Below are 288,358 nucleotides of genomic sequence, written 5' to 3'. Positions count from 1 at the left end.
CTGGTAAGCCGTCAGGTATTTTATCGTTTCGCCCGAAGGGGGGTCCCTCTAACCTAAAAAACCCCCGTGTGCACGCCACACGTACTCTGCTACCCTAGTAGCTGCTTCCGGTGTGTAGTGCACGCCTGACCTGTCTAGGGGGGCCCTACAGTTCTCCACCCAATAACGGAGGTCGATTAATTTGCAACCATTATAGTCGCAGAGTCGTCTGAGCCTCTGGTTTAGACCCTCCACACGGCTCCAAACCAGAGGACCGCGATCGACTCTGGGCACTATGCTGCAGATATTAAGCTCAGCTTGCACTCCGCGTGCGATGCTGGTTGTCCTCACCAAATCAGCCAGCCGCCGGAAGGAACCAAGGATGGCCTCAGAACCCAAGCGGCAGGCGTCATTCGTTCCGACATGTGCTACTATCTGCAGCCGGTCACACCCAGTGCGTTCAATAGCTGCCGGAAGGGCCTCCTCCACATTACGGACGAGACCCCCCGGCAAGCACACCGAGTGCACACTGGCATTCTTCCCCGACCTACCCGCTATTTTCCTAAGGGGCTCCATAACCCGCCTAACGTTGGAGCTCCCTATAACTAATAGGCCCGCCCTCTGTGACTGTCGGGACCTTGCCGGAGAATCGGCCACTGGCCCAACAGGCGAGGCATCCTGTGGTGGCTCGGAAACGATGTCATCACCACTAGGAAGCACCCCGTACCTGTTGGAAAGGGGTAAGGCAGCTGCCACGCGGCCAGATCCCACCTTCGCCTTTCGGCCAGGCACGCGCGAGCCCACCACTGTCCGCCATTCACCCTGGAGTGATGGCTGACCGGTAAGATGCTCACTGCCGGAAGACGCAGCGACATCAGGGGTTCCATGTGATTCCAAGGCCACCGAAGTAGGCATAGGTCTCACCACAGTTGCCCCAACGCCACTACGAGCCGACGTCTGCGCCTCGAGCTCGATGAGCCTAACAGACAAAGCCTCCACCTGCCCCCGAAGAGTGGCCAATTCTCCTTGCGTCCGCTCACAACAACCACAGTCCCTACACATGACTATGTTTACCCTACTCTATACGGTGACAAATTCCCAAGATAATCTTCTGATGGGCTACTCTGATAATCAAGAAACACTCACTGAAATACGAGACGCGAAAACTACGCTAGGTTTTCCCAGAAAAACTATTTAAAAGCTAAGCGCAGCAAATAAGTACAAAAACGCTTTATACAAACAGTACTCGCTGCTGCTGGTGCTCTCGCTCTGGCTGTCACAAGACAACTGCTGATTCAAGTGACTAGTGGCTAACGGCCGCGAAACAAACAAAAGACGGTTTTAGGACGCTTTCTGTTCTAAACGATCAAGAAAACACTAAGAAATCTAACACGAAAACTACGTAAAGTTTTATCAAGAACTGTTAGTTACTATGCAGAGCAGATAAACACAAATAGAATCCCTTCCTTAGTGGAAGGTCGTAAACAAAATGCAAAATAAACGCTTTATACAAACAGTACTCGCTGCTGCTGGTGCTCTCGCTCTGGCTGTCACAAGACAGTTTACTGGCAAATGAACGGAGGGGGGAAATGAACGCCAATTTGTAGAACAGTTCTGAAAGTGAATTCAGTTTGCTGATGTAAAAGCGGATGATTTGGTATGGTGGGCGACATGAATTTCATGTTTACTAGATTGAGACAGTACTCATTGATATATTCCCTGATTGGAGATCGGTTTGACGCTTCAATATTCTTGCAAGTATCGTATGTATTTGATGACCTGTAGACAACTTTGCGATGTTTATTTTTCGGTGCGAAATGGTGATCAGTGTAAAATAGTTTATTACCACTGAGTGCGGCGTCTGTAGAAAGAAAGAACAGGTTGAGGGTGTATAGTTGAGGGAGCTGTCGGTGACATTTAGCAATCTTTGCAAAATACCGGCAGAAAGCCCCAGAAACAAAATGCTCGATTGATTGTGGTGAGATATAGGAGCGGTGAGAACATTTGCGTATGTTGAGAGCAAGAAGGCCATCACGTAATGTCTAGGTTGAAGACTGGATTCGGCGATATTTTGGTAAACAGGTTCTGTTAGGGCAGGAATTTTGACGCATACAAGCTCAGACAACAAGAAAGCGAGCGTTAACTATTTGTGGGGCACTATAAAATTACGGAGGATTTGGCTGATATTTTTTTCACAAAACCATGTGACGTAAGAATAACATTGAGAATGTTTTAGATGTGTATGTGTCAGTCAAGCTTGGGCGGGTACGAGCAGTTGAATGCGTGTGTCAACACGCTCTGTGCTATTCTGTCTTCAATGGTAAAGACAAGTGGCGCCTGGAGATACATCGAATGCGAGACTGGCGTGAACGTACTTTGGAATAGAGGCGTGCAACTTTCACCAGTGTTCAACGACACCAGCTTGGGGACTGTGATAGAGTGCGTGGGACCCGAGCTGCGGCTGCCTCGCTACGTGGGTGATGTGGCCTGCGGCCCTAAATGGAGGTCTGTGAGTGCTTTGACAGTTGACAGCGGCGCCGACTGTATGTGCTATTGTATCATCATTGGTGTTTGGCAGATAGGAATTCCCCGTGTGTTACGTATGAATGGGTGTGCCACCACCTCATGCTTGCGAGAGCCGAGCAGGGGCCTCCGCGCTGTTTGACATCTACTGACGTTTCACTTATCGCTACCTCCTGTGTACTGGACAGGGGTCATTGGACTGTGCTTTCACGCATTGATTGCATTATTTCGAGAGCGGCTCTGTAGGCCGTGCTATGTGCTACATCGACAGTTTACGAATACTGAGGGTGTCTACACATCAGTGTGAAGAATTATTTAGGAGTAGTTTGCTATTGTGTAATGAAATTACGAGTTGGTTGCTTGTCTGTGGGCTGTGAATAATTTAGAAAGTGGTGAGATAATAAAATATAGAAGTTTTTTAGCATTTAGACATGGTGTACGGCAGAAAAGATGAAATTGTAGTCCATTTTTTGGTAAAGAGTTTATGTTAGGGAATGAACTTTTTCTTTGGGGGATCAATAAAGGGAACGTTAAGTATTTGTGGAACACTGTAGAATTTCGGAAAGTTCGATTTGGTTCTTATTTTGTCTACATAGTGATGTGGCTTGGGAACTTTGTTAGATAGACTTGCAGTGGTATGTAGCTGCGGGCGCGCGAGAGAAGGCATTGGAGCATATCTCCCACTCTCAATGCTTAACCTGTAGGTCGGGCAAGAGATGTTCTCGGCTTACGTAATGCAAGCGTGCTCTAGATGTGTCCTACACCATGCAGATTGAGTAACAGTACTCACATCATAGTTTAGTTAGAATATTTACATAAGACTATGTCCGGTGCGAGTATAAGACCCACGCTGTGACGTCAACGGTGCGAGAGACAAAGCTGACGATCTTGAGTCATCACCCGACGTCGGGGCGCCGATAGGAACTAGGTCAACAGCACTTGGTGAACACAATGTATGCCACCATCTTTAATAACAATACATGCGTCATGATCTGATGTGAAGGTGGCGCTCTCTGGTAACGTGAGTCATCACCCGACGTCGGGGCGCCGATAGGAACTAGGTCAACAGTACTTGGTGAACACAATGTATACCGCCATCTTGAATAATAATACATACGTCATGATCTGATGTGAAGGTGGCGCTCTCTGGTGACGACGATATGAACAAAACCACTTGTGCTCTGGAGCTTGTGGTGGATAAACGGTACTTGCGTCATCACATGACGTCACTACAGCGTCCTCTGACGGTGACGAAATGTAATAAGTCAGATGGGGTCTGGACTCAGTGGAAAACACGCTGCGTGGTGGTGGTGCTGCCTCTAATTGTTTAAATAAAGACTGGTGTATGATTTGGACAGCTGACGATTAGCAAGCAGAGTATTTTAGAAGGATTATTATTTTGACAGTTTACGAGATGTTTGACTATATTGCCGTAAATGTATTGCATTATTTAGGAGTGGTTTGCGTGTCTGTAGGCTGTGCGATGGGTTATTTTGTACTGTTTACAATTAGCAAGCATGTCTGTGTGTAGAGTCTAATACAGGAGTTATGAAGGAGTAGTTTGCAGGTCTGTATGCTGTGGGACATGTCAGTGTGTTCTGTGATAAACATACTCCATCATTAAATAAATTGCTCCAAAATATATAAAGTACATTCCTTTCTCTTTCCATTGGCCTAGTGCCGGCTGAGTCCTTTTGCCACCAACCCGTAGGAAGAGGTGGCGGTCTGGTGGCTTAGGTTAGTGAAGGTGAGCTTCATTTGCAACAATTTTCTTAGATTGGTAGCGAAACCCCAAGTGAGCTTTGTTTACTGCCTAAATTCAAACTTGGCGCCAGTTCATAGGAGGAGGTGGCAGTCAGGTGACATAGGTTAGTGGAGGTAGCCCAATTGACCTTCTTCCCATGATTTTCTTAGATTAGCAGCGAAACCTCAAGTGACTTATCTTCAAGCGATTTTCTTAGGAGTGACTCATTATCCTGTTGGAATTTGAATTCCTGCCATTTTTTCTGGAGGGCTAAGTTAGTGGAGGTAGCCCAATTGACCTATCTTCCCGCCAAAATCCGCCATCTTGGATGACGTCATCGCCGCCATCTTGGATACATCTGGCAACAATGGAATGAGGGCTGGTATCTCCCTTGTCCGCCTACTTACAGACTGAGAATAAATCGAAGGAAGATGAAAGTAATGAGCAGTAGCAGAAATGAGAACAGCGTGGAACGTAACATCAGGATTGATGGTCGCGAAGTAGATGAAGCTACGAAATTCCGCTACGTAGGCAGCAAAATGACCAATGATGGTTGGAGGACATCAAACGCAGACTAGCACCTGCAAAAAAGTATTCCTTGCCAAGAGGAGTCTACTAGTATCAAAATAGGCCTGAACTTGACCAAGAAATTTCTGAGAATGTACTTTTGGAGCACAGCATTTTACAGCAGTGAAACAGAATCGGAGAGGAAAGGAATATGTGGAAAACATTTACAAGGAGAAGGGAGAGAGGACACCTGTTAAGATATGGAATGGCTTCCACGGTGCTAGAGGGAGCTGTAGAGGGCAAAACCTGTAGAGGAAGACAGAGACTGGAATAGAACCAGCAAATGATTGGGGACATAGGCTGCAAGTACTACTTTGGGGTGAAGAAGCTGGCACATGAGAGGAATTCGTGGCGGGCTGCGTCAAACTAGTCAGAAGACTGATGACTCAAAAAAAAAAAAAACAAAAAAAAAAAAAAAAAAAGGAATAGGTGTCCGGATATTTTCATCTAGTAGTGTATTTACGATGACCTTGCGGGAGTTGGCTATTTTCTGAACAATGATCTGGATGTTGATATTCCCTGCCATCGACGCTTGGCTGGCACACGGACCTGTCTATTTTCCTTACAGGCGCTACCTCCGTTTTCTGTCCGATTGCTTGTGGTACCCTCCGTAAGTGAACTGGCTGTTAGTGCGTGCACCGAGAGCGGGGTTCGTATTGGAGTGCTTCCTAGTTGGACACACACGGTGCTCTCCAGCCCTTACGTTTAAATTGATGTCCAATAAACCGGGTGTTGTCGAAGGACAACAACAATTACTTTTCCCTCCTCAGATTCCCATTTCACGAAGTATTTCCGTAATTCTTGCGTGCACATCGAACCTACCGGTAACAAATCTAGCAGCATGCATCTGAATTGCTTCGATATCTTCCTTTGATCAAGGGATCTTTGGGGATCCTAAAGACTTGAGCAGTGCTCAAGAGTGGATAGCCAGTCTACTATACGCCGTCTCCTTTATGGATGAGCTACACTTCCTCAGAATTCTCCCACTAAAACAAAATCGAGCATTTGCCTTCCAAACTACCAGCCTGATTGTGTTCTTTCAGTTTCATATCGCTTTGCACCGTTAATCCTGGATATTTAATCAATGTGAGTGTGTCAAGCAGCACATTAATAATACTGTATTCTCACTTTGCAGCATTTTTTTTCCTACTCATCTGCGTTAACTTACATTATTCCACATTTAGAGCGAGCTGCCATTCATCACACCAACTAGAAACTCTGTCTACCTCATCTTGTATCCTCCTAAAGTCACTCAATGACGCCACCTTCCCGTACACCACAGCGTCATCAGTAAACAGCCGTAAATTGCTGTCACCCTGTCCGCCAAATCATTTACAAACACAAAGAATATCACATTCCTCTGCCAAAATCAACCTGACGCTTTCGCCATTACTAAGTAAATTGGTGACGAACGCCGCTCTTCTTTGTATCTTGCCTGTTCTCTCTGTTGATAGTCCATGGGGAGGACCCAAGGCTGACTAGCAATACTGAAGAACAGGTCGAAAGAGTGTTTTTATGTACTATGTATTTCTTTATGATCTTTTCAATTAATGTCATTTTGGTTTATGTTTTCTCTTCAACTTGCACTACGTGGTAGCTCTACTTCCGGTCACTCCGAACGTATACTTCTAAATGCTTTACATTTGCTGCTGACTCCAATGATTTATATCTTGAAGTGTAATTGAATAATAATGGGCCTTCCCCAAATTTACGCGTAATACGCTACATTTATTTTCGTTGACTTTCAACTACAAGCACTACACTAAGTGTCGATTGTCTGCAGGTTTTATTGCACTTTGTTGCGGTGTCCTGGCTTTTTACTTGAGATATATACAACAGCATCACGCAAGGAAAGGATAGTGGTGCTTCCGACGTTAAATATATACTTAACAGCAACCCTAATATTCTTATAATATTAATTTACGTTACGCACCACGTTACTGTCACATCTGACGGGTTCTCCCCGTTAATAGTAGCGAGCTGAACTCTTATCTGCTATCTGCTACGAAGACCAACATCTAGTCACAAAACTCACACAGCTTGTCTAATGTTCCAGAACTCGACTTTCCTCACTAAGCGACAGGGAAAACTATATCAAATGCTACCCGAAATCGAGGAACATGGGACAGAGCTGTGCCTTGTTTAGAGGAGGACGAGGGTGTATAATTTTAACACCGATGTTACAGTTTTTAAAAATATTTTACGTTTTCTTGTTTTCTTTTTGTTTTTCTGTAACTCGAAAATTTCAGCTGCGAGTAAATCAAAGGAAGTGTTTCATTTTTAATATTCATTTTATAACCCGATCATTAACAATATCTTTTTAAATTTTATGTAAATTATTATTACTCAGGGTCGTGTCGGTACAGATAGATAAAGGAAAGTTAAGTGTTTTTATACGTATCAGAGAGTAAACTGTGATCACACCAACGCCTCTAGACTCTGATGAGTCAGAGAACGCGCTCTCGGAATTCTGCTACCAGCGATCATATAGTGTGTGTGTTTTCGTGTGTGTGTGTGTGTGTGTGTGTGTGTGTGTGTGTGTGTGTGCAGGACGAGATGTTGGCCAGTGTGAAGCCAAGTCATAATATGCGAGCACGGTAGAGAAACAAATTGTGGGCATGTGAATTAAGCTTCAGATACCTTGAAATCACCTGCAGTTAACAAGTGTTTTCGAAACGACCGGAGCTAGCGCACATGCAGACGTCGTCGTCTCAGCAGCGTTGACAATCCGTATTCATGTCAGACTACTTTAGAATTTACGTACGGCTTGCTACGTGGATTTATTTGAGAACTGATAAGTGAATAATAACACTATTCACGTAAAAATCTAACTCCCTGATTGTCTTATTAACAATAGTCACTGTCACTTGCTCTTGGCTTCTGTACGTTTGCAATTCTACACCTACATGTATTTAGCAAACCGCTGTGAAGCTCGTGGCAGACGGTACTTCCCTATGTACAAGTTATTAGGGTTTCTTCTCCTCCGTTCACGTAATTTTTATGTCTGACTGGGCACCATTGTGGTGCCCGTCCGGATAGACGTGCGGTCTAAAGCACTGCTTTCCGGCCGGAAAGGTGTGCCTTTCCCCGGCACGAATCCGCCCGCAGAATTAGTGTTCAGGTCCGGTGTGCCGGCCAGTCTGTGGATGGTTTTTAAGGCGGTTTTCCATATGCTTCGGCGAATGCTGGCTGGTTCCCCTTATTCCGCCTCAGTTACACTATGTCGGCGATTGCTGCGCAAACATTGTCTCCACGTACACCATAATTACTCTACCATGCAAACATTAGGGCTACACTAGTCTGGTGCGAGAGGGGGAGGGGAGAGGGGGAGGGCGGGAGGGGAGGGAGAGTTTCCACTGGGGGCCGAACCGCACAATAACCCTGGGTTCTGTCTGGGCGCCGGTGGGCTGAGTGGACTGCTGTAGCCTGTTGTGGGTTGTGGACCACTGAGGGCTACGGCGGGGACGAAGCCTCTCCGTCGTTTCTAGGTCCACAGTTCCATACAATATAATACCACTAGGGCCATATAGACTCCAAGTAATTTACACCGGATATACAGGCAGTATTACAGTGAACTAATATAAAAAACATATATTACGCTTGTTTTGTAATGATTCTATTTTCTTAAATGTTATATTCAAGAAACGAAAAGAAATTTAGAGTGGGATCACATTGACCCCAGCGGTACTTAGAGCAAAAAAACATGAATAAATTTCAGTGTGTCTTAAATGTAACACTGAATAAAACATCATTGGATACAATTGACATAGAGATAGAAAGTCAAATATACTCTAAGAAAAAAAATGAAGGAGTTATGCAAACTAGTCAAAAATTGATATTCATACAGCCATCGACGGAAAATGCAAAACCTTAAACTTTTCCGGCCTATGGATGAATGTGTGACGGTGCAGCGCAGTTTCACCACACAGCTGGAAACGGTAGTAAACAGGGGACGTGTCGACACCAGGGCATAAAGTCTTCGCGAATATCGTTCCGAGCACTCAGTTGTAAGTATGATTTGCAGACAGGCCCGTGAACAATATACGGAGACGTCGGCATTTGAGAGAGAACGTGTAGTTGCGCTCAAAGAAGCCGACTGGAGTAATTGGCGAGTAGCTCGATATTTGAGTGGGAGCGATACCACCACCCGAACGATGGTGCCAGGAATGGATGAACCATGGCCGAACACAGCCGTAAAGGAGGAAGCTGTCGACCTGGAGAGACGACACATCGTGAGGACCGGGCAATCATCATAGAGGCACTCAGAGTCCCGAATTCATCAATATCATCGATCTGAAGCCCAACTTATGCATCAGTGAGCACGAGGTCGAGTAACAGGCACATCCTACAGAAAGGTGGCTAAACGGACGGCGGCCCTTGCGTCTACTACCATTGACTTCCGTATAACAACAAGCCTGTTTCCAGTGATGTCGGGAGCATTCGGCCTGGAATCTCATTGGTTGGAGTAGAATTGTCTTCAGTGATGAGTCACGCTTCGAGTTGATGCCTGATGATCAGTGAAGACATGCCTAGACACGCCCGGATAGCTATGGGGGAAAGCAAATTATTATTGTGGGGACTACAATGGTGATTCACTGAAAGAGCGTAGTAGGAGGAATGACCTGGAAGTCTTGCTCGGTTCTTTCAATTTGATATGTGTCATTAATTTTCCTATTCTGGTAGTAAAGGACAGCAGCACATTGATAGATAACACTTTTATAGACCAACATAGGTTTAAAAACATAAATTCTTGTTGAGAATGGGCTTTCTGATCATGATGCTCAGCTAGTTACAGTATATGACATAGTACTATTCAGTAATTCAAAACTACCCTCCAAAGTTGTGCGTTCAGTTACTGACTCAACAATTAGAAATTTCAGAGAAAATCTTCAGCAGTTAGACTGGGATGAGGTGTACAAGGAAACCGATGTTAATTTAAAATATAACTTATTTCATGATACACTTGTAAGAGAATTTGAAAACTGTTTCCCCAAGAAAGTAGTTAAATCTAATTGTAAGAAACCATGAAAAAAACCTTGGATTACTAAAGGAATAAAAATATCTTGTAACCACGAAAGGGAACCGTATCTAACCACGAGAAAGGGTAATGACCCAGAAACAGCCGAATATTATAAAACCTACTGTGCCACATTAAGAAAGGTTATTAAAAAGTCCAGAAGTATGTGCATCGTGTCTGAGATTAATAACTCTGATAACAAAATCAAAACAATTTGGAATATTATTACTAGGGAGACAGGGCAACCAAGAGTACAGGATGACGGTATTACCATCAAAGCGAATGTAAACTTGACAAACAACAAGCCAGAAGTCCAAAACATTTTGAATAATCATTTTTTAAACGTCGTAGAGAAAATAGGATCTAAATGTTCATTAGAAGAAGGCACTGGCACTCCGTCTTCAGGCCAAAGAAGCAAGGCAGTTAATGGAAGAGGCCTTACCCACGCCATGTGATACAATTGAAATTCCACCCATCTCTCCTTCTGAAATTAGGAAGATAACAAACTCTCTGAAGAATAAAAGCTCACATGGAATTGTGGCATTTCCAGCAGGATAATAAAAGCTTGTTTCCGAGAAATAAGTGCGATTCTTAGCCACGTATGTAATAGCTCTCTGAAGCAGGGTATTTTCCCACATAGGCCGAAGTATGCTATTGTTAAACCACTGCATAAAAAAAGGGGATACGTCTGATGTCAACAACTACTGCCCAATCTCTATTCTGACTGCCTTATCCAAAATTCTTGAAAAAGTAATGTATTGTAGAGTAGTTTCACACCTTTGAAGAAATAAAGCTTTTACAAAATGTCAGTTTGGTTTTCAGAAGAGTTTTTCAGCGAAAAATGCTATATTCACTTTCACTAATGAAATATTAAATGCTGTGAATAACCGGAAGTCGCCCGTTGGGTTTTTTGTGATCTATCAAAGGCTTTTGATTGTGTAAATCATGGAATACTTCTAGATAAGCTCAAGTACTGTGGTATGAATGGGACAGTGCTCCAATGGTTTAACCATACCTAACTGAAAGAGTGCAGAAAGTTGAAATAAGCAGTTCACATAATATACAAAAAACTGGTGATTTCTCAAACTGGGGAACAATCAAGAATGGCGTGCTGCAAGGTTTGGTCTTGGGTCTTCTGCTGTTCTTAATATATATTAATGACTTGTTGTTGTTGTTGTTGTTGTGGTCTTCAGTCCTGAGACTGGTTTGATGCAGCTCTCCATGCTACTCTATCCTGTGCAAGCTTCTTCATCTCCCAGTACCTACTACAACCTACATCCTTCTGAATCTGCTTAGTGTATAGATCTCTTGATTAATGACTTGTCATTCTATATTCACTAAGATGCAAAGCTGGTACTTTTTGCCGATGGTACAAGTATAGCTACCACACCCAACAGACAAGAATTAGCTGGTGAAATTGTAAACAATGTTTTTCAGAAAATCATTAAGTGGTTCTCTGCAAATGGGCTCTCATTAAACTTTGACAAAACACAGTATATACAGTTCCACACAGTAGATGGAATGACACCATTAACAAATATAGACTTCGATCAGAAATCGGTAGCTAAGGTAGAATATTCAAAATTTCTAGGTGTATGCATTGATGAGGGGTTGAACTGCAAAAAACACACTGAGGATCTGCTGGAACGTTTGAGTTCAGCTACTTATGCTATTAGGTTCATTGCAAATTTTGGCGATATACATCTGAGTTAATTAGCTTACCATGCCTATTTCCATTCTCTGCTTTTGTATGGCATCATATTCTGGGGTAACTCATCATTGAGTAAAAGTGTGTTCATTGCACAAAAGCGTGCAATCAGAATAATTGCTGGAGGTCATCCAAGATCATCCTGCAGACACTTATTTAAAGAGCTAGAGATCTTCACTGTAGCCTCACAATATATATATATTCACTTATGAAATTTGTTATTAACAATCCGAACGAATTCAAAAGTAATAGCAGTGTACATGGCTACAACACTAGGAGAAAGGATGATCTTCACTACTCAAGGTTAAATCTAACTTTGGCTCAGAAGGGGGTAAATTATGCTGCACAAAAGTCTTTGGTCACTTACCTAATAGCATCAAAAGTCTGAAAGATAGCCATATAGCATTTAAAAGGAAATTAAAAGAATTTCTTAATGGCAACTCCTTCTACTCATTAGATGAATTTTTGAATATAGTAAGTGGGTAATTTCCCCAACTCCCACAAAAAAAAATTAAAAATGTTAAGTGTCATGTAATATTTTGTGTAATGTAATATCTTGTATAGACACCTTTTATTAACCTGACACGTTCCACATCATTACGAAGTGTCGTATTCACGATCTATGGAACAGGTACTAATCTAATCTAATCTAACCTAATCTAATCTAATCTGTGGGATATCAATCTGACTGTCGCCCGGCATACGGCCCGACAACCAGGAGTGATGGTCTGGGGTGTCATTTCACTTCATAGCAGAACCCCTTTGGTTTTCGTCTGCGGTACTCTTACAACAGAACGGTACGTCGGCGATATTCTACGCCCCGTTTTGTTGCCATTCATGGGAAGCCATCCTGAGCTTACATTTCAGAAAAATAATGCTCGCCCGCACACGGCGAGTGCCGTCTTTGTGACTGTAGAAATCTACCTAAGCCTGCAAGGTAGCAGGATCTCTGCCCAATTGAGAATGTTTAGAGCATTATGGCCAGGGCACTTCAAGCAGCCTGGGATTTTTGACGATCTAATGCGCCAACTGGACAGAATCTGGCACGATATCCCTAAAGAAGACATCCAAGAACTCTGTCAACCAGTGCCAAGCCGAATAACTGCTTGCGTAAGAGCCAGAGGTGGACCAAAACTTCATTGACTTGCTCAGTTTGTGAATCTCTTTCCCTTGAACAGATCACGGCATGCCATCCAACTTTTCTGAAATTGTACTCATTTGTTTGTCTGCACATATATGTCACGTCTATAGATTTCCGACCCATTCAGTTAGTTCCTTCGTCGCGCATTGTTCTTTTTGCCTTAAAGTCTATTTTGGAAAAAAATAATGGCACTAGGAGGGTTAAACGCCTCTGTCTGCGCTGTTAATGGGTTTCGTATGATTGATGTTTTCGGACTCGATGCTGGTAGGCTTGGAGGTCATTCCGTTCGAGATACCTCATTGCATTTGAGCATAGAATACGTTCTAGAATTCTATAACTGACTGATACCAAGGATATTCGACGATGGTTCAGAGGATCACTTCTGCCGCCCTTCTTGTAGACCTGTGATCTTGTGACCTGTGCTTTATTCCAACCACCAGGCACAGTTTTATTGTTCGAGAGGTCCTCGGTATATTACGATCAAAAGAGGGGTTAACTCATCCGAAAATTCGGTACGGAATATGATAAGGATTACATCAGGAACTGGAGCTTTGTTCAGTTTTAAACATTTCAGCTGTTTCTCAACACCAATGGCAATACTATTAATTATATTGGGCCAATACTTCTGGGTTTTCCTTCGTAAAAGAACAGTAGAAAACGGAGTTAAGGGCCTGATTTTACTTCGCTACCCTGAGTTTCAGTGCCTGTCTCGTCCATGAGTGTCCGTATACCAATTTTAGTGTCACCAATAGCCTTCACATATGACCAGAATTTCTTCTGAGACCTGTAGTGGCAGTCTCTGAAGACATCTCGTATTACCCTCTCGACAATATACCTTGTTTCATTCGGCATCTACAGCAACGTACTTTGTTTCACACCTATTAAGGAGTAGTCTATGTATTTTTCGAAATTCCATTACAATGGATGTGTACCATGAAGTATCCCTCTCGTCACGAACCATCCAGTGTATGCTCAACTATACCTTTAAAGAATGAGATTTTCACTCTGCAGCGGGGTGTGCGCTGATATGAAACTTCCTGGCAGATTTAAACTTTGTGCCGGACCGAGACTCAAACTCGGGACCTTTGCCTTTCGCGGGCAAGTGATCTACCACCTGAGCTACTCAAGCACGACTGACGCCCCTTCTTTATCACTTCTGTTTTAATTATTCGCCTACCTTCAACATTTAACTTGTTTGAAGGATGAACATAAACAAATCCTTAATTAATCAATCCAACTTGTGCAGTCATTTGAGTGTCTTTCTTCTTTAATGTGATATATTGGCGTTGTAGTAGCAATACCACCTTCCAGCGGCGCAGGGAGGCGAGCTGCTTAGAAGGTGGTGTAACGACTTGGTGCGCTGTTTCAAATGGCGGAGGCACTGACCATACACGTGGCTCTGCTGCGTGTAACACGAGACAGCCAACAGCGTCTTCTGTCTTACACTCTGTGGTAGGTCGTGATACCCCAGCGGCGCGGTGACAGCACTGCCCAGAGTCGAAGTCTGGACCTACGGCTGAAGAGTAGGGGCGGGCGGATTGCATCGTGGTGGCTGCTCTGGCTGGGGAGACAGACGGGCTCCATGGGTTGCAGGCTGGCGGCGGCAGAGTTACTGCGAAGACTCGAAGACTGTGTCAGTACACTCATAGCGATGACTGACCTGTTGCAGGTTCCGTGCGCGGTCCTGCTGTGCTGATAATGACGTACGCAGCCAGGCTGCGGGTTTAAATGCAGCAACTGGGCGTCGACTTCACGGAAGGGCGACCTTCGCACGTCTCTGATAAAAAAGTCAGGAAAAGGGTTGGTTTCCGGTATCCGTCTGTTATTGGGCGACAGTGCATCAAACTACAAAAGCTTCCTGAAGGTTGGTCAGTGTCCCATCTCTTGCTGCCATTTCCCTACGGTGTGCTATGATTCACTGATCATTTGAAGTGATTAATAGAAGCCTACCTTTTAGCACCTGCATCTTCTTGGTAAGTCTCAGTGCTTCAGTTTCAGTGTAAGACAGCACCTTATACTTGTTAGTTAGGGGGATGGGTGGAACATCCTGAGTTCTCCCTGGTTCCTGTCTCCCGTGCACAGGGCGCCTACACCTATCACTGACACACCACTCACAATCAAGTGGACAGTTAGTGATAAATCTTGTACTTCCTGTAGAGGAGATAGTATCCACAGGAGAAGATAGATAGTACTTGAAGTTCCTTTGGTCTCTCTGGTACATAAGTCCCAGTGGCCCTCCAAACACACCTATCTTCCAGTCGCTTGTGCGATTTCCATCTGCTTAGGAACACTAACTCATCCCGTGTCCAAGAACAGCATGATTTACATTACTTTATAATGATCGTTCAAAATTTACACAATAAGAATTGTTTGAGAAACGATTGCCTTAATTTTATGATCCGCTTTAGGCTCATACAATCACGATCATTTGAATAATCGGGTTGAGAAGCGGAAAGGTTGCAAGGACCCTAGTCCCATCCAGCTACCCTGATTTGGATTGTCCATAGTTTTCGTAAGTGTCATCTGGCGAATCCCAGGGTGGTTCGCGACAGTGTCTATCATACCGTGGTCAAAGTGGACCTGTAAATAACTTATGCAAACGCCTGTGTGTACGAATTACATTTTTTGTTCTTAAAATATAATGCCACATAGGCCTATGCAGTCTCATTCTAAAAGCGATTCACGCACGGATAAATCTACTGCTACCACCATCGCCAAAACCACGACTACTACTACTACTACTACTACTTCTAGATCGCATGGACTACAACCACTTTAACAGTGTCTTGTTGATAACAACGTGACCCGAATATAGCAGTTTGGATTTATGTCTACATTCTTTTGCAGAACTTCAGTTAATCAGGCTCTTTTAATATACTCAAAATAACTTGAACTTACAAGATTCATTAGTTGTAGTGTTTTATAGCATGGAAAAGGCTTACTTTAAGCTATGGAAGGAGAACCTTATGGTAAAACTCTTTTAAGCAAGACCAACCACGGATTGCTTTATACGACTATTGCCAGACGAGCACTTGTAACTGTGTGTGTAAAATTAGTTGTCGTTTTTTCGTGAAGAATACTGCTGCAGATTTACTGGGATTTAATGTTATTTTGTTTCTCTGTGCCCACGTTTTCATGATAGCAATCCTTCACTGGGATCGTCGACTCGTTTGGTCCATATTTCTTCTGGATATGAGAAAAGAATGTAATCTGCATATGGACTTTGGGTTAAAACTAGAAGTGCTGGTATGTCTTTATGTGTATGTTGAATCATATTGGCGAAATGATTTATCCCTGCGGGATTCCACTCTGTGGTGTTTCTGTTTCAGGTCACTAACTAAGTTGACTTGGTAAGAGGCATGTTTAGATTGTGGCATACGTTCTACAAACATTTATAAAGTGTGTGTTGCCATTTTGATGTTTATTATTAAGATCAGGTTCTGTCAGTGCAGCCTCCATAGGCCAGGCTTGAAAATGAGCCTGTAAGGTTTGAAACAAGTCGCGTAATATAAATACTGAAACTGTTGACAGAACTATTAACAAACGTTTGAAGGAGTTTAAATACTTTTTCTTACCTCATCATACATTTCTTGAATCTCTTCATCGTCTGCGGAGCTAGCTAGTTTATAAACTTTCACTATTGTGGTGGGTGTGGCCTTCTTAACAACGTTGGTTACAATAATGCGTTCGCTACGCTGTTCACAGTAGCTTACTCGTATCCTATTTTCTTATTCATTATTAAACTTACTACTGTATTTATAACCCTACATTAACCGGACCGGAAGTCCTGTTCCTCCTGCCAACTAATTCCACTGATTTCCACTATGTCTGACTGTAACCTATCTATTTCCCTTTTTAAATTTTCTAACCTGCCTGCCAGATCAAGGGATCTAACATTCCGCGCTCTGATCCGTAGAACACCAGCTTTGTTTCTCCTGATGACGACATCCTCCAGAGTAGTTCCCGTCCAGAGATCCGATTGTGGGACCACTTCACCTCCAAAATATTTTACCCAAGAGGGTGACAGCGACATTAACCATATATCAGAGAATTACTTGTTTGCCCCTGATTTCAGGCGTTCACAGCACCAACGCAACAAGGCCGTTTTGGCGGTGTTAGTCAATCATCCAGACTGTTGCCCCTGCAAGTACTGAAAAGGCTGCTGCCCCTCTTAAGGAACCACACGTTTGTCTGGCTTCTCAATAGACACCCCTCCGTTGTGGCTGGAGTTACGGTACGGCTAGCTGTATCACTGAGGCTCACCACCAGCAGTGAGATCCATGGTTCACGGGGGACAGCAGGAAGTACGTCACATATTCTCACAAACAGTCAACATCCAAATGTGGTTTCTGAATGAGAAAACCTTACACTACCCCTATTCATTGTGTGTGGGTACGCTAATCATCTTCATAGACGAACGTGCAGTACAATTCATGTCAATCTGACGTCTGTTGCATGCCATTTTAATGGTTTTACAAATTCAGCCAGAAGCTGTGCACATTTTGATGCGGTCTACAACTATGAAGAATTTGAGACTAGCTGCGAAAGTCTACCAGCTCACAACAGCAGAGTATCGTAGTGCTGCAAGAAACCAGTCAAGAGCGATAAAACATTAAATAAATTTGATGAGACTTCATGCGGCTTAATACAGTGAGTCATGTTTTTCGGCATGAATGTGTTCGTCAAAATGATAGTAACTGAGTCACCGACATGTATTCATAGGAATAACGACGCTGATACTGCTGTTTTGCTCGTAAGAAAGCTTGAGCAACAACAAAAATTGTGTAAATATAAATATTGTTAACTGTAACTGATACAAGTTTCAAAATTGTTGTTACCAACATGTATGGCGAAGAGATGCGAGAGTGTCGAGAACTTAGATTTCGAGAGGCCATGATGTGTTCATGATAACGCAGCTTAAAATCTTTATCGGCAATATCGCTGGTCGTTCCTCTTATGAGTTCTGTAACTGAAAGGTTATCGGTTTGTCAGTGTCAACGTGATATACGACTTGTATTGATGAAATGTCCACTGAGTGATAAATTGACCAGTGATGCAAATACTGTATACATTACAGTGAAACAGTTTTCAGATAATGTGTGGACGTAGCCCACAGAGAACCGTCAGTTTCGTGAGCTGTTGGTGATACTTTCTATTTCGTTCCAAATAACGAGTTGGAAGAGTTTTTACCGCAGGGTTGAGGTTTTTACGTCAGTAAGCGTACTTACTCAGCTCGGTGGTGCTTACTATAATTTCTCGTAATTCAGGACACGATAATCTAAGTAACGCTCTTCTTCTCAACGTAAGTAGTACCTGAAGAAATTGTGCACAGGAATACAATCTAAATGCCATTAATTTTACTTCTGAAAAACAGGCAACATGAAATGAGTTTTATGCTGACGACGTGTTGAACATTTGTGGCAACTTAAAACTGTGTGCTAGATCAGAAACAGAATCAGGAAACTCACATTTGAGGATGATTACTATCCTAATCGAGTTCTCGAGCCTCATCTCAACTATAGCAAATTTCAGTTTCAGTTTGCTAATGGCTCTTCTGCATTCTTCCAAAATCTAAGGACAACCAGTTCAACTTGCCTTCAGCCACACTTTTGATTTGCCTCATATATGTCATTATGATAACAGTAATAAAATATATAAAATGTCTCAATGTATCAAACATAATAATCTTAATTTGTTTACGTCACTGTTTAATACATCGCTTTGGTGTAGCTTCCAAGAAATGGCAATTCAGAGAAGTATAACATTTGGGAAGCACTCATCCGAACATTCTAGAAGTAAATGTATCACGCAGTCGGTTCTACACTACTGGCCATTAAAATTGCTACACCACGAAGGTGACGTGCTACAGACGCGAAATTTAACAGACAGGAAGAAGATGCTGTAATATGCAGATGATTAGCTTTTCAGATCATTCACACAAGGCTGGCACCGGTGGAGACACCTACAATGTGCTGACATGAGGAAAGTTTCCAACCGATTTCTCATACACAGACAGCAGTTGACCGGCGTTGCCTGATGAAACGTTGTTGTGATGCCTCGTGTAAGGAGGAGAAATGCGTACCATCACGTTTCCGACTTTGATAAAGGTCGGATTGTAGCCTATCGCGATTACGGTTTATCGTATCGCGCTTGCTGCTCACGTCGGTCGAGATCCAATGACTGTTAGCAGAATATGGAATCGGTGGGTTCATGAGGGTAATACGGAACGCCGTGCTCGATCCCAACGGCCTCGTATCACTAACAGTCGAGATGACAGACAACTTATCCGCATGGCTGTAACGGATCGTGCAGCCACGTCTCGATCCCTGAGTCAACAGAAGGGGACGTTTGCAAGACGATAACCATCTGCACGAACAGTTCGACGACGTTTGCAGCAGCATGGACTATCAGCTCGGAGACCATGGCTGCGATTACCCTTGACGCTGCATCACTGACAGGAGCGCCTATGATGGTGTACTCAACGACGAACCTGGGTGCACGAATGGCAAAACGTCATTTTTTCGTATGAATTCAGGTTCTGTTTACAGCGTCATGATGATCGCTTCCGTATTAGCGACATCGCGGTGAACGAACATTGGAAGCGTGTATTCGTCATCGCCATACTGGCGTATCACCCGGCGTGATGGTATGGGGTGCCATTGGTTACACGTCTCGGTCACCTCTTGTTCGCATTGACGGCACTTTGAACAGTGGACGTTACTTTTTAGATGTGTTACGACCCGTGGCTCTAACCTTCATTCGATCCCTGCGAAACCCTGCATTTCAGCAGGATAATGCACGGCCGCACGTTGCAGGTCCTGTACGGGTCTTTCTGGATACAGAAAATGTTCGACTGCTGCCTGACCAGCAAATCCTCCTGATCTCTCACCAATTGAAAACGTCTGGTCAATGGTGGCCGAGCAACTGGCTCGTCACAATACGCCAGTCACTACTCCTGATGAACTGTGGTATCGTGTTGAAGCTGCATGGGCAGCTGTACCTGTACACGCCATCCAAGCTCTGTTTGACTGAATGCCCAGGCGTATCAAGGTCGTTATTACGGCCAGAGGCGGTTGTTCTGGGTACTTATTTCTCAGGATCTATGCACCCCAATTGCGTGAAAATGTAATCACATGTCAGTTCTAGTATAATATATTTGTCCAAAGAATACCCGTTTATCATCTGCGTTTCTTCTTGGTGTAGCAATTTTAATGGCCAGTAGTGTAAAACTATAATATCAACATATTCTCATAACTCTGCCATCGTCACAATTTGCACAACTCAAAATGGAACGGTGCGTTCACCAATATAGGTGTTTCATTTAGGACTACGATAATGCACGCAGGTCTTCAGACTATAGTCCTACTTGTGGCCTCTGCAAGCATGTCGTCGCATTGTCCGCAGGAGGTAACGTTAGCTCCTGAATGGGCGCCTCTACCATTTACGTAGCGCGTATGTTCTTCGCTGGCAGTCAGGACGCAAACCCATCCAAGTGGCAGAACACTGAAAAGTACCGTGTAATTTTCTGGATTTCCTTGATACTTTCGAGACAGTTTTCATGCCACTTAATTCTCCGAAGTTAGCTGAGAAATGGGGAAATTTATATAAGTAAAAAGTCCACCTCCGCAGCTGAGTCGTCAACGGAGGTGACTGCCCTGCAGAGGGCCTGGGTTCGATTCCCGGTACTGCCAGGGATTTTTCCTTGGTTGGAGGACTGGAACGGGGTGCACTCAGTCTAAGGATTCCAACTGAGGAGCTAATAGAGCGATCATTAGCAGCTCCAGGTCACGAAAACTGGCAAGTGGCACGAGAGCAGAGTGCCGCTCCACGTCTCTCCATAAGCCATCCAGTGACAACATCAGCAGAGGATGACACGGCGGGCAGTCGGTATCGAGGGGACCGACAGAGCATAAGAAGGGAGTTTACGTTTACATACATGTAAAAATATAACTGTTTACGAAAGAGGGTTTTTTTTTTTTAGGAGGAGGAGATTGAAGCTACTGCCCCCCCCCCCCCCCCTCTCTCCGCGCTTGCAACATTTTGACATCATGGGACGAATATGGAGGCGAAGTCACGCCGGATAGAAAATATTCACAAGAGCAGCTTCATCATATTTTGATACGTTTTAGTCCTAATGGGAGCACTGGATAACAGATTTAGCGAGCATTTCTGCTTGGAACTGTGGAACAACGCGAGCAGCTAGAGGAAAAAAATGTTCCGAAAGGAGTGTTTACCTTGTCGAACGTCGGCAATATTTCGAAGATAAACAGAACAATACAAGGAAAAAAAAAGTTTTTTGACACCACACATGTAGGCCTTAGCGCTCCAGTAGGTCCTGGATTGTGGTGAGGGCTATGTGACAGCAAGGTGTTTTTATGACACAAGTGTAGCACATCCTGTAAGGGCCGAATTAATTCACAGTAAAAGAAAGATGTGACGAAAACTAGCTGCTTATACTACTGAGAGTAGCTGGATTCATCAGTGGCCGCCAAGCACTGTAGATTATACGACAAGGGATACAGTATAAAAACGCCAAGATCCTTGGCAAAGTTTCCTCTTTCTAGAACTTAGACAGTTCACATCTGAAGAGGCAACGATTTGGTTAACAGACGCTGTAAGCGTATTGTCATATCGCTGGCTTAGTTGTGGAGTATCTTTGCGGGGAGCCGCATCGGCAGAGTCGAGCACAGGACACGGAACAGTTATGTTGTGTAGTGTGTAGCTCTGCATGTGAGAGGCATTGTTAGTATGGAAGTTGAAGTGTTGCTGCAAATGATGGAATATGGAAATAGTTCAGAGGAAAGTGCGTCAAGAAGTAATTTAAAAATGAGCAGTGCCGCTGAAAACGTATTTGTGTATCCCCTCGTTGCGTGTCGTACCGTACAATATCAATCATCCGCAACGTGTTCGGTCTCTCAGAATGAACTAATGTGAATCAGCAAAAATGAGTTACCACAAAAGAGTGCAAACAAATGCCAGTGTCTTGTAGCGAGCGTGAGGACGTGCGTTCGATCATCGCGTTTCCGCATTATCAACAATCAGCCGCGCCGCGACGGTTAGGCGCACGCTCGTACAAGTGAGAACTGAGAACTGAATAATTAACTCTATAATCAGTGTTATATCATTACTAGTGTGGTACCAAAAAAAATCTGTGTATGCGTGGCGAGCGTAAGAACTTTCGTTAGATTATTCGGCTTTCGCAACATCAGCAATCATCCGCGCCGTGTTCTGTACGCGTACGCTCGTCCACGTGATATTGTGCACAGATAATCATCAAGACTGTCAATTGGGATAAACATTTACTACGTAGAGTGCAACCTGTGATTTCCGTATCGTCTCAGAATATAGTTGTTCATACCAGACGTAGAACAGTGTTGTGCTTTGACGTTGACTGGCTCCCTTAACTTGCTTGCGTATTACATAGATAAATTCAGGCAAGCCAGCAGCAGTGTGGAGCAGGACAATACGACTGCCGCGGGATTATCAGGTTCGTGGTGTGGGATAGGGCACACGGTCAAGGAACGACAACCACTTTAAGGGTTCCCCACCCCCATTTTTACTCTCGGGCGTGTTACATGTCGACGTGTATTCAGTACTTGCAATTTTCGGATAAGAAGTGCCGTATAATTAATTTGGAGAGTGAACTATTTCTGTATAACTTAATTTTGATTGTTGAGTGACGTCACGCTAGCTGTGGGATGTGTACGTCAAAGAACTTGTGACACAGTGTATATACTAGTCCGATCAGTGACAGTGGAAAGAGCTAGTGCTACGAAGTAAACATACTCCACGGTGGTGCGCTTTGACGACGTTAGCGGCGCCTATGTGTGAAAGGGAACAGGTATTTAGCAGCCATTACGGAAGACGACGCTAGTGTCACCTGTGGGCAAAAGTGAAAACTTTTCGGCTGACATCACCGTATACGACGTGAGCGGTGCCTAGGAGCGACGCGGTAATTATTAGAACGCTTTGCAGAGAGGGTGCAGTGCTGACAGCCGGACGGCGTCTACTGAGTCGGCGCTACGCAACTACGGACCCAGAAGACAACGCGAAGTCGCGCATCACAGCGTTACCTCACGCAACTGAAGCAATGAGAGTAATTAACTGGCAGTGCAGATTGGGTAATTTCCAAGATTGATTGCCTATCGAAGTCGCGGGGTCCAAACGATACATATCGAACGTGAGACCCTACATCGATCACGCGGCTGTGATGGCGGGCGTTATGAGTATGTTTACGGTGGTCACTGCAGCAATGACGAAAGAAGACCGGTACAAAAACACTTATAAATAGAAGGGAGATGACTTACCTTACTCGTCGTCGGTGTTGTCTTGTGAAAGGCCATGTGATGAGTACGCTACGGGAACAATTCCCTTTTTGCCATTAAATCACGAAGGTATATAACTTAGAGCAACTAAGGGAACGAAGGAAAATAGATAAAAATGAGGATCACCAATAATTTATCATAAAACATGATCGATGTAGGATCGCACGTTCGATATGTATCGTTTGGACACCGCGACTTTGATAGGCAATCATTCTTGGAAATTACCGCAGATTGCGTTCTATAATTATGTAATTACAAACAGTAACAGTTGAAATACTTGTGCCCACAAAATTGTGAACCATAATTTCTTTGCCGATCATACAGTAAAGTCACTGCCAGACCTTGTCTACTTAGTGGTCTAATTTTTTAGCAACAGCTAATACAATTGCAGAACTATATCTACGTTAGCTTATATTTCATTCTTTTTTTTTTTTACGTGATCTTGTATGTTATGTGTGCTTCTGAGCACGAATTTCAGGCAAGCCAGCAGCAGTGTGGAGCAGGACAATACGACCGCCGCGGGATTATTAGGTACGTGGTGTGGGATAGGGCGCACGGTCAAGGAACGACAACCACTTTAAGGGTTCCCCACCTCCATTTGTACTTCGGGCGTGTTACAACGCGTCTCAGCAAGTGCTACAGTGCTAAAAGCGCATCGACTCTAGAGAAAATTATTCTTTCTTTATTTATTAGTTACACTGGGAGCGAACATTCAGATATCAGGTCGCCGCTCTAGAATCTTTAGTATAAAAGTATTTTTTGTGAAAGTAAATCGCGATGCAGTTACACGATGTGATGGAGATGTGAGCACTTCTGTGTGGAATGCCAGTGGTGAGATGGTAGGTGAGGAAGATCTGGGAGAGCATATTATAAGAAAAAAGACATATGTACTGCAGAAGGACCCGATAGCTGTAATATAGGAGTTAGGAAGAAGAAAGATTAGGGTGTGACAGTCTGTCTACGATCAGGGTGTTAGTGACAGAGCTAGAAGTCGGAGTGGGTAAAGGTGGAAATGGAAATCAACCATGTTCTTTACATTGGAGCCATCCCTGCTTCCGCTCTGAGCCGTTAGGGGAAACAGTGGATAACCTAAATCTGGATAGCCGGTCGGGGTTTAAACTGTCATCCTCCAGAAAATGAGTTCAGTGTCTTACATCTGCGACATTTCGCGCGGTAGGAATTAAGAGATGAGTAGAATTTAGGCAGGAAGTGAATAAGAATGAGATGGTACGGTAGGAGGTAAGCTACGGTCCATACGATGGTAGAACGATACGATAAGAGATATAGAAACCCAGCACAACCTTCAGAATCGGCAGCTTTCCTGGTAGCCTAAGTGCTAAATGTTATTTATGTGACGAAGCTAAAGGTGATTGCTTGGCGCTTGCATGCGTGCGTTTCGCTACGACAGTTACCGCCCTGTTGTTTTACAACCTGGTGGAATGAGGCATAATCAAATGGCTTCCTTCACGTTCATCAAAACTATTTGCCGATTTACTTCATCAGAAGAGTAATCTTCCAACTGTGACATGACTGTTGTTAGGATAGAGTGTCCGTCAACTATATGAAGGTACGCTTCCCGTTCCTATTTATCTGTCATATTGAATGAAACATGTAAGAACTTTCGTGCAGTCGAAAAATTGGTAAAAAGCCTATGAATAAATACCGCAGCATCGCGTATGCATTTTCCTTTTAAAAATCGGAGTAAATGTAAATGCTAAAGCTTATGAGTCACGATGTTTTTAACATTGCTTGTCGTAGTAGAAAATCCTGTATAGATCAAGTTGTGTCATTTCTGTTCACTTTACATGAAAACAGTTGTTGTTGAGTTTAGTATTATAAATCTTTATTTTAGAGTAGTTTTCTTTTTTCTGATAATTGCATTACATTTTTTCTTGGTTTTTTTCTTTCTCTTTTTTTTTAATAGTTTCCACTTACATTATCAGCACTTTGTGCGGTAATTAATTCGACCGTCTCCACAGTTTTTCAATATTCTCGTCATATTGTTCGAATTGTCAGTTTCTGAATTGTTCTCTTGGTTTAAAATGCTTTGATTTATACGAATGCATAGTTTCACGTTGAATTATACTGATAAAATTTTCTCGGGCTTCCTGCTGTGTCCAGCGGCTTAAAATCCACGAGCTTCCGGATGAGTTCTCCGCGGTCATTGTCAAGTGGTGACTATCGAATGATTGCTGCTGCCTTCCTTATATAAGCGCGTTGTCTTCAGTGACGTCACTGGCGCTCGCTCCAGCGCCATATATGGTAATGTTTTCATTGCGCGCTTGCCTCACCCGCTTCAACTTACCGACGGCCAGGTTCCAAGCTGTGCTTAGCTGCAGACTTCCGTCTCAATAAATACATTACCATATATGGCGCTGGAGCGAGCGGCACTGACGTCACTGAAGACAGCGCGACTATACAGGGTGGTCCATTGATCGTGACCGGGCCAAATATCTCACGAAATGAACGTTAAACGAAGAAACTGCAAAGAACGAAACTTGTCTAGCTTGAAGGGGGAAACCAGATGGCGCTATGGTTGGCCCGCTAGTTGGCGCTGCCATAGGTCAAACGGATATCAACTGCGTTTTTTTTTTTTTAAATAGGAACTCCCATTTTTATTACATATTCGTGTAGTACATAAAGAAATATGAATGTTTTAGTTGTACCACTTTTTTCTCTTTGTGATACATGCTGCTGTAATAGTCACAAACATATGGCACACAATTTAACACGAACAGTTGGTAACAGGTAGGTTTTTTATATGAAAGTACAGACTGTAGGTACGTTTGAATATTTTATTTCGGTTGTCCAATGTGATACATGTCCCTTTGTGAACTTATCATTTCTGAGAACGCATGCTGTTAAGCGTGATTACCTGTAAATACCACATTAATGCAATAAATGCTCAAAATGATGTCCGCCAACCTCAGTGCATTTGGCAATACGTGTAACGACATTCCTCTCAACAGCGAATAGTTCGCCTTCCATAATGTTCACTCATGCATTGACAATGCGCTGACGCATGTTATCAGGCGTTGTCGGTGGATAAAGATAGCAAATATCCTTCAACTTTCCACACAGAAAGAAATCCGGGAACGTCAGACCCGGTGAACGTGCGGGCCATGGTATGGTGCTTCGACGACCAATCCACCTGTCATGAAATATGCTATTCAATACCGCTTCAACCGCACGTGAGCTATGTGCCGGACATCCATCATGTTAGAAGTACATCGCCGTTCTGTCATGCAGTGAAACATCTTGTAGTAACATCGGTAAAACATTATGTAAGAAATCAGCGTACATTGCACCATTTAGATTGGCATCGATAAAATGGGGGCCAATTATCCTTCCTCCCATAATGCCGCACCATACATTAATCCGCCAAGGTCCCTGATGTTCCACTTGCCGCAGCCATCGTGGATTTTCCGTTGCCCAATAGTGCACATTATGCCGGTTTACGTTACCGCTGTTGATGATAGATGCTTCATCACTAAATAGAACGTGTGCAAAAAATCTGACATCGTCTTGTAATTTCTCTTGTGCCGAGTGGCAGAACTACACATGTTCAAAGTCGTCGCCATGTAATTCTTGGTGCAATCGATGTTGATGTAGCATTCTCAACTCCGGCGTTTTTGAGATTCCCGATTCTCGCGCAATTTGTCTGCTACTGATGTCTGGATTAGCCGCGACAGCAGCTCAAACACCTACTTGGGCATCATCATTTGTTGCAGGTCATGGTTGACGTTTCACACGTGGCGGAACACGTCCTGTTTCCTTAAATAACATAAGTATCCGGCGAACGGTCCGGACACTTGGATGATGTCGTCCAGGATACAGAGCAGCATACATAGCAACCGCCGTTGGGCATTTTAATCACAATAGCCATACATCAACACGATATCGACCTTTTCCGCAATTGGTAAGCGGTCCATCACGAAGCAAATACCGCCCTCACTGGCGGAATGTTACGTTATACCACGTTTGTGACTATTACAGCGCAATCTATCACAAAGCGAAAACAGTGGTGCAACTAAAACATTCATATTACTTTACGTACTACACGAATATGTCATAAAAATGGGGGTTCCTATTCAAAAATACGCAGTTGATATCGGTTTGACCTATGGCAGCGCCAGCCGCGGTGGTCTAGCGGTTCAGGCGCTCAGTCCGGAACCGCGCGACTGCTACGGTCGCAGGTTCGAATCCTGCCTCGGGCGTGGATGTGTGTGACGTCCTTAGGTTAGTTAGGTTTAAGTAGTTCTACGTTCTAGGTGACTGATGACCACAGATGTTAAGTCCCATAGTGCTCAGAGCCATGTGAACCATTTGAACCTATGGCAGCGCCATCTTGCAGGCCAACCATAGCGCCATCTGGTTTCCCCCTTCAAGGTAGACGAGTTTTCTTCTTTGGAGTTTTTTCGTTTGATGCTTATTTCGTGAGATATTTGGCCCGTTCACCATCAATGCACCACCCTGTATAAGGACGGCAGCACCAACCATCCGACAGTGACCACTTGACAATGGGCGATTTTAAGTCACTGGACGCGGCTGGAAGCCCGACAAAATTTTATCAATGGTTTGGGATTTCATATTTTCCTTCCGTTACTGGTGTAACAATTTTATATCATCTCCTCGATGGTCTCGAGTTCATCTCCCAGTCGTAAGTCTTCCCATTCTTAGTCATTAGTCATCTAACTGGTTTGTTGCCGCGCCCATGTATCAGAGCACGTTAATGCGCCGCCTCTGTGATTCGAGGATGCCGACCAGCCCTGGATCCAACCTACTTCGCGGAGTAACGACAAGGGCTGGTGAGTCAGTCAACCTGTACGTGGTTTTTAGGCTGTTTTCCACATTCAAGTAGGTAAATGTTGGGCTGATACCCACATACCACCTCAGATACACGCTACGCAAACATTTTGGAAACGTTATCACACTCGATTATGAGGTTTACTCTAGACCAGTGGGTTCCAACCTTTATTAGATCATTACCTCTGGGTGCAATCAAACATCAGCTATCACCCTCGCCTCCTCCCCCCTCCCCCTGAAATCTGTGCCCTCTGGCCCTTCCCACAAATTATTACCAACTATGGCACCTAACTAAACTGTAGAATGAAAGAATTTTCTTGGAATTCTTTTATTTTTAAAATTATGAAAGATGGATGGTGTTTAGTGTGTGTGTGTGTGTGTGTGTGTGTGTGTGTGTGTGTGTGTTTTAGAATGATTGATGAAGCAATTGGCAGTCCGTCGAAAGTGCTACCCACAATTCCTCAGTTAAGAAAACTAACTATGCACTTGTTGCAAAACATACTTCACCTGTGTTACTCTGTTACTTCTCTCCACTGCGGCACTTGCTTTACCTGCACACTGCAACCCCATTTAAAATCAAACAAATTCAGGTGTCTGCACTACACTTGCAGTTTGTGAATCAGTCTGCTGGACTCCTTACTTCTGAACTGGTACAAATTGGATGACTTCAAGCTGTTAATACTTTCTATCTAACCAAACTAATAATAATAATAATAATAATACTGTGTACAGCCTTATGTAGTCCTGCTGTGTCGTGCTGTCAATTAATTCATGTACCTGTTTTGAAGCGAGTAATGAATCAATTTCTGGACGACTGCAAGCACTATCTATGACTTGGAGAAGTCATTTTCTAGAGATATTGAGCATTTGTTACATATGTCACACTTTTGTCATCAGCGATGTAAAGTTGAAGCATAACATATGTGTGTACTGGGTAGACCGTGTGAGGAACCTGGAACCTGTACCAGATTAACGCTACTAATTGAGGAAAAGTAATTATTGATAACTTATATAAAGAATATCAGAGTCTTACAAAATTGTGATAATTATAATGATCTTTTGAAAATCATTTAGTTTCGTGACTGAAACAGAATCGAATCATTTAGTTTTTACCCATCAGAAAATTTCATTTTAGCCCTCAGGGGATAATTACCTCCAGGTTGGGACCACTGCTACAGACAGAGATAGATGGGGTACAAAAATCCCATGCTGGGGGGGGGGGGGGGGCAGTGCCAATGTCAGGAAGGGCACCGGGCCACCACCTGTCACTGACACTGACAAGACCCATATATGATGCCAACCCTGTAGGGTGAGGGGGGGTGGGGATGGGAAGGGGAGGGAGAAGAAGACAAGAGTCTTCTGACTGGTTTGTTGCAGCACACCACGATATCCTCCCCTTATTTACATGTTGTCTTCCCCTACAACTTTTACAGTGCACACCTCTATGATTGTAGCTGCTGACGAGTTTAGGCTTTCCCTCAGTTTTTATATAGCGGCAAAATGCTTATTGATTCAATACTGGTGTTGTTAGTGTAAAGTGGGAATATCAAAGAATTGTTAAATCGAATCACCGCTCTGCTAGTCTTGAGAAATAAATTGACAAGTGCCGCCAAATTATAAAGCATACTGCACAAACCAAATGACAGACATCCCCCGCTCTCGTCAAACGTTTAAGGAATTAAACATCTGCCTGTTTCATCCTCACGAAGAGTATGAGTACAATTTTCCTGTTTACCTCAGTCTTTCTTTCCGTCGGGATTGTAACTAAGGATTTTCTTGGCTAGCCTTTCATTTCTCGTTCTACTCAAGTGCTGTTTCCATTTGTTTTTGTCTGCTACTCCTTCTGTACTTCAAGGCTTAGGAATTTTTGCCATTTCTGTCTTTACTTTCCATTGCCTCCTCATTCTTGGTCTTCCTATGTCCCTTTTTCCTCTTGGCTGGTACAGCATGGCCAGATGTGAGATTCTGTCTGCTTTCATTCTTCATAGGTAATATTTCCATAATGTTTTATTTTCTTCAGTCTTATTATTAATATTACAAATATCTAGTTCATTCCTAATATCTTCATTTCTTATGTGGTCTTTCCTGGTGGTTCCTCACACTTTCCTTATAAATCTCATTTCTGTCGCTGTAGTTTACTTTTATCATGTGGGTTTGGGAATGTATGACTCACTTACACACAGCAATATTGGTCTTTCCGTGATTTCATAAAATTTTGTTTGTATTTTATTCTCTTTGGCCGCTTTTATGTCGTCTTGTTGTCTCTGTAGAGCCGTACCATGGGAAGGAAGGAGAGGATGTTGGCTGGTGGCCGGTATCCTCGTTCTATAACACAAACTGCACGCAATTAATTACTGGGTTCTTTCTTCTTAAACAAAGAGCTACTGAACTTAGTCTCCATGTGCTGTGGTGCAAGCTCGCTTCTGTATAGTCCACGTAGTCCCAATGCTGTTGAAGTTGAAGTAGAAGTTTGCTATGTTCCCTATAAGGTGCCCGTCTGTGTGCTAGACGCTGAGTCTGCGGTTCTGTCTCGGTGACACGCTGGAACTCTCACGGCGTACAGACCCAAACTAACTGACATAACAGGCTCGAAATAGCTGGCTAAACTGGGCCTCTGGTCCTCGGCGGCGATCCTAAATATCGGCGGCTGAGACGGCGTTGGCAGCATGTTTCCAGCGAGTCTTGTCTTTGGCCTCTATCGATACTCTTGTAACCTCTATGCCGCATGGTTTGCTGGCGCCAGCGTACGCCAGGACAGTTCCCCTCCGTATTTTGTTCTGGAAAGTTTTGGTTATGATTCTGCATATTGATTCATCTGTTTTTTTTCCCTATGTCTTTGCTCATGTCATAACTTACATTGCATCCTAAAGAATTACAGTTGGACACCTGATCAGGTGGTTTATTGTCCATTATTATGTGGAATAACGTATCTAGTATCATGGCGTATTTCCCATGATGAGCGATGATTATACTCACAGTTTTCTTTGATGATATTTGAAGATTATGTTCTCTTCCCCAACTGATGTTATTTATACACTGCTTTTTATAGCTCATGTTCACCTTCTTTCAAAATGGAAACGTTGCCTGCATGCATAGGGACATTATAATATATATACTTCCATTAATCTGTATACCCTGATTTACTTCCTGGCTCTTGTTCTTAATCAGATAATTTATATATGCGTTAACTAAGGGTAGCGACAGGTTACAGGCTTGTTTGTGTTCCTTACTGGTAGTTACTTCTTCAGTTTTATTATTCCAACTTTTGTTATTATTTTTGTGTCCATTTATAAGCTTTTTATAGTTTCAATAAAATGTCTAGGATATCCAGTTTTAATAATTAAAACTGTTTTATGGGCATATTCCTTTCCTGATTGGTACTTGCACCATGAGTCATCACCTGTGGGGCGCAGTGCATGTTGTGGGTGCTCATTTGTTGATGCGTAATGAAAAAATAATGCCCCCACTGCTCTCCTCATATGCTCAATCCTTCTTGTATTTTGCCTAATTGCACACCCACAATACCCCTGCAATCTATCAGTTGCTTCATCTGTCAATCTTCCTCTTCCTCCGAGGGTCTTACCATCACTAAGCTTCTGGGATCCTAATGTCTGCTTTAGTTTGCGCAAGCGAGCCCCCATGTCCAATGCACTCCTGTTTTTTAATGTGAATTTCATTGCCATAAGGCTTGAGTTCCTCTACAGCTTTATATCCCTTAGAATCACCATCTCCTAGATAGTTAGTGTATTGTACATTACACCACTCCTGTGATCTGGAAAAAATTGCTTTCACTCCCTCTACTTTCATCGCTCCACTCGTGTCGTGAAAATTTGCTTCACAACTTTCACTATGTTCGTCCTTGGTATTGCCCTTACATCTACAATGTTTTGAGAGAATAGCAACATCAGTTACTTTGCAACTGTCTCCACTGGTAGCTGTCACAACTCCATTTAGAGATTTATGACCTCTACATTGCCATGATCCATCTAAAGCAACAGTTAAATCTCTACAATTCTCATGATCTGTCCCAGCTTTTTCAACTGCTTTCTTCATTGTTGCTTGAGCAATATCTTCATCAGAAGATCCCACCAATTCATTATAAAGTCCAAACTTGGTTGGAGGTTTTGGCAGGTTCATAATTCCACGTAACATTGTCCCTGCAGCCACGGATCGGAGCGTGGAATGTCAGATCCCTTAATCGGGCAGGTAGGTTAGAAAATTTAAAAAGGGAAATGGATAGGTTAAAGTTAGATATAGTGCGAATTAGTGAAGTTCGGTGGCAGGAGGAACAAGACTTCTGGTCAGGTGAATACAGGGTTATAAATACAAAATCAAATAGGGGTAATGCTGGAGTGTGTTTAATAATAAATAAAAAAATAGGAGTGCGGGTAAGCTACTACAAACAGCGTAGTGAACGCATTATTGTGGCCAAGATAGACACGAAGCCCACGCCTACTACAGTAGTACAAGTTTATATGCCAACTAGCTCTGCAGATGACGAAGAAATTGAAGAAATGTATGATGAAATAAAAGAAATTACTCAGATAGTGAAGGGAGATGAAAATTTAATAGTCGTGGGTGACTCGAATTCGGTAGTAGGAAAAGGAAGAGAAGGAAACGTAGTAGGTGAATATGGATTGGGGCTAAGAAATGAAATGGTAAGCCGCCTGATTATAAATACAAAATCAAATAGGGGTAATGCTGGAGTCTGTTTAATGATGAATAAAAAAATAGGAGTGCGGGTAAGCTACTACAAACAGCGTAGTGAACGCATTATTGTGGCCAAGATAGACACGAAGCCCACGCCTACTACAGTAGTACAAGTTTATATGCCAACTAGCTCTGCAGATGACGAAGAAATTGAAGAAATGTATGATGAAATAAAAGAAATTATTCAGATAGTGAAGGGAGATGAAAATTTAATAGTCATGGGTGACTGGAATTCGGTAGTAGGAAAAGGAAGAGAAGGAAACGTAGTAGGTGAATATGGATTGGGGCTAAGAAATGAAAGGGTAAGCCGCCTGATAGAATTTTGCACAGAGCATAACTTAATCATAGCTAACACTTGGTTCAAGAATCATAAAAGAAGGTTATATACATGGAAAAAGCCTGGAGATACTGACAGGTTTCAGAGAGATTACATAATGGTGAGACAGAGAGTTAGGAACCAGGTTTTAAATTGTAAAACATTTCCAGGGGCAGATGTGGACTCTGATCACAATCTATTAGTTATGTACTGTAAATTAAAACTGAAGAAACTGCAAAAAGGTGGGAATTTAAGGAGATGGGACGTGGATAAACTGAAAGAACCAGAGGTTGTACAGAGTTTCAGGGAGAGCAACAGGGAACAACTGAGAGGAATGGGGGAAAGAAATACAGTAGAAGAAGAATGGGTAGCTTTGAGGAATGAAATAGTGAAGGCAGCAGAGGACCTAGTAGGTAAAGAGACGAGGGCTAGTAGAAATCCTTGGGTAACAGAAGAAATATTGAATTTAATTGCTAAAAGGAGAAAATATAAAAATGCAGTAAATGAAGCAAGCATAAAAGGAATACAAACGTCTCAAAAACGAGATCGACAGGAAGCGCAAAATGGCTAAGCAGGGATGGCTAGAGGACAAATGTAAGGATGTAGAGGGTTATCTCACTAGGGGTAAGGTAGATACTGCCTACAGGAAAATTAAAGAGACCTTTGGAGAAAAGAGAAATACTTGTATGAATATCAAGAGCTCAGATGGAAACCCAGTTCTAAGCAAAGAAGGGAAAGCAGAAAGGTGGAGGGAGTGTATAGAGGGCCTATACAAGGGCAATGTACTTGAGGACAATATTATGGAAATGGAAGAGGATGTAGATGAAGATGAAATGGGAGATACGATACTGCGTGAAGAGTTTGACAGAGCACTGAAAGACCTGAGTCGAAACAAGGCCCCAGGAGTAGACAACATTCCATTAGAACTACTGACGGCCTTGGGAGAGCCAGTCCTGATAAAACTCTACCATCTGGTGAGAAAGATGTATGAGACAGGCGAAATATCCCCAGACTTCAAGAAGAATATAGTAATTCTGATCCCAAAGAAAGCAGTTGCTGACAGATGTGAAAATTACCGAACAATCAGTTTAATAAGTCACGGATGCAAAATACTAACACGTATTCTCTACAGACGAATGGAAAAACTGGTAGAAGCTGACCTTGGGGAAGATCAGTTTGGATTCCGTAGAAATATTGAAACATGTGAGGCAATACTGACCCTACGACTAGATTAAGGAAAGGCAAACCTACGTTTCTAGCATTTGTAGACTTAGAGAAAGCTTTTGACAATGTTGACTGGAATACTCTCTTTGAAATTCTGAAGGTGGCAGGGGTAAAATACAGGGAGCGAAAGGCTATTTACAATTTGTACAGAAACCAGATGGCAGTTACAAGAGTCGAGGGGCACGAAAGGGAAGCAATGGTTGGGAAGGGGGTGAGACAGGGTTGTAGCCTATCCCCGATGTTATTCATTTCTGTATATTGAGCAAGCAGTGAAGGAAACAAAAGAAAAATTCGGAGTAGGTATTAAAATCCATGGAGAAGAAATAAAAACCTTGAGGTTCGCCGATGACATTGTAATTCTATCAGAGACAGCAAAAGACTTGGAAGAGCAGTTGAACGGAATGGACAGTGTCATGAAAGGAGGGTATAAGATGAACATCAACAAAAGCAAAACGAGGATAATGGAATGTAGTCGAATTAAGTTGGGTGATGCTGAGGGAATTAGATTAGGAAATGAGACACTTAAAGTAGTAAAGGAGTTTTGCTATTTGGGGAGCAAAATAACTGATGATGGTCAAAGTAGTGAGGATATAAAATGTAGACTAGCAATGGCAAGGAAAGCGTTTCTGAAGAAGAGAAATTTGTTAACATCGAGTATTGATTTAAGTGTCAGGAAGTCGTTTCTGAAAGTATTTGTATGGAGCGTAGCCATGTATGGAAGTGAAACATGGACGATAAATAGTTTGGACAAGAAGAGAACAGAAGCGTTCGAAATGTGGTGCTACAGAAGAATGCTGAAGATTAGGTGGGTAGATCGTATAACTAATGAGGAGGTATTGAATAGGATTGGGGAGAAGGGAAGTTTGTGGCACAACTTAACTAGAAGAAGGGATCGGTTGGCAGGACATGTTCTGAGGCATCAACGGATCACCAATTTAGTATTGGAGGGCAGCGTGGAGGGTAAAAATCGTAGAGGGAGACCAAGAGATGAATACACCAAACAGATTAAGAAGGATGTAGGTTGCAGTAGGTACTGGGAGATGAAGAAGCTTGCACAGGATAGAGTTGCATGGAGAGCTGCATCAAACCAGTCTCAGGACTGAAGACCACCACAACAACAACAACAACACTGCCCTTGCCAATGCAATGCAAGCCATACACTAGCTTAACATTTATATCATACACCTTCTTCCCATTATTACCACTACGAGGAATTCTGTTAGGATTAGAAAACGAAACTTTTGCAGCACATTCGTTACACTTCAGTAACATTTTACATGCCAAACCAATGTGTGAAGTTATTTTCAATTCCAGTCCTCTTTCTTTCCAAACTTGGCATAATATGTTATGTTTCAAAATATTAGAGAGCAAGGAAATATTAATTGTTTCATTCACATCATTACTGTTACTTTCATAGTTTTCAAATTTTTCTTTGCTGTCGCAAAGTTTCTTGTTGGAAGAAGTTCTACACATTCATTTGGAGTAGTCGGTGAAGCAGTCTGAGCAGCATCTCCCTTCGAAACAAGAAAATATTTCTTCTTCCACTCATTGGGCCTTTTGCTAAACACTCGATTGCTGAAACGGGGCATATTGATATCCACAAACCAAATACTTAAGACAGGTACAAGCAAAATTTTCAAATACGTAAAATAGAACAGGTAAACAACACAAGACGAACTCCACAAGTCAACACACACGGTATATCGTTTATGTTTACCGATATGAACAGTCACTTGTCACAGAGATAAAGCCATATAACGCTGGAAAACAAAATACTGCCTAATTCCGCAAAGATACGCTGTTTGCAGCCAGCGAGCGGCGCCTTCAGAGGTGACACACCAAGTCGCTACAACCGTTTACGCGGCGTGTCAACTTTGCAGCGATAAAAAACACACTTAGAAGTCACTTAGAAGAGTGAAACTTGATTTGTTTTATTCATAAAACTCCAAATAATTTTATAATGAAGACAACCAAAAAACGTTAATTTTGTTATTTTCGTCGTTCCAGCTCCCCTTAACAGCCTGTCTGAATTTTTCTCGGTCTTCTGCATTTCGGCGTACCTGGCCGCAACTTTGATGTGTATTCTCCTTTATCTGGTCCGTCAATAATTTTAGTGGTCTTCCCTTCAATCTTTTCCGTTAGACTTTGCCTTGGATGATCATCTTTTCCTATTGATTCTCCTCACATCGAACTATGTGACCAAAGAACTGCAGATTCGCAGGAAACAAAAACTTCTTCTTCAGACTGAGTTCTTGAATGATAGATTTGTTGGTTCGTTTGCCCACGCATGATATTCTCAGCAACCTCATATATGCCCACATTTCAAAAGTATTCTTTGGCGGTACCATTGTCCACGTAAATTTCAGCAGTTAGTATGTATGGTTAGGGCATGGGTTTTCCAGATCACTGTCATCTTCCATGCAACATTTCTATCCAGAACAATTCTACGACGTGTTTCCTGTGTAGAGTCACAGTTTTCCTGAATCACTGAGCCCAGGTAGACAAAGTGATCAATTTCTTCATATTATGATAGTACTTCAGCCGCTGATAGTGACTCATCTCTGTCTGTTCTCATAAGCTTGGTCTTTCTCTTATTAACTGACAATCCAAATTCCCAACTTTCTCTCTTAACTCCATCCGGTAGTTCCTTTATTTCCTCGTGTGACGGTGTGCACAGTGTGCTGTCATCAGAAAATATTAAATGACTGATTCTTATTCCTCCAATTCGGATCCCACTAGTGCCGCCCTGAAAACTTCTTCTCATAACATATTCTGCATAGATGTTAAATAGACCTGGTGTTAGAACTTCTTTACGTGGTTGAAAAAGACTTGAAATAGTCTTATTTAGTGTGATTACTCCATTGCTATCAAAGTAGAGACTTCTGGTAAGGGTAATAAGGTGACTAGGAGCGTATATTTCTGCTAGTATGTTCCACAGTTCTTTCCACCGAACAGAGTTGAAACCTTTGCTACAGTCCAAGAAACACGGAACTAAAGGGGTACTGGTACCGAATGCTCTACATTTTTCACTTAGTTATCTGACATTGAGAATCTATTATAGTACTCGTATTCCTTTATTAGTCACAAACCTAGCTTGCTGTGATGGTATTTCTTTATCTAAATAGGTTCTCAGGCGTTCATGGATGACATTTAGAGGAATCTTGCTGACATGTGAAATCAATGAAATGTTTTTGCAGTTCTCCCAACACTGTGCGTTCCCTTTTTAATGAAGCGGAATTATTACCGACTTGGTCCAGTCTTCTATCCATGTTCCGTTTTTCCATGTGCTATTACATATTTCATGGATGATTTCCGAACCCAGACATCCAGATGCTTTGATCATTTCAGCAGTGACAAGGTGAGGTCCAGGTGCTTTGATATTTACCTATAGCTTTTCGGACTTATTATTTTAAGATGTAAGGTTCCTTCTCTGCTGGAACGTTTGCACAAGTAAGTGTTCCAGTTTTATCCACGTAGAACTTGTTGCAGTATGCTCTCCACTGATATGCAGTTAGTTCTACATTAGTTAGAGGTATCCCCTCATCATTTTCTAATCCGTAATAAATGGAATTTGGAAGGGTACATGTGTATTCAGTCAATGGTACATAATTTTGAATTGCAAATTGTACTAATAGATGTGAAATAATAATAATAATAACAATACTGCTTGTCGTGTCGGTTTTTCATAATACGCACGAAACGCCAAGGCCGACTATGTTAATCATGTTCGCCCTTCACTTCAAGTGTCATTACGGGAGCAAACCAATTGCTCGTTCGTACTCGTCTGTAACAGCTATCGGTCTGAGTGGTCCGCCTCTTTTTACAGCCCCGTAAGAGTAATACAAGGGTTGCAGTTCTGCTCGGCAGTAATCCGAAGAAAGTTGGAGATCGCGAAGCCACTTTCACTGTCGCCAGTTCCAACAGCACCGCCGCCACTGAACCAAGTTTGAAAGCTTTTGCTGTCTCCTCTTCTCGCTGGTCCCCCCCCCCTCCCCCCCCCCCCCGCCCCCCACCCCAAAACCCTTCCACTTTAACCACTTCTTCGTATCGGTTTCGTGTCTCGGTCAGCCAGCACACGAGCTATATCGATTTTAAAATCAATATGCAGTGTGGGGCACGGGGCCAAGGAGATCACTTTACACTGCCATTAGGAATGTGCTATAAGGTTATCAGTAATGGGCATTGGTCTAGGCTTTGACTCTTTCTCAATAAATGTAATTCAGATTCTAATTAGGAGTCTAAAAGAAAATGAGGGAATAATTGTTGTCAGCAGGGCTACTACCTAATCTTTGCTTGTTCTGTTTAACTCTTTTTGTCTTTCAAATACAATGATTGTGAAGCAGAACAACGAAGACTGCCCAGCATCTCATTTCTGATGTCCGTCCTTGAAAATTGGCAATCGCGTTTAATGTCTATTCTGAGGTGAAAGCGATGTATTCCGTCCGGGCGGCGATGATTTTCAAGATTATGAAAATAGATCGAGAAATCGTTAAGAAATTTATGTTGCACTGAAGTCTGCAAAGTATCGACCATAAGTGTTTGCGTGGAATTGGTTTTGCAAACATTTAACAAAAAAGTAACGGGGCTACACAAATGAATCCGAAAGCGTTAGCGTTATGATGCGAGACTCCCTGTTTACACATGGTTAGTATACTGCCGGAAAAAAGAATGCAATACCCGCAAGGACAAGGTCATATTACTGACAAATGAAGTGGCAGGTAGTTCATGATTGTGGGAGTGTGTGACAACAAATGAATGCGATATGAAACACAAATCTCACAGTAAAGGGTTCCCAAACTGTCGCATCAGTAGAAAATGTACTTCCTCTCCCCTCCCCCTCCACCCCTCTTCCCTGGCCCTAGGCAGTACGCAGGGAAGTATTCTCGCACGCAAACGGTTATAAAGGTACCGAATGGCATCCAGCGATAGACTGTCCGAAGCATTCGTCCATTTGTTGTAATGCCGCAATGGTTCTTGCAGGTTCTGGAGAACGAGTAATTTACCACTTCATAATACAGGGTATAAATTTTAAATTGACAAACCAGAATAACTCGAAAAATAATCTTCACAAGAGAAAAGTGGAGAATCCAAAGTTGATTATTTTCGAGGGGGACATCTGCTGGTGCTAAAATTAGCACGCCACCCCAGCTCCCTGGGGGTGGGGTGGGAGGCAACTTCAAAATTTCAAATGGGAACCCCCATTGTTTACTGCAGAAACAGATTTTACATAAAAAACTATGAACATTTTGTTTTAAGCATTTGTTTTGATTCTTGGTAGTTGGCGCTGTAATTCAAGAAATTCCATGTGGTCATTTTTGCGTGGAAAATGGTTACGGATCAATAAAAAATCTCCCTCTCTCCCTAGGGGTTTGAGAGAGAGGAATTAGAGTTTTACAAATGTTATAGATCAGGGCTGAGTGGGATATCGATTATCGTACATAATTCTAAAAAAATTAAACGACGTAACAGCCGCGATATTCTGAAATAAAATAAAGGTGTGAACAATGTGATTAAGGCAATAAATTTATGAATGTCGTTTTCTACTTTTTTCCACCCGAAACGAAAAGACTCAAACTAAGCAAGCTCTCCAGCTGTGAGACTTCTCGACAAACAAGAGTGGTTACTCCGAATCTAATAAAAAATGAGGTTCGTGAGTCAGTTAGTTTTTTAGTTAATGAGTTTACTCGTTAGTTAGTAGTATGTTTGGTTAGTTAGTTAGCTAGTCAGATGATTTGTTTGATAATTAAAAGTTGTGTAGCCTCATGACCACGAAACAAACAAAACTTATCCGAATCTGCGGAAAAAATTAATATTTGGGTCAACATTTGTAAAACTCTAATTCATCTTTCTCAAACCTAACCCTATGGGGAGGTAGGGAGAGTTTTAGTTTTAGCGAATCAAAATTTACGAAGTAAATAAGTATTTTTTATTTATCTGTAACCATTTTCCAAGCAAAAATGAGAACATGAATTTTCTTGAATTATAGCACCAACTACCAAGAATCAAAACAAAGGTTTAAGACAAAATGTTTGTAGTTTTTTATGTAGAATCTGATTCTGCATTAAAAAATAGGGGTTCCCATTTGATATTTTAAACTTGCCTCCCGCCCCACCCTCAGGGAGCTGGGGTGACGGGCTAATTTTAGCACCAGCAGATGTCCCCCCCCCCCTCCCCCACACGACCCGAAAATAATCAACTTTGGATTCCACACATTTTTTTGGTATGAAGCTTATTTTTAGAGTTATTCTGGTTTGTCAACTTAAAATTTACACCCTGTATAACAAACGCGTTCCATTGGCAAGAGATCTAGCGATCTTGCTGGCCAGGGCAGTTTTAGACCACGAAGAGCACACTGCGTCACAGCAGCAGCATGCGGACGAGCATTGTTCTGCTGAAAAAGCATATCATTGTTCTTTCGAAGAAATGGCAGCAGCACAGGGATAAAAACCCTGGCAACGCAGCAGCCGCTAGTTAGTACACCTTGCATAAACACCAAATGCGATCGCCAGCTGTAACTGGTGGTGCCCCACACTATGAAGAGTGAGGCGAGACCTGTGTGTCGCGGGCAATTGAACTCTGGAATGGGCAGCTCAACAGGTCTACGCCATATATGTGTACGTTTATCACTCACTTGTAGACAAAACTTAATCTCATCACTGAGGCCAGTGCCAGTCCACTCTCCAGTCAATTATTTTCACGACACCAGGGTAGCCATTCTTGACAGTGTCGTGGTGTCTGTGGTAGCCTGGCTAGAGGCACACATGATATTAATCCTGCTGGAAGCAGACGGTTCCCTATGATACCCCTTGTCACAGAAGACGCAACATGTGTCCGAATTTTGTCTGTGGATGATGTTCGGTCGACCACTGCTGCTCCCATAATGCTTCGAACTTGACTTGCGTCTATACTACGCGGACGCCCAGAACCAGGTCTACAGGTGTGGAAATGTTCTACAGACCACTGCTGAAAGCAGCTACACATCACCGATGTATTGTGCCCAACATGTGCAGTGCAGTTTATGACGAATTTTATTTGCGAATATATGTATTGTGACGACGCAGCTAAAATGCACATATTATCCACACTGCTCGCTTTTGAGCAATCAATGCTTTTTTCCTAAATAACGAAGAACCCCAGAAAATTATTCCGTAAGACATTATAAGCACATAAGCATTAATTTACATACCTTTTCTTCTTTATTGTTATTTCGTCCTCCCCGCGCTCGTTGTGCGCATGGGGGTGATCTGTCAGCGGTACAGACAACGCGCTCTTCAGCCAATTGCCAATAAAAAATTAAATGAGACGAAAATAAGAACAGGTAGTAGAGGTATTTACACTGAATTTAAAAATTTTTAAAGGTGAAAAATAAAATGGAAGGCGACTACTTGCACTGGTAGTTAAAAACAGCAATAATAAAAGGTAAAATGAAACACAATAGGCGAACATTTAAAACACGTTGCCGAATCTCTGTTATTTGAAAGAAGCATTTTCCTGTCACTAGCAACTAGGACCTGCCACATAAGAGGGAGTTAGCTGTTGAAGAGGAAAGGTTGGCCGGTAACAGAATGAATGGATGTGGTGATACAAGATGTGCAGCGACGCAGTAGAAGCAGCTGTTGGGACAAGAGATGGGGAGGAGTAGGGAGGGGAACAGCTGACAATAGTAGTTGTTGGAAAAAGGATGTAACACCGAAAATGTAGATAAAATACCTTCTGCACCATCCAAAATTTTTCAAAGTTTAATATCCGTTGATAACTTGTGCTGTACTTCTAATTCTGGATCTGTAGGCTTTGTTACAGAAACTATAATATGTAATAGTGTACTTATTTCCGAATGTATAAATATATTGTAAATTGCTGGGCAATAGCCAAGGAACCTTTAATGTAACGATAATAACGACGAAATGGCTGTACCTGAGTCGTTGTTTAAATTTGCGTACAGAGAATCTGCGTCGCACTGCGAGCAGAGAGGAAGCAGAGCAGCCTGAGTCGTGAAAGGGTGCAGAAGTGTTTGAAGGTGCTCCCGTAGACGAGGTGTGCAGCTATGATCGCGCCAGTATAGGCGCAGCTAATTCGTTAACCTGCAGTATTGAGAGCACGGTAAGAGTGAACAGGCGGAGGAATATGCAATTCCAACTATTGCCTATCCCATAATTGTCTGTGGCTCAGGAAACGACTTGCGGCTCTCAACCAGCAGCAGCAACAACTGCAGCTCAGCATGGTCTTCGGCTGCATTCTTCGTCGTCCGCACGGCTACAACATCGTAAGACTGTTAAGTGACAGAATACAACTGACATTGTACAGGCATTACCCAGTGCCATTTCTTTCACAAAGTATGGTTGACTTGAATAATAACCTGCTATAGTTAAAACTTGTAGGGTAGCTGTGTGGTAATTGCCCTCAGACATTATCACCAAGCAGGGCCCTTTTTCTTTCCTTGCAATAACTGGGTGTCGTAAAAATATGAAAACTGATTAACTATTTACTGCCAGTTTTGTTTGTTTGCTAATGACCAGTGTAAATTTTCTGCCTCAGTAATTGTTCACTCTTGTATTGCATAACAGAGGGTTAACTAATTTGCTGTTTTGAGTATTAACTTAAATCTCTTAAAGTAATGTAAACTGTCACTGGCCAAACTAATAAGTAACGATACACCACGAATTAACAGCGCGCAACTTCATTTATTCTGTATTTAGCTTAGCGAGTGACCTGCTGGCTTGATACATATTTTATTATTGTTATATTAAAAGTAAAGTCTGTTGCTCGATTGCTTAAAGTAAATTCAATTCAGTCTTTTAAAAATGAAAAGTACAGGTAAATTGCCTGCCTTTTTCTAAATTATGCATTACGTTTCACTCAGGTTACTAATAGTCATTTTTTATATAACGAAGTCTTAACTACAGGCAGTCATTTATTTAACCTTCAACTTCATTTAATTTTACTTTCAAAATTTAGTATTTCAAATTAAGTAACTGCAAACTCAGTGTATTCTGATTCATTAAGTGTTGTGTTGTAGAAAACCGTGAAAACCTTCTGTTGCCACCGCAATTAAATTTCTTTGCCATTACCTTTCCCAAGATTCTAGAGATTCATTGCCCCTGTGGTGCCTCAGTGGGCTGGCGACCATTTAATTATCAGTATTTTTTGTACTATCAGTATTTTTGTATTATCAGTAGTTTTTATATTAAATATTACCTGGTGCCCTTTTCCCCACTGTTGGTTCGTGATCGATTCTACTATGTTCCATCTATTTCAAAATTATCATCAGTATTTAGTTTAGGTTTAGAACAGATTCTTCCTGCAGAAGGGTTTGTTGTACTCTTTCCTCCTGTTTCCTCCGGTATTATTTTCTTTAGGTAACGATAGTATTACTCACTGTAAAATTTCACTGGGCATACGCAATCATGTTCAATTATATTGCACTCCAGTAGGCTGATTAGGAAGGGGGAGGTTACAAGGCGGTTGGGAAAAGAAATGCAGGTGGGAAAAGGGGCGTTAGAAAATGTGAGGAATGGAGGGAGAGGAAACACTGATGAGATGGACTGGTTGGGGTGGACCTCTAGCTGGTAGGAAGGGTAAATATTGGGGCAGAGTTCATTATCTGCAAGGGGGAGATGGAAGAGTATGTGGAGGGTGTGTAGGTGGAGTGTTGGTAGGATGTGTTGGTCATGGTGCTGTAGCATATGAGGATTGGAAAGTAGAGGGAAAGAGCAGAATTAATGAAGCTGAGTTTGTGAATGGTGTAGATTTTTCAGAGATGCTCAATGTGAGTGAGGAGAGGTGGGGATTTGATGAATTGGTAAAGGATCTTTGTGGGGGAAGGTAAACAGATGCGTAAAGGGAGGCGAAGTGTATGGCGTTCCAGGATCTGGACGGACTGATAGAATTTTGGTGGGGCAGAGATCCATGCCAGTTTCGCAAAACGATGAATGGGACAGATCAAAAATCTATATGTATGGAGAACAGTGGAGGGATGCAATCACAAAGTTCAACCAGTTAGTAGTTTACATAGTTTTCGTCTACTGTGGGCTTTATGTTGGATGTTTAGTAGGTGAGGTTTCCACGTTAGTTGCCAGTTGATTTTTAATTCAAGATATTTTAGTGTATTAGTTAGCTGGATAGTCAGAAGTGGTAAAGTAGAAGTCATGGAGACAGAAGATGTGGGTGATGCATCCTATAATTACTGCCTGGGTCTCAGAGGGTTTGACCTTGAGGAGCTATTGGTTACACCGGGAAGTAAACTGACAGAGCGATCATTGTGACTTGGGAGAATAGGATAGAGAGCAAGGAGTGTCATGTCATAAGCATAATGAAGGAGGTGGACTTGTGGAGGAGATTTAGGTATATTGGCCATGTAAAGGGGCGAGCCTGCAGTGAGATGGAATGTGTGGAAGTAGGTGTTGTTAATGGTAACAAAGGATGGGAGATTAGAGACGAAGGATGCAATTAGGCACACATAATTGACTGCGAGTGCACAAGTATGGAGTTTGAAAAGAAAGCTAGAATTCCATACACAGTCATAGGCTTCTTCTGCCTTGATGGAGGCAAAAATTATCTACAAGTGTTGAGCTGAGATGGGTGAGGTGCAAGAGCTGGTCAACAAAAAGATGGTGGGATGGAAGCCACATTGGTTAATGTGAAGGAGGTGGTACTGGTGCAGGTGTTGATGGATTTATCAGGAGAGGATGGATTAGAAGACATTGCTGAACACTGAGTTGAGGTGTTGAGTGGTACTTAAGTAAATAAATTAGTGAAATTAGAGTGAAGTAGAAATAAGAATATAAATGAAAAACTTGGTTTAGTTTAGAGATTTACATACTGACAAACAGCAGGCAGAACAGCAGAGCAGAAGAGACAATGACCGTGAAGTCACCAAGTTCCACATAAGCGGACGCTGTCGATTCAGCCGTCAGGGCATTGCCCGACTGGCTTACGTGTTTCTCAGCTGTCACATGTGAGCAAAGGCCCTCGCCTACATTCCAAGAGCCAATGACCGATGTTAAGAAGATTCTTCGAGAAGCTTTTCAATGTGACAGAAGAGGCAATGACCGTGAAGTCGTTCACCTCCAGTGGACTGAAGTGAATAAATACACGAGACGCAGTGGGCCCGATGGAGAAAGACAAAGGAAGAAGAGAAGAGTAGCAGTTGTTTTCAGTCAGTTTCTGTGCTGAAGACCGTCATGCAAGAAGAGACTACATCATACACAGACGCACCAAGTCCGCCGCTGTAATGGAATAGCGAGCAGCAGCCTCGGCGCCAGAAGACAGAAGTTAAAAGGTATTTGAAGTCTGATTTTACGTACCCGGGGTGACTCGTGAGGACAGGAAGGAGACGGCCTCACAGCAGTCACCTGTGAGCTGGGATGAAGATCTGACAGCTGAAGACTGGCAAGCGGGAGTCCGTTGTTCGAGTCTGGGACACTGGCCATCCCCCGCCGCGCTGCTCCGCTGGCCGACGCACAACACACGCGGCCACTTAGAGAAGAGAAACACTGGGACGCCACATCCAAGGTATCACCATCCGATGCACGACTTCGCTCGCAATAATTAAACGGGCCACCTCGCGCTGCGCATCTCCAGTCAATTGGGCGAGACGGCGACACGAGATACACACTGCCACGCGCAATCAGACGGCGCTGTTGCCGCAGCAGAAAGCTTCGCAAACGACACAGCTGCCATTCTCTGAGCCAGAACATCGAGTAAGGAAACAGTTGTACGAAACTTGCAATAAAAGTTATTTTATGTATAAATGCTGTTTCATTCTACCTCATACCCGAGCCAAGGAAGAACCCACCCTGCCCACATGTTGTTAAGAGAGAAAAATTAATTTATTTAGTATTTTCACCCTGACATAATGCTTTAGAATTAAATGCCCATTGCAGTAATGCTCATCCTGACAATTGACTAGTAACAAAAGAGAAAACCCAGTTACATTCAGTGACAGAAGTGTTACATTTAGTGTCAGAACTGTTACAGAGGCAAATGGGGTAGTAAGAGGAGGTATCAGTAGGGAGTTCTCTGATTCAAGGAAAAGTAGAATTTGTAGGTTTGCCACATCTCAGAATAGTAAAATGCGGCAAGGATAGAGGTATAAAGGTTTGCAAAATTGATGAGAAAAGAGAGAGGATATTCTTCCATGCGTTGATAGGTGTTTCAGTTGTGACCAGGGGATGTGTTGCGTTTGCTGTGAAATACTTATTTTATATCATGTGCTGTGAATTGTATGTTTAATTCTGTTTGTGGTATGTTATCCAAGTACTGGAAGGTGGGTCCCATGGGTGGAACAGCAGTGTTAATACATTCAGGGATGGTAGGGAAGGGGTGATTGTTGTGGAGGAGCAACTGGTGAGCTACGGGGTTACTACCAGTGAGTCAACGAAATACCTTCCAGCACTTAGAGCACTTAACGAGGAGTGTAGCGTTGCGTCTGGTGCATGTATGTTGCAAGTCTCGGCATTTATTAGCATTTAGTATGTTCCTGATAGCTCTCTGGATTTGGCGGTGGTGAAAAATGAGTGTATTCTGATCATGAGTACTTAGGAAAGATCAATTTAACGATGGGATCCTCGAAGAAGGAGTAGGACTCATTGGGGGGGGGGGGGGGGGGAGAGTGGGGCAATGAGGATATATGACTTTGGTAGGAATGTGGGTAGTTATTCCGTCTGACAAGGTCTTCTGCAAGAAGGCTGTGAGATGAGAGATATCATTGTGTTACTCGAAGGTTTTGGAGTGGCTTCCTGACTGGGTATCTATCGATGCCTGGTAGACATTTCATTTGACACAAGAGAAATCGTGGATAACTTTTGGATGGAATGTGAGACTTCCGGCATAAGAAGTCACCCTCATTCCGCCAACGGTCTTGTCAAAGAGGGCGGAGCAGTGGACAGAGGTTCAGGGCACTCTCTTGTCGTAGGGATGGGAAACCGTCCCTAAAACCGGAAGAATCACCGATGATCAATGGCATGAGTATGTAGAAGGCAATGGAAACCACTGCATTAAAGAGACATAACATGTATTCACAAGACAAGTGGCCTGTAATTGAAGAAGTGTCATGATAATCTCTCCATTGGCAAGAGATTCCAGAATAGTCCGCCATTCGTATCTCAGGAAGGGAACTGCCAAGGGGGAGGTTACAATGAGAAAAAATTTGAATAATCAATGAAATGATAACGTTGTACATGTAGGAGCATGGAATGTCAGAAGCTTGAATGAAGTAGGGACACTAGAAAATCTGAAAAGGGAAATGCAAAGGCTCAACCTAGATATAGTAGGGGTCAGTGAAGTGAAGTGAAAGAAGACGAGGATTTCTGGTCAGATGAGTATAGTGTAATATCAACAGCAGCAGAAAATGGTATAACGGGAGTAGGATTCGTTATGAATAGGAAGGCAGGACAGAGAGTGTGTTACTTTGGTTCAAATGGCTCTGACACTATGGGACTTAACATGTGAGGTCATCAGTCCCCTAGAACTTAGAACTACTTAAACCTAACTGACCTAAGGACGTCACACACATCCATGCCCGAGGCAGGATTCGAACCTGCGACCGTAGCAGTCGCGCAGGTCCGGACTGAAACGCCTAGAACCGCTCGGCCACCAGGCCGGCAGTGTGTTACTTTGAACAGTTCAGCGACAGGGTTATTCTTATCAGAATCGACAGCAAACCAGCACCGAGAACGATAGTTGAGGTTGTAACCCTACGCAATTGCGCACGCTACTTATTAAAGCCTGTACTATGGTAATTTGAGGGGCATCACCTTATAAGAAAGGATTTTGGGGTAGATATTGACCGCGTGTACCAGAATGGAGGCAAAATCAGACTTTCACCCACTCAGTAACATCAATGATACGTCAAGCAAGTCTGAAGTGCAACTACACGTTAGGACGGACAAGAAACAACACAGCAGATGCTACCAAATTGTTAATAATACGGTCGCCAGCCTAATTAGGCATTAACTGAGTTTCTTCCCAGTACAAGTTGATGTACGTTCATACAAAACAACACGTAATAGTACTGCATGATATGGTAAATTTTAGAACCAGAAAATCTACTGAACTAATAATTTCACTTGCTGTACTAATATGGACAAGCCAAAAATACACAACAATACACTAAAATGTTTACTACGAACTTCGTACTGTCTATTGATCTGATTAAAATCGGGCATAGGTTACCCTAGAAATAGCACTTTCGAAACACATACAATGTCAATTTTGAAAAAGGTAAAACACTAATAAATTTTGGTTTTATATTGACTTTAGCTTTGCTGGTCAAATCAGTTCAGTACACTTCAGAATTTAAATGAATAGAAAAGAAAAAGGGGGGGGGGGACCCTGAAACTGTTATGATCACTGTACTGAAATTTTTGATTATCGAAATCGATAAGCACTCAAGATTTCCAATATATGAGTTACTACTCTTTTTGTCTTATTTCTTGCTCATTTAACTACCATTATTTTTGTCTCAAATTAATTAGCCTTCATTACTAAACCGATTTCAACATTATCACCGAGCGAGGTGGCGCAGTGGTTAGCACACTGGACTCGCATTCGGGAGGACGACGGTTCAATCCCGTCTCCGGCCATCCTGATTTAGGTTTTCCGTGATTTCCCTAAATCGCTTCAGGCAAATGCCGGGATGGTTCCTTTGAAAGGGCACGGCCGATTTCCTTCCCCATCCTTCCCTCACCCGAGCTTGCGCTCCGTCTCTAATGACCGCGTAGTCGACGGGACGTTAAACACTAATATCCTCCTCAACACTATCTTCCAACTTTGTCAGACCTATACTATTTACCTATATATTCATTAACAACAAAGTCCTTTAAACATCATTCTATTATGGATAGGTCTGCAGGTAATTATTATTAACATAAACTTTAAATCTTCATTTCGGGACACTCGGATTGCACAACATGTGGAAAGGACCCTGTCTAGGTTAGTGATGAGGATAATTAAATGATAGGACAGTTCTGGTAAAAGTTAAGTTGTTATTGAACAGTAAGGAACAAAAGTAACACTGGTCCACACGAATACAGTACTAAAAGTTTCAACCTGTTCGTATCGATGCGGCGGTTGGCGGGCGGCGAGATGGCGAAGCGCAGAGCACCCATACAATCACAGCTATGGCTCTTGATGTATCGGCACTTTACTTCTTCATAGCGTCGCAATATTTTTCCATTTAGTGCCTATGGAATTTTGCCATGCTGTATAATTGTCGGAAACGGCACATCCGAGGCTCAATGAAACTACGTCTTCCAGGAGAGCCTCCTCGATCCAGAGCGTGTTTCTCAGACCGATGCCCAACTCCGACTACTACTGCTGAGTCTGTTATGCCGTGCAGCACCCGTGTGCATTTTCCCGCGCTCGCCTGCCATCCATCTTTTACCGCTCCCCTACAGACAGGGTATTCACCAAAGGTTTTGCACTCCACATATCCTAATACATTGCCTACGTATGGACCAGGCGCACAATTACAACTTTAACATCTTACAACAGTTTCAACATTTCTTACATTTCCATTTTGTTATAATATTGCTTGCAATTTGACATAAACATTAATATTCACATCGAAAATTGTTTACAGTTCCTTTAACATAATGGCATGAAAAGAAAAGAAATGAATTCAGATCATCGATTACACTAATTTATCGAAAATCAGAAGAAAAAATTATTATATGTACAATAGTGCAGCGTTGTTGTTGTTACAAGGTATACATGCCGATGTCGCAAACTGCAGATGAAGGGACGGAGAAAGCGTATGAGGATATTGAAAGTGTAATACAGTACGTAAAGGGGGATGAAAATCTAATAGTCTTGGGGGACTGGAATGCAGTTGTAAGAGAAGGAGTAGAAGAAAAGGTTATAGGAGGATATACGCTTGGGACAAGGAACGAGAGAGGTGAAAACTAATTGAGTTTTGTAAAAGGTTTCAACTACTAATAGCGAATACTCTGTTCAAGAATCACGAGAGGAGGAGGTATACTTGGAAAATGCTGGGTGATAAGGCAGGATTTCAGTTAGATTACACCATGGTCAGACAAAGATTCCGAGATCAGATACTGGATCGTAAGGTGTACACAGTAGCAGATATAGGCTCAAATCACAATATAGTCGTGATGAAGAATAGCCTGAAGTTCAAGGGGACACAGTCGCGAACAGGCCAAAAAAAATCCAAATTTTTTTAGTCTTAATCTATGCGCCAATTATTTGGCTACAAAATGCCGTTTGTTTCATACAAATCTGATTATCAGATTCGGAGTTATTAATTTGTTCGTGAAGCATGGTAACTAGCGCCACGTCCATTTTTGCTGTGTCTTGCGCAGTAGTCAGCATTGACTATAGTACAACAATCATTTATGTTCCACGGATATAAATACTCTTTATTTGGGTTTCAAGAGAGAATTGTTATTCTGATGTTTGCCAGCCTGTCCGCATTGTCGACTATCGTTTGTCAGTTTCTTCATCCTAATTGTTTACGTTTTGGTGATACAAATGTAACGATTTTCTGAAACGTTACAACACAATGGGTAGAATAAGGAAGTTTGGATATAAGCCTAAGTTTCGTGGAAATAAATATTAAAAATAAACCGCGAAACTGCTAGTTTTGAACAGAGGGCAGAAAATAATATTGAAAGTGAAGTCAGTGCGAGTGTCAGTGCTTCAAGCAAGAAGCTCCTAGGTGCTGCCGGTTTTCCAAGTGCCTCTCAAATGCGTGACAATGCAATATGTAGTGTGAACAGTGTTTCTGTTGTTACTAACACAAACATTCTGATCTCCATGAGGTTATTACGTGAACTTATCGAAAAACACACAAATTGTAAAAACTGTGGTGGAAACGTTACTTTGCACGAAGATGTGATGAAAACTAAGGGAATTGTTTGTAATTTAGTTTTGAGATGTTTGGAATGTAGCTGTACTGCCAATACAATGTCATCCCACGTAACAAGAAGCAGATTGTATGAAAACAATATAAGATTAGTGTACGCACTTAGATCTATTGGAAAAGGGCGAAGTGCAGGTGCTGTTCCTTGTGCAGTGATGAACATTCCTCCACCTCCATGAAAGTTTGATGTTTACAACAAGGTTATTGGTGCAGTTGTAGCTGAGGTAAGTGAATCTACAATGTTGAAAGCAGCCAAAGAAGCAGTTCAGTTGAATGATACGAAATCTGACCCAAGGCAAATTTCTGCTGGTTTTGATGGCAGTTGGCAGAAACGTGGGCATACATCCCTAAATGGCATTGTGTCAGTAACTTCTTTTGATACTGGGAAGGTTCTGGATATTGAAATTATTACTAAGTTCTGTGACATCAGTAGCAAAAATCGCACTATACAACATGGTGTTGCTAACATTTTCAAAGGGTCTGTGCAGTCAAGAGGTATCCTCTACACAGACTATCTTGGGGACGGGGACAGTAAGGCTTATCAGAAAGTGGTAGAAGATAAACCTTATGGGCCTAGAGTCAAAATTAATAAACTGGAATGTATAGGACATTTACAGAAAAGAATGGGATCACGACTTCTAAAGACATGTAAGGAAAAAAAAGTTAGGTGGTAAAGGAGGCCTGAAAATGGCTGAAATAGACAGGATCCAGACTTATTATGGTATGGCCATTAGAAATAACTGCAACAATGTAGAAGCAATGAGGAGAGCCATCTGTGCTATATTATTTCATAAATTTTCAACAGATGAGGAACCACAACATAACCTTTGCCCACAGGGACCTGACAGCTGGTGCAAATTCAACAACCCAGCTACATCTTCCATCTATAAGCACAAACATTCAATTTCAGAAAAAATCCTGCTAGCTGTGAAACCCATTTTCAGAGACCTTAGCCAACAAGATCTCTTGAAAAAGTGTCTCCATGGAAAAACTCAAAACCCAAATGAAAGTTTGAATTGTGTCATTTGGACAAGGCTACAAAAAACTGTTTTCGTTAGAAAAGAAACACTAAAATTTGGTGTTCATGATGCAGTGATGTGCTTCAATGCTGGTGTGTCAAAGAAGACTGATGTATTAAGACTCTTGGGAACAAAGGATGGTATCAATACTGAAAGGGGACTGAAAAAGATTGACATGGACCATATCCGTTATGCTGATATTTCTGCAGGAAATGCTGCCAAGGAGGCGGGGATAGCCAGAAGATCAAAGAAAAGAAGGTAAAGATTAAGAAGCTGAGCCACAGTATAGCTCTGGAATGTTTTAAAAGTGTGTCTGTATGACGTTGTACATTACTTTCTTGCATGTAAAACGTAAATACCATTTTTCTCAAAACTACATTTTTTGACCTTCTGGTACACTTTTCTCAAAAACTATGACTGCCACAGACATCAGACTTACAGTATCTCTTGTTAATACAACGATGATAAATTATATAAAAAAATAGACCAGTAGTGATAAAAAGAACAGATTTACAAGCTCCAAGGTGTTTAGAAAAGTTTTAATTTTTTGTCTCATAGAACAAAAAAAATGATTACTCATGAAATATATAATATACATTAACCATTTTTATGTGATTTGAGAATGATGTTTCAGCTGTACACTGTAAAAGTTTCAGGTCTTTATCTACATTAGTTACTTCAGAAAGTGTACCTGACGTTTGTTCGTTTTAGCATTGATTCCTTATGGGAGTTCCCTCGCGACTGTGTCCCCTTAAGACCTTAGTCAGGAAGAATCAATACGCAAAGATGTGGGATACGGAAGTACTAAGGAATGATGAGATACGATTGAAGTTCTCTAAGGCTATAGATACAGCAATAAGGAATAGCTCAGTAGGCAGTACAATGGAAGAGTAATGGACATCTCTAAAAAGGGCCATCGCAGAATTTGGGAAGGAAAACATAGGTACAAAGAAGGTAACTGCAAAAAAATCATGGGTAACAGAAGAAATACTTCAATTGTTCGATGAAAGCAGGAATTATAAAAAATGTTCTGGGAAACTCAGGAATACAGAAATACAAGTCGCTAAGGAATGAAATAAACAGGAAGTGCACGGAAGCTAAGATGAAATGGCTGCAGTAAAGATGTGAAGACATCAAAAAAGAAATGATTGTCGGAAGGACAGAATCAGCGTACAGAAAAGTCAAAACAACCTTTGGTGACATTAGAAGCAAGATGATAATATTAAGAGTACAACGGGAATCCCACTGTTAAAAGCAGAAGAGAGAGCGGATAGGTGGAAAGAATACATTGGAAGCCTTTAAGAGGGGGAAGGGAAGATTTGTCTGATGTGATAGAAGAAGAAACAGGAGTCGATGTAGAAGAGATAGGGGATCCAGCATTAGAGTCAGAATTTAAAAGAGTGTTGGAGGACTTAAGATAAAAAAAAATCAGAAGGGATAGATAACATTCCATAAGAATTTGTTAAATGAATTGGGGAAGTGGCAACAAAATGACTATTCACTTTGGTGTGCAGAATGTATGAGTCTGGCGACGTACCATCAGATTTTCGGAAATGCATCATCTACACAATTTCGAAGACGGCAAGTGCTGACAAGTGCGAGAATTATCGCATAATCAGCTTAACAGCTTATGCATCCGAGTTGCTTACAAGAATAATATACAGAAGAATGAAAATAAAATTGAGGATGCACTAGATAACCATCTCTTTGGCTTTAGGAAAGGTAAAGGGAGAAGAGAAATTTGTGGCACAACTTGACTGGAAGAAGGGATCGGTTGGTAGGACATGTTCTGAGGCATCAAGGGGTCACCAGTTTAGTACTGGAGGGCAGCGTGGAAGGTAAAAATGTACAGGGAGATCAAGAGATGTATGTACTGAGCAGATTCAGAAGGATGTAGGTTGCAGTAGGCACTGGGAGATGAAGCTCGCGCAGGATAGAGTAGCATGGAGAGCTGCATCAAACCAGTGTCTGGACTGAAGACCACAACAACAACAACAACAGAGGCATGAGAGAGGCATTTCTGAAGTTGCGGTTAATCCTGGAAGCAAGACTAAAGAAAAATCAAGTCACGTTCGTAGGATTAGTCGACCTGGAAAAAGCGTTCGACAGTGTAAAATGGTGCAATATGTTCGAAATTCTGAAAGAAATAGGGGTAAGCTATAGGGAGAGACGTGTCATATACAATATGTACAACAGCCAAGAGAGAATAATAAGAGTGGACCACCAAGAACAAAGTGCTCGTATTAAAAATGGTGTAAGACAAGGATTTCTCCCCTACTGTTCAATCTGTACATCGAGGAAGCAATGATGGAAATAAAAGAAAGGTTCAGGAGTGGAATTAAAATTCAGGGTGGAAGGATATCAATGATTCAATTCGCTGATGACATTGCAATGTTGAGTGAAAGTGAAGAAGAATTAAGTGCTCTGCTGAATGGAATGAACCATCTAATGAGTACAGAGTATGGATTGAGAGTAAATCGAAGAAAGACGAAGAAGTTGTAGAAATGAGAACAGCGAGAAACTTAACATCAGGATTGATGGTCACGAAGTAGATGAAGATAAGGAATTTTGATACCTAGGAAGTAAAATAAACAATGACAGATGGAGCAAAGAGGACATCAAAGTCAGAGTAGCAATGGCAAAAGAGACATTCCTGGCCAAGAGTAATCTACTAATATCAGATATATTCCTCAGTTTGAGGAAGAAATTTCTTTGAATATATGTCTGGAGTACGGCATTGTACTGTAGTGAAACATGGACTGTAGGAAAACCGGAACAGAATAGAATCGAAGCATTTGAGATGTGGTGTGAAACACCCTGGCTATATCCTTTACTGGGTTTTGTGAGATTTACTGAAGCCGCCAAACAGTTAATTATTATCAATATATGACCATGTGCTTAATGGATGAAAGGCCATCGGTTTTTCTGCGGTGGTTTTGGGGGTATTTCAACAGATTGCGGCTGTTCTGATACGGAATAGTTAATGACTGAAAGTTTTTCTATTATTGAGGACCACAAAGGTTGTGACATACAAACTGATAAGTATTTTCTATTAACACTCAAATTCTGAGGCAGTTGCTATCTTCGCCTTACACATTTAATTCCGGTTATATCTTTTATTGGTTGCTGATTTTAAGTACTTCGTCACACGCAATGATGATGGTTAACATTCACAACAGTCCTCACTGTAATCTATGGTTGCTGCTGGCTGACACAGCTGACGTGAAACACGTAATTAGGCACTTGTCACTTTTTGTTTTATATCACTCGCGAATCGGTATTGATGAGGGTCAACTTCACGATGATAAGGGGACGCGCTCATTTGTTACACTGCGGCGAATTTACAATTTACTCCTCGTTTGGTACATCCGCCATTGACACCGTACTCAGATCGACCACCATTTTTCATTTTTTGCCAGTCTTTCCAGAACTGCTTTCACTCGACACTAATCTCACTGCCTCCTGCAGCGCTCGACAATCGACTCCTGTCTGCTATCGACCTGGGTGTCGGATGCCAATATCTATGTTCGTGGTATCTCGAATCCCTTTCTTCCCCACCCTAAAAACCTTCTTTGTAGCCACAGGCGAAACAGAATAATTGGAAAAATTATCACATAGCATATAAATGAAGACGAGGAACATTAGATTCTGGTTCACATACTGAAAGTTACGATGTATCACAAATAATACCTTATTGACTCTGGTAGCAAACTGCCCCTAAGAAACATCATACAACATCAATCTATCTTAATTAACATAACATGGTAAATATTTTTACAAACTTTGTCTCACATTCAATTACTAAAAATTTTCACTTTCAGAGGTTTGTATGGGCTGTTGACTACATATTTGTTACTGGTTAATCTTTTATAACTTGCTACAGCAAGGAAAAGAAAAAAAACTAGTCGAATGCCAGCTACCCCTTTGGTATGCCGTCCTTTCAGCAGGGTTCCTGCTGTCCATACTACTATCACTCCAACTTATAACTCACTTGATCAGCACACACAAAAGTTATGGAAGAAATTCACAACTTATTCATTTGAGTCTTTAACACAAGCGAAATTGAATATGAGAACAAAATACAGCATTTATACCATGACTTATACAATTATTTTACAATTCCTCATAACTTTACTGATTGATTCAATACTCTGATATTCTCCATTATTGCACTAAATATGTCTTACATAACTACACTCCTGGAAATGGAAAAAAGAACACATTGACACCGGTGTGTCAGACCCACCATACTTGCTCCGGACACTGCGAGAGGGCTGTACAAGCGATGATCACACGCACGGCACAGCGGACACACCAGGAACCGCGATGTTGGCCGTCGAATGGCGCTAGCTGCGCAGCATTTGTGCATCGCCGCCGTCAGTGTCAGGCAGTTTGCCGTGGCATACGGAGCTCCATCGCAGTCTTTAACACTGGTAGCATGCCGCGACAGCGTGGACGTGAACCGTATGTGCACTTGACGGACTTTGAGCGAGGGCGTATAGTGGGCATGCGGGAGGCCGGGTGGACGTACCGCCGAATTGCTCAACACGTGGGGCGTGAGGTCTCCACAGTACATCGATGTTGTCGCCAGTGGTCGGCGGAAGGTGCACGTGCCCGTCGACCTGGGACCGGACCGCAGCGACGCACGGATGCACGCCAAGACCGTAGGATCCTACGCAGTGCCTTAGGGGACCGCACCGCCACTTCCCAGCAAATTAGGGACACTGTTGCTCCTGGGGTATCGGCGAGGACCATTCGCAACCGTCTCCATGAAGCTGGGCTACGGTCCCGCACACCGTTAGGCCGTCTTCCGCTCACGCCCCAACATCGTGCAGCCCGCCTCCAGTGGTGTCGCGACAGGCGTGAATGGAGGGACGAATGGAGACGTGTCGTCTTCAGCGATGAGAGTCGCTTCTGCCTTGGTGCCAATGATGGTCGTATGCGTGTTTGGCGCCGTGCAGGTGAGCGCCACAATCAGGACTGCATACGACCGAGGCACACAGGGCCAACACCCGGCATCATGGTGTGGGGAGCGATCTCCTACACTGGCCGTACACCACTGGTGATCGTCGAGGGGACACTGAATAGTGCACGGTACATCCAAACCGTCATCGAACCCATCGTTCTACCATTCCTAGACCGGCAAGGGAACTTGCTGTTCCAACAGGACAATGCACGTCCGCATGTATCCCGTGCCACCCAACGTGCTCTAGAAGGTGTAAGTCAACTACCCTGGCCAGCAAGATCTCCGGATCTGTCCCCCATTGAGCATGTTTGGGACTGGATGAAGCGTCGTCTCACGCGGTCTGCACGTCCAGCACGAACGCTGGTCCAACTGAGGCGCCAGGTGGAAATGGCATGGCAAGCCGTTCCACAGGACTACATCCAGCATCTCTACGATCGTCTCCATGGGAGAATAGCAGCCTGCATTGCTGCGAAAGGTGGATATACACTGTACTAGTGCCGACATTGTGCATGCTCTGTTGCCTGTGTCTATGTGCCTGTGGTTCTGTCAGTGTGATCATGTGATGTATCTGACCCCAGGAATGTGTCAATAAAGTTTCCCCTTCCTGGGACAATGAATTCACGGTGTTCTTGTTTCAATTTCCAGGAGTGTATTTGCATTGCTGTAACCAATGTGGTAGCCCAATGAAAAATTTTTAATTACTGATCATTTCATTTTGCCAAACGTTTATACTGCTATATGTGAATTGTTATTTCTGTTATATTGACATTAATCCATATCTGCTATATGGTTAATTACACAGTGCCAGAATTCTGTTTCTAAAGCTCGACCTAAGTATAACCATAACTCACTCTGATAGCCAATTGAAAACATGAATTACTCATTACTCATGAGTTACACTTTCTGTTTTATCAGCATACTTTAGATCACCATGTATACCTACAAATACTGACAACCGGATGTTGCTTGTGTGCTAAATAACATTCTTTGAACATCGCATATTCAATACACCTCATTACACATAACTACCTCAACTCAACAACCCTCCATATTCGCTGCAATAGATACATAAAAATACAACTCCAGGCTCCTTGACCTCTCTGTATATCATATTTCACATCATTTATTCGATCAAGTATATCGTCTTGTATTTGATTCTTTATATGCCTTCCTATTTACAAGCTGATACATTACTTGGATTCTCTTACAATTGCTTGACCTTATCATGCTTCATAAAACAACTCTCTAAGATTACACAAACTCTTGTTTGACCAATTAGCTTCGCACCATATTTTATAAACATTGGCTTTCTGATCTGGTTCTCATTTTATTACTTCTGGCACTATTAATTTTGTAATGTACTGACACTAAACTGATTTTTAACTTATTGATTCTTTGGCATCTCACTCTGTACATCAACAGTAACTACTTGTCCTTGTTATAAGTCAACCATAAATTTGCTACATGGTTCCTGACTGAATTATTTGGATGACCACTACCTGTTCTAACTAACACACTAACTTTCTTAACCTGAGGATAGGGAAAGATGGGAGAGGAGCGAAACTTGATTTAAGAAATAAAGTCTCACCCAGCTGGGAGTCTACCAGTCGCGACTTGGTATACCAGCGAAAGACTTTCTGGCTCCCTTCACCTCCTCTGACTCTATTCCATTATCTGGGTTGCCCTTACCCTCACGTGGATAGATTCTTTTTATGTTTTCAAAATGTTCCTTACCATGACCTATTTTTGTTTGCACATATTCCAATTCAACTGTGTTTGGGTGATCAGTTCTTGTGATCCTATTTGGTTCTTTATATACATGGTTAAATTTATGTATCTCAGAATTTATTTTCTTCGATTTGGCGTGCACTTTTACTAGCACCAGGTCCCCCACTCGATAAGTTATTGAATTTACCAATTTATCATGGCTCTCCTGTGTCCTCGTTGCTCCCTCTTCCATACTCAGTTCCACTAACTCTAATTTCTTCTCCCATGTTGTGTCATTTCCAGTTGGATAATCCAATAGTTCACAAAACACGCTATCAGGTTCTTGGTTAAGTAAGATCTCACATGGTGCAAATCCTGTCATGTGGAAGATGATTCATGATACATTCAAATTCCCCCATCTACTCCTTCCATGACCTGTGCTTCCTGTGACAGTATGTTTTTCATAAACGTTTTAATTCTTTCATCGATCGTACAGCCGGATTGGAGGATGGTCTGTATCTTGAGGTGGCAATTGGTTCTGTCTGATACCCATCTAGCATTTCTTTCCATTACTTGGATCGAAATTGTGACCTGTTGTCACTCAGAATCCGTTTCGGTACACATACATTGCTTAAATAGTTCTTTTACAATTTATTAATGACAGCTGTGCTGTTGGCTTTCTTCAATGGATGAAACTTTACAAATTTTGAAAATAATTCTACAGCATCTAGAATCTGTGTATAGAACCCTCGTACTGCACAGAAGTGTCCAAATATATCTACAGCTATGAGATCTTTAACTGCTGCTGGTACTATGGGATGCCTATAACCCTTACGCTGGACTGTGGTCGTCTTGCCTTCTGACAAGTGTCACAAGTACTTAACAATTTACGTATGTGTCTCCCCATGTTATTGAAAACACAATCTAATTTCAACTTGTCGAGACTTTTCTTGGGTCCATAATGAGCATTACTATAATGTGTATACCAGATCAATTTGTCCACTACATGTTCCAGTATACACAGTTTCCAATTTTGTTCATTCTCATTGTTCCTTTTGTACAGTATCCCATTGTGGATATAATAATACATGTGGATCTTCTCTTCTCCAGCACACTTGTACTTGCTCTGAATCAACTTCAGTCTGTCATCCTCATTCTGTTCCCTATGTACATTTCTCAGGAACCTCCTTATGAACTCTTCATGTTGCACTCCCTTCATTAGATTAATCTTAATTTCTTCTCCTTGTGGTCTGCTCATTGCTATTCCCCATGAATCAAGCAGCAGTCTTGATAGTATATCAGATATTGTGTTGGTTTAACCAGGCTTGTATATTAGTTCAAAGTCATAGTCTTACAGGGCAAGGGCCCATCTTATTAAGCGATCATGCTTCTGTTTACTGGTTGTTAAAAATGTCAGGGCCTTGTGGTCTGTGACCACTTTCACATGTTTTCCTGCTAAGTTGTAAAGGAATCGTTTGAAGCCCCAAACAACTGCAAGCGCTTCCCTTTCGGTAATAGAATATTGTCTTTTGCATGCATTCGGGCTTCTGCTACCAAATGCTATAGTTTTTATGATCTCGTCCTCCCCGTTTTTCTCCACTTGGTATAAATGTATGCCCAATCCATAATCCAACTTGTCTGTCCCCAAATAGAAGTCTTTAGTAAAGTCCGGATGGCAAAGTATCTTTGTATCGCACAGGGTTTCTTTAATTTCCTCAAATTCCTCTTGTCTTTTCTCATTCCAATGCCACGACATCTTTGCCTTAGTCAGTTTTCTGAAATCTGCTGGGTTTAGTACTGGCTCATTTATGAATTTCCTATAGAATTCGCAGACTCCGAAAAATGCTCTCAGTTATTTGTTATTACTTGGCACTGGAAACTGCCTAATTGCCTCCAGTTTGCTTGGGTCAGGGTAGATAACATCCTATGAAATTTTATCTGCGATTTGCCAAACTCTGACTTACTTCGGTTTGCTGTCACTCCTGCTGCGTCAAATGCTTGTAATGTGGCATCTAATTTGTCCAAATGCTCTTCCCGTGTTTCACTCGCAATCAATACAACATCTACATAAACAGTGCCTTTCTTAAGCAGCTGCTTACCTAAAATTTTATCCAGTGCCTGAATAAATTCCGAAACAGATACATTAAGCCAGAATGGAAAAACCCTAAACTGGTAACTCCTACCAGCATATGTAAAAGCTGTATACTGGCAAGACTTGGGGGGCCAGTGGTATCTGCCAGTAACCGTTGGTCAAGTCAATACTACTGAGTATCTTTGCCCCTCGAAATTTTTGGATTAGCTGCTCTATCATCTCCAGTTTGTCTCGCTCTGGCTTAATGATCCTGTTTACCATGCTTGCATCCAGAACTATTCTTACCTTCCCATCCTTTTTATCTATCACAAATAGGGGACTATTGTATTGATTATTCGCTCTCTCTATGATGCCAAGGTCCACCATCCTCTGAATCTCTTCTTCCACTGCCCTCCTTCTTGCTTGAGGAATGGGGTATTGTTTGATATTGAATGGTTTGTGATCCTTTACCTTTAAGTTGCACTCTATCCCTCTCATAATGCTGAGCTATTGAGAGAAGACCTTCCGATGTTTAATCAGTATTGCAGCCAATTTCCTCTGAATCTCTTCTTCCAAGTGTGTAATCTTTTCCAGTTTCTTACCTGTCATATCCTCCTGGTGTTGATTCTCTTGTACTAATCCCTTATAGAAAATCAGGATATATTCTTCCTATGGTTCCTCAGCCCAGTGTCCTGCTGCCGGTTCCTTCTCACAACATAAACTCACGTGTTTAAATTCTTCCTCATCCACTGCTTCACTCCTTTCTGTAAATGTCAGCTTCTTCCTTTCTCCCCCTTTTCCTTTTACCTCCACGATGCCTTCGCCAAAACTGAATATTGCTTCCACCTTGTTCAACCAGTGTATCCCAAAAATGATTGGCAGGTTCAACCCTGACACCACTAAGAACATCGCTTCATATTCTTCTCCATCTATTTCAAAGCTAACCAACACCTGCTCTTTAATGGGCTTGCATTTGGCACCAAAAGCATTCACAACTCTTACACCCACCACTGGAAAATTGGTAAACTGACTTTGGCATTTAATACTTGCTAATAGTTTTTGGAATATAGCACAAGCTTCACTTCCTGTGTCTACTAGGGTGTCAACATCCAGACTGCACATTCTGACTCTAACTATGGATAACACAGGTTCTGTGGAAATTTGCGGACTTTCTTCCATTAAGTCTTCTCTCAAATCGCCTCCCTCATCGTGTCTAATAAGATTAGTGTTGGTCGTAGTAGGTCTTACTGCTGACTGGACCTCATCCAGAGCACCGTTTAGTTTACCGGGTCCCTTATTTCTTCAATTTGTACCTCCCGATCCCTTTGTCTATCTTATCCCCTCTCATAATTCCTGTCGGCATCATCTCTCCTATGATTGTGGTAAAACTGTCGACCATTGCCCCGGTTCCTATGTCTAGGATACTAATTCCTATGTTTGTGGGATTACAGATCCCTTACAGGTGCTACAGACGAATGTTGAAAATTAGGTGGACTGATAAGGTAAGGAATGAGGAGGTTCTGCACAGAATCAGAGAGGAAAGGAACTATGTAAAATACTGGTAAGGAGAAGGGACAGGATGATAAGACATCTGTTAAAAGATGTGAGGGAATGACTTCCACAGTACTAGAGGGAGCTGTAGAGGGCAAAAACTGTAGAGGAGGACAGAGAGTGGAATACATCCAGCAAATAATTGAGGATGTTGGTTGCAAATGCTACTCTGAGATGAAGAGATTAGCACAGTCGAGGAATTCGTGGTGGGCCACATCAAACCAGTCAGATGACTAATGACTAAAAGAAAAAAAAGTGAGATGGGGTGCACACAGATGGTGTTGTGTGTAGGAGATGATGAGGAGAATAGGTAGATGGTCTTTTCGAGATGGTTTGAGGACTTCTGCACTGAGACATCCAAGGTGGTTGGGAGACATGAGGTCGACATCTAGGGTTATGTTGCTTTCAGGGCAGGTGTACTGTGGGATGGGGACTGTGTCACCTTGAAGGTAGATGTTAAACTGACACCACCACTAGAGTTCAGCAGGGGTTGTGTCATGGATGTTGAGGTCATTGACAACAACATAGTTGGAAAAGGTAAGGTCGATGTGGGCGAATGAATCATAGTGGATGGGATTATTAGGTTGGCTGTAGATAGTAGCCAAGGTAACAGTCAGTGTTTGGAAGAAAAGGCTAAGGATAAGGTGTTCAGTGCGAGTACTGTGTAAGTGTTGTGATGAGTAATATTAGGTTGGCTGTAGATAGTAGCCAAGGTAACAGTCAGTGTTTGGAAGAAAAGGCTAAGGATAAGGTGTCCAGTGCGAGTACTGTGTAATAGGTTGGCTGTAGATAGTAGCCAAGGTAACAGTCAGTGTTTGGAAGAAAAGGCTAAGGATAAGGTGTTCAGTGCGAGTACTGTGTAAGTGTTGTGATGAGTAATATGGTTGGAGGAATGTTTCATTAAGGATGGAGGTATTGATGTTGTGTTGGGACAAGGTATGCATGAAAAAGGGTTTGTTCACACCATGATGGAAGCTTGAGAGTGGGTTGTGTGGTTGGGGGGTGGTGGAGAGGTTTAAATGAGGTTGCTGAGATGGGTGAGAACGAAGTGGGCATAAGTTCCTGATATTTCTCCTATTTTTCAGTGGATAATGAATACCTCTCAGTAGCGATTCCTTAGGAAGTTGCACTGTAGTTGACAGGATCCTTGGAGAAGGAGTAGGGCTTGTGGAGGGAGAGTGGGGAAATGAATATGTATGACCTTGGTAGGGACGTGGGTGGAGACTGCATCAAACAAGTCTGTTGCAGAAAGTCTGTGGCATGGGAGATATCATTGGGTTGCTAGAATGTTAGGAGGGGCTTCCAGTTTGGGTATGTTCCCAGATGGCACAGGAGTAATCATGGATAAACTTTGGAGGGAGAGTGGGTTTGGGTGCCTGTGGATGAGAGAGTATTTAGGGGATGATGAGGAGAACAGGTAGGTGGTCACATTCAGTATTATCAATGACTTCTGCAGTGAGGCATCCAATGAGGTTGGGAGGTGGGAGGACAATGCCTGGAGTGGTGTTGCTTTCAGGATGGCTGTCCTACGGGAGGGGGCAATGTCAGCTTGAAGGGTGTCTGTAAATGACGCCACCACCAGTGTTCAGCAACAGAAAAAGTGTGGTCGATGTGGATGAGGAAATCATAGGGGATGGGATTATTTGGGCAGATTTGTAGATAGCAGCACAGATAACGGATAGTGTTTGGAAGGAGAGGCTAAGGAGAAGGGATTTGGTTGGGTTATTGAGTAAGAGTTGTGGCCAAGCAAGGACGTTTTTGTGGTGTCTGACTGCAACTCCACCTCTGGCCAGGGGAATGGGAGTACCTGAATAGTGAAAATATAGGGAGAAACTTGGATGGTGTGGTAGGGTTGGAGGAATATTTCTTTAAGGATGAAGGTATCAAGATTGTGTTGGGACAGGGTATGCATGAAAAGGGGCTTGTTCGTCGGTAGGGCGAGTACTCACCCACATAGCCCACTCCTAAGCTCCCATTACGGAGCCACAGCAACACAGGACCATGTCGAGGCGCCTGGCGGATCGCGCTACGGTTTTAACTAAGCGTGATCCGCTTGAAAGACCCGCTTCCGGTGCCGCCATTGCGGTTTATCAGGGCGCTACTTCCTGCCGCGCCCATTCTTATCGGTAGCTGCATCCGCTGTACAGGCAGCTGCATGCTCATTTCACGCGAGGCAGCAGCATGAAGCACACAGCCATGCCGTACAGGAGGAGAAGATATACAAGAAGATCAAGAATGTCTAAGGCAGAATTGGAATCGAGTTAGGAAAACACCCTCTATGGCATGAGCTTAAGGGCAGTCTTTTTTATCATGGCAATGAAGGTTTGACGGGGGTGGGGGTGGGGGTGGCAGCGAGGATGCTGAGGTTGTTTTGTGTGGAGGTGGTGCTCAAGGGAGTGAGGGAAGTATAAGAGCCAAAGGTAACACAAGTGATTTTGAATAAGAGGTCGGAATGGGAGTGGAGATTCGTGGATTTGATGAGAACAGAACCTTTATGTGGGATGGTTTGAGCAATGGGACGTATTTTAGGATTTCTAGAGCAAGGTATTTGGCACTTGGGAACTTGGGGTCAAGATTGGAAAGAAGGAAAGTGGAAAAAGCTGGTGGAGAAGTTGCAGGGGGAGGGGGTGGAGGGGGAGCAGTGTCCATGTGTTTGGTAGGGTCAGAAGTTGAAACTTCCTGGCAGATTAAAACTGTGTGCCAGACTGAGACCCGAACTCGGGACCTTTGCCTTTCACGGGCAAGTACTCTACCAACTGAGCTACCCAAGCATGACTCACGTCCCGTCCTCACAGCTTTACTTCTGGCAGTACCTCGTCTCCTACCTTCCAAAATTTACAGAAGTTGTTTGTATTTTTTTGTTTATGATACTAGTAGTGGGTTCTGCATTAGATGTGTCTGTGGTTTTCTTGTGGTTGTGGAATGGGGTGGCGATGGAGGAATTGGAGGAGGTGGGATGTGATGTGGTGCCCGTCCTTGTAGTAGGTTTCAGTAGGTTCGGTCACATGTTTATTGTAATGTGGTTCCACATGTTATGACAGTAGCTCGACGAGTTGTTATTTTTGCTGGAATTGCAGGAGAGGTGGTTGGTGAGGGAATAGAGGAGAGGTATAGGTGCGGAAGAGGTCGTGGGAACGCCAGGCAAGTAAAGGAAGTGACTGCAGATGGGAACGATCCTGTTGAAAGGGGAGGGTGGACATCGGGCTGCAAACCAGATGAAGTGATCTGCTTAGTGCTAGTGGGAGCAGAGGAGAGGGTGGTCTAAATGACAGAGGTGGCTGGGGTTCCCATTGTGGCTCAAAGGGATTGGGACAGAATTTCGATGATAATTACTAGCAGTGGAGCATCACCAGGATGGTGAGGTTTCATAGCAGTGACTTCTGATGTGATGTGACGACAGACGATGAAGATGGCGGCGTTGGTGTCCACAGTGGAGATGGAGGCTGCAGCGGCGATTAGAAAGCGGCGATGGCGGTGGCGACGGCGGCGGCAATGATGGCGGCAGCGACGACGATGAAGGAGGCAGAGGGATGACTGCTGCTGTAGTGGTGATGGCAGTGGCTGCAAATATGGGAAGACAGCTGAACACTACAGTGACAGCGACAAGAAAATATGACACGTTGGGAGTTGATATACACACACAGAAGAAAGTCTCGATGGCACAGGCAAACTACATAGATTAACAATATGGATGCAAAGCACTGGGGTGAGGCCCCTTCCAGTCTATGCTCAACAAGAATAGCAACAGATGAAAACTGGAGGTGGATACTTATATTTGATTGGTGCTGCCTCCATGCTACAGAGTACAAGTCATGGTATACTGTACTAGTGTATGATGTGCTTCCGACCATTCACACTAGAGCTGGAAGTATATACCTGAAGTTAGTATCAATGAGGATATGAAATACTTGGTGCATCATATGGTACATTTTGGATTCCATGGTGTGATGATTATATAGTGTAGTTTCTGTATGAATGCCAAGTAATGATTCTCCATTGTATGTGTCTAAGATTGTGAAGTATTGATATGTGCACACATTTGCCTCCTGTTTCCTGTGTATGTAATAATCCCACTCTCTCTTAGGCTGCTTATCTGCACAGTTTGTCGGGCCAATGTGGGGTCGTTTCCTATGAATGGAAAATGTTCTCATTGTATGGTGGTAGGTATGTAGGTTAATAGGAATTTATCAAAGGTATGTAACCGTCTCAATCGCTCACCTCCTCATGGAATAGTTACAACTGCTGGCATAAGGTCGAATCCTCTAAATGCCCCTCTCCGGTCCAACTGTTGCCAAACTGCCTTGTTTATAATGATCACCTCACTTTCAATTCTAAAAATCACTAGAACTTACCTCACTACAAAGAGTCGCACTTATTTAAACACTATTGAAACCTCACCTCACCTCCCCTCACACCTGCAACACTAGTAATGACACCCAGCCTACATACTCCGCCAAGTGCAAGGCTAAACCCTCACCCATCAAACTGATATTAACAGTATCTGTCCATCCTACTGGTCATACTATTCATCCTCATAACTCACTCAGCCCAACTCCCACTGTTGAAGACATCATCAGATTCCTCATCACACTCTTCCAATATATCCACTCCTTCTAATGAATGCATACCCTACAGCAAATTTCTTTGTTCCTCACTCTGTTTTTCACCTCAACAACCAAGCCACAACACCCAAAACTAAGCCTACTTCGTTTTCACTCATCTCAGCACCCTCATGTAAACCTCTCCACCCTCTCACCCACGCAACACACTCCTAAGTTCCCATCATAGTGTGGCAGCAATACACTATCCTGTATCACAACATCCACCCCCTACCCATGAACAAACCCCTATTCATGTATACTGTCTCCCAATAGAGGCAGCAATACACTATCCTATATAACAACATCCACCCCCTAACTTTGAACAAACCCCTATTCATGTATGCTCTCTCCCAATACAGTGTCAATACCTTCAGCTGTAATGAAACATTCGTCCCACCATATCATACCATCTGAATTTCTCCCTGTATCCTCCAATATATAGATAATCCCCTTCCGCTCACCAGAGGTGGAATTGCAATTGGTGTGCATAAAACTACGCATGCTCGGCCGCAACACTTACACAGTACTCCCACTGAACACCTTATCCTTAGCCTTTTCTTTCAAATGCTGACTGTTACCTGTGCTACAATCTACATTCGACCTAATAATCACATGCCCTATGATTTCCTCACCCACATCGATCATAACTTTTCCACCTTTTTTTATTGCCACTGACCTCAACATCCATAGTAGATCCCCTGCTGAACTCTGGTGGTGGTGTCAATTTACCATCTCCCATCAAGGTGACTGTCCCCATCCCCCGGAACATCCATCCTGAAAGCAACACATCCCCAGATGTCGACCTCGCACCTCCCAACTTCCGTAGATACCTTAGTGCAGAAGTCCTCGATCGAACTCAAAGTGACCACCTACATGTTCTCCACATCTCCTACACACAACCCCATCCACATGCACCCTATTTCACATTCCATCCAATAGTTATTCATGATTACTCCCATGTGAAATGTAATGCCCACCACTGGGCATCGATAGGTATCCAACAACCCAGTGATATCTCGCATACCATAGCCTACCTACAGCAGACCTTGTCAGACGGAATATCTACCCACATCCCTACCAAAGTCATATATCCTCATTGCCCCACTCTCCCCCCACAAGCATTACTCCTTCTCAAAGAATCCCATCGTCTAAACTGCTCTTTCCTAAGCGCTTATAATTAGGACATACTCATTTGCATCACCAACAAATACAGAGAGCTCTCAGGAACTTACTAAATGCTAGTAAACGCTGGGACTCGCACCAGACATGCATTAGACTCGACGCTGCCTCCTCGTTAATTCCTTCAAACGTTGGAAAGCATTTTATTGACTCACTGGCAATAACCCCATACCTCACTACCTGCTCCTCCACGACAACCTTCCCATATCTGACAATCAGAGCAAAGCTGAAAACTTTGCATCCTATCTCTCTGATATCTTCCCCTTTCCTGATGATACTCATTTTGATTACGACGGACGTCATGTAGGTATCTCTTTAAGGAGTTAGGCATTTTAACTACGCCGTCACAGTACATATATTCGCTAATGAAATTCGTGATAAATGATTCATCACAATTTGAGAAGAACAGTGATGACTAATCTACAACACTATATTGGCTGTAGTCATAGGTATCGCAGACTCATATAGGAGTTCAATATACAGTAACAAAAATTTTTGATCACTTGCCCAGTAACACAAAATGTCTAACATGTAGCGAAGCACGCTTTGAATCTCATTTAAAATCATTTCTGCAGGTCAACTACCTCTATTCCACTGACTAATTTCTACTTAAAACTGGTATACAGCAAAAAAAAAAAAAAAAAAAAAAAATTAAGTGTGGTTTCATGAGTAAGGCTAAAATTAATGTGTTCATTAATGTCAACACTAATCATGTACACATATCCTGTCAACTGGCGCGTTCCACATCATGTCGATAAAATAATCATTCAAATGACTTTTGGAACATATAACTAGCTATCACTGTTTTGCGGGTTTGTACCCAGTGATAAAGTTTCTTTGTAATGGCGTTACTTTTGGGACAGTGTAGATCTGAGAATGACAGCAAGATTCTGTCGAATCCGGTCATTGTGATATAAAAATAAAAAACAATCTTTGCTGCAGAAGATTCTCCTGTTCACAAACACAGATAAGAAAGTAGCAAAATTTGGGAAGATATGTGGAACAAGCAACAGGTTACTAAACAAGACACAAAAGTAACACAAATGAAGTTTTATGAAGTGGTGGATGTCCTCACACTACTCTATGGAAGTGAGTCGTGGGTTGTTTGCATACGATGAGAAAGTATATTCAAAGCAGATGAAATTAGATTTCTTAGGACTTTGAATGATCGTGCAGATTAGTGAGATTAAGAGACAACTACATTGGGAATGGACCAAATGTTTTTAACCTAAACAACCAAACTGACACCAGGAGAGGCAAATGGAGCAATCAGCTACAGCAAATTATCTTACAAACACAGAAATGATGAAGCGCTACGCCGAAGAAGTCCAAGGAAGATACGGGCACCGTAGCAAGCAAAGACCCAAATATGAGGAGCATAAGAAGAACAAAGTATAACAAACGCTACCATACAGCCTTGAAGTGGGTAATACTATATTTCAATGCACTGTTGATTGGTGTTGCTGTTCTGGAGCCTTCCTTTTCCCAAAATTTCGTGCATATTTCTTTCTATCACCACTAGTAGTAGAGCTAAAATATAATAACCATCGAATCCTACGATTTTCTTGACTCAGGCACAGTCAGAAACGTTTGCTACATTCCTCAGTCTCTTACATCTGTTTTTAGTGTGAGCAGATACTGGGACACATTGACCGTTCTGTTTCATTCCTAGTCCTTTTACAACTGATTTTAGTGAGAACAGACACCAGGACGCCGGGCTCTGTCTGTTGCAAGCAGAGCCCAGATCTAGAGGCAGTCCAGGTTTGCTGTACGATTAAATGTATGGTATTTGGGAATGTGATCTCTACCCCATAAATTTGTTACCACGTATCTTGTTTCAAAGCGTGAGGCCCATCTAAAGTAATTATGTCATAATTTGGCCCTGAACGTGTGGCGAGCAATGTGCAGCCATCTTATAATTTGTGTTTAGCGTCAACTCTGCACAAGAAACCATAACATAATTCGCTGCCCAACACGGGTATAGAGTAACTGAGAAACAGAAGATGAACGAAGCGAAAATGAGGTAAAGGGAGCAATGAGAGAAGCTTTGAATGAATCTGAAAGTAAAATATGTGACTAAACCCGTACTAATATTACAAATGCGAGAGTGACTATGTCTTTCATGCTTTCACGACTAAACCGCTGATCCCATTTTGATAAAATTTGATATGGAGATGGGTAGAAGGCCGAGAACAACATATGCTTCATTAGAAAGTGTGTAGTACAACAAATTCATTGATTTGAAGAACATAGCGAGAAATATGGAACAATAATTACTCTTCGAAAGTGCTATATACACTTTGACTTTTGAACTTTTCTGTTCTTCTGAAAATGCTTTTATTGTTTCATGCTTTCTACATTATACGATTCAACGTAACGACTATAAGGTTCATACAATCCCCTACGCCCTAAGTCCACACTTCCATACTGATATCAGTCACAAATCTGTTACAGTTTACCCGCTGAAGGTAATGCGTCCCATAGAATTTCTTTGTTGCGTTCAGCTGTGTGTTACCTGCTCGTGGTCATGCGGTTAGCGTTGCTGTTTCACGATTATACCTACCTGGCTCCAATTTCCGTCCGGGTCTGCTTTCTTTTTCTGTTCTTGTTCGGATGTGAGCGTTGGCCTCATCGTCATTTTATCATCATCAACGTCTAAGTCACCGAAGTGGCGTCAAATAAAAAAGACTTGCAGCTAGCTCCCGAACATTCCATTCGGTGTCTCCCGACCCATAAAGCCATACACGGCCGTGGGTAACAGCTGGAATACGATGTTAACACAATCCTCAACATGGTTAAGCTATGTCAATCGATACCTCCACACTGATATCGGGTGTTCAAAAAGTCTCTCCGCAGTGCCGTATGATTGTTAGCCGCGAGTGCCGTATAATTGTTCGCCTGCCTAGGTTACTTCCCTGCAAGTGGACTCTCCCAACATACCACTGATCTCACCCAGCGTGAGTAGTATCGTTTGTGTGATTCTTTACGTGTTGACGGAACGTTTAAACTGACTTCCTCTGTTCGTTTGTTTCCTTTTTAGTTAGTGTTAAAATGCTAACCATTGAAGAACGTGTGTTTTTAGTCGAACAAGTGTCCAAAGCTGGCGGTAAATACACAGTTTCAGTTCGTCAAACATTTAATTCAGTTTTCCCAGAGACAACACTCCCACATCGCGATACTGTGTGAGATTTGATTAACAAATTTCGAAGTACGGGTTCAGTGACAGATGCACCGAGAAGTGGTCGTCGTAGCGTTTTGTCTGAGGATAAACTACTAGATATTTCCGATAAAATGACCATGAGCCCGAACAAGTCAGTAAGAAAACTCGCCCAGGAAATCGATGTTAGTGTCGGAACGGCCCACACAGCTGTAAGGAAAAAATTAGAACCTTTTCCTATACAAAGTGACAGTCGTGCAAGAACTGAAAAATACTGATCATGGCAAGAAACTGCATTATTGCCAATGGTTAAAAAATTTCGTTCTGCAAAGTGGAAGGGATATTTTTAATGAAACGTTTTTCACTGATGAGGCGTGGCTTCATTTATCGGGGTACATGAACTCGCAAAATTCTCGTATGTGGAGTACTGCAAATCCATTGTGTATTCATGAGGAACTACTTCATTCTGTGAAAATAGGAGTTTGAATTGTGATTTCTAGATGTCGGATTGTGGGTTCCACAGTTCTCAACGGAACAATAAACGCACAGCGATACTGCAGTGAGTTTCATATCGGTATATTCACTGCGGCATACAGCGCGCGCGGCTAACAGTCATACGGCATAGCGGAGAGACTTTTTGAGCACCCCGTATTATAAATGCGAAAGAAAGTCTGTCTGTTACGTTTTCACTACTAATCAGCTGAAGCGATATCCATGAAATTTTGGCAGGAGGCAGCTTGAACCCTGATGAAGAAGCTAGGCTACTTTACATAGTGTATAGTACAAGATATTTATTGATTTGAAGAATATTACGATAGCTGAGGAAAAATATTTACTCTTTGAAAATTCTAATTATTCTTTGGCTTTTGAACTTTGTCATATTTGTAAAAATGCTTTTATTGGTTCATATGTTACACATAATATGATTCAAGGTAATTAATAAATGCTTATTCAATTCTCAACGTGTTCAATCCATACTTCCATATTAATACTAGAATTACTAATTACGAAATTAATTCACTCTGTTGTGTTTTCAATGACCCTACCGCTGAACCGATTCCGATGGTATTTGATATGGAGGTAACTTGAACCCCGAGGGAGACCATAGACTACTTTAGAATGTTGTATATTTTTGAGTATTATTAACATTTTAAACCATGGTACACGTGATAGGCATGCGGACGACGTTGGCGCGATGGTTAAGGATTCTTAGTGTTTGTAGATTATTCCGCGACAGTGCAAATCCAATGTTATTGCGCGCGTGGTTTGTGATATTGAGTTTCTACACCACCTGGTATAGCTGGAGTGTACTGGTGGAGATAAAACAATAAAATTGGACGGTAATATTTAAAACTTTTACTATAAGCCTCGTCAGGTAAATCTGATTTAGCGCATAGTTCTAAGAGAGCTCAAGCTGCGAAAGCTACTGGAATCCAGCAAAGCTCAGAGCAATCTCATGTCCACCGGAACTTGGATGCAGAACGTCAGGCGTTCTTCAGAGGTACAGAGACATCACAACAGTCACAGGCCCGTCGCATTTTTGACGCTGAGCGTCACGCGTGTATTACAGCTTCCAAGATGCTTGAAGATTCACAACGATGGCGCCATGTAAAGGCTGGATGACAGAGAGTCGTACCATTATATGGGGAACGTGAGAGACCCTTGGTAAGGCAGCATTTGATTATGATCTCTTAATTGACTAGGTTAATCATAAATTAGTCATCATAGAGGGCTGGTTGAAAAATCTACGTAGGCACCACAATGCATTAAAATAGAAGGGGGAATCGGATGGTACTTGTTGCTCTGGTGGTGAAATCTCATATCCATTACCAGGTGAGTCAGAAAAACTCCTAAAAACTCTACTACTGTACGAATGCAATGATTCGAGGCATTTTTCAATATAATTAGAATATATAGTGCATGGTTTCAGATTAGATACACAGCAAAATAATAAAATCACATTCATTATGTGCTTATACACTCACACTGCATACATTTTATACATACGTATGTACACCACTATACACGCAGACATTTTGTAAAATTACTGGCTTACTCACCACCACACACCATAACAAAAGTACAGCTACCAACCTATCAAGTTGTGGCCTTATGTAAGGTCAGCAAACGGAGTGAAATCATCGGTTCGGACGCTCAGTAATCACACTGGCATCGAATCCTAAGATGACAGAGGGAAGGCCGAAATACTGAATTGTATATTACGAAACTGACTGACTGCGAGAGACTGTTATACAGTTCCTCCCTTTCAGTCATTGCACAAACGCCGAAATGGCAGACATAGAGATAAATATTTCAGAGTAGAAAAACATCTACATTCGCTTAATAATAGAAGGGGATCTGGTTCAGACGATATATGTGTAAGATCCTACAGAGATTATGCGAATCAGTTTGCTCCCTCTCTAGCAGTACTTTATCGTAGGTCACTCAAGCAACGAAAGGTTCTTAGCGACTGGGAATAAGCACGCCATTCCCGTTTTGAAGAAGGGTGCACTTAAATAAAGGCCTATACCGCTAACTTCAAAATGTTCTAGAATTGTGGAACTTGTTTTATGCTCACGTTTTATGAAGTTATGAGAGCAAAAATCTCGGCCATAAAAGTCAACATGGATTCCGAAAAAACAGATTTTGCGAAACTGAGTTCGCTCTGGTTCGTCCATGAGATCCATGGTATAGAAGACGTCGATGTCCAGTTTGATGTTGTGTTACTTAGCTTCAGAAAAACTTTACATACAATCCCGCACTGTCGTTTGGTGAAAAAAAACTAGCTTACTGAGTACCGGACCAGATTTGTGACTGGTTTCAGGACTTCTTTGCAGATAGAACTCAACATGCAGCTGTTAATGGAAAGAAATCGGCAGATGTAAGGTTCATTTCTTGAACCTTCCAGGGAAGACCTTTATTGCTTATAGTATATATAAACAATCTAGTGGATAACATCGAAAGCTCCAAAGGCCGTTCGCCGATGATGCCGTTGTCTATAAAAATGTAACAATGTCGGGAGACTGTAGCGAATGGCAGGAATACCTGCAGAGCACCGGTAACTGGTGCAGGGACTGGAAACACATGTAAATGTAACGTATTACACATACATAGGCGAAGGTATCCACTGCTCACGATTACACTATTGATAAAAAATAAATGGAGACAGGAACTACAGTAAAATACCGAGAAATAGTCATTCGGAGCGACCAAAAGTGGCATGACCACATAAACAAATTGCAGGAAAATCAGGTGCCAGGCTGAGACTAATTAGAAGAATCTCGAAAAAATGTAATTCGTACGTGAAAGACCTGGTTGACAAAACACTTGTTCGCTTGTTCGACCAACTCTTGAGTACCAGTAAACCTCCTATACCTTACAGGGCCGAACACCCCTGTATAAAACAGCTTCCACTGATTCCATTAAAAATATCTCAACCCGGCAAGAACAGCAACACAACTCAATTATACAATACTTGATAAAAATCAGCTTAAAGAATTCTGTAAAATTTATATTGGAATACTATAAGCGTCCTTTAAATCTCAAGTAACTAATTTTGGCAGTAAATTCCATTACAGTATATACATATATGCTAACCGAATTAGATTAGGAAATGAGACACTTAAAGTAGTAAAGGAGTTTTGCTATTTGGGGAGCAAAATAACTGATGATCGTCGAAGTAGAGAGGATACAAAACGTAGACTGGCAGTAGCAAGGAAAGCGTTTCTGAAGAAGAGAAATTTGTCAACATCGAGTATTGATTTAAGTGTCAAGAAGTCGTTTCTGAAAGTATTTGTATGGAGTGTAGTCATGTATGGAAGTGAAACATGGACGATAAATAGTCTGGACAAGAAGAGAATAGAAGCTTTCGAAATGCGGTACTACAGAAGAATGCTGAAGATTACATGGGTAGATCACAAAGAGGAGGTATTGAATAGAATTGGGGAAAAGAGGAGTTTGTGGCACAACTTGACTAGAAAAAGGGATCGGTTGGTAGGACATGTTCTGAGGCATCAAGGGATCGCCAATTTAGTATTGGAGGGCAGCATGGAGGGTAAAAATCGTAGGGGGAGACCAAGAAATGAATACACTTAGCAGATTCAGAAGGATGTAGGTTGCAGTAGGTACTGGGAGATGAAGAAGCTTGCAGAGGATAGAGTAGCATGGAGAGCTGCATCAAACCAGTCTCAGGACTGAAGAACACAACAACAACAACATATACAACAGTAATATGGTCGTGTAGTTCTGCCCTCGTGAGGTGTTATCATGTAATTATTAATTAATTCATTGTGTCGCTTCCCTTCATTTGATGAAAGTAGTCTTTTTATGTTTTGAACCCTTATATAATTAGTGCTGCCAGTTTTACTTACTGAAATATAATACTTCATTTTAACCTCCATCAGGCTGAATTAGTACTTAAGATAAAGAAAAAATTAAAAGAAGTTGAAATTTTTGCATTAGCATAACACAAAATGCAAAATTGTAGTTGGAGAAAATTAATAATATTTAATGAGGAACATCAATGAGGTGCAAATTAGGAAACACAGTTTACAAAATCACAGACTAATTGTAAAGTAAGGTACAGAGACTATATAAGCACAGACACCGTAATAATCAATGATATTAAAAATTACATTCAACCTGCCTTATACACGAGAAGTTTCACAACTCAGAACGCGAAGACGTCTTGCATCTAAAACACTTAAGATTCACTGGGGAGCTATGTGGAGAGATAACTATTAGAAACTAACCGTGTGTATGCTGTCATGGGACCCTTAAGTGATAGGCAAGCTAGAGGGCAGAATCACGATGTTATGCAAATCATACTGAAGTGCGTTTATACTGAATCTGCACAAGTGTGTACACGATTTTATAATGACCCTGATATAAATCCTATGTAGGGTGACTAGCCTCTCAAATAACTTATTCATTACGTTAATGAGTGAAAGTCCCTCTCCAAAAATGATGATGGGAAATGATTCTGGTGAGTGTGACTGTTTAACAAAGATGGATAGAGCGTCTGCCATGTAAGCAGGAGATCCCGGCTTCGAGTCCCGGTCGGGGCAGACATTTTCAGCTGTCCCCATCAAGGTATGTCAACAACACCTGTCGGCAGCTGAGGGTTTCAATTAATTACCATTGACTTACCTAATAGTTGGTACGTCGGCCTTCGGCGTGGCTGACAGTGGCAATGCGTCATGGCACAGAAGCAAAGAGGCCTCGGTAGGTCGCTGGAGGTAGCTGGCACCACATCTGAGCACAGAAGGAGGCTCTTAATTCCCATATATTATAAGGAGGGGGCGATGAGCTTTGATGCCACATTCAATCACATTCCAGAAGAGTTCAATTGAGTTCAGTTCTGGCTGGTTGGGGAGTCAGGACATCATGTGAAACTCAGTACTGTGTTCCTCAGACCATCCCATCACACTCCTGGTCTTGTGAAATGGTGCATTATTTTGTTGAAAAATGCCACTGTCGTTGGGAAACATGATCGTCATAAAGGGGTGTACAAGGTCTGCAACCAGTATACGATAATCCTTGGCTGACATGGTGCCTTGCACGGGTTCCACTGGACCCATGGGTGCACAAGTGAATGTTCCCCAGAGTATAATGGAGCTGCTGCCAGATTGTCTCTGTCATGCAGTACAGGTGTCAAGGTGCTGTTTCCATGGAAGTCGACAGATTTGCGCCCTCCCATTGGCGTGATGAAGAAGGTATCAGGATCCATAAGACTATGCAATGCTCTGCCACTGTATAAACATCCGTTGCTGAAGGTCACATGCTCATTTCAGTCATTGTTGCCAATGTCGTGGTGTTAATATTAGCACATGCATAGGTTGTCGACTGTGAAGGCCAGTCCTTAGGAGTGTTCAGAGCGCTCTGTGTTCGGACACACTTATACTCTGCTCAGCATTAAAGTATGAAGTTGTTTCTGCCACAGTCCACCTCTTGTCCCGTTTTACCAGTCTGTGCTGCTTATGACATCCAACATCTCTAATGAAGGATGGCCACTCAACCCCATGATATCTGGACATGGTTTCATTTTGGTTTTGCCACGCATTGAAGACAATCACCACAATACTCCTCGAACACCTGACAAGTTATACACTTTATGAAATGCTTGTGCTAAGGCTCCAGGCAATAAAAATCTGCCCTTGGTCAAACTCAACACAGACAGCACACTTATGCACCGTGTGTGTGTCTCGATAGCAGTCATTCCTCGTCAAGTGACGTTACTATCGCCTGGGTGGGTTTTGTATTGATAGTAGTTCAATGGTCATAATGTTCTGGCTGATCAGAGTAAATTGCGTAGTGGTCGAAAGCAACCTAGCTCCGTGTGAACAGAGGATGATATACACAGACAAATAGATCATCATAAATGGACTTCTAGTATGGTGGAGATGACATCTATAAGATCATATAACAAAAATAGCAAAGGTGATCATATTCATAAAATAATTGATTATCAATGTATTTCATATAGAATATGCACATAGAAAAGTTTAAACATTACATGAATAAAATAATGCATAGCTTACAAGGCGAAAAAGAGGAAATAGCAGTGTTCATCAAATGATGTGTAAACTTTCTTTAACTGAGAACAAATTACTAGTATGAATGAGCTAAAGATATCCAGCGTAGAACTGTACTTACCTATCAAAGCAATCAAAGTGTTTATCAGCAAAAAATAGTGAACTGATTATATCCCCACCACATATGCCTAATAAACATTTTAATTACATACAAACAGAAAGGAGATAAAAGGCATATGAAGAGTGTCTTGTTGCAAAGAGAAAAATGCTGACGTCGTTACTTAGACATACTAAAAAACACAATACAACAAAAATATGCCATTATAGATCATACAAATGTGCATAAATACACACGAGTTGCAATTGGGTTGTGTTTTCGTCGTCACGCTAGTCAGATGCCTGTCATAACGACTGTACTGTAAAGGAAGTTCCACATGTATATCTCAAAACAAAGCATTTGTCACACACAGTGTCTTGGGCAAGGGAGGGAAAGGATATTAGAGATGGTGCACAGTCACATGTACCATGCCTTCTGGAGAGCATTAGGAGCGATGCAACTGTCAACCGGTCACACTCTCATCAGGGGGACATTAGGCGTCTCTCTGATGTCAAGACATTGTGGAACAGGTGGCCCACTACTGCATTGGTTACTGTCATCTGCACCACATAACAATGTGGGCATTCTCTGTGTGATGTGCAATTAGTTATGCAAGGCAGTCGGGTAGCAAGGTGTACCTTGTTTGGCTCCGCTGCATTGGCATTCATTGCTTCAGTTCAGTCCTCTTCTATGAGATGGACAACAGCAGGTTGATGGACTGTGCCTCGCGCCCTGCCCAAGGGCAATATCAACTGGCTGGTGAGGTGCGTTGGCTGCTAGAGGTGACCTACACTCGAGTATGTCACATCGACCCCTGTTGTCTGCCTCCCCTGGGGAGAACAGCAGGCCCACAGTGCTGGCACATGGGTGCCCCCTCTGGGGGGCAGTGGCGCCGCCAGCATATCTGGTGTGGCACATATCTGTGAGAGGGTCTCTCGCCTCTGTATGCCACGCCTCCTGATCAACAATAGAAGTTGTTGTGGCCGCGTTTTATGTCACCTTGGCACTCAGACAATGTCTCTGGCCTCGCGCTGCACATCAGCTGACCGCTCAGGTATTCTCTCCCTCCATCTCACCCCTCTGCTGAGACTGCTCACATACCGTTTGCGCAGCCTTTCTTCTCGAGTTACACTGTGGATCAATGTACAACACTGACACCTCGCACTTTAGGAGCATTGTCCCCAAACCTTAAAAATATGTAAAAGAGCATGAAAGGAAAGAACCACACATATTCTGGACCTCAGTATTGGTTCAAATGGCTCTGAGTACTATGGGACTTAACATCTATGGTCATCAGTCCCCTAGAACTTAGAACTACTTAACCTAAGGACAACACACAACACCCAGTCATCACGAGGCAGAGAAAATCCCTGACCTCCCCGGGAATCGAACCCAGGACCTCAGTATTGCTCACTCTTGCGAGGTACAATATATAAAGAAAAGGAACATGAGATAAGGATAACCTAGTTTCTATATTAATTGATATTTAACAATTAGATGATATGCAACATAATCCTAGACTGTGCCATAATTAGTGTATCAATTAAAAACATGTGAAAGTAAAGGATTTGGAAGTGAATGGTTTGGGGGGGAGGGGGGGTCGCCTGTTAGGAACAACTGAAAGTAGTGCTTATCATTGACGAAATCAGAAATCCAATGCTACCTCTCACCGTCTACCTCCAAAACTACCATTTTGAATTACCATCTATACACAATCGACATACAGGTGACTAAATTAAACATGCTTTTGTAATTATCCTAGTTCAGCTAATGAGTAAATAGCATAATTTACATTATGCATGTATTTTTTATATATAATTATATTTATTGAGCAGATTAAGAACAACTTCCCTTCTTCTTTTCATTTTTATTTATTTGTGTATGAGTGTGTTAATTGTATGTGTGTGTGTGTGTGTGTGTGTGTGTGTGTGTGTATGTGTGCGTGCGCGTGTGTCAGACCTAGGTCTCTTCATGCTTTATTCTTCGCTTCCCTTCCGTGAGGACAGCACCTGCGACCATAGTTGCAACATATCTTCCAAACACACTATGGTAAAAAAGATCAGAAGGGAGATCGACAACCGCTTTCACTGATATGACCGAAATTATAAATGAGTATGCGTACCTGACGTAGGCAAGCTAAAAACAAATCACAAAGGAGGAGAGACACTAATTATTCCATATTATTGGGCAGTCTGATGTCCCGATTCTGCTGCTCCCGTTTCCTTAAGTTAGTTGGTTGCCAATCTTTTGCTGTCTGTATGCTGCTGATCAGGATGATTTGATTTGTCTGAAACTTACAAGATACTGTTAGTCATGAAGACCTGATGGATCCTAATACAGATCCAGTACACACGAAATTGGTGAAACCTGCGAGTTAGTCAAGAAAGTGTGAGTTGATCGAGTCACAGTTCCAGTATCGGTATGTGGTACTTACATAATGCACACGTCAGCGTCGGTCACGGTAAATTATCCATGCGTCCAAGGGCGTTGTGACATCGTGACAATCACAAAAGATGGGGTGGTCTGTGTGGTCCCTTTAACGCCTTAACTACACTACTATGTTACTTGGCGCTCCCAAAACTGGCGAGACCAAACCCTCCTATCCAAAACAACACCTGACAGCCGTGCGCACTTGTCGCAAAAGTGGACACTTAACATCCTAAGCACATAAGAAATATTCCGTCGACGGACTTATCCACGAATGTGCGGCCGTATTCATCCGGGACAAAACTGGAAGGGCGTCACGCTATTTACACGCACCTCAATCTCTCGTACATTTACACTCTTACATGGAATGCAACGCAGTACTGAACTAAAACTTCAGGCCAAACTGTGGACAGTTCGACTACGAACACTACAGACCACAGGAAACGAAACGGTTTCGATCCGTACGGTGCAGACAGATGATGACTTCTTCTTCTTCATCTGTTTTCGACTGGTTTAATACGGCCCGCCATGATGGATTCTTCTCTTGTGCCAATCTCTTCATTTCAAAGTGACACTAACAACCTACGTCCTCAATTATTTCCTGGTTGTATTCCTATCTCAGTCTTCCTCTACGATTTTAACCCTTTACAGTTCACTCTATTACTGTGGAAGTTATTCCCTGATCTCTTAACAGGTGTCCTATCATGCTGTCCTTTTGTCTTGTAGGTGTTTTCCACATATTCCTTTCCTCTCCGATTCCGTACAGAACCTCGTCATTCCTTATCCTATCAGTCCGTCAAATTTCAACATTCGTCTGTAACACAACATCTGAAATTTTCGATTCTCTTCCGATCCGGTTTTCCTACAGTGCATGTTTCACTGCCATACGATGGTGTGCACCAAACGCACATTCTCAGAAATATCTTCCTCAAATTAAGACCTATATTTGATATTAGTAGACTTTTCTTAGCCAGGAATGCCCTTTTTGTCAGTTCTATTCTGCTTTTGATGTCCTTGTTGCTCCGACCTTCATTGGTTATTTTGCTGCCTAGATAGTAGAATTAGTTAACTTCATCTGCCTCGTCATCATGAAGTCTGATGTTAAGTTTCTCGCTGTTCTCATTTCTGCTACTTCTCATTACTTTCGTCTTTTTTCGGTTTACTCTTAGTCAATATTTTGTACTCATTAGACTGTTAATTCCATTCAGCAGATCATGTAATTCTTCTTCACTTTCACTGTGGATAGCAATGTCTCAGCGAACTTACCAGTGATATTCTTTCAACTTTAATTTTTCTCTCTTGAACCTTTCTTATATTTCCATCATTGCTTCTGCGATATGTAGACTGAACAGTAGGAGTGGAAAAACTACATCCCACTCTTACACCCTTTTTAATCCGAGCGCTTCATCTTGGTCTTCCACTCTTATTGTTCCCTGTTGGTTCTTGTACATATTGTATACTACCCGTCTCTCCCTTTAGTTTACTCCTATTTTCCTCAAAATTTCGAATATCTTGCACCATTTGACATTGCCGAACTCCCTTTCCTGGTCGAAAAAAACTATGGACGTGTCTATATTTTTCTTTACTCTTGCTTCCATTACCATCCGCAACGTCAGAATTGCCTCTTTAGTGACATTACCTTTCCTATAGCTAAGCGGATCGTCATTTACCACGTCGAGACATTTGTCGCAACAGAAAACGATGACTATGAGAACCTACTCTGTCAATGCATGAATATATCCAGGAACAGTATCTGACGCACAAGTGTCATTCACACAAAGTAACAAAATAACATCTAGAGAAAGATACAAAATACCACGAAAAAGAAGCAGATTTTCTAGAGCCTTATATGGGCCGCATTCTACACAGAGTAACACCTAAAGAAAATTTCACAAAAACGAGAAGTTCAAACCTAATGCTAAAAACAAAATAAAGACAACAAACGACAAAGTTCCTATTCTACAAAAGGTTTCACACCTGGCATAGAGTTATGAATGTGACTTCGCTGTTGTCCTCCATTGGACATGTTCGACTCCATAATTTCGGTTCTGCTGCCGTTATTATTGTTATGGTTCTGTCTGCCCCATACCTTGTCACTCTGCTGGCTATGCCCTTGTTCGCGCCAATTTCCGTCAAACCTACTTGCATTTTCAGGTCCGTAGCCCTGGTTCCCTTAATTCCTAACGTCCGGCTGTGGCACTCTTTCCTGTCGCACACCTTGCCGTTCGTCTCGCTCATCCCCCCTTTCGTTATTCTTCCAAGGTTGCTAATTATTCTCTTCGTTTGTCCGTCTTCTCCCCCACGCTATTTGTTTGTCGAACATAAGCTGCAGTTCTGGCAGGAAACATTTAAACGATTCAGTGTTGCCACCACATCTTCCTACTAAAGCCTGCTGGTAGAGGGTGGGGAGTTTGCTAAAGCAAAACCGAATTATCTCAGACACACTAATACGAGAGTGTCAGAACTGACTTTTCTAAGTAATACGTCGAACATTTTGAGAGGGCTTTTGTATCCGGACGCTCCTAGACCTGGCCACATCATTATATTTTGCTGGCATTTCTTGCCACCAGTACGAGGCGAGAAACGCGCTCTAAATTCGTCCACTGAACTGCACCGTGCTGCAACGTTCTCATTTTTTCTGCAGCGACACCCTCCATGTGAGCACAAATAAATTCCGGTTTTGCATTTAGTGGCCAGGGATGACTGACTTGCTAAATTGTCCCAGCCAAATCTTGCGATGTAAGGTAGTCCCCACCTCTTCGAAGTTCTGAAGTTTCAGGCGGACAGAAAGCGTTTGTGGTCGAAAGCGAATGTCCCTTCCGCTCTTGAGCATCTCATCGACTGTGATATCTGAATAGGTTTGACATGATGTGCTAAATTATGCCTACAGCGACCATCTTGTGGACGTCAGTTACCGGTAAGGGTGTCCAATGTTGCTTCCCATCTCCGTCCGGGCTGGTTCTCCGAGTGCACATTGATCGCGTTTGTGTTCGAACTGTGCGGGCTGCCGCTTAAGTCGGGACCCGCCGGTAAAGACTGAACCGACGGTGACCCACATAGCCCTACATGCTTGAAATGCCTGTTTTGAACGCTTGGTCAAGGTGAACAACTCGATCATCTATTTTTGTAACTTTGCTCGAGATGCGCTTGATCACAACCTCACTTTCTCCCAGTCGACTGGTGAAGGCCATTTGGTTCTAATTCGCTGTTTGATTCGCTTGCTTAGGTCTCCGGCGGCAGTGATAGCTATATTTTTGGCTCCCTATCTTCTTGGCGCCTGTCGCTTCTAGCTTAGCTTAACGCGTGTCTCTTTTTGCGCTAGTTGCAGTTTGTTTTGCTTCTGCGCGCGTTTTTGTTGTTTTCAATATAATTTCACCGAGTTCACAAATTTTAGTGGATATTCGCTTCGTAAGATCTTTGAAATTTGCACGTCGTGCTTTTTCAGCCTCTTCTCATATTGTATCTGGTTCCTTTCTTTGTATTTCCATCTTTCTAAGAAGAGCTGAAACGGGATCCTCCGGTAGTTCATATCCCTTACTAGTAACAGGGCATGCTACTCTGGATTGTCGCACGCTATTATGCTGGCACCCACTGACTGACTTGTTGTCTGTTTGTAACAGGTTCTGGATTGCGACAGTGGCTTCAATTGGTTCCCTACGGTGTGCGGCGGGGTGGGGTCGGTCGTCTGCGTTTTTGTTAATGCTATCGATCAGTTCACCTACCTCGATAGGACTCTTGCCGATGTTCCTTCACTCTGTGGTACCGGATACGTGCTAGGCAGTGTGAAGCAGCGTTGATGAAACCAACACGTAATACCTACAGCACAGAGGCGTAACTCTAGTTGAAAGTCAGTTCCTGAAAGTTAATGATTAAAAAATCGGGCGTTCGGGATCTTCAGTCTACTTACAGAAAAGCTTTTAAAATTAGATTAACTCTGATTTTTATTCATATTGAAACATATGAAATGGCGATCAAGTCCGTATTTAATATGGTAAGACGCTATCAGTCAAAGTTCACTATCTGTATAACAAATGTTCACTCGAAAATCAGCCAGAATTTTAGTAAGTCCGACCTGACTAATTTTCTGTTCTACCAGTCACAGACCTACAACTACTCGCGAGAGGTGCTCGCCTCGTAAGAGGTGCTCGCCAAAATATTCCGTACAGAGCACAAAACACGCCACGCGAAGTTGATATTACCACATTGATCGCATGGATAGGACTGACATAAAATCGATATAATTGCGAAAAATGATGGGGGGGGGGATAGGTATAAATTGAGCACATATACACTGAAATGTGGGGAAATTGAGGAAGTGCTTGCGTATCTTCTGGTTCCCGCAGAACAATTTGTACATGGGTACAAGTATGCGACAGCAAGAGAAATCTGAGAAAATGTCGACATGGAAGTGAAGGGAATCAGGGAAGCAGTCAATTTTTCTCCTTTGAGGCAGCATTATACTGTGTTTCTATTGAGAAACCAGTGATACACGTGAGTTGACTACTGTATTTGACGCTTTTCAGGAAGGTAGAGAACCCCCCACCTCTAAACTTATTTTCATCTGCATTAAAAGATAACAGAGAGTGGACAGGGTGATCGATTGAGATGGAGCTGTAAAGAGGTACGATTTAATCGTAGACTGATGATGCATTCTAGAGGGGGAGAAGGTGCTGCAGGTCGATTTTTCCATTGTTCTGTCAGGATGCACCAATTGCGTGACATAGCCTGCATTCGACTCATACACAGCCACGTGTTCTGTATCTGATTTAAAGCTCTGTCAACTTGCGGTCGTTAATAGTAAACCTGTCAGTCATCAGAGGACTTTTACCTCATGTGTGATGAAGCGTGACGCATTCCTCTAAAAGAACTTCGATTTATGCAATGTACTCCATCCCCCTGTCACATCTTGGGTGTAAAATCGAGACTTCAGCTTCAAAACTAAGTTAGGTATAGAAGCTTGTGAGGCACTGCAATCCACATGTATACATTTACCTGACAGATATGCTGTTTACAGAGTTAGTGGCTGAATGACTTGTAATCTTCACATGTCAGACATTGCTGCTATGCGTTTATCTGTTTCCTTGTAAGAGGTGTTCCCCGTTACTGATGATCATTTTATATAGGGCTGAATCAGGCATAGTACAATTTCTGAACCATAATCAGATGTAAACATTGGACGCTATACATCTCTGGAGAGCTATATTGTGCTCGTATCACACAGAGCCAATGTTTTAAGGAAGTAGTTTTTTCGTTTTACGGTTAGATAACATAGTTTATCGTTGAGAAACCAGGAAGAAGGATGTATGTGAAGTGCTTGAAATATATTTCTTCCATTGGAATATTAACAGCGCTACATTCCATACGAGTGATAGGTCAGAAACGTAAGTGATCTAACATTATAGCCTGTTTTAAGTGCAGAACGTTGTAGCCTTTGTGTGTTTATTTCCTATCTTACCAATAACTTCCAGGTAATGATCCTAGACTCTGGAATAATACTTTAAAATTGGTAGCTTGGTTGATTTACGTAAAAATGATTCTGGAGCTCTATTTCACTTAAAAATCATCTGTTTCTTGTTCTTCTTAACTGCCTGCTATTACATCATGACAGTTTGAAATCTGTTACTATACACTGATAAGGAGTGCTAACCTCCTTGGCATGGAGGCATCTCGGGAAATCTTATGCACTTGGATGGGTGAGGACTCGGCAAGCTCAATTCATTCACAAGACGTGGAATTTAGCGGTCTACTTCGGTTCGGTTACAGATTAAATCGGTAACAGTGCTGCAGGGCTGGTTGGTCAATGACAGTGTGAGGAGAGTCTTTCAGTCTCTAATTTTACCCTAAGACTGCGAGAATGGTCTGTGACTCCCATTAGCACTATGGTTGAGGTGTTAGAAATATGTAGAGAGCTGTCTGATATACTTTGATGATGTATGTGTTGGAGAATTAACAATGAATGGATGTACTGTATAGTCATCTATCCACATTTCACATTTGCAATGATACGAAGTGGAGAAGTGGTGGTTTAGCTATGATACTGAAATTGGGAAAATGCTCTCACATCATTGGTTTGTGTCGATTAGTGTAAAATTGCTAAAATTGTTCACAGTGTCAACTGTGATGCTTATTATTTCAGTACATCAGCGGTGTCTTTTCCATCCCATCCGTCCACTGGCATGCAGTTAGTTACAATATAATGACTGACTGACAATGCTTGTTTGAGTTGGAGAAAGAGTTTTGTGGAGGGACAACACTTTCTGGGGTGGGTAGCACCATAACAATGTTCACGTACATGACTGCAATATGGGAAATCATTCGAAATGGAATGGAATGCACAGTAATCAGCTATTCCGTCCCTGTGACAGATGAGTTTAAATGTAGAGCTCGTGAATCACCGTCGGACTGTAGTTTGGAACCCAACCCCCCCCCCCCCCCCACAACGCCACAAAACTCATCCAATTTCCTTATGTTGCAACTGTCTTTCATTTAAAATGATCCAGTGTGTGTTCGTGTGCGTGTGTGTGTATGTGTGGCGTGTTATGGTAACAGCTATAACAAGATGATTTATACCGTGCGATGTCTAGTTTCCTGCTATAGGCGGTGGATCAGAACATCTTAATGCCAGTTTAGAACCTGAGACAGACCTCGAAGTCGTGGCAGAAAAATAAAATGTTTGGCAGTGTACAAAGTGTGTTACAGCAGAAAAAAACTGTTTCAAACAACTATAGAGGGCCACAGAGAGTGTCTCTTTCGATTTACAGTATAGTCCATGGGATACGATCATCCTCCTACAATACAGGTGATGAAACTTTAAACTGGCCTCTGCAGTGGATCAATACCTGTATATTTAATAGGATCGTCCCACACAGGCAGCAGCGGCAGCAGCAGGGTACATTCTGTGATGGACAGGCTGTCCCGTTAGGATTGCTAGGAGGAATTCTCCCTGTGCTATTCTGGGAAGCATAGCGACATCTCTTTTTGCGTTGGACCCGCACCCCAGGTATGCATCATTGCCCCAGTAATGGTGCCTAGGTGAGTTCTATATCTGATGAAGTTAGTGGAGCTTTGTAGTTCGTAATTTTTCTCTGTTGGATGGTACAGAATAATTATGATAGCATACTGGGCTGATAGATGTGAATGGACACACATCTGCTTCAGACTGTAGTATCCGTATCTAGTTTGGAGATGCACCACAATGCGCCCATTTCCACCAAATGGTCGAAAAACGGTCCTGTTGCACTAACTCAGGTCGCTCTGTTTCTACATGGGTTGTAGAAGGTGGTGGATATGGCTCTCTTTGACATCTGCTCAGTTCCAGCTTAAATTGGAACGATCACATGCGCAAAGTTGGCAGCAGTTTCAAGATGCGTAGGGGATGACTAAAACCACATTGTAATTTTACTGTAGCGTGCAGGTTCGAGAAAGGTGACCCATTTCGAGATATGAGAGTGCCAGAAATATGAGTCACTTGTGTCTGTAATTATTAAAAGATCCAATGCAGGTACGTGCTTGAATCGAGGGACTTGATTCCAAATCCCTGACAGCCTTTCTAGCTGCTAGCGTAACATTAGAGATCTGCAAAGTTCGTCTAGATTTCTTATGACCTCAATCAGCACACCATCTACTACTGTTTCTGATCCTTCTCAATCATTCATTGCGTATAACTCAGTGGATATATTGCAGAACCTCTGATATGGCATCGAGAGATAGTAGGTTACAAATACTGTAGAAACATCTAGCTGTGTTGCGTGAGGGAGTCGCAAATACCGGTTTTATATCACGCTCCTTAGCCGAATCATTTTCAAAATTCAGCGATTTTGTGATGAGCTTACATCATTGGCTACATGAAACCAGACCGTTGGTCTGATGATATACACTCCTACGATCACCACCACAGTATTTGTCAGGACAAAAATTCACCTCATTCAGAGGTAATGTTGTACCTCGATTTATAAGGCAAGTATAGCTTTTAAGATGGATGCTTGTATGCACCTCTAGAACCAAGACCGCATGCGATGGCGATGGTGATGGTTGTGTATGTGGCTTTCTTTTTTTTTACATCTCGCTGTTTGTAAGATGATTACACCTCTCTCTCTAAGACACAGTAGTAGCACTCACAAGAAGAACTTGGGAGACTTGTCCCACCCATCGCTGATTTTCAGCCAGTGTTATTTCGTATCGGCAGCAATCAGTTATTGATGAAGTATTATACTTATTAGTAGTTGAGCATCAGGCTTATAAAGTATGTGTTTGTGGTTAGACAAGTGCAAAGGAAGGTATAGATTTGATGTGGAATACTGTGATGGCGAAGGGAAGAGTATGTCAAGTCATAAGAATGGTACACATATTTCTATTTTCAGAGCCATCAGCAGGATGTATTTACGATACTTTGCTCATTGTCGAATGTCAGTCAACTGAAACCGCAATTGTAACCTTTAAATGTAAGTATAGCTACCAAATATATATGTGACAGATTTCGTAGGATGATTCTGTCTATATATGACCTGTGGTGGGAATGATTCACGTTTCCAGCTAACGGTAGAAGCCGTCTGTACAGAGACAGCCAAATAGCGAACTAATACATATTATGTGTTGGATAGCTTTCGTGATCGCATCGACATTTGAGAAGATTCAATATGGACGTGTGTTTGTGCTGGGCCATTATTCCCACCCATGTAAATTTTTCGGTTTACTGGTTGTTCACATTTCGTGTCTTTATTTAGTTGAGAGAACATCGATTGTGGCGTGTACATCTAGCAGGTGAAAGACTGGTTTTCTGGGTCTCTAGACATTAGAAACATCATAGTTGGCTTTGTAAATTATGGGGATGATTTGGAATCTGTTACATCACCGACATCAGTATTCTGCAAGTGGAAATATCATTTTCCTCTATTGTTTCGAGTTCTTACATAAAGGTTTTTGCAGACAGGTTAAGTTTCTAGTTACTCAGTGGTCTAGAGCATGCTCCACCTCGCTAAAGTTTGGGGTTTGTAGAGAAATAATGTACAGTCTATATCTTTGGAATTATGTTGCACGATAGTTCGGTAGGATACTGCTGTGTGCTTGATATCAAGAAGTACCACGAAAATGGTGTAATATTATGGCAAACCATAAGAAAATACATGTGTTCTTGTAATCCCAGAGTCTGGAGGTGGGAGTAGAAAAGCAATCAAGGAAGTAGGTTGAGACCAGAAACAGTAACGTATTTGTGCCGAGGGCAATGAGCCCAAATTTGTAGAACAGTTGTGGGAGTGGCTTCAGTCCTCCAAGGGTGCTCTGGTCTCCCATCGGGGTGGATGACTGCCGACCTCTCAGGGAAATATCTAGGGCTGCGAGGAGTATATACGGTGCTGTAAGTCTTTGCAGGATACATACAAATGATGTAAAAGGACTGATTTTGTATGGCGCAGGATACAAATTGAATGTTTACTACATCGACATGGTGTGCAGTGATATATTGCTGGGTTGGAGATTGGTTTTTGGCTCTAATATTCAAGCTCCTGTTCTCAGTGGGAGAGCAGTGTAATTCAGTAAGAGTTTTTCAGTATATGACGATATGTAAGGACACTTTGCGAGGTTTAATTGTCAGTGCAAAATGGCGATCTGTGTAAAAGGGTTTTTTTGCTGCTGAAAGCCTCATCTGCAAAAAAAAAAAAAAAAGAAAAAAGGCGAATGGTGGTTCCACACCGTCAGCATCAGTAATTCGGAGGGTGAATTCGATACTAGAAATCATAATGAGCAATTCATTCACAACACATCCTTTGTGCTGGGATATGGGAGTCTCTACATAGCGGGGAGAATGTTTGCCTATGTTGAAGGCAGGAAGGCTAACATGTGATGAATGTGCTACCATGTTAGGATCATGAGGAAGAATGCATTTGACACTATTCTGTGGTATTTTTGTGAACAGCTTGTGTTAGGGCAAGAATTTCCCACCATACAAGCTGAGACATCACGAAAGCTCGTACAAAAGTGCACGTTAAGTATTTCTGGGGCACTATACAATTTCCGACAGTTCGACATCGTTCTCATTTTAGATAGCCATGTGGCTTCAGTATAACATCGAGAATGCTGCTAGATGCACTTGCGATGGTATGTAGTTATGTGCAGCAATGCGTCAGCCACACATCATTCATGTCCCATTAGAATTGCTAGGGAGAAAGCAGCCTGTGCTATTCTGGAATGGATATCTGCAGCGTCTGCAAGACAGAGTCGCTCAGCAATTAGGTCTTCATTGGAGTGCAGGTAGAGAGAGGGATCACACCAGCAGTGGTGATGACATGTGTGCATGGCCCATACGATGACTTGGCGCTTATTTAAATAGACATGTGATGTCAGTATAACACTCAAAGAACTTTAACTGTAGAGGTGACTTTGACATGCCATCGGCAATGGCGTGAGAGGGATGGTTCATGCTGGCTTGCGTCTGGTAGAGGCTCATGGTGGTGTCGACGATTGCGCGCTCTTGGAGTATCTGTGCTCTGCAAATAGGTCTTCACCCCCATCTGGTCACGTCAGCAATGGTGCCTAGGTGATCACATATTTTGAGAGGAATTTCTGAGGTGTAAAGTATGAAAGGGAGTCCACCACCTCTTGTTTGAGGGACCTGAATTGGCACCTGTGCGTGGCTTGGCAGCTGATGTCTGCATCACTTTCTGGGGGCTGCAGGTGCATCCCAACTTCTGGGAGCGTGTGCAGTAGCCTTCTGTGCGGTGCAGTGGACAGGGGGCGGTGGGCAGTGCCTGCACACATTGTTTGCTTGTATGTTGCATTATTTTATGAGCAGGTCTACAGGCTGTGTTGTGCATTATTTGGACAGTTTACAAGTTGTTTTCGTGTCTGCACATCAGTGTACTGCATTATTTAGGAGGAGTTTGCATGTCTGTGTGCTGTGTACTGAACTTATTTTAGTGCTTTACGAGTTGTTTGTGTGTCTGTAATGCATTATTTAGGAGTAGTTTACAGGTCTGTAGGTTGTGTGGTGTGACCCCAAGCATGTCAGACCATGTGTTTTGTATCAGTGTGATAAATATACTATCTCAAATCGATCACTAAATAAATTGTTCCAAAATAAATAAAGTACACTCTTTCATCTCTCCAGCAGCCCAGTGCAGGCTGAGTCATTTTCCCCTCCAGACAGCCATCTTGGGTTATGTCATGGAATGGATGACAGTGCCCTCTGGTGGCAGTACTGTGTACTAGGACCAGATCTCATGGTGAACACACTGTTCCCCACCATTTTTCCTGCCATCGAGGATTACGTCATGGAACGGACAACAGTGGTAGCAGTACTGTGTACTAGGTCAGTTGGACTCGAGACCCCATGGCGACTACACTTTTTCCCGCCATTTCCTCCCACCCCAGACCGCCATCTTGGATTATGTCACAGAACAGATGACAGTGCCTTCTGGTGGCAGTACTGTGTACTGGGTCACATGGACTCTGGACCCCATGGCGACTACACTTGATGGTGCTGCTGCCTCTAATTGTTCAAATAAATAGTGCATGCAAAATAAAGACTTATGTCCAGCACAGGTCAAGTCCTCTTCCCACCATTTCCTAGGAAGAGGTGCCGGTTGGATGACTTAGATTAGTGGAGGTAGCCCAAGTGCCCTTTCTTTCCTGCCATTTTCTTAGATTGTAGAGATAGCCCATGTGGCGTTTCTTTGTGCCAAAATTCAAATTTCTGTCCAATCCCTAGGATGAGTCGGCAGTCAGCTGACTTAGGTTAGTGGGGGTAGCCCAAGTGACCTATTTTCCCATCACTTTCTTAGGTTAGTAGAGGTTTGTTGCACTGTCCTAATGGAATTTGAACTTTCCGCCATTTTCTGGAGGTGGGGAGGGGAGTAGGGTTTGGTTAGTGGAGTTAGTCCAAGTGAACTATCTTCTGACCAAAATCCGCCATCTTGAATGACGTCAAGGCCGCCATCTTGGATGATATACGCTGTTGCCAAGACTACAGACCACCATCTTGGATGACGTCATCGCCACCATCTTGGATACATCTGGCAACTATGGAGAGTGGGGTGACGGCTGCTTTGTTCCAATACTTTCCTTGTCTTACAGAGTATTTTTAAGGAGCGATCTGTCGTGGTGTTATCTGTAGACCGGCTAGCAAGTGACCCCCCTCAAAGTATTCTCCTATATGCCCACTCCTCTTTTCGCATGGGAACAGCTTAATTCTGATTGGCTGTTGATCTGTACGACCAATCAGAACTTTCCTTCCATATCATCCTCACGGTAAATCTTGCCTTATACAACCACTAATTTGATAGTAATTAATGTCAGCAAGGCTTTAGATTCTTGTATTTTGTTTAATCAAAATAAATGAAGTGTGAAAAATTCTTCAAATTGATAAATAAACTTATTCCGCCTCTAACTTCCATTCTGGCTACTTTTATACAAAAGCACACACACACTGACATACTTCACCTGAATCATGGTTGCAACATAAATTTTGCCACGGTTCGTTTGTACAAGGTTTTACGTAAAATGAAATATTAAATTTTAAAGTAAGTGCCACATACACTTTCTCAATCACTCTCACGCACTCACACGGCAAAACATAATCAAATAATAATTTTGACCAATTATGTAATACACAGTGACTAAAGTTTTAAAAAGAAAATTCTAATTAATTGATTTTTATGCTCTAATGTCTTTGAAATGGCTTCACATGATAATGAAAGTCAATCTGTTGTTGTTCCTAACTTGGTTTTAAAGAACAGATGTTGGTTTTAGGAGTTTTAGGTAATTCTCTTTATCTCCAAAACCATAATAAATAAAAATCTGACATTTTGACAGCATCATTCCATTAATAACAAATGCTATGTACCAAATTTTAAGTAAATCATATAATAACTAAAGTGGATTATTTAGATTCGTAGAGGGTATGAGTCTTCATATCGACTGAATGTTACGTTATGAAGTTCTCAAGGCAGGCAGTGTCAGCTGTGCTGTGAGCAGGGAAAAAAAACACGTAGCCATCATTTGATAGATGTGTTGGCAAGAACCCAGTCCAAATAACACTGCAGGTTCCTACTATGAGAAGGGGGAGCAAAGAGGACAGATGAAATGTGTAATATCGATGAATAACTGGGTGATAAGATGCAGTATTGTGATATCACCTGAGGAAACAAAATGGTTCTATGGATGCCAGCGCTGAGAAAGCTCATTTCGAATTTTGTGATGCTGAAAAATCAACTGAAACCCTATAGGCCGGAGCTGCGTGTATTATCGACAGTACGTTGCAAGGCTGCGTGCTGTTGGTGGCTGCTACTCGTAGTCGGCTGCGCTGCATGGAGATGGGGCTGCTCCTTGGAGACAGATCGCAACGCAAGTGCGAAAAATACTAAGTATTTGTTCTGATGGCCGGACAAGTGAAACTGCGAATGAAATTACTCTGCAACAAGGGCGGCAGAGTACCCGACTGATTCCTGCAGCGGTCAGCAACCAGCTCTCTCAATTCTATTCCGCCTCGCGTCCAGAGAGTGACTGCTTCGCTGTGCCAGAGCTCCGCCAATCGTCGCCAATAAACGAAGCTTTCGCCAATTGTGGTCTTACAATAAATTTGTCTAGACTCCCACTGTCATACTCCGTCAACCTAGGCGCCAATACTATTCCTTCCCGCCAATCCCCGACAGTGACTGTAAATGTGTGCTGAAGTAACAGTAGAACAGCCTATCGTAGCTTGCACCAGAAACTTGTGTAGGAAGATTACTGGTGACGGACGCCAACGGAATATGGTAACTGGGGTGTTTCATGTGGTGCCGTTCTCTTTGCTACCCCGGGGAGCTCGGTGACCATTTCTGCAAAACGTCCCAGACAATAGCACACCCGTGGAGCCAAGCAGAAGCGTTCCTGCTCTAAACATGAGGCTCTCGCGAGAAAACTGCCCGCAGTCATTGTAAAAAAAGCGCGTGTGTGGCTATTGCCCCTGAGACCCGACATCAAAAGAGGAAACTGCCAGCGGGGGGTCAGTGCTCTGTTCGCAATTCCCAGTGACCAGACGTCCCCTCACCTCCTGCTATTGTGAGTGGTAGGCTTCTTCACAGCCCAAAAGTTCTCGCTCGTCTCCTACACGAAATGAACAGAATTTCGATATGCTTGCATCCTACTCCCGATCATGTACAAGCCGATATATTACCTACTTTGCATGACAGTGTAATACAGTAGCGAAATGACATTAATTCGCATGTATGCACATTCACATTTTTGGAAATGCAAGATATGCTGGTTTGATATTCCTTACTATGTGTATGAAGAGGCTACAGGGCCTGCTGCCTTGCAGCATGCTCCGCCATGAACAAACCCTGAGGCGCAATGGGAGGACTAGCGGGGGTACACTTAACGTAGTAACAGCGTGTTGCAATTCTGCGGAAAATATCGAAGAGAAAAGTTTCATTAAATGACTTGCAAGAAGGACGATGTTTCCCGAGGAAAGGAGATGAGTAGAATAGTTCGAAAAACAAGAGAAAATAATCAGATGATTCCAAATAGGCAATTTGATAGCGCAGGGAAAACATGGAGAGTAAACGAGCTTACCGAAATTGCAAGCGGCTGACCTGATCGTTTGTGTGGAAAGCAAGGGAGTTGATTGTGATCTGGAATGAACATCAGCGTGTGTATGTTGATTACACCAGTTTCTACACATTTTCTCCACGAATGTGGTAGTGGTGCATGTTTAAGAACAGTATAACGCACAAACGCTTTATAAGCTAAATTGTGGTGTTGGCTGCACGAAGTACAATGATTATCGAACTGCACGACTAGAGATGAAACAGAATTCATGTCATAAACTTCTGATCGCCTTTTTACGTTCCTGAAAGTAGGTGCTGTGTTGAGTTTTCACGAATATTTTTCTACATTTGCAATAGCTGTTATCGAGAGTACAAAGTTGTTTAACAGGAGCCTCTAAATCAGCAATTAAAACGTGTTCTTTGATGAAATTACGGCACGTGTTCTGTACTTTAAAACAGCTTATATATTGTTGCACTTTTCTTACACACAGGCCTAGCGCATTTGGTGAAGTTTCTCTTTTTCGCTAGTCTCTCACGAGCAACCCATTTTAAAATTCATGCTTAGTCGGTGACCTGAGGCGAGTTACGTTCCTTACGTAAAGTTAATGGTATTTCTAGAACAGTCTCTTATCTCACTTAAGGGTCCTTTGTACTTTCGTTATAAAGTTTCTCTCTACTACATGAGAAGTTAGCACGTTTCTTCGTAGCAATGTAGTGGAAATTCGCCCTTCTCAAGATAACAGTTATTATTTCTGCATGCAAATGAGGACAAATGAAACATTTTAATTTTCATCCTAACTAGTTCCGAAAATTTCACTGAAGGAAGACAATGTTTTAGGACAGTGGTCGTCAAACTGAGGACCGCTGGGAACATGCTGCCCGAATTAACCTTGCAGTAGACGGGTGACTTTCTGTTACATCACTGGTCCTCTGAGTGACAGCTATCACCCCACCATTGTTTTCTACATTATTTTAACAACGATGACACAAAATGTGACACATACTTGCATAATGATAAAGGATTCAATTAACTACTCAGATCCACTCTTGAATACGTTATATTTGTTGTCATATCCGCATATCAACTGTTTCAACGAAAACCAACAATAGTGAATGCAGTAAATATGAAGAACAAGTGTGGTCTGTGAACCATACACTGAAATACCTGCATATGAACTTCAATAATACAACAATAAAATCAGAATTCCAAAATTATTTTCTGACACATGTACGATTTCATTCTACACTGTCCAAAAAATTGACACAAACTTCCTTCAAATAATCAGGGCAGGTCCACTTACCGCACCTAACACACCACTTCCTGGTTGAAATGTCGCGTGGTGTACCACACTCGTAAAATCTTCCTCTTTTTCCTTTTCTTTCCTCTTGCGGCCTGTTTATAGTCTCTTTCACTTCAAGCAGTGAAACTCCACGCATCCTGATCTCCTTCGGAACCTGCGATGTTTGATAACTCCTTTCTGTTTCGGGATTCATAAATTCTCATGCAAGATAGATTGGAAAATAGTTCTCTTCAGTGCTTTACCTTCATTTTAATTCAATTTATAATTGAAAAATGCAGCTAAGTTTAATAGACTGTGGAACACTACCATAGATCATCGCTTTGTATTTATAGCTACATCATTTTTAAGGCATAAATACCCCATCGCAATAGCCACATTAGAACAAACCGTGATATGAAATAATGATCTTTGAAGAAGAGCTAGAAGGTACACAAAATTACATCTGTGAAACCCCCCCCCCCCATGGACGACAACACAGCAAAAAGAAAATCGTTGATCACTCAAGGATTAAATATTCGTGCGGCCAGCGTTCTTCGCCGTATTTTCTAACACGCAACTACACTATTGGCCATTAAAATTGCTACACCAAGAAGAAATGCAGATGATAAACGGGTATTCATTGGACAAATATATTATACTAGAACTGACATGTGATTACATTTTCACGCAATTAGGGTGCATAGATCCTGAGAAATCAGTACCCAGAACAACCACCTCTGGCCGTAATAACGGCCTTGATACGCCTGGACATTGAGTCAGAGCTTGGATGGCGTGCCCATGCAGCTTCAACACGATACCACAGATCATCAAAAGTATTTTGACGAGCCAGTTGCTCGGCCACCATTGACCAGACGTTCTCAATTGGTGAGAGATCTGGAGAATGTGCTGGCCAGGGCAGCAGTCGAACATTTTCTGTATCCAGAAAGACCCGTACAGGACCTGCAACATACGGTCGTGCATTATCCTGCTGAAATGTAGGGTTTCGCAGGGATCGAATGAAGGGTAGAGCCACGGGTCGTAACACATCTGAAATGTAGCATCCACTGTTCAAAGTGCCGTCAATGCGAACAAGAGATGACCGAGACGTGTAACCAATGGCACCCCTTACCATCACGCCAGGTGATACGCCAGTGTGGCTATGACGAATACATGCTTCCAATGTGCGTTCACGGCGATATCGCCAAACACGGTTGCGATCATCATGATGCTGTAAACAGAACCTGGATTCATCCGAAAAAATGACGTTTTGCCATTCGTGCACCCAGGTTCGTCGTTGAGTACACCATCGCAGGCGCTCCTGTCTGTGATGCAGCGTCAAGGGTAACTGCAGCAATGGTCTCCGTGCTGATAGTCTATGCTGCTGTAAACGTCGTAGAACTGTTCGTGCAGATGGTTGTTGTCTTGCAAACGTCGCCATCTGTTGACTCAGGGATCGAGACGTGGCTGCCCGATCCGTTGCAGCCATGCGGATAAGATGCCTGTCATCTCGACTGCTAGTGATACGAGGCCGTTGGGATCCAGCACGGCGTTTCGTATTACCCTCTTGAACCCACCGATTCCATATTCTGCTAACAGTCATTGGATCTCGACCAACGCGAGCAGCAATGTCGCGATACGATAAACCGCAATCGCGATAGGCTACAATCCGACCCTTATCAAAGTAGGAAACGTGATGGTACGCATTTCTCCTCCTTACACGTGGCATTACAATAACGTTTCACCAGGCAACGCCGGTCAACTGCTGTTTTTGTATGAGAAATCGGTTGGAAACTTTCCTCATGTCAGCATGTTGTAGGTGTCGCCACCGGTGCCAACATTGTGTGAATACTCTGAAAAGCTAATCATTTGCATATCACAGCATCTTCTTCCTGTCGGTTAAATTTCGCGTCTGTAGCACGTCATCTTCGTGGTGTAGCAATTTTAATGGCCAGTAGTGTAACATCCGAATTGAAGGACGTCAACTAATGTTAAAAGCTTCTTGAGTCGAGTTTTCCTGGTTAACAACAAACAAAAGTGAATTCGGTGGTGAGATAAGTTGGCCTCTTACACCAGGAGCAGAGGGATAAGTAGCGTGGCCACTACGGGCTTAGAGGATGAGAGAGGTGGAATGTTTGTCTTCCAGTATTGACAACTCATCAGCATGTGTGTCTCATACCGATCAGTTGCTATGGTATAAACTTCAAAAGGAAGTGATACGGATTCGTGAATGCCCGTTATAGGGATTTGACCCCTATAAAGCCTGGTTTCCCTACGAACAGGAAGTTTTAGCCTCGTAGTATGTAATGCGCCCATTGCAGTGTGTCGTCCTCTGTACAGTGAGAAAATAGAGAAGGTTTTTCCCGACAAAGCACAATGCATGGTGTATCAGCCCTTTATGTAAGGCGTGACAGGTCAACTAGTTCTGGACTAGTCTAAAGGTGCGTGTCCACTAGCAAGTAAACTTTGGCAATTCGCTTGCAGAAGCTACTTCTGCAAGTTCTTTGCATGTGGAAACACCCGCAGCAAGTTGACTTCCGTAAGTTTCGTCAACTTGAAGAAGTAGCTTTCTCAAGCTAGTGTAAACGGTTCTCCGTAGCTTGCTGCAATTACTTGCTGGACTTGCCAGTTGCGGGAAGTTTTTCGTAACTTGCAGACGTGTATACAGTACGAAATGTCAGTCTTGAAGTTCGTGTGGACGAGTGAAAAAACACAATGGCTTATTCAGCGAGTGGAGTGTTTTCCCGTGTTGTGCGACACACAACATATGGACTTTAAAAAGCGATTAAAAAACCAAGACGCATTGGAAATTATTGCGTCAGAATTCGACACTAGAGAGCCAGAAATACGGAAAAAATCCACAATTTGCGTGCGCAGTATAATTAAGAACTAAATAAGTCGAAGGAAACAAAAAGTGGACAAAGTTCAGACGACTTATATAAAAGTAAATGGGAATTCTTTGATTCCATGAAATTTAAGTTTCGTTCATCCACACCAAAAGAAACTGAAGACAATATGGTAAGTGAAATAAATCTAATATTCTGCGTATAGTATTTATTAGTTTTATTACAGATGTATTTATGTTCACACTCTCATCAGAAATCAATTGAAATTTAAAGACATCTGTATTGCCAGGCTACTTCCACTTCTGGTGAAACCAAGTAGTCTGTGATTTCATTTCTCACTTCCTTGGCCATCTGTGGCCAATTACGTATGTTTATTGGTTCCAGCGGTATATTCGTTTTTGTCCATATGTCTTTGCGCCATTCTCCTTGCGTATGTAAATCTTGAGAATCAAGTGTGCCAGGTGGGGTATAAACGGAATTTTTACTCTCTTCTGTGAGTAAAAAGTTGTGAAGAGCACAAATCGCTTTGACAGTTTGCCTCGATTTCTCTGGGTTTAGAAGAATTTGCGTTCGTAATACTCGAAAACGTGTGCATATAAGCCCAAAAACGTTTTAAGACACATTTCTTGCTCTAGAGAGCCGATAGTTAAACACACGATTTTGCACTGGACGGCCTCTAAAAGGGTAGGGCTTCATCATATAATTTTTTAGAGCAAATTCATCATCAGCAACAATGACGTAAGGTATCTGCACAGTTCTACCAGATAAATTTCGAGGAACTGGTACATTCCAAGAATTAGACTCAAGACATTCAGATATTCTAACATTACTGCCCATATTACAGAAAACAAAGTTATATCTGAAATTTATCCCTTTGAAGATAAATATTAGATTACAATGTTTATTTTAGGGATCAGAAAACCCCAGGGAAGATAATGAGTGTGAGACAGATACAGTCCAGGAAAAAGCACAGGAAAGAAGAATTTTGAAAAGAAAAAGAAATACCGAGGAAAATTCAGACACTATTCTAAACAAGGCAATAGAAGCGAAGCACAAACTTGTTGATGAACATCAGATGTTTGAAGACTATGTCGCATCGCAATTAAGGTTATTATAACAAATGTCAAGTCGAAAAAAATTAAGGACGATAATACGAAAGGCAATACTCGAAGTATCTGAGGAAGATGAAATTATAGCTAATTCTTGGATGACAGGTGAAAGCAGTTTCATCTGCACACCATCAGAGTAAGTAATTATTATTTCTGATAATGCCCAAGTTCATCATCCACGAGGTAACTGTTTCGTAAATTTCCTGCTTAAGCGAATTGTTTGTATGAGATATGAAATATCAAAATACTAACCTTCAAATATTCTCTTTCAAACATTCATATAGAGCCACACAGCAGTCTGTAATTCGAGAGCCTGTGCAAACGGTTATTCGGAAAAGGTACATCAAAGAATGAAAACTATCGCCTAAAAATTAAAAAAAGTTATTCAGTGAAATAAACATAATTGTACGACTATTGACAATAAATATTTATTTGACATTTACGTGTTTTATTGTCTTACCTGTGGCTAAAAATCGAAGAGTAATTAGAAGACGATCTCTTGGTGATATAGGTTGCCGCATATTAGCATCCTGTTTCCGAATATTTGATTCTACAATTGACAAGAGGTGTTCAAAACTTGCAAGAGACATTCTCAGAAAGTTTGTAATCTGAGCAAAGTCTTCTGATTTCAGTTCGTTCAGTCGTGTTTCTTGGAAACTTAAGTATGAGCGCCTCTGTATCCATTTCTTTACCCAAACACTTCTCATTTTCTTAGCTTTTTGTTTTTCGCCACGCTTTTTCTTTAACAATAACAATACAATAACACTGGCGGCTGCTCTGGTTTGTGCACACGACATTGTAATCTACGTCTTACCTGTCTCACAACGCTAACTTCAGTGGATACACTTCCGCAAGTACTTGCAGCAAGTTCGTGAAATTAACTTGCCAAAGTGACTTGCAGCAGTCAACTTGCGCAAGTTTTCGTACTAATGTAAACACGTCAGCAAGTACTTGCAGAAGCTACTTGTGGAAGTTACTTGCTAGTGGACTCGTGCCTTAATGTGTTCTGCGCGGTTTCCTATGAAGCAACTGCTGCAAGTCAGGTAAAGTTCGTGTGAAAAATGGCTACGAAGTGTGCTAAAAGCCTACAAGTGCGCTACAGTACCGAGGAAGATTGTTAATTGAGTTTACTTGACGGAAAAAGTTTCCGACTTTTGCCACATTGGCGCACTGAAATAACTCAGTGGCGACAGATGAAAATTTGCGGCGGACCGGAGTTCTAACCCGAATTTCCCGCTTTGCACCAGCGGTCACCTTGCGGGAATACAGTAAGGCTGCGAGCGAAGAGGAATAATGAATGGGGGACACTACACTGAAGTGAGCGGCATTTGGTGATTTGGGTCGGATGAGAGACGTGCTCCGGTAGTCGAAGCGATTCTGGCAACCTCACGAAAAGCGGGAAATCCATGTTCAAATCCCGGTCTGGCACAAATTTTCATTTGTTAAATTCAAATAGTTCTAAGCGCTATGGCACTTAACATCTGAGGTCATCAGTCCACTAGACTTAGAACTACTTAAACCTAAGTTAACCTAAGGACATCACACACATCCATGCCCGTGGCAGCCGGCTTGGTTGGCCGAGCGGTTCTAGGCGCTACAGTCTGGAACCGCGCGACCGCTACGGTCGCAGGTTCGAATCCTGCTGTAATATCTCTATATATTCTATGAATTATTCTGATACAATTCTACCCTTGAATGACGTTTACTGATTTTCTATCTTCATACTAACAGAATCCATGCGCAAAGTAGTTTCATAGAATAGCTATGCCATTAGCGCATAATTATCTGAATATTGAGATTTATGACAAAAGATAACTGATACGAAATTGTACGATTAAAAGGGAAATATATATATATTGCTCCTTCATACAAAAGGTGTGTAACAATTTACATTCTTTGACATTTGAGAATTAATGATTTTCATCGACATATTGCGTAGTTGTTAATCAAAAGGGAACTTCCGAAAGAGTGGATACGAACCTGCGTTTAATAATATAAGATCTCCATTACTTCTTCGGAAGATTAAACTTCATCAAAGCCAAATATCCCCTTGATCTGAGGTTCCCTGACTGATTATACAACGCTCCCAAAAATACGAGGCATTTTATCTGTACAGATTAGCAGACTGCCGCAAAGCACGAGCCTGCAGAGAAGAATAATCATCGCCTGATTTCATTCTAACAAGTAAAATTTCTGAATCAATTTCAGTGACTGAGTTATGACTGTGTTTCCTATTATGAATGATTGATTGCTCGAACGAATTGAGAACTACATAACTACATAATTACATAGATAGAAGGAAAAATCACACTGCCTCGGGCATGGATGTGTGTGGTGTCCTTAGGTTAGTGAGGTTTAAGTAGTTCTTTCTAGCGGACTGATGGCCTCAGAAGCTAAGTCCCACAGTGCTCAGAGCCATTTGAACAATGCCCGAGGCAGGATTCGAACCTGCGACCACAGCAGCAGCACGATTCCGGACTGAAGCGCCCTGAAACTCTCGGCCACGGCAGCCGGCTTTCATTTGTCACCACTGAGTTATTTCAGTGCCCCAATGAAGCAAAAGTCGGAAACTTCTTGCATCAAGTATATACATATGGCTAAGGATCGACACAATGGTGTCTATTTTTTCGGATATGCATGTCTCAAATAAAACACACTATACTATCAAAAACATACTGCTGAATGTTTTGCTGCTCTTTGAGTAAGCCTGGTGCAAATAATCCTCTAGTTCATCGTCCATTATATGTTTAGCTTTGAGCAAATCCAGGAGTTTCCTTTCCTCTTACGCGATCAGTCAAATAAGAGTTTAACGTCCCGTCAACAATGACATCGCTATAGACGGAGCACAGTCTCGAATTAAGGGAGCTTTCAAAAGCAACCATAGTAAACGTAAGTATAGATGGCCGGACGGGAATTTGAACCGGGTCCTTCCGAATGCGATTGCACTATGCTATCCATTGTACCATCTCCCTTGTTATGTGTTTTTTATACACGATCATCTTTACATGCTGTCAATATTTTTAGGACAAGGTAAAATAGTTCCAAGAATTTCGAAATTCTGAGAAACATAGGGGTAAGCTATAGGGAAAGACGGCTAATATACAGGGTGTCCCAGCTATCTTGTCAACCCAAAATATCTCTGGAACAATAGCAGCTATTGGAAAACGACTTTCACCGGTATCAATGTAGGGCTGGGGCCCATGAATGTACATATTTGGAAACATATTTTAACACAAACTTATGTTTTTTAAATTGACCTCCTATATTTTTTCTTCAGCAAATTCATAGCATGACAAAACACATACACAGTGGCGTTGATTGCATCACAATATTCCCTTTACATCCCGAGATATTGAGACGCGAAGTTGACGCTTGAAACACCCGACATGCGCTGCTAGCTCACGTCCTGAGGCTCAGGCGTGAACCCCATGCTGCCCGTAATCGCGATGTGATTGACATGCGTAATCACACTTCCATACTTATCAAGAGGTCCGAAACGAATAATACAGTCTGCTGCCATCCGGCATTAACGTCGTACATTCCAGCAGGTATTTATGGCATAGGCTAGGGGTGATGCGGTTCTGTAACATAACTGTGTACCGCAACGTTAGTCACAAGGTTAACTTCGCTTATCGTTAACCCGTTACTAAAAAGGTAATGCCGTTAACGTTAAAACTTTACTTTACTGTAGATCTAGCGCAAGTGACAGTTAATCATTCACTCGTAATAGTAAAATTCATGTTGATGGTTTTAGTGACACGAGCAAGTGGACTAAAAGTTTTACCGTTGTTTAGGTAAAAATGTTTTGATTTGGGAAGTTCAGGTAGGACATAGAAGATGAATGTAAACATGTTTAACCAATTAGTTTTATTATCACATAATTATCAATGTTATGTTTATCTAATGCGTTAAATGACAAATTGTTGCAAACAAATGTTTCTTAACATCACTGGTTAAAATGGCCCTTTGTAGAAACTTCCACTGTGATACCAGTACTACATACTAAACATAGCGTTCACATCTCATGCTGAAAGTGATGCCCATTGACTTGCATACATAGGGTCACTCTGCGGATGAAGGATGCCCTACTTCGTGCTACTGTTTCCTCTTTGATGGCTGTACAAGCATCAATAATGCGTTGCTTCATGTCCTCTGGTGTTGTTGGTTCATGTTGGTAAACAGCATCCTTCACTGCTCCCCAAAGAAAATAATCCAGCGGTGTAAAGTCCGGAGATCGGGCAGGCCACCTAACTGGGCCACCTCGTCCAATCCACCTACCAGGGAACTTACGGTTCAGAAGTCGTCGTGCTCGTAAGGCGTTATGTGCAGGGCATCCGTCATGCTGATACCACATGACCATTATCCGGTTCAGAGGTACAGTATAACGCATTAGATAAACCTTATTTTGGGTGTGCAGGATAAATAAGACAACCTGACGGTTGTACACCGATCGGTACTGGTTCATATTGTGTACGTAGATACGTAAAACATGTAAGAGGGAAACCATTATGTGCTTGTGAGAGTTGATGGCAGCAGACCGTATTATTTGTTTCGGACATCTTGATAAGTATGGAGGTGTGATTACACATGTCAATCACATCGCGATTATGGGCAGCATGGGGTTCACGCCTGAGCCTCAGGACGTGCGCTAGCAGTGCATGTCGGGTGTTTCAAGCGTCAACTTCGCGTCTCAATATCTCTGGATGTAATGGGAATATTGCGATGCAATCAACGCCATTGTGTGTGTGCTTTGTCATGCTATGGATTGCTGAAGAAAAAATATAGGAGGTCCATTTAAAAAAACATAAGTTTGTGTTAAAAACACATATGCTTTCGTTTTAGAATGTTTAGAATATGTACATTCATGGGTCCCAGCCCTACATTGATACCGGTGAAAGTCGGTTTCCAATAGCTGTTATTGTTCCAGAGGTATTTTGGGTGGACAAGATAGCTGGGACACCCTGTATAATGCGCACAACAACCAAGAAGAAAGAATAAGACTGGAACACCAAGAACCAAGTGGAAAATTGGTACAAGAACCAAGAAGAAACAATAAGACTGGAACACCAAGAACCAAGTGCAAGGATTAAAAGGGGTGAAAGGTAAGGATGTAGTCTTTCGCTCCTACTGTTCAATCTATACATCGAAGAAGCAGTTATGGATATAAAATACACTCCTGGAAATGGAAAAAAGAACACATTGACACCTGTGTGTCAGACCCACCATACTTGCTACGGACACTGCGAGAGGGCTGTACAAGCAATGATCACACGGACGGCACAGCGGACACACCAGGAACCGCGGTGTTGGCCGTCGAATGGCGCTAGCTGCGCAGCATTTGTGCACCGCCGCCGTCAGTGTCAGCCAGTTTGCCGTGGCATACGGAGCTTCATCGCAGTCTTTAACACTGGTACCATGCCGCGACAGTGTGGACGTGAACCGTATGTGCAGTTGACGGACTTTGAGCGAGGGCGTATAGTGGGCATGCGGGAGGCCGGGTGGACGTACCGCCGAATTGCTCAACACGTGGGGCGTGAGGTCTCCACAGTACATCGATGTTGTCGCCAGTGGTCGGCGGAAGGTGCACGTGCCCGTCGACCTGGGACCGGACCGCAGCGACGCACGGATGCACGCCAAGACCGTAGGATCCTACGCAGTGCCGTAGGGGACCGCACCGCCACTTCCCAGCAAATTAGGGACACTGTTGCTCCTGGGGTATCGGCGAGGACCATTCGCAACCGTCTCCATGAAGCTGGGCTACGGTCCCGCACACCGTTAGGCCGTCTTCCGCTCACGCCCCAACATCGTGCAGCCCGCCTCCAGTGGTGTCGCGACAGGCGTGAATGGAGGGACGAATGGAGACGTGTCGTCTTCAGCGATGAGAGTCGCTTCTGCCTTGGTGCCAATGATGGTCGTATGCGTGTTTGGCGCCGTGCAGGTGAGCGCCACAATGAGGACTGCATACGACCGAGGCACACAGGGCCAACACCCGGCATCATGGTGTGGGGAGCGATCTCCTACACTGGCCGTACACCACTGGTGATCGTCGAGGGGACACTGAATAGTGCACGGTACATCCAAACCGTCATCGAACCCATCGTTCTACCATTCCTAGACCGGCAAGGGAACTTGCTGTTCCAACAGGACAATGCACGTCCGCATGTATCCCGTGCCACCCAACGTGCTCTAGAAGGTGTAAGTCAACTACCCTGGCCAGCAAGATCTCCGGATCTGTCCCCCATTGAGCATGTTTGGGACTGGATGAAGCGTCGTCTCACGCGGTCTGCACGTCCAGCTCGAACGCTGGTCCAACTGAGGCGCCAGGTGGAAATGGCATGGCAAGCCTTTCCACAGGACTACATCCAGCATCTCTACGATCGTCTCCATGGGAGAATAGCAGCCTGCATTGCTGCGAAAGGTGGATATACACTGTACTAGTGCCGATATTGTGCATGCTCTGTTGCCTGTGTCTATGTGCCTGTGGTTCTGTCAGTGTGATCATGTGATGTATCTGACCCCAGGAATGTGTCAATAAAGTTTCCCCTTCCTGGGACAATGAATTCCCGGTGTTCTTATTTCAATTTCCAGGAGTGTATTTAATTATTAGTGAATTTCCTCTTGTTAATGAATTAATCATCCGCTCATATAGACAACATTACACATTGTCAGAGAGTTACAGTGTCACAGCTCTGGGGACGCTGAGGGTGGCAGCAATGTGAAGCAGAGAACACTCGCCACAAAATGTTCCGAATGGTTGGGGGCCGGTAGCCATCTAGCGCCCTTTGGGTAGCTAGTCTACTGACGGCTCATAGCATACTAATTTTGTGTAGGTTGCCAATTAGTAACAAGATTGGTACATACGCGAACCAGAATGCTACCTCACGATATCATTATTGGCATTTAAGCAAAAAACTTTGACGATCACATTTCTAGAGGAGTGAAAATGATAAGGGGAGAAGCACAAGAAACCAGTCATAACAGAAATAACTTACAGAATAGCTTTTTGCAATGTGGAGCATTGCGAGAAAGTCAATGGGGTTCTGGAAGATATCAAAGGGAATGTGGACCCATGCTGACTCCATAGTCGTGGCGTATCTCGGTTGAGGATCCATGGCACAAAGATCGAGGTGATCGCACAGATTATCGATTGGGCTCAAATCCGGGTAGTTTAGTAACCAGGGGAGTACGGGATCCTGTACTCTTTGAACCACTCACGCACGCTGTGAACTGTGTGACACGTTGCATTGTCCTGTTGGTGGATACCATCGTGCCGAGGAAAGTCCCCAATAATAGATACATATTTGTGTTGATCCATTGTGCCTTCTACATTGACGAGATAACCCAGGGAATGTCATAAAACATTCACCAGACCATGCCGCTCCCTCCTCCAGCCTGGACCCTTTCGACGATTTTGGCAAGGTGTTCGTTTCAGACATTCCACGCCGTACACGCCAACGGTCATCTTTACGATCGAGCATAAAACGTGATTCATCTGAAACAGGCACCTGTTGCCACTCAGTGGACGTCATGTTGCCATATTGGCGTGCAAATTCCAGCAGTCAGCATGGGTGCATGAACGAGGCGCCTGCAGCGAAGGCCCGTGTGCAGCAACGTTCGCTGAACGGTCGATGAGGAGACACTGTTGGCAGCCCCTTTGTTAATGGTTCGAATGGCTCTGAGCACTATGGGACTTAACATCTGAGGTCATCAGTCCCCTAGAACTTAGAACTACTTAAACCTAGCTAACCTAAGGACATCACACACACCCACGCCCGAGGCAGGATTCGAACCTGCGGCTGTAGCGGTCGCGCGGCTCCAGACTGAAGCGCCTAGAACCGCTCGGCCACACCGGCCGGCCTTTATGTTGTCTGTCGTATGTGCAAGGATCGTGACGGATCAGAGAAAAGTTAAGACCTAGCATCTGAATATAATTCAACAAAGCAACAACACAATGGACACGCAGGGCTCGTTCGACCATTCAAAGACAGAATGCAGGTTTCACTGTTCTCTTGAAAAGTGGTTGTGGAGTTCTGTATAAGTGCTTTGCAAATTCTTCTACAGGGACGTGTGGGGGTAGGGGCGGTGTTGTCAGCATGCAGCTGAGGTCTATATCCATCACTTTTTGACACCAAAGTTAGCTACAGACACCTGCTCGACAATCACACTGCAGCTTCGGTAATTGAAGCCAATACACGCTACCGCATCTGATGGAAAATGCACCACTGTTCTAGTTAAACACTGAAATTGCCGTGAAAAAATCCAGCACTCATAATGAACGGGTCATAATGCAACTCATGTACTAGGGAAAATCGTTGCCCCGAAAGATTGCGGAGAGGGGCGGTAGTTGAACGTGCACTCTCCTTGAAAGGTGCTCACGAACTATCCAACCTGGAGGAAAACTACCCTTCCCCACCCTACCACCCGTAATCCCACATCCCCTCACCACAGGTCTGCTCTATCTTGTCGTGTGTGGTCCACAAAGAGGATCTTCTGGTGGGATTGATATAATGTCTCCAGTCTGCGGAAATCCGTCACAGATGACATAAGACAAGAAGAAGGTGCTTCTTGCAATCTGTTAAAAATATTTCTGGGAAACACTGCCTCCCTCCCCCCTCCCTGGAGCAACAATGAAATTCAGAAGATCTGACCAGATCGCTTTCTCAAATGTCCACTGCTTACACCCCCAATGACACTACTGGAGGAGATATATGTGGCATCTGTCCATCCTCCTACAGAACACTCCAGGGGCTGCCTAAAGGCCAATAAAGGCATTGATTCTTCTCCTTAATACATAAGGAATAACACTGCTTGTGAGAGTCAACTATAATAGGTAATACCTACATTCGACTACAAGTGTGAGAACACAGTTTTGGATTGCCTGCTTTAAAAAAGTGGGTCCCTCTAATCCTTACGTCGTCTTTGTTGAAATATGTGTTACGAAAACCCACATAGCGGGAGGGTAAGCGTTATAACTTAATGGAATGCACCAAGAGCAAAATTATTAAGCTTTTCTCGGTCTTGAGTGTCCGGGTGCCCTCCCTCCTCCCCGTCCCCCAATTATCCGCATTTCATGCTAGGTTTTGGCCAATTTTAAGTAAAAACAGTCAATTTTCGTAATTTTGCAAGTTTTTTCGTGACTTTACATATTTCGACGTATTCCCCATAAATAGTCATAATTATACCAGGTTTTCCTCGTTTGTCTTCAGTCTGGAACCGCGTGACCGCTACGGTCGCAGGTTCGAATCCTGCCTCGGGCATGGATGTGTGTGTTGTCCTTAGGTTAGTTAGGTTTAATTAGTTCTAAGTTCTAGGCGACTGATGACCTCAGAAGTTAAGTCGCATAGTTCTCAGAGCCATTTTTTTCCTCGTTTGTTGTCGATTTTATGTCGTTTTTCATATTTTTTCGATGATTTTCCGCACACACACACATACACACACACAACATATATATAGAGTTGATTTCAAATGCTGATCTGATATTTTTTCCCCAAATTATGAGTGGGATGTGTCATAGTGTACAAAACCATAGTGTACAAAACAGCAAAGTCCTCTTGAATTATAACAAATCATTATGTTTTTCTGAGATATGACCAAATGACGTGAAAGATTGTATGTTTTCTTATGTATCTGAAATGTTTGAAACACATATGTGCATGACAATTTGTTTACAGACACTGATATCAAAGTGAGAGACACTCTCAGGTCGTGTAATTTGTCCATCAAGCTGAAAGAAATTGCTATACGCAGACAGTTTTTCTTTGTAGTTTAAATTCTCGCTTTTTGTTTACTCCATTTACGGTTACGAAATAATGAGGGCATTCTGCGGTGATTAATAATTTTCAGAGCAAAATAGTGGAACTTTTTTTTCCTGATTTTGTGCAGTGTCGACATGTATAGGCGTCTGCAGTCTGATCATTTGTAATCGGCGGCGATGACCTTCGTTGGATGTCGCAAAATAATGAGATGCGAATTATGTCCTGCACTCTAACGTAAAAACTACACCGATTTTGCTCATAGGCCTAGAAGAAAAAGGACTGCACCTATTTTCTTGAAAAGAGGAAGTTGATTATCATTGTGATTGTGTTTTCCGTTTTAATAGATGTTGGAATACGGAGGTGTGTTAACGTTAAATAAAACTGTTACAGTGAATTGTCCTTCCCCCTAAGAACAGTGTGAGCTTGCTGGTGGAGCTACTAGCGGCGTGATGGGAGTGTCGGCAGGAGACTGCAGCTGCCCTTAAAAGACAAACAACCTGCGGTCAGGATAGTGTTAATGTATCTTGCTTCTGTTCTGGGGGACGCTCACGTCGTGCTCTGTTGTATGTGTAGCTTTTGTTGGCTCCATGAGCGCTCACCACCCAGCCATGTTCTCGTTGTGGATGCATTGTACTGAAGACTCAACAACCAGATCGGTGGGAGACTGCTCTGGGGCCTGCGGTCTCTTTGGGTGCTGAGATTCCTGTTTTCCAAACAGCAGATGCTTGAAAATGCGATCTGGAGAGTTCTTCGGAATATGGTTGTTGCTCCAGGGGGTCCATTCTTTGCAAGAAAAACGTTTAACAGATTGCAAGAAGCGTCCTCTTCTTGTCTTCTGTTTATCGGTGACTGATTTCTGCAGACAGAAGGCAGTATATCAATGCCACCAGAAGGATCTCATGTGGACCTCACACGACAAGATAGAAGAGACCTCTATCCCTACCTATAGTGAGGAGAGTATGAGATGAGGGGTGGTAGGGCCGGGAGAGACAAACTGCCTCCAATTTGGTTAGTTGGTGAGCACCCATCGAGGAGTATGCCTGTTCAACTAATGCACCTCTCTGCAATCTTTAAGGATGACGATTTTCCCCAGTACATCTGTTGCATTATGATCTGTTCATTATGAGTGCTGCGTTTTTTCACGATAATTTCAATGTGTAATTAGAACAATGATGCATTTTCTGTTAGATACCATAGCGTCGATTACCTGGGCTGCAGTGTGATTATCGAGCGGGCATCTGCAGCGATCTCTGACGTCAAACAGAGCGAGATACAGTCTTCAGCTGGAGTCTTACAGATAACACATTTATTAATGTCCTCTCTCTCCAACACAATCATCATGTCACTTGAATATATTCCCCACAAAAAAAATATAGTACCTCCCACTCCAACCTTTTTTCTCGCTAGCTTGTAGGTGAAAGGTAGAGTTCGAATGCATCTGTCACTAGTTTCGAGTGGTATTGCGAAATTGTTTTCCAGCAGGATAACACCACTGCTATGACACAGTCAATTTTTGAGCTGTATTACGATTTTAGGCAGGCCTTGTGTGGCGCTATACATGTGGTTGTGTAAGTGGGACCGATATTTATGATTAATTACGTAATTAGGACCGATCTTTACTTCATCTTCCCAGCCAAAATAAATAAAGTAACTAACCTTCCTTTCCTACATCTGGGTAGTTTTCATGTGTTGTGAGGTGGGGGTGCAATTGGGGTTCCATCCAGAAGAATCAGGGTTCAAGTCCCAAAAAGGGCACTGCAATGTTTAATTTCCCGCCAGTTCCCGGGTGGTGCTGAGGTGGGACGTCAGCACACTCCCGGGACAAAGAAATGAACGACAAAACTCAAAATTCGCGCCAAAATTCTAAATTCCCGCCAATAGGGTAGTTGATCGAGTGGAAGGAAAGGCTGGAGGAGGCTGGCTGAGGGAAACACATGTTGTGATATAGAGGTGGTGGAGGGGAATTTGGGGGTTCACGTGGTTGCAGGGTAATTAATTGATCAATTTAATTAATTTGCATATCAATTTGATATCAAAATTGCACCAGGAGCCCCATCTCTCTACTACCTATTCGGGAACTTGGACTGTCGCAGAACGATAATCACGCTAGTGATGGCATAGAGATGCGAATTATTAGCATGCACTGACAAGAGACAGACTTAGGAATAACGGAATACATTGCACATAAAAGAACAAGGTGAATTTCCATTCGCATCTTACTTAAGTTTCGAGAAAATTAATCAGACGAATCTTGGATTATGCAAATGCAGAATTATTATTATTGTCATCACGAGCACGACTATTCATCTGAAGAGCCGAAACGTTTCCAATGATTCACGATCGAATCCTGATAGTCTAGTACTCATTATTGCAGTCGTAACTGTCAATGTCGTCGGGTCGATATGGGAACACGTAAGGGTGGTCTGCTGTGGAGTTTGATGTTCAACAATGTTCGATGAACGGCGTCTCCGAAACACTTGTGCGTGCATCAGCATGCTGTTTTGGTAGACATATCACAGATCACAATTTATCCTGCCTTACATTGCAGACAAGCCTCCTAACCCCACTTTCTGTGAAGAGTCGCGGACGTCCAACGATTTAGCCCCTATTGGTAGTTTCTCTGTCCTTCTACGTCTCTCCGTACAGGCTCACAACAGCAACACGTGAATATTCGAGATACTCGTTCGCAGGTCCTGCTTAATAATGATCTACCCTTTATCAGAGTCGCTTGTCTCATTGAATTTGCCCATTTGCAGCCCATACCTTCGCTACGGTTATCGCCATCCGTCTGTGCTCCGCTTACATACCTTTGTTAGCGTGTCACGTGCCCGCAACGCCACCACGCGACACCCAACATCGCGGTGAGCAGTGGTCATAATACTTCGGCTGTTCAGTGTATGTCCAATCCCCATTCGTATTAGAACTTCGTGCTTTCTCTTTTTTTCTCTTTCATTTAAGCAGACTGAGGCACAGCAAAACGCTGCTGGGTACAGCTGGCTCCAGGGGATCTAACCTTCCATGAGTGACTTCAGATGAATGTCAATGACATAGCCAGAGAAATCAGCGGACTTTCTCATCCTCACTGAATTGAGCCAGCTACAAAGCCTTGAGTCAATACTGGACGGTACCAGGTGATGTCTGCTACGTGTGACCAGCTTTTTGTGCGCTGTACTTGTATACGCACACCTTTTCTGTTGTAATGGAGTCGGTCATTGGAAGAACGAAGTGATTTCAAGATACGGTATGTCTGGTAATTTCCGCCTTCGGCCACCTCCTGTCTCCAAAACTCATTTGTTGAACTTCATGTGGTGATGTTCACTTACTAATGTCAGGCTTAGACTGTATCCGTCAGCAAGTATCCGTAGAATAGTGGATACAAACATTGCGAAAAAAAATATTGTTGGAAAAACATCGATCTGTGCCAATCCTTTTTAATAAAGTTTTTGAAGCAAGCTTGATCGCATGAAGTATTTATTAAAATGTTAACCAGTTTCAATGAGCTATGATGCTCTTCAGACTAGTCTCTGAAATACAGATAATGTTACAACTTAGAGGACACAGAAACAATAAAGTTATAAATTAAAACGTACAGAGTAAAAAAAAAAAGGAACATTTATACCCTCAGGATGTTGGCGAGTGGAGCAAGAACTATGTGTGTAAAGTTACAAACGGCGACCAATAAGTAAAAAAAAAAAATAATAGTAGAAGCTGTGTCATAGAGATAAAATAGTACAAAACAAAACAATAGAGAGTTTCTATAATAAGTCATCGAAAAGATCATAAAAACGTTTTTTCTCAAGCCTAGTTACCCAATTAAGATGGTTGGTTTTAGTAATGCACAGAAATATCAATTTCTTCAAGGGTCTTTAGCAACTCCCCTCTAGCAGCCTTACGCAGAGTTTTTAAATTATTTTGGACATAACCTTCAGAATGATTATTTTGCATGTGGTGTTGGTTAAATAGTGATTTACTGCAACCAGTACCTGTAGTGTGCCGAATTTACTGTTTGTGCAGTTATGACAAAGAACTTTGTAAATACCAAATTTAATTTTTCACTTTCACTGAGGACTTCAATGTCATCAGCAAAACTTATCATTGATATCCTTTCACCGTGAATTTTTATTCCACTCAGAACCTTTCTTTCATTTCCATCACTACCTCTTCGATGTATAGATTGAGCAGTATGGACGAATGACTACATCTCTGTCTTACATTATTCTTAATCAGAGCACTTCTTTCTTGGTGTTGCACTCTTATTATTCCCTCTTGGCTCTTGTACGTACTGCATATTACCTGTCTCTCCCTACAGCTTACACCTATTTTCCTCAGAATTTCGAACATCTTGCACCACTTTACATTATCGAACGCCTTTTCCAGGTCAACAAATCCTATGAACATGTTTCGATTTTTCTTTAGTCTTGATTGCATTATCAACCGCAATGTTAGAACCGCCTCTCTGGTGCTTTTACATTTTTTAAAGCCAAACTGATGGTCGTTTAACACATCCTCAATTTTCTTTTCCATTCTTTGTATATTGTTCTTGCTGGTAACCTGAATACATAAGCTGTTAAGCTGATTGTGCGATAATTCTCGCAGTTGTCAGCTCTTTCAATCTTCGGAATTATGTAGATGACATTTTTCGAAAGTCAACTTTATCGCCAGAGTCATGCATTCTACACACCAACGTGAATAGTCGTTTTGTTATCCCTTCACCCAGTGATTTTAGGAACTGTAATGGAATTTTGTGTATCCCTTTTGCTTTATTTGATATTACGTCTTCCAGAGTTCTTTTAAATTCCAGTATTGGATCCCCTATCTCTTCTAAGTCGACCCCTGTTTTTTTTTTCTATCAACTAAGACAAATCTTCCCCCTCACAGAGGCTTCAATGTACTCTTTCCACCTATCTGCTCTGTCCTCCGCATTTAGCAGTGGGATTGCCATTGCACTCGTACTGTTACCACCCTTGCTTATAATTTTACTGAAGTCTGTTTTGACTTTTCTGTTTGCCGCGTCAGTCCTTCCGAAAATCATTTCTTTTTCGATTTCGTAACATTATTCATGCAGCCATTTCGTCTCAGCCTCCCTGCACTTTCTATTTCTTTCATTCCTAAGCGAATTGTATTTCTGCATTCCTGAATTTTCCGGAACATTTTTGTACTTCCTTCTTTCACTCATCAACTGAAGTATTTCTTCTGTTACCCATGGTTTCTTCGCAGTTACCTCGTTCCTTAACCTTCAGCCCAATTTTCGTCACTATCACTACTAAATTGTGATCTGAATCTATACCTGCTGCTGGGTACGCCTTACAATCCAGTATCTGATTTCGGAATCTCTTCCTGACCATGATGCAGTCTGATTGATATCTTACCGTATCTCCTGGCCTCATCCAAGTACACCTCCTCCTCTTGTGGTTCTTGAGCAGAGTATTCGTTAATATTCGCTGAAATTAATTGCAGAACTCAGTTAGCTATTGTCCTCTTTCATATCTAGTATAAATCCCATATTCTCCCGTACTCTTGTGACACTATCGACCTTTTTAGAGCGAGAGACTTTCCACTAATGAAGCAAAGAATGAGATTGGTACAGTATGCAGTGTATAAGAATGTCTGCAGAAGACAATATTCTTTTTAACTGTGTGAATTTTAATGTTTGTATGTAATTAACAAATGTTCAAGTAACAATAAGCATCTTTTATTTAACTATGTATAATTGTTTGTAAAGTGAAGTCAACACCAGCTCAGGGCTAGAGTTAAATATAGGTGAAAACCAGTGGGGATTTACCGACGTTCTGGAAGGTCGGAAAAAGTGGAGCTTTTTGCTGCTAACGGAAGCAGGCAGGAGAGGGGAGAAGTGGAGGGGGTCAGGCAGGTGCAAGACACAGTTGAGGCAGGTGATGAAAGCTGATGCGCGCTGTACTCCGCAGTATTGTTTAAACAAAGCTAAAGTTTAACTGCTTAATAGATGTGAGTGAAGGGGAAGTGCTAAAGTACAAGTTTGCAACCCTTTAGAGGAGATATAAAATTACGTCTGCAACGAGTGTTGGTTGCTGTATGTGAAATGGCCTAAGGCAACCATTACTTAGACTGACGCAGATCCCTAGGAAAGCCAAACTCATATTTGTGATGGTGTAAGTCACATAATTCGACACCACGAAAAGAAGAAAAAATCTCCCCCGCTGGAAAACTCTACGTGCCTTCAAAGCCCCTAAATGGTTCAAACGACTCTAAGCACTATGGGACTTAACATCTGAGGTCATCAGTCCCCTTGACTTAGAACTACCTAAACCTAACTAACCTCACACACATCCATGCCCGAGGCAGGATTCGAAAACCTGCGACAGTAGCAGCAGCGCGGTTCCGGACTGAAGAGCCTATAACCGCACGGCCACAGCGGCCGGCAAAACCCCTAAATCTCCAGCAACTGTGCTCACGACGACACTATTGAAATTGACAGTCCGTAGCTCTGTATACGAGCTGTGTTGACAAGTTTATGAGTGTTTTGTTCAATAATCATTTAAGTGTTTTTTATGCAATACTACTCATTTAACCTAAAGTGTTCCAGGTGGGGATCCTTTCCTATACTAAAGAGAATGAAACCGAGAATCCATTTGTGTGAAATATTATTCCGCAACTGAGTGTTTTCTTTCAAAGTAAATTTCAATTATCATTCAAATGCAACAATTAAAGTAAACGTGGAGAATTGTAGATTACATTGAAAGTATGTAAAGTAAATAACAATTCTACCTAGTGTGAGAACTTGGTTATTGGGATTTTCTGTCCAAGAAATTACTTAAAGTAACTATTTCAATAAAACTGAGAGAAACCAAGTGTAAAAAACCTTTTGCAATCATTTCGATGCTAACAAAAGTATCATAAAAATATTTCTTGCGCATAATACATGTTTTCAGAGGCAGTGTTACTGATCTCACCTTCAGATACGTAAGTAGGCATTATTATCATTCCGGCGTTCTTTTCATGGACCAAAACTTTCTAAGTGTGTGCGTGTGACCAATTCTGAAAGCACTCATTATTCATCTATCTACGTGCATTAGCCTGTTCCTTCAGTGATAGAAATTATTAAAAGAGAAAAAGTTTTAATAAGAACCAAAATATAGTAAAGACCAAATTTGGTGAATTTGTTTAATAACGTCAATCGATTCGGCATTTTGGCTGGAGACCGTGTTTTTCAGTGTTATTATCACTCGCAAGAAATAGTTTGACGAAAAATAAAAGCTGCAACCAAGACTATGTGATAACTTCACATTTGGCCGAGCTTTATCCATTACGCGGCATCTGAGGTCACTAACGGTCTTTAAGGAGGTAGTTGTGTTTAAGTGCATCAATTACCGAAGCTAGAATAACATCTGAAGTACCAAACGTAATTGCAAGAGTAGAAATCGTGAGTGTTGTAAACGGCCTTTAGACAGGACTAGAACATTGACTACGTCTACATACTATCGTTATATATGTCTTATGGTGATAGAACTGCACTGACATCTCCATGCTACCGTTATACCCCTTTTTCTCCTCCTTCCCTTACAACCGCATTCCAGTACCTCATGACTATTAGACTTTCATCTCCCTTTATTTACTGACATACCCGTTCAATATCCTCATACTCCGCCCCCGGTAGCTGAGTGGTCAGCGCGTCAGAATGTCAATCCTAAGGTCCCGGGTTCGATTCCCGGCAGAGTCGGAGATTTTCTCCGCTCAAGGACTGGGTGTTGTGTTGTCCTAATCATCATCATTTCATCCCGATCGACGTGGTGTCAAATTGAAAGACTTGCACCAGGCGAACGGTTTACCCGACGAGAGGCCGTAGTCACACGACGGTTTTTAATATCCCCATACACTTTCTCCATCTCTTCATCTTCAGATTGCGTCATTGGCATGTATATTGGAACTTTCTTTGTCGGTTTTCGTTTGCTGTCGATTCTGATGAGAACAACCTTATCATTGAACTCTCCACAGTAACTCAGTCCTGTTCATAACGTATCCTACTCCCGTAATAGCATTTTTTGCTGCTATTGATATTACCCTATACTCATCTGACCAGAAATCCTTATCTTCTTTCCACTTTACTTCACTGAACCCAATATATCTAGATTGCACCTTAGCATTTTCCTTTCCAGATTGTCTAGCTTCCCTATCACGTTGAAAGTTCTGGCCTTCCACGCCCAGATTCATCGAACTTTATCCTTTCGCTGGTTATTCAATCTTTTTATCATACTCTCTTTACCCTTGGCAGTCCCCTCCCGGAAATCTGAATCTGGAACTATTCAGGAATCTTTAACTGTTGGAAAAATCATCTCGACACTTTTCAATGACAGGCCATGTGTCCTGGGGATACACATTATGTGCGTTTACAGCAGTGGTTTCCTTTGCATTCTGCATCCTCATGCCGTTGATCATCGCTGATTCTTCCACCTTTAGGGGCAGTTTCTTACCCCAAAAACGGAGAGTGCCCTGAAACTCTATCCGTTACTCCACCCCCTTTCGCAGAAAGAGGGTGACTTCTTATGTCGGAGCACTTCGGCGACATTGCTGATGGTTTTTATTCAAAATCTATACTGTCGAGGGGTTCTAGACCGGGACCGAGGACGTTTTGATCTCTAATCAAAGACGCTTTCACAAGTCCACGGATCTTATCCAACATGACACATCACTCAAATACGAGACACAAATAACGGTGAATTTCGATCAGTGTTACGTTATGTGCGTTCGAAAATTTCACAGACCTCTATTCGCAATGGTTTGAAGAAAGAATCACAGACGTGATTTAGACGTTCTCCAGTGATAATAATTGGAATCATTATCACTTACCAACTGCCTTTCATCTCTTATACATGCGTATTTGCATTAAGCAGAAATTGACCGTTTCTTTCCATGTACCAGCAGACTTCTAGGGTCATGCGCTTACAGAAACAACATTTCGGTGTAAGCGACAGCTTTTTGTAATTGATAGTTGTTGGTTTCATCATCTGTGACGTTCCACACCATATTCAACTGGCACCAGACTACATATTGCGTAGGAAGACAAGATAGGAGAAAGTATGGCTCATAAGGAGGCATTTAGATTGCTGCTTTTTTCCTCTCTCCATTTACGAGTGGAACAAGAGTATATGTCATTTCCCTCCCCCCTCTCCCGCCATGTGGTTTGCGAAGTATATGTGTAACCTGTCGTGTAGGACATCCTTTTGCCTGGCGTAGTGCAGCAGCTCGACATGGCATGGACTCAACAAGTAGCTGGAAGCTACTGCAGAAATACTAAGGTGTGCTGTCTCTATAGCCGTCCGTAACTGTGAAAGAGTTGCCGGTGCAGGATTTTGATAGGACACGTGTCGGGCCGTTGGGGTGGCCAAGTAACTCGCTAGAACTGTCCAAAATGTTCTTCAAATCTGTCGTGAATTTGTGGCCTGATGACATGGCGGATTGACAATCATAAAAATACCTTCACTGTTTGGGAACATGAAGTCTAAGTAATTGAACATACTCATTTCCAATCAATGATCTGTTTAGTTGAACCAGAGGACGCAGTCCACGTCCATGTAAAAACAGCCTACACCATTAGGGAGCCACTACCACCTTTCACAGTGCGTTGTTGACACTTTAGGTCTGTGCCACAGTCGAATCAAATGGCTCTGAGCACTATGGGACTTAACATCTGTGGTCATCAGTCCCCTAGAACTTAGAACTACTTAAACCTAACTAACCTAAGTACATCACACACATCCATGCCCGAGGCAGGATTCGAACCTGCGACCGTAGCAATCGCGCGGCTCCGGACTGAGCGCCTAGAACCACGAGACCACCGCGGCCGGCTACAGTCGAATCCTACCATCTTCTGTCACCAACTGAAATTGGGACTCATCTGACCATGAAACGGTTTTTCAGGCCTCTAGGGTCCAACCGATATGGTAACGAGCGCAGGAGAGTTGCTGCAGGCGATGTCGATATGTTAGCAAAGGTTATCGCTTCGGTCGTCTACTGCCACAGCTCATTAACGCCAAATTTCGCCACACTATCCTAACGGATACGTTCGCCGTACGTCCCACATCGATTGGTGCGGTTGTTTCATGCAGTGTAGCTTGTCTGTTAGCACTGATAACTCTAAGCAAACGCCGCTGCTCTCGGTCGTTACGTGAAGGCCGTTGCTCACTGCGTTGTCCGTGGTAAGGGGTAATGCCTGACACCGTGAATCATACAATATTGAATTCCCTAACATTTTCCAAAATGAAAGGCCCCCTACGTCTAGCTCCAACTACCAATCCTAAGTCTGTTAATCGCTGTCGTGTGGCCACAGTCATATCAGAAACCTTTTCACAAGAATCACCTGAGTACAAATGACAGCTCCGCCAATGCACTGCCCTTTTGCACATTGTGTACGCAATACTACCGCCATCTGTATATGTGTAACGTTATCGCGTGAATTTTGCCATCCCAAAGTATGTATTGCAAAACGGCGGAAGCGAAGTTGTAGACGTAATAGGTATTTCACTCAGTTTCGTACTTTGTCTGCTCATTAAATTTTTAACATTCTATCGTCGTGTATACGACAACATGCGTACCCAATATATTCCAAAACGTCGTGCGTGAAAACTGGATTTTCCGGTTCTCACACCTTGGGTTCTATTGGTGATAAGAAGGTTGGGACAAGTGGCTTAGATAGCCCTTGGGCTAACGATCGCTTCTTCACATAAAATATAGTATGGGGTGAAATATAAATAATAAAAAACTTCGACAAATTGCTCAAATTTTAACGATATATTTCATTGTCATTTATCCAGGAGAGCCGTCTAGCCGTTTTCAAAGCATTCTATTTGTTATCGAGAAACATCCCAAAAACTTGGTTTTTGGGTACAGAAACCCAGCCGCGGATACCGGCTATTTACAGCAAATGGCTGTAATTTTTAAGTTGTATTCCCAACTTCCCGATCTCGAATAACCTTGAAAGTTTTCTTCATATCTTTATCCGTTTCCAAGACACAGAGGTGCAAAGAGACCCTATTTGTACACACAAAACGTGCTCCTAAAATCCTGTGTGAAGCGAAAAAGTAGTTTATAAAGTGGTGTAGCATGGAGAAATATGCTGTAAACTGTCTTAGTTATCACCTGGGAACTCCAAATTGTAGTACTTAAGCACATGCAAAACTTTTTTGTACGTAAAATCCAGTCTCAGGTGCAAAATTAGTTTTGTGTTGTTTCACTTTCACGTAAATAACAATCTAAATGTTGATGACAAATGCATTTCCTTTCATATGAATTATGTGCCCGCGCTGCGGCACGAAAAAGAAGGGAACTAGCGGAGAAATGTTGCTATTGGAGCACAAAAAATTTAAAATATCTTCCTGTTTGTTTAAAAGACTCTGACTGATAAGTAATGTTCCGGCTGCCTTATTCTGTCTTCCTCAGCACCTTTAAAAATTCCCAATAATTTTAAGATGCGAACATTTCACGCTTTTTTATGCCGAGGGAGAAGAAGGCAATGGCTTTGGCAAACAAATAGAAAAGTAATAAATGGTGGAAGATAGTAGACACTGTTGTGTTATAGAAAGAGCGAAGGAGACAATGGCAGTGCGAGTGAAAGAGAGGGACACAGTGGCAGTGGAACATACTTGACAGTGACAGGACAGTGCTAGGAAAAGAGTGGAAGAGACAAGTGGTGTCGGTGGGTGGGGGGGGGGGGGGGGGGGGAGCGAGAGGAATAAAGAGAAGAGGAAAGTGGAAGTGGGTGAGAGTCAGTGACAATGAGAGGCAGTTAATAATGAGAGACAGGTATTTGACAATGACAACGAGGAGATAGTGACAGCAGCTGTAGGAAGAAAGGAATGAGATACTGGCAGTGAGAGAGAGGAGGAGGGAGACAGTGACAGTGACAGGAGACTGCAGTAGTGGGACAGAACGGAGGGGACTGTGGCTGTGACACAGGAAACATTAATAGAGAGACAGAAAGAAATAAGGACAATGAGTTGGGCTGAATAAGTGTGTGAGAAAGGGCAACTGGGAGTTGATGGGTATGAACGATTTACAGCGATGTGCTAGTGGGTGTGAGTGATGTACAATTAGGGGAGCTTGTGGGAATGTGAGGTGAGTTGCATGTAAAAAAAAAAAAAAGAAGAACCGCCAATATGTTCTCATGCCAAAGCTTTTGGAAAAATTTTTAAAGTGGCTGAAGAAGATATAATGAGGCAGCTGGTGTCAGAGAATTTTAAATAAACAGAACATACACGCTATTTTCGGCTAGTTTCTGTTTGTTCGGATTCCCGACAGTCCAAGTGTGAATTCAGTACCTTGGAAGATCCGAGGCAATATTGACGCTACGGGTTATCTTAGAAGATAGGTTAAGAGAAGGCAAACCTACGTTTCTAGCATTTGTAGACCTCGAGGAAGCTTTTGACAACGGTGACTGGATTACTCTCTTTCATATTCTGAAGATGGCAGTGGTAAAATACAGGGAGCGAAAAGCTATTTACAATTTGTACAGAAACCAGATGGCAGTCATAAGAGTCGAGGGGCATGAAAAGGAAGCAGTGTTTGAGAAGAGAGTGAGACAGGGTTGTAGCCTATCCTCGATGTTATTCAATCTCTATATTGACCAAGCAGTAAAGGGAACAAAAGATAAATTTGGAGTAAGGATTAAAATTCATGGAGAAGAAATAAAAACGTTGAGGTTTGACGACGACATTGTAATTCTGTCAAAGACCTAGAGGAGCAGACGAACAGCATGGATAGTGTCTTGAAAGGAAGATATAAGACGAACATCAAGAAAAGCAACACGAGGATAATGGAATGTAGTCGAATTAAATCAGGTGATGCTGAGGGAATTAGATTAGGAAATGAGACACTTACGGTAGTAAATGAGTTTTGCTATCTGGGAAGCAAAATAACTGATGATGGTCGAAGTAGAGAGGATATAAAATACAGACTGGCAATGGCAAGGAAAGCATTTCTGAAGAAGAGTAGTTTGTTAACATCGAGTATAATTTTAAGTGTCAGGAAGTCGTTTCTGAAAGTATTTGTATGGAGTGTAGACATGTATGGAAGTGAAACATGGACGATAAACAGTTTAGACAAGAAGAGAATAGAAGTTTTCGAAATGTGGTGCAACAGAAGAATGTTCAAGATTAGATGGGTAGATACTGAGAGGAGATACTGAACAGAATTGGTGGGAAGAGGACTTTGTGACACAACTTGACAAGAAGAAGGGATCGGTTGGTAGGACACGTTCTGAGGCATCATGGGATCACCAATTTGGTACTGGAGGGAAGCGTGAAGGGTAAAAAACGTAGAGGGAGACTAAGAGATGATACGCTAAGCAGATTCGGAAGGATGTAAGTAGCAATAGTTATTCGGAGATGATGAGGCTTGCTCAGGATAGAGTAGCATGGAGAGGTCCATCAAACCAGTTACACATACTGCAGATCACAGTTTCAGAAATGTCTCCCTAAATTGCATATCAGTAACTGTTATCAGTACTGATTCACTGAAGACAGCTGCCTCCCATTGTAACAGTCCGCCTTGCCAATTTAGTAAGACAATGACACATGTCATGTTACTGGTATTCGGAGCTCTGTTAGTGAGTAGTGCAACATGGCCTGGAAGAGCGTCCGGGAAAACGAACTGTAAACCGTTGGCCAGCATTTCCTGCTCGCGCGGTATGAACGCGACGGAAGAATACGCCCAAGTCGGCAAGCCGGGCTATCGCAAGTGGGCAGGGTGCCGGGCGGGCGCTGTATCGCAGAAAGTTCGAGTGCTGAATTGTGACAGATGCTCAGACTCTGCGGAAGTTGGTTTCGCAGACAGTTTCTAATTGAGGCCCGCCCCACACTCTGCGTCCAGGGGCCGTCCAGAAGTTCGCCGCTTCCAGACAGCCAAGTTGCGGCTCGGCCTGACTCGCGCAGCGGAGCACGCTGCATACAAACGCCGACTAGCCAGTGTGCCCCACCCCGAGCTGTCACCCAAACTCTCTCGCTCGCACCTCACTGTCTCCCGCCTCTGATGCGCACGCGACCTCAGCGCAGCACAGTTCGACGTTGCAGTGCTCTTACCTATTCTCTCCTTTCATTTATGTACACCTCCCAGTAGGTGTGCAGGGCTATTTTTGTCTGTTCTATTGTTGGAAAATCAGCTTTCGTAGAGTCCGTACAGGACACGGTGGTCGATGCGCAGTGACCAGTTGTCGTCCAAAGCGCTGGGCCAATTGATTCCTTTATTCGGAATGTGAGGCCTACATTGTTTGCCCCGTTTCAGGCGGTCAGCGACTTGCTGCCTGCAGTCTTTCTCGCACGGTTTCAGAGAACCTATTCAGTAAAGAATTTCATTTTTACGTTCCTCATAGTTTTATATGTCAGCTTCATGGTGTCGTGCCGATCATTTAGTTAATGGGCATAGTTAGTGGGACATTTGCTTCTACGTAAGACACTGTGAATGTGCGATATTCGAAAAAGTTTGCAATAAGAACAGGGTATCTGTCAGGCGAACCGAAGTTGCTAATCGATGGAAAACCTTTGTGTCAAACCGTGTTACGGAAATACAACGCCTAATGAATCCGTCAGAGTGGAGGCACTGCCCTGGTGACGAAAATCCAGCTGATCTAACCTCCAGAGGTACCACAGTAGATAAACTTCACCATGCTTCTGTATGGTTCCATGGACCTGCTTGGTTAACAAAGAACTGAACACAGTGGCCTCGAATTTTACAGACGGAAGAGCACTCCTTGCCAGAAAAGAAGAAATTAACAGACCAATTCTTCATGGTACAAACAACGATTCCTATTTTAACAGCTACACGGTACAGTAGCTACTTCAAGCTGTTAAGAGTTACAGGATGGGTACTTCGCTTTAAACGGCACTTATTGAAAGAAAACAGAATATCTGGAGAACTAACAGCATCAGATTTGGGCGAAGCCCGCACGTACTGGATTAAAGTTGTTCAACAGCAACATTTTGCGCTTGAACTGCATGCACTATACAACAACATGCCTCTACCACCTAATTCTCAGATAGTTCGCTACAACCCATTCTTGGGTAATGGTCTTATTCGTCTCGGTGGACGGCTGCAATTTGCAGAATTACCCAGAGATCAACGCCACCCGATTCTTCTTGAAGGACATCATCATTTCACACGTTTACTGATACAGCAGACTCACATTCGTTTGCATCGCCTTGGAGTAACATAGTGTTATCTGAACTGAGAACAGAATTCTGGATCCTTAGAGCTCGACAGGCAATTAAACATGTTCTACACCGTTGCCTACCTTGTAAGATGGTGAAAGCTCACGTTGTTCAACAAACTGAGGCTCCATTACCATCTGAACGAGTCTCACCACTGAAACCATTTACAGTAACAGGTATTGACTTTGCTGGTCCATTATATGTCAGACAGGGACATATTACGAAGAAAGCGTATATTGCTCTATTCACATGCGCAACAACACGAGCCATATACCTGGAACTATGCTCAGATATGTCAACTGACAGATTTCTTCTAGCCCTACAAAGGTTTGTCGGAAGACGAAGAGTGCCCAGCACAATTTACACTGATAATGCTACTACCTTCCATGCCACGCACTTAGAGCTGAAGGAGCTCTGGCAGGCTCTCATGGCAAGCAAGACGCACAAGTACCTCGTCCAGCAAGCCATCGCTTGGAAATTCATCGCCCCACACGCGCCTTGGTGGGGAGCATTCTGGGAACGGATGGTGGGATCTGTCAAACGCTGCCTGAGAAAAGTTTTAGGACAGTCACAGTTGGACGAAGAAGGTCTCAACACAATTCTGGTCAGCATAGAAGCAGCACTAAACTCTAGACTAATTACACAAGGGGGAGAGGAATCTGAGCCACTGACGCCCGCACATTTCCTTGTAGGTGATCGACTCACAACACTACCTACTGGTCTAGAATCTCCAGTTAGAAAGGACTTGTCCAAGGAATTTCAACGGCTGCAGAAGATGGCGGAACACTTCTGGAACAGGTGGAACAAAGAAGATGATCCTGCTCAAAAGCTTTCATGATACTTATCAACCAAGGCCAGGTTCAGGAAGACTCCACCTGGGTGATGTCGTTCTTCTAGAAGAGGATGTTCGTCTACGACACTTGTGGAGGAAGGCGCGGATAGAAGATCTTCATGAAGGAAGAGACGGGAAAATACGAACTGTAACCTTACGAACTTCAGAAGAATCCATAATCTTACTTCCCGTTCAACTGGTCATTCCTCTAGAAGTTGACCAGGGTGGGGAGGGTGTTTCGGGTTGATATTTGTAGTTATAGACACTCTGGAAATATTGATTATCCTTGAATTAATGTTTTTTATTCCATGATGTACGTTCCTTGGAGAGAAATAAATTAATGTTGTATTGGAATCACGGTGTTGTGTATCCGTAATACTATGTATGATATTTAACTAAAGTATTGAACATACTCCACTTGAGTGGAGGTCCATATCTGTCACCAATCTCGAGAAAATTGATCTGATATAGTACATCTATTTAAGATCATGCTAACAATAAAGGCAGAACGAAATATCCACAAAATGTCTCATATTACATAATGGTTTGTGATATCGAAGCAATATTTTGGCAAATGATAGCACACGAACCGGAGAGTTATTATGTAAAGCTTCATTTACTACCGGGTTTTGCTCCCCTTTCCGATCGGTTGTTTGTATACGTTCACCTTGCTGTGTGTTCTAGTCCACAACACCACTCTAAATTAGTGGGGGAATGTCCTACAGCCGCTGCCAGAAGAATTGCCTCCTATCGATCTACAAACTTACAGCTGCTGGGGAACTTGTACACAGATACACGGTAAGAGGGGATAAGGCAGCAAACAATGAAGTGCAGGGAGGCCAACATATGCTATCAAAACTGATGGAAAATGCTTGACTACTGTAATTATACATCGAAACTGTCGCGAAAAAAAAGTCATTCATGAACAACAGGTCACAATGATGCACGCGCACTGGAAGTTGAGGAAAACCATTGTAATACACAACTTCCGCAAAACCCGACCCAAAAAGATCTCACCAGGAGAAGATGACAGCAGGTGCACACGTGTTACGTCTATGTGTGCATGTGGACTAACCAGCTTAGAATCACTCTGACCTCCCCTCCTCCCTCTCCTCTGCTGTTGTAGGGTTACTGTTTTTTCAGGCCTGTTTTAGCCAGTCGCTGACTGTTCACAGAGAGATGCATCTGCTGGCAATGATGTACTACTTCTGATTTGCAGAAAGCACTCGCAGATGGACAAAGTACTCAAGAATAGGGCACTTCCTGCAAACCGTTAAATATATTTCTTGGGAAGACTGGTCCCCTGGAACAACAGCGAAGTACTTGACTATTCGTCGTGGTTGAAGAACTAAATGGTCAACAGCGGCGTGTTTTCAAACGTTCTAGATGTACCGACACTGTCTGAAGCGGTCCTCGGCTAAGTAAAATCAGTCTCACATAGGAAAAACATTGAAATAATACTTCTGCCATTACTGAAAGACATATAGATCCTTATACTAGTTGTCCCAAATTGCGCCAATCCGCCTGCTCTGCCCATGAAAGGTGGAGAGCAGCATCTGCACTCGCTAGCCTCTTCCACTGCTTGCGGTTATAACCATCATTGCCAGCATTTATTCTAAATTCTAATTCTTCAAGTAACCTGTCAGAAGGCTGTCTGGTAGAGGTTTCAGATGCTCCACTGTACCGAATAACGACTTCGTGTTTGTGTGTCTCTTCGTCTACTGCAGAAGGATGAGATTTCTATTGTACCACAGACGGTGGAGGAGCAGACAGTGGAGGAACTTTACACAGATCATTTGCCCCCTGTGGAACAACACACTGCGTGTCTGCCTAATGCGTTGCCATTCTTAGCAGGCCAAGTGCTGTAATGTCATGTCTTTTGTTTAAAAAAAGTGGTTGAATAAACTCGAACACACATTTGTTGAATGAAGTATTAGCATTGTGTATTTTCCAGGTATGATTTTTATGCTTGCTAGAACGTATATTGTCCCGACCGACCTCACCTCAACTCGTAGAAAGGGTGTAATCTTATGCTTTTAAAACGAATGCTGTGGCAGTGAAATAGTAGATATGGTACTACATCAATGAAATCTCCAGCTAAATAAATGGAAACTGACGCTACTGGTGTGGGTCTTATGCTTACTACAACAAGATATTGTACCAACAGACCACACCTGTCATCGTGTAAAGGGTGTAATTGTATGCTTTTAAAACAAATACAGTGACAGCAACTGTGCAATCAGCGGATATAGTACTAAAATCAATGAAATAGCCAGCTGAACAAGTGCAAAATCACACTCGTGGTATGAACTTCGGCTTGCTGCAATGATTACTGAACTGAGAACGTTGAATCTTGCGTTGAATATACTGCAAAATAGGCACTTAACGCCATCCAGCAGTCCTTACACGTAAATTGAGCACCATGTTCCACATATTGTGGTGAGTGGAAGACTTCAACAGTAGCGTGACGCTAGTAGAACCAAACAACACGGTAACCAATATTGAGCGAACATTCCAGAAAGGATAGTTATGTTTTTCTTGTGAGTGGTACCACTGTGTCCTAGGACGAGAGAGACGTAACTTCTTACGAGCGAGCAACTATTAAAAAAAAAGCACAATACCAACGACTATGTTACGCTACAAGTGCATACCGCCCTTGGCTCTAACGGAAAACGAAACACTCTAATAACATCACACAACTATCGAAACGAAAAGCCTTCCACCAGAACAGTGCATTTGTCTTCACCTCGATGAGTGTATAGAGACTAAGCAGTTTAAAACAAGTCTTTCCTCCCCTCATACACCCCTCCTCCCTCCCTTTGCTACCATCGTAGTTAGAGGTACTAGTTTTCCAGACCTATTCTACCCTGTCCCTGATGGTACACAAAAATCTACAGCCACTGCAGGTGCTCTGCTATGGTCGGTGTTGCGTTGACAATGATACATTTTCATGTCTGCAGAAATCAAACAAATTTCTAAAAATTCCGACCCCTGGAACGATGGCGAAACTCCTGACTAATCGTCACGGAAGGCCAACGGCATGCCAAGCCCTCGGCTACATCTCGCGGTGGCAGGAAGCAGCCGTCCACTCTCAGCAGCCTCTTGTAGCCTGAGCTCTCAAAAGTAGTGTCTGTGGAAGTCATATAAATAAACTATTATGCATGTGGTATTATATACATTTCAGACGAATAAATATCAACACAGAATAACGGCATTCACGCCATCTATCCACTTGTCGGAAAAAAGCGCAGTCTTTTTATACCGGACAGCAAGATACTATCCACATCCCTCCCTCCTCGTTATTTCGTAACGTCCAACTCTGTTTATGATACCCTTGTCAATGATGTATGAACAAACTTCCGTGATCACAACTCTATGTTAATTATTTTTATCGTATTTTTCCTCAGGTTTACGGATTTTCCACCAATTTCGCAATTTTACCAGATTTCTCTGTAATTTCAAAGCATTTTACCCAATTACTCAAGTTGAGAACCATTGCTCTCGACGACTTCTAACACCATCAAAAAGTCTCATCTCGTCGATCTCCTGATACTATCAGCCAGTGACATTGCAGCGTGGTTCTCAGTTTCTGTATCATTGCTAAACCACACCCTCTATGACTTTGTGAGTGTTTTATACATATGGGACTGTCGTGAACCCTGTTACAATGCCTTCGTCACATGACACAGATATTGCTTCATAGTGTGAGAAATAACTAGCACCAGAGAGGAGGTGCAAAAATTTAGTTCCTTAGCCGACACACTCAATAACTTTGGTAAGATTTTATTATGATTGATCATCTCGTCGTATGTGGTTGGGAGCCACAAAGTATTCTTGTATTTGTAGGATAAAGTCGGACATTGAAAGATCTCACCACCACCTTTGATGATTACCATCCCAACAAACGAATCACGTCTGTAGCAGCACTCTGCCCTCTAACCTATCGGTTGAGCATCCTGAGTAAAACTCTAAGTCTCTCTCTATGCACCTCGTAACTCTCCCTCTGTCTTTAAACAACCCTCCCTGCAACATTGTCTCCGATTTAATTTGGAACTGATCAGAACTAAGTAGGGACAATATACCCACTACATTCGACGTTTTGTACATGAACAGAACGAGCTAAATTTCACATTATCAATACACTTCGGTACTTTGTTTTCGGAAAGAGCGTAACACGTGCTCCAGCCTTTTACAACCAACCAATGCTAGCGATATAGACCGGAATCCTCATTCGAATACCGTAACTGCCATTCTGGGAAGACTGTAAATACGAGTCTGATACTTTTGAGTGTGTTGTGGTGACATAACAGACGGTCAAGGCGAAGAAGAAACTGTTGGTTTATGTACGAGGTGCATTCAAGTTCTAAGGCCTCCGATTTTTTTTCTAATTAACTACTCACCCGAAATCGATGAAACTGGCGTTTCTTCTCGACGTAATCGCCCTGCAGACGTACACGTTTTTCACAACGCTGACGCCATGATTCCATGGCAGCGGCGAAGGCTTCTTTAGGAGTCTGTTTTGACCACTGGAAAATCGCTGAGGCAATAGCAGCACGGCTGGTGACCGTGCGGCCACGGAGAGTGTCTTTCATTGTTGGAAAAAGCCAAAAGTCACTAGGAGCCAGGTCAGGTGAGTAGGGAGCATGAGGAATCACTTCAAAGTTGTTATCACGAAGAAACTGTTGCGTAACATTAGTTCGATGTGCGGGTGCGTTGTCTTGGTGAAACAGCACACGCGCAGCCCTTCCTGGACGTTTTTGTTGCAGTGCAGGAAGGAATTTGTTCTTCAAAACATTTTCGTAGGATGCACCTGTTGCCGTAGTGCCCTTTGGAATGCAATGGGTAAGGATTACGCCCTCGCTGTCCCAGAACATGGACACCACCATTTTTTCAGCAGTGGCGGTTACCCGAAATTTTTTTGGTGGCGGTGAATCTGTGTGCTTCCATTGAGCTGACTGGCGCTTTGTTTCTGGATTGAGAAATGGCATCCACGTCTCAACCATTGTGACAACCGACGAAAAGAAAGTCCCATTCATGCTGTCGCTGCGCGTCAACATTGCTTGGCAACATGCCACATGGGCAGCCATGTGGTCGTCCGTCAGCATTCGTGGCACCTGGATGACACTTTTCGCATTTTCAGGTCGTCATGCAGGATTATGTGCACAGAATCCACAGAAATGCCAACTCTGGAGGCGATCTGTTCAACAGTCATTCGGCGATCCCCCAAAACAATTCTCTCCACTTTCTCGATCATGTCGTCAGACCGGCTTGTGCGAGCCCGAGGTTGTTTCGGTATGTTGTCACACGATGTTCTGCCTTCATTAAACTGTCGCACCCACGAACGCACTTTCGACACATCCATAACTCCATCACCACGTCTGCTTCAACTGTCGATCAATTTCAATTGGTTTCACACCACGCAAATTCAGAAAACGAATGATTGCACACTGTTCAAGTAAGGAAAACGTCGCCATTTTAAGTATTTAGAACAGTTCTCATTTTCGCCACTGGTGGTAAAATTCCGTCTGCCGTACGGTGCCGCCATCTCTGGTACGTATTGACAATGAACGCGGCCTCATTTTAAAACAATGCGCATGTTTCTATCTCTTTCCAGTCCAGAGAAAAAAAATCGGAGGCCTTAGAACTTGAATGCACCTCGTATGATGGGGCTCGAAATGCAGGGAGTGCTATCAATTCTGGAATATTGTTTGGAGTCCATACCATGAAGGTATTGCAAAGAGAGAAGTGATCTTAGAATATAAACGCACCCTCCTAAGGTAACACGGTTCTGCACTTAAACGTACTATTATGTTAAATCACTGTGGTTTCTGATATATTGGTCGTGGAACGCAACACTCTTAATACTCCAATATAGGAAATATATTTCCAACACGTGACACACATTCACCCTGGAAGTTTTCTATCCCACTCACTATGGTGACAAACCTTAATATGATAAAACTATTACTTTCAACACAAAAAAAGTTTCTTATGCAATGCGGAAATGTTGTACTTCGCATGCATCTTCATCCGTCTAGAGGAGGGTACCAATATAGGTTTTCCATCGGTTTGATAGACGTGATTCATCACACATACGTTGGAAGTCCTCTGCTGCCTGTGGAGTAGACAGAAGAAACGAATTGTATACGAGTCGAATGAAGGTTATACCACAGAAATGAAACATCCCAAGACAACAACGGAAAAAAATGGAGGAAGTGTGAGAAATGACTGCCACAACATCTTCATCTCTCTAGAATGCATCATCAGTCTATCTTAACACAACCCCTCTCAAGTGTATTTCTCCATCTACTTTCCATCATCCTTCAACATAGATTTATGTCAATTTGGAAACAGTGTTCCTCTTTTCTAGGAAAGCATCCAAGACAACAGTCAAATTTCATACATTTCTATTACTACAGTAGATGTACTACAGAATCTAGTTAAAAACCAAGCTGGAATTGTGGTATTTGTTACCTGACACTGCATGATTGTGATTGCTAGAGACTACAGAGTAGGACATTGTAAATACTGTTTGTTAGAGTTTAAAACACTTAAACAGTTTTGCATGGGGTCATACACGCGACTGATTCTGTGGTTGTATCTTGCACTCCACATGCTGGTAATACAATGCTTTGGACAACTTTATACAAATGTATTGGGTGATCGGTGATAAATTTGGAGTCATACCTGAACTTGTGATCCAGCACGCATAAATTTGTTACTCAACATTTAGTAGTCATCCACAACAGTCTATTGCAGCTGTATTATCGCAATCCACGATAAGTTACTGTTTCTCTGGTTCCTAATGCTTGCATCTCGACTTTTTCTCATATTTCCTAGCCGCCATGCGCTCATTCCCATGTACAAGAATTTTCCTGTACCAACCAGATTGCCACGTGGAGTAGCCAAGCGGTCTGAGGCGCCTTTTCACGGTCTGTGCGGCTTCCCCCGTTGGAGGTTCGAGTCCTTCCTCCGGCATGGGTGTGTGTGTTGTCCATAATAAGTTAGTTTAAGTTAGATTAAGTAGTGTGTAGGCTTATGGACCGACCTAAGTAGTTTGATCCCATAAGACCTTTCCACAATTTCCTACCAAGTAGGTTTGTAAGTACTCTCACACTCGCCATCAATTTTCCCACATTTTGTAGTATTTTCCCTCAATTTATTTGTAATTTTACGTTTTACACATGTTTTTCGATATGTGTATACTCATGTTTGCTAACATAACCAGGTGCGGCTTGATTTTATGTGGGTAATATTCATCGACCTACTAAAAAATCCCAAGAATTTCCCTTTTTCCAATGATGCAAAATTCATCCTCTGTCCATCCTGCTACATCACCATTATTCCATCTACAGTAATCCATTATCACCTCCCTCCATTCCCCATGTAGGAGGCCTTGGATGCACTCTTCAGATGTGTGCTTACAGGTAATAAATTTATTAACCTCCTCTCTGTCCATCACAACGTCTCATGAATTGAACACAATTCCCCCCAAAATAAAGAGAGTACCTGCCACTCCAGTCTTTTTCCTGCCAATTCACAACTGGGGAGGGGTGGCGGAAATGGGGGCCTGGGGGATGTGTGAATGTAGGACAGTTTTGGGAACCCTTTGGTAGTGGTATTGCGTGGAGCAGTCGGTCTTAAACTTCGAGGCGAACAAACACAGGCACAATTGCAAAAAGTGCGGGAGGGGACGCGGAAATTTGGGACAGAGTGCGGCAGAGTGTGGATGCGGTTGGCGGTGGTTGTAGGATAGTTTTGAGCACACTCTGGGGGCTGTATTGTGGACTAGCGCTGCCAGCCTCCAAACTTAGAGGTGAGCATACACATATGCACAGCTGGGAAAAGTGAGGGTAGGGGTGCCACAGAAGGTGGGGGAAGGGGGCAGCAGAGTGTTTGAAATACAATTTGGCAGCGGGGTAACAGTACCAAGAACATATTTCTGGCCAAAACTCAAAATAAATATGTAAATAAATAAAGACTGTATCTTACATCCTTCCTCTCCAGGATCTCAGCACAAAGGGGGGTGGGGAGGAGAATTTGGGGAGGGTTGAGGGGGGAAGTGGGGGAGTGGAGGCGAGGGATGGGAGGAGTTCCCCAGAGGGTGACAAGTGGCTCAGAACTGAACAAGTGTCATTTTTCCCAGAGGGATGTGGGAGGAGAGAGATGGGGAAGTGTGGAGAGGAAACCATTTTGCATGACAATAGGCTAAGGGACCTCTGGGGTGAGGAGGGGTGGAGGTTACATAAAAAACCACTTAGTAGAACAGTAGGTTAAGGTCATAAATCAATCATCTGTGACAATTTAATTAATATGCATATCAGTTTGATATCAAAAGATCCTTGCACCCACTTTGCCCCACTACACACTATACTCTACGTGTACTGTAGCCAGGGTCCTAATGCACACCTGTCTGGTGGCGCTAGAATCAAAGTTACACCTGTTCGAATCCTGGTGATGAAAAATTTTCACTACCAGTATTTGACTGGCAAGGGAGGAAAACATTTTCTTCAGGTAGTTGTCAACAGTGCAACTATGTTTCAAAAAATTCACAACAGAAAGTTGTATTTGGTTTATTTATTGTTCTGCCAGTTTCAGGTTCTTGTCAATATATCTTGCTTTAACTTGCTCTTACCAGTGTGATACTTTAAGCTCTGCATTTCCTTATCGCTTGTGATAAGTATATTGGGAGTGAATATTTTGTTTTTTATGTCTGATCTTTTCTTCTATGGTTTGTATCTTGGTACATCAGTTAAATTCACTTGTGCTTTGGCTTTGCAAAATATGTTGTGGGTGATGTGTGTAAGATGTTAGTTTGTCCTGAATTATGGTTAGCATAAAAATGGACAGGGTATACTTTCAGCCTAGATATGACTACACTGAAATATGTGTACTGATTACTGAGGCTGTATCTTTGACAAATAATGTGCTAGTTTCATATATTTCTATTTTATCATGCATTTCTTCAGTAATGAATTATCACCAATTTTTACTTGCTAATTATTATTATATATTACTATTATATATTAGCCGTTATATATTAGCCATTATTACAATATTTGTCTATACTTTATTTTTTACAGATTGACATATAGCTTAGGATAATGTTCTCAGCTTCTTTCCACCTTGTCAATTTTCTGTAACATTATCATGTCTATCGTTATTGTTTTGTACTCGTCTGGTACAACCACTAAGATATGTGCACTTACCAACATAATTATTTTTGTTCCACATCCATTGTACCTTCGGCCAATGATATGGGACGGTGGACTCATCTACGCTGACAACACTAACTAATATTTCTCTTAAGGATTTAAATTTTGTTACTTTTCCTAAGAGGATTTTTTGGCAATTCCATAATTGTGTAGGCATGGAATATGTATGTTCTGGCACGCTAATTTTTTGTTTTAATTGTGAGTTACATTTATCTGCCCTGGATATAGCTCTTAATGCTGCTGATATTCGAACACTGATTATTCGTTAAAAGAATTTGATTTGTACCATATTTATATATGTAGCTAAAAACAAAAAAATTGGAGTTTCTACTCAATAACTTTCCATTTTTATTGCATTTTGACCTGTTCATCACTGAAGTTAAACTGTTTTATACTGTACTCTGGCTGATATGTCTTGTTAGTATCGATCTCTGAATTCCACTGGTTGCTGTTTGTATTCCGCTTGCTTAGTTCACACTACTGTGCAGCCGACCTGTTCATTCCTATGTGCAAGCAGATCTTGCTGCCGGTTTCTAGTACCCTGTAATGTCATTTTTCAACTTGAACTTGACTGAAGTATTTCTTTCAATGAATGTGTCAATAGCTGTATTTGTATGTTTCCATTTTCGATATATGTAAAGCGTTTGTTTCGAGTTTCGTGAGTACTACAGTGATTCCTCTTACCATTTACATTTTATTTTTGTAATTGTAGTTACACTTCTGACTCATGCTCCAATTAAGATGATACAGGTACTAGACGATAATTTGTAATTGAAACCAGTAGTAAATAAAATAACCAACTACAGCTTTGTGTTATGGATTTTATGGAAGGAGAACGGAAGTGGTGGTGTAAAAACAGCCCCATAACGTAACATCACTTCGTCTGCTCTTCACTGTTGGCAGTACACATGAAAGCAGGTAGCGTTCTCCAGGTATTCACCAAATCCAAACCATTCCACCAGTTTTTCACGCGATTCATCACTTCATGTCACTCGTTTGAGTCATCCGCTGTCCATTGGTGTCGCCCTTCAGACCATCACAAGCCCCGCTTAACGGCGGCTGCAGTAGTGCGTTGTTTATGAGGAGTAGCTCGACTGTTGGACACACTCTTTATAACTCCTTACGCACTTGGTGAATCCTCCCAGTTGTATGTCGTGATTCATGAAACTTTTCCATTCCTAGCGTTTCGTCGGTAGCTGCGGTGGACTTCTTCAAAGGTGTTCCTTGCTCTACACAGTACGCTTTGCCAGTTGGCATGACTCATTGGAACAAGGAGCACCACTGAAAATGTCCAGCGCGGATGTGGACGAAATGTTAGCAACAAAAAAGTTTCATGGTCCAAGGCCCTGAAGATTAAACAGCAGCTATGACATTAGGTCGTGAAAGCCTTCGTTGTATAACCCCTGGAGAGAAGGTTGTGTTCTGTTCCCGATACACTATTGAGGAAATTTAGAGAAGCATTTGCGGCTGACTGCAGAAGCAATCAACTGCCTCTATCGTACTATCACGGTCAAAATTTCTCGTTCGACCTGAATTGCGTTCCGCCTGAGTTACATGCAGCCCACATAACATAGCTGTCTTGCAGGACCTCCAGTCTTTTTTCGGTACAGTCGTTTGGTAGTGAAAATGGTTATCACAGTTGACCACTGGAAAACACTGCTCTGTACGGAAAAAGTTCCAGATCTGAGATACTACCACAAAACTACTAATATAAGGAGATACCTTATTAGGGCTGAGACAGTCCTTAACTCTTGTAAACCGATATTTATTACAATAAATGACATTTATAAGTTGTTACCGTTCCCATTAGTATCTCAAAAAACTGCTAATGCCAGTAACTCAGCCATATAAATATTTCCGTAGTATTTCCTCAAAAACTAAATTTTTCAAGACTAATAGATTTTTCAAGAATATCTGGACTTTCAAAGTTTAACCAGTTGGACAATCGCTATTAACAACGTCGTGTGATCTATGGAAATCTCTCCATCAACAACGTGTCGCTAGTAATTTCTCTGTATTCGTGATTGGACGTGGATGTATGTGCTTTCCAAAAGCCACCTATCACCCTCGTTAACTAACACGAAGTGACATTAAAAATCGTGAGCAGCTAGTTATACATACATCTGAACTTTAATAGACAGGACCAAATGTTTTGTTCTGGACATGGGCTCAAATCCAATGTCCATAGTTTTGCGTGCCTCAGCGATACAGATACCCGTACCGTAGTTGCAACCACAATGGAGGGGTATCTGTTGACAGGCTAGACAAACGTGTGGCTCCTGAAGAGGGGCAGCAGCCTTTTCAGTAGTTGCAGGAGCAACAGTCTAGATGATTGATTGATCTGGCCTTGTAACATTAGTCAAAATGGTCTTGCTGTGTTGGTACTGCGAGCGGCTGAAAGCAAGGGGAAACTACAGCTGCAATTTTTCCCGAGGGCATGCAGCTTTACTGTTGGTTAAATGGTTAGATTAGGAAATGAGACATTTAAAGTATTAGATGACCTTTGCTATTTAGGGAGCAAAATAACTGATAATGGTCGAAAAAGAGAGGATATAAAATGTAGACTGGCAATGGCAAGGAATGTGTATCTGAAGAAGAGAAATTTGTTAACATCGAGCATAGATTTAAGTGTCAGGAAGTCTGTTATGAAAGTATTTGTATGGAGTGAAGCCATGTATGGAAGTGAAACATGGACGATAAGTAGTTTAGACAAGGACAGAATAGAAGCTTTCAAAATGTGGTGCTACAGAAGAATGCTGAAGATTAGATGGGTTGATCATGTAACTAATGAGGAGTTACTGAGTAGAATTGGGGAGAAGAGGTATTTGTGACACAACTTGACGAAGAAGTAATCGGTTGGTAGCTAGCATCAGCACTAGTATATCTGGACCTCATACAACGTGACGAAAATATTAGTGCTGACTCGCACTCCTATCACGCAACTATTGTCTCTGTTAACTAACTACGATAGATGTCCAGTAATGCCGCTTCATTCACAATGAAATAACGTGAAATGATGTGACAGCCCCTAATAGAATTGTTAACTAAACACAATCAGATTTCAGACATCGAATTTTTTCAACAGTAGTGAGAAATTTGAACCTGAAATGACGTGATGCATCAATAAGCATCTGTCACCGTTGTTTTCTAGGGAAAATGGACGCTAATAAAGGTTTCTTTCACCATCAGCGAGATATGCCTATGTTTGAACTAGAAATGTCACTAAGAGTTCAGTGGTGACAGGGAATCGAACACAGCACAAATTGCGTGGACTACAAACGAAGAAACGAGTATCGAATTCCTTTTCTCATATAGCTAGGAGTGGCTTATATGAACCTGAACTGATAAGAGCAAAAGTTTTGTGTCTTCCTGGGATTCGAATCCTTCCTATACCATCATTGTCGACGACAAATGAAGAGGCGTTAAAAGTCAAAATCATTAGTGTAAGAAACGAGTATAAACCAATTGAAAACCCATGAATTAAGAGCTGGAGAAATTAACTGCATGACCAGCCCCATCGTAGTTGTTATTATTTTACTTTTATTCTAATTATTTAATAGAATATTATTCTTGTTTTGAAGATAAAAATGCTTTTTTTACAAACACGACCCGTTTCGCAGCATTTTAGCTGCATCATCAGGTGCAACAATACCAGGTCATGTTCTGGTCAAAAGTACTACGTTGCTGTACACTATTTTGTAGTTGACGTCCGCTACATAGCGAAAAACTGCTAAGCACGAAAGCTGGGCCATCCCATTCTCTTTTTCGATCACAACATGACTTGATATAATTGCACCTGATGATGCAGCATAAAAAGTTGCGAAACCGGTGGTGCTTATAAATACTTGCAGCTGAAGAGATTTTATCTTCAAAATAATATATCCAAGCTGTGGCTACCGTGAATTCAACGTCTTCTGCATCAGAGAATTAATGTGAGAATTATCGATTAGTAATTGTTAGAATCGATTGCTACACAAAGTGCAGGTCTAAATACGAAACTAACTAGCATCTGAGGATACAAAAGCGACCGTGTAGATGTGCAGACGATTCGGGAATGTGTGGAGACTATCTAGGTACTGGTGATACGTTAAGTCAAACTGCCACAATTCATTACCAGTGCTCATTGTTAACTACATTATTGCCGAGACTTGCTCAGTAGTGCGTGAAGGACTTCAGCACTTTTTGTATCCTGTACACAACATAATTCCATTTTTTTAATCATCAGCCTTCTGACTGGTTTGGCGCGGCCCGCCACGAATTCCTCTCCTATGCTAACCCCTTCATCTCAGAGTAGCACTTGCAACCTACTTCCTCTAGTATTTTCTGGCAGTTTTTGCCCTCTACTTCTTCCTCTAGTACCATTGAAGTCATTTATTCATGTCTTAACAGATGTCCTTTCATCTGTACGTTCTCCTTATCAGTGTTTTCCACATATTCCTTTCCCCTCAGATTCTGCGCAGAACCTCCTCATTCCTTACCTTACCAGTCCACGTAATTTTCAACATTCGTCTATAGCACCACATCTCAAATGCTACGAATCTCTTTTGTTCCGGTTTTCCCACAGTCCATGTTCACTACTATACAATGGTGTAATCCGGATGTACATCCTCAGAAACTTCTTCCTCAAATTAAGGCTGATATTTATTATTAGTAGACTTCTCTTGGCCAGGAATGCCCTTTTTGTCATTGCTAGTCTGCTTCTGATGTCCTCCTTGCTCCGTCCGTCATTGGTTACTTTACTACCTAGGTAGCAGAATTCCTTAACTTCATCTACTTCGTGACCATCAATCCCGATGTTAAGTTTCTAGCTGTTCTCTTTTCTACTACTTCTCATTACATTCGTCTTTCTTCAATTTACTCTCAATCCATATTCTGTAGTCATTAGCCTGTTCATTCCGTTCAGCAGATCATGTAATTCTTCTTCACTTTCACTCAGGATAGCAGTGTCATCAGCAAATCGTATCACTGACATCCTTTCACCTTGAATTTGAATTCCACTCCTGAACCTTTCTTTTATTTCCCTCATTGCTTTTTCAATGTACAGATTGAGCAGTAGGGGCGAAAGGCTACATTTTGTCTTACACCCTTTTTAATACGAGCACTTCATTCTTGGTCGTCCACTCTTATTATTCCCTCTTGGCTGTTGTACATAGTGTATATGACCCGTCTCTTCCTATAGCTTACCCCTACTTGTCTCAGAAATTCGAACATCTTGCACCATTTCACATTATCGAACGCTTTTCCTAGGTGAACAAATCCTATGAACCTGTCTTGATTTTCCTTTGGTCTTGCTTCCATTATTAACCGCAACGTCAGAATTGCCTCTCTGGTGCCTTTACCTTTCCTAAAGCTAAACTGATCGTCATCCAGCATATCCTCAATTTTCTTTTCCATTCTTCTATATATTATTCTTGTCAGCAACTTGGATGCATGAGCTGATAGGCTGATTGTTCTGTAATTCTCGCAATTGTCAGCTCTTTCCATCTTAGGAATTGTGTGAATTATGCTTTTCCGAAAGTCAGATGGTATGTCACCAGACTCATACGTTCTACACGAGAATAGTTATTTTGTTGCCACTTCAACCATGATTTTAGAAATTCTGATGGAATGTTATCTATCACTTTAGCCTTATTACATTAGTTAATAGTGAGCATGTTCCTTCTCACTGCTTTATATGGTAGCTAATAATGACTCTACATACTGATAATAATTTGCTTGTTCACACTTTTCAGTCATAGTCCTCCATCAAATCATCATATCGAAGCTGATAAATAGTTTTCTATCTGGTGATGGCAGAACCTGAAACGAAGTAATAATTAAAGAAATATATCGAGCAATTTCGACGGTTTTATTCACAAAGCATAGTATGGCGTTATGTGCTTTAAATCCTAATGTAGCACACGGGCCACGCAGAGACAACCTTTACCTCAGAAGTATGGTTTTTCATTTTAAAAATTATGTATTTACACACTTTACATCATAAATAATAATTTTGCCTAATGAATGGCAAAATTAAATATAGTTCACGCTGGAGTTAAGTCTTTTACCGCTGTTTTAAAAATACAGCACAAAGTGAATTCCAAGGGACGTCTCTTGAAATTAGCATCAAATTGAATAATCTGACTTACGAACGTAAATCTCAGTTGTGCCGTAAATGCCACTAAAAGGACAACAGAATTTATTGTTGTAGTACGCATGTTAAATCTTCCGATTACTTTTAAAAAAATGGTATCCTCTGCTATCAGCTAAGTTAGTCATGATTCAGATTCTGTGTGTTATGATTTTTTTAATAATCATTTCATTGTAATAGTTATTTCATTGCTCTGAATTATACTAACCGGTAGTTATTTGGATGAATAGTCAGTTCATTGCAGGATTTCTTTCACTGTTTTGACCAGTAGTTATTTGGATGAATAGTCATTTCGTTGCAATATTTCCTTCACTGTTCTGAATTTTATTGACCAGTAGTTATTTGAGTGACAGATGTTGGACTTTGATTAATATTCATTCTTATGTAGGGGTAACGCTGTCACAAAACCATGACTGATAGGATGATGTTTAAGACCTGTGACATAGACGTCAAAATTAATGTTTGCAAATAATCTTGTCCCAAAGGACATATAAATTGAGCCACTTGGTAGACTGCACTTTTATCTGCGTTATCTAAAATGAGGCAACTTTCATCTGATGATTGTATTGTCTCAAACAGAAAACTAATGTTTTGTTCCACAGATTACTATTCTGTCCGCTTCTGCTAAAATGAGGAACTTTGATCTGCTGCAGTAGGATGACAACGGACAGTCCTTGAGTCCCAACGCGCCTGCGGTAACTGCAACGATGGTGTTTACATTTTTACCGTTAGTTCATGCTCTGTGAACTTTTCCTATAGTACAATGCAGTTTTCCAGATTCCTTTCTGTCTGCGGCACATGCGAAGCTCTGGCTCTACCTCACACGATTTGTCTCTTAGCAAAAAAATTCCGAAAACCTGGATACTGGCCACCATAGATGTTTCATAGTCCTAGAAATACGGGTATACTATCTTTACCGTAGGAATCAGTCATTTCAAAAATTTTACTTAATAGCTTTTATTTTTTATAATTATTATGACGTAGTTGTGTCTTCATTACACAATTACGCAAACAGACAAATAATAACACTGTTACAAAAAATCATAGGATGTTGTGCTTAGCTTCACAACATTTCTGTGGTATGATACATATTCAGATAATTAAACTCGGTGACATATTCTATAGCTGAGTTGAATGAATCCGGCCCTCAAGTTGGAGTCCGGTAGCCCAGAGATCGAGCAGGGTTTTGGATAGCAGCACTAGATTAAGATTTTGAAACCATACAAAAATATGTTCGTGCCGTTGGAAAAACTGAGGCTTCGAAACACACAAAGTTGTTTGGAATGTCTGTGATCGTCGACTTACTTTCGGAAATGAAGCTGAATTGTTCTTCCAAATTCATTAGTTTTTTTTTTTCTTTTGTAATTTTGTAGAAAGGTTCTTAACAGCTCTCACTTAATAAGTGTCAATGAGGAAGTCTAATTTTCCGACTGCAAGGTCATTTTACTTGTAACTTACAATAATTTCTCACATCTTTCACTATGTGATCAATATGTTATTCTTTCTTCCTGAGCTGCTACTACAGCAATGAGAGATTGATCACGGCATCGTCACCCACTAGTTCTGTGATATAGCGCTTGCTGGCTGAAGCAGATTCAACTGTTGCCATAGGGCAGTGTGTTGCTGAAAAAGTGGTGTAAGTGTCAGTTGCTTTCCCCTTCTCTACCAAACAGTCCGTTTTCACAGTCGTGGGATCCAAACAGTCCACCTCCTTCTAATAATACTGAGAATTTCTGTCCATAATAAACTCACTAGACCTGGTCCAGGAAGATGTACGGAAAAGTTCAGATACAGGAAATGATAATACCAACTATTACAATGAAAAAAAGCTCTTGGAATGGGAACAACGGTACTCCGCGATAGAGAAGCAATCACAGATCTAGCGCGAGGAGTCTGCGAACTGAACTATGAGGAGCAAAAGATAACCGTATAGTTAAATCGGGAAATCGAGGCTTGCCTTTAGCTGACTAGACCTGTAAATATAGCGGTCAGCGAACAAAAATTTCTTATATTATATTATGTTCATCCGAAAGAGTGGCATACTAACCAAAAGTATGATGTTCACAACAATGTGAGGTACATCTCTGCCATGATTGAGGATAAAGTGAAGGAAGCTTCATGCATTGACAAAATCCAAGCTAGGCAGTTAGTAAATCTATTGTTTAATTGTGAAAAAGTATTCATAGATCGCCCAGGTGTTGTAAAAGGTTATATTTATGATATGAAAGTGTATGCGCACCAGTCCTATTATAAAGTATTGTATTCGGTCTCCTGGACGAAGACGAATGAGGTAATGACAGAGATAACTAGTACTACTTAGAACGCATCCTAAGCCATCGCTGATTAAGAAGAAAAATAAAAAGTTGCATCTGCTATATGAAGGGCCATTCAAGATTGCTTCAACTCCTCATGACGGTTGCTATTTACTGCAAGACGTCAATACTGAAATTATAAAGGGACTCTATTGTCATAGGGACCTTAAGAAATATTTGCAATAAGTATCACAGTTCACTGACTGCAAGTAACAAAATATATTTAGGGCACAAGCACCACTGTAAAATATGTAAATAGTTGCTATAGAGTAGTTTTATTGTAAATTATTTTACCCATCTGGCTTAGTTTATAAGAGTTTATTTCAGGTCATGTATGACCAGATGATATGTTTAACTGTAATTTCAATTCCTGACCAAATCTAAGTTTCCACAAGGGAACAATTAAAGAATTTAAAACTTTGAAGTTTCAGTACTAAAAGTTCATTCACTAATTTTCTTAAACAGTTAGAATAAATGTTTTAAAGTAAATATGATTTTCTAATTTTTCTACCTAGGTTATATTGGGGTAAATATGTATATACTTTAAGTATATCATGCATCTATGAATGTGGATAAGTTATGGGTGTACTTCGTCTTGATTTATGTGGTGCACACACGAATGGATCTTAGTTGAGTGCTCGTCCGCGTATTTGCTAATTTCCGACTTGGCTCTGTTTGGAGCATTTCCCTTGTCACGTACCACTATGGGTACTTTTAACTTTCGGGTTTTGCATTGCCGGTAGCTCTTTGAACTAATTGCTAGTGCGTGTACCGAATACTGGCATCTGTTCAGAAATACTAATTACGAGATTTAATCGATTGTGAATGAATGAGAATAAATGACAATAAACAAATAAAACATGCCAACTTAGGGAGATGTACTGAAATCTACACGGTTCGAAAGTGATCCATTGACAACACAAATGTAGAAGATTCAATCAGTCAGGTTTTTATATGACGCTCAATATAGTATATGACTTTCGTCTTCATGTTTCGACACAATATCAGATGAATCACTGATTGCAGAAACAGCATTAGTCCATGCATGTTGATTTTGAGAAAAACGGAAAAATAAGTTTGTGGGCCTGAGTATTCTAATTTCTTTGACAGCTCTATTTCACTTTGTACGGCACAGTTTCTGGTGATGTCCAGACACTATTTTCAATGATGTAATGATTAGATTATATAATGATTTAAATACGCAAAGTTCGTGGACATGTGCTGTTTCTGAAATCAATTGGTTGCCAGAAATGTAAGCCTGTGTTATTCAGCAGTTTATTTGTAAATTTATTACGTTCAATACAAAAATTGTTATTATTAGGCTACACAACAGTTTCTGAAGATCAGCTATATTATTTCTCATTACCAAAATTCTTATTTTATGTGTACATAACAGATTCTGAACAACTACTTTTAACTACAAATTAAAATCAGGTAAATAGCAAGCTTAGTGAAATATTGCTTGTACCCATGTCTGTCATTAACTGTCAAGTCCTCTACTGTCTGCAGAAGGCCAATTGTAGAGAGCTCTGTAAAAGGATAGGTGCTCTTCAGGGATATACGGCTCCAATTTCTTGAGGTCAGCTATTTTCTTCTCACTTAGTGGTACACATTTTTCGTATGCTACAGCCGTCGGTAGAATTACTGTTGTTTTTAAATCAAGAAGTAACCGAAAAGTGTGCATCACCAGGTTTCCAATGTATGGTTTTGCAATGACGTTCCCACTACACTTACTGTTGTATTCAAATTCCATGAATTCTGAAACGGTGAAGGATTGTTTCTCATTCCTTGTGAGCACTTTGCTGTTCACTGTTTCGAAAGACAAGGCATTGCGTTTGTAAAATTTAGGCCACCATTGGTTGAAAGCCAGTACAAACTATGTTGAAACAACTTTAACCTGGTATTTGTTAAAGGTACTTGCAGCAACAATAAGTTCTACAAACTGCATGATGCTATAAATCCTATCGACAGCTCGAATTTTCCTCTTGATCGCTGCAAAGTCCCTGTCACAGGGTAAGAATGAATGGCCTCTGACCGGGAAATAATGATAAATTCTGAGGAAACGCTGAGATGCTACAACTGCCACGAGAAACCTGACCATAGTATTATTCTTATTCTGCCCTGGGCAGCCATCTGAAAATGTATGCAGGTATTTTATGTTTGGTGGCAACTCGTTTCGTATGTAATCCAGCAGAAACGTGCAGACTTCATCGAGACCCTTCTTTGCTACATCTTCGTGATAAATGTAGAATGTTGCATATCCTGTCTTCAGGTTGTGGATATTGAATACATTAACATTGAGTTACCGAAGGTAGAAAACTTCCCGAACTGGAATGGTAGGAAACACAGATTTTGCATGAAATCTATGGCAGTACCTGCAACATCCTCGTCTCTTTGATACAATACTTGTACTTCACGAATACGAGCAGAAAACTTTGCAGCCCTGCGTTTATGAACCATCAGTTCTGCAGCGGCAACCCTCTTAGCCGTTTCATTCCGTGTTTTGTTTCGTAATTTATTTTGAAGCGCTTCACAAGTACCACATGCGTCAACTTGTGGTCGAACAAATGTAAGTGAAAGACGTTCTTTGAATATTTTTAAATAAAATTCGTGCTTAATATTACTTGCTTCGGGATGTCGTAACCTGAACTGCTCATGCATGATTTTGACATTAAGTTGGCTATTTAAATAACGCTATTCTCCTGTGCCATAATGAGTAAATTTTTGGCGATAGGAATTTATGTGATCAATCATCAAACTTATTTCTGCACCACCGATTTCTTTTCCCGATGCATTTTTACCCCTACGGTCACTAGGCTACTTTCCATAAGCAAGCAGTTTGCTTATCCTCCTTACCCTTTGGTTTGTGACACCATGGATACTTAAGAAAGCTTTCTTGCATCCAGTACGTCCAGTGCTGGAATTAATAAAATAGGCCTACTGAAAATTGTTGCATCTTGGTTTGCAGTCGCCTCCTTCTGGTACTCTTCTTCGTCTTCTTGAAATATTACCTACAGTAATCAGCCCTTGGAGATAAGAATCTTGTGCATCTTTTGATGTCATGTTCTAGAAAAGTGAAAATACTTCATATATTTCCTCTTCAGGAATTCTTCCAAAGCAGTTTCTACGACATCTACAAAGTTACACAGATATTTCAGTCACGCAATAAATCATTAGTTTACTGTTTTACTGACGTATAACCTCCCGTATTAGAACATTACTTACTTGCACTCTACACCAATGCTTTTCTTTGAAACTAACTTTCCACTGTAGTTTATGTACTGTAAACCTCTAATTCGCGACCTTTTTATGATTTCACGCTGATACTCAACATTCTTTACACCTTTTTTCCTCTTTCTACTTTAACCACCATCATGTACATCCATATCTTTCCTGTTCAACATTGCTGTGCTTCACAAAGAAAAACCGTGCGAACACAGAGATGATATTACACAACAGGCTATCCAACGTTGGCTACAGAAATAGCACTAGACCTGGACAGCCGGCCAGTGTGGCCGTGCGCTTCTAGGCGCTTCAGTCTGGAACCGCGTGACCGCTATGGTCGCAGGTACGAATCCTGCCTCGGGCATGGATGTGTGTGACGTCCTTAGGTTAGTTAGGTTTAAGCAGTTATAAGCTCTAAGGGACTGATGACCACAGGTGTTAAATCCGATAGTGCTCAGAGCCATTTGAACCATTTAGTCCTGGACAAGTGTTCTTTCTCCTCTCACTCATAACGTCGGGATCTTGTTTGTCCCACTAAGAATGATGGACAAATGTTGTTTCTGCATTCATTCGATAGAGGGAGCGCCTTAACATGGTACTAAGCTCTTAACTCAATTTAACCAAAAAGTGGACAAGTGTTGTTTCTGCTATCAGCGATTCAAATGTAGAAATGAACAAATACCATTGCTGTGTAAGTGTGAAGTGATATGAAGATTTATGTTGTGTGGAACTATGAGCCCCAGCAGTAATCAATATTTGTGCTATGTGTCCCACGAGAACTTAAAAAATCAAGTGAATACGGATCTTGTTTGTCCCACTAAGAATGATGGACAAATGTTGTTTCTGCATTCATTCGATAGAGGGAGCGCCATAACATGGTAATAAGCTCTTAACTCAATTTAACCAAAAAGTGGACAAGTGTTGTTGCTGCTATCAGCGATTCAAATGTAGATATGAACAAATATCATTGCTGTGTAAGTGTAAAGTGATGCGAAAATTTATGTTGTGTGGAACTATGAGCCCCAGCAGTAATCAATATTTGTGCTATGCATCCCACGAGAACTTAAAAAAATCAAGTGAATACTCACAAACTGTGTTTTTCATTTTTAAACTGTGTTAAGCAGTGATAAATAACTCAAATCAATGATAATATGAACACTCGTCGTGTGAATATTTTATCAGTAACGACTGGACGTTGGTAAACTGGTAACAAACTTTAAAATTTAAAAAAAAATGGAACAGACGTCAGAATTTTAATATAATGAGATAACATGGCGAGTATAAACTCTTGAAACAGACTGTAATGCCAGCTGCGCGCCAACAATGCGACTGCAACGCCAGCTCCGCTGCGCCATGCGCAAATGTTTACATACAATGAGAAATAAACAAAGCACTTTCTATCGGTGTTACAATATTTGAACTCCGAGGACAAGAACCCATAGAAATTTATCATTTTTCTATTCAAACAGTGAAAATAAAGTTCAGTATACACTAAACAGATACAGAAGGATGTAGGTTGCAATAGGTACTGGAAGATGAAGAAGCTTGCACAGGATAGAGCAGCATTGAGAGCTGCATCAAACCAGTCTCTGGACTGAAGACCGCAACAACAACAACAGAACGATCTTAGACTTTACATAAATGAAATAATTTTTATGGCTGGTGCATAAGATTAATTTTTCTCAGAATAATTTATCAATGACTTTAAATAAAGCATTTACGACACCGGTATTTTTATGGGTAGAGGTTGTGGTGCATACATTTTAATGTCATGTACTGAGTTATTGAAACAGAATTTCAATATTTATTTGTATTGATAAGATAAGGCAAAATAATTCATTATAGTCGGGCTCAGCACCACATAAATAAGGATTATTGGAGATTACTCTGAGACATAAAAGGATCACCAGTTTAGTGTTGAAGGGAATTGTGGGGCGTAAAAGTCGTAGAGGAGGACAACGAGGCGAATACCATAAGCAGATTCTGAAGGACGTAGGTTGTAGTTATTCGGAGATTAACAGCCTCGCACAAGATGGAGTAGCATGGACAGCTGCATCAAAACAGTCATCGGACTGAAGACAACAACAACACCAATACAACCAACTGTTTTTCTACTAATTTTGCTAGTAGCTGCTTACCGTATGTTTTATGTTTGCAGCTTGGACAGCTTGGTGGCCAGTCTACATGTACGATACGTCAACTAATGCTTGAAAATGGCAGAGGCGTTGAGAGGAAGATTAGGTTTTAACGCCCCGTCGACAACGATGTTATTAGATACGGAGGACAAGCTCGGACTGTTTTGTCAAGAATGAGGAATGAAATCTTCGTTCCCTTCCAATGGAACTAAATCGCCATAGGTTAAAAAAAATGGCTCTGAGCACTATGGGACTTAACTGCTATGGTCATCAGTCCCCTAGAACTTAGAACTAGTTAAACCTAACTAACCTAAGGACATCACAGACATCCATGCCCGAGGCAGGATTCGAACCTGCGACCGTAGCGGTCTTGCGGTTCCAGACTGCAGCGCCTTTAACCGCACGGCCACTTCGGCCGGCCAAATCGCCATAGGCCTGATGTAAAACCAAACTCTGGGGATCTGAACCGTCGTCCTCCGGAATGCGAGTCCAGAGTACCAGCTACTGCGCCATCTCGGTAGGTGAGTTGTCGAGATTGGCCAATAGCGCAAAATCCTTACACATTACAAAAACTGATGTATGTTTCACATCTTCTCCTAAGCCGCTAGACCCATTTCAACAAAACTTGATACTCGCATGCCTTATAGTCAGTCAGCAATAGTAGTGGGGGTGAAACTACCCGCCTTTCATAGTTCAGGAGATAAGACGTCATAAACAATGAGATTCGTGAAAAACTGCTGCATCATGTATTACGTTTAAATGTATTACTTCTGTGCTACTATTTCTATACGCAATAAATTTTGCAGACAGTATCCACATATGCCACCGAATGTACCTATTCAAATTGAAACATCCCCTTACAAAAATTAAGAATGACAGTGCTTACGTTATTTGATTTTCAAACAGCTGAGCAAAACTGAACGTACTCAGACATTTCTCTCTTTACTTATTCTGATCAACAGTAAACTGACACACAATGTTTTTTTTAGCGCAACGCAATCTGACTTTCAATAATCACTACAAAAGAATGGCCCTGGCTAACAATAACCTATACCTTTCATGAATCACTTACCTTACAAAAATCTTCGTTACTCAAACTACAGCAATACAGTGTGCGTCAATACTGCCAGCTAAATAAAGGTTTTTAACTACTGAAGGTACTAACTAATGATAGGCACAGTTAGCAAATTAAAGATTTTGATGGGGAAGAAACAATGTATTTACCTTAATAGTGTTCAAAAGTCGTAATATATATATATATATATATATATATATATATATATATATATATATATATAATCAGTTCATGACATCCGGTCTTACAAATTTAGTTTTTCTGACGGACACACGTCCTGATTGTTCGCCTTCACAACTCCGCCATCTCTCTCCCAACATCCATCACTGCTGGCGGCTCACCTCCAACTGCGCAACGCTACGCACTGTTCACGTCCAACTGCCCAACACTACAATAGGGAATGTTCCAACAATGCAAACCAGCCACAGACTGCACACACCACAGCCAGTGATTTTCATACAGAGCGCTACGTGACGTTACCAACACAAAAAACCTAAACAGCCTACTTACATAGCGCTCCTGCTCCCCACAAAAAAATGTACAAACCGTTTTGGGCCGTGCCCAATGGATATTTGTTAAAAAATTTTTATAATAGCGCTGACAAATATGTCAAATGCACACAATTATTGGTACACTGTTGGTCAAAAGCAAAAATTGTCCTCGTAAAGACAATCCTGATCATTCATCACAGTAGTAATTGCAGAATTATTTTTCTTTCAAAGTCTGAGCAGTAAAAGAAAATGCACACGGAAGTAGTAGATTTCCATGCAGTCTTGAAGAAGTTAGAGAACAAACAATGTATTTACCTTAATAGTGTTCAAAAGTCATGATATATATATCAGTTCATGACATCCGGTCTTACAAATTTCGTTTTTCTGACGGACACACGTCCAGATCGTCCTCTCTCAAAACTCTGCCATCTCTCTCCCCACATCCACCACTGCTGGCAGCTCACCTCCAACTGCGCAACGCTAAGCGCTGTCGCATCCAACTGCCCAACACTACAATAGCGAATATTCCAACAATGCCAACGTGATGTTACCAACATGAAAACCTAAACACCCTACTTACAAAATATCGGGTGATCAAAAAGTCAGTATAAATTTGAAAACTTAATAAACCACGGAATAATGTAGATAGAGAGGTACAAATTGACACACATGCTTGGAATGACATGGGGTTTTATTAGAACAAAAAAAAAATACCCCATATTGCTAGACGCGTGAAAGATCTCTTGCGCGCGTCGTTTGGTGATGATCGTGTGCTCAGCCGCCAGTTTTGTCATTCTTGGCCTCCCAGGTCCCCAGACCTCAGTACGTGCAATTATTGGCTTTGGGGTTACCGGAAGTCGCAAGTGTATCGTGATCGACCAACATCTCTAGGGATGCTGAAAGACAACATCCGACGCCAATGCCTCACCATAACTCCGGACATGCTTTACAGCGATGTTAACATTATTTGTCGACTACAGAAATTGTTGAAGAATGATGGTGGACATATTGAGCATTTCCTGTAAAGAACATCATCTTTGCTTTGTCTTACTTTGTTATGCTAATTATTGCTATTCTGATCAGATGAAGCGCCATCTGCCGGACATTTTTTTAACTTTTGTATTTTTTTTGGTTCTAATAAAACGCCATGTCATTCCAAGCATGTGTGTCAATTTTTACCTCTCTATCTACATTATTCCGTGATTTATTCAGTTTTCAAATTTATATTGACTTTTTAATCACCCGGTATATCATCGTATGAGAGATATTAAGGCATAAACACTCAGATGCGTGAAAGAAAACCACATCATGCATCAAGTTTTAATAGATTTATTCCTTACTATTAACACAGCGCAACACTCAAGTCAACTTAAGGAAATCCCTGATACCTGACAGCGCTTTTGACAGCTGTAGGCGAAAACGGTAGCCGTCTATAGAGATACGAAGAGTCTTTGACATAGAGACGCTTACAAAATAGCAATGTAGACACGCGATGCAGCTGCCATTGACAAAACGAATACCCGTTCCGTGCGGGGTTTATCAACTAATAACAATGATGGCAACTTATGCCGTAAAAGTTGTCACTACAGAAATTTTGTAGTACTGTGGTACCCGGTACCCCCCCCCCCCCCCACCCCCCCGGCGAAAAGCAATGAAACGATTGAGAATGTTGTGGCAAGGTTCTTCTCTGTGATGAGAGGAAGGGCGCAGCGGAGGAAATGACGACGAGTTTTATGACAGCAATTTGCAGACTGATGGCAGAAAAAAAGAGTGTTATTTTTTGGCTAGTCTTCCCATGCAGTAGCCTTGTTTCGTGCGTTTCGGAGATGGGGGCGCCACGGACCGTCAGCAGGCCACACAGGCGGCACACCACCCCGGCCAGCACACCCCGCCGCTCCTCGGTGCCTCCCTGGCCAGCGCCGGCATCGGGCAGTGTATTAGCGCCACGGGCGGCGCGCCAGCGCAGCGGATTAACCTGTGATGTGGCCGTGTTTCCATCTCTGCTGCAGGTGTTCCATTAGGGGCCGAACCGGCCGACGGCTCACGCTGCGTGTTGCGCCCGGCCCTGGACGCTACCTGATTAGGCACCAGTTGCAGATTGCCTCATCCGCCCTCGTAGCCAGGATAACTCGCCCAGAATGGAATCCTTCACGTCTCTCCGCAGAAAACATCATTTCGCCCGGCCGCAATGTTAAATTGAGGCGTAACCGTGGAAGCAATAGCCTCCATTTATCGGTACAGCGACGCAATGGTAATCAACAGCCCGAGAGCAATGAGTCGTATCGCTCCGATGTGACCTCTAGCACTGGCAAAGCCTTACGTATATCTAGAGTAAAATCTCTTGATTTCATTCTTCGTAACAACTAGGGAGCATTGAACGCAACAAATATTGATTCAAATCGCAAAGCTGTTAAATAGTGACTAGCTCGACTCTGCAGCGCTACACCCTATAAAACAATTATTTTGGAAAAAAATGCTCAGATACGTGTTCACACCTATCTTCTATTAATCCATCTTCTCCTTACTTCCCCCTCCCTCTCTATCGTCTCCTTTTCTCCCTCTCTCTTTCCACCTACTCCACTCCCCCCCCCCCCCCCCCCCCCCCCGGCAAGACCCACCGCTTCTAGGCTGATACTGTTATTACTCAGCAGCTGCGAGTCCGTAGAGGGTGGTATATGTGACGCACAGTATAACTGGTCAGCATTTCCACCCGGAATTTGCGAGTGTAAGTCGGATCTTCCTTGATCCGCCTTGGTGGGTCGTGTCGTCGGATTTCCTCCTACCTGTGCGCGGTGCAGCTCTCGTAAATGTCGCCCCGTACAGATTCTCTGTCGGTGGAAGCTAATTATCTGAAACTGCTGCCGATTAACTTTGGGGTATCTATTTACTCGAAATTAACATTCAGAGCGCCGTAATATCACTTTTATTCCTATTATATCAATAATGAAAGACTCACGTCACAAACTACTCGTAACCGAGAGCATGGCTACCATCGAACAAGACAGGAAGAGCTCTTAACGCCGACTGCCGACTTTGGCACGCAGTCCGTATCTCTTACTAGTTTCGTCACAGTTCGTGGATTTCCGATCAAGTTCGTACTTACTAAGATATGCATTTGTTAATGAACGGGTGTGAATCATAACGAGGCAAAATTATGATAAATAGTTTTAAACATCCAGAGGCTCCTCCTAGTATTCATGTTGTCATCAATGACTTTAATTATTAAATATAAATAAACAAAGTCGGTAACTTTGGCGCCAAGATGGCGGTACTTCCCGTCATGTATATTTCCCTGGCTGACGCTTGTTGCTACGGTCCAGCGCCGAGCCCCACCCCACTACGCGCGACATATGGTCGCTTCGTCACCTAGCCAGCAGGCGTGGGAAATGCTCTCCGACTCATGGCCGGCTACGGACTACAGCACTTCCTAACTATCGTGAATACATCAATAAGACACAATAATTTATTAAAAGTGGTAAAATGTCTTCCTCACGTAAGAGGCACCTTACACCCCTCTCCGTCAATATCCCCCTCTCCCGTCTCTCCTCCTCGCTCCTCTCTCCGTCCAACTCATCCTCCCTCCTCTCGCTGTTACCTCCTCCTCTTCCCTTTCTCTGTCCCCTCTCCTTGTCCATCTCCTCATCCCCCCTCTTTGTCTGTTCATCTCCTCCCCCATTCTCTCTACACGGTATCATCTCCACCCCAATAGCAGGATGGTGATCCTTACCCTCACCTCAGTATTTCTTTTCAGATGATTACTAATAAATGCAACAATTTTGGCTGAAATAGTTCCAGGAGTTTAGGAAGAGCTTTTTGCCTTTGCCTGCATACGCATATGTCAAATACACTGATCAGCCAGAGCATTATGACCACCTATCTAATAGCCGGTATGTCTACCTTTGGCGCAGGTAACGTCGGCGACGCATCGTGGCTCCACATCTGTAAACAGAAGTCACCTAATTCCCATAAATTCCGAGGAGGGGCGATGAGCTCTGACGCCACGTTCAATCACACCCCAGATGTGTTCGATTGGTTTCAGATCTGGCTAGGTGACCGGGCGAGAACATCAGTTCGAACTCACCGATGTGTTTCTCGAACTACTCCATCACACTCCTGAACTGTTCATTGCGCATTATCTTGCTGAAAAATGACACTGCTGCCAGGAAACATAATCGTCACGAAGGGGTGTACGTGGTCTGCAACCAGTGTATGATATTGCTTGGCCATCATGGTGCCTTGCACGAGCTCCACTGGACCCATAGACGTCCACGTGAATGTTCCCCAGGGAATAATGGAGCCACCACCAGCTTGTCTCCTCCCTACAGTACAGGAGTAAGGATCTGTCCCACTGGAAGACGACAGATTTGCGCCCTCCCGTCGGCATGATGAAGAAGTTATGGAGATTCATCAGACCATGCAATGCCCTGCCACTACACTGACGTCCGGTGCCGATGGTTACATGTCCATTTCAGTTGTAGTTGCCCGTATTGGTTTTAACATTGGCACGTGCATGGGTCGTTGTCTGAGGAGGCCCATCGTTAGGAGTGTTCAGTTCACTGTGTGTTGAAACACGCTTATACTCTGCCCAGCATTAAAATCTGATGTTGGTTCCGCCGCAGTTCGCCTTCTGTCAGTCTGCCCAGCCTACGACGTCCGACATCTGTGATGACAGGTGGCAGCTCAACCCCATGACATATGGACGTGGGTTCACCTTGGTTTCGCCATGTGCTGAAGATACTCACTACAATACTGCTCGAACATCCCACAAGTCGTGCAGTTCCCAAAATGCTCGTGCCGAGCCTCCGTGTCATCACAATTTGCCCTCGGTCAATCTGCCTTTCCCATTATACACATATTCATTACGCTCACTGGTACTACAGACTCTGTGCTTGTATGTGACGAACAGTATTCCTCACCAGGTGACACTGCTATCGTATGGACGGGCTTAATAGATAGTAGGTAGGGGGTTATGATTTTCTAGCTGATCTGTGTGTACTTCACCTGTATTTAATACATTTCACAAGTGTTGTGTACATAGTTCCGCGTAGTCAGCGCGTACACAACTTTCCCAATAGAGCGCGCCCCGCTAAGCACAACAGCGCAGGCGCAGCGCTCGTCCGTCTCCACACTACGAGATGGCGCTGTCTTAGAGACAGACCAAATTCTGCTTCCGCCGGTCCACGTATTAATATGTAACACAGCCAATGAGATTGCTGCTAACATAGAACCTTTTCTCCTCGCGGATCACACTCGCGCAGTGATACCTGAATGCGCGAGGTATTATAACGAGTGTACAGACCTCCGATTAGTCAGTCTGAATTAGTCTGTAGTCAAGTTTCAGTCTGCGCCTAATAAGATTATCATATTCCTGTACATTGCCATGAAGAGAAATGTATAAACGCTTTGTCAAGTATAAGAGATATGTGAGAATAAGATTAACGTACCAAGACCAAAGGAACTTCAGATTGTCAATTGTAAACAGCATCCAGAATCAAGTTACGTAATGTCTATGATTATTATTATTTTAATAAATGTGTGTGAAAATTAATCAAGTTCTGTTTAAAGTTGGTCAACATCAATCTGCTACTCTAAGCATGCAAGTGGCATTTCTATTGTCTGACCTAACGGCAGAAGATAAACACGCCACGATAAGACCACGAGACATATTGCTGACACTCGTCTACTTCGTTAGAGCGACAAGTCAGATAATGTGATGGTGTGTGTACCGAAGGTCTTACAGTACACACACCACAACAAGTATCTGTACACATATTTCAACTGTATCTCTAGCAAATTTCGCTCTACAGCTGCAGTTTCTCGCAGATCAATGGTTATGGCGCCGGATATCCTGAACTACGTTTCGTACAATAATATAATTTTGCAGGTACATCCTTTGGTATGTGTGGCTACCGCCTTCGAACTGTCTTGTGAATAGTGTTAGTAGCAAAGAAGTAATAAATTAAAACGTCATGCAAAATACAGCAGTTCTTGACGCATCTCACAAGAGTAGGCCAAGAGAATGGGATCACAGATTTAGTTCAAACTTTGTACACCTTTAGTAGCCCATTAAAACAACATAATCTGCAAGTAGGTGCACTACTCTGGTAATTCCGAGAAAATCGAAAGAGAAATTTATCTCGTCTATTATGTAAATGATGTACCTGTGGGTACATACCGGAATTCATGGTGGTCAATCAGTCCGCCTTCGTCGTTGCAGCGGCTCGGACGTGCCTAGCGCTCGGGCCGCGCCCCGTTTAACGTGAACTTTGTTTACATCCGTGAGGCTTCGCATAGCAGTGCATTGATTACTACAGATGCCGATGGCTCTTTCTTATCGGAAGGCGATTATCAGGTTCACGTTCGACGCACAATACACAAGACCAAAAGCATACGAAATCGAACGTTTCATGCGCAAAGTGGTGAAACTAGATCCCTGGGAGCTGATGGGAATTTTCCTATCAATAGTGGCCAGCGTCGTATACGTAAAACTCACAGACGGGGCAGCGTGCGACAGACTCACTCGTCGATCCACCAACGGTTTCCGTTTTTGTCACGCAGACGGGAACGTGGGTGTGGTTTCTATTGATCATGCCGGTCTCGGAGGGAGGAAGGTATGCGTATTCGAACTTCCGTTCGGAGTTCCTGCTGACACGGTTATCACAGCACTTCACCACTATAGCACGGTCCTTAATCATGCTGAGGAGAAATGGACCAACTTCGAGGCGTATTCCGTACTCGACGGAGTGCGCCAGATATGAATTGAACTCCAGAAGCACATACCATCCTAGGTGATAGTAGATGGCTGTCGAGCTATCGTTATATACGATGGTCAACCGAAAACGTGCTCTGGCTGTGGGCAGGAAGGCCGTGTCCTCACTGTCTTCAGCGACGCGTCAGACAGTTACCTCGGGACACCCAGCATCCACCACAGCAGATGACATCGCTGCCTATTACCTACGTGGAAGTGCTACGGAGCGACGTGGGCGACACGCATGACAGGCCGTTGCCCTTAGAGCCTGTGAGTATCAACCCCGATCCCACAACACTGACAGCGCAAGTGATCTTGTCACACCAACAGCCAGACGCCCCCACGACAGCTGCGGAGCCGCGGTCCTACCACGTTCCAGTCAAGCCCATCTTCAGATATGGGAGCGGATCCGCAAGAGAATCGCACTGAACAGCATCCCTCAGCAGACGTGGAAGCTCCACCACGAAAACAGCGGTCGAAGAAGCGAAAGAAGAGGCGGCTGCTCACAGAAGACGAGCACCAAAACTGTGGCGATGAACAAGACAATGGGAGCGATCATGACTCGTTTCCGCCGACTGGCTGAAACAGCGTCACACCCACAGCGCATGTGCTACAGACCGTGGAGAAGCCGCCACATCGAAGAGACGCGATGGATACAGCTATGCAACCGGGTGACGTACCACTTGCAGAGGAAAGCTCGTCAAGTCAACAGCAACAGTCCTTACCAACGCATTAGGAGATTGGGCACAAGAAATGGAACAAGCTGATGATATGCAGGAGGTCGACGTACATTTATTGGCTCCCACCGACAACCAGTCGGGAGGGAACATTGTCCATGGCTGCTAATGAAGCCGTGTCGTGTGTTCCCGGTCCTAGAAGAACGCTTCGTAGGCGGCCGATTCCTAGGTGTGTGACTTCCCAGCAGTCCAGAACCGATAAGATGTCACAGGTCTGCTGTCTTGGTACACTTAACATCAATGGCATTTGCACCCCAGTAAAAATCCAAATGCTACAAGATATGCTGCGGACAGCGGGCTTCAGCATAGTTTTTCTGCAGGACTTACGAAACGATGCCCCAGTTGAGTTTTAAGGCTGTGACGTCTATCATCTAACAAGCTACGACGATAGCATACTGTTACGAGAAGAAATCGTGGCGGAGGATGTGGAATGCTTACAGTCGAACCCTGGTATTGTCCTGACTGTAGGGGATGGCCATTTAGTGAATGTTTAAGCACCATCTGGCTGAACGAAGAGACACGAATGCACAACCTTTTACACAAAGGAAGTGTCACCGCGATTTCGAGGACGTCAGGAGAATTACATTGTCGGCGGCGATTTCAAGTGCGCGGCCCGAGGACCAACGACCACACTTCGTCCCTTGCCCGGCATTACAGACACGTGTCCGGGATCTTGCACTGCATGACACCAAGGAAATATCGCACGGTGACAGCCGAGGACACACATACTTTAAAAGCCACTCAGCCACTCGATTAGACACTCGGAGTACGTGTCACGTGGGCTACGCCACAGGCGACGACTGACGCCGAGGTGTGGCCTACGGCCTTTAGAGACTTTTATCTGCACCATCGCCCTATCACGACAGAAGAATGGCGCAGTGGGGGCCCATGGAAGCTCAACGTTACCCACCCGGGGGATGAGAACTGTTTACGTGAGGTTGAAGTCACATGGCGTCAACGTTAACGGCGTCAACTTTCGTACGATTCCGCGCTTAAATGGTGGCTCTGCTATGGCAAACCGGCTTTAAGCAGAACGTTCACACGATATGACCAAGATATGTCTCACTGGCAAAGGGTGACATCAGAATTTTATTTCACAGCCCTACGTGAGTTGGCGACACAACCACCGTCTCCCAACGGCAGGCTGTCCAGCGCATCAAATCACGACTGCTGCATCGTATCATTGATATCCTTTCACCTTGAATTTTAATTCCACTCCCTTTCTTTTATTTACTTCATTGCTTCTTCGATGTACAGATTGAACAGTATGGACGAAAGACTGCATCCCTGTCTTACACCCTTTTCAATCCGAGCACTTCGTTCTTGGTCGTCCACTTTTTATTATCCCCTTTAGATCTTGTGCATATTGTATGTTACCCGTCTCTCCCTGTGCCTTACCCCTATTTTTCTCAGAACTTCGAACATCTTGCACTATTTTAAATTGTCAAACGCTTTTTCCAGGTCTACAAATCCTATGAACGTGTCTTGGTTTTTCTTTAATCTTACTTCCGTTATCAACCGCCACTTCAGAATTGCCTCTCTCTTTTCTAAAGCCAAACTGAATATCTAGGACATTCTCAGTTTTCTTTTCCATTCTTCTGTATATTTTTCTTGTCAGCAGCTTTGATGCATGAGCTGTTAAGCTGATTGTGCAATAATTCTCGCACTTGTCAGCTCTCGCAATCTTCGAAATTGTGAGGATGATATTTTTCCGAAAGTCAGATGGTACGTCGCCAAGTTCACACAATCTACACACCAATGTGAATTGTTTTGCTGCCAGTCCCCCCCCCCCCCCAAATTATTTTAGAAATTCTGATGGAATGTTATCTATCCCTTCTGCCTTATTTGATCTTAAGTCCTCCAAAGCTCTTTTAAATTCTCATTCTATGCTGGATCCCCTATCTCTTCAAAATTGACTCCTATTTCTTCTTCTATCGCATCAGACAAACCTTCCCCCTCATAAAGGCTTTCAATCTATTCTTTCCACTTATACGCTCTCTACTCTGAATTTAATAGTGGAATTCCCTTTGCTCTCCTAATGTTACCACCATTGCTTTTAATGTCACTGAAGGTTGTTTTGACTTTCCTGTATGCTGAGTCTGTCCTTCCGACAATCATTTCTTTTTCGGTTTCTTCACATTTTTCATACAGTCATTTCGTCTTAGTTTCTCTGGACTTCATATTTATTTCATTCCTCAGCGCTTATATTTCTGTATTCCTGAATTTCCTTGAGCATATTTGTGCTTTTTCCTTTCATCGATGAACTGAAGTATCTTCTGTTACCCATGGTTCCTTCGCAGTTACCTTCCTTGTACCTACATTATTCTTTCCAACTTCTGTGATGGCCCTTTTTAGAGATGTTCTTTCCTCTTCAACTGCACTGGCTACTGAGCTATTCCTTAATGCTATATCTATTGCCTTAGAGAATTTCAAGCGTATCTCGACATTCCTTAGTGCTTCCCCTATTAGACTTCTTTGCATATTAATTCTTCCTGACAAATGACTTAAACTTCAACCTACTCTTCTTCACTACTACATTCTGATCTGAGTCTATATCTGCTCCTGGGTACGACTTGCTATCCAGTATCTGATTTCGAAATCTCTGTCTGACCATGATGTAATCTAATTGAAATATTCCCGTATCGCCCGGCCTCCTCCAAGAATATCTCCTCCGCTTATGAATGTTGAACAGAGTATTTATTAATAGCTGAAATTTGTTACAGAACTCAATTAATCTTTCTCCTCACTCATTCCTTGTCGCAAGCCCATATTCTCCTGTAACGTTTTCTTCTACTTCTTCTCCTACAACTGCATTCTACTCCCCCATGACTATTAGATTTTCATCTCCCTTTACGTACTGCGTTACCCTTTCAATATCCTCACATACTTTCTCTATCTCTTCACATTCAGCTTGCGACGTCGGCATGTTTACCTGTTCGATCGTTGTCGGTGTTGGTTTGCTGTCGATCCTGATAAGAACAACCCTGTCACTGAACTGTTCACAGTAACACACTCTCTGCGCTACCTTCCTGTTCATAACGAAACCTTATCCAGTTATACCATTTTCTGCTGCTACTGATATTACCCTATACTCATATGACCAAAAATCCTTGTTTTCTTTTAATTTCACTTCACTGACCCCTATTGTATCTAGATTGAGCCTTTGCATTTCCCTTTTCAGATTTACTAGTTTTCTGCCACGTTCAGGCTTCTGACATTCCACGTCCCGTTGCGTAGAACGTTATCCTCCCGTTGATTTTTCAGTCTTTTTCTCACAGTCACCTCCCCCTTGGCATTCGTCTTCCAGAGATCCAAATGGGGGACTATTACGGAATCTTTTGCCAATGGAGAGATCATCATGACATTTTTTCTACCTACGAAAGACCCGATGTGTGGAAGTAGGTAGAGGGCTGCCACCAGGAACAGCAGTGTCCATCACCATGGTTCCCACTCTCAAGTGTTTGCAAGTGGTATCCCACGGAAACATATGACGTACAGCGGCGGATGATTATCGACGGCTACTGTGACAGATTCGCGCATTACTACGACAGTACGCACTGCTCGCCACAAGTACACTATGTGGTTAAAAGTATCCGGACACCCCCAAAAACATACGTTATTCATATTAGGTGCATTGTGCTGCCACCTACTGCCAGGTATGCCATATCAGCGACCCCAGTAGTCATTAGACATCGTGAGAGAGCAGAATGGGGCGCTCCGCGGAACTCACGGACTTCGAACATGGTCAGGTGATTGGGTGTCACTTGTGTCACACGTATGTACGCGATATTTCCACACTCCTAAACATCGCTAGGTCCACTGCTTCCGATGTGATAGTGAAGTGGAAACGTGAAGGGACACGTGCAGCACAAAAGCGTAGAGGCCTACCTTGTCTGTTGACTGATAGAGACCGCCGACAGTTGAAGAGGGTCGTAATATGTAGTAGACAGGCATCTGTCCGGAGCTGCTTATAAGCCACATATCAGGCCGGTAAATGCCAAACGACGCCTCGCCTGGTATACGGAGCGTAAACACTGGACGACTGAACAGTGGAATGACGTTGTGTTGAGTGACGAATCACTGTACAAAATGTGGCGATCCGATGGCAGGGTGTGGGTATGGCGAAAGCCCGGTGAACGTCATCTGCCAGCGTGTGTAGCGCCAACAGTAAAATTCGGAGGCGGTGGCGTTATGGTGTGGTCGTGTTTTTCGTGGAGGGGCTTGCATCCCTTGTTGTTTTGCGTGGCACTATCACAGAGCAGGCCTACATTGATGTTTTAAGCACCTTCTTGCTTCCCACTGTTTAAGAGCAATTTGGGGATGGAGATTGCATCTTTCAACACGATCGAGCACCTGTTCACAATGCACGGCCTGAGGCGGAGTGATTACACGACAATAACATCCCTGTAATGAATTGGCCTGCACAGGGCCCAGACCTGAATCCTATAGGACACCTTTGGGATGTTTTGGAACGCCGACTTCGTGCCAGGCCAAAGCGACTGACATCGATACCTCTCCTCAGTGCAGCACTCCGTGAAGAATGGGCTGCCATTCCCCAAGAAACCTTCCAGCACCTGATTGAACGTGTGCCTGCGATAGTGGAAGCTGTCATCAAGGCTAAGGGTGGGCCAACACGATATTGAATTCCAGTATTACCGATGAAGGGCGCCACTAACTTGTAGGTCATTTTCAGCCAGGTGTCGGGATACTTTTGACCACATAGTTTGTGTTCCACATTATGTCAACGTCTATTTGGCACCAAAAATAATCACCTGGCATACATACTACCGTTACCCAACACGATTGCGTCAAGATGTAATATTTCTGGCTTAGTCAGCCATCATATTAGGCTCCAAGAAACTGTTCCCAGAGCAGTGGAGATGCAAGAAGTATATAGATAACGAAATGTGGTGTGAGGTACCTGTGACAGATGTTAGATTCGGTACCATTTCCGTGAGAAAGACCGCCTGCATAATGCTACTGCTCTGTGATTGGCTGCTGTTTTCGGAGCAAGGGCGCCAAAACGTTAAAGTATAGTTATTATTATTAGTTAAACTACTCATTGGAATGACTTCACTTTTTAATATGAATATCTCTCGACAGCTGACTCTCCCTCAGTAATTTTAGAAATATTATAACTATTTAAATCAAAAACAAAAGACTGACGAAATTGCAGACGAAGCACTTCGGAAGCGTTCCGATCACGCCTTTTCTGGTATGGCGCGCGAAGTGTTTCGAGCTGTTCGTCACTCTGGATTAGACAGTCGAAAAGAACAGACATGTTGTCTGTCGTAGGATGTGTTCCCAATTTTTAATTAAGGCTGTTCGTCACTCTGGATTAGGCAGTCCAGAAGAACAGACATGTTGTCTATCGTAGGATGTGTTTACAAATTTTTATTAAGTTCCGATTCGTCACTCTGGATTAGGCAGTCGAGATGAACAGTCACGTTGTCTGTTGCAGGATGTGTTTGCCAGTATTCAGTATTAAAAGATTCACTCCGGTAGTCATGAGGCACAGACACGTGACAAAAATAGGGTGAAGATACATTTTCGTAAACATTGTGTTTGATCATGTACTTTGCTGTATCAGAAGGTGTGGCTGTATTAAAATACGCGAGTGGCATCCCAAAGAAGTGATACATTATCTCAGAACAGAACCTCGCTAAAAGTCAGTTTCAGCCTCAAGATACAGAATCTACGACCTGCGTGCTGTTTTCTGCGCTGGGGACATCAACTTGAAGACAGCAGGTTAGTGAACTATAACAGAACCTTCATACTCCACACAGTGCAGTGGTAACAACTAGGCGCCTCCCGTGTACTGCATGCACAGAACAAATGTGCTCAGTGAGACGTCATCTGCAGTAATGCAGAGGAGGTAAAGGAGGATGAGCGTTATAAACACCAACAATCAATTCACTCTTCGTTTCTTGCCGTAAAGACTACAGTTGGTCTTCAGACATTTCGTAAGTGCTGACCTCCTCTTCAAAATGTGCTACGATACCTTGACGCTGCTACCGAGAACAGGAGGCATTGGACAGCGCGAGGAACAGGGCGTGGGCGCTATTTCTTAGTACGATACAGCACTATTGGAGAACGGAGCACGTCATCTTAATGGGCGCTGTGATCCACGGATTGCTCCCCCATTCACTCTGTTCATTAGTCAGTGTTGGGTACATCACGGCATCGCTCGCACACCTTCGGGACTTCTTCGTCGATTGCAGTCACGTTCTGGACAGCTTGCCAGAGACCAGGCTGCCCACAACGAAAGACATATACCGAATCATCCTTTATCGACAATCTCGCAATGTGGCCGAACGGAAGTACCCGGCGAAACAGTGGCAGAGAATATGGAGTGCGGTCTCTGTCTCCCCACAGAAGTACGCGCGTGAACAGCAAATTCCCGATTCGTTAACGACTGCACTCAACTCGCCAATATGGGCCCCCAATGAGCGGTCGTCGACTGCGATGAGCGCTGCTTGGTTTGTTGCACGACATTGGACTGTTGGCTTCTCACGAGGAAAATACTGGCCATTTTACTGCGTACGGCGCACACTGCGACCAGAGCTGACGACCTGCTGTTCTCGGACAAAGTATACTTTCCCATCGCCAGGACAAACGCCGTAAACTGGACAAAGGAGATGGCTGTATCGCATCGATGACAAGAACGGCACAGACATCTGGTACGTTCTGCAAGAGCAACATGAGATCTTGCGGCGACACCTGAAATATAGAACATATTTTTCCAATTGCTTGGGTTCGTTATTCACGGACGCTCCAGCTAGTTGGGGTGTTCCGGGTATGAGAAGTGAAATGAGAACATAGCTTAACGTTTAGAAACTAACGTTCATGTCTGATATGTTCAGGGGGGAGGGTCTATAATGACCATCATCAGATCTGTTTTATAAACACAAAGTCCTAATGTACTTTGTTTTTATAAAACAGATCTGATGATGATCATTATAGACAGAAACCGGTAATCTGTTAACAAATAATTAGTGACCATAGACGTAAATTAAAGGAAACTTATTGTACAGGGTGATCAAAAAGTCAGTATAGATTTGAAAACTTAATAAACAACGGAATAATGTAGATAGAGAGGTAAAAATTGGCACACATGCTTGGAATGACATGATGACATGAGGTTTTATTAGAACAAAAAAAAAAAAAAAAAAAAAAACGAAGTTCACAAAATGTCCGACAGATGGCACTGGACAGCAAAATTGCTACCGTGACAGGTGAGAGGTACGCCGGTATGCTACAGAATCGCATCATAAACACTTACTGGAACGTACGATGTTTATTCAGGATGGCGCTCCACCCCATATTGCTAGACGCGCGAAAGATCTCTTGCGCGCGTCGTTTGGTGATGATCGCGTGCTCAGCCGCCACTTTCGTCATGCTTGCCTCCCAGGTCCCCAGACCTCAGTCCGTGCGATTGTTGGCTTTGGGGTTACCTGAAGTCGCAAGTGTATCGTGATCGATCGGCATCTCTAGTGATGCTGAAAGACAACATCCGACGCCAATGCCTCACCATAACTCCGGACATGCTTTACAGTGCTTTTCACAACATTATTCCTCGACTGAATGATGGTAGACATATTGAGCATTTCCTGTAAAGAACATCATCTTTGCTTTGTCTTACCTTGTTATGCTAATTATTAATATTCAGATCAGATGAAGCGCCATCTTTTGGACATTTTTCGAACGTTTGTAATTTTGGTTCTAATAAAACCCAAGTTATTCCAAGCATGTGTGTCAATTTGTACCTCTCTATCTACATTATTCCGTGATTTATTCAGTTTTCAAATTTATACTGACTTTTTGATCACCCGGTATATACGGGTCACTGTTTTATTCGCGACTATGTCGCAGCTTGTCAAAGTAACAAAACGTACGTCAAATAAAAATTTAAAAATTACGAACTAAAAAAATTAAGAAACCTTTCATATCTTGGACCACATCCTCAAAAAAGGGAGGGTGGAGACATTGTGGCCAGGCCTAGGGTTGCAACACCTGCCCACCCTGCCTCCGCCAGCCCATGACCTGATTTTATTTTATTTTTTTATAAATGAAGTGGTTAGCGTTCAAGCTACGTAAGACGAGCATGCATGAAGCGACAGTTCGACTCCCACTCGAACTTAATTTTTAATCTATCTTTTTTCCATCACTGGTCATATTGTTTAATTTATGTGACATTTGAGAGGTCATATAGTTAAAAAAACGTTTATTTGCTTGAAGTTTTAGTGAATTTCATGTTATTGGACTACTTGCTGTTGTTGTTGTGGTCTTCAGTCCTGAGACTGGTTTGATGCAGCTCTCCATGCTAATCTATCCTGTCCAAGCTCCTTCATCTCCCAGTACCTACTGCAACCTACATCCTTCTGAATCTGCTTAGTGTATTCATCTCTTAGTCTCCCTCTACGATTTTTACCTTCCACACTGCCCTCCAATGCTAAATTTGTGATCCCTTGATGCCTCAGGACATGTCCTACCAAACGATCCCTTCTACTAGTCAAGTTGTGCCACAAACTTCTCTTCTCCCCAATCTTATTCAACACCTCCTCATTAGTTACGTGATCTACCCACCTAATCTTCAGCATTATTCTGTAGCACCACATTTCAAAAGCTTCTATTCTCTTCTTGTCCAAACTATTTATTGTCCATGTTTCACTTCCATACATGGCTGCACTCCATAGAAATACTTTCAGAAACGACTTCCTGACACTTAAATCTATACTCGATGTTAACAAATTTCTCTTCTTCAGAAACGCTTTCCTTGCCATTGCCAGTCTACATTTTATATCTTCTCTACTTCGACCATCATCAGTTAACTTGATACTTTAACTAAATTTAATTATTAGAACAAAGATATTTACAACTATCGAGAAGTAAATGAAGATACGCATAGAGTTTTCCTGAAAATATATGCCTGCCGCGATTTGCGAAATCCGTTATACATGCAGTCTGGTAAGGCACCCGTGATTAAAGCCCACCTCGACGCTTCGAGCTGCAGACACAGCGGCAGGCCCCGTTTGGCAGTTAACCTACGTAGCGGTGAAACGTTGCTAATGTAGCAAGAACGAATAGTGCAGGTGTAAATTTTTTGAATAACACAGAATTTACACTTGTAAAACAAAAATTAAGATTTAAGAGGGAGTTCAACTGTCGGCTCACACAACTTTGTCTTATAAAGCTCGAAAGCTAACCACTTTCCTTTTTTTTATATTTTTCGTTGTGTTTGATGGTAGCGTATGTTACATGACACCCGTAGAAGGTCGTTGTTGATCCCTTCACTCAGTTTTTTTATTACAGAGACCAGCCAGCTTTGTGTCCGAACACGCTGAGCTACGGTGCCGGCGCCAATTGACCAGCATGGACTCCAGCTTCCGGCACCTATGCACATACATAATAGACGAGTAAAGCTTCTCTTATGATTTTCTCGGAACTGCCACAGTAGTGCACATTACTTCTTGAGGATTAAGTTGTTTTAATGGCCTACTAAAGGTGTACAAAATTTGAAGTAAATCCGTGATCCTAAAGTCGTGGCTTCCCCATGACAGCATTTGACGTCATAGCATTCGATATAATTTTGCTGGTACATTCTGTGCTATATTTGAATAATGTCTGCAAAATGAGTCTCGAATATAGTTAGTAGAAAAAAAGTAATAAATTAAAACGTCATCGTTATTGCGGCAGTTTTACTGCATCAAACACGGAAAGTGTAGGAAGTGATGAATTTTTCTCTTTCATCTATTTTTTTTGGATGGGGGGGGGGGGGGTGGAGGGGGAAGTTGGTTGTCAGGGAGAGAAAGTTTCATAAAAGTTTGGCATTATGTGATTGTTGCAAATCATAAAGTACTCTCAAAAACTGGGTGAATAACATGAGTACTGCGCGCTGCACTTCATCTTCACCTCCACGCTTGCCTGTTTGATACATATAGCTTATGTGTTAATTTAGGGTAGAAGCTATCTAGGTTTCAAATTTCATCCAGATCCGTCCTGCCGTTTCAGCGCTCTCTCTCTCTCCCTCCCCCCTCTCTCTGTCTCCCTCTCTGACACCCACCCACCCACCCACCCACACCCACATCCACCCACCCAAACACACACACACACACACACACACACACACACACACACTCGCTCACATATATACAAGGTTACTAGAGTATTGTGCATTGTTGACCGTTGAAGCTGCAGTGCTATGAAGGTGGCATGTAACAAACGCCGTATTTCCATGAAGTGTGCAATATGCTTTCACATGCAAGCACAACCGCACAAAGCAGAAAGGTGTGTAAATGGAGTAAAGCCATCTAAATCCTGTGCATAAGGCAAGTTTACGCCGCGAGGTTCTGTTTCTGAAACTGCATTTGAATGCTGGTTGTTTCTGAAAATATCGTGTTGCTCCTCGTATAAGAAGGGGAAACGACTGTAGCTAAGGCTAGGCGGACGATTATTAACGCAACAGTTTTACGGTAAAGATCGCAACGTTTCTAACGCAGATGCCTGACTATACTATACTTTAAATAACGCAAAGTTTTACGCGGTAAATGACGCAGGTTTTATAGCACGCCGGCTACACGAGGTATTGCTAACAGTGCTACCTTTGGAACATGGTCCACAGACAAACAGAAAAAATACAGAGAAAGGGGTGGATCCATCCAGGAATTGTAGATTGTAGATCGGCCTCTGAAAGAAGTATTCATAAATACAAGTGGAAGACTGAAAAATTATCCAATCCTGTTATTTGATTATTATCGTATATCTTTGTAGTTAATGAACCTTTGCACCAGAGAAAATTCTAACACTCGAAAAAAGAAAGTACAATTATCGGCTCAGAGCCCGAAGATTTGTCGAATGTACGTTTGGAATACTAGCCAATAAGTGGCGTATTTTTCACCGTCCTCTTGACACTCAGCATGAACATCATTCCATAATCAAAATATTTTGTTTGTAAAGCAACTTCTTCGGGAAACGGGATGTATTCGGGATTAAAGATACACTGTTGTGTTCTTTAGAAAGAGTACCAACTCGCGGAGTTGGGGAACGCCAGAGAAGACTCCATATACGAGAAAATTTTGCAGCTTATTTCACTTCAACTCATGGGCCATTTCGGTGGCGGAATGATTGCGTATGGATAATGGAATTGAATTACTTTCTATACAAAATGAGATCAAACTAACAATCTGAAAATTGTTTTATACTGTTTTCATTATGCATATAAGTACTTGTCAAATGTACTTCATAATAACCACTTAGCATTTAGTGAAGCTGTGTAGCACTAATAAAGTTGTTATTGCTATGCATCTTAGGAACTATAAATAAATAATACTATTTCATTTCTTTGCTCTGCTTCAAAAAAAAAAAAAAAATGGTTCAAATGGCTCTGAGCACTATGGGACTTAATGGGACTTAACTTCCGAGGTCATCAGTCCCCTAGAACTTAGAACTACTTAAGCCTAACTAACCTAAGGACATCACACACATCCATGCCCGAGGCAGGATTCGAACCTGCAACCATAGTGATCGCGCGGTTCCAGACTGTAGCGCCTAGAGCCGCTCGGCCAACCCGACCGGCCCTGCTTCCATGTTTCGAGCATTAAAGCCTTGGAAATAAAAATTCCTGTTTATATGGTCGTGGTCCACGAAACTTTTGCGTTTCGAACGTTTCGTGCAGAGCTAAGCTGGACATCCACAGATGTTCTCTTGGTTTCACTAAATCTTGAAAACTGATGGGACAGTAACACAACTATAAGCGTGTCATCGCCCAGTGCCCTAACGGTCCTGATGGTGATTTGTTTAATCTACTTCTGTTTCAAACGGAAGTCAGTACATCAGTCACATTTACCTGTGCACCAAATAACCGTTGATTGGTTTATAAGAGATTACAGGTAAAGTACTAGATAAATTTGCAGTTCTGTGGAATTTATCGCCGGCCGCTGTGGCCGAGCGGTTCCAGACGCTACAGTCTGGAACCGCGCGACTGATACGTTCGCAGGTTCGAATCCTGCCTCGGGCATGGATGTGTGTGACGCCCTTAGGTTAGTTAGGTTTGAGTAGTTCTAAGTTGTAGGGGACTGATGACCTCGGATGTAAAGTCCCATAGTGCACAGAGCTGTTTGAACGTTTTTTTTTTTTTTTTAAAATTTATCTTAGCCGCAAAGAAATAGCTTCTATAAAGATCAAGATACTTAACTCGATGAGTTGGACATAGAATATAATGCTTTAGCAGTAACGATAAGTCCAAGAAATCATGTGATTCATTTCCATGAGAACAGACGGATAATTAAACTGAGCAGTGGATAAATGTTGCTGTAAAATGTGGATGGTAAGATTCTTACAGAAACGCTCAGATCTGAAAAATTGGAGACGAACTTTTTGAACGGAGCGGGAGATGTTTCACCCCGAAATAGCATCACAGGATAACACTAAAAGTTTATCGAAATTCTTCACTGGCGACGCTAGGAGTCTAGTTGCCTGAGTCAATGACCGGTGAACTGCCACCTACGAGGAAATGCTGAGCAGGCGCTGTGGTAAACACAGAAGCGATTACGACAAGCGGGACTAGCCAAACGGCCTGATCCGCAAACGAAGCAGAATGATATCATAGCAATCGACAGATATCGTCGTACTGGTGACAGTGCAGAGTGTCGTAAGAAAGCCCAGTTATAACGCAACAGTAAATTTTCAGCCACTGATGCAGCAGAAAAGAGCTTCTGAAAGACGAAATTACGGAATTCTCAAGCCACAAAAAACCAGTACACATGAAGTCAGTGCTACTTCCCAACACAGCTGAACACACGAAAAGCGCCAGCGTAAATACTACGCGTTTCTTAATCTCTCCCTCAGTTGTAACTTTCCCGTTGTATAGTGAACGCTAGTCACTCGACCCTCTACGCGCCTAATCGTCCAGAATTTTCTATGGAGTCGCAAATGACGCTGAAGAGACCTTGCCACTGTAAGCTACGCTGCAGCGTCACTTCTGAGTCATCACTGATGGGAGTGCAGAGATCACCATCATTTTACTGTTCTATTGGAGGCTTAGCCAGCATGGCCCAGAATCTATACGCCATCTGCCGGAGTGAGAAGGAGCAACTGTTGCCACTCGCCCTTTCCCTGCAGCCGACACTGATGCTACTGGCCTCTTGTCTCCTAATTGGAGACCACTGGTAGAGCTCCTCCCGACAACGAGTACTTAAGTCTAGGCTAGAGGACGAGTACCCTGGGTGCACATCTTCAACGAGAGCGTTCCGGAGACCAGCTTACAGAGGATGCTGTTTGCCACCGTCAATCGACAACAACGCCAGAAGCGACGCCTGGGAGTGACCTTATGTGACGTGACGGCTGCCATGAGAGCCTTCCGTGATACGGCAGAACTGCCAGGAGACGCGGCCCTGCTACTGCAGACTGGGTCCAAACGCCATTGGCCCGACTGAGCTGCCAGCACCTGGGGAAGATAGAACTGTATTTGTGATAAATAAACGTTCCACTGTGCATAATACACTACTGGCCATTAAAATTGCTACACCAAGAAGAAGTGCAGATGATAAACGGGTATTCATTGGACAAATATATTATACTAGAACTGACATGTGATTACATTTTCGCGCAATTTGGGTGCATAGATCCTGAGAAATCAGTACCCAGAACAACCACCTCTGGCCGTAATAACGGCCTTGATATGCCTGGGCATTGAGTCAAACAAAGCTTGGATGGCGTGTACAGGTACAGCTGCCCATGCATCTTCAACACCATACCACAGTTCCCCAAGAATAGTGACTGGCGTATCCACAGATCATCAAAAGTAGTGACTGGAGTATTGTGACGAGCCAGTTGCTCGGCCACCATTGGCCAGACGTTTTCAATTGGTGAGAGTTCTGGAGAATGTGCTCGCCAGGGCAGCAGTCGAACATTTTCTGTATCCAGAAAGGCCCGTACAGGACCTGAAACATGCGGTCGTGCATTATCATGCTGAAACGTAGGGTTTCGCAGGGGTCGAATGAAGGGCAGAGCCACGGGTCGTAACACATCTGAAATGTAACGTCCACTGTTCAAAGTGGCTCTGAGCACTATGGGACTCAACATCTATGATAATCAGTCCCCTAGAACTTAGAACTACTTAAACCTAACTAACCTAAGGACAGCACACAACACCCAGCCATCACGAAGCAGAGAAAATCCCTGACCCCGCCGGGAATCGAATCCGGGAACCCGGGCGTGGGAAGCGAGAACGCTACCGCACGACCACGAGATGCGGGCCCACTGTTCAAAGTGCCGTCAATGCGAACAAGAGGTGACCGAGACGTGTAAACAGTGGCACCCCATACCATCACGCCGGGTGATCGCCAATATGGCTTCCAATGTGCGTTCACCGCGGCATCGCCAAACACGGAAACACGGATGCGACCGTCATGATGCTGTAAACAGAACCTGGATTCATCCGAAAAAATAACGTTCTGCCTTTCGTGCACCCAGGTTCGTCGTTGAGTACACCATTGCAGGCGCTCCTGTCTGTGATGCAGCGTCAAGGGTAACCGCAGCCATGGTCTCCGAGCTGATAGTCCATGATGCTGCAAACGTCGTCGAACTGTTCGTTGAGATGGTTGTTGTCTTGCAAACGTCCCCATCTGTTGACTCAGGGATCGAGACGTGGCTGCACGATCCGCTACAGCCATGCGGATAAGATGCCTGTCATCTCGACTGCTAGTGATACGAGGCCGTTGGGATCCAGCACGGCGTTCCGTATTACCCTCCTGAACCCACCGATTCCATATTCTGCTAACAGTCATTGGATGTCGACCAATGCGAGCAGCAATGTCGCGATACGATAAACCGCAATCGCGATAGACTACAATCCGACCTTTAACAAAGTCGGAGACGTGATGGCACGCATTTCTCCTCCTTACACGTGGCATCACAACAACATTTCACCACGCAACGCCGGTCAACTACTATTTACATATGAGAAATCGGTTGGAAACTTTCCTCATATCAACACGTTGTAGGTGTCGCCACCAGCACCAACCTTGTGTGAATGCTCTGAAAAGCTAATCATTTGCATATCACAGCATCTTCTTCCTGTCGGTTAAATTTCGCCTCTGTAGCACGTCATCTTCGTGGTGTAGCAATTTTAATGGGCAGTAGTGTATTTCCTTAACGCTCTGGAGCGTGAATAGATCCTTCTCATTGTTCCCTTCTTCGCACAATCCTGACAAACTTAGGTGTCTTGGACTAGACCCCTATATTAGTCTGGCACTGCTAGTTATACACTGTGAACCAAAACATAATGACCACCTGCTTAATAGCTTGTTTGTCCGTCTTTCGAAAGAAATGAACCACTGATTCTGCGTATCAAGGATGGCGTCCACTAGCGCCGCAGTACGGTTCCATAGAGTTCCCATCATCCGAATTTGGTCGCCGAGTCGGCGTGAGTTCACTATAATGCTCCTCAAAGAAATCGTTTCTGGCTCCGAGACACGGACAATTATACCGCTGAAGGATGTGAAGGATGACATCGCCTCTGGGGAAGACATCAAGCATGAAAGGATGCAGGTGGTTTGCAGCTGTTAGCGCGTCGTCGATTACTACCACATGTCAAATGCAAGTGCTGGAGAATGTCTCCCATAGCATAATACTGCTTCCACCAGCCTGCGACCGCGGTGCGCTACAAGTTTCGAGCCCCCGTCCACCTCGATGATAGTGTTTGTGGAGACGACTATCGAACATGTGTAGCAAAAATGTGATTTACGCAGTGAGCCGACATCTTTCCATTGATCGACCGTCGAATCTCAATGGTCCCGTGTCCACTGCAATCGTAATTGTTGATTACACTGGTTCAGCGTGTGAATACGTAGGGGTGAACTACTGCAGAGCTCCATGTTCAACAATGTACGATGAGCTCCGAAACACTTTCGCGTGCACCAGAATTGCACTCTTTCGGCAGAGATGCCGTAGACCACGAACTATCATACTTTACAATGCAAGTGGGCCTCCGAACCCCATGGTCTGTGAAAAGTCGTGGGCGTCCAACCATTTAGCGCCTAATGGTACTTTCACTGTCTTTCTCCCTCCTTCCGTGGCTGCTCGTGACAATAGCAAGTGAATATTCAACCAGCTTCGCCGTTTTCGATATACTCGTTCGAAGGCTCTGCGTAATCATCTGCCCTTTGCCAAAGTCGCTTACCTCAATGGATTTCCCCATTTGCAGCCCATATCTTCACCAGGGTGATCCTTCGTCCGTGTCTGCTCCGTGTACATACTTTTGTTACCACGTTAACTGCCCACAACGTCACCAGGCGGCATCCTACATCACGGTTAACAGTGGTCATAATGTTTTGGTTGATCTATGTACAACAAGTAATCTTTAACTAATACTGACAAAGTCACGAGCTACTCCTCTTCACACATTGTAGGGTAAGTCTCATACTCTAGCTGTCAAAGAGCCGACAGCAAAATTTTTCATTGTATATTTTTACAGCACAAGTATGTCAGTCTTAATATGTGTCATGTTGAGAAAATAAAAAATGTTCACCGTTTTGTGTCAAATCTATTTCAAGATGCTGAGAGAATTAACCTACAAGATCTTGATAGATTCTGGAGACACTTGTAAATGGAATAAATGGAAAAAATTGAGGAAGAGTGGCATTTTAATATTCATAACGCCAATCTTTGTCTGTTTTTATTTCAGCTCGAAGAAAATAATTTTAACGTCAGTCTTTTGTTATAAGCAAATTGTCTTTTTAATAATGTATATGATTTTTATTAGGAACTAGTTTTAGCTTCTTGCCGAAGAATAGAATGTTGCATATCATGTACCCAAGGACAAATTGCTCTCAGAATTTGAGCTCGGATTCCGTGTGAGACAGAAAATTGCAATATATAATGAGATTGTGGTTTAGAATCTCGCCAGCGATGAGGTTATTGAAGACGGATTACGTGGTCGAATTAAAGAGGGATTTGGAAGGAAACCAGTCGTGTCCTTCAAAGATACCATCCCAGCATTCTTCTTAAGTGATCGAAAGAAATAATGTAAAATTTACATCAGGAAAGCAAGACATTGATCTGACTGAATAATCGTTTAGTTTTCATTTCTCTCATAAGTATCAGAAATTTCGAAGAAATGTTATCTATCCCTTCTATTGCGAATCTTCCATAACTAACTCTGACTCTAATATTGAATGTTCTGTCCTCCAAATCAACCTTATTCTACCTTTCCCTTTAATAATTTTAGGATACTTCTGATGTTACCCTGACTGGTATCTTAACCTTCCCTCCATTTTGTTTCAACTACTTGTTTCAGTCTAGTTACGGCTCCTGCATTCCCTTCTCGGATTTTGTAATTTCCGTCTCTTATTCACGCTTCTGACATTCCAATCTTCGATGATGTTTTGGTTTGTGGGGCGCTCAACTGCGCGGTCATCAGCGCCCGTACAAAGTCCCAATTTCCTCACAGTCCAATTTTTTTCACAGTCCTATCTAGCCACTATCACGAATGATGAGGATGATGATGAAATGATGAGGACAACACAAACACCCAGTCCCCGGGCAGAGAAAATACCCATCCAGGCCGGGAATCGAATCCAGGACCCCGTGATCCAAATGTCAAATATTTTCCCACTTGCTTCACCCCCCAATTCGCAGTCCTATTCCTGAATCTGGAATGGAGAACTAATCGGGATTCTTTTGCATCAGGAAATATCACCATGACACTTTTCTAAGTGGAGCTACATCTGTAGTTTCAGTAACTTTAATGCTTCACCTCTTCATTGCTTTTTGCATCTACAAGCCGTTGATCAAAGTTGATTCATCCGCCATTCAAGACCAGTTTTGCATATCGTTGACACAAAGGTGTCTCAGTCCAATCTGGGTGTTTGTCTGCCTTCTTGTTAGGACGCCGCTGTCAAGGATGTCTTGTACTGAAAAATCATGGGGTTTCGCGAATCACTGTCGTAAAGTGAATGTGCTACTTAGATCGAACGCGGATCGAACCCGAGCTCTCAAATTATCAACCAAGCCCCGAATCTACAGCAGCTGGTCGATAAAACCAGACGCTGTGTGGAATGTGAACGCTACTCTAATCATGAGAAATGAGCAGTTCATTGTGTCACATAATCGAGACGTCACACTTTATATTGACGGTAAGGTGATAGTTGAATGCAGGATGGGTATGATGATCGGTTTACATCTGCATACAAGGGGCGAACCCTAAGTCGATCGACAAATTTCGGAGGTCTTCGATAGTTCGTTCAGAGTAATCGCAATTTTTTTTATATTTCTCTCTCCCATTTACATTTGTATCGGTATTGGACTAAATGTATTGTTACAACAGTGCAAATGTTAACAGTCTGCACAGTGTCTTGTTTGGAAACAAATTTATTTCATTCACTCACGGTACTTGCTGTTGACTACAGTAATGTCCACTTTGCTCTTCGGGCTCAAGCTTACATTCAGTTTTGTTTGGATCTGTCTTAGGGCTGAACGATAACAGCGATACACTGCGGATGGATATGTTTCCGTATGGGGAAATGGCCGATTGCACCTCTTGTATGGGCTCAAAGATTAGGATGAAAGAGCAGCAAGTCGGCGCTATGCTGATTAGTTATCGCAGTGACGGTAACCACACCACAGAACTTTCCCACCTGAGCGTGTATTTGAAGTTGGCGGAATGAATTGCGGGCAGACTATTAAATATGTCTTTCTGAAATTTGGCTGAATTACTCCCCGTGCGTGTTCGCAAGGAGTACTAGGCTAATTTTTTATTTTAATTTATTCATTAGTTATTTCAAAACGTGACCAAAAGCACACTACAAAAATTCACCACTCGTTTAAACGTCCACCATTTCATTATTTTGTCAAATTTTAAAAACTTTGCTATTACTCCGTGTGCAATAAAATGGTTCACATGGCTCTGAGCACTATGGGACTTAACATCTGAGCTCATCAGTCCCCTAGAACTTAGAACTACTTAAACCTAAGTAACCTAAGAACATCACACACATCCATACCCGAAGCAGGCTTCGAACTTGCGACCGTAGCAGTCGCGGGGTTCCGGACTGAAGCGCCTAGAACCGGTCGGCCACCGCGGCCGGCAGTGCGCAATATCCTATAGATTAAGACAATTGTTGGTGTTTTGATTTCAGATAAGTCTTGCAGGCTGTCGAACATCTGTCACGGGCACACGCATTATGGACACAGTAACTTTAAATCTTCGGATATGATGCTTAATGATGACTGAAATCCTTTAAAAATGTCAGAAAATATTCTCCAAGAATCCATAAATAGTTTACCAAAGATATAAGCTGATTGCTTCATTAGTTTTTCCATAAATGTCGTAAAAATCGCTTGTTTTATCGGCTGACTAAGGAGAGTGGGCCCTGAAGGCAATGGCAATAGGTCTTTATAGAAGTCTACGACCAGATGCACTTACACGAAAATTGCATGTCTAGATCGCCATATTACGTCAGACAGAATATGATCACTTCGAGTAGAAGCGCTTCCTCGTTTCGGCTTGGCACGATCATTTGCTTTTCGAGTAATACGATGTCACGAGTCTTTAAATTTTGATCTGATGATGGCAGTCTGCCGAAATACATTGTCCATATGAGAAGGGAGAGAGTGTGATCTAGACAGGCAGTTACTGCATAAATAACTGTATATACCTTCATATGCATACTAATGACCTTCAGCTAATTCTGATGTGCAGTAGCATCAGAATGGCCACACATTCTTTGAATATAAGCCGTGTATGTATCCACAACGGAATTTCGCGAGAACTAGTTCACCTTTCTTCCAAAGGTTTCCATTTAATTTACGTGAGCATCGCTGTTAGACCTTTATAAGGGATATGTCGATCTGCTACGGCCTTTTCAGGGCGTCCCTTAATTTATTCCACATCTCTTGTCATGCCAATTTTATAAGGACTCCATATAATGGAACAATACTCTGGGATTGCCGCACTAGCAATTTATTTATTAATTCTTGTTTGTTTAATATGATCCGATTGCGACCATCGGGCCCTGTCTTACGTCGGATGAAAGTTTCACACATGCAGTACCTTTTTTTAAAATTATAGTTAGCTAAGGAGTAACAATTTTAGTATAACAAATAGTATTAAAATGATTTGAATGTCTATAGAAACCACATGAGTAAGTAGTACTGACTACGAATTAATAAAGTTAATACAGTCGGTTCTACTACTGGTGCTGCCAAAGATAATGATTGTGATGATAAGCTGAGAATACAGGGAAATGAGGAAGAACTGGCTGGAATGAAGGTTGTACCAAGATAAAGCGTGCGTTCAGAGACAACGGTAGGAATTAATTTTGCTTCAGTGGAAATATCATCAACTATCTTCTGAAGCTGGAGATGTTATTCAGTTCTGTAATATAATGCTCGAAGTTATTCCAAAGATGGGTACCTGTTAATGAGAAGCTCAGAAAGTGGCTGAACGATGGATGGAAACGGGTGTTTGCCACGTTGTCTCAGACAAGAACGTTAAGGTCGACAAGAGTTATGAGGGACAGTGTTCTTTGATAAGACGGTAGAGACGACAGAGGGCATGGAAGTCTCTGCCATTGTCTGCACGCAGTCGAGGTAGTTGTGTGTATGATGGTGCAATATGTTCAAAGAGTCGAACATCACAAATATAACGAACACAAGCATTCAGCACCAGTTTCAGCGCCGAGAGCTTTCCTGAGAAAGATCTTGAAGGATAATGTCGCTGTAATCACTATCTGGAAGCTTCTTTTTCAGGTCAAGAGGGAACATCTTTTTATATTTTTGTAGGGCGTGGAGAGATTTCATGCCTTCTTGCACGTTTCAGTTATATGTTCATACCAACTCCAATCTATGATACTCCTAGACTCCTTGATGAGCGAGTGAAGTTGATACTTGTCCCACTTAGGGTTAAAGATGGTAGGGATTCCCGATATTTCTGGCTAATGAGTCTAGATTGACCAACCTGTACCGCTTGGTATTTGGATGGGTTGATCTTTACAGTCTGTGTCCATTCTCGATAGCTGTCTTCAGGTTTATTGGTTTTGCTCTTTGATACAACTGGAGGCTATCAGCATGTATGCGGTTTTGCAGTGGAATAAAACTGATGTCACATCATTGACGTAAAGCAAAGGAGCATAGGACCTAATGCCCAACCGTGGGGGATGCCTGATACCTCCTGCCTTCATTGTGAACTCGATGGTGTCGGACACGACGAGTTGCTGGCGAGACGTCAGATACGAGGGAAAACATTGCACTGTACTTGCGATGAACTTAGCTTGCTAAATGTGGCAAGTAAAATGCGAAGCCGACACTGCCAAAGGCTTTGCTGAAGTCCAAGAGGCACGTGATAGTCTCATCTTGTGCACCCGTGGAAAAAAAAAGAAAAAAAAACTGTCCCAGAAGCTTTCAATAAATGTATGTCTTCCATTTTACATGTTCGTCCAGTTTAAAGTTGCCTCTCTGGTGATATCTGTGGTTAGTGTTCTAGAACGAGACGCAAAATAATAACAGAGGAACAGAAAACGTAAACTGAAATACGATGAGAAAATTCTTCATAGAAGATAATAATGAAGAAATGTCTATATGGAAATATCCATGACCAATGGAGTTGTAACTAAACCTCTGACAAGAGAAATGATGATCGATTCGCATGCTGTTCTAATTCATCAGGAAATTTCAGTCTTTCGTTATATTGACGAATTACCTGTCATTCAGTGTCCGGACACAGAGTTTTGAGTGTGTCGACTGTAGCCATGATGAATGGACATGCAGAGACTGGGCGTTTCGTCCATAATTTTCGAGCTTCAGTTCCGGTTTCAGGGAGTCGTCAGCCGCAGTAATGAGTGTTTTTCTATTGAAGCTCTGTTAAATATCACAAGCATTTGTAACAGAGTTTACTTTATGTGACAGTACCACTACAAATATAATTGAGGCGCATTAGTTTCGCTTGCAGTCGGTAGCTTTTACAATCGTCACAGCGTTTTCCGCGTATGTAGTGCGGCGCTGTCGACTTTCAGGCAATTTTCGGTGTATTTAAACACGTAATTGGTTGTGGTAAGTATACCTATTGTTAACCTGTCAGCTTTCTGTTCTTTAGATCAGTAAAAAAGGAAAACACAAGATATAGGAAATGATAACAGAAAACTTACATAGCTTGCAGAGTGATCAGTGATCTATAATTCTGACTACGAATGTTTAGTTATCATCGATGATTGAAATGTTTTAGTTTGCTACAACTGGAAGTTGTTCAATCTTAGGATTTCAGCATAGACCACGAATCCGTACCCTCCTTTCACCCTCTCCTCTCCTTCCTCCACAGTTAATTACTTAGTGAGCTAGTTATCTGAATGTTTCGTGGATCCTGGTTTCGATGTGGTAGTGTGTCACTTTACATATGTCACACCCTTCCTCAATGAAAAACCCGCCGACATGCTAACTACATACATTATTTACATTAATCTTAAGCTATATTTAAGTCCTCAGTCTTTCATGTAACTATCGTGTACTTCCTTAAAGTGAAAAGCTAACTTCGAGTTTTTGCTAATAGCTCCCATTCACTTTCAAACTTATTTGCTTATCGTTCCGCTTTTAAAGAGACGATCGTTATTTCTTTCCGTCTGTTAATCGTAAAAATCATGGCTCAGCTGAATCAGTAAGCTTTGATGTTAAAAGTTGAAATTTATTCGTTCGTCATCACACAGTTTCTGTCTCAGAGGCTACTTTGATATGATACCCATAATATATCAAAAATATCATAATCTTGGAGAACAGGATAGAGTACATGTCATCCAACTTACGTCGATGCCCGTGCTAAGGTATTACATGTCTGTGTGTAACAAGATTATCTGCGTTTTATGGTCCTTTGTACTACATGTCACTGCCTGAGTGAACCGACTCTGTACAGATAAGAATTAGGTACAGGTGCCGTGAAATGTTTTCCGGAATTATAACAGCTCCTTCTTGGTATCAGTGAAAATGCCTTCTAGGAACGCAACTCAACAGCTGTGAGCGACCAACAAATTTTAATATTTGACAGAGAGATTGCAGTTCAGTGTAACCTTGCTATTAGCCTCTAAAATGATTATTGATACAAGCGAACCTATTGTAAATAAATCTAACTACTACTTTCTGTTTTTTAATCCCGAAATACGAGTAAGTTTGATTACATTCTGTGACAAGATATTATCGAATTTTTTTAATTACCTAGCGTATAACGAATCGCTTTCCGGAGGTTGAATGCATGTTATTAGAACACATCATCAATTTATCTGATTGCTTGTAGCCTAAGTAAGAGAGTATCAGAAATAAAAGTGTGTATCTCAGACAGGTTTCAGACGGACAGATATCGGCTGCAATAGTTTTCGTTAAAAATGATGTATATAGATACTATACTTGAGTTTTCTAGCAAATTGTTTCTCTTTAAGGAAAAAAGAGAAATAGCCTCTTCATTCTCCTGTTCCACACATGAGGCTCTTCATTCATAATTTTTTTCTCCGTAAATAGGTTATTTTTTCCGCTTATAGACCGATGGTCCGCCAGTGCGAACCTTCTAGCACTCAGTTTTAAAACAGGGGTACAGCACTTTGCAAGATACGATTCTTGTGTTAGATCACTGCTGATCGTATGCAGAAAATGGTTAGTCCTATAAATCGAAAATGTTTCTAAGTAATTATTGTGTCTATATATAAGACCTATACAAAAATACAGAAAATATCACAGATACAATGAGGAAGAGACGGCTAAAATTTTATGGACATTTAAAAAGAATGGAAGAAACACGGATCACAAAGAAAATTTTTAATTACGTTAGTAAGCTGAAAAAAAACTGTAGGATGGATAGAAGCAGTAAAGAAAGACGTCAACAAAATAGGTGTTACAGAAGAAATAATACGTGACAGGAATAACTTTCGGCTACTTAAAGAAAACGCAAACTATGAAGAAGATGCGCCAAAGCCTCGACCCAAGAGAGTGTGGACAGATGAGCAGAGGCGAGCAGTTGGCGAGAAAATGAAGAAGTACTGGGAAGAACGGAAGAAAAAGAAACACCATAAGTCTTAAGTTGTATGCGGTCCATAGCTGGCCAAATTAATAAATAAAAAAAAAACACTGAGAATGTAAAGTTTTTTCCTTAACATTCGCTAACTATTCTAGACGTTGAGAAAAAGTTAAAATTTCTATAAATTTTATTTGTTACTATTAAATAATCAATTTCCTGAATGTCCTCGTACGTGGATATCAAGTCGTACGCATATTTGGTAATTTCAATTTGGTCTTCGATAATGGAATACTGAAACAACTGTTATTTATACTCTCTACAGCAATAAAAAATAAATCAAACTAATCTCCTCCCGAACAGGCCATGAAGGCCCAACGGTACCGACAGGCCGCCGTGTCATCCTCAGCCCACAGGCGTCACCGGATGCGGATATGGAGGGGCATGTGGTCAACACACCACTCTCCCTGCCGTATGTCAGTTTCCGAGACAGACTCGACAGCAATGCATAAAATATTAATTGATGAGAAATTATAAGCTCTTTTTAAGACAGAAATGGGGAGTTATCTGACTGGAAAGAAGAATTATTGTCTGAAGACTGTCCTGCTGAGCTTGATGAAATTCACTGCTAAACAATATGAACGTTAAGATGACTTACCAGTAGCTAGGAGTAGATGACACCCTTGTGAGTGAATCTCCTAACAGTGAAGATGTAGATGGAGTAGAAAATGTGAATAAAAAGCCAAGAAGAGCTCTGCTGAAACCAATATCAGAAGTTAGGTTTCAAAATATTGGCCAACCACAAAATTTGTTCGAGGCAAAGAATGCCTCACAATGCAGGACACCTGGCTGCGTCAGACGTCGAATGTATTTATGTATTTTGAAAAAAAGAATTGCTTTGAAGCTTATCATAAAGCGTACAGAAAAAATTTATTTACTAGCAGTAACAAATAATTATTTTATGATTCTCATTTTCTTGCATTTATGAAGCTGTTTCATAGCATCAACAAAGACATGTATTGGAAATCATATATTTACAAAATATTAACGTTAAGAATGCTATTTTCTGTGTGCATTAATATATACAGCTTACCGTTTCAATGTTTCAAACAAAATATATATTTTGCTGAATAAAATGTTTTATTGTAGAAAGGGAAAAGAAAATACAAAGCGAGGACTAGTACGTTTTAACGGTAAGTGAGACGTGAGCTCAACACAAAATGGTTCAAATGGCTCTGAGCACTATGGGACTTAACTTCTGAGGTCATCAGTCTCCTACAACTTAGAACTACTTAAACCTAACTAACCTAAGGACATCACACACATCCATGCCCGACGCAGGATTCGAACCGGTCGCGCGGTTCCAGACGGTAGCGCCTAGAACCGCTCAGCCACGCCGGCCGGCGAGTTCCACACATGTGGACCTCCGTTTATGCCTTAATGAATCATAAAAAAAGTTTTTCGTTTATAGTTGTGTCATGCTTGTATTTTAATTTGCTGGAAATTATGAAAAGAAGAATTTCCTCAGATTTTTTTTTTTTTTTTTTTTTAATTTCAGGAATGAAGAGGATAATATAGTATTTTAAATGCAATGAGGACTATATGTTGTTGTGCTACACCGTCCGAAACTGGTCTTGATGCATGCTCCACACTAGTCTATCCCTTGCATGATTGTTCATCTCTGCATAGCTACTGCAACCTACATCCATTTGAAACTGCTTACTGTAGTCAAGCCTCGATGCCGTACAATTACTACACTCGCCCCTCTCCAGCCCCCCCCCCCCCCCCACACACACACATTAACTTTCCGTCAGTACAATACCGTCGATTCTTAGTTGCCTCAGGATGTGTCCGGTCAACTGGTTCCTTGTAATAATCACGTTGTCATAAAATTTTTTCTCCGTTCTCTTCAATATCTCATTAGTTACTCGACCTACTCAGCTGATCTTCACCATATTTCAAAAGCTTCTATTATCTTCTTCTGTAAAATGTTTATCGTCCAATTTTCACTTCTGTTGAAGACCATACTCCAGACAAATAAGTTCAGAAAAGGTTTCCTAACATTTAAATTGATACTAGGTGTTAAACTTCTCTCTTTCAGAAATGCTTATCTTGTTTCCCAAATAATAAAACTCGTCTACTATTTTCACTGTCTCATTTGATAACCCTTGCCCTTAGAACTGCTTGAATTACGAGTTATTTGCCATATGGAACTGCTCTTTTTGTAGTTTACTTGACGTTCGTTTTGTAAGCTCATTCAAAACATTATCAATTCCATCCAAGTGCTCTTTCAATACCCTTTCGTCTTTGACATTACGTTATCGGAAAATCTCGAATTTCTTTCTTCGGCGTGGAATTGTAGCTATAAGGTAAACTAGATTTGTGTTCTTGTTAACTTTCATGACGCTGTAACGGTAGTCTACGTAAGAAGGAATATTACATACGCTTCAGTAAAAACCTGTTAGTGAATGCCAGTAACACTTTTCTAAGAAGAACAAGGCAAATAAATTTGACTAGGAACATTAAGAATTTTATGAGCTTCTCTGTGGATGATATAATTATAAATGAGGATCTGTGCAGTCTCACATTAATAATCGCCAAAGACGGGGCTTTTTGTTTCAGATGATATTAATTCTAATATGTGAATTGTAACTCTGCATTTGTCCTTGATTTCCCTTTTTCCCTATTAAGAAAACGATACGTACTGGAGATAAAATCAAGTATTAACTTGCAAAGAGCGCTACCAAATACACAGCATTTCTAAATTTAACGGAACATTTAATCTCTTATAAAGCAAAAATACGCAAAAATAAACAATTCTTTCAAATGAAGCTCGTATTTTTTATATTAATTTACAGTACGTAATAATTTGTATGTAATTTACATTAATAGTATTGCGGCGATTTGTATTTCTAAACGGACGACAATTCTTTTAACACCATTTTACTCATAAAAGATACGAAACACAAAGAAAGAAAGATATCTTTTTTTCTCTTCCCAGATTTGTAAGCGAAGTGTGTGTGCTGTGAAGGTAAGAATGGATAGTGTTTATTATGTTGTGGGCTTTAAATAAGTTGTAATTTGATGAACGTCCCAGATCAAAGAAAAATTCAGTAGGCAGTATTTTGAAAAATTTATATTCAAAATTTAATATTTTGAAAACGCACAATGAAAAGACTGTGGCAGGCAGTGTTTTTAAACCAGTGGAATTTTAGCGTCAGCACTATCTGAGAACGCGTTGACGGCTGGAATTCTAGTTCTTTTTTGTCTTTGCGTCTGCAATGCATAGATCTGACCCATTACGATTGTCATCACCTCTATCATCATCATTGTCTTTATCTGCAGTTACGTCAATCTGTTGACGGCGCTGGCTAAGAATGAGTCAGAAACTTTGTCACAAAAGGATAATGTTTCAGTTGTGTCACTGACTTACGTTGCGTGTATGTTTTTGTAAATGCTAAACTTTAATTAGTCGCTACTGTTAATAGACTGATTCCACCACAGCTGAAATTTGGTTCATAGCAGTAAGATCTAGAAGTGAATCAGACAAAGTAAACATATTTAAAGGGAGTAGCATTCAAATGAGAAACAGTTGTTGTTATACCGAGTGGGTTAGCGCGCTGGATGGCACACTGGTTTCGCGGTCGGGAGTACGAAGGTTCAGACCGACGTCCGGGCATTCTGATGTAGGCTATCCGTGATTTCGATGGTTCCTTCGAAAGGGTGCGGCTGCTTTCCTTCTCCATCCTGCCCTAATCCTAGCCCGTGCTCCGTCTCTTATGACCTCGTTATCGACGGGACGTTAAACACTAATCTTCTCCTCCATTAACAGCTGTTATATTTGTTTTCATCTGTGTCTAGTTAAAAGAGACAGCTGTTTTACACCTGTGTCAAGAAAGGACTGCACAGTGGGCGCTTTTCTGCCGTGTACGCTCATCACTATAAGAAGATAGATCGCGAGTGCTGGTAGTCAACAACCGGCATTATCTGATGTCATCATATCCACATTGTCGTAATTACAAGTTTATTTCCAAGTGAAGTAGGTGTCATTTTACCACATAAGTTTGTATCAGCAAAACATGTGAAGAAGCGCCGATTACTTCGTTTCAGTCGAAGAACTGTATTTACTTATTCTACGGCTATATACGTATTCTACGACAATATACATAAAGATTTAAAATCACTTACTCTTGCCCAGAAAGGAATCCAGTATTCAGCAACGCATATTTTCAATAAGTTACCAGCAACCATTAAGAGTTCAGTTTCAGACAAGGCACAATTTAAACATAAGAATTTAAACATAAGAATTTTTGGTGGCCAACTCCTTCTATTCCATCCACGAGTTTCTCAACAAGTGCAGTAGACCATTTTAATGAAAATTTATTACACTTTAATTTTTGACAATATTTGGTTGTAACAGCGAACTACCTACCTACTGTGTGAATGATGGATGTAGGGAAAGCAGATGTAAGTCTTCAGTCTGTAAACAGTGGAAGTTTAATTTTAAATCTTGTACATAATCTGACTGTTCTTAACTGAGGATCACTGAAATGAATAATTTACGTTAATTTTTGGCAAAACTTCGTTGTAATAGCCAAGAAACTAGCAAATGTCTGAATCATAGATTTAATGAAAGCATATGTAATTATTAAACCTGTAAATATTAGAGGTTTAAATTTAATTCATGTACATAATTTTACTGTTTATTGACTGAGGACCATTAAAATTAATGAAACTCAAGTTTTCTAATTACATTTTTGTAATGTGTCTATCTGACATGTTCCACACACAGGAGGATTCCCTCTTTTATGGGTCTATGGAATGAATAATTAATCTAATCTAATCTAATCTAAGGATTGTAATTGGCTGTATTTCCTTAGGAATAATATGATGAAGATTTTCCGTGTGTGTGTGTGTGTGTGTGTGTGTGTGTGTGTGTGTGTGTGTGTGTGTGTGTGTGCGTTTGCGTTTGTGTGAGGGGGCGAAACGAAATACAAATTTTCTTACGTTCATTCAATTTCCTCTCTCATGAAGTTTGTTGTAAATAATCCACTGCAATTCGAAAGGACCAATGATGTACTCAATTACAATATGTACATAATTAAAATACCGGAAGGAAAAATGGCATTCATTACTCCACATTGAGACTGTCTGCGCCAAAGTTGTGGGCAATGCTGCAACAAAAATTTTTTTCACTTATTCAGTGATATAAAAAGTCTAGCGGACAGCAAAGGATAATTTGAAAACATAATGAAAAAGTTTCTTCGTGACAACTTCTTCTATTCCGTGGGAGAATTTCTGCTTTTGTAATGAATAAAGCTGCTGGGTAGGAATTAATAACTCACGTCTGTGTATTTTAATATATTAAGAAAAACACATAATTTAATAAAGGTTAAGAATGTAGTCATATTTACAAATTAATTTGTGATGTGAATTTTAAATGACTCATTGGAAATCATTAGGATTTTTGTGCAAAATGATTATGGAACATGAAACTAACTAATTAAAAATTTAAAAAAAAGAAAATTTTGAGCCTGACGCACTGTCGCTGCCAAATTTAAAAGAACACAAAATCTCCAAGACTGGAAAAGTTTTGCAGAAGTTCGAAATATAGCGCGTGCTTCAATGCGAGATACTTTTAATAATTTCCACAACAAAACTCTGTCTCGAAATCTGGCAGAAAACCCAAAGAGATTCTGGTCATGTATAATCACACCAGTGGCAAGACGCAATAACTGCACGATAACAATGGTGATGTCACTGATGAGAGTGTCACTAAAGCAGAGTTATTAAACACGGTTTTCCGAAACTCCTTCATCAAATAAGGTGATGTAAATATTCCAGAATTCCAATCAAGAACAACTGCGAAGATGAGAAACATATAAATAGATACCCCGGTGTAGCAAAGCACAAAGCAGCTTCAATCACTTAATAAAGGCAAGGTCTCCGTTCCAGATTGTATACCAGTCAGGTTCCTTTCAGAGTATGCTGATGCAATTGTTCCATATTTAGGAATTATATTCAACCGCTCAGCTCAAAGAAAGTTCCGTACCTAAACACGGGAAAATTGCTCAAATCACACCAATACCCGAAAAGGAAAGTAGGAATAATCCGCTGAATTACAGGCCCATATCACTACCGTCTTGTAAAGTCGTCAGGTGACCAAAACGAATTGCAAAATGATTTAGATACGATATCTGTGTGGTGCGAAAAGTGGCAATTGACGCTGAATAAAGAAAATTGTGAAGTTATTCACATGGGTGCTAAAAGAAATTCAGTAAATTTCGATTACGCGATAAGTCACACAAATCGGACGGCTGTAAATTCAACTAAATACTTAAGGATTACAATCACAAATATCCTAAATTGGAACGATCACATAGATAATGTTGTGGGTAGAACCAACCAAAGACTGCGATTCATTGGCAGAACACTTAGAAGGTGCAACAGGTCTACTAAAGAGACTGCTTACACCACGCATGTCCGCCCTATTCTGGAGTACTGCTGTGCGGTTTGGGATCCGCATCAGATGAGACTGACGGATGACATCGAAAAATTACAAAGAACGGCAGTTCGTTTTGTATTGTCGCGAAGTAGGAGAGATAGTGTCACAGACATGATACGTGAATTGGAGTGGCAATCATTAAAACAAAGGCGTTTTTCGTTGCGACGGGATCTTCTCATGAAATTTCAATCACCAGTTTTCTCCTCCGATGGCGAAAATATTCTGTTGGTACTCACCTACATTGGGAGAAAAAATCATCACGATAAAATCAGAGAAATCAGGGCACACACAGAAAAATTTAAGTGCTTGTTTTTCCCGCGCGCCTTTCGAAAGTGGAACGGTAGAGAGACAGCTTGAAGGTGGTTCATTGAACCCTCTGCCAGGCACTTAATTGTGAATAGGAGAGTAATCACGTAGACGTAGACGATATAGGTATCACTAGACACCAACAATACAAGTGATGGACTTAGCCAACATTTCTTTAAGAAATCAGACGTTCTTCTGAACTGACTTACGAAAATCGAAATTACAGTTGATGGGCAGAGATTCGAACTTTGCTTCTCATGGACGCGAATGAAATATAATCTTTAAGAAATGTTCTTTGGAATCTGTTAACTGAAAACTGAGTGGGCCAAAGATCGATAGTAGACAACGTGTCGCTAGACCACGTAGCATATTCCTCAGTTTTGCCTCTACCTCTCAAGCATCACTAAAATCTAACAAGCTGCATTAGTCACAAAAATTTCGGCGATTTTTCGGTGGCTTCATATCATGGCCAATTTTAGCTATCATCTATCGACTGTTCTGATTCAGTCTCTTTATCTCTCCATACGGTTTTTGTATTCTTAATTTGAAGTTTTTACTGCTCCCACCATCTTTGTTAGTTGGTTCTGCATACTCTAAACCTTGTCTCTAGAAAGTTTCAATTCTACCCCTTCTTGTACGAGATGAATTATTCGTAAATGAATACCTTACTGGATGCCTTAGGAACCTGTCCCTTGTACTGGTAAGGTGATTTTTTTATACTTCTTTCTTTAACCACTCATTTTAGGCCCCTTATTTCATACTGTTCACTTAATTTTTTACGTTTCTGCCAGTGCATTCTTATCTCTTTCCCAAATTCCGTGTATAGTTCCTTACAGAGCTGTCTACCAAACGTATCAAACAAAATCTTAGTTTTCAGTTTTCATATCAGTGGAACTCTTACGCTAGTGAAAGTTTTCTTGATTTGTGTCAATTTACCTTTGATATTTTCCTTCCCTTATGTAAGTTTGTTTCCTATGTATCAGGATTGACTGTACTTCCGCAGCTGTCATTTTACTAAGTCTGATGTTGATCTCTTATCTGCCACTCTCAGTTGGAGTATTATGATACTCTGCTCAAGATATGCTCTCGCACTGAATAGCATTAAAAATATTCCACGTATTGGGAACATGTGGATTCATCAGCACCGAAAAAGTCAGTGCCCCAATCATTACCGACATTACCGAGCGAGATGACGCTGCGTTCGTTTTATTTCGGAACAGGAATGGCGTGGCGTGGTGCGAATAGTTATACTCGCAAGATGCAAACAATCACAAGAATACATTACCAACACCTCGTGACGACCTCGCAGGAAACTGCCAAGGCGGAGTTTCACGTGAAGGTGTCCAGTGGGGCGTGTTTTGCTCCACGACAACGCCAAAACTCACTCTGCACAAGACACAGTAACACATGCTGTTCTTTTGGACTATCAGTTTTTGCCTTGTGTCACTGTTTGCCCACCATGTCATCCAATAACTTCTTCTTGATTCTTCAGATGAACAAATCCCTGTATGACAGGTTTTTCTAAAATGAAGACGGGGTGATTTTCGAGGTGGAATGTACACTGAACAGCCAAAACGTAGAGTTCTACACGGCCCAGTCGCATTAATGTGATCACCTGTCAAAAGCCTGAATAACTACCTTACGCAGCTCAGACGCGCAGAAAGCGAGTCAGTGAGGTCAGGGATTGGAAGCATGTCGTCTCCAGCATCATGGCCAGTGGTGCTAGGTTTTTTTGGTTGAGAATCCGTGGTGTGGAGAGCCTGATCGAGGTGGTCCCACAGATTCTCCACTGCGTTTAAATCCGACGAGTTTGGTGGCCCAGGAGTATGGTAAACTCATTGTGCTGCTCTTCAAACCACGCACGTAGACGTCGACCTGTATGACATGTTGCACTGCTGGTAACGAGGAAAAACAAACTACATGTAAGGGTGGACTTGGTCCCTGAGCAACTTGTGTTAATCCATTGTGCTTTCCGGAATGACGACATCACCCAGGGAAAGCCATCTAGCCTGGACACTTCCGAAGATTGTTGCAGGGTGTTTTCTTTCTGACGTTTCACACCGTACACGCCAATGGCCATCTGTCCGGTGGAGCATAAAACATCATTCATCTGAGAAGGCTGTCTTTCGCCATTCAGCGGACGTCCAACTGCGTTACTGGTGTGCGAATTCCACCCATTGTCGCTGACGAACAGCAGCCTGCTGCATCAACCAGGCGCCCGCTACAGAGGCCCATGCGCAGCAACGTTCGTTGAGGAGACGCTGTTGGTAGCCTCTTGGCTCATCTGGCCGATCAGCTGATCAATAGTTGCACTTCTGATGTGATTCTTGAGTTTCTCCCGGCGTATTTGATAGTCAAAATATCCACGGGTGTGCTGCCGGTCTATAGTGTCCAACGGGCACAATATTTCAGCGATCATACATGTCGCCATCATCAGGTGAACTGACGGACTGAGCTCCTGTGAACGTGCCGGCACGGAGATCCGTACGCTATGGCTGCTCAGAGGGAACTGGGTTCGGTCGCGGCGGCGGCCGATTTAAATACCCTCCGCCCGCGGCGCGCTCCCTCCGCCGTCCGCGCCCCGCGCCACGGTCGCGCGGTGGAACAGATTGCGACGGCGTCTGAGATGACGTCGGAGTGATGGCTCTGTCCGCCGTGGTCGTCACAACTATACGTTTGCTCGATTTACTCTTGATTAACCCGATCGCTGGTTCCCAAGCCTTGCTAAGATTATAGCCACAGTCACGGTTTATGAGGTCGTCATTGGTGCGAATTTCGATGGCCTCTCTAACAACGCTGTCCCAGTATCTCGACGTCTGTACCAGAATCCTCGTGCGGTCATATTCCATGGCGTGATTTTCCGACAAACAATGTTCAGCGACCGCCGACTTGCTCGGATACATCAGGCGAGTGTGCCTCTGGTGTTCACGGCATCGATCCTCGACGGTACGCATCGTCTGACCAATATACGACTTGCCACATTGACACGGAATCTGGTACACGCCGGCATTCCTCAAACCGAGGTCATCTTTGGCGCTCCCCACCAGTGCACGAGTTTTATTTGGAGGACAAAACACAGTTCCGACCCGATGTTTCTTCAGAATGCGAGCGATTTTCCCCGAGAGTGCGCCTGTGTATGGAATAAATGCAGTGCCTACCTCCTCTCTCGTGACTTCATCCATCTCAAGAGGTTGTGCTGGAGTGGTTGGGCGGAGAGCACGTTGAATCTGCCACTCTGAGTACCCATTTTTTCGAAATACAGTTCTCAGATGTTCCAATTCCTGGGGTAGACTCTCTGCGTCAGAGATAGTGCGCGCCCTATGTACTAGAGTTTTAAGCACCCCGTTCCTCTGTGAAGGGTGGTGGCAGCTGTCTGCGTGCAAATACAGATCAGTGTGCGTAGTCTTCCGATACACCCCATGACCTAGGGTGCCGTCAGCCCTTCTCTTGACCAAGACGTCAAGGAAAGGTAATTTACCCTCCGTTTCAGTCTCCATAGTGAATTTGATGTTGGGGTGTATGGAGTTTAGATGTGTAAGGAAGTCAAGGAGTTTATCCATACCATGTGGCCAGATGACGAACGTGTCGTCCACGTAACGGAAAAAGCAAGTAGGTTTCCATACGGATGACGACAGGGCTTCCTCCTCGAAGTTCTCCATGTACAAATTCGCTACCACCGGTGATAGTGGGCTACCCATGGCGACTCCCTCCGTTTGTTCGTAGTATTCTCCATTAAAAAGAAAATACGTGGAAGTCACTTCTATTCGCTCGTAGACACTTCCGCAACCGTTGTTCACATCTGTCATCTATGAACAATGGTGACCGATAGTTCTCTCGGCGCCGGCTTTGGCTAGCACCATTTTGCCAAGCAATGGTGTAATTTAATCATTGCGGCACACGAACACTACACTTTATCTGTTCCGGAAATGTTTCCATTCTTGGCCCGAAAGCAAATCACCATGCCCATTTGGACGTCAGATAAATCGCTCCGTTTCCTCATTGAGACAACGACTGCATTTTTCCAAGTTCCCCGGATATACTTTATGTATCTTCCGGTGCTAGGGCTGCCACTTACCGTCTGTGAGTGGTTATTGCACGTTGTGGTTACAATGTGAATGGACCATGTGCGGCCAAGGCCTCCCACCATCATTATGATCAATATGTTGCGTTGAAGGATTAATATGCAGAAGATTGACACCTTCACCGTTTTTTATAGTCACAGGGTCATTATGTCTAGGTGATAAATCTTTACCACTAGCCCTGGTACTAAGACAAATCTAAGAAAGAATGCTAAAGTAACAATAAATTTAGCCGGAACTGTACCTGTATGCTAGAATATTTCGTATTGGAGAGCGATCAGCACAAGACACTCAATTCTATGTACTAATAGGGTCGAGGACAATCGCACCCAGTGGATGTGTGGTTGATGTATCGTTTATACAGGTAGCTGTGAAGGAAATCATAGCGATCTCACTCAATAGATTTGCATTCTGCTACTATGCACTTACGTCGCTGTCAGCGACACACGAAAATTTGTGCCAGACTGGGACACTGACCCGGATTTCCCGCTATCTCGAGTGATCGCCTTAATGACTTCGGCTAACTGAGTACGCCTCAAGGACCAATTCAAACTTCCACATGTCATGTAATCAAAGCCATTATGCTCGCTGCAATCGTCAATGACAGTATGTACCCTTAGATATGCATACATATCTGAAGAACATTGTAGGATACAAACATTGCATTAACACAGAAATTGTAACCATCGGTGACATAACAGTTCTGCCTACTACATGTCTCTTGCGATAAACGGTGTACGTGAAAGCATTGGCATCGTTTTGGCGAAGTCGAACTTGCGAATGTGCCAGCGGTGAAGAAGAGATACCAAAACCCCTGGGAATGTCAATTTATTTTAATATTTCTATGTGTCGCAATCAAATGAGCATTTCACAGTACGGAAGTGGTTTTGAAAAGCCAGAGATCAACTTCAGGCAGTGGACAGATAAAAATACGAGCAAAGACTGTTGTAGAATCTACAAAATCTGAATGTAGCTATACACGGTGTTACAAAAAGGTACGGCCAAACTTTCAGGAAACATTCCTCACACACAAAGAAAGAAAATATGTTATGTGGACATGTGTCCGGAAACGCTTACTTTCCATGTTAGAGCTCATTTTTTTACTTCTCTTCAAATTACATTTATCATGGAATGGAAACACCCAGCAACAGAACGTACCAGCGTGACTTCAAACACTTTGTTACAGGAAATGTTCAAAATGTCCTCCGTTAGCGAGGATACATGCATCCAACCTCCGTCGCATGGAATCCCTGATGAGCTGATGCAGCCCTGGAGAATGGCGTATTGTATCACAGCCGTCCACAATACGAGCACGAAGAGTCTCTACATTTGGTACCGGGGTTGCGTAGACAAGAGCTTTCAAATGCCCCCATAAATGAAAGTCAAGAGGGTTGAGGTCAGGAGAGCGTGGAGGCCATGGAATTGGTCCGCCTCTACCAATCCATCGGTCACCGACTCTGTTGTTGAGAAGCGTACGAACACTTCGACTGAAATGTGCAGGAGCTCCACCGTGCATGAACCACATGTTGTGTCGTACTTGTAAAGGCACATGTTCTAGCAGCACGGATAGGGTATCCCGTATGAAATCATGATAACGTGTTACATTGAGCGTAGATGGAAGAACATGGGGCCCAATCAAGACATCACCAACAATGCCGGCCCAAACGTTCACAGAAAATCTGTGTTGATGACGTGGTCGCACAATTGCGTGTGGGTTCTCGTCAGCCCACACACGTTGATTGTGAAAAAGTACAATTTGATCACGTTGGAATGAAGCCTCATCCGTAAAGAGAACATTTGCACTGAAATGAGGATTGACACATTGTTGGATTAACCATTCGCAGAAGTGTACCCGTGGAGGCCAATCAGCTGCTGATAGTGCCTGCACACGCTGTACATGGTACGGAAACAACTGGTTCTCCCGTAGCACTCTCCATACAGTGACGTGGTCAACGTTACCTTGTACAGCAGCAACTTCTCTGACGCTGATATTAGGGTTATCGTCAACTGCACGAAGAATTGCCTCGTCCATTGCAGGTGTCCTCGTCGTTCTAGGTCCTCCCCATTCGCGAGTCATAGGCTGGAATGTTCCGTGCTCCCTAAGACGCCGATCAATTGCTTCGAACGTCTTCCTGTCGGGACACCTTCGTTCTGGAAATCTGTCTCGATACAAACGTACCGCGCCACGGCTATTGCCCCGTGCTAATCCATACATCAAATGGGCATCTGCCAACTCCGCATTTGTAAACATTGCACTGACTGCAAAACCAGAACACTAACCTGCTGATGCTACGTACTGACGTGCTTGATGCTAGTACTGTAGAGCAATGAGTCGCATGTCAACACAAGCACCGAAGTCAACATTACCTTCATCTACATCTACATCTACATAGATACTCCGCAAGCCACCCAACGGTGTGTGGCGGAGGGCACTTTACGTGCCACTGTCATTACCTCCCTTTCCTGTTCCAGTCGCGTATGGTTCGGGGGAAGAACGACTGTCTGAAAGCCTCCGTGCGCGCTCTAATCTCTCTAATTTTACATTCGTGATCTCCTCGGGAGGTATAAGTAGGGGGAAGCAATATATTCGATACCTCATCCAGAAACGCACCCTCTCGAAACCTGGCGAGCAAGCTACACCGCGATGCAGAGCGCCTCTCTTGCAGAGTCTGCCACTTGAGTTTATTCAACATCTCCGTAACGCTATCACGGTTACCAAATAACCCTGTGACGAAACGCGCCGCTCTTCTTTGGATCTTCTCTATCTCCTCCGTCAGACCGATCTGGTACGGATCCCACACTGATGAGCAATACTCAAGTATAGGTCGAACGAGTGTTTTGTAAGCCACCTCCTTTGTTGATGGACTACATTTTCTAAGCACTCTCCCAATGAATCTCAACCTGGTACCCGCCTTACCAAGAATTAATTTTATATGATCATTCCACTTCAAATCGTTCCGCACGCATACTCCCAGATATATTACAGAAGTAACTGCTACCAGTGTTTGTTCCGCTATCATATAATCATACAATAAAGGATCCTTCTTTCTATGTATTCGCAATACATTACATTTGTCTATGTTAAGGGTCAGTTGCCACTCCCTGCACCAAGTGCCTATCCGCTGCAGATCTTCCTGCATTTCGCTACAATTTTCTAATGCTGCAACTTCTCTGTATACTACAGCATCATCCGCGAGAAGCCGCATGGAACTTCCGACACTATCTACTAGGTCATTTACATATATATTGTGAAAAGCAATGGTCCCATAACACTCCCCTGTTGCACGCCAGAGGTTACTTTAACGTCTGTAGACGTCTCTCCATTGAGAACAACATGCTGTGTTCTGTTTGCTAAAAACTCTTCAATCCAGCCACACAGCTGGTCTGATCTTCCGTAGGCTCTTACATTGTTTATCAGGCGACAGTGCGGAACTGTGTCGAACGCCTTCCGGAAGTCAAGAAAAATAGCATCTACCTGGGAGCCTGTATCTAATATTTTCTGGGTCTCATGAACAAATAAGGCGAGTTGGGTCTCACACGATCGCTGTTTCCGGAATCCATGTTGATTCCTACATAGTAGGTTCTGGGTTTCCAGAAATGACATGATACACGAGCAAAAACATGTTCTAAAATTCTACAAGAGATCGACGTCAGAGATATAGGTCTATAGTTTTGCGCATCTGCTCGACGACCCTTCTTGAAGACTGGGACTATCTGTGCTATTTCCAATCATTTGGAACCCTCCGTTCCTCTAGAGACTTGCGGTACACGGCTGTTAGAAGGGGGGCAAGTTCTTTCGCGTACTCTGTGTAGAATCGAATTGGTATCCCGTCAGGTCCAGTGGACTTTCCTCTGTTGAGTGATTCCAGTTGCTTTTCTATTCCTTGGACACTTATTTCGATGTCAGCCATTTTTTCGTTTGTGCGAGGATTTAGAGGAGGAACTGCAGTGCGGTCTTCCTCTGTGAAACAGCTTTGGAAAAAGGTGTTTAGTACCTCAGCCTTACGCGTGTCATCCTCTGTTTCAATGCCATCATCATCCCGCAGTGTCTGTATATGCTGTTTCGAGCCACTTACTGATTTAACGTAAGACCAGAACTTCCTACGATTTTCTGTCAAGTCGGTACATAGAATTTTACTTTCGAATTCAATGAACGCTTCACGCATAGCCCTCCTTACGCTAACTTTGACATCGTTTAGCTTCTGTTTGTCTGAGAGGTTTTGGCTGCGTTTAAACTTGGAGTGGAGCTCTCTTTGCTTTCGCAGTAGTTTCCTAACTTTGTTGTTGTACCACGGTGGGTTTTTCCCGTCCCTCACAGTTTTACTCGGCACGTACCTGTCTAAAACGCATTTTACGATTGCCTTGAACTTATTCCATAAACACTCAACATTGCCAGTGTCGTAACAGAAATTTTCGTTTTGATCTGTTAGGTAGTCTGAAATCTGCCTTCTATTACTCTTGCTAAACAGATAAACCTTTCTCCCTTTTTTTATATTCCTATTAACTTCCATATTCAGGGATGCTGCAACGGCCTTATGATCACTGATTCCCTGTTCTGTACATACAGAGTCGAAAAGTTCGGGTCTGTTTGTTATCAGTAGGTCCAAGATGTTATCTCCACGAGTCGGTTCTCTGTTTAATTGCTCGAGGTAATTTTCGGATAGTGCACTCAGTATAATGTCACTCGATGCTCTGTCCCTACCACCCGTCCTAAACATCTGAGTGTCCCAGTCTATATCTGGTAAATTGAAATCTCCACCTAAGACTATAACATGCTGAGAAAATTTATGTGAAATGTATTCCAAATTTTCTCTCAGTTGTTCTGCCACTAATGCTGCTGAGTCGGGAGGTCGGTAAAAGGAGCCAATTATTAACCTAGTTCGGTTGTTTAGTGTAACCTCCACCCATAAAAATTCACAGGAACTATCCACTTCTACTTCACTACAGGATAAACTACTACTAACAGCGACGAACACTCCACCACCGGTTGCATGCAATCTATCCTTTCTAAACACCGTCTGTACCTTTGTAAAAATTTCGGCAGAATTTATCTCTGGCTTCAGCCAGATTTCTGTACCTATAACGATTTCAGCTTCGGTGCTTTCTATCAGCGCTTGAAGTTCCGGTACTTTACCAACGCAGCTTCGACAGTTGACAATTACAATACCGATTGCTGCTTGGTCCCCGCATGTCCTGACTTTGCCCCGCGCCCGTTGAGGCTGTTGCCCATTCTGTACTTGCCCAAGGCCATCTAACCTAAAAAACCGCCCAGCCCACGCCACACAACCCCTGCTACCCGTGTAGCCGCTTGTTGCGAGTAGTGGACTCCTGACCTATTCAGCGGAACCCGAAACCCCACCACCCTATGGCGCAAGTCGAGGAATCAGCCTCTGATTCAGACCCTCCACTCGGCTCTGTACCAAAGGTCCGCAGTCAGTCCTGTCGACGATGCTGCAGATGGTGAGCTCTGCTTTCATCCCGCTAGCGAGACTGGCAGTCTTCACCAAATCAGATAGCCGCCGGAAGCCAGAGAGGATTTCCTCCGATCCATAGCGACACACATCATTGGTGCCGACATGAGCGACCACCTGCAGATGGGTGCACCCTGTACACTTCATGGCATCCGGAAGGACCCTTTCCACATCTGGAATGACTCCCCCCGGTATGCACACGGAGTGCACATTGGTTTTCTTCCCCTCTCTTGCTGCCATTTCCCTAAGGGGCCCCATTACGCGCCTGACGTTGGAGCTCCCAACTACCAGTAAGCCCACCCTCTGCAACTGCCCGGATCTTGCAGACTGAGGGGCAACCTCTGGAACAGGACAAGTAGCCATGTCAGGCCGAAGATCAGTATCATCCTGAGACAGAGCCTGAAACCGGTTCGTCAGACAAACTGGAGAGGCTTTCCGTTCAGCCCTCCGGAATGTCTTTCGCCCCCTGCCACACCTTGAAACGACCTCCCACTCTACCACAGGTGAGGGATCAGCCTCAATGCGGGCAATATCCCAGGCAACCACAGTGATGCCCATTGGCAACAGCCTCAAGCTGTGTGACCGAAGCCAACACTGCCTGAAGTTGGGAGCGAAGGGATGCCAACTCAGCCTGCATCCGAACACAGCAGTTGCAGTCCCTATCCATGCTAAAAACTGTTTTGCAAAGAATGTCTGAACTAATCTACAGAGAGCGCAAACAAATCGACAAAATTTAAACGGTTATTAAAATACAAGATTGCCTAGTAAATGCAGTAATGCTGCTACTTGCGCACTGCTGACACTGCTCGGCGGCGAAAGGAGACTAAGCGAAATTACACTATTCAGGTACTAAAACGCAATGCTACACTCTCAAATACTATAATACGCCCGAAATTTGTGAATTAAACAATGCAAGTACCAAAAACACGCAAAGAAATTAAGAATTAAACTATGTAACAAACGAGTGAGCTAGGAGTATACGACTTGCTGCTCAGCTGCTTATCCAACGGCGGCAGGGAGCACCTTCCTTCAATTGGGCCAACTGGCGGTGAATCGAGGAAGTACAGTACATACTGACGAAACTAAAATGAGCTCTAACATGGAAATTAAGCGTTTCCGGACACATGTCCACATAACATCTTTTCTTTATTTGTGTGTGAGGAATGTTTCCTGAATGTTTGGCCGTACCTTTTTGCAACACCCTGTAAAAGTAATGATAAAAAAGAAGAGAGAATTATATCTGAAGGTACTGTTTACTTTATTGTTTTTTTTTATCAATATAGATGGTTAACTCTCCAGGATTGCAGAGTGTGTGAAAGCGTCGCTTCCAGGGTGGGAGGTGTGGCGTCCCTAGATTAACGGCGAGGTTCGGTGTGACGGCCAGTCTCGACGTGGTTTCTTAGGTGGTTTCCCATACTGGACTACGTGAAGTTCCGCCAGGGTTACACAGTTCACAAACACCTACAGAGGAAAGGGGTGGAAACAGGAGGGGCATCCAACCACCCCTTAATTTTCTTTTTTGAGTCATCAGTCTTCTGACTGGTTTGATGCAGCGTGCCACGAATTTTGCCCTCCTGTGGCAACCTCTTCGTCTCAGAGTAGCATGTGCAACCTACATCCTCAATTATTGGCTAGATGTATTTCAATCTCCGTCCTCCTCTATAGATTTTACGCTCTACAGCTCCCCCTAGTATCATGGAAGTTATTCTGTGACGTCGTAACAGGTCGTATCTACATGTCCCTAATTCTTGTCAGTGTTTCTCATATATTCCTTTTCTTTCCGATTCTGTGGAGAACCTACTCATTCCTTAGCTTATCAGTCCATCTAATTTTCAAAAGTAATCTGTAGCATTACATCTCAAATTCTTGGCCAGGGATGTTCTTTTTGCCAGTGCTAATCTGCGTTTGATGTCCTCCTTGCTCCGTCCGTCAGGGACTATTTTGCTGCCTAGGAAGCAGAATTCCTTAACTTCATCTATTTTGTGATCACCTGTAACATTTCTTCACTTTCACTGAGAATGGCAATGTCATCAGCGAATCTTACTGTCCATATCCCATTAATTTAACTATGCCAGACACGTTGATAATCATGCGGACCCTACTCAAATGCGGTACAAAGGAACAAGAAAAAGTTCATTATGTAGATACTTACTGGGTAGACTTTATACAGGGTGTTACAAAAAGGTACGGCCAAAATTTCAGGAAACATTGCCCACACACAAATAAAGAAAAGATGTTATGTGGACATGTGTCCGGAAACGCTTAATTTCCATGTTAGAGCTCATTTTAGTTTCGTCAGTATGTTCTTCCACCTACGCTCAATGGAGCACGTTATCATGATTTCATACGGTATACTATGCCTGTGCTGCTAGAACATGTGCCTTTACAAGTACGACACAACATGTGGTTCATGCACGGTGGAGCTCCTGCACATTTCAGTCGAAGTGTTCGTACGCTTCTCATCAATAGATTCGGTGACCGATGGATTGGTAGAGGCGGACCAATTCCATGGCCTCCACGCTCTCCTGACCTCAGCCCTCTTGACTTTTATTTATGGGGGCATTTGAAAGCTCTTGTCTACGCAAACCCGGTACCAAATGTAGAGACTCTTCGTGCTCGTATTGTGGACGGCTGTGATACAATACGCCATTCTCCAGGGCTGCATCAGCTCATCAGGGATTCCATGCGATGGAGGGTGGATGCTTATATCCTCGCTAACGGAGGACATTTTCAACATTTCCTGTAACAAAGTGTTTGGAGTCACGCTGGTACGTTCTGTTGCTGTGTGTTTCCATTCCATGATTAATGTGATTTGAAGAGAAGTAATAAAATGAGCTCTAACATGGAAAGTAAGCGTTTCCGGACACATGTCCACATAACATATTTTCTTACTTTGTGTGTGAGAAATGTTTCCTGAAAGTTTGGCCGCACCTTTTTCTAACACCCTGTAGATGCTATAATGGTTCTTCGTCTCCTCCTTTTATCGGTTGACACTGTAGTTGTTCCTATACCCCACTCCCTAACGAATTAACAAATTATTATGAGATGTGGAATGTGCCGTGACACGTTACTGCGTTGGGCATGCTAACAGCGCTTGTTTTTCTTTGAGAATTCTTCCATGCGGAGGGCTACGTTTTCCGCGGCCCAACAATGCGTTCACTCAACTCCTCTCACACTAAGTACATGGGTGTAGGTGTGAATGTTAGTTCTAGACTGACTGAACACTAGTCGAAAACTGTGTGTTAGTTAGCTTCAGTGTTTCGCGCCGGCGTGCAGAGGGCACGTTTCTGATTGGTCGGTTCAATCAGCCAGGGATTAATAACATTACATAAAATTAATAATTAATATTTCAAGTAGGTACTTGCGCTACTGCTATCATGTTTAGGCAGCTGTCAAGGGGATAATGTTGAAAGTCTAGCTGAATGTGTATACAAACCTTTAAATAGTTAATAGTAATAAACGAATTGATTCGCTAGCCGCCCAGTCTTGCCACAGTGTGAAACACCGCATTATTTATACTCTGCAGTACGCCACGGCTCCTACTCGCGCCTTCTTTCTCGCTCTTCATGAATTTCCGTCGTTTTGTTGGATGAGAATTACTACCGATCTTAACTGCTTGCTCACTTGCAGCAGTATGACACTACAGAGCACGATGTAGTACCAATGGTGTAGCAGGGAAGACTGGGTTTAACGCCACGTCGACATCGAGCTCATTATAGACGGAGCACAAGCTCGGACTGCGTCAAGGATGGGAAGAAAATGGGCCCGCCTTCTCAAAGGAACCATCCCGGTATTTGCCTGTAGAACCACAAGAGGAGGAGGTATACTCGGAAAAGACCGGAAGACAAGGGCAGGTCCGAGCTGGATTACATCATGACAGATATTTCCAAATCAGACAGTGAATTGTAAGGCATAGCCAGACGCAGATATTGTCGTGCGTGATTCATACACAATGGTAAGGAGAGGTGATGCGGTAACTGTTGCCTTAGTAGAGCTGGACAGGAGCAGAAATGATTAGGTACAAGTAACACGGCAAACAGAAGATATATTCAACTCGTATTTCTCCAAACGTACGAAGATGATGATGATTATGCTGACGATGATGACGTTTGGTTTGTGGGGCGCTCAACTGCGCGGTTATCAGCGCCCGTACAAATCCCCAACCCTTGCTCAGTCCAAACTCGCCACTTTCATGAATGATGATGACAACACGAACACCCAGTCATCTCGAGGCAGCTGAAAATCTCTGAGCCCGCCGGGAATCGAACCCGGGACCCCGTGCTCAGGAAGCGAGAACGCGACCGCGAGACCGCGAGCTGCGGAAAAACGTACGAAGTCTCGATGCGTACAAGCGGCAAGAAACAGAGTCCAGCTATCAAAGTGCCAACAAGGAAGAATCTCGCTCTCCTAAAGGTGTTAGAACCGCGACTAGACGGCGACTGCGTAGCGTCACGTGGCGATGTGGTTCTAAAAACAAGTGGGGCTTAGCCATCCTGTATCACAGCGGTAGAGGGTGCTCGTGGTACGGAGCCGCTGGAGGTGTAACTTAGGTGGACGCACACCATTGGGTCCGCCCGATCCCGCGGGACTGCTATCAACGTCAAACAGAAATTTACAATTCCATTACTAACATAACAACATTCGCGGAGTGGTATCGATATGTAACTCTACAGCTATAGTCTCTGATCATGATTTAACCATGAGGGAGAGTAGACTGAAGTTTAAGAGAATCGTCCAAAAGAATCAATGTTGGCATTTCCCAATCGGAATAAGAATAAATAAGGATGAAGGTCAGAGTGAGAGGGCAAAGGAGATGGCGGGAGAGGGAGAAGGTCAGATGGACAGAGAGAGGGGGACTAGGAGATAAGGGTGTGTATGTCATACATATTTAGCAATTGCGAAGAATTTCCAGATTCGCTAGTCAATTAATAAAACAGTCTAGATCGCGAAAATCATTTATTTAAAAATGATGACCAGTTTTGGCTTTGCGCTGGGCATCTTCAGATCTAATGCATTCTAAAAATATAAATTGGTCAAATTAAATAGGGAAGTCAGAAAATAACATACAGTGCGAAAAAGGAAAGTAAAGAAAGACCATCCAGAGTTAAAATTACACTTACTGCTGCTGATGTCTAATATACCAAGGGTTCAATAGAGTGGAAAAAGGTGCGATTATGTCGCCGTTATCAGCCTCAGCCAAGGGGCAGTGACTTAGGCAAGATTCGTTCAAATGAACGAATAAAATCTGAGAGAAATGGCAGAAGCATCTGTGTAACAATTACTAAAAGTAGCTTACGAATAACTGTATCAGTTTACTGATAAAAATCTTGTAATCTTAAAACATTTCAGGTTAAAAGAGCCAATGTGATAGACTGTATGGTAATCGACTGTAGACTGGCGCCATTGGTTGGTGCTTTCAGGGATGCTGTTTTCATAGAGACGTCGGCCGCTGGTGGTCCAAGATGTACCAGGAGAACGCCGTATATCGCTATGACGATGGCGTGTGGTTATCGATTGGCACCGGAAAGGATGAAGCAGTAAGGCATCGCAGACTGTATTGGAGGCAGTGTGCATGACGTCGCCAGCACTAGAATGCTTGTTGAATGTTCATGAAAGAAGCCAGTAGGTCAATCGTTATAGTATGACAATATAGAGCTTCATACTTCGTTTTTTTTCTCTTGGTTTATTTTCTTGTATTACTCAGTTATAATTGATTGTGGCCTACATGCCAAGAAAGATCGGCACCTTATCAAAAGTTTGTTGCTGTTATTCTTGAACTGCTGGTTCAAAAAATGGTTCAAATGGCTCTGAGCACTATGGGACTTAACATCTGAGGTAATCAGTCCCCTAGAACTTTGAACTACTTAAACCTAACTAACCTAAGGACATCACACACATCCATGCCCGAGGCAGGATTCGAACCTGCGACCGCAGCGGTCGCGCGGTTCCAGACTGAAGTGCCTAGAACCGCTCGGCCACCACGGTCGGCTCTTGAACTGCTGACTACCTGCACTCCGTGCATTCGTTATGTGCAGCCGATACGAATCGTTTGGAGAGGAGTCACGTTTTGACTGCTCAATGCCAAAAGCTCTCTGTTGCACCACCATTCAGCTAGCTAGGAAAGTAATTCCTTCCTAACTCGTTATTCGACATAGTTCCGAAATGCCAGATTTTGATTTCTAATCCTTCACCTCTCGGCCACAACAAGACTGGCTGTCGCCTTGCATATCAACCTGGTCACGCATAACTGAACCATGTGTAAGAAATAAACTTCCTTTTGGTCCATCAAAAGTTCGTCTTAGGGATATAATTCTCCTTAAAGATGCCCACAGTTTCACTAACCCGTCCAGGCTCACTCTGCTTCTGAACATACAGTATTGCCTCAATGCAGGAAAACCGATTCTAGTTCAATTAACAAAGATACGAGCGGCAGTTCATAAAGCTATAATTCTAACCTCGAAAACATAATGGGACCCTAAGATTTTTTTTCTTTGCAGATACGGCTATTGCCGCGCTACAACCTTGCAGTACGCCGCAAGAGATGTCAAAATGGCGCACCACGTTCGCGCTACAATCTTGCAGTACGCCGCAAGAGATGTCAAAATGGCGCACCACGTTCACAAAGTAAGGCACTTACGAGGCACGGCATGGCTGCACACTTAGCGGCTTGTTACGGTACTGTAGCTCTGGGATATCAGTGTTTACCAGGTCTGCAGAAACATAAACAATTAATTAAGCGACTTTCATTTTTCGACGTGATAATTATATTTTATGACTATCTCTCTTACAGTTACTTGTGGTGCTGGGTTTATTCGTAATACGAGGGGCATTCAATAAATAATGTAATATATTTTTTATCGGCCAGTTGCGTTTGAAAAAAGTGGAAAATGTTTTGTGGGACATGAGTATCCCACTTGAATAGTTTCCGGAACTTCTAGTTCGTCGCTTTCAAAGTGTCGTCTGTAACGGAGGCGCGTTTCAAGCGGAGAGATGTCGTTGAGTTTCTTTTGGCGCAAAAAAAAAGAAAAAAATGGCTCTGAGCACTATGCGACTTAACTTCTGAGGTCATCAGTCGCCTAGAACTTAGAACTAATTAAACCTAACTAACCTAAGGACATCACACACATCCATGTCCGAGGCAGAATTCGAACCTGCGACCGTAGCGGTCCCTCGGTTCCAGACTGTAGCGCCTAGAACCGCACGGCCATTGGCGCAAAACCAGAGCATAGCAGATATTCATGTCTACGGAGACCTGACAGTGAACAACAGCATGGTGGGTCGTTGGACGAGGCATCTATCATCATCACAACAACGTCGCGCATACCTGTCTGATCTCCTGCTTTCAGGCAGGCTGCACACAGTTGTGATTCTTACCATGTTGGAATGTGCAGACAGCCTCATTCGAGGTGATCGACGCATCACAGTCAAACACCTCGCTGATTGGCTGGACGTCTCTGTTGGTAATACTCTCACACTTTCGTCCACCAGTTGGGGTACCTAAAGGTGTGTGCCCAATGGACTCCTCGCAGCTTAACAGAAGACCATAAACAGCAACTAAAGGCCATCTGTGCAGAATTGCTTTTGTTTATTTATTTATTTATTGTTCCGTGGGACCAAATTAAGGAGAAGTCTCCATGGTCATGGAACGAGTCAATACATGAAATTATAACACAATAGTAGAAACAGATAAAATGAAATGCAATAAACGTATTCCGGCGACAATTCGTAAGTTTAAATATAGAAAATCGACAATGTAACACTGGAATTTGCTTAATTTTTCAGCCCTTCCAGGAGCTCCTCGATAGAATAGAAGGAGTGAGCCATGAGGAAACTCTTAAGTTTAGACTTAAAAGCGTTTGGGCTACTGCTGAAATTTTTGAGTTCTTGTGGTAGCTTATTGAAAATGGACGCAGCAGGATAGTGCACTCCTTTCTGCACAAGAGTCAAGAAAGTGCATTCCACATGCAGATTTGATTTCTGCCTAGTATTAACTGAGTGAAAGCTGCCAACTCTTGGGAATAAGCTAATATTGCTAACAACAAACGACATTAAAGAAAATATATACTGTGAGGGCAATGTCAGAATTTCCAGACTATTGAATAGGGGTCGACAAGTTGTTCTCGAACTTAACACCACATATAGCTCGAACAGCCCGTTTTTGAGCCAAAAATACCCTTTTTGATTCAGAAGAATTACCCCAAAAAATAATACCATATGACATAAGCGTATGAAAATATGCGAAGTAGACTACTTTTCGTGTTGAACTGTCACTTATTTCTGATACTGTTCTAATGGTAAATAAAGCAGCATTTAGTTTCTGAACAAGATCCTGAACATGGGCTTTCCACAACAGCTTACTATCTATCCGAACGCCTATGAACGTGAACTGTTCCGTCTCGCTTATAATATGCCCATTCAATATCAGTTCTTGTTGAACTGTGAGTTAGAAACTGTAAAAACTGAGTCTTACTGTGATTTAGCATCAAATTATTTTCCACAAGCCACGAACTTATTTCATGAACTACATTATTTGATAATTTTTCAATATTACACACAAGATCCTTCACTACCAAGCTGGTGTCATCAGCAAACAGAAATATTTTTGAATCACCTTTAAGACTAGAAGGCATATCATTTATGTAAATAAGAAACAGCAGCGGCCCCAGCACCGACCCTTGTGGAACGCCCCACTTAACAGTGCCCCATTGGGACTGAACATCACTACCACTCTGATTATTGCGGAGAATTACCTTCTGCTTTCTGTTCTTAAAGTAAGAGGCGAACCAATTGTAAGCTACTCCCCTTACTCCATAATGGTCCAACTTCTGCAGTAATATTTTGTGGTCAATCCAGTCAAAAGCCTTCGTTAAATCAAAGAAAACACCTAGCGTTCGCAACCGTTTATTTAATCCGTCCAAAACCTCACAGAGAAAGAGAATATAGCATTTTCAGTTGTTAAACCATTTATAATATCAAACTGTTCATTTGACAGCAAATTATGTGAATTTAAATGCTCCAGTAACCTTGTATATACAACCTTCTCGATAACTTTAGCAAACACCGATGGCATAGAAATAGGTCTGTAATTGTCAGCATTATCCCTGTCTCCCTTTTTATAAAGTGGCTTAACTACTTTAATCGGTCAGGAAACCGACCACTCCTAAAGGAAAAGTTACAGATATGGCTAAGTACTGGGCTAACATACATAGAACAATACTTCAGTATTCTGCTAGATACCCCGTCATATCCATGAGAGTGCTTGGTCTTTAAAGATTTAATTATTAACTCAATCTCCCTCTTGTCAGTATCATGGAGGAGCGTTTCATGTAACAGTCTCGGAAAACTTTTTTCTACGAGCGCTATATGATTCCCTGTTGGGACTAGGTTTCTATTTAGTTCACTTGCTATATTCAGAAAGTGATTATTAAATACTGTACATATATGCGACTTATCAGTAACACGGACATTCCCACTACGCACTGATTCTATATCCTCGACCTGTCTCTGCAGACCAGCCACTCCCTTTACGACTGACCATATGGTTTTAATTTTATCCTGAGACTTAGCTATTCTATCTGCATACCACACACTTTTTGCCTTCCTAATAACTTTTTTAAGCACCTTACAATACTGTTTGTAATGGGCTGCTGCATTTAGATTTTGACTGTTTCTAACGTTTTGATATAATTTCCACATTGTTCTACAGGATATTCTTATATCTGATATTCAGCCACCCAGGCTGCCTGTTTGTGCTAGTGCCCTGTTTTTAACTGAAAGCAACTTTCAAAGATCACGAGAAAAGTCTTGAGGAAAGCATTATATTTATTGTCTACTGTATCAGCACTATAAACATCTTGCCACTCTTGTTCCTTGATAAGGTTTACAAAGGTCTCTACAGCAACTGGATCAGCTTTCCTAAAAAGTTGATAACTATATTTAACATGTGTTGCAGCACAAAAATCTTTTAAAGTTAAAACTTGTGCATCATGATCTGAAAGGCCATTCACTTTTTTGCTAACAGAATGCCCTTCTAGTAATGAGGAATGAACAAAAATGTTGTCTGTGGTTGTTCTACTGTTCCCTTCGTTTAAAACAGTAAAAAAAATTTCGTTCCTTCCTGTCAGTATGGAATACAGACTTCTCCAAATAGTACATTTTTGCATCATTGATACAGACTGGTCCTTTACACAGTTGGGGAAAATGAAGATCTGATGGCATCTGTTCCTTGTTTCGTGTGATGCATGTACTCCACGTCCACGTCTTCAACTGAAGAGGTGACTTTGTAGTTTTCAGACAGTAAGGATCTACAGCTTCCTCTAAGTTGAAAATGTTTCCTTGTATGTCATTTACAAGCTTAAACGGGCTCGGTTTTATTCCACATGACGCCATTATGTCATTCCAAAACTCTGGAGTTTCTATGGTCTCCACGGCTTTTCTTTGAGAAATGTGTGCAAAATGCTGTTCATTTGGGAAAGTACGAACGGACCCCAACCGAAAACATGTGAGTGATTGTACTGAACATTTTCAGACAATGCACCAAGAGATACAAGAACTTTATCACCCATCGGACACCAAACCAGATCATCTCTCTTATTTTCCAGATCCTAATGTAATGGAAAAGACGTGATGTCACCGCGATTTGACCTGTCTTCCTAGTCCCTCATAAACCCATACTTAGCTACGCTATCGTCTTATAAACTGTGTATACCGAAAACAAAATGTCATAACTGTCGAGCATAAAATATCTGGTTTGTGTAGATGTGCAGGCAAATTCTATTTATAATCAAACGAAATTAAAGAATTTTTCCCCTTGTAAGTATACTGTTGCAGTTTCCTTGTCTTTTCCTGAATCTTTTCGCCTTTTCGGAGATGGAATTCCTTCTCCATCGCACTGGTTGGTTTGACCCCAGATGATGACTGAATTTTGACCGTTAGGAAGCCACAAACTCTACATGTATCAGACCTAGATACTCCAGATTTAATATTAGACTTCCGAGAAAAACGGTCCAATAGGCCTTTTGTGGAATATTTATCTCATACATCTCAAGGAATATTGTATGCATTGTATTAACATTCAGTGTTTATGATAAGTATTTGCGGTTTAGATCTTCTTTGTCTGAGTAATGAGATGTTCTTTGTTTAAATGATTTAATATGCTGAACGACCAAGTTCTTTATCTGCTCATGACACTTTCGTGGTCTGTTACCGCTCTCGGATCCTATACAATGGATAGTCAAAGACTAGAGGGGATTGGATGTACCTCAGACATGGTCTCGTAATCCCATGGAAAACTAAAAAGGCATTTCGACATACAAGGTACATCTGTGGGACTGCCATTTACATTAATCTTTTATCTGTAAAAGAATGATGACGAGTGGCTGAATCAATGTGCAGTAACCGCTTTATGATCGCTGATTTCCTGTTCTGCGTCAACTGTTTCAAATAGTTCGGCTCTGTTTGTCACCAGAAGGTCTAATAAGTTATCGCCACGAGTCGGTTCACTGTTTAACTGCTCAGGGTAGTTTTCAGATAATTCACTTAAAAAAATTTCACTGGATTCTTTGTCTCTGACACCCATTATAAACGTTTGAGTCTCCCAGTCTACATCTGGTAAATCAAAATCTCCACCCAGAATTATAGTCGGGAAATCTAGTCGAAATATTTTACAAATTTTCCTTCAGATGCTCTGCACAACAGCTGATGATCCAGGGGGCCTATAGAGACATCCAATTACCATGTTTGAGCCTGCTTTAACCGTGACCTTAACACAAATTATTTCACATTTCGGATCTCCGTCAATTTCCTTCGATACTAATGCACTTTTTATCGCTATGAACACGTCTCGCTCTTCACTGCCCAGCCTGTCTCTGCGGTATACGTTCCAATCTGAGTTTAGAATTTCATTACTGTTTACATCTGGTTTCAGCCAGCTGTCCGCCCCTAGTACTATGTAGGCATTGTGACCGTTTATTAATGAGAGCAGTTCTGGGACCTTTCTATAGACGCTCCTGCAGTTTACTATTACCACATGAATATTGTTATTCCCTGTTGGGTTTGCCTACTGCTACCTTGTCGCGTCTCAGGAGGCGTCTTGTCGGGCCTAGAGAGGGAATTATCTAACCTAAAAAACCCACATGTGCACTCCACACATACTCCGATACTCTTGTAGCCGTTTCCTGCGTGTAGTGTACGCCTGACCTATTCAGCGGCACCCTACATTTCCACACCCGATAGCGGAGGTCGAGAAATTTGTACCCCAGGTCTCCGCAGAATCGTCTGAGCCTCTGGTTTAAGCCTTCCACTCGGTTCCAAACCAGAGGACCGCGATCGGTTCTGGGAACGATACTACAAATAGTTAGCTCAGATTCAACTCCGCGAGCGAGGCTTTCCGCCTTCACCAATTCCGCCAACCGCCTGAACGAACTGAGGACGACCTCTGAACCCAGACGACAGGAGTCAATGGTGGCGACATTAGCAACAATTTGCAGTCGGGTGCACCCAGTGCTCTCTATCACCGCCGGCAGGGCCTCCTCCACATCTCGGATGAGATCCCCCGGCAAGCAGACAGAGTGAACGCTGGCCTTCTTTCCGGACCTTTCCACTATTTCCCTAAGGGGCTCCATCACCCACCTAACATTCGAGCTCCCAATCACTAATAATAAACCCCTCCCCCCATGTGCCTGCTCGGACCTTGCTGAAGGAGCGGCCACATGTCCACTCACAGGCAGAGCGGGCGATGCCACACGGCCAGCCTCCACATTGATCCTCCGCCTCCTGTGACGCGAACGCCTCTGAGCCCGCCACTCCTCTTGGGGAGAGGGTGGCCCAACCGCGCCCGGTACCCGCGAATATGTCTCGACGGCAGGGACCCTGGGTGAAGCATGTAACACTTGGGGTGTACCATGCGATGCACCGGACTCCCTACTGCCGCTACACTCCGAGGCAGCAGCCTGAAGACGGCTGACCGCGGCCATCAGCACGTTCAGTTGTTCACGAACAGTGGCCAGCTCCTCCTGCGTCCGTACACAGCATTCACACATCCTATCCCTCATACGAAATCAACAATTTACTGTAGAGTGTTAATCAACTTTTAACTAGACTGCTAATTCACTAAAGACGGTTGATAGTTGACTAAACTCTGGTTACTAGACACTTCTTGTTGGAAACAATGAAAATAAGCACTAACTGTCTCTGGACTGCATTCAAAACAAACACGAAATCTATGGAACACCATTACTAGTACTCTAAAATTAAAGCTTCCTAGAAGCAAAAACACACGGAAAAAGAAGTGACAAGTAAGGAAAACACAGTTAATACTTGCATTTACGTAGCTTGCTGCACAGCAGATGTGAAGCAGGCGGCAGTTACAACGACTTATCAGAGGGACTTCGCACCCTCTCTTCGATGTGTGAACCGATTCGGGTGGGAAAGATGTGATAAAACTGTTGTATCCTCTCTAAAGGCAAGGGTGCAAGTGGCCCACAGCTGCTGTAACTCATCCTTCATATCCTGAATACTGGCACTCGGATGGAGGTGATGTCCGAGCAAGTCTCAGACATGTTCTATCGGGACAGCTCTGGAGATCTTGATGGCCAGGGGGATATCACAACATCGCGCAGAGACTTCATAGAGACTCATGACATGTGTGGACGAGCACTGCCCTGTCGAGACGTGGCAGAAGGTCCTGTCACATGAGAGGAAGAGGTGGAGATTTGTGTTTAACGTCCAGTCGACAACGAGGTCATAAGAGACGGAGCACAAGCTCGTATTAGGGAAGAATGGAGAAGGAAATCGACGAGGCCCTTTGGGAACCATCTCCGAATTTGACTGAAGCGATTTAGGGAAATCACGGGAAACCAAAACGAGGGTGGCTGGACGCGGAATGCGGGTCCAGTGTGCGAACCACTGCGCCACCAGGTTCGGTCGCATGAGAGGTAGCACATGAGATAGCAGGATGTTCATGACATACCATCGCTCAATCACTAACAGCCGTGACCTGAAATAATACCCGAAGGCTCTCCGCACCACGTCGCTAGGAGGAACGACACTGTGCCTCTGCTAAACATCTCCACAGGTATCTGCCATGTGGGGTAGTGCGGAACCGCCAATCATCGGTGTACCCAGTGCGACGCCATTCACTAGTAATCCATGCTTGCCAGTCAGAAATGGCAGGCGCAGTGTGTGCTGCTTACAGCAGAATACGACGGCCGGAACGCTGACGACGAGTACGCCTACCCCAAGGCTCCCATGCCGTTTAAGACTGGGCCAGTCACATCAGAATGCCCCACAAGCCTGGATAATGCATGATTTGGTCAACTCGCCAAATACAGACCCTCTCAAACTTCATCTCATTCCACCTAACCAAACGACAACTGAATGTAATCTTCTATTAGTACAACAAAATATACGAGATAGTCGACACTCAACATAGTTGGGTGTGATTCTACAGCTCCCCGATATTTAGAAAAATCTTTGAAATTAAAAGGACAGGAGTTAAAATGAAGAAATAAGATATTACGAAAAATAGCTGGTACTAACTGGGATCTATTGTAACCCCTTAAGAATTACAGCAGAAGCACTTTCTATCTTGTCGCCGAATACAGTTCTTTTGTTTGCAGTAGATGTAGCCATGTAAGGAAAATAGATATCCTTCTATACGACGTGATTAGGATCGCGACAGGAACTCTTAAATCCATGCCAATATCATGGCCGTCAGTACTCGCCAAAATTGATCCTCCAAATCTTCGACGACGTGACTTGATGATAGTCGAAAGACCCAGACAGTTACAAATTCATCAAACATTGAACAAATAACCACGCACCTAAGAACTAGAGAACCAATCTGGATAAGTAAAGGCCATCTCGCCCCAGAAAGCTAGAAGATAAGGGATGAATGAAGAAACAGTGGATGTCCTTCCCTGGTCATAGGAAGTGAGATAAAATAGATCCGTCCGTCAAATCCAAGAAGCAGAGCAGTGAAGAAAAATATGGAGCTTCCTGAACTGTATCAGAACTGGCCACGCCCTAACCAATCTGCGCCACACAAGTAGGAAATTGTAATTGATAGCCAATGCGACTGCGTAATATCAGAACAAACAACGGGGCACATGTTGCTCGACTACCAGGAAAGAAACTTCATGGGTACTTGGAAAGCCATCGTACACGCAACACCTGCAGCATTTAAATGGTGGAGTCTTCGGATATCCGACTATGATGGACAATAGATAGCTCAACTTCTTTTAACTACTGCCTGTTTTCCAGCTGTCCTTATTACCTACACATAGATAAAGGGTGCTAGAGGTATAACAGCAGACACTGTGATCATTGGTACCTCCTAGCTCACTCATTTGTTACATACACTCCTGGAAATTGAAATAAGAACACCGTGAATTCATTGTCCCAGGAAGGGGAAACTTTATTGACACATTCCTGGGCTCAGATACATCACATGATCACACTGACAGAACCACAGGCACATAGACACAGGCAACAGAGCATGCACAATGTCGGCACTAGTACAGTGTATATCCACCTTTCGCAGCAATGCAGGCTGCTATTCTCCCATGGAGACGATCGTAGAGATGCTGGATGTAGTCCTGTCGAACGGCTTGCCATGCCATTTCCACCTGGCGCCTCAGTTGGACCAGCGTTCGTGCTGGACGTGCAGACCGCGTGAGACGGCGCTTCATCCAGTCCCAAACATGCTCAATGGGGGACAGATCCGGAGATCTTGCTGGCCAGGGTAGTTGACTTACACCTTCTAGAGCACGTTGGGTGGCACGGGATACATGCGGACGTGCATTGTCCTGTTGGAACAGCAAGTTCCCTTGCCGGTCTAGGAATGGTAGAACGATGGGTTCGATGACGGTTTGGATGTACCGTGCACTATTCAGTGTCCCCTCGACGATCACCAGTGGTGTACGGCCAGTGTAGGAGATCGCTCCCCACACCTTGATGCCGGGTGTTGCCCCTGTGTGCCTCGGTCGTATGCAGTCCTGATTGTGGCGCTCACCTGCACGGCGCCAAACACGCATACGACCATCATTGGCACCAAGGCAGAAGCGACTCTCATCGCTGAAGACGACACGTCTCCATTCGTCCCTCCATTCACGCCTGTCGCGACACCACTGGAGGCGGGCTGCACGATGTTGGGGCGTGAGCGGAAGACGGCCTAACGGTGTGCGGGACCGTAGCCCAGCTTCATGGAGACGGTTGCGAATGGTCCTCGCCGATACCCCAGGAGCAACAGTGTCCCTAATTTGCTGGGAAGTGGCGGTGCGGTCCCCTACGGCACTGCGTAGGATCCTACGGTCTTGGCGTGCATCCATGCGTCGCTGCGGTCCGGTTCCAGGTCGACGGGCACGTGCACCTTCCGCCGACCACTGGCGACAACATCGATGTACTGTGGAGACCTCACGCCCCACGTGTTGAGCAATTCGGCGGTACGTCCACCCGGCCTCCCGCATGCCCACTATACGCCCTCGCTCAAAGTCCGTCAACTGCACATACGGTTCACGTCCACGCTGTCGCGGCATGCTACCAGTGTTAAAGACTGCGATGGAGCTCCGTATGCCACGGCAAACTGGCTGACACTGACGGCGGCGGTGCACAAATGCTGCGCAGCTAGCGCCATTCGACGGCCAACACCGCGGTTCCTGGTGTGTCCGCTGTGCCGTGCGTGTGATCATTGCTTGTACAGCCCTCTCGCAGTGTCCGGAGCAAGTATGGTGGGTCTGACACACCGGTGTCAATGTGTTCTTTTTTCCATTTCCAGGAGTGTAGTTTAATTCTTAATTTCTTTGCGTGTTTTTGGTACTTGCATTGTGTAATTCATAAATTTCGGGCGTATTATAGTATTTGAGAGTTGTAGCATCGCGTTTTAGTACCTGAATAGTGTAAATTCGCGTAGTCGTCTGTCTTCGGTTTTTGTTTTGAACGGCCAGTGTCGGTTGGTCACAGTCAGTGTGCTCCCTGCCGCCGTTGGATAAGCAGCTGCAGCAGCAAGTCGTATACTCCTAGCTCACTCATTTGTTACATAGTTTAATTCTTAATTTCTTTGCGTGTTTTTGGTACTTACATTGTTTAATTCATAAACTTCGGGCGTATTATAGTATTTGAGAGTTGTAGCGTCGCGTTTTAGTACCCGAATAGTGTAAAATCGCGTAGTCTCCTTCCGCCGCCGAGCAGTGTGTCAGCAGTGCGCAAGTAGCAGCATTACTGCATTTACTAGGCAGTCTTGCATTTTAATAACCGTTTAAACTTTGTGTCGATTTCTTTGCGCTCTCTGTAGATTAGTTCAGACGTTCTTTGCACAACAGTTTTTAGCGTGGATAGGGACTGCAACTGCTGTGTTCGGATGCAGGCTGAGTTGGCATCCCTTCGCTTCCAGCTTCAGGCAATGTTGGCTTCGGTCACACAGCTTGAGGCTGTTGCCAATGGGCATCACTGTGGGGGTCCGGATGGGGGTTTGTCGGGGACGGCCAGCTCGTCCCACGCATCCCCCGATCGGACTACGACTCTGGTTGCCCGGGATACTGCCCGCATTGAGGCTGATCCCTCACCTGTGGTAGAGTGGGAGGTCGTCTCAAGGTGTGGCAGGGGGGCGAAAGACATTCCGGAGGGCTGAACGGAAGGCCTCTCCGGTTTGTCTGACGAACCGGTTTCAGGCTCTGTCTCAGGATGATACTGATCTTCAGCCTGACATGGCTGCTTGTCCTGTTTCAGAGGTTGCCCCTCAGTCTGCAAGATCCAGGCGGTCGCAGAGGGTGGGCTTACTGGTAGTTGGGAGCTCCAACGTCAGGCGCGTAATGGGGCCCCTTAGGGATATGGCAGCAAGAGAGGGGAAGAAAACCAATGTGCACTCCGTGTGCATACCGGGGGGAGTCATTCCAGATGTGGAAAGGGTCCTTCCGGATGCCTGCAGGTGGTCGCTCATGTCGGCACCAATGATGTGTGTCGCTATGGATCGGAGGAAATCCTCTCTGGCTTCCGGCGGCTATCTGATTTGGTGAAGACTGCTAGTCTCGCTAGTGGGATGAAAGCAGAGCTCACCATCTGCAACATCGTCGACAGGACTGACTGCGGACCTTTGGTACAGAGCTGAGTGGAGGGTCTGAATCAGAGGCTGAGACGGTTCTGCGACCGTGTGGGCTGCAGATTCCTCGACTTGCGCCATAGGGTGGTGGGGTTTGGGGTTGCGCTGGATAGGTCAGGAGTCCACTACACGCAACACGGTTAGCAGGGGTTGTGTGGCGTGGGCTGGGCGGTTTTTTAGGTTAGATGGCCTTGGGCTAGTACTGAAAGGGCAACAGCCTCAACGGGTGCGGGGCAAAGCCAGGACATGCGGGGACCAAGCAGCAATCGGTATTGTAATTGTACACTGTCGAAGCTGCGCTGGTAAAGTACCAGAACTTCAAGCGCTGATAGAAAGCACCGAAGCTGAAATCGTTATAGGCACAGAAAGCTGGCTGAAGCCAGAGATAAATTCTGCCGAAATTTTTACAAAGGTACAGACGGTGTTTAGAAAGGATAGATTGCATGCAACCGGTGGTGAAGTGTTCGTCGCTGTTAGTAGTAGTTTATTCTGTAGTGAAGTAGAAGTGGATAGTTCCTGTGAATTACTATGGGTGGAGGTTACACTCAACAACCGAGCTAGGTTAATAATTGGCTCCTTTTACCGACCTCCCGACTCAGCAGCATTAGTGGCAGAACAACTGAGAGAAAATTTGGAATACATTTCACATAAATTTTCTCAGCATGTTATAGTCTTAGGTGGAGATTTCAATTTACCAGATATAGACTGGGACACTCAGATGTTTAGAACGGGTGGTAGGGACAGAGCATCGAGTGACATTATACTGGGTGCACTATCCGATAATTACCTCGAGCAATTAAACAGAGAACCGACTCGTGGAGATAACATCTTGGACCTACTGATAACAAACAGACCCGAAGTTTTCGACTCTGTATGTGCAGAACAGGGAATCAGTTATCACAAGGCCGTTGCAGCATCCCTGAATATGGAAGTGAATAGGAATATAAAAAAAGGGAGGAAGGTTTATCTGTTTAGCAAGAGTAATAGAAGGCAGATTTCAGACTACCTAACAGATCAAAACGAAAAATTCTGTTTCGACACTGACAATGTTGAGTGTTTGCGGAAAAAGTTTAAGGCAATCGTAAAATGCGTTTTAGACAGGTACGTGCCGAGTAAAACTGTGAGGGACGGGAAAAACCCACCGTGGTTCAACAACAAATTTAGGAAACTACTGCGAAAGCAAAGAGAGCTTTACCCCAAGTTTAAACGCAGCCAAAACCTCTCAGACAAACAGAAGCTAAACGATGTCAAAGTTAGCGTAAGGAGGGCTATGCGTGAAGCGTTCAGTGAATTCGAAAGTAAAATTCTATGTACCGACTTGACAGAAAATCTTAGGAAGTTCTGGTCTTACGTTAAATCAGTAAGTGGCTCGAAACAGCATATCCAGACACTCCGGGATGATGAAGGCATTGAAACAGAGGGGATGATGAAGGCATTGAAACAGAGGGGATGATGAAGGCATTGAAACAGAGGATGACACGCGTAAAGGTGAAATACTAAACACCTTTTTCCAAAGCTGTTTCACAGAGGAAGACCGCACTGCAGTTCCTTCTCTAAATCCTCGCACAAACGAAAAAATGGCTGACATCGAAATAAGTGTCCAAGGAATAGAGAAGCAACTGGAATCACTCAACAGAGGAAAGTCCACTGGACCTGACGGGATACCAATTCGATTCTACACAGAGTACGCGAAAGAACCTGCCCCCCTTCTAACAGCCGTGTACCGCAAGTCTCTAGAGGAACGGAAGGTTGGTTGGTTGTTGGTTGGTTGTTGGTATGTTTAAGGGGGACTAAACAGCGAAGGTCATCAGTCCCCCAAACGGAAGGTTCCAAATGATTGGAAAAGAGCACAGGTAGTCCCAGTCTTCAAGAAGGGTCGTCGAGCAGATGCGCAAAACTGTAGACCTATATCTCTGTCGTCGATCTGTTGTAGAATTTTAGAACATGTTTTTTGCTCGAGTATCATGTCGTTTTTGGAAACCCAGAATCTACTATGTAGGAATCAACATGGATTCCGGAAACAGCGATCGTGTGAGACCCAACTCGCTTTATTTGTTCATGAGACCCAGAAAATATTAGATACAGGCTCCCAGGTAGATGCTATTTTTCTTGACTTCCGGAAGGCGATCGATACAGTTCCGCACTGTCGCCTGATAAACAAAGTAAGAGCCTACGGAATATCAGATCAGCTGTGTGGCTGGATTGAAGAGTTTTTAGAAAACAGAACACAGCATGTTGTTCTCAATTTAGAGACGTCTACAGACGTTAAAGTAACCTCTGGCGTGCCACAGGGGAGTGTTATGGGACTATTGCTTTTCACAATATATATAAATGACCTAGTAGATGGTGTCGGAAGTTCCATGCGGCTTTTCGCGGATGATGCTGTAGTATACAGAGAAGTTGCAGCATTAGAAAATTGTAGCGAAATGCAGGAAGATCTGCAGCGGATAGGCACTTGGTGCAGGGAGTGGCAACTGACCCCTAACATAGACAAATGTAATGTATTGCGAATACATAGAAAGAAGGATCCTTTATTGTATGATTATATGATAGCGGAACAAACACTGGTAGCAGTTACTTCTGTAAAATATCTGGGAGTATGCGTGCGGAACGATTTGAAGTGGAATGATCATATAAAATTAATTGTTGGTATGGCGGGTACCAGGTTGAGATTCATTCGGAGAGTGCTTAGAAAATGTAGTCCATCAACAAAGGAGGTGGCTTACAAAACACTCGTTCGACCTATACTTGAGTATTGCTCATCAGTGTGGGATCCGTACCAGATCGGGTTGACGGAGGAGATAGAGAAGATCCAAAGAAGAGCGGCGCGTTTCGTCACAGGGTTATTTGGTAACCGTGGTAGTGTTACGGAGATGTTTAACAAACTCAAGTGGCAGACTCTGAAAGAGAGGTGCTCTGCATCGCGGTGTAGCTTGCTCGCCAGGTTTCGAGACGGTGCGTTTCTGGATGAGGTATCGAATATATTGCTTCCCCCTACTTATACCTCCCGAGGAGATCACGAATGTAAAATTAGAGAGATTAGAACGCGCACGGAGGCTTTCAGACAGTCGTTCTTCCCGCGAACCATACGCGACTGGAACAGGAAAGGAAGGTAATGACAGTGGCACGTAAAGTGCCCTCCGCCACACACCGTTGGGTGGCTTGTGGAGTATAAATGTAGATGTAGATGTAGAATGTGTACCCATTCCAGTGTGTCACTTGTTCCTTTTTCTGCATGCAACAGTCTTCCTGAAAACGTACCACATAATGTACTACCTTATGTTTTCTGCACAGTCGTAACTGCACCACTAAGTAAACTACGACTAACCCTTTGAGGTCCACGAGCTCAGACTTCAACAACTGACGTGCTACCCAGGGGAAAACAAGCGTTTATGGCTTGCTCTTGCTTCATGTTCTCGGAGGTACTAACCAACCTAAAAACGTATTGCTCCTATTAGCTATAATCATTAGTCTGTAAATGAGGTTAATTCTGATGTAATGTTGTTGAGTACACTGTCCTTAAGCACCAATAAAAATGCTTGCTCTTATACCCATAACACCCAGTATCTAAGATGTGCCTGATTATACTGATTCATATTAATTATCTTGTAGCAACTTTTATTACTTATGCACACTGGTGGCCGCTTTACCTGTCACAGAGCAATATAATTCTAATAATTTTCATACCCTTCGATGGCTGTATTGTTGTATTGTTTATTGCGCTTACATAAAATTAGGGCTTGACTGTTTTCGGGTTCATAAACATTTTATTTTGGCCTGTTGTCACTTTTGTGTTGTAACTTCATGTACTGACACGTTCCATGAGCTTGGAGATTTGTTCCTCAATTTGGTCCTAAGGAACTTGACACGTAAATAAATAAATAAGCGATAGGAACGTGTACGAACTTACATTCAGATACGACGATGTCTTGTGTGTGCTTTGACTCTTTTGACAGGCAGTGTAGTTATGGCGATGATGGATAATGTTGTAAAGCTGTAGCAGTATATGTGGTCTTATTAGTGTTAGATGTTTGGGGAACAATATTAACACTTTCAAGACAGACCCATGTCGTAGTCGGGCACTGGTTCAGGGCTATAGGCGTCATATCTCCTGAATTACGTGTAGTAAAATGACTTAAATTAGCAGGTACATTGTATTGTGTATGTGGATGCTGCCTGCAAAATGTGTTACGAGTAGAGTAAGCAGTTAAGAATCAGTAAATTAAAACTTCTTGCCTTGAGATTCGGGCTCCGTCTCGAAAGCATTACACGTTGAGAGCAGTAATTTCAATAAGAATGTATACAGCCGTTCCTTAAATTATAGATAACAGGCTAAAATGTTAGAACTAAATAAAAAAGAATGTAAATAGTGTTCAGATCATCTTGGACTAAGAGTTATTACCTGTGCTGAATAAGATGCTTGCTAACGGAACTCTTATTCCTTCACAGGATATGTACCGTAAGAAAATGACACATGTATGGATACACAAGTATGAGTATCTGTCCTCATCTCAGATGCCGACCCCGTGTAGCCTGCATATTTTCTTACGTCGGGATTCCGGAGGAAAATTTGATGTACACGAATTTAATTTCTCGGCAAAACGCCCGACTGAGATGCTGTGGCTCTTCTCACAATCACAGAGCTTTATTTTGCGTAAATGGTACTGCTCGGTTTGCTTGAAACTGAAATTTAATTACGTTCTAGGCTTCGGCCTTGCTACTGGAGAATAAGCAGACCTATTTGAAGCTTACAGTTCCTTTCTCCTTAATTAATTTCATTAATTTTCTTTTGAGGGAAACTTAATTGTAGCTTCAAATAGTGTCTGAATTAAACATTAATAAAGCAAAATGCAACAAACGTGGACGGGCTGTCAGAGCAACAATCCCAAGTTAATGAAAGACAGTAGACCAACTGACGTAGCTGCCCAGTTTCAGGGCCAATTTAAGAAACATACAAATAAAATCAGAAAGTTTTTCACTTTTGACAAGTAGGGTTTTATATTATCACTGAACAAGAACCATGAGTTTATTCCATGGGACATACGACAGGTAGTCATACAGTTTTAATTAGCACCGGGGAAAAAAAATCAGTGCTTGGCCACGACCAAATAGGAAAAAGTTACCGGCAGTCATACCATGGAAATACGCAGAGTGAAGCATAATTTGATAACACAAAGCAGCAGCATGTATGGCTGTGTTCATTTCGAGGGTGTAGCTGGTTCGGGTTATCAAATTATGCTTCACTTTCGGAACGCGTTCGTGACACTCACGGCTTACTCGTACGTGAGGTCAAAATGACGTGATAGTAAGCCAAGAGTGCAGACGGCTGCTTTGGAGATGACATGTCTATTTCGTCGTATTTCGTTGTTGTTGAATTACAATATGCGTGTTATGGCACGAGTATGCAATTTCAAGGCAGTTGCGCATTGAAAATTTATCACAGACACGGTACTCATGGTACGATTGCTTACAATTTTATGTTAGTTAATGACGCATCAGCAATAAAAGCCTTCATTTGATCCTAAGATGAACAGTAAAAATACAGAGAGTTCCCTGTTTGTCGTGGTCCTGTGGTTAGGGATTCCGAGCTATGAAGTCGAAGGAAGTATAATAGCTTCCTTTTATAACGTTCTTTTTTGGTCTTCACTTCTGTAACGGATTCTGGGACCAACATGGGCATTTGTATTCCTGCTTGTAAAAAGTATTTGGCCGCTTTTCCGAATATGTCGCGATTTCAGAGGTCTTGCTGTTGCTGCGAGTGGAACGAGGGTGCAAACCGTGCATATCACGAGCGCATCCCTTCCTGTATCGCTTCGCCATTTATAAGCATTATCTGTTACCATCATGCTATGCATGTTATAACGATACACATACACTTCTCTGTCCGAACTTTAGTTTAGAGTAACTCACAGTCTATCAGAAGGCTGAGAAGGCATTACCAGCGCAGTGTCGTCTGGTGGGAAAAGCAAAGATGGTTACTGCAATACCGGGAGGCAAAAGAGCAATTTCAAAAAGAACTAAAAGAAGTCAGAATACGCAGTTGGGAAAGATTTGTTCTGGACCAGTTGGCCTTGGACCCATGGGGAGTACCTTACAAATTAGTTAGGGAGAAGATCCGACCCCCAATGATGCTATCAACGGTCAGCCACGGGGATGGGATGACGGAGTCCTGGCAGGAGACTGCCGAGGTCCTTCTCCGATCCCTGCTGCCTGATGACGATGAGGCCAGCGACACGGAAGGCCAGTCCCAGCTACGAAATGAAGATTGAGGCAGAATAGTTAACGACAGGGCAGTCTACCTCTTCTCCGAAGAGGAGATGGCTGGCCACATCAAAACACTAAAAACAGGGAAAGCCCCCGGCCCAGTCGGCATTGTGGCTGAAGTGGTGCAGTTCCTTGCACCCCAGCTGGTGGCGCCACTAACCCAGCTATACAATGAGTGCCTAAGACAGGAAAAATTCCCGAAAATCTGGAAAGAGGCAAATGTTGTGATTATCAAAAAGGGTCCTGACAAGGACCCAGCGGATGTCAAGTCCTATAGACCGGTCTGCCTACTGGACATCCTTGGGAAATTACTCTAGAAATTGCTAGCTGACAGACTGACTGCACACCGAGTGCTGTGCAGGATGCGTGGCAGGCAGTTCGGCTTCAGGCCGGGGCGATCAGCAACCGACGCGATCGCTCTGGCGGCTGAGGTCTGCGGCTTTACCCCGTACAAGTACGTTGTTGGCATCATGGTTGACATCAGTGGCGCCTTTGACAACCTGTGGTGGCCTTCGCTCTTCTCCTGCTTGCGGGAGAAGGAGAGTCCAGGGTCGCTATATGGTTGCCTGAGGAGCTATTGTGAAGGGTGGGAGGTCTGGCTATCATCCCCTAGCGGCAGAATAGGAAAAACTGTAACCAAGGGATGTCCCCAGGGTTCCGTCTTAGGTCCCCTGTTCTGGGACATCCATATGGAACCACTTCTAGATAGTCTGCAGCAGAGTGAAGAAGTGCTAGAGGTGATAGCCTACGCAGATGACCTCCTTTTGCTGGTCGGCGGCCGGAGCCGCGAGGACATAGAGCCTAAAATAGACGGAGCAATGACCAAATTACAACTGTGGTGAACAAATACTAAGATGACGATCTCACCAACAAAATCGACGTACTTATTACTTAAAGGACAGCTGGTAAGGAACCCTACAGTCAGAATCGGAGGCTCACCAGTTATAAGACGACAAGAGACTCGCTACTTGGGCGTCATCATCGATGAAAAGTGGAACTTCGGAAGGCACATCGAGTCCGTAACCCAAACAGCACTACAAGTACTTAACAACCTTACTTCCATAGGCCACAAACGATTCCACCTTCCACCGCACCTAATCAAGCTGTATCACAATAGTATATTAACGTCGATAGTGGGTTACGGATCGGGAGTCTGGGCACATAGGCTCACGAGGGTGGTGCCTGCCATGGCAGTGAGAAGAGTACAGAGAAACATGCTGTTAAGATCTATAGGGGTGTACAGAGCATCCCCAGGAAGTGCACTATTAATAATAATGGGGCTCTGTCCTTTAGATATAAAAATACGGGAGCAAGCAGCTTGGTATTGGGTTAAGAAGGGGAACAACACGAAAATTGAGAATATCCTGGGAGCACTGGTGAGGGACAAGGGAGAAATACGCAGATAGGGTGAGGACTTATGGCAGCAGTCTTGGAAAACCGATGAAACTGGTAGAAGAGCCTTTGGGTTCCTGCCAAATGTAAAAGAAAGGTTAGGGTTGAAGTACTTCGAGCCAACGCGGGGTCTAATACACTTTCTCACAGGTCATGGGCCCTACCCGACATACTTGTGTCGGTTTGGGAAAAAGGCTACACCCGAGTATGACTGTGGCGCTTCGGAGGGCACTCCCGACCATGTGGTTTACGAGTGCCCCCTTTCCGGTGATGTAGCAGTGACACTAAGACAACAGCTTCCACATAACAATACATACGACCTATTAAGACATGAAGAGACATTTGAAACACTAAATAGTCTGACAAACGAGGTATCACGGAAAGTACTGACAGCATACTTGAGGGACTTTCACGACTAAAGATAAATACTGAACGTGTCCAATTACCCTGATCCTATACCGCCTGTGCGTGGACAGGTCGACTTTTCAGTTGCCATCCGCCACGTGCAGGACTAGGGGGACCGGGGTACCCAAATCAAAACCAAAAAGCACCGGAATTGACGTAGGATAGTACAGCAGTTGTAGCTTTAGATATAGATATTAAGTTAGGAACCTGCAGCGACAAACTATCTTGGCCTGCCCGGTGTCAGGGGCACGCTCATCTGGATTAGCTCGATGAGCAGGGCCTAAAGTAGTAGGTTTATATCTACGCTGACACTTCTGTAACGCTGCAGGCAGTTAGGAATTAACAAGTAGGTAATAATACTAACAATTAGCAAGTAGTATAGATTAATAGATGTAGTCTGCCTATTGCCCTGTATTGAATCCTGTCTGTAGCTCACAATAACTAACATAGTACCATTGTAATAACAACAAAATAGCTGCTGGATATATAACATTGTAGTATTATTATAACCCACTAATCATTAAGGTGGTGGGTTCCTTTTGCATAAATATTTTAGATGTTGTCAATAAAGATTTTTTTTTTAAACTCACAGTAATGAACCACATTTCATCGTGAACTAAGCACAATGTAACGTCTTCTCTCGTAAGCTGGTGCCCCCTGTTGATAACTAATCGAACTAACTGCGGAGACACAGGTAAATGAAAAATACGTACACTGACGACTTCATTTTATTTTTAATTAACGTCAGAAACTGTTGAATTGGTTGTAACATAATGTGCAGAAATAAGAAAGAAAAAAGTTTGTAATGACTTGATGTTACAAATATGAGAGAGCCGTCCTTTAAAAATTAGTGGCCCACGTCTACATCTATAGGGCATCTACACCTACATGACTACTCCGCCATTCACACTTAAGTATTTGGCATGCGATTCGTAGAACCCTTTTTAGGATTATTTCTGGACCATTACACTTTCGAATAACTCTTGGGAAACTGGACACTTTATCTTCCCGTGCGAGCTCTGATTTAATTGTTGAAAGAAGGAACAGCAGTCAGTCGCAGCTTGTGTTTATCGTGCAAGATCTAGGTTTCCGTCACTGAATGGCCATCTTCAAAGTAACACTCGAAGTTAAAACATTTCAACCATTATTTGCATAGTGCCTCTTGGACTATACATATCAAAAGTTCAAACTGCACACAACTAACGGATGAAACGTATTAACTATATCTGATAAATGAAAGATGGTCACTAAGTGACCGAAATCTAGATCTCCTACGTTAAACACAACTTGTAACTGATTGCTGTACCTTTTTTTCACCAACTGAAACAAGAGCAGCTCCTGAGACTTCCAAGTTTCAGATGCCAGATGTGGTCCAAGTTAAGGTTGATTGGTTGATTCAGGGGAAGAGACCAGAGAGTGAGGTCATCGGTCCCATCGGATTAGGGAAGGAAGTCGGCCGTGCACTTTCTAATTAACCATCCCGGCATTTGCCGGAAACGATTTAGTGAAACCACGGAAACCTAAATCAGGATGGCCGAAGCGTGTTTGAACCGCCGTAAAATTAAAAAAAAAAACTTATTTATTTTAATACGGGCGGTTATTTCTCTGTATGTAGGTGGGAATCAAAAATATATTTTTGCGTTCGGAGAAGAAAGTTTGAATTAAAGTATTGCTGGAAGGTCTCGACGCAACTACAAATACCCTTGTTTCAATGACTGCCACCGCAACTCGCATTTTATATCTGTGATGCTTCGTCTTTTATTTGCGATACTACAAATCAAACTATACTTCTATGAAATCGGTTAGAGTGTACTCCGTCAGTCCTATCGTGTCCGCTTCTCTACTGCGCAGCCGTACTAAAGAAGTGAACGGGCAAGTTGGTTGGTTGGTTGGTTGTTTTGGGGAAGGAGACCAGACAGCGTGATCATCGGTCTCATCGGATTAGGGAAGGATGGGAAGGACGTCGGCCGTGCCCTTTCAGAGGAACCATCCCGGCATTTGCCTGGAGTGATTTAGGGAAATCACGGAAAACCTAAATCAGAATGGCCGGACGCGGGATTGAACCGTCGTCCTCCCGAATGCGAGTCCAGTGTCTAACCAGAACGGGCAAGTGCAGTATAGGTTGATGTGCAGTATAGGTTTCCCCTTTAGTAATTTGTTGTATCGTTTAAGTGTTCTGTCATTAAAAGCAGTCGGTTCGCTTCCCTAAAACATTTTCTATGTGATGATTCAGATTTACGTTATGAAAAGGTTTTCAAATACCATTACCAGTCACAATTTTTTTTGTTGATTACTAAATTATTTATTTAGCAACATGTTCCGAGATACTACTTGATTATCGGGATATAGTGGCACTATAAAAATATTTAACATAAGTGTATACAAATACTAAAGCTTCTTTACATGACTGCTGTGATCATCCTGTGGAGAGAGAGAGAAGGATAATCTAGTAAGAGGCGATAGCGCTTTGTGCGTTGGTATGCTGTTAACATGAAAGTTTTTGTAAAACTAACACTCACTTTCATGTGAACAGGAGACCAATACACAACACGCGACCAAATGTATTCGGATACCCCCCGAAACATACGTTTTGCATATTAGGTGCACTGTGCTGCCACCTGCTCCCAAGGTATTCCGTATCAGCGACCTCATTAGACATCGCGAGAGAGCAGAATGGGGCACTCCGCGGAACTCATGTACTTCGAACGTGGTCAGGTGATTGAGTGTCACTGTACGCGAGTTTTTCACACTCCTAAATATCCCTAGGTCTTCTGTTTCCGATGTGATAGTCACTTGACTGATAGAGACTACCGACAGTTCAAAAATATGGAAATATGTCGTAAGGTCTTATGGGACCAAACTGCTGAAGTCATCTGTCCCTAAGCTTACGCATTACTTAATGTAACTTAAACTTACACTAAGGGCAACACACACACCCATGCCCAAGGGAGGACTCGAACTTCCGACAGGGGGAGCCGCTCGGATCGTGACAAGGCGCCAAAGACTGCTCGGCTACAGAGCGCGGCGCCGACAGTTAAAGAGGGTCGTAAAGTTTAATAGGTAGACATCTATGCAGATCACACAAAGAATTCCAAACTGCATCAAGATCCACTGCAAGTACTATGACAGTTAGGCGAGAGGTGAGAAAACTTGGATTTCATGGTCGAGCGGATGCTCATAAGCCACACATCACGTAGGTAAATGCCAAACGACGCCTTGCTTGGTGTAAAGAGCGTAAAGATTGGACGATTGAACAGTGGAAAAACGTCGTGTGGAGTGACGAATCACGGTAAAGAATGTGGGGATCCGATGGCAGGGTGTGGGTATGGCGAATGCCCGGTGAACATCATCTGCCAGCATGTGTAGTGCAAACAGTAAAATTCGGAGGCGGTTGTGATAAGGTATGGTCGTGTTTTTCATGGAGTTGGCTTGTAACCCTTGTTGTTTTGCGTGGTAATATCACAACACAGGCCTACACTGATGTCTTAAGCACCTTCTTGCTTCTCACTGTTGAAGAGCAATTCGGGGATGGCGATTGCATCTTTCAACACTTTCGAGCACCTGTTCATAACCCACGGCCTGTGGCGGAGTGGTTACATTACAATAACATCTCTGTAATGGACTGGCCTGCACAGAGCCCTGACCTGTATCCTAGAGAACACCTTTGTGATCTTTCCGAACGTCGACTTCGTGCCAGGCCCCATCGACCGACATCGATACCTCTCCTCAGTGCACCATTCCGTGAAGATTGGGCTGCCATTCCCTAAGAAATTTTCCAGCATCTGGTTAAAAGTATGCCTGCGAGAGTGGAAGCTGCCATCACGGCTAAGGGTGGACCAAACCCATGTTGAATTCCAGCATTACCGATGGAGCGTGCCACGAACTTGTAAGTCATTTTCAGGTAGGTGTCCGGATACTTTTGATCACATGGCGTACAAAGTGACATCACCTCTTGCTAGGTTATCCTTCTCTCCCTCCACAGGATAATCGCAGCAGTCATGTAAAGAAGCTTTAATATCAGTGAACACTTACGTTAAATGTTTTTGTAATGCACTATGGCTTGTGATGAGGTATCACCCCGAAATACGTCGCTAAATAAATAATTTAGTATCCAACAAAAAATATTGTGACTGGTAGCGGTATTTGAAAACAGTCACGATCGGTTAATGGACAATATGGCTTCAAATAACCGATTTAAGTTTCTCATAATTGAAATTCCTTGGTATTAACTGATCGAAAATCTTTGGATTTGTGATTTCTCCTGTAACCGAAATTTAACGGAATCTTTTCAATACGGCGCTTCTGTAAGGAACTCGCAATTTTTATGTTTAAGGCCAATTATCAGTTTTCGCACGGTACAAATGTGTAAATCAGTTTGAAACTCGTTTTGATCTTCTTATGACTTTATCGAGTGGTAACCAGTAGCATCATCTGCAAATAATCTGAAGACGACTGCTGGGGAACTGCAGATATCTCCTCTGTTTCACTCGGTGGCTTCTCGTCAGTTACTAGCATCATCTGCAAATAATCTGAAGACGACTGCTGGGGAACCGCAGATATCTCCTCTGTTTCACTCGGTGGCTTCTCGTCAGTTACTAGCATCATCTGCAAATAATCTGAAGACGACTGCTGGGGAACCGCAGATATCTCCTCTGTTTCACTCGGTGGCTTCTCGTCAGTTACTACGCAGTGTGACGATTCTGACAGGATATCACGAATGTAGTCGGGCAACTGAAATGATGTTTCACTGGACACGGAAGTTGGAGTTCTTGTAAGAAACGGGGTTAAATGACTTGTGAAAATCTAGAAATGTGGAAACAGCTTGAGATCCCTAGTTGATAGCGTTTACTACTTCAAGAGAATAAAGATCCAGTTGTGTTTTACAAGAATTGTATTTTAGGAATGCATGATGATTATGTGTCAATAGATTGTTTTCTTCGAGGAATTTCATAATGTTGGAACGCAGTACATGTCTCAAAATTCTACTGGAGGTTGATGTCACAATTTATGTTACACACTTCTGAATGTTATGAATGGGACTTACAGTTAGTAGATCAAGTTTTGAGTACCCATGTCCGGAGACGGTTCGTTTCCATGTTACAAGGAAAACAAGAACCACTGAACCGTGCGCTAGATGTTTCTCATGCAGTTCTCCTGTTATGATAGGCTACCCACATTCGTGAATGGCAGGATGACTCGGTGTCACGTGATGTCCTCTGTTTTCCTCTGCCTTGTTTTCATACTTCCTGGTGATGCTTCAGTTGACATTACGATGACCAGTTGTACGATAACAGGATGCCTGAGTTCACGTTCGCAGAGTACACCGATATGTTGTTAATTAACGGTCAAGCCCGTCGTAATGGAAGAGATGCTCAACGTCTGTACTTTCCAGATCGTGTGACTCCATCAGATCCCACGTTTTCCACAGTAGAACAAGGGAGGCAGGAAAGTGAGAAATTCAAAAGCGATATAACAAGTGTGGTGCTCCAAGAAGGCGTCACATTGTCGTATTGGAAGAGGAAGTGTTTCATCAAGTTGATGAGAACTCATCAGCGAGTGCTCGAGCCATTGCACGTGACTTACGCGTGTCTCACTCGTCTATCTAGCGTATTCTGCATGAACAACAGCTCCATCCGCATCACCCTCAGAAGCTATACACCATGCTCCCGACGAATTTTGTGCCACATGTCAGTTTCTGTAATTGGTTTTTACATCATTGAGTGGATTTTCCTCGGTTTCTAAGGCGAATTTTGTTCACCGACGAAGCGCATTTGAACGGGGAAGGTGTTTTGAGCTCCAGAAAAAGCCATATTTGGGATCAAGAAAACCCCGAAGCCACGTCACATGAAGGTTTCAGTACACCTCCAGCATCTATGTCTAGGCAGGTACCTGCGATGGTCGTGTGACTGGGCCGTTCAACCTCCTACCCCACCTAAAAAGTGCCAGGTACGTGTGCCTGCAAGAAATGGTAACAGAGTTTTTGGAAGTTGTACGTTCAGCACGAATTGTAGTTCCAGTGTAATAGCGCTGCAGTACATTTTGCAGTTGGCTTTCTAAACTATCTGCGTGTAGTCAGGTGGATCGGTCGAGGTGGACCACGCGCTTGGCCACCAAGATCCCTTTGGACTTCTTTTTGTGGGGCCACATGAAGAGTCTTGTTTAGGGACCCCAGTCCAGAAGGAGGAAGATCTGGTTGCACGGGTCATGGCTGCGGTAGAGGTGATGAACCATGCATATTGCACAGAGTTTATGCGAACTTACTGTGTAGATACACTGCACTGAACTTGATTGTCGTCATATCGAACAGCTGTTGTAATATCACAGTAACTAGAAGTGAAGTCTGTACATGAAACAAACTGTTTCCGGACATGGGTTCCTTCGTAAAACTTGATCTACTAAGTGCCCTTTACAACCTCTTCTAGTGTGTAGCATGATTTGTAAAACAGTCTGTATAACTGAGCGAATTCCTACTATTTCCTTCCTTGTGTGTTGGTAAGAATTATTTATTGTAAGAACAGCTTGAGATGTCAAAGATATTGAAGAAATTAATGCAAGTTCACGAACGAGAAAAAGCTTCAGAGGCCGCTTCCATGTACTGGAGGTAAGTTGAGTGGAGCTGAGAGTTCTGACAAAGGCGCAACCATTGGAAGCTGCTTCCAAACTAGCCTAAAGTTGTGTAGAGCTTTCTACAGAGCACGATGAAAACACACGCATAATTTCTACCGAAAGCGCAATGGATCGGTAGGAAAAATGCAACGAACTGTACCGACCTATATGAGACTCGTAATAGGACCACTATTGGAAATGTGGAAGAAACGGGTTGCACAATAATTACTCTCAATGGTGGAACTAGCAAGATAGCTCCTAAGATAAGATTAACATTGAAAAAAGGAAAAAATGGAACGAAGGAAGATTAAGGTTTAACGTCACGTCTACATCGCGGTCATTAGACACGGAGCACAACCTCGGAATATTTTAAGGATAGGGAGGGATGGTGGCAGTGGTACTTGAACCACGGCATTTGCCTGGATCGATTTAGGGAAATCGCCGAAAACTTAAATCTGGATGGCCGGATGCAGATGTGAAACTTCGTCCTCCCGAATGCGACTGCCATCTGCTAAGCACTGCAACACCTCGCTAATTCAGTTCTGAAGGACCGGGAGTCGCCGAAAATGACTTCACATATTACACATCAATAATCGGAAACGTCTTGGGATAAAACAAAGAAAATGGGTTTACAGGAAATGCTGACAAGACAAGTTATCGCACAATACAGTGGTATGAAGACTATACGCTTCCACATATTAAACAGGGATCTTATCCTTCTCTAGGCAAACGCACTATTTGGAATTTTATATGTTTATTTAAAGGTGTAAACCTCCCTTGAAAGTTGTTTAAGATTGAGAAGTTGTTTTTGATTTCATCTTTAGAGGCGCCTGAAGATAATCTTCGTAATTATTAGTTTGAATAAAATCTCAATGTTCCTCTTGAGCTCTTGTTGCTGTTTGTGTTAAGGTTAAGTATAAGTCTTGATCAACTGTCGCTAAGTGACTTGTTAATTAATAGAAAGGCCTTTATTAATTCCTGTTCAATCTGTTTAGATCGTCTTACCTTATTGTGTGAAATTGCTGAAGTTACTCCATGTGTAGAAAAGCGCCTAGGTCAATAAAAGGGACTGGCACATGATCAACATCTCACATATTCTTCTTAATACTGTGAGGAAGTTATCTTCCATCTGAATTTCGAGTAACCTTATGGATTTATGTGCATGTAATTTTCAAATATCTTAATCGTTTCCAGTTTTATTGCAATGAAAATTTTTAGCTAAATTCTTTTGTAACTAAGCTCCCGTAAAACATTGGATTGGAGTCTCTTTTATTACTCAGACTGCCGAGCCTGCCTTTAAGGTAATGATAACTTTTTGTTCAAGTTGTATTTTGCTTTAAATGAGCCTCTGTCTAAGCTTTGTGTTTTTCTCAAAGTCTGAGCAGTAAAAGAAAATGCACACGGAAGCAGTGGATTTCCATGCAGTCTTGAAAAAGTAGTGTTGTCCTTCCAACGGAAAGACAGTGCTGACTCTTGACATGCTGACAGGTAATGGGCCACAACAGAGCACACCCACAGCAGAGTTAGTCGAAGATTTGAAGAATATTGGTAGGTAGGTCATCACAGAGCAGTTGTCCTGGCAGGGATAATGGTATTGGTGGGCCACCAGAGGAGCAGATCCACTGCAGTGCTTGTAGAAATAATGGTATTGGTGAGTCATCAAAGGTGTAGACCCACTGTTGTCCTTGTAGAGATGGCTAGCAGCCATCCGTTGCGATTGTGCAGGTGCACAATCACCATAGAAGATCCTTGCGGAGAATATAGCAAGTCCATAAGCCACCACTTGTGCACGCACAAAAAATTTTTTTTGGAATGTCCTTAGAACCAGCAATGCTGTTATCCAGTCCCTTGCTGAATTATTAACACACGTGCAAACACTATCAGTCCCTACTTCTCACATATTATGCATATACTATGACCAACAGAAACGTGTGCAGTTAAATGTAACTTACAAGTTACTTAATTTGATGAACTGGTGTCAACTACAATTTTATAACATAAGAATACAATAACAAAGGTACAAAATACATCATTAAGGAACATAACAATACAGATAACATTTGTAGTAATAGGGGCTTTACAAAAGAATAGAAATAAACATATACATCAGTGTTACAGGAATTATGACATAAGTACATACATAAAAGATCAGAATAACTTTTGAAACATCAAATCCACACATGAGCATTAAAACAAAACAGAATAAATAATGTCTATGCATCTTTACAAAGAAAATAACATATTATTAGAAAAATTCCACAACATAACTCATATCAGCTGAACACATAAAGACAGGAAAAACACAAATATACAAGGGTACACAAACACATAGTGGGATAACACAAGGAAAGGACAGGGTTTGTTTTACTGCAGTATTTTGCAAACAAAACTTTCTTTACTTCTTGGAGATCTCCCTTCGTTCTTCATTATTTCCAAAAAGTCCTATCTATACCTGCTTTCTGTACTTTTTTCGTAAAACTTCTCAATGCATTTCTTCCAATTCATCGCAACTCATTCTCTTATATAGTCTACCCCTCTTAAGCTAACTTAAATCTACTGAGCTCAGATGCTAAACTAAGGGACGAGGCAATGCAGAAGCACAAAACAATTAACGCAAACAGCAATGATAAAAAATGCAAATTGGCAAAGCAAGCAGCATAAATTAGCAAAGTAAATGCAATATTACAACTAATATAAGGCAATGCGCAGCAAACAATAAAAATAAATCATTAGCAAAACTGGCTTAACAGAATAATATAAAGTCAAATTCAGTAACACTATGCCTGGCAAACAGCAGCAGCAGCAAATGCTATAACTTATACCTAAACATGACAAAGCTCAAGCAGAAAAAATATTACACTAAAGACAACAATGCAGATAAGGGAAATGTCTATTCACATCTTAATGTCTATGTAACTAAAGTGGTGCACCACCAGAAGTTATTCTACCAAAAAAAATTACCAAGTAGTTGAAAAGAAAATTATGTATGCAGTTACTGTTGTTAATCCCTTCTTATTGTTCTTTCCATTCCAAGTGCTCCTTTTTCGAAGAATGTGGATCATAAAATTATTATTTAATGGATCTGTTGGCAGAGAGTTTTCACCTTAGCAAACGCATTTAATTTTATTTTATAGAACCAATGCTGCAACACAGCTGGAAACCAGATATCAAATGAAATAACCAACTATGTAAAGCAAAGCATAACAATATCATTCAGTAGTCATGTGGCATTTCGTAAGTTAGTAGAAATTCTCTCAATTCTCGTAGAAAGACACTTGTCGTAATCAGGTGTGCAGATGTAAGAATATTTCCCATCAATTCATAAGCATTTCAGTAAGTAGCACAAAGTACGTGCTCCACAGTATAATCATATGTTTCCAAGTAATAGCGTGTCATATTTGCGATGCTTTCTACAAAGGAATGTCAATAGCAAGGTTAATGGCCTCTTTTCTCCATCTAATGGCTTTTTTTTTTCAGACGACTATCTCTCAGCTGGGCGCCCAAAACGCATTACGACAAGGTCACTTACATTTCTTAACGAAATATTTACGACAGTAGTTTCCGCTACAGTGACAGTCTCATATAAAAATTTCACAGGTCGAGAATTTCCGTTACAAATGTGTAGAAACAAAATCCTGTAAATATGTGTCCATTGTAATACATTGTAATACATTCACGCATTTACACACATTTCATAACTCTTAAAGTACGATTCTTGGTTTCCAACATCCTTTTCCACAATTCAGAGTCCCTAACCACTACTCATTATTCATATACGTATTCGTCGACACTTCTTCAATATTTCATCATAATAAATACGTAGCATAATAAAATTCCTCATATACGGTAGCATCACCTTATTGATCATAAACATACCTCAACAGCATAATACACATCGTCGTCGTAAAAATAACATCATAACACCTCAGTTAAATCTCAAAAACGTCGTAGCTTTCTGCAATAATTTCAAAACCTAAAAAATTCTCTGCTCATTTCAATAGTGTCATCTACCTCAAACATACTTTAAAAATCATGACACCATACCAAATGTGACATTTAAAGCTCTCACAGTATCACAATGGTTCCAAAAAAATATGAACAGTTCACAAAGTACAGACAAAATACAATTTCGTAAGTGTGAAGTTATCTAACTGTGTAATTGCATAAACATGTGTCACTGACGTAGTAAAAAAAAACGTTTGTCTCTCTCAGTTAAATGATCAGATAGCTGTGTAATTACGTGTTAGAGAAATATGGTACCGACGTGTAAAGTTGTATAAACAAATACCATATTAGCTAGGGCTCCTTGTGCTTGCCACCCACATTGTACACAAAGTAAGCGTGTACCCCCCTGAGGATTAATGTAATTATACCCTCAGGTGATACTGAGTACAGCAATGGAATGAAATGTATCACGGAAAACTTTCTTTGTAATTGAAAAATCTTGAAAAATAAATGGTTTAAGTACAAAATTAATCACTCAAATGCGTGTCCTGCAGCGCTAAATGTGCATCTTGCTGTAAAATAATTCTGTGGAACTGTCGTAGTTATCGTCTTCTGTAAGCAAAGTTCTGCTGACGTCAATGTACTTACCTGATCATAAACGAAAGTAAAACTATACCTTTCACAAATCACTTATCTCACAAAAATCTTCGTTACTCAAGCTACTGCAATACAGCGAACGCCACTACTGCCAGCTAAATAAAAGATTCATACTACTGAAGGTACTAACTACTGATAGGCATAGTTAGCAAATGAAAGATTTTGATAGAGAAAAAACAATGTATTTACCTCAATATTGTTCAAAAGTCATATTATATATATCGGTTCATGACATCCAGTCTTACAAAGTTACTGTCTCTGTCCAGATCATCCGCTCTCACAACTCCGCCATCTCTCTCCCCACATCCACCATTGCTGGCGGCTCACCTCCAACTGCGCAACACTACGCGCTGTTAACATCCAGCTGCCCAAAACTACAATGGGAGACAACAATGCAAACCAGCCACAGACTGCACACAGCACAGCCAGTGATTTTCATACAGAGCGCTACGTGGCGTTACCGATAAGAAAACCTAAACAACCGACTTACATATTTTTCTCATACATCTCAAGGAATATTGTAAGCATTGTATTAACATTCAGTTTTTGTGATAAGAATTTACGGTTTAGATCTTCTTTGTCTGAGTAATGAGATGTTCTTTGTTTAAATGATTTAATATGTTGAACGACCAAGTTCTTTATCTGGTCATGACACTTTCGTGGGCTGTAACCGTGTATTCCACTCTGATCCTTAGGCAATGGATAATCAAAGGCTATAGAGGATTGGATGTACCTCAGACGTGGCCTTGTAATCCCATGGAAAGCTAAAATTGCATTTCGATATGCAGGGTACATATGTGGAACTGCCATTTTCATTAATCCTTTATGTGTTGAAGAATGATGACGAGTAGCTGAATCTGGCGTTTCCGTTTTCGTTTCCTTTCATTCCTCTCCTGCACTGCTGCACTATACAGCGTCCATCGTCCATCCAGGTAAATAAAAGTCCTGGGCATCTTTACGTTGCAGCTTGCAGATCTACATGAAAATATCTTCACATTGCTGTGAATGTATTCTTACAAAGCGTTTTTGTGGGATTCTTCTAAAGGAAACGATGAAAATAAATTACTACCTTTCGGTGTTTAAAATTATTTAAATTTTGTTATTTGTAAAGTTAAACATAACAGCGAAGCATTATAATCAGACACTGCATACTTTTGCGAAAGAAATGCAGTCCAATTAATTACGTGCGGCCGTCATCAGTTCATCGTCCCAACGAGGTTAATATGACTTTATCCCTTTATATTTGCATATCTTAACACTGCCACCTTTCTTGTTTGAGAGGAGTTTAGCACCTCACGGACCATTAGCCTCATTATCCATGTTGAAAAGGATGTATGAACATACAATTCACAACAGAGTAATGGAACAAAACTAACAATAGAAGTGAATAAGTCTTGACACGTCTTGTTTATCACAATAACCAACATTTCCAACGAAAACAGTTCGGGACAAGTGAAACTCTTGTTTTAAAAAAGGATGCATAGTGTCTGTTTTTATAGAATATGGAATTATTTGAACACCTGTATTTTGTAGCGTGAGTTTGTTTTGCCGGAAGCTGTGCAATAGGCATGTAGTTCATCGTTCTATGTATATATGGTGATTGTATCTCAATTCATGTAATTTTGGGCAAGAGCTGTTTTTGTAAAAAACCCTTCAAATATTAATGAGTAGCTGCAGCTGGGTATGGCATAGTTGAAGAATCTTGGGGACACTTTCTCATTTAACTGAAGGCATTATCACGGCTGAAAGTGACGCGGTTTTAGCGTGACGTCTCCAGGGGGAGGCCAATTGTTTGTGTGTGTGTGCTTACATCGACAAAAGGAAACGAGACTACTGACATTACTCACTCACCAGTAACAATTTTTTTTAGCTTACCGGTGCATGACTGTTTCTCGACCTTCAGTTGTGTCCTTAAGAAGTAACAGCTTTAATTACACAATTGGTCATCAAAATTGCTACACCAAGAAGAAATGCAGATGATAAACGGGTATTAACAGGACAAATATATTATACTAGAACTGACATGTGATTACATTTTCACGCAATTTGGGTGCATAGATCCTGATAAATCAGTACCCAGAACAACCACCTCTGGCCGTAATAATGGCCTTGATACGCCTGGGCATTGAGTCAAACAGAGCTTGAATGGCGTGTACAGGTACAGCTGCCCATGCACCTTCAACATGATACCACAGTTCATCAAGAGTAGTGACTGGCGTATTGTGACGAGCCAGTAGCTCGGCCACCATTGACCAGACGTTTTCAGTTGGTGAGAGATCTGGAGGATGTGCTGACCAGGGCAGCAGTCGAACATCTTCTGTATCCAGAAAGGCCTGTACAGGACCTGCAACATGCGGTCGTGCATTATCCTGCAGAAATGAAGGCTTTCGCAGGGATCGAATGAAGGGTAGAGCCACGGGTCTTAACACGTCTGAAATGTAACGTCCACTGTTCAAAGTGCCGTCAATGTGACAAGAGGTGACCGAGACGTGGTACCCCATACCATCACGCCGCGTGATACGCCAGTATGGTGATGACGAATACACGCGTCCAATGTGCGTTCACCGCGATGTCGCCAAACACGGATGCGATCATCATGATGCTGTAAACAGAACCTGGATTCATCCGAAAAAATGACGTTTTGCCATTCGTGCACCCAGGTTCGTCGTTGAACACACCATCGCAGGTGCTCCTGTCTGTGATGCAGCGTCAAGAACCGCAGCCATGAGCTCCGAGCTGATAGTCCATGCTGCTGCAAACGTCGTCGAACTGTTCATGCAGATGATTGTTGTCTTGCGAACGTCCCCATCTGTTGACTCATGGATCGAGCCGTGGCTGCACGATCCGTTACAGCCATGCGGATAAGATGCCTGTCGTCTCGACTGCTAGTGATACGAGGCCATTGGGATCCAGCACGGCGCTCCGTTTTACCCTCCTGAACCCACCGATTCCATATTCTGCTAACAGTCATTGGATCTCGACCAACGCGAGCAGCAATGTCACGATACGATAAACTGCAATCGCGATAGGCTACAATCTGACCTTTATCAAAGTCGGAAACGTAAACTGGGTGTGTGCCGGCAAAGGATGCGCTGAATTACTAAATGAGCAGTTACCAAACTTAACACGTGGCACAGTGCTGAAAACTCTCTGCCGTTTGTTACGGATAGACAAATAGTTTGACGTTTTATTAAATGCAGTATATTTACGTCTACATCTGTAACGATACTCCGCAATCCACCATAGGGTGCGTGGCGGAGGGTGCTCTGTACCACTACTAGTCATTTCATTTCCTGTTCCACTCGCAAACAGAACGAAGGTAAAACGACTGTCTGTATGTCTCCATATGAGCTCTAATTTCTCATATCTTATCTTCGTGGTACTTACGCACAGTGTATGGTTTAGCCAACATCATTCTGCAGTCAGCTTTAAATAGCACTTGCCAAAATTTTCTCAACACTGTTCCTTGAAAAGAACTGCTTCTTGCCTCCAGGGATTTGCATTTGAGTTCCCGAAGCATATCCGTAACATTAGTATTTATTCATTATTGAAACTACTCCTGCATTACCCCTATTTGATTTTGTATTTATAACCCTGTATTCACCTGTTCCTCCTGCCACCGAACTTCGCTAATTCCCACCGTATCTAACTTTAACCTACCCATTTCCCTTTTTAAATTTTCTAACCTACCTGCCCGATTACGGGATCTGACATTCCACGCTCCGATCCGCAGAACGGCAGTTTTCTTTCTCCTGATAACGATGTCCTCTTGAGTAGTCCCCACCCGGAGATCCGAATGAGGGACTATTTTACCTCCGGAATATTTTACCCAAGAGCACGCCATCATCATTTAACCATACAGTAAAGCTGCATGCCCCCGGGAAAAATTACGGTCGTAGTTTACCCTTGCTTTCAGCCGTTTGCAGTACCAGCACAGCAAGCTATATATTGTGATGTCTCTGAGAGAGAACGTCTCTGACACTGTTGTGCTTGTAAATCGGCAATCTTGTGAAAACTTCACATGTGGCAAATTCTTTTTGGTGTGTGTGTGTGTGTGTGTGTGTGTGTGTGTGTGCGTGCGTGCGTGGTGCTTTGCACAATATGGTGATGTACAAATTACATAAGTGCTGGATGTATTTTGCAATATTCTAAAAACACAATCCTGCAACTTCGCAACAAAACGGCGCGGAATTTTCGATGTAAGTACCATAACCACTTAACCTCACATATTTGTTTACGCTGTATTTCATCGTTTGGAGGCTAGTTATTTTCACATAGGGCGTTTCTAACACTGTTTTCTACCTTAGGGCAATGACACATCAAAAATACTTTGCCACAGTGGAATAATAAAAATCGAAAACGGATGATAATGTAAAGTGTATCTTGAAAATCATGTGAACAGCTGTCTGATGATGAACTTGCCAGTTCGAAACCGGTAACGGCGGTATTTACCTGAATAAATAGCAGCATTAATAGTGGCTGGTTGCTGTTTTCTTCTTTGTAAGAATTAACCTACATTAATTGTACACAGCCACAGTCTCACCATGTCAGTTTTAGACAAAATAACATTAAAAACTAATGTATTTACAAGACGCATATAATGAGTAGATATATATACAGGGTTATTACAAATGATTGAAGCGGTTTCACAGCTCTACAATAACTTTATTATTTGAGATATTTTCACAATGCTTTGCACACACATAAAAAACTCAAAAAGTTTTTTTAGGCATTCACAAATGTTCGATATGTACCCCTTTAATGATTCGGCAGACATCAAGCCGATAATCAAGTTCCTCCCACACTCGGCGCAGCATGTCCCCATCAATGAGTTCGAAAGCATTGTTGATGCGAGCTCGCAGTTATGGCACGTTTCTTGGTAGAGGAGGTTTAAACATTGAATCTTTCACATAACCCCACAGAAAGAAATCGCGTGGGGTTAAGTCGGGAGAGCGTGGAGGCCATGACATGAATTGCTGATCATGATCTCCACCACGACCGATCCATCGGTTTTCCAATCTCCTATTGGTGAATTGCGAATTTGCTGCACGAATGCGCGAGGATTCTCTACCGCCCAGATTCGCACATTGTGTCTGTTCACTTCACCATTAAGAAAAAATGTTGCTTCATCACTGAAAACAAGTTTCGCACTGAACGCATCCTCTTCCATGAGCTGTTGCAACCGCGCCGAAAATTCAAAGCGTTTGACTTTGTCATTGGGTGTCAGGGCTTGTAGCAATTGTAAACGGTATGGCTTCTGCTTTAGCCTTTTCCGTAAGATTTTCCAGACCGTCGGCTGTGGTAAGTTTAGCTCCCTGCTTGCTTTATTCGTCGACTTCCGCTGGCTACGCGTGAAACTTGCGCGCACGCGTTCAACCGTTTCTTCGGTCACCGCAGGCCGACCCGTTGATTTCCCCTTACAGAGGCATCTAGAAGCTTTAAACTGCGCATACCATCGCCGAATGTAGTTAGCAGTTGGTGGATCTTTGTTGAACTTCGTCCTGAAGTGTCGTTGCACTGTTATGACTGACTGATGTGAGTGCATTTCAAGCACGACATACGCTTTCTCGGCTCCTGTCGCCATTTTGTCTCACTGCGCTCTCGAGCGCTCTGGCGGCAGAAACGTGAAGTGCGGCTTCAGCCGAAAAAAACTTTATGAGTTTTTCTGCGTATCTGTAGTGTGTCGTGACCATATGTCAATGAATGGAGCTACAGTGAATTTATGAAGTCGCTTCAATCATTTGTAATAGCCCTGTACATACATTATATATATATATATATATATATATATATATATATATATATATATATATATATTTTGCGGGGTACACATTCCTTGTGTGTGAATAAATAAATATACAAGTATTTTTTTGTTTATGCTTATATTCAATAATTATTTTGTTTGTGTTTTTTCAACTTTTTTTCACACACATGGTGTACATATAGATACATTTTTCCTTGTTCTTTATCTTGTTTCACACAAGTGGTGTGTGTGTGTATATATATGTGTGTTCATAGTACACATAAACAAATAAATATTTACACCACACACACACACACACACACACACATACACACACCACACACACACACACACACACACACACACACACATACACAAAATTACTTAAACTATGAAAAAAACGTCATAGTACTACTCTACAGAGTCTCTCTCTCTCTCTCTCTCACTCACTCATTTTCTCCCTCTCACTCAATCAGAGCCCCCCACACCATATTTCACTGCAAGTGAGTTGTATGAGTACAGGAGAGTTTCGGTCCTGTCATTACAAATGACTCTTTTACCGTCATAAGGCGACAGGCCGATTCTAGACTGCAGCATAGCGTACACCTTGTGTCCTCTTGATCGAATACTAGTTTGTCGCACCATACCATATGTGGCAGATGCAGCACCATGAACACCGCTGTACAGGCACAGGAAATAGTCTTCAATAGAGAGGGCTCTCAATGCCATACGATGCACGTCCTTAACCCGCCTCTGTGTGGCACTTTCCAGTGTGTGATACGCCTGCATTTTTGATTGCAGACCTACAAACTCCACAATTGGCAATCCATTCGCCTCGTATTTCACAAGGCTGATAACCTACCCGTTCTGTGGAGGAGAAACTGTCTAAAGATTGTCTGCCATGTATGAGGACGTGTCGAATTCAATACTGTGGTACCTCATTACCTCATATGGATCTCATTCTTCACCAATAGATGAAGTTGTCTGCGCCCATATAAAGTGTTTAGGATCTGCGAAATGAAAGCGGTATATGTGGAGTTTTGGTAGTTCTAGTGTGCATGTCCCCAGATAAATAGATTTCTTAACCTATACTGCAGTCTTTGCCATCAAAATGTTCAAATGTGTGTGAAATCTTATTGGACTTAACTTCTAAGGTCATCAGTCCCTAAATTATCCTAAGGACAAACACACACACACACCCATGCCCGAGGGAGGACTCGAACCTCCACCGGGACCAGCCGCACAGCCCATGACTGTAGCGCCTTAGACCGCTCGGCTATCTTTGCCATCACCACAGCGACTAAGTTCATACTGAATATGGTGAACAACTTAAAATTTGGTCTGACAGTGCTTTTTCTTACGCCATAACGCTCATCCCATTCGGTCCTAATCAAAATGTCACGTCGTTCCCTCAAATTATCCATAGTTTTACCGAAAACTGAATTATTCATTAATTTATAAAAATCTTTCTCAAAGTCACACGTCGCGGAAGCTCTCTGTCTTGTATTCAAATCAATATACTCCTTCAACCAGGGGGACTGCTTGAAGGAGATAGCCTGGGTGATTCTAACCAACCCCATCCCCAAGCTGAGACACTGCTGGAGATTACGATAATGAATCGCGTATCTGCGCTTATTTCCCATCGTTTTCATCAGTTTTGGGGTGGAGCCTCCTCACGGAACTAGTTGCTCTGGACACAGCGGCAAATCAATGTGCTTATAACGCAAACTAATAGGGTATGTGAATTCTTCCTCCACCATGTACCTTACATAAGAATTAGGTGCAACATCCCCACGGTTTTTCCTAATCCCTTGCAATTGTCTTGGGACACCCACAGAAACTCACCAATCGACAGCGACTGCTGCATGGCATGCCCATGTAATTATTCACATTCAAGTACCTTATGTAACTCGAATCAAGGGATGCTTTGAACCTGTCACGCATCTTTGGGGTTATTTGCGTTTGCGTGCCTACGGACTCATTGGCAAAGTCCACCGCTGATTCCTCATTCAAAGAAAAGAAGCATATCATCATCCGTCAATAGTTCGATGTTGCACTTTGTTTTCCTGAGCATTGCGTCCCAAGACAACCCGGATGCCATGTAATAAAAGGCAGGATCCAGAGAATATGTGTTCATGCGTACATAGACTCCGGAATTTCTCGACAACGTCTGCAAACAAGCGCATTTCTGTGTCCTTGTAAAGATGTGCATATTCTCCTAAAGTGGATTTCCGCCATACATGCTCCTACTCTGCATCCGTTATGGCATCCTCTGTAAGGTTGCTGGAGAATGCAGTTACTGCGTGTAGGCTGGTTTCATTGAGTTTTGCCATACTATCCACATACTCATATTGGAAAATCCTCTTCCTAGTCACAAACTGAAAATTTTCCTCGTCAGGGAATGAAACCTGAGTGATATGCATACCCTGCGAAGGCAGAGTTTCGACGAGTCTCTGGAGTGGCGTCTGCATAAAACGTAGCGTGTCAAGGAAGCGTAAAGTCGTCTTTCGTTTGAAGAATGAAATGTAATTCTCGACTCTCTCTGGTGGGACACTGACCTGATCTTTCTCCATGTCGAAATCAGCCAAGTGCTCAACTAGAAAGTGAGCGTCATACCCATTACAGTTATGGAAGAAAAGGGGTTAACTGGTAGTTCAAACTGCACGTGATGTGAGCTACGTCACGGAACTTCCCCATGGGATGACAGTGGCGCTTACGAGGAGTTTCCGCTTTTCTGTCTAACGGGATCCCACAAATATGAAAGTCAACAGTGTTATTGTACAAAGCTTCATTCTCCTTCGATTTGGTCATGGGAATGTTGTTGTTGTATAGCTTATCAACCTGCCATGAAAGTTTTTCAACCTCAGTGAGCAGCCACATCATAGGATTATCCCCGACATAAGATCTGTAGCGGTTAAGATTCGCGAATCGTAGGACGATATAGTTTCGTTCACTGACGCACATGGTACATGTTATTCTGTAAACGTAGCATGTGAGGTCGGTTCCTTGGAAGCGCAATCTGTAAGATGCTTTGCTAATAACTTGTCTGAAGGAAAATAATTGAGGTGCCTTAAGCAAATACGCTTTTTACCCTTATAGTTATTCAATTGTGAGGACAGAAGTCGGGATGCGTCTTTGATACAAATGTAATTATAATTATCACCTTCAGAGAAGAGTAGCATGTTCACATGCATCTTACGCTCGCCGGCAAGTTTTGAGAAATGGAGGGGTCCGACAACAATATGCTTGCCTGCTCATCTGACTAGCGTTTTTTATGCAGGCCATAAACATGAACCGATATTCTGAAATTCTTCGCCTTAAATTTAGGAATGTCCTGCACCTTGACGGGTAACTCATCGCAATCAAAGTTATAACACTTATGAATATGAAAGTACCTACCGTATATAGATGTGTGCTGTGGATTTTTATGGTAATTTGTCTCGCAAGCCAGAAATGACCATGCAAAACTAGCCTGATCGGTTTTATTTTCGACATTAATGCATGTCTGCTTATCAGCTATCGTCTTAGGGAGCTTGATATAGCTGGACTGTCCATTTACCGGGTCATAGACTTGTGTATGGATGTCCAGGCGATTGACGTCCTCCGCGTTATCCCGCCATTCCCCTCCTCCCTCTCCCCCCAAAGATAATGAAGACTTGTCTCTTCAGTGGCAAAGGGAGCTTTTGGGGGGGGGGGGGGGGGGAGAGGGGGGGGCTGCAACAGTTCGACGCAGAACGCCGCACCGCATTTAATTGCGGGATACCGCAGATCATTGCCTAGTTTGAGGAGCTCCCTTTCGACGACAGGAAGGCACGCCCTTAGAAACCCGACAGGATCGCGCTACCCTCTTGCCGGAATCTCGATCCTTATGAACGAGATTCACTCTGCAAAGGTGTCTGCAATCATTGAGTATTCTACCTGCGGTATGGTGTCACTGACCTGATGACCTTCACTAAGAGGACGGAGGGGGAACTGCCGCTAGCCACAAGATCATCTCTGTTACTAATACTGTAACTGCAACTACGTGACGAAGCTGCTTGCGGTGATGTGTTGAGGGGAACGTGCTGTACCTCGCGACATCGGCGAGGACGTGATAGTGGAGGAGGAGGAGGAGGAGGAGGAGATGGTGAGGAAGCGGGCCAGTACGAGCTGTGCGGCTGCTGCAGCCCTGACCCAGTTGCAAAAGGGAGCGTCGCCGATGGTCGCCAGTGCGGAGCCACTGTGTGGGCGGCGACGTCGAGCGGCGGCGGCGGCTTCCCGCGCGGCGACTAGCGGCGGCCTTGCTGGCGATGCGTGCCGCAAGGGACCCCGTCTCGGTGTTAATAGCCTTTGCCGCCCTCCGTAGCCGACCCACGGCGCATTGCACGAATTGCTCCCCTGACAAAGGCGCTGTAGAATAACGAACGCAATTAAGTACAACGTTCTAGACATTGTCTGCTGTTGCTGCTGCAAGGCTCCTTAGGAACTCCCTTAACACATCATGATGATGACGATCTTTCTCCATCTGCTCCACCCACTGTGGCATTTCGCTATCGCCTGAAATGGAGAAGATTCATCTGTCCAGCGCCCCCCCCCCCCCCCCCCCGCCATATCGCCTGCAACAATAATGATCTAATAATAAAAACATATGCACACAAAAATTACGGGAAGTAAAAGTAGTTTCTTAGAATATACACTTTCATGAGATCTGCTATGGTTCCTGCATATTTCTTTAAAGTCAGTACCGCCATTACAGTGTTGTTTTATTTGCGGTGTTACATTTACACGATCTTAATTTCGGCTTTACAATGCCATTATCATTTTAACGTTGTACATTGCCTAAGGTGGCATACTACCGTATTTAAAATACACTATTACACATGTTGTCCAAGGGTCAAGCATATGTCCAGCACATACCCCTCCCTCTCTCCATTCTTCGTCTTCCAGGAAATAATCTATAAGAAAGAATATGTGACATGTTTCATGTATACAATGAAATTTAATTATATATACACAGTACTATGGAGATGCAAAAAAATTATATATACTCACACAATACGAAATTCTTAGTGAAAAGAGTCTACAACAACAGCAACATATTAAGTAAACTATAATTTTTTTTGAAAGAAACTACATGTAGATCACATATACTGCAACAATCCGAAATTCTTAGCGAAAAAAGTAACATTTATCAATTTTGGTCCCTTGAAATCATCTACAACTACCACAGACTCGTCGCTCACAACGTATTACGTATTCGATGACAGATGTATAAACTACATACGATGATATTGCTGCTGCTGCAGCTGCTGCCATTGCTGTTACTGGTGCACCTCGCCATTCATTTCATCCACGATTTGTTGTTGGTGGATATGCGCTACACTTATAATAAGAAGAAATGTATTCAAGACTACGAAATTCTTAGTGGAAGAGAATAGTTACGGTTACCGATTTGACTCTGTACTTACCACGTAATTCCCCATCCTGCTCCAACAGTTTTTGCAGTTTTCCGCCACTGGCACTACCGACGGTGCCTGATGCAGCTGAACACTTCATTTTTCGCACAGACTTGTAACACACACTCAGCAAAGGAGCAAACTGACGATTAACGCACACAAACGAGAGCAAGACGATCGACCTCACACTATGCTGGTTGACGACAGAATCAGGGCGAATGGGGGTGGAGTGGCCTTCATGTACCCTCTGCCCCTCCACCCACCACTTTCCACAGGGAGCCAATAGGAACGCTGTATTGTACTCCACCTGCAGATGAATTCTGGTCTGAGCGAACTGGAAAGGTCGGTCCTGGTCTGAACACTCTGGGACAGTCTGTGCCGATCTGTGAGCGCTGCTTGTGTCATGCTGGTCGTTGGCATTTGGCTATTCAACGAAACCAAACTTAAGAGTAATCGTAGGTAATGCTCGCCCCGTTTCGTTCAGTTTCCTATGCATCTAGGGCTGCCATAATTTCTGTTTGACAATGCGGGACATTTATCTTAAATTGACTATAAATGGACGAAATTTGGGAAGAAGCAATCGGGGCAAAGCGGGCTACTTCTCTTAAGCTAAAAAGGTGAAATATTGGAGTAAATGCCACTTTTAGTTACGAACGGTTGTAGCTATACCAAAAATAACGGAATTTTGAAAGATCAATGTGTATTTGTTTGACGGTGTCTGGCACTAATAACTATTTCGCAATTACTGTTGATTTTGTTATGCCCAACGACATTTGTTTTTTGCGGCTTCGGAAAATGTTTGGAGCTTAGCGTGAACGTATAGTTCACTAATTTCAAAGATATGATGACTTTTAACGGTATGAAAGTACCTTGCTAATTGAACCTGTTTGAATAAATTTGGAACAAAGTAACTGTCCACCTCTGTAAGTGCTTCCGGAGTGCACGTTTGATTTGCACTTTACGTTAGCTAAATGATCTTTAATATCTGCTCTTCTCTAGCCGTAATCAAATCATAACACTTACAAATTACACATTGTGCTTCGTAGTCGTGCCTCCCTCTTTTTATAAAAAACCATTCATTTGAATATTTTTCTGGAAATGAAAACTTCCTCTTCTGCACTTTGAGAATCAAACACCTTAATAACAAAAATGGTTCAAATGGCTCTGAGCACTATGGGACTTAACATCTGAGTTCATCAGTCCCCTAGAACTTAGAACTACTTAAACCTAACCAATCTAAGGACATCACGCACACACATGCCCGAGGCAGGATTCGAACCTCCGACCGTAGCGGTCGCGCGGTTCCAGACTAAAGAGACTTAATAACAAATTATCCGCGATACGACTCAGAGAAACATAGAACGACGTTGCTGTAAATTTTAAACTAAGACAAGGGACGTTGATGGTGGTCCATCAATATTGCATAGTGCATTCGGGTCACAGTGCTTAAAGTAGGGCTCATGCTTTGAAATGAGTTCATCCCTTTTAAAGACGTCAGGTAGCAAATAAAATATATATTACATAGTAATGGTACAAGTTGTGTAACAATCAAAAGCGTTCGCGTGGCGACGACTCTTAATCAGTTTCCTATATGTATACGAGAGCACATTACACACTTTTTTTAATTTCGCCTGCTCAGACACATTGTAAGCAATAACATTCTCTTTTCCCAGCGAATCCGTAGTCCTCTAGGCTAATTGCCATAACATATTTAGGAAGTAAGAGCTCTAGAATAGTTTTCTAATGTGCAGCTACAGCTCTGTCTTTGAATAAGCAGAGTGGTCGAGTCACTATCTCCCTTTAATAGCGATAACCAAAGCATGACCATACTGGACACAAAACACTCACTAATACTCCTCAAATACACTGTTAGAATTACGGCATTACCTTATTCACAGACATCCTGCGCACACTTGTAGTAGACTAACTCATTGACGATGGATTCACAGTATTATTCAGTTACATAAAGCTGGTGCACTGAAAGGGACAAACGGAAGTCTATTCTACGCTTGGAATAAAGCATTATTCGGATTCAAGCGTGTAGAAGGTTTCTACATTACATGATATTCCTTTTTGAAAATTCAGCGTCACCATACGCGTATTATAGGATCGAAACAGGTTCTTAAGATTAAATCACTGTTTCTGCCACACGTAACAAACAAAATCTTTGTATGATGCTCAAACAGGTTCATGTTGTTTTTTCGTAAATTGAAACTGGAATTTGTGGTAAGGTCTTATGGGACAAAAGTGCTGAGGTCATCGGTCCCTAAGCTTCCACATTACTTAATCTAACTTAAACTAACTTTCGCTACGGACGACACACGCACCCATGTCCGAGGGAGGACTCGAACTTCCGACGGCGGGAGCCGCGCGGACCTTGTCAAGACGCTCAGCTATCCCGCGCAGCTTGTTTTTACGTAACAAACTCAATTTTGTCAGCTGCAAAAACAGATCCATCTCGTGGTGATCCTCCTCCAAAGAGTTAAAGAGGTACGTTGCTTAGCAACAGGAACTAAAACGTGCAACCGCGTGACTGCTACGGTCGCAGGTTCGAATTCTGCCTGGGGCATGGATGTGTATGATTTCCTTAGGTTAGTTAGGTTTAAGTAGTTCTAAGTTCTAGGGGACTGATGACCTCAGATGTTGAGTCCCATAGTGCTGAGAGCCATTTGAACCATTTTGAACTAAAATCTGCTTAGACTCGACACACTGCAGTTTTCCACTTTCTCCTCCCATTTGCTTGGCCCCTGAAAATTATCTCCTGGTGGATATACTGAACTCGTAATGATTTCTTAGTCAGAGGAAATTTGTATGATCATCGTGGTGGTAGGTACATCTATGGTAGCTATGCATGGAATGCACTGACACAAACAACGACTTGACAGTCTGTATATATATATATGATACCGTGTCTTGACTGGCTTTACATGTATGAGTAACACGAAAAGGCTTCGTGGAAGTGATGAAATCGATAAAACAAAAAAGTCACTATGGCTATTTTAAATTGTATTTACATCCTTTATTCATCCACAAATATATGATGGCGGGAGGCTTTTTTACAGTGCGAAAACGATACCCAGCTGATGCGAGTGTGGACATAACTTTTTTATACACCTATAAATGACAAAAACCTTATGCTACTTGGATGTACATGTAAAGGTACCGACATATCACCAGACGTTTGTGGGAAGTAATGAAACTACTGTTCACGTAAAAAAATTACGTATGTCTAGTTATAAGGAGAGGATTGATTTGGCATGGTGAATTATGATATCAAGGCATTGAGAAGGATATCCGAACTTAAGGGATGACCGATTAATTTTTTAAATAGTTTGACAATATTGCAATACAAGCGTTCAACTGGTTGTGCTACTGTGTACAAACAGCACTGGGAATACCGTTGTAAAAAATGGATACACAGAACGTCCCCTCACCAGCACCCCTTAGAGTATCCTCGTGTTTTTCTTGTTGCACTACCGACAGTGACGATGATACAGCACCCCATCCTGTATCGGTGGTGTGTTTCCAACCCATTAATTGTTGATTATCACACAGTGCTGAACGCCTGTGCTGTATAGCACTTGTTTGAGAGAGTCTTAGCAGGATGCAGTGCCTTCCAGAAGTGCTGACTGGAAAGCTTAAACGTCATCTAGTTTCATATAACTGAAGAGAATCGAGACTCGTAGCTGGTGTGAGTGTGGGCATACAATTCTTTCGGGTGCTGTACACATATAAAAGATAAATGCATTGCTTGTCTGAAATATACAGGGTGAGTCACCTAACATTTCCGCTGGATATATTTCGTAAACCACATCAAATACTGATGAATCGATTCCACAGACCGAACGTGAGGAGAGGGGCTAGTGTAATTGGTTAATACAAACCATAAAAAAATCCACGGAAGTATGTTTTTTAACACAAACCTACGATTTTTTAAATGGAACCCCGTTAGTTTTGTTAGCACATCTGAACATTTAAACAAATACGTAATCAGTGCCGTTTTTTGCATTGTAAAATGTTAATTACATCCGGAGATATTGAAATCTAAAGTTGACGCTCGAGTACCACTCCGCTGTTCGATCGTGTGTATCGGAGAGCACCGAATTAAACGTAGGGATCCAAAGGGAACGGTGATGGACCTTAGGTACAGAAGAGACTGGAACAGCACATTACGTCCACATGCTAACACCTTTTTATTGGTCTATTTCACTGACGCACATGTACATTACCATGAGGGGTGAGGTACACGTACACACGTGGTTTCCGTTTTCAATTACGGAGTGGAATAGAGTGTGTCCCGACATGTCAGGCCAATAGATGTTCAATGTGGTGGCCATCATTTGCTGCACACAATTGCAATCTCTGGTGTAATGAATGTCGTACACGCCGCAGTACATCTGGTGTAATGTCGCTGCAGGTTGCCACAATACGTTGTTTCATATCCTCTGGGGTTGTAGGCACATCACGGTACACATTCTCCTTTAACGTACCCCACAGAAAGAAGTCCAGAGGTGTAAGATCAGGAGAACGGGCTGGCCAATTTATGCCCGTGTTTGTTACAACACGCAACTGAACGTCGGAGGTTTCAAGCGTCAACTTTAGGTTACAATACCTCCGGATGTAATTAACATTTTACAATGCAACAAACGGCACTGATTACGTATTTGTTTATATGTTCAGATGTGCTAACAAAACTAACGTGGTTCCATTTAAAAAAACGTAGGTTTGTGTTAAAAAACATACTTCCGTAAATTTTTGTATGGTTTGTATTAAACAATTACACTAGCCCCTCTCCTCACGTTCGGTCTGTGGAATCGGTTCGTCAGTATTTGATGTGGTTTACGAAATATATCCAGCGGTAACGTTAGGTGACTCACCTTGTATACATGTTGCAATGTAAAGTTACTGTTGCTTATATACTGGGATGTACAAAGAAAATGACTGTGGTCCCATGGTGAGGGAGGTATAGATTCAAGACTACGAAACCCGTAAGGATATGAGAGAGACATTTTACACGGAAAATTATGTACGCTGTAGATATTGAGATTTGTTCAAGAACAACAGCCGTCAAAAGCAGACATTTCCAGTCCATCGGTTGATGTCAGACTGCAGCTGCAGGCGTAATATTTGATTGTAGTTACATTGATAAATATGTGCTTGTTCCCAATATTTCTGTGAGTCTGGAGATGGCTGTAGAAAACATAGCAGCAAGCAAACAGGTCGGAGGCCGGAATCAACATCTCAGTAGACACCTTCGCTACAGGTAAGGGCTTGCCCATCCTTTGAACATCAGAGAGTTCGAGAAAGCTTCCAGCTTATGGCAATTTGGCTTACGGCTCCTCCTGGATGGATGGGTAGTGAACTAATACCCAGCTTGCCTGTATACGCCATGGAAATTTGAGAAGCTTCAATATGACAATTGTTTGCGCAGGGAATACTGAGAGCATTCGAACCCCTAACGCCCAGGTTCCTCTGGCTGACACGTGCTTCCGTGGCTGAAGTCATGGGTGGCGTTTACGGCGGTAGTTTCCTCTGTCTCTGAGCACTGGCACTGTACTATGGCACAGTGCGTGTGGGTGTCCGGAAGGTAAGTACGTGGGATGTGAGAGTGTTTTCAACGATCTCGGTCATCTAGCACTGGATGGATCTTGTTTCTCAATATATCGTCTAGATATTTGTTTTTGTTGTTGTTATTGTTCTATCACACGATAGACCCTTTCCTCCCTCCTTCTTCCTGGTGTAGCTGCGAGAACCAGTCAACTTAGGAATTCTAAAGTACTTTTTTTTTTTAAAATATCATTAACAGACATGTAGTGGTCAGGAACTCTATAACCGTGATGGTGTAAATTCACATCGAAATTTGAGATTCCAACTATCATTTCATACGTCACCAGTCCCAAGTGTGATGTCAAATAATAATAGGTTTGGATTATTTAATGAAATGCCAGCAAACTACTGTGCAGTGTCGGTCTTTCTTTTATTCTGAGTAGTTTTAAATTGTGTGAATGAAATTGTTTAAACGCCATATTAACGATATAATTATTAAGTCCCATGGCACGTCGTCTGAAGCACCATTTGTAACATCTTCAAGATGCAATATTCCTCACCAGATTTAATAACTCCTGTAGCAGTTCGTGAGGAGTACCTCAAGCCAAGTGCACATGAGGTCTGGAGCAGTTTATAGTCCATGGCGGAATGAAATATCTCTTGCTAGTTCCTGTGTCATCTGCAAAGCAAGCTACAGCTCTCTCTCTCTTTTTATGTAACTATTTTTTTTAAAGTATATTTCGAGTCAGCCTTCTACTAGTATTGTGACATCATCAATTTGGTTGTAAGAGATAGCTACAGATCTGCCTTATATACTCTACATCATGATCACAGGACAGGAAATTGATAATTTATGAACTTCAGCAGTATTTCTGGATTGATTCTTAGTCAGGCATTTTCCTTGGAAGGAAAGCGTTTCGTGTGCACCGGTATTCCGCAGGGGTTTACTAGGTAAATGCTGCTTTGTTCACAGTTCAGTCTGGCCACGACTGACAGCGCGTACAGGCCCGGCAGCGGCACACTACAAGACGAGAGAGAGAGAGAGAGAGCAGATGTTTCTACAGCAATTTCTCGGACGTCAAGTACCAAAGGATTTCGCCCACCTGATTCTTTTCTTCGGGAATTAGCGTGTTATCCAGCCTGTCAGTCGTGGCACATGGCGCAACCAGTGACGGACAAGTCGTTTAACGAGACACCGACTGATCTGCGTGTACTGTGGCACGAGCAGGCGATGCGAACAGGACAGTAGCATGGTTCGTGATCGAAGGAATTTTAAGAGAGTAATTACGTGTGATGGGTGCCTCATGGCATGGTCGGGATAAAAAAAGTGATCTATTTAATTGCTTCTTCCTCATGTATTTTACATGACCTGCATCTCCCCAAACACCAAAGAATGTTGAGCAAGAGAGATCCAACCCCTGGAAATTGAGTTCTTTTTATAAATAAACAATGTGCCTTCTTCTATGTAATTGAATTTCCTGACATGAGATCCTCCCTCCCCAGCACAGAGCCTCCAATTTCCTAGTAGGGGTGGGGTGGAGTGGGAGGAGAAGGTTAGGGAGTTATCAGGGGGAGGGCTTAATTAATTTATCGACTTAATTAAATAATCAATGAAACTGATTTAAAAATGTGCTTATATCTGCAAGGGCAGTTCCCAGAGGGATGGGTGAGGAGGAGTGTGAGGGTAAGAGGAGGAGGAAGGAGAATGGATGGAGGCCTGTCGTCCAAAAGGTTGTATTATCCCTAGTGGTGTAATCCTTTTATCAGAACAATCGGTTAAGGACATATGAGTCAAAAGAGAACAATAACTTTGCCCCTGAATATATGCTTGCCCCTGAATGTAGGCAACCCACAATAGAAAGTGTGCTCATGCTACTGTTGCCCCACTACTTTAGTCTGTCTTTTACACTGTCTTTACTTTGTCCTTCATGTGTTATTTCGCTTCCAAGATAGCAGAGATCTTTCACATTGTCTGCTGCTTAGTCGCCAACTTTAATGATAAATTTATTGTAGTACCGTTACTTTAATCTTTTTTCGGTTTACTCTCAATATGTAGTGTGTGTTCATTAGAGCTGTGAAAGTAACGAGAAAATGTTTACCCGTATGTATTCGTTAATACAGACAACAATACTCGTTACAACCATATCGTTACTCGTTACTTTCGTTAACGACGGTACTGTATAACTCGTGTAGAGTCGAGTAGCATTCATACGATTACATTTTGGTTCTTTGGTGTATTTTTTGTACTTGAATCTGTTTGAAGCAGGTTTAGCAATTGAATAAAAACATAAACCAGCAAGTCTTGAATTATTTAATGTGACAGCTAAAGACAATTTGTTGCAAATGCACTAGCAAAAAAATAACGGTGCAATAATCAACATAATATGTGGTCTATACAACAGACAGAAAATGTACAGAGAAATGTCTTACAGAAACCTTTGGTTCAAATTTGAAAATAAATTTTTTTCCATGGATTTAGGCTTCAGGGAACTCCGCCTATCAGACAATATATTTGGTCTGACGTCCAGAATGCTCTTTCTGACGGTACTGAAGTAGCTATGACAGATAAGTATTTTTGTGCTAAGCATGACAGCTCAGGATAGAGAAGTGATCGCACCTGCCACGATTTTAAAGGACTCTCTGCCTGCTTAATATCTTTTCTTCCATACATTGCCTCATTGAAAATATGCTGGTGACACCTGCTGTTGTAGAGCTTGGCGTTGCCTTAGCATTAAATTCTATCCAAATTGAGTCCTCTTTGTCAAAAGGAATGACCGATTCAGACTAGGGCAACTCTGCTTCCAGTGGTGTTCTTGAATTCAGTTTTTAATGAGCTTTTGGCATTCGTAAACAGATTCGTCTTTAAAAGCAATCCTCTTAAATCTTTGATCTAATAGGCCGCTTTCGAAACGACTGGATGTCTAGCACAGTTTTTAAACCGGTTATTAAATTCTGTCTTCAACTTAAACGGAAAGTTCGTTGCTGTTTCGGTACTTAAATTAATATGCAAACTGTCAAATATCCCCGCTACACTATCGGTGGCCGCTAGCACCTTTGAAATAGACACTAGCTTTTGCGAGGACATTTTTTCTGTAAACTGTTTAAAAGGCTTTAAAATTTTGATAACTTCTGGTAGAGCTAACCACTCAGTTTCAAGGAGACTTTCAACAGTATTTTGAAGAAGTCCAAGCGCCGCTTCAAGGGGTTCTTGTAGAAAGAAATCCTTTCCAGCATATCCAGTGTGCTGTTCCACCTAGTTGCAACGTCGATTTTCAGTTTTAAAGGTTTTGTTCAGGCCTGAGCTACTCTTGTATTGATGTTAATTTTTTTTGTAGACACTGGACTTCTATGGAAGTGTTGTACGATTGTTTTAGTTTTTTGTATAATTGTTTCAATGCTCTTAAGTCCAGAACGCACTATTCAATTTAGTGTATACGCGACACAAGGCAGATGTTCGTAGCCCGCCAACCGAATTGCTGATTTCATGTTAGCGGCATTATCTGTAACACACACATAAATTTTGTCTTGTACTTCCCACTTACCTGTTAAATAGGACGTCGTTGCCCGAGAAGACCAACCATCAGTCGTGATGGAAATGTGAGACCCAGTTCCCAGTTCGTCTTTTAGTTTATTTTTCACTCTTACATACTGAGCATCTAGTAATGTTGTGCTTAGTATGTACGTTGCTGGTAATTTATATCTGCGCTCCAGGTATTCAATTAAAGTTTTGAAGCCAGCATCTTCAGTCACAGAAAAAGGTTGCAAATCTTTAATTAGCATATTGAAAACTAACTCAGTATTTTTTTTCTCTTGAAACACTTAGGGGCTTTTTGATAAAGGTGGCAATGGTTGTTTGTTGTTGTCGAGGTTGAGGTTTTAGTGAAGCGACTTCACATTTTGATGTAGACGGTACTGGCGTTTCAGAAGAAAATTCTCGACCTTCTTGGGATCTGGTGAGCTCTAGTGGATTTGGTGAAATTGTAATTGTGGTCTCGTATGATGATCGACGTTTTTTTATAACATGTTTTTTAAATTTGATGTAGAGCCACCTTTCACGGAATATAAGGTATGGAAAAGATCACATTTTGCCTTATCATTGGTACCTCTGCTGAAAAAGTTCCACAGTTTGCTTCTTTTCTTGTCCATTGTAAATTGCACTGAAAAGAACAATACAGAACTGTTAACCAATCGTCTTGATTGACACAAGAGTCAGGAAGCGAGTATGAACGATAAGTACTGTTCCCGCATTCTATCTTGAAGGCTTGGCCCAAAGTTAGCTCATGGAATTTCAGAAACTATCAGAATATTTCGTGACGACTGTCGCCTGTTTCTCATTGCCGCCAGTGAGACCGATCTTAGTTGTATGACTACATTTGCGAACCGCGTGACTGTTGTGCTGTGTTTTGTGACATTAACAGTTAAAATAATATCGATATTAGTGAAAAAGTATCGCATTTGAAAATGACAATCTGTATAATGCGCATTCATGAGTCCATTGTACCACTGCAGTTATATGGTATAGGCGCACTTCCTAGCTTCTAGATTGGCAGCTCCGATTCGGTGGTGTGTCAACACTCCCCCACCCACGACTTAGCTCGTGGCTACCCACACTGCAGCCACAAAAAAATGGTTCAAATGGTTCTGAGCACTATGGGACGTAACAGCTGTGGCCATCAGTCCCCTAGAACTTAAAACTACTTAAACCTAACTAACCTAAGGACATCACACACATCCATGCCCGAGGCAGGATTCGAACCTGCGACCGTAGCAGTCGCGCGGTTCCGGACTGAAGAGCCTAGAACCGCTCGGCCACAACGGCCGACCTGCAGCCACATCCGCCTCTGAAGTGAAGTGAACTAACAAATAATAAACAACTAAATCATGTAAAATTCGTCAAGAATGCGTATATAACTTACTCACCTCGCAATAAATATTAACAGAGAATATTCCAAAAACAGTTTTCGAATGAAGCTAAATTTATTCAACAGAGCTTGTACAGCAGAAACCATATTGTCGATTTAGCCTCTACTGTGCCGATGCGAGCGCATATCTTCCGAAAACGGCCGACAGAACCGAGCGCAAAGCACGGTACGGTAATGAGTAACGAAATTATGAGTAATGACTGGATACTTCGTGTCCACCAAAGTAAACGTTACTCAGTACCGAATACATGATCTTGGTACTATGATGTATTTTTTATACTTGAATACGTTTGAAGTGGGTTTAGTAATGAAATTAAATAGATAGTAGGCTTTGAATTATTTAATGTGGAAGCTAAAAACAATTTTTTACAAATGCAACATACAACGTATGTATTTTAAATAACTGATCAGTGAAATGAAAATAATGTCCATGTTTCAATCAACTAAATAAACTAAAAAAAAACATATTGAGCTTTATTTCAAAGTAGGACCCCAATTACAACGAGACAAAAAACAAACAGTAACCATTAAACTGAAACATCTACTGGCAAAAAATTTAAAAAAGACGTGTGTTTGCGTTACGGGCGGCGGACCTGCAGACATCGAGGATTAATCTGCAAACACGGATCAAGAAGTAAGATCGAAAATATTTTATAACAATAACCATCTAAATCATGGAGCCACGCACATCAAATTCGTCAAGAATGCTTATATAAATTACTCACCTCACAATAAATATTAACTCAGAATATTCCAATTTCAAAAACAATATTAATGAAACTAAATTTGCACGACAACAAGGCTTGTACAGTTATAACTATATTCTCCAAATGGTAACTACTGCGTCGACGGGCGTGCGTCCGTAAATCTTGCTCAAACGGCCGCGCAGAACCGAACGGTACGAGTCGAACGTGGAGTACGGTAACGAGTAACAAAATGTATTTATGAGTAACGATTCGGTACTTCGAGTCAGACAAACTATTTGTTAATCAGTACCGAATACATGCGGTTTGCTACAGCTCTAGTGCTCATGGTGCCCTTGTTCCATTCATCCGGTCTTGCAGTTCTTGCTTTCTTTCACTCACATCAGTGAATCTTGTCATAGATATTTTTTTCGATGTGAATTTAAGTCCCACCACTGAACCTTTCTCTTAATACACTGTAGGATATTCTGCAACTAGCCACAAGCTTTTTGAAATGATTTCATTGTACCATGGTGGTTGGTTGCCGTATTTTCCTACAGCGTAATTTACGAAAACAGCTGCTGTGTTCTCCAACCAATATGGGTAGAATAAACACTTTACTTTTGTCATTGCTTCTGCAATGTATGCGGGAGGGACCACTAGGGGCGTAAGGCTGCATCTTTGTCTTGCAGTCAGAGTACATCATTGTTGATCCTCCACTCTTAATTTGCCTTTTGGTTTTTGTTCATATTGTGTATTACCCGTCTTTCCCGATACCATACTGCTATTTTTCTTAGGTTTTCGAATATCTTGCACAGTTTTATACTGTCTAAAGCATTATCTAGGTCGAGAAATCATGTAAATATTTCGTGATATTTTCTATATCTTGCGTCTGCGTCTTTGGTGTTTCTACTTTCCCAAAGCCAGTCTGATCGTCATGTAACAGATCGTCAGTTTTCTTTGCTTTTTTATGTATATTATCAACGTGGATGCTTAAACTAACCCTTGCTACCTTTGAGATTGTGCAGATGATATTTTTCCGAATGTCTGGCGGTGTGTCTACAGTTACATAGATATTGAACAACAACCGAGTGGCCGTTTGGTTGCCACTATACACGTCGGTTTTAGAAATTTCGATGGAGTTTTTCTGTATCTTCCGCTTCATTTGATAGCAAGTCTTCCAAAAGTTCCGTTAAACTCTCACTCTAATACTTATTCTCCTGTGTCTTCCATACCGACCCTTATTTCTTCTAATACGTCATCAGTCACTTCTTTCAGTACAGTGCGACGGTGCGGTTTTAATGTACTTCCAACCGGAAATGTCCACTCACCTTGCTGTGATTTCTTCTTCTGTAGTCCAGTCCACACAACTGCCCTCTGACAAAACGAATAATGTTCATCTGCTCGAGAAGCTGTTGTAGTACTACACGTATCTACAGGCTGCTTTACAGATTTTAGTTTCAGTTTAACTGAGCAATTAAAGGAGAGATAGTTTGTGAATGTAAGCTTCAATATATTGTTACTTCTTTGATTCAATAACACCGCCAAGCACGTGCTAATCCTAAGTTACAGTTTCGACACTCACACGTAATCACAGTCAATCTTAATAACCAGCTTATGGTATCTAACCGAGCCTTTTACTGGAAAGATTGTAAAATGAATTATCTGTGGCAGAATGCTCACTCAGATATTCCACACACAACTCGATCCCTTTGAACGTTCGTTTGTCAGCTCCGATTAGCACAATACGCCACACGGATTTTAGTTAATTAGTTTACATATAAAATCCGGGATTCCTTACTTTCGTTTTTCTTGCTCGTCGAAACCACTTTGCGGCACTCTACGGTAAAATTCAACTCATAATTCCGAAACATTACCACATCTGTTTAGAGTTCTTTTATACATCGTAGCCAATTATTGTTGGTATAAACCCCGATACCCCGCGGCTTTTGCTATGAACCAATCACAACATAATAACTTTTACCAACAATTTATTAAAAGAACAAATTTATGAAAGCAAAAAATATCAAAATGACTACCCCTTTAAATAACAAATTATTGTCAAATGTTTCTTTTTCCGATACCATAAACTAGCTCACTCATGCTGTCTAGAAACAGTTCTCACGATACCATATACGTAGTTAATAAACATAAAAATATTCATTTATCATACTAATTCGAATACACATTTGTATTCCCAGTAACAACTCATCATTATCGTCATCTTGAATTGTTTCCATCCCCAGGCTGCGTCTATGTGAGAAAAAGCCTCAGCATCTAGTCCTGTATCCCACCGTTTTCTGTATTCACTCTGGTCCAGTCCCCACCTCTTTTTTTAAAACTCCTTCACACCTTTCAACCGTCTATCGATTGGTCTTCCTCTAATAAATAAACATATTAAATCGGCAATAATTAATAGAAGAGATAATTTTCACAGCACATACAATTTTGTTTCCAAAATATACTGTTTCGACCACTTAGGATTTCGTAATCCTTAAAACTCAGAAACATTTCTGTGACAGCTGTCACACTTGGACTTGCTCCATTGTAAGCGCACGCCTGTTACGAAAGTTATGTCTATATGAGGCTATCCGCTTTCCTTCGACTTCTATACGCACGATGCAAGACCTGAGATGTTTACCGCTCCATACCACTTCCAGATATTTGTCTCTCTGAACGAGAGTGAAAATCTATCTGACAAACTGACACTGACGATCATCGTGATAGGTACTTCTAGACAACTTAGCGACAACAGAAAAACTTCAGAGGAAAATTCTGCAGAAATATGCATCATCAAATAATATTAATTAATTTTTCCGTCACTTCCAGGCAGAACAACTTCATGGCACTAATGTGTAGGAAGCCAGTGACTAAAAGATATTGTCAACACACACAGAACCTTTGGTCACGACAGTAGATGAGAGATGCCAAGTGAAAAGCTTATCACTCCTGTTATACATGAATGTAAGGAAAAAACTAACATCCCAACATGTAAGTTGTATGAATATAGTTGTAAGGTTTGTGGGAAGAAATTTAAGTAATATATAATGACAGTGCTATTGTGCTACGGTTTGTGGAGATGAATATGGTTAATTGGATCATTTTGTAACGGCACAAACCCCCGTTACTAGATGGATATTTCTAGTATGCAAGGATTGCTTTGTGGAGAGCGAGAGAGCTACATGGCGCGCATTCGTGGAAGCGCGTGAAGCGCCCGCGCGAGATTTGCAACGGGCGGTGGGATGGTCTCTGCAGCCGGGCGGCCACGTGGCCTGCAGCTTGGGGCATTGATTAGTTTTTCGCGCATTACGCGAAAACTGTGTAACTTACGGTGAAGAGCAATGCGGCAGTGGATTGTGGTCAGCAATATGCACCTTCCGAAAGATCGATCTTTATTTCAAGTCACTAGACGCGAAAGTTATAGTAACCTCAAAATCGGTTAATATCACGTATACTGAAAGATTAATAAAAATAGTAAATAACAACTTACAGGGATGAGCGAGCACTCATTAAAAACGTTACGTCATAGTTGATCGATTGCCATATTCATATGTTAAGATTCATAAATAATTAAGCCCGTAAAGAGCAATAAACAAAGTTTGAGGGAAATTTGTTTATAAAATTCAATAGAAAATTCATGACGTAAAGAATCGCACTATATGATATTTTGGATGGCACCACACGCATTTTAAAGTAGTTAATTCATACTATACACTTAACTTGCAATAGTTTTCATTGTTTGCAAATTATTATTAACATTTATCGCCCATAATTAATTAATTATTATAGATATGAAGATTTTTAACAGCGCAGTGTGTAGATCACTATAGATTACGTTAAAATCGGTGCTATATGCAGTTATATGCTAAAACTTTGCGGCACAGATGTCAACAAACAAATTTGCGCTAAGTGGCGAAATCTTGCAAAAACTAAAACTTCATTTACAGGCGATAAAATAATCCTATAAATTAATATAACATAGTAAATAAGATGTACTTTTTAGCGTGGTTCCGATGGTGTACTTATTTCTGTCGAGGGATGTATGTATCAAAATTTGCAATCTTAACTGGTGAGATTGGTACTTGCATAACCAAGTGGGGGGGGGGGGGGGGGTGTTGACGTCCGAGCCTATATAAGCGAGCGGTCATCTTGGCCAAGGGTCAGTCTGAGGTGGTAGCCCCTCCCAAGCCAGGGAAAGATCCGCTTGGCGAAGGAACTACCGTCCCATCAGCTTACTGTCAGCTCTGTCGAAAGTTTTCGAGAGGTTGTACATACAGCGCCTCCACCGGCTCATTGAAGGCCAGGGCATCTTGCCCAGTGAGCAATTCGGCTTCCGTCAGGGTCACTCGACGGTCCACCAACTGTTGCGTCTAACGGAAGAGGCGTTAGGAGCCATTGATCGGCGTGAGTACTTCGGCGCTCTTCTGCTCGACGTGTCTCGCGCCTTTGACTCCGTGTGGCACGAAGGCCTCCTGTACAAACTCTTTGTACTGGGGGTTCCGACGCCGCATGTGAGTCTCCTGCAGAGTTATCTGCAGGACAGGACGTTTCACGTATGAGCTGCCAGTAGAATTTCCACGGAGCGTCGAACACTCGCGGGTGTTCCACAAGGCTCGGTCATTGGCCCGACACTATTCGTTATACACAGCGGACCTGCCGCGTACAGAGCCAATCAAACTCGCTCTGTACGCTGACGACACCGCAGTCTACGGCCACAGCAGAAGTGCAGCCCTCCTACAAAGGAGACTACAAACGGCCACAGAAGACCTGACGCAGTGGGCAGTCAAATGGCGACTATCCTACAACGCTGAAAAGTCGCAGGCCATCCTGATCTCAAGACGAAACATTCCACCGGGACTGCCACGCATATCAGTCCGAGGACGTCCAGTAGAGTGGAGTGCCAGTGTCAGATACCTTGGCGCCACGATGGACAAACGCCTAACGTGGCGCCAACATATTGAAGAGGTGAGGGCGAAAGCACAGGGCAGACTACGACTGCTATACCCTGTGCTAAACCCAACATCAACGCTTCTTGCCCACTTAGGTCTCACGCTGTATAAGGCTACAAGTCGCCCCCTGCTGGAACATACAGCGGTAGTATGGGGTAACACAGTGGAGACCAACCTACGCCGACTTCAGACGATCCAAAATAGGGTTCTGAAACTGGCACTACACCTCCTATGAGATTTTCCCTCGAAGGATCTACACTTCGTCACCGACATTCTGCCACTTCGAAGGCGCTTCAAGGGAACAGCCAAGAAGTTTGACGACAACACCGCAACACGCTAATACGGGAGCTCGGACAAAGGCCACATTGGTCAAACAGCACCAGGTGGCCAGACTTGTTAAGGCTGGACTAACCAAGCCAACCCATGAATCATCTCAAGGCTCCAGTGCTGAGCAACTAAGACAACCTAAAGACTTTATCTAATATGTGCAGACCTACTCTTAGAAGGAACAATAGCAGTAAGCTATTACAGACTTCTACAAACCCAGTTGTTGTGCGGTAGGAAATCCGCTGCAACTCCAAACTGAAGCACAAGATGGCCAAGGGTCAGTCGTTGGTCAGTCGTTTTGGGGGGTGGATGGCGAGCGAGCCCCACTTGAGGGCGGACCATGTGTTCGTTTGAGAATTCTTTTTCACGCCGATTTATTTAGACAAAGAGTATTGCTTAATAGTGCAAGTGTGCAAGCATATATTTTGTGAACTGGAAGTGCTACGATTATTTGTGTGAGTGCGAATTACAAGGTATACATCGGCGTAAGTGAACATGTGGCGATCTGCGATTTCGCACCAAAAGTGCTAGAACAAAGAGGACAGTGGGACTTTTGGTTCTGCTCGAATTGATTGAGTAATGTTCGTTTATATCAGTCTACATTACTGTTATTGGGGGCTCGGAGTCAAATTATTATTAAAGTAAAACTATGAACCGTCTCACCAGTGCTAATTTCATTGTGTGAACGCCAATAAATAGTGATTGAACTGTGTCGCGATAAACTGATTTTGCTATAATAATCACCTAATTTTGTTCCCTAGCATAAACTGTACTCATGTCTGAGTGAACAATTAATTCAAAAACTATAACATATGCGCGGGTGTGGAACAGTGCACTAATGCACCAAGTGTGGAAATCATCCCCTGATACTTACGTGAGAGCCAAAATTTGCAATAACATTTTTAACCAACATTTGTATATGCACATTTCGTGTGAAAACGCTTCAACCGCACATCTTTATTTACCGCCCCGTAGCAATGTAAAGCTTAAGAGTGTGGATGTTGAAACGTCCCCTTAGAACAATTATACATGACTGTGCTTGAACTGACACACAATATTTTTAGCGCAACGCAATCTGACTTTCAATAATCCCTACAAAAGAATGGCCCTGACTAACATTAACCTATACCTTTCACAAATCACTTACCTCACAAAAATCTTCGTTACTCAAGCTGCAGCAATACAGCGAGCTCCACTACTGCCAGCTAAATAAAAGATTCAAACTACCGAAGGCACGAACTACTGATATGCATAGTTAGCAAATGAAAGATTTTGATAGAGAACAAACAATGTATTTTCCTTACTAGTGTTCAAAAGTCATATATATATAGCAGTTCATGACATCCAGTGTTACAAATTTCAAAACTCCGCCACTTCTCTCCCCACATCCACCACTGCTGGCGGCTCACCTCCAATTGCGCAACGCTACGCGCTGTTCACAGCCAACTGCCCAACACTACAATGGCAGACAACAATGCAAACTAGCCCCAGACTGCACACAGCAGAGCCAGTATTTTCATACAGGGCGCTACGTGGTGTTACCAATATAAAAGCCTAAACAGCCTACTTACAATGTGTTTAGCTGTAACTAATTATTACTGTAACTAATTGGGGTTTTTGAGCTCAATGCTTATTTACCTCAAGGTCTTCTAATAACTTAAGTTTCTCCTCTGTACTGACTACAAGTAGCACCTTCGTGTTGACTTTTTATTTGTGACTTTCATTCAGCACATATTCAGAAAAAATGATCTGAGATTAGTTGTCTCCAGTTACGGCTATGTTCAGCCAGTCTTGCTGTCTGCTTGATCAACATGCGGGAAAAGTGCTTAGGTCTCAAGTTGATTGCTCTCTTAGTATAAACACAGGTTTCTCTCCAAAATATTGCCGATTTTACACAGTTCAAAAAGAAGAATTTGACAGATGGTGCATGCTTTAGTGATTAAGTTTGGCAGGTCACCCATTTTGCACTGTCCTTCCACTTTACAGCACCACATAGTTGTTCGATAGTTCGTACACTAATCCTAGATTTCACCTTTTCGAATGACGCAGTTACCAATTTCTGACATAGATAAGAACGAGTGAGCTCCTACAACTCCGATTACGTAATCGATTGAACTCTCCATGTATAAAACAGCTTCAGCAGCCTGATCATTTTTCAAATGAGTGAATGTATTAAATATTGCTGGTAAATATTTGGTATAAGTGGATACTGCCGGCCGCGGTGGTCTAGCGGTTCAGGCGCTCAGTCCGGAACCGCGCGACTGCTACGGTCGCAGGTTCGAATCCTGCCTCGGGCATGGATGTGTGTGATGTCCTTAGGTTAGTTAGGTTTAAGTAGTTCTAAGTTTTAGGGGACTGATGACCACCGATGTTAAGTCCCATAGTGCTCAGAGCCATTTGAACCATTTTTTTGGATACTGTCCCCAAATCTGTCGCGAATAATGTTAGTAGTAACGACAGTAATAAATTGTGAGTCATGCCTCATAATGTAGTTTTATTACACGAACAGCGAAAATGTTGTAAGCGGTTAACTCTTTTCCTTTCATTTTTGTGGAGGCTGTCAGCGAGAAAAAAAGTTAACTGGAAGTCGCCAGGTGCTCTCATTCTCAAATACTGGGTGACTACAATTTTGATAATCTCCCCGCTATGCGTTATGCTGCCTCAAGATATATGCACAATTTGTAATGGCGCAATTATCTGAATGGTAGGGAAATCGGAGGACGTGATGTACATATACAGACAAAGAAAGATTTAAATTTTGACTGATAGAATTGTTGGGTGTCCTCCTGAGGGATATCTTGCCAAATTCTGACCAATTGGCGCTTTAGATCGTCAAAATCCCGATCTGGTTGCAGTCCCCTGCCCGTAATACTCCAGACATTCTCTATTGTTGAGAGAGCCGGAGACCTTCCTGGCCATGGTAGAGCCGGGCAAACATGGAGGAAAGCGGCAGGAACTCTCGCCGTGTGTGGGCGGGCATTGTGTGGCTGACATGTAAGCCGAGGATGGCTTGCTATGAAGGGCCACAAAAGGGGGCCTAGAGTATAGTCGACGGGCGTAGAGTAAATTTGTGGTAAACTCCTATGGGACCAAACTGCTAAGGTCATCGGTCCCTTGGCTTACACACTACTTAATCTAATTTAAACTAATTTACGCTAACGGCAACACACACACCCATGCCCGAGGGAGGACTCGAATATCCGACGGGGCGTAGAGTACAGTCGACGTACCGCTGTGCTGTAAAAATGCCGCGGATGGCAAGCAAAGGCATCCAGCTATGAAGCGAAATGGAACCATCATTCCTCCTTGTCCGGCCGTTTGGCGGGAGACAGTGAGCTCTTTATCCCACCGCTATCCGGGGCGTCTCCAGACTCGTCTTCGACCAGGAATCTCCGAATGGAATTGAACTGTCTTCAGTGATGAGTCCCGCCTCGAAATAAGCACCGATCACCAGCGAAGAGTCACGCCAGGTGTGATACCAACCTCACTGTCACCCGACTTACCGTCCTAGAACACAAGTGGTGGTCTGGGGGTACCACTTCATTTCATATCGGGAACTCTTTGTCTGTCATCAGCGGCAACCTTACAGCACAGGGGTACGTCGGCGATATCCTACTGCCCGGTTTGTTGACCTTTATGGCAAGTCACCCTCGGTTTACATTCTAGCAAGATAATGCCCGCCTGCACACGAGGAGTGTTCCTACTCTTTGTCTTCGTGTTTGCCAAATTCCTATTTGGCCCGCAAGATCGTCGGGTCTCTCGCCAATTAAGAAATTCTGGAGCATTACGGGCAGGACCCTGCAAGCAGATCGGTATTTTGACGATCTAAAGCTCCATTGGACAGAATGTGGCACGATATGCCTCAGGAGGACATCCAACATCTTTATCAGTCAATTCCACGCCAAATAATTGCTTGCATAAGGGCTATACGTGCAACAGCACTTTATTTACTAGATCATTTTGTGAAGCTCTTTTTCTTTAATAAATTGTCTAATTTTTCAGAAACTGTAATCATTTGTTTGTATAATCATATGTTAGTCTGATGACGTGATAGAAACAGAAACGGGAATCAGTAGAGAAGAGACAGTGGATCCAGTATTAGAGGTAAAATTTAAAATAGCTTTGATAAACTTAAGGTCAAGTAAAGCAGAAGGGATAGATAACATTCCATAGAAATTTCTAGAATCATCAGGGGAAGTGAAGAAAGTATGAGACTGGACATACACCATCAGGCTTTCGCAAAAACATCAGCCACACAATTTCAGCGATAGCAAGATCCGACAAGTGCGAGAATTATCGCACATGCAGCTTGACAAGTCATGCATCCAAAGTTCTGACTGGAAAAATATACGGAAGAATAGAAGAGAAAATTGAGAATTTGTTATAGGACGATTGGTTTCACTTTAGGAAAGGTAAAGGCAGTTCTGACGTTTACATTGATAGTGGATGAAAGACTGAAGAAAAATTCTAGACACGTTAATGGGATCTGAATGGAATGAGCAGTTTGATGAGTACAGAATATGAACTCAGAGTAAATCGAAGAAAGACGACAGTAATGAGAAGTAGCAGAAATGAGAACACCGAGAAACTCTACTGCAGGACCGGCTGCTGTGGCCGAGCGGCTCTAGACGCTTCAGTCCGGAACCGCGCTGCTTCTGCGGTCGCAGGTCCGAATACTGCCTCGGGCATGGATGTGTGTAATGTCCTTAGGTTAGTTAGGTTTAAGTAGTTCTACGTCATGACCTCAGATGTTATGTTCCATAGTGCTCAGAGCCATTTGAACAATTTTGTTTTGTTTTTTTATCAACATTGCAATATCACAGGTTAAACTAAGGGCGAGGTAAGCCACTGCAAATGTCGAATGCTGGTACAATAACAACCGGTCTAAACGTCAAGCAAGTACGAAAAAGTGCATGTATTGTATTGCGCTGCTGTCGGATGTTAGTTTGTGTGGTGGAGTTCATTCCTGTTGCACTTGGTCGGTCAATACAGGTACAGTTAATGCTGTCTGTGGGTATCGCTGGAGCTGCCATCCGGTGATGTCTCATATGTGGTCGATTAGAGACAGATCTGCTGATCTAGCAGCATGAGGCAACATGTCGATGCTCTGTAGAGAATGTTGGGCTACAACAGCGTTATGGGGGCGAGCGTTATCGAGTTGGAAAACACCCCCTGGAATGTTATTCGTGAATGGCAGTACAACAGGTCGAATCACCAGATTGACGCACAGACTTGCAGTCAACGTGCGTTAGATAACCATGAGAGTGTTCCTGGTCTCATACGAAATCGCACACCAGACAGTAACTCAACGTGTAGGTCGAGTGTGTCTAGCACGCAGACAGGTTAGTTGCAGACCCTCAACTGGTCTCCTTCTAACCAACAGACGGCCGTCACTGGCAAAGAGGCAGAACCAGCTATCACCAGAAAACAGAAAAGACCTCCCTGCCCTCCAGTGAGCTGTCGTTAGATGCCCATGAAGTCGCCAATAGCAGTGGTTTGGGGCCAGTGGAATGCACGCTACAGAACGTCTGGCTTGGAGCTGTCCTTGAAGTAACTGATTTGTAACGACAGTTCGTTGTGTCCCAGTGGTGCCAACTACTACTGAAATTGCTGCTGCAGCTGCTGTACGATGCGACAGAGCCATACACCGAACGCAGTGGATTTCCCTCTCAATAGTGCCATGTGGCAGTATGCAGCCCAGCTTCTTGCGACTTTACATTCCCTTGACCACCACTGCCCGCAATCACGTGTAGTGGTTGCATTCCTGCCAAGCCTTTCCACAATATCGCAGAAGGAACATCCAGCTTCTCGCAGCGCTATGACACGACCTCATTCAAACTCAGTTAGGTGTTGATAACAGTGTGTTTGTCGCCTTAAAGCCATTCTTGACTAACATCAGCTCACCACTTCAAGTCTCAAACGTAACTAACGCTCACGAGCGTTACGGCACGTTTTTAAAGCAAACCTGATTTGCATCCATATAGTGGCGCTACTCTTATGTGCCTGGCGCGAAAGCTGAATTGACATCATCATTCATATCTAGCAACTTCCATTAATGTCACACAACTCCTTTTTTGTCTTTCAATTTTTTTCCATCAGTGTATAATATTTTGATATGTTACAAACATTTGCTTGGCTGCAACTGATGTTCATTTTGTTTCTACTGAACATTCGGCGTCCGCTATAGCGTACTGGGTTCTATCAGTATAAATCCCTTCGAGCTAACCACATTCCCCTATGGGTACTTCGTACGATCAAAATTTGTTTACAGTCGGCAGTGTTGTATAGAGTCGAACGCCTTTCGGAAATCAAAGAAGACGTTTCTACTTCATCTAGTGTTTGAAAGTTACCGTGTGCGAATAAAGCTGAATTTCTAATTACTAGCGGTTTTTCCTGAAGCTTTGCTCATCTTTGGGAATCCGTTTCCTTCGAGAAATTCATAACATTTGATCTTAAAGTATGCTACAGAGTCCTACAATGGGCAGATGTAGACTCATTGGTCTGTAATTTTGTACAACCACTATTTTAGGCCTTTCTCAAATAAGAGTGACCTACGCCCTTTCCCAATTACGGGAAAGTATTCGTTTCGCAAGCTTCTTAAAAAGTATGAACTCGTGATGACTGGGTGTTGTGTGATGTCCTTAGGTTAGTTAGGTTTAAGTAGTTCTAAGTTCTAGGGGACTGATGACCATAGATGTTAAGTCCCATAGTGCTCAGAGCCTTGGTAAGGTAAAGTAAAAAAGTAAAAAAAATATGAACGAGGAAGTATTTCTGTTCTCTCGCTGCAGTTAATATAAAATCCATACGAGTTTTCTGAGGGTCTGTTCGCTTTGAGTTGTGTCTAATATTTTTCAGTACTGGGGGTGCATTTATCAGTCTCGTTATGAATGTGACGGTCAAATTTTTATTAAGGTCGTGTCCTCGTATCAAATACATTTTTGATGCAGTAATTAGAAAGTTCCTTTCATTTCCTTTGCACAAGTAATAACAAAAAAAGAGACTATCCATCACTTTATAGATAATAGCTGAATGAAAAGTTAATACGGTCAGATTAATAATGACTGATGTCAAGTAAGAGTGTAACGTTCCACTGGGTTCTAGATTATTGAAGACGAAGCACTAACTTGTAATGTGACCTTCAATGTTTTTGAGCAAAGTGTGAGAGCAAGTACTTGAACGAGGCAAGGTAACTCTGGGAAACTTAAAGCAAAGTGCCTGGGTGAGGAATTGAACCCTGCCGTGCTGTGTCAATCAATGAACACTTCTTCCTGAGGAGGATTGAACATGTGTAGAAGAGTGTCAATACTACCCCTTCGTTTGAATGCTTGTACTCAAGAAACCAGTAGTGCGTGCCGAAAAGTAATGGCTTTGAATTTTTTATGTGATGACCCTTTCAGCTGTTTAAATAAAACAAACGTTATAAACATCGTGTAGAAGAGTGTCAATACTACCTCTTCGTTTGAATGTATGTACTCAAGAAAAGTAATGGCTCTGAATTTTTTATGTGATAAACCTTACAGATGTTTAAATAAAACAAACGTTATAAACATCGTACATCACTCAGAACGAATTTTTTACTCCGCAGTGGAGTGTGCGCTGAGATCTTCTGTGACGTTTGGAAGGTAGGAGATGAGATACTACCGGCATTGTGACTGTGAGGACGGGTTATGAGTCGTGCTGGGGTAACTCAGTTGGTAGGGCACTTGCTCGCAAAAAGCGAAGGTGCCGAGTTCGAGTCTTGGTCCAGTAAAAAGTTTCAGTCTGCCAGGAAGTTTAATTCTACATCTTTATCCTTTCTGTCTATATAATTATTTCGCAACATAGTGAACCTGATGATGAACACATTTCGCTCAATGAGAGGCCATTTAGTTGATGCCGTCACAGTAGAACGTTTGACGGAGGCACCTCACCTCTGTTTGCATAACTTTATTACTATCGAAATGTGTTCCTCGAAGGTGTTCTTTAAGTTTCCGAAACAGACGAGACTCTGATGTGGCCAAGTCGGGACTGTATGGAGGATAATCGACTATAGGGAACCCAGGGCGTCAGATTGTTGCAGATGTCGTAGCGTTCGTCTGTGGTCTGTCATTATCATGCTGAAGGAGAGGGTGAAATCGTCGAATTCGGAACCCCATTACAGAACGCAGCGAGGTGGTTACGTTACAAACCGCCATGTTACACGCCTCTAGCGACAAAGGATACAATATATAGGCACTAGCGAACCTCGAGTGCCATAGAGCGCCTCATCAGCACTTCACTTCCATACGCGGATCTGCCGGAACTGTTCGTTCAGGTACAAAAACCATGGAATGGTGTATCACTAGACTACATCCCAGACCTTTACGACTCCATGCCGCGTCATCTGGAGGCTTCTGTTCACAACCATGCAGCGCAGTGATGTTGTTCCTTCAAATTCGAAAGTGAATCATTTCGTATGCGCGGTACTATCAATCTGTTTGCCAACAATGATCGCAAACCGCCTTCTCCTTCTGGGTGCAGGTCTTCTAACGACAGTCAGTGTATGAGTCAACCGATTCCAACCGTGTTTCGTTGATGTTGTATTCATAAAATATTGCGTTTCTTGTCTGGTGAGGCGAATTTTGTAAACAGATGACAAAAAGTTAGTACTGGTCAAGGTATAAATGTATTACGTCCTTTGACGATCGGTGAAAACCAGAAGATTTTCGTAGCAAAAATAAAAATATCGAACACTGTAACAGTTACGACTTATGGAGCCTTAATATCCTGCCGTAATCTGATTCTACGTTACAGCTACATCTATACTCTGCAAGCCACGTTGCGGTGTGTGGCGGAGGGTGTTTTGTGTCTCACTGCCACTTTTCCCTCGTCCTGGTTCAAAAAATGGCTCTGAGCTCTATGGGACTCAACATCTGAGGTCATCAGTCCCCTAGAAATTAGAACTACTTAAGCCTAACTAAGCTAAGGACATCACACACATCCATGCCCGAGGCAGGATTCGAACCTGCGACCGTATCAGTCACCCCGTTCCGGACTGAAGTGCCTAGAACCGCACGGCCACCTCGTCCGGCCCTTCGCCCTGTTCCAGCCGCGCAATTTTAGCGGGAAGAACGACTGCTAGTAATCCTCAATGTGGACAAGAATCTCTCTGATTTGATTTGACCTTCTTGGTCTTTTCGCGAGATACGCTTAGAGGAAAGGAATATATTGGCCGACTACGCTGTTGTTCTTTATATACATGAATGATTTGGCCGAAAGGGTGAGCAGCAATTCGTGGTCGTTTCCTGATGATGCTGTAGCCTACGGTAAGGTGTCGAAGTTGAGTGACTTTACGAAATACAAAACGACGTAGATAAAATTTCTAGTTCGTGTGACGAATGGCAGCTACACTATGTGATCAAAAGTATCCGGACACCTGGCTGAAAATGACTTACAAGTTCGTGGCGCCCTCCATCGGTAATGCTGGAATTCAGTATGGTGTTGGCCAACCCTTAGCCTTCAGCTTCCACTCTCGCAGCCGTACGTTCAATCAGATGCTGGAAGGTTTTAAGGGGAATGGCAGCCCATCCTTCACGGAGTGCTGCAGTGAGGAGAGGTATCGATGTCTGTCCGTGGGGCCTGGCACGAAGTCGGCGTTCCGAAACATCACAAAGGTGTTCTATATGATTCAGGTCAGGACTCTGTTCAGCACAGTCCATTACAGGGATGTAATTGTCGAGTAACCATTCCGCCACAGGCCGTGCATTCCGAAAAGGTGATCGATCGTGTTGAAAGATGCAGTCTTCATCCCCGAATTGCTCTCAACGTTGGGAAGCAAGTAGGTGCTTAAAACGTCAGTGTAAGCCTGTTCAGTGATAGTGCCACGCAAAACAACAAGGGGTGCAAGCCCCCTCCATGAATAACACGACCCCACCATAACACCACCACCTCCGAATTTTACTGTTGGCACCACACACGCAGGCAGATGACGTTCACTGGGCATTTGCCGTACTCACACCCTGCCATCGGATCGCCACATTGTGTACCGTGATTCGTCCTCCACACAACGTTTTTCTGCTGTTCAATCGTCCAAAGTTTACACTCCTTACACCAAGCGAGGCGTCGTATGGCAATTACCAGCGATATGTATGGCTTATGAGCAGCCACTCGGCCATAAAATCCAAGTTTACTTACCTCCCGCCTAACTGTCATAGTACTTGCAGTGGATCCTGACGCGGTTTGGAATTCCTGTGTGATGGTCTGGATAGATGTCTGGCTACTACACATTACGACCGTCTTCAATTGTCGGCGGTCTCTGTCAGTCAACAAACGAGGTTGTCCTCTACGCTGTTGTGCTGTACATGTCCCTTCACGTTTCCACTTCACTATCACATAGGAAACAGTGGAACTAGGCGTGTTTAGGAGTGTGGAAATCTCGCGTACAGACGTATTGATACAAGTGACTACCCGGCGATGTTAGGGATTTTCAACCGCCTCGAGATGACTGGGTGTTTGTGTTGTCCTCATCATTTCATCATCATTCATGAAAGTGGCGAGACTGGACTGAGCAAAGGTTGGGCATTTGTACGGGCGCTGATAACCGCGCAGTTGAGCGCCCCACAAACCAAACATCAGCATCATCATCACAAGTGACACCCATTTACCTGACCACGTTCGAAGTCCGTGAGTTCCGCGGAGCGCCCCATTCCGCTCTCTCACGATTTCTAATGACTACTGAGGTCACTGATATGGAGTACCTGGCAGTAGGTGGCAGCACAATGCACACAATATTATAAACGTATGTTTTGGGTGATGTCCGGCTACTTTTGATCACACACTGTGGCTCTAAAGGTGGAAAAATGTAAGTTAATGCAGATGAGTCGGAAGAACAAACCTGTAATGTTCGGATACCGCATTTGTAGTAACCTGCTTGACACAATCAAGTGGTTTAGATAACTGGACGTGACATCGCAAAGCGATATGAAATGGGACGAGCTTGTGAGAACTGTGGTAGGGAAGGCGAACGGTCGAGTTCTGTTTATTGGGATGATTTTAGAAAAGAGTAGTTCACCTGAAAAGGAGAACACGTATAAGATGCTAGTGCGACCTATTCTTGAGTACTGCTCTAGTGTTTGGCATCCGTACCAGGTCGGACTGAAGGAAGACATCGAAGCACTTCAGAGGAGGGCTGTTAGATTTGTTATCAGTAGGTTCAAACAACACGTAAGTGTTGCGGAGATGCTTCGAGAGCTCAAATGGGAATCCCTGGAGGGAAATCGACGTCCTTTTCGAGAAACAGTATTGAGAAAATATAGAGAACCGGCATTTGGAGCTGACTGACAAACGATTCTACTGCCGCCTGCATACATTGTGCGTAAGGTCCACGAGGATAATGTTGTGTCTAGACAAGACAGCCTAGACACAATGAGAGGAAGCCGAAAGGAACGCGCTAAGTTAAAGCAGGATGGCGTGAGGTCTGAAACACGATACGTAATGAATGCAATAAAGAAAAGTACGTAGCTTCTGGAATACTTAACTTTAATCCATCCTTTTGGTACATCTGGAGATTGTGGCGATACAAGTGAGACTCTTTAGATACAAGCAATGTTACTAATGGCGCCTTGCTAGGTCGTAGCCATTGACTTAGCTGAAGGCTATTCTAACTATTGGCTCGGCAAAGGAGCGAGGCTTCGTCAGTATAGTCGCTAGCTACGTCGTCCGTACAACTGGGGCGAGTGCTAGTCCGTATCTCGAGACCTGCCTTGTGGTGGCGCTCGGTCTGCGATCCCTGACAGTGGCGACACGCGGGTCCGACATGTACTATGTGGACCGCGGCCGATTTAAAGCTACCACCTAGCAAGTGTGGTGACTGGCGGTGACACCACAGATAAGATACTAGAAATTAAGGCTTACACAGAGGCATATAAATAGTCATTTTTCCTTCGCTGTATCGAGTGGAACAGGAAAAGAAATGACTAATTATGGTATTAAATCACGATTTTGAGCATAATGATGTATAGTTTGTCCACGAACCATCGTGCTTACCTCAGAGAGAAGCAAGCCCTTTGTTCTGTTGGCCACAATTGTTTCATTTCCGCAGAGATTCATTTTACTCAATTTCTCACGAAAGGCAATGATGTGAAATATCTGTGAAATACATGAAATTTTCTTGAGCTTTTTTTGCCAACCTTACTATCACAGAGGGGCCTAATCCAAATTCCTTAGTCCATAGAGGAGTTGAATCACCTCGCCACATTTCGAAGTCTAATGCAAGACCAACTGATGTGGTGAGTAAAAAATTCTTTCATCCGACTAGTCGAGGAGTGTTTCTTGTAAACTGCCTCAGTGGACAGCAACCAATAAATGGTAAGATTTTCTCATCAGCTGAGTATGTCACATTATCCTATGGAAGACTCAGGCACAAATTTCGTACTACCTCAAGAATATTGGTGCATCGAATTCCGAATCTGTGCAGATGAAATACCAGTTGCAACTGTATCAGAATCCTCAAGGAATAATAATCAAACAAAAGAAGAAACTCTCTTAAAAGTTAATTCTGCACGAGTAATAAAGAAACAAAACCTATCAGGCTAAGAATATATGTGGAAGAAGGATTGCCGGCCGCGGTGGTCTCGCGGTTCTAGGCGCGCAGTCCGGAACCGCGCGACTGCTACGGTCGCAGGTTCGAATCCTGCCTCGGGCATGGATGTGTGTGATGTCCTTAGGTTAGTTAGGTTTAAGTAGTTCTAAGTTCTAGGGGACTGATGACCACAGCTGTTAAGTCCCATTGTGCTCAGAGCCATTTGAACCATTTGGAGAAGGATTTATTTAAAACTAACCATCACCCAGGACCGTTGGATTTTTCTACAATTCTGGTACAATATATCCCTTGTCTCTAGGTTACTGTAATATATTTTCTTCTGTTTTCAAGTAAATTTTCTTTTCACTTTTCAAGTCCTTTGCGCACCCCCCTTCAGTATTTTACTGTGTATTTTACAAATGAATTCTTTAAGACTGCTAAAGAACTTATCAGCATAATGTGTGGAAGCATGGAAAAATATTAAAATGTTAAAATAAATGCATGAACCATGGACCTTGCCGTTGGTGGGGACGCTTGCGTGCCTCAGCGATACAGATGGCAGTACCGTAGGTGCAACCACAACGGAGGGGTATCTGTTGAGAGGCCAGACGAACGTGTGTTTCCTGAAGAGGGGCAGCAGCCTTTTCAGTAGTTGCGGGGGCAACAGTCTTGACTGATCTGACCTTGTAACACTAACCAAAACGGTCTTGCTGTGCTGGTACTGAGAACGGATGAAAGCAAGAGGAAACTACAGCCGAAATTTATCACGAGGGCATGCAGCTTTACTGTATGGATAAATGATGATGGCGTCCTCTTGGGTAAAATATTCCGGAGGTAAAGTAGTCCCCCATTCGGATCTCCGGGCGGAGACTACTCAAGAGGACGTGGTTATCAGGAGAAAGAAAACTGGCTTTCTACGGATCGGAGCGTGCAATGTCAGATCCCTTAATCGGGCAGGTAGTTTAGAAAATTTAAAATTGAAATGGATAGGTTAAAGTTAGATATAGTCGGAACTAGCGAACTTCAGTGGCAGGAGGAACAAGACTTTTTGTCAGGTGAATACAGGGTTATAAATACAAAATCAAACAGGGGTAATGCAGGAGTATGTTTAATAATGAATAAAAAAAATAGCAGTGCGGGTAAGCTACTACAAACAGCATGGTGAACGCATTATTGTGGCCAAGATAGACACGAATCCCAGGCCTACTACAGTAGTACAAGTTTATATGCCAACTAGCTCTGCAGATGACAAAAAGGTTGATGAAATCTATGATGAGATAAAAGAAATTATTCAGGTAGTGAAGGGAGACGAAAATTTAATAGTCATGCGTGACTGGAATTCGATAGTAGGAAAAGGAAGAGAAGGAAACGTATGAGATGCATATGGATCGAGGGGAAGAAATGAAAGAGGAAGTCGCCTGGCAGAATTTTGCACAGAGCATAACTTAATCATAGATAACACTTGGTTCAAGAATCATAAAAGAAGATTGTATACATGGAAGAAGCCTGGAGATACTGGCAGGTTTCAGATAGATTATATAATGGCAAGACAGAGATTTAGGAACCAGGTTTTAAATTGTAAGACATTTCCAGGGGCAGATGTGGACTCTGACCACAATCTATTGGTTATGAACTGTAGATTAAAACTGAAGAAACTGCAAAAATGTGGGAATTTGAGGAGATGAGACCTGGATAAACTGATAGAACCAGAGGTTGTACAGAGTTTCAGGGAGAGCATAAGGGAACAACTGACAAGAATGGGGGAAAGAAATACAGTAGAAGAAGAATGGGTAGCTCTGAGGGATGAATTAGTGAAGGTAGCAGAGGGTCAAGTAGGTAAAAAGACGAGGGCTAGTAGAAATGCTTGGGTAACAGAAGAAATGTTAAATTTATTAATGAAAGGAGATAATATAAAAACACAGTAAATGAAGCAGGCAAAAAGGAATACAAACGTCTCAAAAATGAGATCGACAGGAAGTGCAAAATGGCTAAGCAGGGATATCTAGAGGACAAATGTAAGGATGTAGAGGCTTATCTCACTAGGGGTAAGATAGATACTGCCTACAGGCAAATTAAAGAGACCTTTGAAAAAAGAGAGCCACTTGTATGAATATCAAGAGTTCAGATGGAAACCCAGTTCTAAGCAAAGAAGAAATCTATACTCGATGTTAAAAAAATTTCTCTTGTTCGGAAACGCTTTCCTTGCCATTGCCAGTCTACATTTTATATTCTCTCTACTTCGACCATCATCAGTTATTTTGCTCCCCAAATAGCAAAACTTCTTTACTACTTTAAGTGTCTCATTTCCTAATCTAATTCCCTCAGCATCATCCGACTTAATTCGACTACATTCCATTATCCTCGTTTTGCTTTTCTTGATGATCATCTTATATCCTCCTTTCAAGACACTGTCCATTCCGTTCAACTGCTCTTCCAAGTCCTTTGCTGTCTCTCACAGAATTGCAATGCCATCGGCGAACCTTAAAGTTTTTATTTCTTCTCCATGGATTTTAATACCTACTCCGGATTTTTCTTTCGTTTCCTTTACTGCTTGCTCAATATACAGGTTGAATAACATCGGGGAGAGGCTACAACCCTGTCTCATTCCCTTCCCAACCACTGCTTCCCTTTCATGCCCCTCGACTCTTATAACTGCCATCTGCTTTCTGTACAAATTAAGTCAACATTGTCAAAAGCTTTCTCTATGTCTACAAATGCTAGAAACGTAGGTATGCCTTTCCTTAATCTATCTTCTAAGATAAGTCGTAGGGTCAGTATTGCCTCACGTGTTCCAACATTTCTACGGAATCCAAACTGATCTTCCCCGAGGTCGGCTTCTATCAGTTTTTCCATTCGTCTGTAAAGAATTCGCGTTAGTATTTTGCAGCTGTGACTTATTAAACTGATAGTTCGGTAATTTTCACATCTGTCAACACCTGCTTTCTTTGGGATTGGAATTATTATACTCTTCTTCAACTCTGATGGTATTTCGCCTGTCTCATACATCCTGCTCACCAGATGGTAGAGTTTTGTCAAGACTGGCTCTCCCAGGGTCAGTAGTTCCAATGGAATGTTATCTACTCCGGGGGCCCTGTTTCAACTTAGGTCTTTCAGTGCTCTGTCAAACTCTTCACGCAGTATCATATCTCCCATTTCATCTTCATCTACATCCTCGTCCATTTCTATAATATTGTCCTCAGGTACATAACCCTTGTAGAGACCCCCTATGTTCTCCTTCCACCTTTCCGCTTTCCCTTCTTTGCTTAGAACTGGGTTTCCATCTGAACTCTTGATATTCATACAAGTGGCTCTCTTTTTTCAAAGGTCTCTTTAATTTGCCTGTAGGCAGTATCTATCTTACCCCTAGTGAGATAAGCCTCTACATCCTTACATTTGTGCTCTAGATATCCCTGCTTAGCCATTTTACACTTCCTGTCGATCTCATTTTTGAGACGTTTGTATTCCTTTTTGCCTGCTTCATTTACTGTGTTTTTATATTATCTCCTTTCATCAATAAATTTAATATTTCTTCTGTTACCCAAGCATTTCTACTAGCCCTCGTCTTTTTACCTACTTGACCCTCTGCTACCTTCATTAATTCATCCCTCAGAGCTACCCTTTCTTCTTCTACTGTATTTCTTTCCCCCATTCTTGTCAGTTGTTCCCTTATGCTCTCGCTGAAACACTGTACAACCTCTGGTTCTATCAGTTTATCCAGGTCTCATCTCCTCAAATTCCCACATTTTTGCAGTTTCTTCAGTTTTAATCTACAGTTCATAACCAATAGATTGTGGTCAGAGTCCACATCTGCCCCTGGAAATGTCTTACAATTTAAAACCTGGTTCCTAAATCTCTGTCTTGCCATTATATAATCTATCTGAAACCTGCCAGTATCTCCAGGCTTCTTCCATGTATACAATCTTCTTTTATGATTCTTGAACCAAGTGTTATCTATGATTAAGTTATGCTCTGTGCAAAATTCTGCCAGGCGACTTCCTCTTTCATTTCTTCCCCTCGATCCATATGCATCTCATACGTTTCCTTCTCTTCCTTTTCCTACTATCGAATTCCAGTCACGCATGACTATTAAATTTTCGTCTCCCTTCACTACCTGAATAATTTCTTTTATCTCATCATAGATTTCATCAACCTTTTTGTCATCTGCAGAGCTAGTTGGCATATAAACTTGTACTACTGTAGTAGGCCTGGGATTCGTGTCTATCTTGGCCACAATAATGCGTTCACCATGCTGTTTGTAGTAGCTTACCCGCACTGCTATTTTTTTTATTCATTATTAAACATACTCCTGCATTACCCCTGTTTGATTTTGTATTTATAACCCTGTATTCACCTGACAAAAAGTCTTGTTCCTCCTGCCACTGAAGTTCGCTAGTTCCGACTATATCTAACTTTAACCTATCCATTTCAATTTTAAATTTTCTAAACTACCTGCCCGATTAAGGGATCTGACATTGCACGCTCCGATCCGTAGAAAGCCAGTTTTCTTTCTCCTGATAACCACGTCCTCTTGAGTAGTCTCCGCCCGGAGATCCGAATGGGGGACTACTTTACCTCCGGAATATTTTACCCAAGAGGACGCCATCATCATTTATCCATACAGTAAAGCTGCATGCCCTCGTGATAAATTTCGGCTGTAGTTTCCTCTTGCTTTCATCCGTTCTCAGTACCAGCACAGCAAGACCGTTTTGGTTAGTGTTACAAGGTCAGATCAGTCAAGACTGTTGCCCCCGCAACTACTGAAAAGGCTGCTGCCCCTCTTCAGGAAACACACGTTCGTCTGGCCTCTCAACAGATACCCCTCCGTTGTGGTTGCACCTACGGTACTGCCATCTGTATCGCTGAGGCACGCAAGCGTCCCCACCAACGGCAAGGTCCATGGTTCATGCATTTATTTTAACATTTTAATATTTTTCCATGCTTCCACACATTATGCTGATAAGTTCTTTAGCAGTCTTAAAGAATTCATTTGTAAAATACACAGTAAAATACTGAAGGGGGGTGCGCAAAGGACTTGAAAAGTGAAAAGAAAATTTACTTGAAAACAGAAGAAAATATATTACAGTAACCTAGAGACAAGGGATATATTGTACCAGAATTGTAGAAAAATCCAACGGTCCTGGGTGATGGTTAGTTTTAAATAAATCCTTCTTCAAATGGTTCAAATGGCTCTGAGCACAATGGGACTTAACAGCTGTGGTCATCAGTCCCCTAGAACTTAGAACTACTTAAACCTAACTAACCTAAGGACATCACACACATCCATGCCCGAGGCAGGATTCGAACCTGCGACCGTAGCAGTCGCGCGGTTCCGGACTGCGCGCCTGGAACCGCGAGACCACCGCGGCCGGCAATCCTTCTTCCACATATATTCTTAGCCTGATAGGTTTTGTTTCTTTATTACTCGTGCAGAATTAACTTTTAAGAGAGTTTCTTCTTTTGTTTGATTATTATTCCTTGAGGATTCTGATACAGTTTCAACTGGTATTTCATCTGCACAGACTCGGAATTCGATGCACCAATGTTCTCTGGCATACTTCTAAATCTGATCCATTAAACAACTTCAATATATTTTCCTCAGTAAGTCCATTCATTACCTAAGATGTTCCAATACATTGCAGCATGTGTAATTCGAGGACAGTAGTGGTTAAGTAATCGTATTTGGAAGTACATTCAAGTAATTCCATACAAGGTTTTACTATTGCGTTAATCACCATGCAAGCATGCAAAGAAATGTAGTTGAACAAAACTAGCTTCAATAAATGAAGAATGGAGCAACGCCTAACCCTCACGAATGTGGTGGCAGGCACACTTTCAGGCACCATAGGCGCAATAACCACACAGGGTAGATATTTTGTTAATAGACAAATAGTTAGGGATGTCGAAATACCAACCGAATGCAAGCAATTTTTCAGAATTATGCACTAACACAACGGCTACGGATGAGACGAAGCCACTACATCTTACCCAACGACGCTGAAAAAATACAAGCCTAACAACTTCGCAAACTGAATGAAGCTGCGATCTAGTGGCGTTTAGGGAGAAAGTATTGAATTTGGAAGGATTCCAAGGGATAATCATGGAAAACAAATGGTCTATATTGGGCAGATGACAAGAAGAAAAAACACGGCGAAGAATGGAAAGAGTACTGGAGGAAAAGAAGAGAACAAATAATAAGGAATTGAAATTGGCGCGTGGTCCTTACTTGGTCCATCGAAGAAGGAAAATATGCTTTATAAAAACGTGGCTGGTTGTTGTATTTTTTTCCATATAATTTACTTTGCAGTTATCTAGTGCACTTGAGGACTGAGGTATATGAGGAAATGGTCCTAGCATGGAACTCCCGGGAATATCCAGTGGGTCAGTAATGCAATAAGAGCCGGCCGCTGTGGCCGTGCGGTTCTAGGCGCTCCAGTCCGGAGCCGCGCTGCTGCTCGGGTCGCAGGTTCGAATCCTGCCTCGGGCATGGATGTGTGTGATGTCCTTAGGTTAGTTAGGTTTAAGTAGTTCTAAGTTCTAGGGGACTGATGACCACAGCAGTTGAGTCCCATAGTGCTCAGAGCCATTTGAACCATTTGAATGCAATAAGATGCTGGCTGACCGACTGGCTGTGAGGGAGGAAGCGGAGGGTGTGACCAAATCAGTTACAGCTGCGGTCGGATCTGGCTGCATTGTGTGGACCAATGTGGCTGACGTCGTAGGCGCTATACAGCGGTCGGCTCTTAGGCGGGCATCTGAGAGGTGGCTTCCGCGCTGGCAGAATTGTAGTGCGGCGAGGCGTGCTGGCGGTCTGGCGAGGCGACACACAGTACGGCAGGGTGGAGCAGAATGGAGCCTCCTCTGGACTCGCATTGTGCCGGCTGGCGCAGACAAGGCGCCTGCCGCTGAGCCGATTGGCCATTGTCTGGCGCGCTGAGCGCTCGCGAGCGGCGCCGACTTCCGGAGACACCGAGCCGCCGAGTACAGGCGGGGCTGCACTGCGCCCGTTTCGGGCTCGCTTTGACCTTGGTGCGCGGTACCGAGCAGCACTCTACACAGAGATCTCTTCGTTTTAAAAGTGGCGATACAAATACTTACTTTCATAGTAGAGGTTATGTTTCACGACAATTTGAAAAATAGACAAGACACAAATTAAGACGGTTATCCAGGGCAATAATATTAGTAAAGGGTACATCTGTCTGTGTTACAACTAGCCACCTCCTAACCATCCCTCTACAGTTTTAATGCATATTCAAATTCTACTTTAAAAAATACGTACAGCGTACTATAATACGATTGTCTTTCATTCGTGACAGATGACGCTGTAATAGAGAAATATCAAGCGTGCATGTTTTTCAATTAAGAACCGACACTTTTGATTCAATATTTCATTTACGATGTAAATGCAAATCACTTCTCACTATCACTATCGCTGTAAGTCGCTCGTACCCGTCCACTCCCACTTGCCCATACTCATTCATTCATTTAGCCTAACAAATGGTTCAAATGGCTCTGAGCACTATGGGACTCAACTGCTGAGGTCATTAGTCCCCTAGAACTTAGAACTAGTTAAACCTAACTAACCTAAGGACATCACAAACATCCATGCCCGAGGCAGGATTCGAACCTGCGACCGTAGCGGTCTTGCGGTTCCAGACTGCCGCGCCTTTAACCGCACGGCCACTTCGGCCGGCTTAGCCTAACACATTGTCATTGTCGCTGTCTCCCGTGTCACTGCCACAGTCCACTGCATTCTGTCCTACTAACACTGTCTCCCCCACTGTCTCTGTTTCACTATTGCTCTCTCTTACTGCTGCTATCTCATTCCTTCCTTCCCACTGCTGCTGTCTGTTTTCACTGATACTATCTTTCGCTTCCTCGTTGTCATTGTCATAGACTATCTCATTATCAATGGCTCTCACCCACTTCCACTCTCCCAGTCCCTTTATTCCTGTGCCACTGGCACTATCTCCTTCTCTCTTTCCTAGCATTGTTCTTTCACTGTCACCCACTTTCCACTGCCATGTGTCCGTCTCTTTCCCTCACATTGCTATTTTCTCCTTTGCTCCTTTTATAAGACAGCCACTTACTATCTTCCTGTTTTAGTTACTTTCCCCTCTCTTTCACACTGCCACGATCTCTTTCTCTGTCAGCATGAAAGAAGCGCGAATATGTTCCCATGCCAAAATTTTTGGGAACATTTATGAAGGTGCTGAGGAAGGTAGAATGAGGCAATCGGTACTCCCCTTTTTCTTTTAATAAACAGGAGCATATTTGCTTTTATTGTGCTCTGATAGGAGCATTTTTCCGCTGGTTCCCTTCTTTTCCCTGCTACAGAAAATCATGTGAAATAACCGCAGCAATCAGTGTGGGGCGTATGAGAAACTTATCCGTTAAAACAATGCTGCGAAATTTGGCGGTAGTGGGTTAAGGCAGTAAACGACAGAGGCCGGTACCTTCGCTGTAGCGCCTCTTCTCGGCTAGAGAACAACTGGATAACCGTGGTCTGGCCAGATTAATCCCGATTTCAGTTCGTAAGAGATGATGGTGGGGTTCGAGTGTTGCGCAGACAACAGGAAGCTGTGCATCCAAGTCGTCAACAAGGCACAGTGCAAGCAGATGGTGGGCTGATAATGGTGTGGGCTCTGTTTACAAGGAACGAACTGGATCCTCTGGTCCAACAAAACCCGTAACTGACTGGAAGTGATTACGTTTGGCTGCTTGGAGACCATTTGCAGCCAACCGTTCATGGACTTCATATTCCCAAAGAACGATGGAATTTTAACGGTTGACAATGCGCCATGTCACTGGGCCACAATTGTTCGCGATTGGTTGGAAGAACATTCTGGACAGTTGAAGCGAATTATTTGGACACCAGACCACCCAGCATAAGTACCATCGGACATACATGGGACATAATGGTGAGGTCAGTCAGTGCACAGACTCCTGCAAGGACAACACTTTCGCGGTTGTGGACAGATATGGAGACAGCATGGCTCGATATTTCTGCAGGGGACTTCCAACTTGTTGAGTCCATGCCACGTCGAGTTGCTGCACTACGCCGTTCAAAGTGAGGTCCGACACAATATTGGGATGTATCCCATGACTTTCGTCACCTCAGTTTAGTCTTCAGCTTTTCTCTGCATAATTGATTAACGGTGTGCTTCTGGGTGTTCTGCCGAGTTATTGTTTTCATTTTATGCACAATGTATCGACAGCTGCATCGTTTTCCGAAATATTATGGACGAAAGAGAAATAGTCATGCGACAGAACAAATGGAAGCACACCATTAACTCAGATGTTTTCAGCAGATGACTTTCGTTACGGCTGGGTGGCGGGGAAGGGGTAGTTTCTCAGAAGGAAACAGTCCCATTTACGCCGTATTCTTGTGATCATGACCGAATTGTGTTGTCAGGTTTATAAGGGGAAACAGTTTTGCGACATACAAAGTCTGTTTATATTCTTATATATATCTTCAGGCATCTGCTTGTAATCGTAGTGAAACGTAACTACTTGTAGATGCAAATTAGCTTCTTTTTAATACACTATTACAGAGAAGCGTTTACATTAAATTATATAAAAGGTAAGTAGTAGATATGAGAGAGAATTTTTTCGTTCGATGCTTGCTTGTTCAATGTTACAAGTAACAAATTCCCTTGTTAATGGTACTGCTGTTTACGTATTTTTATTTTCTACACATTTGTAGTCAACCAGTTACGTGTTACATAAGGGCAGTAAATTGCTGTTGCACTTACGAAACATTAGTGGTGCGAGTTTATTTTAAAAATGTGGGATACCATCCTCTACTCCAATGTCAGGTAAACGTGGCGGAACGACTCTTAGCTACACCAGTATAAAATCATAAACAACGAATATCTGACTATATCTAATTAGTATTTTGACCTTAATGGAGAGACTGAAATGAAAGTAATGTGATAGATTCTCACCTCACAAATAAATTAATTTAAAAAGGGTTGTAGGGTCTTGTTTCCACTGAAATTGAAGGTGTACAGTCTGATTACACAGGTTTATTGTCGAAAACCACAAGGGTGAAATTCGACGAGCAAACATAAATATTTCTAATTCTAAGGTATACAGAAACTGCTCAAATTCAGTTGACGAAGCCGAGAATGGGTGGAGACCCCATCACTGTTCCTATTTAGACTGCGGATAATGCTACCTTTCACCGGATTGACAGAGACGATGAACAGAAAACTGCCCGCTAATTCGGCCGAAATATGTGGAGGTACGGTTTCTGATTTTTGCAGAGGCGAACTCTGTAATTGGTGAGAAATTCCCCTTCAATATTCTTATCAAGCCAGAGCAGCGCAATGCTTACCGTGTAGCATCGGGAGTCTGCAAAGCAGTGAACTGCGCGCCACAGCTGTGACTCGACCGGAGTACCACAGCCCGCACTGCTCGATACAGTACTCGAAATTGCGTCTCCATACTAGACGCAAAATTGCGATTGCCCACGAACCAAGCCTCTCGGTCAGAAAATTCGGTCAGATTTGCCTCGTGGTAACAAACCGAGATTCGACGCGGAGTTGCCTCGCACATAACACCGATTGTATGGTGGGCTTTGCAGCTACTACAGGACACTTCTCTGACAGTCCTCTATCTCTGCCTTCCCGCTGCCTTCATTTCAGCATTCTGTTCTCTACTCTCTTCCCTAGTGCTTTCCAGAAAGAAGCACAATCCACCAGCGACCGGGTGTGTGCCTTCCACCAGTAACCTATTTCTAATACATTACAGTGTGGCTAGGAAAAACACAAACATGAAAACTTAAATCGTTGTTACGCAAACAGATCGAATTAAATGTGAATAAGTAGAGAATCAAAAAGGGGAATCAACTTTGTCAACCTCCACAGAACATAAAAAGCGTATATAATCACCACTCAACACCGAAACGTGCAATAACTTCAATTAGTGCTGGAAAAGGGTCTTAAGATCGTTTTGGATGAACATTGTGGTACTGGACTGGATAGTCTCAGCAATCAATTCCGACTCAGTGAACTAACTGAAAAGGAAAAAAAAAGACTTTTCAGCAAGATATTGAGACCTAACTTAATTTACAGACGATAGATTGGAATTTTTTTAAATACAAATTAAAGAGTGTATTAACTCACCACTGTTCCTCTTCAAAACTATAGTCTCCTTTAGTTGTAAGAATATAAACTGAGTGCACGACATTGTAAGATTCTGTGGTCTCGTAACGCTCATACACGGAACAAATGCAACAAACAGGTAAGCACTGAAATGTGTCTATGCAAACGAGAGACAAAATGCACAAATGTGTAGTTACAGGCTGTAGATCGTTGTGTAAGTGTACAAAAAATGTAGTGAGCAAATAAATGGTTCACACATAGCTCTGAGCACTATGGGACTCAACTGCTGTAGGCATAAGTCCCCTAGAACTTAGAACTACTTAAACCTAACTAACCTAAGGACATCACACACATCCATGCCCGAGGCAGGATTCGAACCTGCGACCGTAGCGGTCGTGCGGTTCCAGACTGTAGCGCCTTTAACCGCTCGGCCACTCCGGCCGGCGAGCAAATAAATCATTACACATAAACAATAATAGGTGTGACAAGTGTAATACGTCGTGTCGTAACACAAGACAGATGGCAGACTGGGGTGTGAGGTCAGTCTGCAATTTCCGAGCGGTGAGGAGCAAATGCAGTAAGACTAATTCCCAGTGAAGGCAGGATGATGACCTGGAACAGCGCCAGACACTGTCATAGGGCACCTACAAGAGGTGCGCATTTTCGGTCTCTGCAGGACGCTTGCCGCAGGGGACTCGTGGAATTCAAGGGTCTGATTAACACTCTTTATTAGCGATCGTATTAATTACTACATTGAAGAGTAATTCTTAATAGTAGAAAAATCAAAGGAGGCAGTTAATTGCGCAGAAGAAGTCAGTGTCTGAATCCACGAGATGAGCGCTAACAGAGGCAGGAACACTAGAAGCATGTTAAGTACAAACTGGAAAGCAGTAAACATATGGGAGCTTAGAGAGACTGACCACGAGGACCACGGAGCCGGCGTCTCAGCGATCTGACTGAGAAATCACTCTCAATACAAAAACATGGGTTTTGGAAGAATCTTGGTTGTGCACTATTTCTCCCTTCCTGCAGTCGATCCATCAATCCACAGGCACTTAACAAACTCCGGCCAATCTGATGATTTGATTTGCACCTCCAAAGAGCTTCTGGCGAACTATATTTAGATTCCTTTCCTTCTCCTACCCGGCAGGTAGGTTCAAATGGTTCTGAGCACTATGGTACTTAACTTCTGAGGTCATCAGTCCCTTAGAACTTAGAACTACTTAAACCTAACTAACCCAAGGACATCACACACATCCATGCCCGAGGCAGGATTCGAACCTGCGACCGTAGCGGTCGCGCTGTTCCAGACTGTAGCGCCTAGAACCGCCCGGCCAGTTCGGCAGGTAGGGATGCTTCTGGAATTTACATTACAAACTCAAGTTTGGTAGCAACAGCGCTCAACTGAAAGTTAAACGTTACTGGCACTACTGTTATGGCCAGGACCAACTGTGTTTTATGTCACTTGGCCGCGCCCTCAAACCTTTTGTGAATTAGGACTGCTGTAGTAGCACTGTGCAAACACACTGACGTTGCGGTTCTCAGGAGCAGGTATTAAGCTTGCTACCTCTGC

The sequence above is a fragment of the Schistocerca serialis genome, chromosome 4 (assembly GCF_023864345.2).
Source record: "Schistocerca serialis cubense isolate TAMUIC-IGC-003099 chromosome 4, iqSchSeri2.2, whole genome shotgun sequence".
NCBI classification, from domain to species: domain Eukaryota; kingdom Metazoa; phylum Arthropoda; class Insecta; order Orthoptera; family Acrididae; genus Schistocerca; species Schistocerca serialis.
This window is presented reverse-complemented; position numbering follows the sequence as displayed.